Here is a 288,358-nt window from a genome sequence, read left to right on the forward strand (position 1 = left end):
TGATCTCCACCTTGACAGCTTGGTGGAAAACCCTTGAGATTGGAAACCTGTAGTCTTGCTTCAATTTCCAGATAAGCTCATGACAGCCTGTAATCTCATTCAAAGATTTGGATTGGGCAACAATCAAAGGTTTCCTACACTTCACAACCCTTCACCCTCTACAAACATCTACATTTGTAAAAGAGATCTCAAATCTTTAACAAGCAAACAAAACTCTCTCAAAACTGTACAGAGTAATTTCAGTCACAGAATCATTATCCATCTCCCAAAGGACCTTTCAACTGTCTTTGGAGCCTGATTTTTGGACATGGAAATTCACTCATTCAATGCAAAATCTTAATCACATAACACGGGTTGAATAATATGGGTTTCTCTGATTCTGACATTTGCACTCAATGTACTCAAAACACCACAGATGCATATTTCCATGCATTGTGGCTCTGCTCACCTTTGCAGCATTTTTGAGTTGAAATCCCTGAAAAGATTTCCTCCTCATTTGTGCTTACTTGGTAGCATAACCTCGATTTATCTTTCAACAAAGCTGTTTAAATTCACACTCACTGCTCTAACCATCTACAAGAAAAAAAAACTTGTTAACTAGAAAAATTAGCAAATGCTCAGTATTGATACCCTAATAATCTCCTAATTATTATATATAATTAATTATAATTATAATTATTAAAGAATCACAGCAAGTTAATTGGGTGAAATGAGATCTCTGTTTAACACACAACGTACAAACTACAAATATTATTAATTGTCAATCATAGTAAAGACGTATAAGTGTTACTGTATAAGACGGTAACACTTACTGTAGTTACATGCTGCGTCCACTAGAGAGCAGACTGACTGCAGCCAACATTCAGGACTGCTGTGCGGGATCACTCCATGGAAACACCAGGGATGGAAAGGAGTGCAGCACTTTATCACTGTAGCAGATCATGTAGCTGCAGATCAGCTGGAGACTTTGAGTCTGAATAGAATAGAATAGGCCGTAATTGTCGTTGTACATGACATCATGGGTGCTCCACAACAACTGTGCAGGAATAAATAACAAACCGAAGAAATATATACAAACCAGAGGAATATGTATAAAACAAGACAAAGGCACACATTGGAGGACAAACTCCTTGGAAGTGCAAAAGAACTTGGTCTGAGTACAGAGACCATATGTGAGTGGACAGAGTGATGAGGGCCACTCAGACCATGGCTCAGATTGGTGTCATGGGTCCAGGTGACATGTGAGATGTGGGTGCCCTGAAGGTGTTCTAGTTTGGTGGTGAGGATGTTTGGTATTGTGATGCTGAATGCTGAGCTATAGTCCACGAAGAGCATCCTCATGTAGTGCTTCCTGTTCTCCAGATGGCTCAGTGCACTATAAGGATGATGGTGATGGTGATGGCATCCTCCGTGGACCAATTTGCTCTGTAAACAAACTGGTGGGGCTCAGGTGAGGGGGGAAGAGATCTCTGATTTGCTGAGACACTATCTGCTCCAAACGCTTCAGACCTGAGGTCAGCCTGGTGAGGATCCCTGCCAGTTATAAATAACACTACAAATAAAGCCAAACCTAAAAGGATACAGATGCTTATGCAGTGTGAAATTCTCACACAGCAGAAATTCAACAGGACCTCATCATAAGAACAGGAAGAACATAAATACTAACTGTTGAAAAGTCAGGTAATCATATGCATCTATATTCATTTAAAGTTAATTATGGCCATGTGAAATTAAAAAGGGAAGAAAAAAGAAAGAGAAGTAGAAATAAAGCTGTCAAGGTGAAAAAAATAGTGAAAAAAGGTAAGAGGGAAAGATGCAAAGGTTTTAATCCCGTATCAACAGACTGTGATGGTGTCGGCTTTCTGTTTTGTGTATTTGATGAATACTCTTCCTTTGTGTTGTCATATCTTATGTCAGTTTCTCTTTGTGGTTTGGATTACAAACACTGCTCTGCTTTATTTTGGTTACTGGTATTGTCTGAGTCCTGTGTCCCCTTTTCAAACTAACAAGGACAAAACTATGAACTGTCATTATTGATTCCTTAACATTAAAGTGCAGCAGCTGCTTTAATTCTCATGCATAATTAATTTGTTTTTTTTTTACTGTTAAAAATCAATAAAATTATAATTATGTGTACTAATGATTAGTAATGTATATTTATGTTGTGTAATAAATTATTAAGATACACTAATTGAAGCTACCTTTGACTGCTCTGTTATTCACACACGGCGGTGACTTTATAATTTACTTTACATGTATGCACTGTAGCAAAGCTGATAAGAGGCAGTTACTATTACAGTTTGATATTTACACACAGATTATGGATTCGTTGACTTTCCCTCTGTGTCGAATATGCAGTTTAGTCAAAGTGAAATCAAAATCTGTCCGTTGTTGCTGATCTCAAACCAACCTGTTCTACTTCCTGTGGCTCATAAAGGAAAGCAGGTCATCTACGTCTGAATGCCCAATATCCTCGGCCAAGACACGAACCCCAAGATGCTCTTCGATGCATCCATCAGCGTGTGAATGTCAAATAAAAAGCATAAAGTAATCTAAAAAAGAAAAAACTGCTTGATATTGTTAGTTCATTTTTAATATGAGCATCCATCACTTAACAGCACAGAAAAGTGAGGCAGGGCCCCTATAAGATCATTTTTCTGCATAAAAGGTTAAAAATGTTTTTTAAATGGGTGCATTTGGGAGGTTTTAGTTTCTACTGAGTTAATAACGCAGCGTTAAGTGTTTTTAGTGTTTGTGTTTTGAACCCCAAATACACTTATCATAACCTAACCAAGCTTTTTTTTAAAGGAAAAGAAAGGAAAGGAAAAGATCTTCTTTGAAGGAAACTAGATGAAGAGCATTTTAATATTCCCACATTTTTTACAGCACGGTCAGAAACTGATTTATGATTCCAGGTCAGTGTGGCTGGATGGGGGACCCAGTTTTCCATGGATGCAGGCATGTTTGAGAGGGCTGTAAAACATGTGATTTATAAAACCAAAAGCAGCGAGTTGTAAATTCATATTTACGGACATTAAGTCAGGGTCGTGTTTACATTTCTAAACTGCCATAGATTTGGGACGAAAGGCAAATATAATGAAGTTCAAATTCAGAGCGAAATAGTTTTTCCAGAGGGCCAAATTTGGCTCACATTCCTTCCACTGTTATAAAGTCCTGTCTTATTATTAATGATATACTCAGGCCTGGTTGTGTTGTCCACACCGATGTGTTTAAATCTAACCGTGTAATCAGATTAAATAATGATGTTATCATGATGTGCTTGTTTGCTTTACTGCAAAATGTCACACAGAGGTCGTTCTTAAATAAATAACAGAGAATCGGTGCCAGATAGACTCAGTGCTTTGGTATGACTTGAACAAATAACACAGAAATGTAACATCAGTCATGGCAGGGGCAACTACTGATTACTGCTGCACGTATGGCAAACACACCAATTATTTTATTTCATTTCGCCTCATATGCACATATGCAAGCATGAAAAATAATGTAGTATGAAAACACGCTAATGAATTCCAGCCAAAAGGAGAGCGTGAAGTCATGAGTGTGTGCCTGAGCGGTGATAAGGTGGTCGTGTTTGTCTCATGTTTCAGCCTTTGAGAGTCTTACTGTCTGAAAGCTGCACAGAGTGACAGTGCGGGAAGCTGAGGCAGCATCCTGGTGGAGGTGACCTGTGAGACGGGCCCAGCCTCCGCATCAGTTTATCTCTCCGCGGAGGCTCCATCACTTCTGCTTCTGCTTTCTTTTTGGTCGTCCTACAGCTGCTGTTGTTTTCCACCGGTTGATCTACAGCATGCAAACAAAGGCTGACTATAAATCACAGCTGACTCTACAAGCATGAAATCAGCTCGGTGAGTTATACATCCTCCACAGATAAGGTGACTAAATAATTGAATACAACCGCCTGGTGTGTAAACACATACAAGAAATAAGAGCATCTTCTAGAAAAACATCTGAAGGGTTATCGTTTCATGAGTAACAAGGAGCTATTAAAGACAATAACCATTAATAAAAAATACAATAATGTCTGATTAAGACACAGAGGTAGCAAATCAGGGATAAGGAGACGATGGAAGTACGATGCACATGAGACAAAATAAAGCAGGAAACAACTTACGCCAAGATAAAGACTCAAATATCCAAACGTCACATGGAAACACCTACAAGGACGAGACTGGAGGAGCAGAATGGGAATTCACAAACCTTTAACCATGTAAAGCCAATAACTAAAGGCACAAATGACAAAAAGCACAGAGGAATATAAAATAAAACAGAACATGAACCGAAGAGCATGCACAAGCGGTGTGATATAAATGACTTTACAAAACCCAAAAGAAATCACAAAACTTAAAAACTGCGGCATTTTGCTGCCATGATCTAGGTCCGCTTGTCCTTTGAGGTTGAAGGGTCACTGCAAATCAATCCAAAGTTGTTCTGGGTGATTACTTCTGTCCAGTGACCAAATATTTCTGATCTGATGAGAGCAGTCTCTTCTGGGATTACAAAGTCGTTGGGAACAGAGGGACATGCTTGATTAGGATAAAAGTCACCAGATTTCAACCCAGATGAACATCTGTTGAACATTTTGAACTAGCACGTTTCACCAACTTGAAGAATATCCTTTGAGGAATGCTTTTCTATCTCCTCCGATTCGTAGAATCAATACAAAGCATGTGGAAGGTTATATAATGGAGCATGTCCTTCTCATTTTAGAAAGAAGCAGGTCACTCCCAGAAGTAAACTGCTGTACCCAGTCATATTAAGCAGATATAGGAAGGAAATTTAGTGGCCATTATCCCATTTATGAGTACCTCTATATTACTGCTACCATGAATGTACCTTTGTATTAGTACAGGCTGTTGCTTAAGTGATAAAATGTGGACGTATCCTGCCCATAAAAGGAGCTGCACCTCGGCTCGCTTCACCAAAATCAGCAGAAATGTGTTCTCTGTGCATCGTCCAGCAGGACTGACCAACGACAAGCCGCGTCTGTGCATGAAGGCTCATTATTTGCTCGAGTGACCCTCGGGGCCACGGCGGCGTCCGAGCTATAACACGCTATGTGAACTAAACACACAATGACATGCAGCTGCAGGGCGAGGGCAGCCATGCTGGGTCAGAGCGAGCTCACGTAGGGATCAGGTTTGCAGATGGTTTGTCAGCAGGCTTTGGATGAATTAGTTCTTGAGATCCACTCGTTTAACGCGCTGTTTGCTTTGGAGCTTTGCTATCGTCAACAATTTGCAGACGTGAGACGGGCTTTCTCAAAGGGTTTAGCTAAATTAAGGGCGCATTTGTCATGTACGAAACAACAAGTCAGCTCCCAGATCCCCTGATGTCAGTGATTTCCTCACTCATAATCATGCTACTTTCAACTGCTGCTGAGAATAAATAGAGGAAATTAGAAAGCTGTTGCAGCTCAGAGCCATTATTCTTTCTAGTAATGAGACAAAAGGCAGCATACATCCTAATAAAGACTCTTTGTTAGTATATGTTTATTAGAATGTAATTGTTTCTTCTTTATGTGCTTAAGATTGTGTTTTGTGCATCAGATGCTGGTTTGGAGATTTAGAAATCAATCCTGATGTTAAAGTTACTAGTTCGGTTATTTCTTCCAACATTTGATTTTTGTTACATCGCCGACAGCAACATGTTTGGATTCTCCATCTTTTCTTGCTGTAGGTGGAGTTTATGTTTTTATTGTGCACTGAAATATGGGCCACCAGCATCCATCGACATCATCGTCAAATTTAATCTAATAAAACAGTAAAAACTAAATCATATTTTCCCTTTTTAGTAAGCATGACTTTAAATGTGTCACAGGATAAAAACCTTAACCCTAGCATCTCCTGCCCCCCCATCAGTGGCCTAAAAACCTACTATAGTCAGTGTGTGTGCATGGCTGGGGCTTGCTGAGCCTTGGTGCCTATGGGACATGGTTATGGAGGGAGGGGTTCACCCTCCCCAACACTCCTCCGACTGTTGGTCCTGGAGTGCGTGGCTGGATGTTCTGGCATGGCTTGTTTGTCCTTAGCTTTGGGGTATTTCCATACTGTATACCACATATAATGTAGTAACTTTAATAACATGAATCAAAATGAAGACATAAACAGATAAACCCTGAACAGGATCTCTCTTTAGCCGTCAAACCTTCACTCAGAAATTGTTTTGATTTTTGTAAACTTTGAGATTTTCCTCTATTTACTTTCCAGCAGTGGGACTCGGTGGTTTGTCAGCATGGAGGATAAACTCAGTGTTTATCCTCCATGCTGACATGTTATAGTATAATTCATTTAGCCTTGTTAGCCACACAGCACCAGCAGCGTTCTTGTGCTCTCGATGTGTTTGTGACCAGAGGGTGTTATCAAAAAATGAGTTGTCCCCGCGACCTTTCTGTCTCTAATAATGAAAATGAATCACAAAATTAATTTAATTTTTTATTCAGTTTGACTTCAAAGCCATAAACTCATCAGGAAAATGATTATTGAGGTCAAAGAGAAATGGAGATGAGGGTCATTTTCTAGTAGACTTGCATACAATCCAATCTTTTTGGCATCCAGAAGAGTCGCCATCTACTCATCATTAGAAAGCGAGTAGATTTATAGTACTTCCACTTTATTTTCCCGTCCTGAAAACTAAACTATGGCCATCTTTTAAAAACCGTACACACTCAGGCCATCCTTGGATTTCCCCACACAACCATCTCCAGGGTTTACAGAGAATGTTCCAAAAAGGAGAAAATGTGGTGACAGACATGTGGGAGAAAATACCTTGGTGATGTCAGAGCTCAAAAAATAAATGGCCAGACTGCTTCGAGCTGATGGGAAGGCAACAGTAACTCAAATAACCACTCTTTAAGTCAAGAATGTTGTTGCTGACCATGTCCACCCCATCTCCTCATGGCTGCTTCCAGCAGGATACCACACCAGCTGAAATCATCTCAGACTGGTTTTGTCACAATCAGCAGGGCTGACTGTGTGTAGAGTGAAGGGTGGACCCAAATGCAGACGAAAACAAAATGTGAAACATGACTTGAATAACAGAAAACGAGCCGTTTATTGAGGCTGGCAAAATAACTGTAAACAAAAGGCAAAATGCTAACAAACTAAACTGGGTGAGCTAAATGAACTAAAAACCTACAACAGGAACATGGACTTGACATAAGGAAACTTGAAACTACTTCTTGGCTTGCAAACAAAGCAGACGATCTGACAATGACACACTGAAAACAGAGGACTTAAATACACAGGAGGTGATTAGGGGAAGTGGGAACACATGAAGGAACAGCTGACTGACATGAGCCTAATGACAGGACAGGGGAAGTGAAACTAAATACAATGAACAAAGAACACACGACTCCTTCAAAATAAAACAGGAAACACTGAAACTAGACATGACAACACAAGCTTAAGAGACCTAACACGTGATGAACGATACAAGAACTCAAACATAGAAACCAAGGAAACAATAAATAATAACTGCCTTTCCTTAACTAAAGCTAAATAGGAATGACACATAAACTAATCACAAATCTAAAATGAGACAAATACAAAATGAACTCAGAGCGCCGGGTCAGAGACCCAGCCTGTGACAGGTTTCTTGAGCATGGCAGTGAATTCACTGTACTCAAACTGCTTCCATAGTCACCAAAGCACCTCTGGGATGTATTCCAACAAAAGATTCATTTAATGGATGTGCAGCTCACAAATCTGCAGCAACTGTCATGTCAACATGGACCAAAACTTAAAGCAGCTCTGAAAACAAGAGTGACCAATTCAATACCAATAAGGTGTACCTAATAAAGTGGCTGGTTAGCTATATATATGGTATAAAAGTGTACGGCCTTGCCTCTCGCTGTGTGGATGTGCTCCTGTCCTGTCCTGACAAATGTATTTTTGATTCATATTCCATTTGCTGACATGAAAATGGAAATATTACTGATGCAAATAATCTCCCTTTACTAATTCTCACTAATATTCACATTTTAAATGAAAAAAGAAATGCTGTGAATTAAAATTATACAAATGTTTGTGTCAGTGCGACTGTGTTTCTGCATTTCAATCTCTGCATTTTAATAAGATGGTAATAATAATTATTATTATTCTAACCTCATTGAAAACAATTCCTAGGATGGCCCATATTTTGCTGTATCTACGGGGTGATGGAGACACTTCCGTTGGAGACCTGTCACATTTGTCATCAGTATTTAGTGTTTATGACGTAGCTGCTGCTTGGAAATGTTTCACATTCCCACAGCCTGCTTTACGTGTCGTCCCTCATGTTGTTCGTATATACTTTGGAATGTGGATCAATCCGACTGCTTTGACAGGTTATTTCGTTTGTCACATTTCCAGTGTGAACACACTTCACACCGAAATCCTGACGAGAAGCTTCAACATGAGAAGTGATCACTTTTTGTTCCCACTCGAACTCACTGTGGTTTTCCATCTTTTTTCCCCACACCCTCTCAATTTATTCTGATCCATTTCCTGCCTCCTTCACACATCAGTTCCCTCCCTCACCCTCCCCTTTACTTTCACTCCCCTCTTCCTCATTACTCCCCTCTCATTCTGTTCACTCATAGCAGTAATGTACCGGCTGCCTGGATTCTTCTCCTCCTCCTCGTCTCCTAACCGGATTGTCCAGCAGGGACTCTGTAGGAGCCTCTGGGGGGAGTGACAGTGCAGAGGACCGGCTGTACCCCAGGTGGAGAATCCACATTGAAAACTGGATGTGAAGGTAAGTCTGCTGGCGATGAGACTAAGCCAAAGAAAACCCCTGTTTGTGCAGAGTATGTTGTAACAGGATAAAGGTTTCTGTTTGTCCTGCAATTAGACTTGTTCCAACTTCAGATGATGGATCAAAGTACAGTTATTATGAAGTCATTTGGAGAAGCGGGTCTGGATTGTGTTGCCTCCAAATGTTTCATAATTGGCTTTGCTTTGACCTGAAGTGTTTTTCTTGTTATTTCACCCTTTAATCTGCTACGAAGCAGGCGTTTCTCATCATACGTGCCTGTTACTTTCTGCCAAAATGCTCTTCTGGATTCTATCTTCTTAACAGCCACAGCGGTGACTGTGGCTCAGGATCTTGCAGCATCTGCGCTCCTGATCAGAACAGCTGGGAGATTTCTCTCCACTGCTTCCTGTCAAGTTTTGATTTTCACAGAAAATTATTTTCCTGATTTTAAACACCAAACGTCTTCAGACTTGCTGCCACGCGAAACCCTGATATGTTTGCAGTACAGTTATGCTGCCAGCACCCTTTATCTCCACGCGCTGCTCTTTCAGGTGCAGCATCTCTTGATGAATAATTAAGTGGAGTACAGATAGAGTTCATTTCAGCTTCGTGGACACTGACCCCCCTGCAGAGCTCCGATAGCTCCAGCTGCATTTGGATCCTGGGAAAACTGTGTCCCTTCAAAAAGATAGAGGTGTGTTTCTGATTAAGGCTGATGTGCACTGACTCTACTGTCCCGTCTGTGCTGCTGACGTACTGAAAAGACTGTAAATTTTAGGATTTAATAAAACACCTCTAAAGCTCTGAGCTGCATTCCCACCTCCAGAATCAATAGCACCCACGGGACACGAGGCGTAGATGTGAATGTCTGCACGAGAAATTTCTCAGCTAGTGGAGACACAGAACTCTCCAAGCTTCAGGATTTAAGAGGTCCTTGGCTGGCGTGTAACACGTCTGCTGGGTTACTGACTGCCGGGAGTAATTACGGTCCCCTGTGCCACGTTTTTCTGGCAACCTCTCGACTTTCATGACGATCATCTTTCTCACTGCGGCTGCTGCAGGCAGCTCACGAGGAAACAGATCAGGTGTCGTAGCAGATAAGACCGAGTGAGTCTCATGGGTCCACAGTGGATATTTCACCTTTTTTCACATGCAGCTTATTCGGCTTAATCTGTGATATTACACTGTAGTTTCCATTTGATCTAGGAAGAGAATTTCTGCAAATGCAAACATTAACGTTTTGTCAGAATGCAGCTCTGATGTGGAAATATGATGAAGTGTAAAACTGTACCTGCTGCACAGTCTTCTGTGCATGTCTTTGATGGTGAACAGTTCCACCTGCTATCAGTAAGTAAATAGATACAATGTCAGGGCTTTTATAGAAATAATTACACAATGTCAATACAATGGTGTGCATTACAAAACAAAGTTGATTTAGTGATAGTGTTCATAACTTGAGTCATTCTTTACACATAAAATTAACCAAAACAAAATAGAGAAACTAGATTCTTCTTCCAGTAACACTAAATTTTTGAACTATGATACGGTGGCCCTGAGGCAACAAAGCCAAACCCATCATTTAAACACAAAACAATAAGATCAAAAAGAGGAATAAAAGTAAAAAGTGTCATTTTGTTGCTGTTTTTCTTGTTTTTACAGCCACCGTATTATTCAGACAGCACAAACAGTTTGAAGGACTTAATAAGTTTATACTATATTTGAAGTTAGCCATAAAAACATCTCATTATTCATCTTCAGCGCAGCAAACATGCGTCATTTTGTCTGAGGTCAAACACTGAATGCATCTCTGCATACACCTTACACCTCCTATGGGAGCTGAGCATCTATTAATACTAAATAAGACATCCTATCTGAGCACGTGGGAAGCTGTTCCATAATAAGCAATGAGATAAGAGAATATTTCTAATTATAAACAAAAAAAGGGTTGTAATGGTTCTATTTTGTTACTTCAGAATCTGGGAAAAGTCAAAGGACGCAGCTTTTAATTTATAGCCTGGACTTAAGTCTACTTAAATGTAATTCTTAAACACAAACACTCTGGAGCCTTTGGTCATATAAGTACAACACATAAATCCTCATACGCATTTCTTTTCTTTACTCTTTTGCTATGAAATTACAGAAGCTTCAGAGTTGAGGGTTTTAATATATTTGTAAAACACCTGTTTTATTGTTTAAGTGTAAATAAATTTAATTTAACCCTAAGTTTTAACTTAAAAGATTCTCAGATATCTTTTTAGCAGGTGAGTGAAAGACTCTCGGGTGATGTTAGAATATAATGTTATAGGTCGTGGATGAAATGTGCGTATCTCTGTGAGTAATTCACTGGAGAGAAGACCCAAATGCACTGAAGTAGGTTAAACAAACAAAAGAACATGCCTCTAACGGCTGATAGAAAAAATAATAATAAAGATGCACAAAGTCCAGTACGCTAGTGAAACAAAACAGGGGAAAAGGGGAAGGAGTAGCAGGACAAACAACAGAAGGACAAACTGACGAGTGACACGAGCAAGCAAGATCGTATTTACACACACGGGGTGTCATAAAGAAGGGATAAAAAGGAAGCACAAATGTTATTACCCAAATAATACAGGAAGTCACTGAGAAGATGAGGAAGACGTAAAACAAAAGCACACATGGCACTGGAAGGAAACCAGAAACTTCCAAATGAAAAAATAAAATAAAAACTCAGTGGATCGCACAGGGACCTGGACAATCTCCAGTTACTGATTTCCACCATGAGACGATCACTAAACAGCATCCTGCCTGATCCCAATCTCATTCACAAAGTACAGATTATATCACGGACAGCTCTCTGATATATAAAGCTAAGAATATCTTTTCAGACTGTCCTTCAATTAGAAATGGTTGTGACAGCAGCCAGAGCCCGTCACAGAGCCTGTCCACTTTACATTAATGCCATTGTTTTAAAAAATAACTGCAGTTCACCTAGAGGGCGCTGATGAGACTGAAAGAATTAAATGCTGTCCTAATAAAAATCCCATATTTAGTATTAATTACATATATCAGTACTGAACTAAAAATACACTAATATCATTTTTGATTATTTTCCAGGAACATCGCCTTTAAAACACAAGTATTAGCTAATGCTTGCTGTTTGGCTGCTTAATGAAAACATCTCATACAAAAAGCTGCGTGTGGTGATGTACCAACCAGCTGTTACTTACTTGACAGAAGAAATAAAAAGGGCAGATGCCAAAAAAATGGCTCTTGGTGTTTAAACTATATACATTGTTTCTTTCCCTGTTGTCTAAAATGTCACCTCAACTTCTAGTGACCAAAGAGTTGGTGAAAGAAGGGGTGCTCTAAAAAATATCATAATATCTGGAAACAAGCTACATAACCTATCCTAAAACAGAATTATTACAAAGCATCTGGAGTTAAATACGGATTACTTTGCACCCAAGTCTCATCTGGTTTAATTTTCACACGCTAATACTTTCATCGAGTTAGATTACGGCTTGGGTGTAACAGCATCCACCACAGCTAAAGGTAACATCAGACAGTAGTAGTCCACAGTAGTTTGTGGAGTGGGGTCTAGTATACTTCTTCTTCTGTCTAAACTAAGACACTAATTCAGAAAACGCTTCATATCATATCAGTGAGGTTTGGAGGACTTGTGGTGAATTTCCCACGGGACTGAATTAAGACTCTATTGAGAAAAAGGGCAGCAGGCAGCCTCCTTCATGTCGACCTCTCTCCTTTGTACATCATTGATCTTCATGATTGCATTTCTCTCCTGCTGGTTTATCGGGCTGTGGTGAATTAAAGCTGTCGTGCACTAAGCTATTCGATGCTCCTCGAGTTTACGATCATATTCCTGCTACGGGCCATAAAATGTGCCAGTCATATAGTTTATATGCAGGGCTTTGGCACATAAATAGCATTTGGAAGGGCAGTAATTTAAAAATGACTACACGTTAGTGATAGTGATTGTCCCGCTTACATCATGAAAACACCGACAAATGGGGTGATTGTGGCTCTGTGATAATGTGTATGTTGGTTGAGCAACTACAAATGGTTTGTCACTGAAAGCTCGAGAGATAACGCAGTCCAAATATTGCCTCATGGATGAGGGAAGTAAATAAGGAAAGCAGGCAGATGGAGAAAAACAGGATGGCTGGCGCCCAGGTGAAAAGGTTAAATTGGGGACGGGAAGATAATGACCTGTGGTGGTGGGAGAGTGGAAGGGTCATTGCTGTCAGCCCATCTGCTGTTGTTGTGAACCTGCAGTTTAATTGACTGAGTCCAAACTAAGTGGATTTAGCATATTTTTGTTTCCACGGTTTATTTCTGAAACAGTTTGGCTGAGCAAACATCGTTTATCAGACGTCACCGAGCAACTCAGAGAGAGCGGTGCATCATCTGCAAAAGAAGATCTGTCATCATCTTGTTCCTCCGAACCACATCCATGTAAACCAGATCATATTAAAGAAATATTCCACTATAGTTTAAATTGTGCTTTCTTAACAAATATTCAATATTCGACAATGAACACCTTTTGATTATTTAACATTGTTGTCTGGCTATTTTCAGCTCACCGCCCTGTTTTTTCATTCTCACCTGGGGATTTTTGTACAGTCAGTGTGAGGCAGAAAGATGCCTGGTTAGTGTTAGAAAAATAAGATGACTTTGACTTTGACTACGATGACCTGGATGACTGAGAACCTTCACAGACAAAAATAAGATGAATACAATTTCTTGGTTTCTAGAATCAGGGATCCATACTGAGGAGTTTCAGGGACATCCATATTGCAAACATCAATGTCTGCCTTCATATAAGACATTTAATCTCATTAGCTTGGGTTCTACCGTTTTCAGTTGTGTTATCAACTAAAAAAAACAATCTGAAGTTTGTCAACTCTGTTACAAAAACAGGTTTTTAGTCTCAGACACTCAATTTGTTAAAAAATAACTTGAAAACATGAAATACAGAGAATTCAGAAACATCCAACTAAAACTTCAGTCCTGCTCAGTGTTATAGATAAAAGTTACTTTAGATGCTCCTTTATGCATTTTAGGGGGCAGCTCCACATATTTCATATGGCAGATTTTTACACCGGATGCCCTTCCTGAAACCACCCCCAAGGAATTTGTATCTCCTCCCAGGATCAAACTGAGGATCTTTCACTTGTTGGGTGATTGTGCAAACCACTGCACTGTGGAGCCACTTCTGCTCAGTATCACAGATGGCAGGTTTAAAACACAGAAAAAGACTAAAGCCAACAACGTATGTTGGTTTTGGATGTTGGTCTGCAGACTGCCTGACAGCAAACTGCCTTTGGCTCTCACAGAAAGTTGGTAAATCTTTAAGAAAAACAATTCCACATATTTTCCAATTACAGAACAGTAACTTGTGCCAGTAAATGGAGTGTGTGTTGAGGACTAATTCTGAGCAGTGGATGAATCAAGAGTTGTTGCTCTAGTGAGTATTTGAAAATAAACTAAGTTAACTTAGTTAATGTTGGTTAATGGATATGAAGGAACAGATCACCAAGTGGAGCCTGGGGAGACATATTTGGACAGAGATGTGTCTTTAAATCTGCATTTGGTTGAAAATAAAAAGACACTCTTCCTTCTTAAAATAGTCTAGCTTGTGTAACTCAGTCATGACCATTTTAGTCAATCAAACGTTGTACAAAAAAAACAGCGAACATAAAGATGTATTTTCATTTTAGAAGCAATGGCTATGTGATCTTCAATAACATGAGGGGTGGGTGGGTGGGTGGGTTACATTTTAATAACCAGTTTAGTCTGGTTCTGGCACAAAGAGCTCCAGGAGGGAATTGGTTTACACATGTTCACAGTGGTCTGCATACGTCTTCCAAAATCTGTGACTGAATGCACTTCAAAACTGAGCTTTTCGGTGTATTTGAGGGGGAAATAAGGTCTGCGTATGAAGTGCATCAACCCCAGATGTGCTGAAAAAGTGGACTGAACTTGTTTTTTGTGTTGAGTGACCCGATGTTTGTAAAGCTCTCCTTGCTAATCAATTGCAAACATAATTCTCTCTTTTTAACTTCGCCAGGGGAGCCGCCAAGGTCATGATCGACTGGCCCAATGTGACGGCGTCCGGCAACCAGGAGCTGGGCCTGAAACCCGAGGAGCTGCAGAAGTCCAAATGTGTCCTGGGTTTCATTCCCGTCATCTACTACAGCATTCTGCTCTCCATCGGAGTACCAGGTACACTTTTGAACCGAGCCAGCACATAAACCAATCAGAAAACGGGGAATCGCACATGACTCAAGAGATCAATATAAATGTGAGTTAGAGGTACATTAATGCTTCTATAATGGGGACTGGATAGTGGATAATACACTCGGGGATGTCTGTTTTCACAGTTTATGTTAATTTCATTAGCTGATAATGAGGTTGTGTGGGAATTTACCCAATTATTATCCCTCACTCCAGCCAACCATGTTAGGATCAACTTGCATATCAGACAGCACTCACACCAGCTACGTCTTCATTATCATGTTTCACTTTTACAAGTCAGTGATGACGTGAAATTGAGGCATTCAGATGTCCTCTTTGCTGTTTCAAATAACTGCTCCCAAAGGGAAAAAACTCTCAGGGCCGAAGAGCCAACGTCTGCAATCCTGGAGGGTCAAAAACTATGATCCAAATAGCTGCAGTGGAAATATCTTACTGCTGACAAGACATCTGAGATGAAATAGTACAGAGGAGATTGTGTGTCTGACAGCGTGCAGAGAGACAATAAAAACAGCATCTTTTTTTAAACATACTCTAAAAAGCAGAAGCAGAAACTCTGAGTTTGGAAAACAAGGATTTAAACAGAAACATTTAATGCTTTATTATTAACTGTAACGTCTAAATATTAATGTGCTCCATCGCAGTAATTTAGTCTCTCAAGTAAACTGCAATGCCAAATTGATTTAATTAACTTTTGGGCTGATTTAATGTTTCCTATGTGATTTTATACTAATGAAAAACACTCACAGTCAAATGCTACACAGCTTTAGATACTGTGCTTTTGCCACTGACCTTTCATTGGCATCACCAACTGTTCTTTAGGCCTGTGTGAGGCCTTAACTTGGTTGTATTTATCCTTCACAAAGACGCTGCCATGCCATAATGTATTTTTCTTTGCTAAGTTTGCTGTCATTACGAATATCCATAAAATACTAAACAACGATATTGTCATGAATTACAAGATGAGCGACCACATGCAGGCTGTTAGCGAAATGAAGTAACAAAAGGCAACATTTCATTTCAGCAGATAAAAGTCTAACGAAAAATGAAAGCAAACAGCTGATATAAAAAATAAATCTCCACCCGCAGTGTTGGTTTGTCCTTCAGGTTGAGGGCCCTGCACACTATCTTAGAGAATAAAACTGATCATTTTAAAACACAGAAATAGCAGTACAGCAAGTAAAACATGAAGAAAGTAAGCAGCAGAATGCATACACAAAAGTAAACTTAGCTTGATGAAACCAAAACACACCGGGGAAAACTGAGGGAATTAATTCATATAAACAGTAACTGGAACTAAGAACTAAAGACTCAGAAGACTGAGAAAATACACAAAGAAGCCCCTGCCACAAATGTAAACAACACGCAAACTAAGAATCAAAAAGAAAATATTTAATAATAAACAGAATTACAAGGTCCAAAACCTAAAAGCCCCTGGGTTTAAGTCTCGGACCAAATATTGATTTAATTTCCCCTGAAATTCCCTGAAAGTTGTGCAGACATGCAGCACAGTGCGGCGCTTGTTCTCTCTGCCTTTTAAGAAAAAGATGAAGTGAACCGTTCCCATTTCACAGATTTCTTTATGCAGCTAAACCAAAATCCTTGTAGGATCTAGTCTTGCCAGAAAATCTTGGGGGGGTTATTATTTGGGCCGTTATCCTTAGGTTGCTTTATTTCAGTATTCACTGGGACATAAAAGTGATCACCAGTGTCAACAGTCAGATCGAATAAAAACCTCTTAAAAGGTTTATTAATCTACTCCAAAATACAGATTTAAAGAGCTTTTATTTTCATGACTTTTATCCTTTTAATCTCATTTCTGCTTCTTTCTTTGTCCCAGTAAACATCCTCACAGTAGTGGCCTTGTGCAGACTGGCGTCCCGCACTAAGAAGGCTCTGTACTACTACCTCTTGGCAGTGACAGCCTCAGATATTCTCTCCCAGCTCTTCATCATCTTCGTCGGCTTCCTGCTGGAGACGGCAGTTTTTCACCGGGATGTCCCCGCTCTCCTGCTGCACTCTGTCAGCGTCGCCGAGTTTGCAGCCAACCACGCTTCCATATGGTCCACCGTACCGCTCTCTGTGGACCGCTACGTGGCGCTGTGCCACCCCCTCCTCCACCGGCAGATCAGCTACCCGGCACGAGCCAGGAAGATTATCGGGGTGGTCCTGGCAACATCGATCGCATCGGGCGTGCCTTTCTTCTGGTGGTCAGACATGTGGAGGAACAGCCATCCACCCACAGCGCTGGACGCCGTCCTCATATGGACACATGTGACTATCATCTACTTCCTGCCGTGCAGCATCTTCTTAGTGCTGAACTCTCTGATAATCCACACACTGAGGGTGAGGCAGAGAGAGCAGCGCTGTCAGGAGGAGCAGGGGACAAAGTCGGCGCCACTGCAAAGACTCGGGAAAACCACGGCCATGCTGCTGGCCATCACCTCAGTGTTCTCAATCCTGTGGGCGCCCAGAACCATCGTGGTCATCTACCACCTGTACGTGTCCACTGTTCATCGAGACTGGCGCATCCACCTGGCCTATGACCTCTCCAACATGCTGGCCATGCTAAACACCGCAGTCAACTTCTTCCTCTACTGCTTCGTCAGTAAGCCTTTCCGCAGCGCCGTGCGGGATGTCATACTGCTCAGGGGGTCGCCGCTCTACTCTCGCCGCGCTCTGCCCCAGCAGCAGGTCCCCACCAACGCCTCCATTTCCTCTCTGTACAGTGGGAACAGCAAGCGGTTTCAGCGGGACTTCACCCCCTTGTCACCTCATGGGGCCAGAAAGCCCTCATGACCCTGTGACTTGTCCTCTTAATCCAAAACACCCATCATCCCACGGTCCCGGTGCACTCCTCACCCCAGGGACGCGTACTGTGTTCCAGCTACGACTGTGGGCAGCGACCGGTCGGCCCTGGGGCGCTCTCAGAGGGCCTGATAGCGGCTTAGCATGATTTTCGTCTTACAGTGTTTGACCTCGTGTTGTTTGTCCATGTAAATCAGATAACGTGACAGCCTATTTATTTTTCTTGAGAAGAATCTGAGGAAATAAAAGTAGATTTTTTTTCCATAGATGGTAGTAATGTGACTGATTTGTTTATATTTTTACAAAACAAAACAGAAGGACAAAATCCCTTTTTGAACAATAATGTAAGCTCAGATGTAGATTCATGTTAATATTAAAGACTTTTTGCATATTAAGTGCAATCAGTGATCGTTGCTGTTCCTTCGGTCATGTAACGTGGTGTGATATTCACTCTGGAAGCTGCAAAGATGTCAGAATAAGAGTGATAATGTTGAATAAACTGTTTTTTTCTGCAGTTGTATAAAGACAAGGAGTGAATCAATAGGCAGTGTGACAGGACTCTGTCACTGCACTGTGCTCCCAGCCATTAAAAACCATCCAACTTGACAAAGCCTCAAATGAAAGCTCAGTTTTTTAAGCCACAGGAGTGAAGGCCTGCTTTTCAGACAACTGTATCACTCACCAATGTGGCCTCAGCTCTAGCCTGATAGTCTGCACTAACACTAACACTACACTCACAAGGAAGCGTGGACGCTTTTGCATGCACAGCCACTGCATTTCCACCAAACGATGTAAAAGTTGCAAATGTTCTACCATCTAATTGTAAATATGCACAAATTAAGACTGTTGTTGACCTTCAACATTCAAGCATTAGGTATCTTAGTCTTCTGAAAGTAGACATGACTGCACGCCCCTGTTTGTAATTTACCATAATTTACAAATGAGCTTTATGTTGTGTTCATTAAGACTTCAAATACGTGATTGAGTCAATGCACTCATCACAAAACTATTTACTGAAGTCCTATCACGAGGGAGCCGAGGGAGGTTTTCCCCTGGACATTTATATAAACAGATGTGTTTTTACAACCAGAGGCCTCATTTTCAGTCGGATGTTCCTGGAAAATCATTTATTAATCATTTAAATGGTAGAAAAAAGAAACAAATCAGAGTAGTTACTGTTCTGAAATAAAAAATCAGCAAACGGTTTAAATTGTGTAAAATTTTATGGACATGGTTAAATATTTTATGTACTAATATTTCAAGTGTATTTAGGACGTATTTGAATCTCGTTCCTCGATGGTGAGAGTCTGTGGACTGCACACTGTGCACGACAGCAGCCTTCGCTCCCTGCACACACACAGCTCCAGTCATACCAGTTCACTCTGACACAGCTGTCGTATAACCGGTTAAAGTAAACCTACTGCAAGACGGCACTGATTAGAAACAGCTAAATTGGTACTGAATAATAATTAAATATGATTAATTAGCTTAATGGGCTCGTATTTCTCTTGCAGAATAGTGAAGGCAGCAACATTTTAGCATGTAAGTTGCCAAAAGGGCACATTTCTACTTGCAGTCTTAGAAGTTCCAGCCTTTATATACAAACTATGATATAAAAGAACAAATCATTTTCTTCCTCCGCACTGCTTTCAACATCAAACAACACTGGAGCCTCATTTCATCCTAGTGTCCAAGAATTGCACGTAAATGATCAGTTTCCATGAACGAGCTCAGAGATGAGAACAACTAGTGTAACTTAATGCATTTGTCAGTTTTTTTATTTGTATTGGTGAATTGTTTTTTCTTGTGGTTGGATTTTCTTTGATGGTCAAAAACTGTTTGCATTCAATAAAAATCGAAAATGTATTTAAACTGTTAAGAAGTCTTGACTCGTGTGACTTTTGAAATTGAGTGACAGAGGGGAACCCGGTCAGAGGGGAGGGGTCTGTGGGAAATCAGAATACTCTAATTGAAAATTGGTTGAAAATTCAAATAACTGTAATTGTGGGAACACTTCCCGCTTCTATCAGGGAAACTTGGCATCATGTTTGGTGTATGAGATTCAGCTGTGAGGTGACGGAGCGGTCTGCTTCTGTCTTATTCTACTGAGCAGTGGAGCAAAGAACAATGTCCCACACATTCTTTATTTTTACCTCTTCACATAGATTTCAGTTGCATTTTAGCCACATGATAAACAAACAGTTTCAAGAACTAAAAGACTTTACTTTTCAAATTCCTTACATTAATTTTAACCTCAGACTTCTTTTATAAATCCTCATTTGGGGATTCAGAGGAGCTGAAAGCTCCATGAACAGGTCACTGGTGACCGTGTGGATGTTAAGAGTTTTTAGGTTCCACGTGGCTGCTTGTACTTTGCCGGAGACAGGCTGGTGATTTTATGCATTTTGTGTCCTCTCACATATTTGTCAATTCATTTTTAGTTTGTTTACAGAGGTAGCTGTCATGGATGAGCCTAGATGTAATAATAATAATATAATAATACATTTTATTTGAGGGTGCCTTTCTAAAACCTAAAAGATATCACTACAACTGTAGATTCAAATAAATTTAAATGCTAAAAACAACAAATAAAAATGAGAAAAATACAAAAAAACCAAATAAACAAGTTTTGAAAAGTAAGTAAGATCTGTATTAAAGCGAGTGAGCCTCTTTAAACAAGTAGGTTTTGAGCTGTGACTTAAATAAGAGAAGAGAATCTATATTTCTTAAGACTGAAGGAAGTGAGCTCCAGAGCTGAGGAGCAGAGCGACTGAAAGCTCTGTGCCCCACAGTGATGAGACGAGCAGAGGGAACAACAAGATGAGTGGCAGATCTGAGAGAGCAGGAAACAGTCAAAGACACACTGACATCAGTATCTGCAGTAGTGACTGTGACAACATTATTAGTGAACGTGTGTGGGCTACATAAATAATGTAACCTCTCTAAATATCAATAACTATCAAATAATACCAACATATAGATGACAATTTATTCATTCGTTACATTCTTCTTCTTCGTGGTTCAGTGTTTTTCTATAAAGAAAAGCACTAAAGTAATGGCCAAGTTTACATTGACCATAAGGAAAACAGAGTGTGTGATTTGCAAACCCAAATATGCTCACAGTGCCAGACACAAACATCAAATGTTTTTCCTAAAAAAGTTCATTTTTTAGGAAAAATATTCCGAAATATTTTGAATTGATGGCAGTGACACAACCTGTATATACACTTCAGCCATGATGGTGCCTTTCCAGATGTGCGTAGGAATTAATGCACCTCTGTACCTTTGAACCGAGTGCTGAAAACAAGCTGGATGGTCACCCTGTTCTTTAGGCTGGACAGCATGGATCATGTTGCCTCAGTTCGTTTTAAATTAGCTTTGGTTCCGAGAAGATGACGGTGTTTCTGGAACGTTCATGTTCACTTATTAGTGGCATGATGGAGCTTTAACCTGCATTTGTGGACGACACGGTCAGCTGTGTTTCTGAGCCCGTGCGTGTTTGTTTTTGGTGCAGTGCTGCTCGAGGGCTTGAAGATCATGGACATCTACGGTTTAGTTCTGGCCTTGTCTCTTGTTCACAGACAGATGTACTGTGGCTGATACTGTCTACCACAGACATTTAAAGTCTTTGCAATTTTACATCAAAAAACATTATTTCTTAAATTGTTCTACAAGTCGTAGATGCAGTTTTCCTCTCTAACACGTTCCTTTTATACCCAGTCATGCTAATGACCTGCTGCTAATTAACACCATTGGCTGCAAAATGTTCCTCCAGCTCTTTTCCAGCTTTTTATTTCCCCATCCCACCTTTTTTGCTACCATCCAATTAAAAATTGAGTAAATACTTTTCTGGGAATGGAACATTTTCTTCTTTCAAACATTTGATGTGTGTTCTGTGCTCTATTGTGAATAAAATATGGGTTTATGAGATTTGTGACTCACAGGATTCTGTTTTTATTTACACTTAATACAAAATCCCAGATGTGCATACTGGGTTTGTACATCTGGCCATCCTTTCAGGTTAAAAGTTTCTAATCCAAGCCCCCTGCTGACCCTCGTCCATCCTGAGTCTTCACCGTGTTTACTGTAACGGTACATGTAGCGTTAGAGCCCCACCAGCAGGCTCATGTGGCCCTGCTGTCGGCTCACGCTGAGTTCTGAGAGTTCGTACGGAGATGCAGATACAAACGGTTTCTTTGAAGATGACTCCTGCTGCCTCACAACAGCAGAGGGGGGTGAGAGAGAGCGTGTGGTGGCAGCAACCTTACGGTGGTGATGAGAGTGGGAGTCAGAGATGAATGATCAAACATAACACAGCGCAAAGATGTCCAAGCAGGCTTTGATTTACTCGAACAGAGCTGCTGCTGATCGTATTAGGCAGCAGAGCGGTGACGCTGGGGGAAGGGCACTGTAGAGGAGGTAAACCCCGGCAGCCACACGGCCCCCGTCTGCCTGACACCTGTCCTTTGTGCCTGTTCAAACACCTGCTGATGGCCCCCCACTCTGCTCCTATTGAGCCCTTCCTGTTGCTTAGCAGGTGTCACAAGGAATCAAATGAAAAGACAGAGCACAGCAGAGAGTGATGGCGTCCTATCAGATGCACTTATGCAATAAACACAGGAAGTTTACACTACACAACAAAGGGAGGAAGTTTGCCCAATTTACTTACTTAAAGAAAAGTTCAGATTTTATGTAGTTTCAGTAGCAATGCAGGAAGTAACACTGGCCAAAAGACATTTCATTCACTTTTCCCTGAGGTTGCTGGTGCTAAAAAATGCTAAGCTGTTGCAAAGACTTGCATTCAGCTTGATTTCAGCCTTTCATCATTAATAATTTTATGCTTTGATGATAGGAGTTTCTGCCACACAACATCCACTCAAGAAAAAAAACGACTTTTTAAATGTCCGTGACTTTGAATCTAAAGACAATGAGTGCATGTTGGTTTGATCCTGCATGTAAACACTGGGGTAGTTTCATATGAAGGGAAAATAAAGGTTTAACAAAGGATCAGTGCAGTTTAATTTCCATTGTGTAGTTTCAGGTGTTAATTTCAATCTGGACATTCAGACGAAAAGAACTTGTTTGAAATCTGGCCTTGTCATAATAGTAATAATAATAATAATAATAATAATAATAATAATAATAATAATAATAATAGCTTTTGATCATATTAGTAATAAAGGAAGATGCCAGCTGATAAAATAGGTTTCATGGGCACTTTTTAGTCCAGCACAGTGAATCCGAATAATTATTTTAATCTGTCTTTACTTTATCTGTCTGCACTCTGACTTTTTCTTCGGTTTCAGATTTAATATCCTGTTGAAATAAGAGAAAGAAATCAGAGTGATGAAATGGGGTTTGCCAGAACAAAGAATAATGCATCACTACCTCTGCAGGGATTCGCTTTAACAAAATATGTCTGATCTTTATCTGGAAACAGACAACTGATGGACACCAGGGCTCTGCTGGAAGGAAGCAAGGAGATGTTTAGTTCTCAAAGAAAAACTGTTTGGTTCCAAGGCCAGGTGAAGGACCTAATTTTAGAGAATGGAAAACTGAAAGCATAATTCTTATCAGTGATAGCCAGATGGAGGAGCTAAAAAGTGAGAATGAGAATCGTGAATAAAGAAGCCAGCAGCCTCACTAAGGGTAAATGAGGCAGGAAGCATCAGAAGGTGATTTATAAGCATGAGGGTCTGTGTGGACTGGTCTTTTAATCATTCCCCCAAAACCTCACATGCACCTAATTCTTCACCTGTACTGTCAGCGCTTACACATCGATTTCAAAAGAGGTTGTTTTTTGTTTTTTTTACTCCATGAGAGTCACAGAGGGTTGATTATAGCACATAAATGCACATTTTTCACCTGCAGCGAGCATCAAAACATTCTGTTACTGGGGAAGAGCTTTTAAGAATTTCTAGCTTATGTCTTTAAATGTTGAGGCTTTAAATAATAAAAGTGTTGACATTTTGGCTGCAGTTGCAACAATGTAACAGTCAGAATGTATTATATTATCAGAGTCCATCCTTTTTCTGAACTATAGAGCGAGCTCGTTGTTCCAGGTGGGCTGTAGCCTGACCCAGGACAGGTCACCGGCTCCACTGGTCACAGGGCATCGCAAAGAGGCAGGCTGCCTCATACTCTCACATCCACGGGTGATTTAGAACCGGTAATGGACCTAATATACATGTCTTTGGACTGCATGAGGAAGCTGGAGCTTCTTACTGTGAGGCCGCAGTGCTAACCACAGCAGCTCTTTTTATCTGTGAAGCTGCATTAAAATGATTGAGAATGAGCAGAAAAGGAGCTTGCTGCCCTCTCTGGGCTAACAGAGGTATTGCCAGACAGCAAAATAAAATAAAAGCTTTTCTTGAATTGTCAAAATTTGGGCAAACTGGCAGCTTATCACATCCACCATTTAATATGAAATTGTGCTTCGTCTTTATTGAATTCTGATTTACTTTTATTTATTAGCTTTACCTGGATTTACTGTTTTTTATTTTCATTTGATGGTCAAGAAACTAAAAATGAAATGACGAATGAATAATGAAGAAAAGAAATGTGGTGGCCTCAGCCATCTTTTATGGTGTGGTCTGCTGGGGCGGCAACCACTCTGCCGGGGACAGGAAGAGACTGAACAGGCTGATCCGCGGGGCCAGCTCTGTTCTAGGATGCCCTCCGGCCCCAGTGGAGGTTTTGAGTGACAGGAGAATGGAGGCTAAGCTGTCATCCCTGTTGGACAACATCTCCCACCCCATGCAGGAGACTGTGACAGCACTGAGCAGCTCCTTCAGTGGTAGCTGCACCCACGGTGTGGGACGGAGAGATTTTGCAGGTCTTTCCTCCCCACTGCTGTCAGACTCCACAACAAAGACGTCAACTGATCAAACACACACATCCACACATGTGCAATAACACTAAGTGCAATACTCTTTCTGGCATCGTTGTATTATACTCATATTGTATATAGCATCTTATCTTTTTGAAGTATCTCTGAGCATTGCACAGTATAACCTTCGGGTGAATTTGCTGGGATGTCCACTCCTGGGTGTGTTAACACACACCTGAATGCTTCAGACTAACAAACTGCCAAAACCTCTACAGAGGTGCTAACACTTGATAATGAACTGTTAATCAATTGATTAGAAGTACATTTTTCCCATGAAAAACCCAAAAAAAATCTTTTTTTCACAGGACTGCATTCAGATTTTCTGCAAAGGAGATTGGAGGAGAGATTCTTAAAGATGATTTGTAGAAATAAACACTTGCAGGTGTTGGCGTCCTTCACCTGCTGCTGAATTCTTCGAATCCTCCACTAGATGTCTCTACACACCACTCACACGTTCAGGTAGCCCAGCTGTTCACTCAAAATGTCTGTTTATCATTATCAGTGGAAGAGTGACTTAAGAGCTGGTTGTGAGCAGAGCCACATAAAATGGCCTATACTGAGCCTCTGTGTGTGACCCTTACAGGGACGCTTTCAGTGGGGAAAATGTGGCAGTGTCCTGGAAGCTACCACCATAAAGCAATAAAACAGAAACTGTTCCCATGACTGAAGGCTGACGCTGAAATTGGCTGAGCTCACAGCTTCTGTGTGGAAGCCTTTCAGAGGAAACAAATAGAAACGGTGTCATTTAAGGTGTGAGGTACTCATACAGAACTGAGTGGCCTTTCACTGGAGAAAAACATGGTCATTACTGTGAAGGGGGCCACAAGTGAGAAAATACTTTTATTTTAGCTGTATTTTGTTGTTAAAAACTTTTGCAGAGTATGATAATGACTTCTATCAAGAGTCTAAATTTCTTTGCAAATGAGTTATTTATACAAAACAGTATTTACTCCTTTTTTCGCCTGTAGCTGCTGCTGCACATGCCCAGTGTGCCCTGCACTAATCTGCACGCATTTCTAACACCGAGGCCCGACTTCTGCCGTTTTTTAAAGTTTTTAAAATGTGCTTGATTTACAGGGCAGCTGTAGCCTTGACGCTACAACAGGAGTCAATAACATCCAGTGTGTTAGGATGTGATTCATTAATATTAAACAATATTTTAAAGACTGTTTGTGACCTGGTTTTACGGATATCTGTGCTTCAAGCTGTGTAACATGATACATAATATCCTAGAATATTTGATACAAATCAGATACTGCCGGGCCATAAACGCTTTAAGAAAATCATTCGTGGGTTATAAGTCTCCCGGAAGTGCGGGTAGGTCGCTGTAGTGTCCTTTGAAGTGATGAACAGCAGTGCGCGCGTGTGCGTCTCCGTGCGTGCTCGGAGAGACGAAGAGGGGAGAGGTGGAGAGGGGATGACTGTAGTCACACCGAGAGGAAAAGCTCGTGAAAGGATTCCTAAACTTGGGAGCGGTCGGATCAGCTGTGCCGCAGTTTGCTTCTTCTCCGTGTAATTTGTGCCCAACTATAGCGGCGCGTTCGCAGCAGGTGAAAACCAACGAGCCGCGCCCAGCAGAAATCTGCCGAGAACAGCCAGGTAGTTAAACTCCTCACAGCCATCACAGCCTTTATTCACGCTCACTGAAGCTTTACTGCCTGTTTCTGAGCTTTGCGTCAGATTGATTTCTGTGTATTTAGACAGAGAGAGCAGGGGATCGTTTATGGAAGACCGTTTGTGCCACTAAATTAACAACTAAAGAAAAGTTATTCACTGAAAACAATTCTATTAAAATAGATTTTAAATAGCTGTGTTTAGGGAGAAATCAACAGTTAGACACGTTAGCTCGTGCTTTCAAATACTTAAGTTATACATTGTTGTGTTTGATTGTACAGCTGAAAGGAGGGGTAGAGAATATAAGAAAGATTCAGTTGCATAATGTAGAAAATCAGATTTAAGTAGAGTTCATCCCGAATTGCAGCATACTCTTCAGTTCATTTTCCTGATGGAAAACCCACTCCTGTGATCCCATGGGCTCACGATAAGGTTAGATATCAGTACGAGAAATACACGACAGAGTTATACCTAGACCTGAGGACAGTACCACAGCAAATAGATTAAAGTGCAGGGTGCAATATGTATTACCTTCAGCCGCAGTATTGTGTCTGGCACTTGGCTTGTAGTCATAGTAATGGTAAACTTGTCGTCCCATTTTAGTGTCACCTCTTAATTTTGACTCACTGAGTTATTCTTACTGTTATAAGTGGCTTCTTTCTTCATATAGACGTTTTTTAAAGCTACAGTGAATAGGATTAGTAGACTTCATTAAAAAGGCCATATAAGAGTTTAACCCTTGTGTTGTCCTCGGGTCAAAAATGACCCCTAGGTGAATGGCAAACAAGTATATGGGAATCCCGAGGACAACACAAGGTTAAAGGAGTAGAGGAGTATGAGTTTGGATGCTAGATTTTGTACCTGGAGTGTATGTTTTGTCTGTGCTGGTCAAAGTGTAGAAGCCCTATTGAGTCATCTGGAGGCGCACAAAGTAGGTTTTACCTGTGCGAGTTTGTGGTAAAGTAGCTAAACATATATCATAAGTTAGAGAAAACTGAAGAACCTTTTGACTCTTGAAAATCCACTTTACAGATTACATTTCTGTGGTTACATTTCCAGTTATTGCAACAATCAGATTCAATGTCTTGTATTAATTCAGGGATGTAGGCCGCATATACCCCACTTTGATCCTAAGTGGGTCGAACGGGTGAAAATCCACTTTCTGTGAGTGTGAAGGAACTTAACTTCACATTTAAACCCTGGGATATCTCAATATAAGAAAAATAAGTGCAATGTCAACAGTACGTCTCAGTTTGTCCACATGATAAAGAAATGCTGCTGAAAGAAATGAAAGAAACCTGTCAGCATGACTTAAATTCTTAAAATTAAAGCAGTTAATGTCCAGAATTACAAAAAGTCTGGTATCTCATTGTCCAGAATGGCCTGTTAGTATAAAGTTGGACAATTTTTCTAATTCACAGAAAAATAGAAAAAAATAGATATTTCTTTAGTATATAGTCAAAAAACAGGAACTTCTTTGTTATTTGATTGTTTTTACTTTATTGCTGTAGTATGAAAAAGATGTCACATTTATGAAAATAAAGGTAAAATCCCAAAATGTATGCCCCTCTTCACATTTTCCAAAGATAGCCATCAGACTGTGTTGGAGTCTTTGCCAGGCCGACTCTGGCAAGACATCATTTGACATTCTCTAAAGTTTCACCGGCACAAAAATCCTCAAAAAAGGCCTAAAAAGTTTAGAAAACCAAAGTATTGAAATTGAAGATGTGCCTTAAATATGCTTATAATATTTCCCCTGGCAACAGTTACAAAAAAACAACTCAACAAATATTAAAATGAACGGTCTAAGAACTTTGTTTGATCGGTGGTCACGCCCTGAAACTGGGAGTAAATGTATTAGTTAATTCTGTCTGTTTGAGGAGTGACAGAGTGGAGGACATGTAGAAAAAGAATATATTTGCCTCTTTGTTCCAGAAAGATCCGTCTTCCTGATTGAGTAACAGAAGGTCAGAAAGACCGAATGTCCGCACGCCGCATCTATCGATTTGACTCAGAGACCGTCCTCAGTTTGGTGTAATTGGATCTGATAGGGACGAAAAGAAACAGCCAGACGAGGCAGAAAGACAAAACCAGGATTGCAGAGATGTTTATTCACAAAACCAGATGCTCAGATTTTATGTAATTCAGCAGAAAACACTAAAAAGCAAAACCTTTGGATTTGAGTTGACCAGAGTTTTAGCAGGTGAGCCTCAGGTTCAACGCACTTTTTCCTCACTGTTGTGTAAATGTGCAGAAACAATGTCTGTTGACAGATGTGTTAATCATTAACATTAGAGTTGGGAAAGAGCCCAGCAGTGACATTCCTCCCACATTTTTGGAGTGTGACTGCAGATCCCTGATTCTCTGAAGCTCTAAATAAAAGCAAAGCACCTTTTTATAGAACGTTTTCCAGGATAACATGACGACGTTGACTCATGCAAGTGTGATATTTGCTCAGCTGGGTGTAGACAACTGTATCCTAATGTAGCTTTGGTGACGTGGTTTAGCTCTTTGTTCAAATCTGTCCCTATCGTGTCTCTCCCAGACATTCCCTGTTTGTCCATCTGAACAGGTGCTGCTAGAGTCCCAGAGCAACTCCCAGGCTCCATGGCCAGCAACAGTACTCCTAAGGGCTGCGGCCCAAACGTGGATTCCATTTATTACAATCTGTGTAGCACTGAAGCTGTATGGGGCATCGTGCTGGAGGCCTTAGCGGCAGCTGGCATCGTCTTCTCCTTCGTGCTCTTCATCTCGCTGCTGGCCAGCCTGCCCTTCCATAAAGACTACAACCGCAAGAGCTCGGTAGCTCTTCACGCCTTCTTCCTGATCTGCACTGCTGGTCTCTTCTGCCTAACCTTTGCCTTCATCGTGGGAGAGAACTTCTCCACATGTGCTTCACGGAGGTTCCTCTTTGGGGTGCTGTTCAGCGGCTGCTTCGCCTCCCAGCTGATGCAGTGTGTGAGGCTGAACATCCTGGCCAGACGAAACAGCGGGCCTCGAGTTTGGGTCTTGTGTCTTGGGGCGTTGGGGCTGTGGCTGGTGGAGGTGATCATCAACACAGAATGGCTGATAATTACAATTGTGCCTTCCAACACCACAGCTCAAACTAGCAAAGCTATAGCCGTGCCTTGTGACATTGCTAACGAGGACTTTGTCATGGCGCTCATCTACGTGATGGTGCTGATCCTGGCTGTGGTGGTGGCGAGTCTGACCATCATGATGGGCAAACACGCACAGTGGAAGAAGGAAGGCGCTTGCATCCTTGTGACAAGCCTCTTTTCAGTGGGTATTTGGGTGGCGTGGATCGTCATGTACGTGTATGGGAATGGGAAAACCGGGGGTCCAACGTGGGATGACCCAACCTTAGCCATCGCTTTGGTAGCAAACGCCTGGGTCTTCATTATCATGTACACCATTCCTGACGTCTGCTGTCTGAACAGTGACGATGAGAGTCAACAAGACTACACAGAAGATCTTTGCCAAAACCAAGGAGTCGGATACGAGACGATCCTGAAGGGACAATCCTCCCAGAATGTGTATGTGGAAAATAAGGCTTTCTCCATGGACGAGTCCAACCAAGGTATGTAGCTTAGCCTTGGAGCTGCTGTAGAAAACCTTCAAACAAGCAACTTCACAAGTACGCTTAACTTTGAAGGGTTTTTTCAACTGTTATAAAGGGATTGTAACATCGTCATGAGTCTTTATGGCTTCACAATTTTGCACCTTGTCCAAAATAGACCTTCAGATAGGACGCCTGAATCCGCAAAGGCATCATTTAAAAGGGTCCCAGGACAAATAGACCCAAAGCTGATTACAGTGGTCAAAATGACAACCAGTCAAAGGACCTAAAATTAGATGATGAACACAAGACTGAGCATAATTTTGACAAGGGGGATTATAAGAGTATAAAAAATGAGTACATAAATGTTAAAACAAACACGTGAGATCAGTTCTCCAAGTGCTTAAGACTGTTTAAAATACAGTTTACAGATTTTTTTATGGATGTTTCGGTGATTTTTTACTGAATAGATGAATTCATGAATGACTCAATGTCACATTTTTACAAACTTACAATTCTCAAACTTAAAGCTAGTCTAAAGTTTAAAAATCATGTTTTGGAATTTATAAGCTATGATTGGGTAAACCTGTGGATCTCACATCAAGGCCAGTTTAAGGCAAACAAGAAAAACACTAAAAATCATTTGGATTTGGGCAATACATGAATTCATCGATTCATCTTCTCTCCTTTGTGAAAGAGATAAAGACTATAAGCTGGGGTGATTTTGTCCTTGTAATTTCCAAGAAGAAATGTTGTGTTGCCTCGAGGTATTCAGTGTTATTTGTTTCATCAAAGCAAAGTGGAGCTGATGTTTCTGGTGGTAGTTTAGCTCCGTCTTTTATTTCCTTGAATATGATGCAATAACATTTACATAGCAGCAATAAAACCAAATCAAATATTCCTGATTTTCCTGCAGCAGCCATATACAACATGACCGTGAAATAAAAGTTCTTCAGAGCAGCTACGCTCGGTTTGTTTCCTAAAGGCAAACATTTCCCCGGTCATCTATTTGTCTGCAAACCGAACGGTGTCTGAGCTCTTCAGTGCATTCACCCTGACACGTTTTCAGACAATAGCCATCCTTATGAGGTTCGCTTTAGTGTTATTACAAACTCTGCCTCTCACGATGACCTTGCGCTGATGAATGAATGTTTTCTAGCCCTCGAAAACACAAGAACAAACAAAATATGCAGCAAAATGTCCTGAAAGGTTGTTTTCTGTCCACATGATGACACCACAGAATCTGATCTGCTGATCTGAGCTCAGTCCAAAGGATCAGAGCAGTAAGTCTGATAGTTATCACGGATCGCTAATGGAAGATGGTTCTTTGTAGCAAGGATGGTGATGTGTCTCTGCTTATAAGCTGTAAGGGACTTTTTTGTATTATTAGGTAGCTGTGATGTAGAGGTAGAAAGAGTAGCTTTGGCTTTGTGCTATTCTATTGTAAGGAAAATATGTTACTATACAGATAAGCACAATGTGTAAGAATGCAGAGGAGGTTCTGCCTCTTACATTTTTCCTGATTAGCACAGACTAATGTGTGTCATAAAAAGTCTCAGAATTTGCTTTGAGCACATTTGACTGTAATCATTAACTTACATTAAGTCTTACAGTATGACTAAACTGCCATTAACTGAATATCATCATTCCCACCTAAAATTTTACCTTCTGAATCATTCTTGTTAATAAGTGTCTGACTGCATCTGTGAATGCTGTATCACTCCCACTAGAATCATTACGCCATCTGTTTGCGCTGTCTCCACGGCGACAAAGGTGTGGCAACTGTTTAATATGGGGGTTAGTTATATAGTGCCATCTCTGCAGGGCACTTTGTAAAAGATGGAGGGCAGGCAGGTTGTAATATGAAGATGAAGGGGATTATTGCCAGGTAGCACTTAAGAGGGCCACAGATATCACACACTGATTGTTGGGTGATTAAAAGATTTATTTTCTTATATCTGTTCATCACAGATTCCAAGCCCGTGTCTCCATACAGCGGCTACACTGGTCAGATGCGTAACTCGGTGTACCAGCCCACTGAGCTGGCTCTCATCAGCAAAGGAGTTGGAAATGTGAGTATAAAAGTGATACATTCACAGAAAAACACATTTGAATATGACCACTCCACTCGCACACATACCTGTCTCCTGCACTAGGCAAATTTTTATGGAAATAAGTGGTGACAGTAACCTTTTACAGAGCGTGAAAACCTCATCAACACCATATACACATAACACCAGCAACCATCACTTCCAAGGTACTTTAGTCCATATTTGCATTTTAATTAACAACAGGCAAAGGAAAATGGGAGAATGAATAAAGCAGGTGGACATTTAAAAGTTGTCAGGAGCACGTGTGGCCTAAATCACAGCTGCCAGGGGTTAAACATCCAGCTGGAGGCGTTTCCTCGGGTTCTAGAAAAAAAGTGCATTATATAATGGCATGTATTTTGTAAATTATGCGCACCGTTAGTGTCTGTAAAAACCACAACACCAGGTACGCTTTAGGGTTGAGCCAACCTTGTGACTAAAGAGCACTTGTTCTTCTTAGAAAAGCAAAAGCGCAGAGGTCACATGGGAAGATTTTCAACTTCTGACCACAGTCTGTATATAAATGAGAGATTTACCCAACTCAGTAATAATTTAGACCCACCTTAAACTAAACTGTAGTAATAAGGACACAAAATAAACATCCAGTCAGCTTGTGAGGCCTGAAACTACTGACTAATATCACAAACTCTTTAAAAATGGTGCAATGAGGTCACAGATTAAAGTAACTGAACGAGCTAACGTTGTCCACCATATTGCATGTGATATAACCCCCGGTTGCTAGTGAAATGTTTATTCGCCGGCTGGTTGGCAGTAGTTGGAGGTTTCTGGCTGTCAGTGGATGAAATCTGTTGCACCAGAAACCTCCTTGAGACTGATTTTGTTGCCAGTAGTTTTTCTAGGCAATCATTTTCTGCTCTCAGTCCCCAGCAACCAATCACAACAATCTCATGGAATGCTCATTTTTCCTACTACCTTTGGTTACTAGATGGTCGTGGATCGGTCTGTAGGCCTGTTTGCCTGTTTGCATGGGCACAATCAGATTTCCCCACGCTGGTGCTGTTCCTATGTCATCATAACAGTTTTGGTCCAGGATCAACGTTGCAACTGACCAATCACATTGGCTGAGCAGTTAGCATTAGCAAAGAAGTTAACTGTTAAAAACTTTCTAACATGACTAATATCAATTTGGCTAACAGCAAATCTAACTTGATGAAATATTTATTATACTCCCTTAATGACTTTGTATACAAGGTCACCATTCAAATGCATTTTGAGTGTAGTATCAGTGCAGTCAGGGTTTATTTAGTGGAAAACACAGAGTTCCCAGTTAACTCAAAATCCTGGCAGCTATCTAATTAGTTAATGCTACAGTTGTACATGCAGAAATCATATCCTGAAAGGTTTTAGTATATTTTTCCTTTCTGTGCCGCTTCCTTTGCAAGCAAGTCAGCTCTGTCATACTTTTTCAAATGTCCGGTACCTGCTGCGGAAATATCTCAAGAGTTAGTATGCGATTTCTGTGAAAAGTTTTTTAAAAATGTTTTTAAATGCAGTGAACCACCAAAGGCATGACGGTTATGTTTCATGTAAAAGCTTTATGAAGTCATTTGAATTCAAGCAGGCAGTTGTGAACACACTTCGTCCCTATTCTTGGATGTTTTTGTCACGGCTTTGTTATGACTTCACACAGCAGCAGCTACCAGACCCGTCCTTTGACATCTTCATTCCCAGAGCTTCCATTGGCTCTGCGGCCAACAGCGGGAGCAGCACACTGTCAACATAAAAGGAGACCGGGAACACAGCACGCACACACAAGTGTAGGTCGAAAGCAGCTGACTCGCCTCCTTCGTCACTCTGCAGTTCTCCTCTTTATCACCTGCTTGACTCCAGATGCTTTTCTCTTCGTGGCCTCTGCTCATTTCCGACCTCTCAGGTCCTGCTGTATCCATAGCAACTTCTTCTACAGGTTGACTATGAATCACTTCTTTGTCTGGATTTTTTTTTCTTATCTTGCGCCGTTCACTCTCTATAGGCCTTGTGTCTGCCTCTTCTGTGCATATGCTCCTGGACTGAGCGCACTCTGTACTTCTTGTGTCATTCCTCTGGGAAATAATCAAAGAAAAAGATGTTGATGAAAAAGGTAGTGCTTGATTTGGGGGACTGGTTTTCACTGTTTGTCATTTATCTTAAAAAAAAAAAAGTGAAATTCTTGCCTAAAGGCTTTAAAGGTGTCTCTGAAATGTGTGCAGCTCTCTCATTCATGGAGGAAGGCAGCTAATGTTTCTATGTTCATGGGCTACAAAAACGCAAAATTAGACTTTTCGTTGTCACCTTTATTTAATATAATTGCATTAGTTAATGTAGAGATTGACTTAAAGATGCTAAAATATGCATTTAGACTTTTTCAGGAGTGCTTAGGATTTCTTTGCAGGAAGTCATGATATCTATATGCAGGTGGGACTGTGAGCGTGTCATTAGAAGTGTTGCTGGTTTGTTTTGGTTTTTAGATTTGCAAAGAAAAACAGCCACGCACGTGCTGCCATGTTTTAAGTAAAACATGAGCATGTGAGTGGTTTCCAGTCAGTTTGTTATTTTTAAGTTTCTATAAATATTTCTTTAGTTTTTCAACATCCAGTCAGGTTCAGGTTAGTTTGTATCCGTAGGTTTTTTTTAGACCTTTATAAAAGTTGTTTTATTTGCAAGTTCTACAAGTAACCCTAAAAATGTAACTTGAATAAGTTTCTGTTCTTTACAAAGTGTGATGACAAACGAAAGAACAAAACAGATTCAATAAATGCAAAACAGATAAGATGCAGTTCTGTCAGCGTGGCTATAAAAAGTGATCATTTTTATAGAAGTAATAACTCTTAATGTAGTGATAAACATAAAAAAGCTCTTGTTATGAGAGTAATGTCTAAGTTCGTTTTTATCATGCTCAGCTTTTATACTTGTGGGGTTTTTTTGTTTGTTTATTTGTTTGTTGTTGTGGAGGGTTTTTTTTGGGGGGGGGGGGGGGTTACCTTATGTCTAAATTTTATTTTGCCATGTGTATTAGATTTTATTGCTACTATTTTTCTTGTGTTATTGTAAGGTGACCTTGAGGGTCTTAGAGGTGCCTATAAATAAAATGTATTATTATTATTAGTAGTAGTAGTAGTAGTAGTAGTAGTAGTAGTAGTAGTAGTAGTAGTAGTAGTAGTAGTAGTAGTAGTAGTAGTAGTAGAATTCAGACAGTTATTTTACACCAAATGGGATAGGTAAATAAACCCTACAAGACAGTGTGTGAAAAGCAAAGGTAAACACAAAACAGTCCTGTGAAACTTTGAGACACACAAATGTAGCTGTTGTTCAATTTTTATTAGCTTTAGGACGAGCTCGGTTTCAGCGATGGTGGCAGAGCAATATAGGAGGTGTGCAAATGTCAATGCAAAAGGAAATGGTTGTCGGTTCCACTGACTAATACTCTTACATTATGTAAAAGAATAAGCAAACAAAACAGTAATAAACCCACAAAGGGTGCAAAAGGGAAACTAGGGAGTGGCTGCCAGTGATCATGTAACTCATGCTGACAATATCCTCCATTAGTGAGCAAGCTGAACACTTTTGAATCCTTCAGAGGGTATATAACACCAAAAAACAAGTAATTTCTTTCTTATTTTTGCAGGGGCATGGTCTGCAGAGGACATCCCAGTGGTGAACGTGCCTCAGCTCGCCAGACCCCATCAGAGTAACTTCGGTTCACATTTTCTCGGTTATACTTGCTGACCTTTTGTTTTCTATTGTTTGTGGTTCCCTAAGCTGGTCCTAAGAGGAACCTTCATCCCCAGTACATGGAGATGAATGGGAGGTCATCCCACTGAGGAACAGATAAACCTCCCATTGACTGATTTATTATGTTCCCCTGGGTATCAGACAGTCAAGAGCTTCATTTGAAAGTCAAAGCACGGAATGAAGCTGCGGCTTTGCTGCAGAACAAAAACTTGTGCAGTGCTCGGCTTTTTCTGACAGGGAAGCGCGAGCTCAAACACACAGATGAAAGTCACGTAACTGATGCCACAAAAACTGGGAAATGTTTCAAGTGTCTTTGACTCAACATTATTTTCAATTTACGCATTAAAGTTAGATTGCATTCACTTAGATTAGAAGGATATTTTGCACAGTTAAATGTAATTATTGAAGTCATGTTTTTGAGCCCGGGTTGTGATTATTGTTGATAACCACAAAGTTAACACATGAAATGAAGTTTTTGAATTAATTTAAATGTACAATGCTCTCAGTGAGTCATGATGCACGAATGTACTGGATAAATGTATATATGTAATACTGTCTAAAGCACTGCTGTGCCATTTAATTATGTTCAATACATGTTACACTGGAGAGACCTGCCTGTGGTTAGCCTGTTTTGCTAGCTTATTATTAATCAGTATATTTCCTCATAGAAGACTTTTTTTCATATCTGAAAAATCAACTTTTCTGTCAGTATTTCTTTGGATAAAATTTAAAAAAAAAATCTAATTCATTTGAGCAAAAACTGAAAAAAAAATTATATATATATAATTTTTTTTTTTTAATTCTTGAAGGAAGTTTATCATAGAGTTGAATGTTGTAAATGTAACTATAAGAACTGCTATTGTATGAGCAAAATTGGTACTGCCAGCAGAGAGGGGACGTTATTTAACTATGTGGGTGTTAATGACCAGAATCTGCCATTATATCTTTTACAATTTAGCTTTCAGTTACCTTTACTAATAGTCTTATGCATTCTTTGTTGTACAGTAGTCGTCCTATAAAATGTCATATACCATAAAGTGAACTCTACTCCACTGAAATCTGTAGTGCCTGTTGTTTTGGTGAGTGTTCCCATATCCCTTTCACAAAAGCTCGAGCTCAAGCAGTCCAGCTGCTTTTTTTGGTTGTTTTTGCAGCTCACATTAACAAGTGGATAATCTTCAATGATTTATCATCTTAACGCATACGTTTTCTCTCACTAACTGTCATGTGACGGCTGTGTGCAGGCAGGCATGGTGGACCCAAAATGTAGACTCACGGAAACAAAACGTAAACTCAAAACAGCTTTAATGCTGAACTCAGAAGGGTAACAAAACTAGGAATACAAAATAAGCTTACGCAGACAAAACACAGCAAGACGAGGGTAGATCACAACACCAACAAACTGAAACACGGGGCTTAAATACACAGAGGAGCAATCAGGGAATGGGCAACAGGAGGGAAACACAGCTGGGCAAATCAGGCCTAACGAGACAAAGGAAGCAAAACCAGACGCATTTACATGAGAGACGGACTTTCAAAGTAAAACAGGAAACATAACACAGACTGAACTTACAGACACAGAGCAGACAGGGGAGACAGCAACTAAGGATGACACAGAGACATAAACCATAAGACAGAACTCCAACAAAGAAACCAAAGACTAGAAATGATAAATAATATAATAAACTCAAAACATCCTAACACTAACCACCTTGACCAGCATGTGATGTGGAGGAATTATTGTGCAGGATCAGGAACTCCTTTGGAACATTAACCAAGAAAATGTGTGGCTGAATAAACGAGCCAAGTTGAAGCCGTGGAGGCTGCATCAGCATTATAACATTAGCATATATGAGAAACAATTTGGTTGACTCATTGCAGTAAGTTTAGCTGTTTTACTAATACACCACCTTTATTTTTCACTAATATTTTTAATCCCTGGATGTGGATGCGACACTGATCTATGGTGGTGAAGAGAAGGCTGAGCGTAAAAGCAACCCATGTTTAATTCAGTACGATTGTATTTACTTCGTGTCAAATTACAGCAACAGTTACCTCGAGGAACTTTATATTGTAAGTTAAAAACCACCTACATGAGCTGTAGGTAGTGACGAAAAGAATGAGATCATGGATAGTAATGGCACAAATGGGCTTCCTCTGAAGGGTGGCTCTCCCTTAGCTATAGGGTGAGGAGTTTAGTCATTTGGGAGGGATCCGAGTAGATCAGGGGTCCCCAATCCCAGTCCATGAGGGCCGGTGTCCCTGCAGGTTTTAACTCTCACCCTGGGTCAACGCAACTGAATCATATGATTAGCTCATTACCAGGCCTCTGGAGAACTTCAAGACATGTTGAGACTGTAATTTATCCATTTAAATCATCTGTGATGGATCAAGGACACATCTAAAACCTTTTTTTTTTTTCTTTTTTTTTTTCTTTTTTTTTTGCCTGTCCCGTTTGGCTCTTTTGCCATCAGAATTGTTGTCTGAAGGCAAAGAAAGATGCCCAACGGATTTACTTTACCAAACTGACCATCCCAGCCTTGCCGTAATGGTCCATTTGATTCACCTTTTATTGTTCATTTTATTTTCACTTACTGAATACAGGACAGACTTGACTGGGGGAAAGAAGGGGAGAAAGAAAGAGGGAAAGAGAAACAGCTGAGAAGAGGGACGGGGGAGAAGGGCAAAAGACAAAAACCAACAGAACGGGCAGAAAAAAAAGAAGAAGAAAAAATTGCATATATCAATCACCTGGATCACCTGCTGAGAAAGAAAAAAGAAAGCAAGCAGAAGAGAACAAGAGTAATAGAATAAACAACATCACAATGATATATGGGAATATGACAGTAAATACTAAATATTAAACATTATTGTGCAGCACATAAGATCAACAGAACACAGTGTGCTTTGAGGTAGGAGCCAAAAAGGGTGTAGTTTGTGGGTGTGATCACCCGTGTGTACACCTGTGAGCATGGACGCGCTTGTTTTTTTTTTTTAAAAGGTTCCTTCATGTAATGATCTGCTAGAGGGTGTGGGGGGGCCACAGCCCCGTCCTCCAGGGCATGAAGCAGGTATGGAGGAGATCAAAACTCCAGACATCCAGAGGCCCCCAGAACACAAGAGACCAAGGAAGACCAACAGAGGGGCAGCCGCGCCACTGTCCCAGAAAGAGCTGAGGAGAGTCCCAGATGAGGGCTCACTCAGCAGCCGCGGAGCAGAAGCCAGGGGGAGTTGCAGTGACGTGCCCGTGAGCTCCGCCGGCAGCCAGCCGTGCCTGAGTGACCGAGCCCCAGGCCGAGAGGCCGGGGGCACCCCACCTCCGAAGTGGCCCGAGCGAGCCCCAGGCTCCAGGCCCCGATAAGCGGCCGCCAAGGAGTGAGCCGGTGTGTACCTGGACGCCCATCCCCGGACACAAAGAACCACCAACGCACCGATGTCTGAGGGAGTCCGCCACTGGCAGGGGAAGTGGTGGTAGGGGGAGATAGGCCTCCATACCTTGGAGGGCCTAAGATGTCCCCAGAGAGGTGGCGCCTGACACCCAACCTGACATATAGACACAGAAATACAGGCACACACAGACACAAACATCCATTCCCACCCTCATGCTCTCATATGCACTTACTCCACACTCAACCAACGTGGAGAGACACATCTAAAACCTGCAGGGACATCGGCCCTTGTGGACTGGGATTGGGGACCCCTGGAGTAGATCCACTACTCCTTAACATCAAAAGAAGCCAGCTGAGATCATTTTCCATTTGACCAGGATGCTTCTTGGACTTCTCCTAGGTGAGGTGTTCCAGGCATGTCCTGGAAGGAAAAGTCGCCAGGATAGGATATACTGGAGATCTCCCGGATGGCCTGAGATCACCTTGGTGTTCACCTGGATGAAATTCAGATACATGCTAGAAAATTGATGGATAGATTTTTGATTTAAAGTTTCTACATTTTATTGTCATTTTGTCATCGTCTTTGCTTGTCTTTCTATGAAAGTCACCACATTCCACTAGTGTGAAGAACTGCTACATTGATGCAACGGTCAAAGTTCAGTAACAATAACAGTGAGATTTAATGATGTGAACAATGTGCCAGAACTATCTACAATATATTCACAGAATAGGGGGTTATATGAGTATGGAACATCAGCACTGACTTGTTAGAGTGATGGCATCTTAATGAGTATGTTTTCTTCCTTTTGCTGCAAGCTCTGTACAATTTAGCATCAAGCCTGAAGAGTTTGATTTGACAGTCCTAATTACAATGGATGTCAACAAACTAGTGAAATCTGTAACTAACTACAGTCACTTCAGTGTGAAGTTGATGCCTCGTTTGAAGGAAGTCTTCAGTTTACAACAGCTTATGCAAATTCAGTTTAAATATTGACACAGAAACACAATTAAACATGAAAGAAAGGTTTTCAGGGGAAAGCGTGTCTAACCGAGTTTAAGCAAGAGAAAGTGGACTTTACTGCCTTTACTATGTGGGATTACAGTCTGCTAGCACAGATAGTTTCTAATGTACAGCAAATAAAATGATCTTGTAATGTTAATTACATGAATTGCTCATATGTACACACAGTTTCTAAGAAAAAAAGATGAATAAAATGGCCAGTTGGACATGTCCTCTACTTGAAGTTTGACTTTTTTCCATCGCAACAATACAAATAACATATCTGTTTGAATAAAAGTGCAGCCACTGGCTGTCCAGTAACATGAGAATGTAGTTGTTATCATGCTGTGTGGATGTTACATGAGAGACATAACCGCAGGAGCCAAATTCAGTCATGTTCATCAACTGTTGCAAACCGATTGATTGATCCAGCGTCAGACGGCTGGCTTCATCAGAGGAGTCTGAACTCATCAAGGTCATCAAAGGAGAGACATGATTGGTTCTGGTTTCAGTTATATTCCATCAGATGACTCTCTGTTTAGAAAAAAACAAAGCAGAGTGACATATTTCAATCAGCCAGTAGCCTCTAAATATTAAATCTGGAAGGATTCAAGGAGGTGCAGAGAAAGTTCACAGAAATCTAAAACAGTGTGATGTTGACAATGTCAAACAGCCTCACATGGTGTCTGTTTACTCAGTACAGTCCAGCACATGTGAGTCATCTCAGTTATTTAGGTGCCAAATGCCAGCTCTCCTGATACACCTCGGAGCCTTTCAAAGGCAGACCTGCTGACTGTGTTGCACATGCCGTCTCTGAAAGCACAGATTAGATATGGTTATCATTAAAACTACATGTGCTTTTGTTTTTGGCTGTTAAACTGACAAAACAAACGCTTTGCTTCAAGTGTTAATGTTTATTGTGCAAATTTACTTTCCCACGAGACACAGCTTTGCATTTTTAACTGGCCTTACTTTTTTTGTTTATTTTCTTAGAAGACTTTCCTTCCATACTTAAATATTTGTATATTTAACTTCATGCATTAAAAGGAAAGCATAACCAGTGCTGCTATGGTTCCATAACCCTCAGCCATTTAAAGGCTGTGTTCCTCTGACAGAAACATGTGAGTGCACTTCCTGATTAGATACGATTCATATCAGACCCAGGGATGATCACGCTGCTCCCAATTTCCTGCTGATCTGTCCCCACATTCATTTTTCCCTCTGACATTTCCATCAATACGACACTTGACTTAAAATCACAAGAGATAAACATATTTACTAGGGGTGCAACGATATTCGTATCGATATTGAACCGTTCGATACAGTGCTTTCGGTTCGGTACGCATATTTATCGAACAATACAACATTTGTAATTTATTTTATCAACTTTCCTTCTGACGATGCTGTCTGTGTTGAGCGCTCAGTGAATCTGCGTTCGACTACTCCGCCTAGGCTGCACTGTCGAGCGCAGATCCACTGAGCGCTCAACACAGACAGCATAGTCAGAAGGAAGAGCGCAGGGCAAGCTAGCAAGACAGAAGTTAAGCTCTCCTTGCAACATGGACCTCCCCCATTCAGATCTGGCGTTTGGAATTATTTTGGTTTTCATGTGACGTATGACCCTGAAGGTAAGCGAGTCATGGACTAAAGTAAAACAGTATGTTGGATGTGCCGTGCAATGCTCAATTACATGGGTGGGAGCTAGTGTGTTAGCGCAGTTAGCTCGTTAACGTGTTGGCCGTCTAGCCCCATGCACGGGGCGATCGGCGGTAGCTCGTTAACGGAGATTTGCCGTGTTGTGGCGTTAAGGTCATTTCAACGAGATTAACCTGAAATCACTAGTGGGAACACAACGAATATGACTGCACATTTACACCGACATCATCCTAGTGCAAAGACAAAAACATCAAGCATGCTACTAACTTTAGCCGAGTCATTTAGACAGCTGTTAGCACATGATTCTCCAGAATTATTGGAACAAGTCTGCCAGAGATCAGTAATATCTTCCCCACTCGCTGTCTGAGGAGGGTGCACAGTATCCTGCGGGACCAACATCACCCTGCGCGCCACCTTTTCCATCTGCTGCCCTCAGGGAGAAGGTACAGGTCTATACAGGCCAGAACATCCAGACTGGCCAACAGCCTGTATCCACAGGCTGTGAGGCTCCTGAACTCTCTGCCCCCCTCTCACGGACAATAACCATATCCAACTTCTTAATAGCAATGAACTGGTCTGCATTGGTGCATCATATCTTTATTCTCTTCCCCCTCCTGCCCCCCCCCCCCCCCCCCCCTCTTTCTTAAATAGATAACTATCATATCTGATATCATATCTCACAGTACAATAATATTGAATGGGTTGCATTGTTGTATTTTGTCATGTTTCTCAGGTCTTTGTCTGAATTTCTACGAACATTATTGCTAAGGATTGTCTTATTGCATTGGAGTCACACTGGGTTAAATATGTACACTTGGGTTTTAAGGAGTATTTATTATTTTCTTCTTTTTTTTGGGTTGTATGGAAGCCCCAAACGCAATTTCATTGTTCTTGACAATGACAATAAATAAATAAATACTAAATAAAAAAAATACTAAATCATCTAGAGCAGGGGTGGGCAATTCCAGGCCCCGAGGGCCGGTGTCCTGCAGGTTTTAGATCTCACCTTGGGTCAACACACCTGAATCACATGATTAGTTCGTTACCAGGCCTCTGGAGAACTGCAAGAGCTAATTTAGCCATTTAAATCTGCTGTGTTGGTTCAAGGACACATCTAAAACCTGCAGGGACACCGGCCCTCGTGGACTGAGATTGCCCACCCCTGGTCTAAATTATTACTGATCAGTTGGGTAAGTCTCTCATTTATATACAGACTGTGGTCAGAAGTTTCTAGAGATCCAGAGTTTCACCCAGGCTGGAAATAATACAGTGTTGATATCGAGGTGTTAGTAACAGCAGGCAGCACCTGGACTGTAAAACCTCTTCCCTACATCACTGATCTGAAAAAAGTCAGACTGGATACACTCAAGACCCAAGAATCATGATTTATTAAACCGTATAGTTTTTCATATTTAGTACAATAAAAACAACAGTTCAAAGGCACATTTTACCACATTTTCAATGCTTTTACATAATTAGAGGCTAAATGCTTTATTTGATCCTCTTCCTGCTTCCCACTGACTGTATCCCCACAGATCTCGACTACCTTCCCCCCTGCTCATATTTCACTTGTCTTTATTAAACCAGCTCAGGCCACTTGATGCTGTCGGCTGTGATTTATAACCGAGCCAACTGCTGTGGCCTGATAACCTCTAACTGTCCTGAGGCGGTGATGCAAGGCTGCGCTGTGGATCTATTTTAGGCTGAAAGGTCCCGCCTAACACACGTGTGTTTTCACCAGAGGTTATCACATCCATATGATGGAAGGTGTAATAAGAATTCTGTTCAAAATGTCGAAGCTGCTGAACAGATAAGACAGGACAGGAGAACATGTTCTGGAAAGAGTCAAATGATAAAGCGCTGACCTCAACTTGTTATTACTAAAAACAGAACTTACATTTTATGCAAGGTTTGCAGGCTCACAAGAGGACGTGTAGTTCTTCATTTGAATTAAATGAACTTCTTTTTGATAACAAAAGCACTTTCTGTGTCTCACAGAAAAACTGAAAATGAAGGTTGGCATGATGAGTCACCAAAGGGGAAATTTTAAATTTGAATCCAAAAAATGGAATGAGACGAGAGCCCATCAGCTGATTGGGGGCAGTTTGTATTTATAATTGATTTCAGCAGTTTGTAATACTAACACAGTTTTTATTTAAATACACCAGCAGGTTAGAGAGCTTAATTTGGTAGAGAAACCAAACATTCACATAGATACCCTAGTATCAATAAACATATACACTCACAGTCATACCTAAAACCAGTTTAGAAGCACAGATTAACCTAAATGGGAGAAAACCCATGCAGAATCCCATGCAAGGGCGGAACCCTTGGAGACAAAATTTATACAGCTGAAGGTGTCTGTCTGAAGGTGGCGCCTCCTGCATCACACCTGAGCCCCATCTGCTGTCAATTACTGGAGGACTATTTAAGCCAGCGCTGCCTGCTACTCATCGCCAGTTCGTTCAGTCACTTACTGGGGTAACTCGGCCACGCCTGCCCTCGCCCTGTCTTTGTCTGCAGCTCTGCTTCCTGGTGTACAGGTCTCTGCACCATCTCACCTTTGATTCACCGCCTGTTGTTCGCTTCCTCCAGTGCTGGCTTTCTCGTTCCACCTCCGTCATCAGCTCTCATTAAGGAAACCATCACCCAGTTACTTTCCAGTTACTCCTCAGTCTGGCCCTGTTGCAGAGCTCCCGTGGACCCGATCGCAGCCTCTCGGGACGCCTTCCCTATAAGCTGTGCCCGTTCCCACCAGCTCCTGCTTCGCTCTTGTTTATCCTTGTTTTGTTCCCATTCTTTCTGTAAATAAAGTCTTGTACCTAATTCTCAGTGAGTGTATCGAGTCCGCTTTTGGGTCCGGCCCTTGCACAAACCTCGGTTCACGACAGAAGAACAGTTTAACGTTCAAAATACAAAGACAAATGCTGTGTTACGTGTTCAGTCCACATGGACAGTGGTTTGGCACAATGGGAGATTTATTTTGGTAATTGGTTAGCTTTGTTGTTTTACTTCCTGTCCTTGTCTGTTTCCCTCCTTAATCCTTGCCTGCCTGCTCTCATGTTGAATGGATACACTTATATACTATATTTATATCATCCTTCCTTACTCTGTGTATTTCTTCAATGTGTCTGTTTTTTCATTCCCATTTTTGCTCATTTAAACTGTTTGTTATTTTTTTTGTGGATTTTTGAAAATTGAATCAGTTTTAAAATCATTCTATTTATAGCTCGAGTTTGCATTTTAGTCTCCTTCTTGTTTGGTGGGGGGAAAAGGACTAGAAGCAGAAATGCAGCTCTTGAATATTAAATCACTGTTGTGGTGCATGCAACATGCAATTCAGACAGAGCATAAATACCACTTAAGGACTGGTTAAGAGCTAGTTCTTAACACCTGTGGAGCATCCAGGGGTGAGACCTGTTTTCAAGGATTACTTAAAGAGTAATGGAATCATTTACCCTCTCAACTCGACATGTTTGGTCTTTCCTTCTTTTATTAAAAAGTGGTGCATAAAACATAACAATATTCGACAATGTGAGAACATCTACGGCAGGAGTGAAACAGACTGTGAGCTACTGGCAGACCAGGTATGTGAGAGACGGAGCAGTCTGTCCAATCAGTCAAACACAAACACAGCTTGTTACTGAGCCTGGAAATAAACTGAGGCAAACAAGAAACGACGCTGCAGCTGAGCCTTTAATATCCATAAATGCCACTTTATGGCATGGATGTGACGTACAGTAATGGACTGTGTACACAGTGTGAAAGGCAGCGTCATGAGGTGAGGCACACTTTCCAAGGGGTGCATTAGCAGATAACCAATTCAAACACCCTAACAAGCATTTACCAAAATTCACAGTTTACCAGAGCTGATACTCGCACACAGGCAAAAGTTGCAGCACTAAGCATCTTTGGGATTTGTTTGAGTGAGCGTATTATTAATCAAAATAAGAGCTCTTGTAAGTCATTACATTTATTCTTTATTTGACTAACCAGGAAACTCATTCTCTTTCTCTTCACAAGACTTTATTCAAAGATATTTTGGGATCAACTTGATAAAAAGGCAGGTGTGAAATTTAAAAGTGAGGTCAAAGGTCATATGTTACATAATATTTGGATGTGGACTATAATGTATAATGTATTATTTCCTTAATGTTCCAAATAGAAACAAAGATGGAAGAATTTTGAGCAGAATTTTAAAGATTAAATCATTTTATGACAATTTAACCTTAAAGAAGAGGTCAGAGGTCAAATGTGGCATGATATTCTTATTCTTTATATGGCACTTTCTGTACATACCACTCTCGTAAGATGATATAAGGCTTTTTTCTCAATTTTTGACCAATTAATCGTGAATTTAACCTTGAATACCTCAGTGGATGTGAGCCAAATTTGAATGGATTGTTAACATGACCCCACTCATCACCTCTACATAGATTTGTTTTTTGCTGCCAAAAAACATACAAAGCAAGCAAAAAATGACAAGAAGTACGGAGACCCCCAGGGGACATGGGAGAAAAAAAAATTACGGAGGAAAAAAAAAATTAAGACGGACTTTTGCGAGATCTCGCAATACTTTTGCGAGATCTCGCAAAAGTTTTAGCCGCATTCTTCGGAGGCCGCCAGCTCGAAGCCGACCGGGAAGTCGAGGCACGATGTGCCGGGAAAGCGGTGTTCCTCCCGACTGTAGTAGGTCTCGACCGCCCGTTAGCTTCGAGCTAGTGGCCGCCAGCTCGAAGCCGACCGGGTGGTCGAGGCACGATGTGCCGGGAAAGCGGTGTTCCTCCCGGCTGTAGTAGGTCTCGACCTCCCGTTAGCTTCGAGCTAGTGGGTGTCAGATCTCCAAAAACGTCGGAGCTCTTTTGCAAATATGTGATGTCTTGTAAACCGAGCAGGTATCTGACGTTTACACAACTACATTCACGCCTCAAAATATCTTAAAAGTGTATTTTGTGACCCAGAAAGAGTAATATTACAACTAAGTAGCTGCCGCCATTATTGGAGTTTTGCGAGATCTCGCAATACTTTTGCGAGCGCTCGCAATACTTATTGCGAGATCTCGAAATACTTTTGCGAGCGCTCGCAATACTTTTGCTCGCGCTCGCAAAAGTCCGTCTTAATTTTTTTTGTCCCCTGGGGGGCTCCGTAAAGAAACACATATTTTAAAGGGAACTTATTCCACCTGGAGCAGGCCTGAAACATAAAGGCTTTTTTTACCAACCTTTGTAGACAGAAAAGTTAATTAACAACTTCAAATACATAAATCTAAAAATTTTTAAAAATTAGACTGCAATAAAAGTTAAAGTTAATACATTTAAAAGGACAGCTTGATCAGAGTCTCCAGAGTCCATTATATGTAATATTAAGATGATGAAAATCAGTTTTAGGTGCAGTCTGATAAATTGCGTCAGCTAAACTGTCACTGGTAATAAAAGCAATGAGGCAATTCTCTGTCAACATTAAATAATGTCTGTAATGATGCAAAACACCAACACTAAGGTCAGCTTCCTTCCAGACATAGTCAATATGTAACATAAAAGTAATTTGACTTTGTCCTTCATTTGTTCCAGGAATGACTGATAGACTCGGCTCGGTGTACTTGGCAGCCAGACCCATACTCTGCCACTTCACAGCTCCAGTCAAAGCACCTCTGTCCCTTCAAAATATCTCCCACCGCTCTGCTGCCTTCCAGCCCCTCTCACTAAACCAAACCGAGCAGGACATCACCTGGTGGCCTCACGTCAGCGTTCAAATACACTGTTATGTTAACACTATAATAAAAAAAGATTAAACCAAGCCTGTCTTTCATGAGCATTTTCACTGCTGTTCCTATCGAGATAGTTGCATCAAGAAAGGCATCTCTACCAGCTGAAACGTGCAGAGCTAATAGCCGTCTCCTTTAGCGACAGTGAACTGTGCTGGTGGCCCAAGTGTTAATATTTAAGGCACCTGGTTGGTCGGTGTTCCTGTGCTTCCCTGACAAACACTAAAAGAATTCAGTTTGCTTTTGCTCAACCATCACTGACCTTCATGTGACCTCAGCGGCAGCGAATGATTTACCAGCTGGCGCACCTGAGGTGAAAACACAGAGTTATACCACAGTCTGGTTGGAAGTTCAGTCCAATCTGTCAGATTCAAAGAATGAGCATCGACACTATTTAAGTTCACCTGGGAAAGAAAACTACAGACTTTTCAAAGAAGCTTTTTTAGCATTTATATTGTGCTACAGTGGTGTATGTTCATATTAAACATGTATAACCCTGGTTACAAATGTTACAATAACACGATAGAAAAATAGAACAATAAAAAAACAAAAAATTGGAGGTCATAATGAGTAAAATTCTTCTTCTAACTAATTCATAAAAGGCAGGATTCTGGATTTCCCTGATCAGACTGGCACTGAACTGACTGTGTGATGCTCTGGACCAGGACATGATGTCATGTCCTGATGTTAATTTCTTGTTTTACTAATGGATTTTGACTGTGATTTATAGGAAATCTAACTTAAAGGGTCAATGCACCAAAACAGTGATTTCTGATAACATTTGATTGCTCATAATAGAAAAATTAACTCACACCACTAATGTGGCTCTATTGGCTTTCACAGAACACACCAGTCTTATATTCTCTTAAAAGAAATAGATTGTAAAATACCGAAAGCTTTAAAAGGATTATGTATACATTTGTTTTACAGTGGCATAACTGCTACAAATGGTCAAAGTTTAAAATATTGAGGTCAGAGTATGAGCCAAAAGCCAAAATCTAAAGTTGGATACAGGGGATGAATGAAAGGGCTACACAAAGGCCCAGAATAAGATTAAGGTTTGGGTTTTTTTTAACTTTTAGCTGCTGCAATTGTCCAAAAAGCATACAGTAAACACACTTTAAAGCACAGCAGTGTAATAAAATAAATGTGACTACGGCAGCTGACTCTTTTTGGAAAAAGCACTTGTTATATTGTAACACACAGTGTGCACAACCCTCTACCACACATATAAACTCCTCTTCCTCATGTATGCACTGCACATGTTCAAAGTTTTCAATAATGAAATTATACGATCACCCGGGTTGATGCAGCTGATGTGCACCTGCTGAAACTGTAGCAGCAAAAACAGCTCATTATGCTTGAGGTTTATCTTCTGACTGCATTTCTGAAAAGCTCTTTTCACCTGGAGGAGCTCCTTCCTCATTTGGGCTTAATTAGACACTTCCTCCGCCGCCTCGCTCTTGTTTACTTTGTTACTGCCTCGTCCTCTGAGGGAAAAACCCCTCATTGTGCTACAAAGTTCAGACAACATAAGTGCAGTGTGGTGTGTGTTTGTGTGGTGTGAGGGGATAAACAATATAAGCAAATGTGATTGTTTCAGCTGATTTACAGATTTCAAAGACAGTTTTTACAATCATATTTTCCATAGATCACCTTTTTTAAGTTACTGCCTAACATAACACACAGACACCTGATAGATGAGGTGTTTCAGGCATGTTCTACTGCAAGGAGTGCCCAGGGTAGATCCACAAGGCACTGGAGAAATGATGTCTCTGCCCTGTTGCCCTCATGGGATGAAGAGCAGCAGGAGGATGGATGGACTTGTCAACGCTAGTTTAGGTCTTTGAAACTCTAATATTTGGGAAAATGTTAAGCTTACATGCTTTTCTGATCTGCACAGAAGTAACCTCTAAAATAACTTAGAAACAATAATGTTGCCATGGATACAAGCTACCCAAGAAAAGACACTGGACTGGACTGTGTGCTGCAAACCAAGCCTTGCTTACATTTCAGATAACAGATGACCCTAAACTGCCTGTTACATGTTAGTAGTCATGACTGCAATTTGTACACTTCCATTCTGGATCCTGATTATCAGACATTTTCAGATAGTTTTGTCATAAATGAAAGATAATGTGCAATAAAGATGATGTAATCGGATTAGGTCAACAACCAGTTTGTGCTGTGATGTAGTTTTTTCCATCACCAACAGCAATAATTTACACTGATTTCTTATTCAAAAATATGCTTAAATGCAATTCAACACTTTATTTGTTTTCCTGGTAAACTGACTCGCACACACAAATATTTTTCTGCCACTTCTGGCCATTCACTGTTCACTTCCTTGTGATTTTATGGAAGCAGCGGCTCCACGAGTGAGTGAACAGTGTGGTCTTTGTGCGCTCAGGACAAAGCTGGTGCTGTGAGTCAGCCATCAGGACCTTGAGGAAGGACACCTGAGCACCAAAACACCTCCATGCTACCTGTTAGACTGAGCTCATCGTCGCGGACTCACAAAACAGCGGGAGTTATCAGTGCCACTCTTCCCTGTTTGCCCAGACTGTTAACACACCAGCAGCAAGAAACTGTTTCCTCAGTCATGCAGTGCTGCCCTATTAGAGGTGCATTACCAAATAAACCTATTCTGCACCACCAACCCGTAGGAGAGGAAAATATGCATGCCTCATATCTGAGGTCAGACAGCATGACAGAAATGATAATCAACACTTTGCTGCCAGTCTGAGTTTCAGAATCCAGAATCCAGCAGATGACAAAATCCAGGAGGAACCATAGAAGCAGGAACACAGAACAACCAGAAACATTACAGGCAGTGTTAACTAATGCACTGGCAAAGAAATGGGAAAACTTAAGCTTGTTATTCACACGGAGCTACAAAAGAAAGTGATCGCAGCTGTGGGGAACAACAGAGACGCCGAAGAAAACCAAACACAAGGCACAAAAGACAACTGACAAAATAATACAGGAAGTGAAACGTGATAACTCAACAGGAAAACACAGACACAAAAGAACCCAAAACAAAGGAGCTGGCATGGGAGAATGGAAGTGAACCGTAAACAAAAAGAAAAATACATAAAGATAAATATATCAAAAACTATGACCAGGAATGGAGGAAAAGGAAAACATGGAGCTAAAGACAGCGTAATCTAAGAAGATACCAGAAGATAATTACAGAAAACCAAACTAAAAGTTCATAAACTCAAGACATGTGCTTGTTTTGATCCCTTTACCTTCGTTTTGAGTCTCTTAGTTCTTGTTCTGAGACTCAACTTGTGCTGATTTTATTCTTCTTTGTGGGTTTTTGTGCTTTTTTATGGCTATTTTACGTCTCCTTGCTATCACTTAGAAGTTAGTCTGTGGTTGTTTTATGTCTTATCACATTTCTCGCACTTTTATCGTTGTTGTTGTGTGCCTGGAAAATATTTCCCACCGCGCGGGTGAATGTGCAACAAGTTGTTAGAAATACTCCCAGACCTTTTGTGCACCCAGGCTTTCACTGGGATTATCTGTGATAAAGCTAATCCTGCAGAAAGCCTGCAGCCACTGCAAAGCTGCGTGTTGTTTGTGTCAAAGCAGTTTCTAAAAAGTCAAAACGATGTCTAAAGTTTGAGGCTTTTATCCTTTAACCCTATTTAATTTCACTGAACACTTGTCAGCTGTTAAATTAAGAAACTCCCAATAAAATAAACCCAAACAAAAAATGTGCACACCAGTTTTACTGCTGGTTTGTTTTTTGGTCCTTTGGGCTCCTAATCCAAAAACTGAACGCATATTTTGTTTCTGTTTGGATATTAAACATCGAATCCCTGCTAATGAAAACGTCCTACACACAGAGAAACTTTGTTGTAGTAAAATAACTCAAGACTCATCTTTGCAGCACCTCAGGGAATTCCCAGAAAGCCCAGAGGAGTGCTGAGACTGCACTTTGGGGCCATGTGAAACTTTTCCTAAATCAAAAATAGGGGTGAGGCTGCTCCTGAGGAAAGAAGCTGGTGGAGCTCTTGGAGAAAACCGACCCCATGGCCTCCACTGCACTCAAATGCCTGGCATACTTGAAAGGTTCTCAAAGCTCCCTGATCATCTTAACCATGACTTTGCATTCCACAAATGAATCAAACTTTTGTTTAAGTTCATGTAAAAGCAACATTTTGTGTAATATTTATTAGTATTTGTTATCATGTGTGTATACTCCTGTGCACAGACTGCATTCAGTCAACACAGTTTAAAAGGCTTTTGTGTTTAGTTTTGTGGCAGCACGTGTAGTGATTAGCAACCTGTGTGTGTCCCCCTGTTTCACCCCACAGTCCAAAGACATGCACGTTTAAACGGTGATGCTAATACAGCTGTGGGTGTGGATGTGTGGGTGTCTGACTCTGTGCACTGGCCCTGTAATTGACTGGTGACTGGATCTATTTTCAGTTGTTTTCCATGTCTTGGTGATTGTGTCTCTTTGTTTGTTTTGTATCATTAATTTGTAACCTCTATTTTTATATATGTTGTCATTAAGGGATTGTTTTGTTTCTTTGTGGTTACTTTGTGTCACTATGGTGAGTCTGATAGTTTCAGATAGTTTCAATTTCAACAGTTTGAGTGTTTTACTTGTGTTTTTATATCACTGTGGGAACTGTGTCTGTCATTCTTTTGAGATTGTGTTTGTTTGTGGTCATTTGGGGTCTTTTTGTGATTGTTTTACACTTTTTGTCACCTTTTATGCCACTGTGGCCATAGTAACCGTCGCTGTTACTTTTTTGTGTCTTGGTGTTTCATTTGTCTCTTTTTGGTTGTTGTGTATCACTGTGGTAATCACGTGTGTCACTGTCTTTGTGATCGTTTTTGCCTCTTTGCTTATCTTTCTGCATTTCTATATTACAGTAGCAGCTGATCAGATGGCCCCGTGTAATGTAAAAGGCATATTTCTATGTGCATTATGATGTGACTGCATTAATTAGTATCTTCTTTTATTTTGGGAAGATCACAAACTGTCGGGCACACTTCCTGATAACAAAACCTTTGTGGGGTGGACTCTTTTTATGAAAACCATAAAACCGTTATGATAAAACTGAACCATTGAGCCTCTCCTCAGGATAAGTCACAGAGGGGACTTCTGCTGAGATAACATGCCCCACCACACACCTGGTATCTCATGCCAGGCTGAGCAGCTGCTGTGTTTCCACACACGTTACCATGGATGTGGACTGCAAACACTGAAGTCTGTGGGGACCTCACTCACACTACACACACACACAGACATGTCCTCCATGCATCAGGGAACTGATCAAACAGTTAAACCACGGCCATGCAGAGAACAACGACATCAGAAGGTTTGTCTTCACGTGTGGAGACGTTTCACCGACCAAATCTGCTTTACTGTGGCTGTAAAGCTCTTTCAGGCCACTGAGCCATAATTCACCTAAATCTGGGTCACTGAAAATACTTTGTGGAGAAAGCATTTGAGCCTTTTAGTACAGTAACAAAAAAAGTCAGTCAGTAAGGCCAATAATCCAAACAAGAGGCAGGCGAAGGGCAGTGTCCATAAACGGGTCACTTCCACGCATGAGAAAATCTAACAGGAACTAAAAATGAGCAACAAACAGGAAAATCTTACAGAAGAATTGTGCTGGAAAACACAAAAACAGTTTAAAAGCTTGATATTTGCAGAGTGCTGCTCAGGTGGAATAAATACTGGAATGACAAATGAGCTAATGCTACAAAGGTGTGACACAAAAGGGCAGAGCACAGCACAAAGGCTGTAAGAGAGCTGAATGAAGTGTTTGACAAACAGAGATTTCAAAATATCGCCCTGGAAAGCAACCGAGGTGCTTAGTCTGTGTAGATTCTCAGTCATCCAGGTCATGGAAGTCTTAAGAGCTTGAGAAAAGAAAGCAACTGGACTTCGTTGAGCTTGTAAAGATGTTTTGCCTCGCATCCACAGTTCAATTCAAAACAAAAGGTGGAGAGTCCCAGGTAGTCCCCTAGTGAGGGTTGTCCCCTTTGAAGGTTGTCCTGAGGGTCACCTTGCCCCAGATGAGCCAATAGGTCACATGATAGGGTGTGGTAAAGTCCCACGGTGGTTTCACCCTTAACCCCCTGTGATGAAAATAACCCATCCCTTTTTTACACCTTGGCTCATATGAGTCATGTGATCAGCAGTAGGTCAGCGACCCCTCAGGACCACCGAGTCCAGGTGTTCTCTTTTTTCAAGCTCTTAAGACAACCGAGACACTTTGCTCCTGTCTTCAAGTAAAAGGATCATTTGACTTTATTCTTAAAGCATTTTGTTAAAAACAAATCAGTGTGGATCATCTCCACTTCATTCAGAATGAAAAATATACAATCAGTCTGAATCAAATACCAGACAAATCACCAACAGCTGTGACATAATGCAAAATGTAAGGATACATTTCAGAGGACTAGAGGTCCCACTACACGGTCCCAAAAAGGGTTTTACATCAAGAAAAATCTCATGTTTATCCATTTAAACATAAATGAAAATCTTTTTATCTACACATGAATCCCCTGGAGAAATTTTGGATACTGCATTGTTTTATGTCTTCCAGTATAGCCTAGCAGTTAACAGACGGCCAGCTACTGAGATCATTTTGTCTGTCTCAGGAGCAACTGAGGCAAAAATTTTTAGACTCCAGTTTCCAGTTACACACTTCTTATTTTTAGGAGTTTCTTCTTAATCAAATTTCTGTTTTTAGCCTGAGGATCTCAACCTCCTGATCCTTGATCTTAAACTCCACTAAAACACAAGGCCAAACGGAGAAGTGAAGTTAAATGGAAAATCTCCCCCTCCTTTGTTTGTTTAAATGGGCCCGCTCTTAATCCATAGAAGGAAAGAGATAACTGTGTGTGGGTAAAGTGCACAGTGCATTGAATAGAAGCTGTCTGGCCTGATTGGCCACATGCTTTCTGGTCAGTTGGTTCAGTGTGTTTACCTTTGTATGTAAAAGTGGTGCACGGCAGTAAAAGCCAGTAAAGATGAACCAGTGTTACAGTGACTACTTCTAAACCTAATCTAAATCTAATCTCTTCTTATTGTCAGAAACAGCTGATTTGTTTTTTAAATAAAGGTAAGTATACCTGAAGTACTCATCGCAGAAACAAGCTCCTCTGTGACTGATTATTTTAATATATGTGACATTAATGTGTGTGATTTCACCACTGTAGCTGTTGAAGACAGTAACTTTTACTAGTTTTATTTCAGTGCATGTCCATAATAATGTTCCACCACTAAGGATAAATATATATATTAAAAATAATTATGTTCTGCAGCATTCAGAATTTCACCAAGATAAGAACTTTATTCATCCAAAAAGGAAACGCTATGTGTATCCACTATCCCTCCTCTGCTGATGTCGACCATCTCAGCCTCGCCTCTCTAGCTTTGTTTCCAAACTGCTCAACCTGACCTGTCCCTTTGATGTATCCATGTCTAATCTTATCCATTGTGGTCATCTTCAGCTCTGCTGCTCCCAGCTGTTGTTTGGTCAGTGCCACAAACCGTACACCATAGCAAGCCTCACTACTATCTTGTAAACCTTCACTTTCACTTTTGTTGCTATTGTTCTGTCATAACTCAATCACTCCATCCTGCCTGTACTGTCTTCTTCACCTCTCTTGCACACTGTTCACTCATCCACTTCCACCTGTCTCCTTCTCATTCACACATATGTATTCTGGCTTCTCTTTTCAAAGTATACCTCCACCTCTCCAGGCTCTCTTCCACCTGGTCCCTTCTCTCACTATAGATCACAGTGTCATCTACAAGTATCACAGTCCACGGAAATTCCTGCCTGATGTCATTTCTCAACCTGTCACCAATGCAAACAAGAAGAGACTCATAGCCAATCACTGATGTAATCTCACCCCCACCTTGAACCCATCTGTCATTCCTACCACACATCTTACCACTGTCCCTCTATATGTCCTGCCCCACCCTCACATACTTTTCTGCCACTCTTGAGTTGCTGTACCACGGCTTTCTCTGATTCACCAAAATGCAGTGAAGCTCCTGACCTTCTTTATACTTCTCCATCAACACTCTCAAGGCAAATATGGCATTTCTAGTGCGGTAAGTGATCAAACACTATAACTATAAAATGAATACTGTAGTATTAATAGTAATCATTCCGTCTAGTGAAGACAAATATTATTTTTGACTTTTAATGTGTGTCTTTAATATTTGTCTGGCTTTACTGCCGTTTCTGCTTTGTTTGTATTGTAGAATACTGACACCTGCTGGCCAGATGAGGGAAATATTTTTATGTCCCGCCCAAAAACCTAATCAATGCTTTCAATTGGTTTAAATTTTACAAAGCCCCCATTTAATTGGGTGATATGCTTTATATTGGCCAATCACCGCTGTTGTTTACAACCAGCCTCAAAAGGTCAGAGTTGAAAAATGGGAAGCAATGCAGCTTTAGCTGTCACAGCAGCTAACATGGTGGAAGTTGTAAACTCCAGGAAGGAACAGCTTAATTAAACATTCACTCTAGAAAATGAACCACACAGACGCATAACCGCCCGTCCTGCCCGACTCTGCGATGCTGTGTGCGGGTGTTAAAGCCGTGAGGTCGTCGGCGTCATTACGAAAGGTTGGTGGCTAAGCTAACGGTTCGTTTAACAGCTGATGATGTCCGTTGTGTTTTTAACACTGGAGTAACTTTACACGGTCACTCGTTTGGGTTGGGAAAGCCCCGGTGTCCCTCCCAGGAGAGCTGAAGGACGTTACTTGAGAAAGGGAGCTCTCCTTAGACTGCCGAACCGAGATAAGCGACACAAACTGGAGGGAGGCTGGAGAGAGGAATTCAGAGAGGCTGGAGGGATTTACAGACCAGGATCAAACCTTTGAACCCTGTAAAGAGCAGATAGGAAATGGAGAGCCTTGAGAATTCAGTCTACTATTATTATTATCATCATCCTTATTATTATTATTATTATATTATTATTATTGCATTATTATTGAGACCATACTAGGATCAAGAAGTTACAGCCCCGGGAACAAATGTTTGGTCCTGCTTGCATCGTCAGGCTTTTTTCCCCTTTCTTCAGTAATTATACTCATATATGAAAGTGTACTTACTGTACATGTACACAGAATAGCTTGATTTTAACTTACTGAATCCACCACCATGCACAGTTTCACTAAAATCTTTACAGTGTCTTATAGAAAATGGACGATGGGGCTTTTATAACCCTATTTCTAATTTAAGTATCTTTACATACACACACCTGAAATATGAAGAGATTATTAATGCTTAATATTTATAGTATTATTATTATTATCATTAGTATTTAAGAGACTAAAATGTAAAGACAGATTGATGTGTCCTCACCATGTTTCACATGATTTTCACTGGTCCTCTCACTGTCCTCAGCAGTTATGGACGAGTCATCTTCACAGCGGGATTGTTCACCACCTCCCTGCAGGACCAGATTCGCCTGCTGCTCCTCCTGTTCTGACGGACTGTTCTGAGCCCGCCGACACAGAGCAAAAGCGTGACTCCATCTCCACTTGGACCCCCGCCCAGGGTCCCCCGCCGCCTCCTACGCACTGCTGCATGAGTGGCTGTCATAACTGCGTGTGGATCGAACACGCAGAGCAGCTGCTGGAGTACTACAACGATGGAAGCGAGCGGGCGCTCGCTGCTATTGAGGAGAACGTCCTCGATGAGAACCTTAAAACTTACCTGAAGATGGAGATCAGACTCTTAAAAAAGACGTGACCGTCGCAGCCAGTGGCATTGACCGCAGTGCTGCCAGAAACCCTTCACAGGCTGAGATTTTACAGCACACAGTGTACCTCCACATTTTCACCCCTCCTTCATCCTGTGGGGCCCACAGTATATGTCTCATTTTAGAAAGCTGGCAAACGTTAACAGATAAGACTTTGGGTCTTTGGTGGTCATTGTTATGTTGCACTTATCTAATATTTGCTTCTAAAAAGCAAGGGGGGAAGAGTCGCCATCTGGCAGGTTGCTGGAAATCATAAATATTCAGAATAAAAATACTCTTTGATTTTTACTGGAATCTGTTCAGACCTGCTTTGGCCTTTATTTCATTTAGACAGTGCAGATCTGTCAGGATGTCAAGAAATCTCAACCATGAAAGAAAAAACACAAACACTTACATTTGCAGAAGCTTATTAGGATTATCAAACTACTTCATTTGAAAATGAAAGCAACTCATTGTAAAAGAGTTGAGTCAGGAAGTCTTTCTCCAAACTTCGAGTGTTTTTAAGTTATCTAAGGTTACAGCTTCCTCTGAGGCTCCACAGTGTGCAGAGAACAGATGCCAGTCGGACCCTTTTAGATCTTGACATGTTTGTTTTTTTCTTAAGGAAGTAGTTCATGAAAGTCACAGTGTGAAATGTTCTTTTTCTGTTAGAACCTTGTTTGTTGGTCCAGTTCAGATGTTACTGATGGGGGCGTTCTGTTGCAAAACTACAGAATCATGAACCTGGACTACAAACAGGTCCTCTTAGATTTCTTTGCTGGTCGTGCAGGCTGACCAAAGACAATCCAGTGAAAATAGCACTTTATTACCAAATATTTGTAATAGGAAATGTTATTCTCTCTGCTGTCTACTCATACTCAGCGCAAGATTTTCTTATGTGGGTCATATGAGTTGTTGGAAGGTATTATTTCTTTTAATAAAGTGTGTCTTCTGTTAAAGGAGGTGATGAAGTATTAAAGCACATTTCCTTAGTATTTGGAGAATTCAGTGAGGTCTGATTATTGAGGTCTCACTCAGATAAAAAGCTGCCACAACTTTAGTTTCCAACAGTTAAAGTTGTGCACAGACTGCAGTCCAGCCAGTGGTCTGCTTATAAAGCATAACATTGCATCATAACACAGTCCAACGATTCTCTACATGAAAGACCATCGTTACTGTGAATAAACATAAAACAAACTAGTCCAGTGAAGAAATAAATAGCTCGAGCTTTCAGGGTCTGGAACTGCAGCTTTTTGAAGGTGTGATGAGTTTTTGTCCCTTTCTAGTGGATGTTTGCAAGTAATAGTTATAATGTGCACAGCATCATGAGCTGACAAGAGGAGCAATGCTTTAAACTTGAGGGATGTCTGAATTGTTGTCACGTGCTGTTTGGCGTTTGATTGGTTTGCATTGTGTCTTTGCAGCATTTGCACATTTGAAGCATCCGAACAACACTTTGCCTCTCTGTATTTGACTTTATTTAAATCATATTAGAAATTAGTTTTAATCCAATGCTTGTTAAATAAATATTTTTTATTTACTGTCAGATTCAGAGTGCTTTATTTTTATGCCGAGAATTGGTGCACACAAGCACACGTGCAAGTTCAAGCCTGAAAAACTTTAATAGCCTCTGTAGCCACTAGGAGGAGCTACATATGCATAAAACTGTCTGCTGTACTGCAAAAATGATATGTATGACGACCTAACTTGTTTATTTCATCATCATATATTTTTATCCAACCAGCTCCAAGTGTTGTTTATATTCTGATGTGATTATAGTCCGAATATTTAATAAACACAAAATCTTTGTGGCTTCAGGAAATTAAACTTTGTTCTTAATTGATATTTACAGTAAGTATGTAAAACACTGCATTGTTCTCATGATGTTAATGAGATTTAGATCCCTTCTTAGGTAATAATGACTGGTTGTGTCAGAGAAGAAGCCGATCACGTTCGGTCCTGCCACCTTGATGACGTCTTTAGTTAGCCTTCTCCCAGTCCCTCTGGACCAGTATCTGAGGTGACCCTGATCTGACTGAGTCAGCATTAGTCCAGTAATAGTGATGCACTATAAGTCCTGATTACTCAAGGTTCAGTGCTGCAGCCAGCCATACAGCGTGCAGAGTTATGCTTTGATCTAGGTTATGCAGCGGATTAAGAATGAGACGTTTCACTGATCATATGTAGAGCAATGCATCATCGCAGTGGGGAACGTTCTGTGAACAGTAAGCTGCGAGAAGTCACGAGTTAGCGCTAAACAGTTTTCTTGTTTCAGTTTCTTTCAAACTGGCATAAAATTGGACCTTTCTGTAGTTTAATAAACGCAGACTGCCTGTAGCTCAAGAACTCATCGAGAATGATTTACGCACCAAACGTAGTCAGATCCACGGGTGTGGGTGGAAAACATTCTAGTTAAACTTGTCAGTCATAAAACTGATAACTTGAAAGAATTAAATGTTAACTGCAGATGACTTCAAATCAATGTTCCCTCTAAGCTGCGCGCGCGCGCAATTGCGCATTGCTGGCACGGTCTCTGCGCACAGAAAATCTGCGCTGCGCACAAAAAAGTCTAACCTGAATTGAAATTAAAATTAAAACTTTAACAATTCTGTTTTGCAGTGTTAGTCAGTAAGTGACTGGCTGCTCCCGTATGGGATTAGAACGATGCCACCTTATCCCATAGTCCAGCCAATGATGCGATTCACATTCATATATAATCAACGTGGTTGCCAGGCTATGACAGCGTCCTTATGTGCCGACATCGGTGTTTTAGCTAGCAAAGCGGCTGATGTGGAGTGAAGCCACGTTAATGACAACGTGTACAACCACTGGAGATGTGAGCAGGACAGACGGAACAACTGACGGGAAAAGTGTGGACTTTATACCAGTTTTTAAATTGTGTTGATCGGCCACGTAAAACCAGAGTTATGATAAAAATATCTGCAATGTTTGGTTTTCTTCCTGAATACTGTCGTTGTTTATATTTACTGTGCGAAGAAACGGTAAAAACGGCGATTAATAAGGAAAACCTCTCCGCCTGTGAGCAAACCCCCCCCCCCAGCCTGCTTTTCTATTGGTGGAAAAATGTACCATGTCGACCAATCAAAAATTGATATGGCAACATGGCATTTAGTTGTTTAGGTAGGGGGAAGTTTTAGGAGTGACGGACATGTGAGAGATTCGCAACGTTTAGCGCAAATAGTGTGTAGTTAGTGTGTAGTGTAGTCAGTAGTGTTGTGTGTGTCAGAACAATGAGGCGACTGCTGAGTGTTACAGGTGTTACAGCAGTGACACATCTGCTGCTGTCAGGCCTGCAGGTATCAGGCTGTTGTTCTCCTTCATCTCATAGTGGACAGAAATTATTTTTTGGAGCGGCACAAATAATTTGTGTGGCATCAAATTTGATGCTGAACAGCTGATTGTTCTGTAAATAGTTTGAAATGTTTATTTAAAAAACGCCTTGGCTTTGCAAAACTCAGTTACTTTTTTGAAGAAGTAACTATATAATTAATTGCCCAACATTGGTCATTATATACTGTATTTTCCAGACAGAGAGTTACAGACTCTCTCCCAGACCACAGACAGTCTGTGGTCTGGGAGAGAGTATTATAATACAAGTCAGAGCTTTATTAAGAAAGAAAGAAAGAAAGAAAGTTGTGTTTTCAAAATTGGAGTTGAAGTTATTTTTCCTTCCAATAGTGTTAACATGCTACACAGGTCATGAACAAGGTTTTTAAAATTTTTCATTGTAAGTGGGCTAAAGCAGTTAATTAAAAGTCGTCTAACATAAATGTAAATGCTGTAATGTAACTTGGATGGATTGGATGCTGGCATGACCACAGTGCACACGTCTGCTGTCGCTCACAGTGGTCCAAGGGACGCTCAGGGAGTTTGTGTGTTCGCTCAGACACATGAAAAATTAGAGGGAACATTGTTTTAAATGTATAAAACTGTGTCGTCTACAAAGAAAAGAAAGAAATGTGCCAAGAACAGGGCCCCGCCGAACTCCATCAACAATCACTTTTCTTAAAGGATCCTAAAATCAAGCTAATATTGAAACAAAGAGGAAGGATTATCTGAGTCATTGTGATTCTTTTTTCATTAATTTTTACATTTAGATTTGTTTTTTCTTTAAAGCCACAAAAAGATATGAATCAAGGAGTTTGAGACCAGAACAGGGTCTAGAGAACGTGGCCAGTACTTCTTCCACATTAGTGTCTTCAAATCTAGAGTTGAAGTAAAATCCTTCTCCTCACATGCAACATCTGATCCCATCACATGTTAAAAATCGTATAGCCCTTTTATCCCAACAGAGCACTTCCCTCTCAGAGTGCAGGATTACTTGTGGCTCCAGGTGTTTTTAAAAGTAGAACAGGAGGCAGAGCTTTCAGCTTTCAGGCTCCACTTCTTTGGAACCAGCTCCCAGTTTGGGTTCAGTCAGACACCCTCTTTACTTTTAAGATTAGGGTTTAAACTTTCCTTTTTGATAAAACTTCTAGGGCTGGACCATTTGACCCTGAACCATCCTTTAGCTTAGGCTGCTGAGGGATTTCCCATGATGTACTTCTGAATCTGTTTCTTCTCAATTTGTCTCTTTTCACTCCAGATATACATGTATATACCCTGACTCCACGTATTAACATTTGTCTTCTCTCTCTTGTAGTTTGTTATTTGTCCTGTTTACTTGCTCTCATTTTTTCTTTTGTCTTTTTCTTATTGTTTATTAAATTTTCACTTAAACTTACATGCAATGTTTTGCAGGTTTTGTTTAAAGCTGAAGGTCAAATGAGTGAAGAATTTCTCTAACAGTGCTTTGTGATGGATGGTTCCAGTTCAATTATTTAAAAGAAAACCGAGCTGCTGTTTGGGATGTCTCCACATGTTCAGTGTGTCTCTAGCATGTAGATAGGAGCTGCTGATGTTGGCTTAGTCCCCTGTTTAATGGAGAGTACTCCCACTGCAGGGTGTTACAGTGATACACACAGACAATGTAAAATATTTCTGTGGGTTGGAGGATTGGAGGGTTTCACCTTAAGCAGATGGAGAGATTGCATAACAAAGATGGAGTGGGACTGTGGGGCTTTCAGGAAGCTTCCAGCTTCATCTATAATCTGTTTGAACATATTGTAAGCTGTGTGATCTCATCCTGCATCCTACTGACTCAAATCACTAATTTAATCAGCATTAGGATTTCTAAAGACATTTCTGGAAAACTTCATTACAAATACTATAAAATACATAAAGATAATGTTTATATGGCAAACTGCATTTATCACAGAGCATCTTTCTTCCATAATCTATCATTTCCAAAGTGATTCTGGAAGAAATCCTCAGATCCTACTGATGCTTAGAGCGCAGCATCAACCATTTATTTACAGATGAAATGTGTTTAATTAGCTCATTAAACAAAACTGTGAGGCTGTTAGACAAACGCTGCTCTAAAAATAACTTCAACTAAGAAACTATGCAAATAATACATTTAAGTTGAAACTAGTTTTTAAAAATCCTAGTATTAATTTACAAGAAAAGAAAATTAAGTAATTTACTCTAATGATACAAATGCCTTTATCATTTTAAGCCATTTAGTGAGGTGCAAGCAAAAATCCTGCATCGGGACTGCAACAATTTTCCTAATTTGATCAATTTGCTGATATTCTGTCCTATTAACTGCTATTTTTCTCCAGCTATATAAGGGACACTTTTCTTATTTAACCTAATCCAAAATCCCAAACAGCATCCATCGTTGCACACTGTTTGGCTCTGGTGGAAAAGGGAAAGCAGCTGGTTTTCACTCATTACTTGATCAGGTTTAAGCAACGAAAGTTTAGGAGGTGCAGGAGGAGACTGTGGCCTGGGTTTAAATCATGGACGTAGCCACAGTAACGTGACCCATTGCCAGCTTTAATAGCATCACAGGGTTTTGGGAACCAGGTGTTACTATAGAGGGACATGCTAAGTTGTCAGCTACATTTGCCTGCTGTCTTAAAATATACAGGTGCAGTGCACTGTTCCTAAGTAACAGGCTAATAAAATACTAGAAAATCACTGACCAAAACTGAAGGACGAACTTCAAAACATATTATTTATTAGATAATGACCACAGAAATGCTCAGAAAGAGAAAGGCCATAGCTGACTGCTACCACCGAATGTGTTAATCAACGTGGCCTCATGTATGAGTTTAAGGCTTAACAAAATCAATCAGGTGAGTTACAAAAAGAGAGAAACTATTCATAGAGGCCAAAGCTTTGTAGCAGGCTGTAAACATGTTTACTTCTGCTTTAAATTTGCAAATGGAAACTAAAGGAACTACATTTCTGTATTATCTTCATTTTTCTAACATGATCCTTAAAGGAAAGCATTAAAACGCTAACAGCGATGTTTTTTACAACAGGCAGTCTTATGCATGTCTTTCTGAAAGCATCAGTATTTATGTCCCGGGGGTGGCACAGGGCTGATTTACACATATTGTGAAAAAGAACTTGGCGAGTGTAGATCAGAGGTCATCAATAATTTTAGTTCGTTTATGTTGTGTACAAGAATATCAGCTTTAGAAACCGCAGCTGCAGATAAATATAGTGCATTGAAAAAGTGCAAAATATCAATAAAATCAATAAAAAACAGATCATTTTTCCCAGTATGTTATCTTTTTTAAAATATTTCTGTAGTGTAGTTTCTGTAAAATACTCAAATTCAATGTATGGTTACAAAATATGAGAAAACATCTGTAAGACAATAATAATATCAACAATTGTATAATTTCACAGTGAAATTTCTCACTGAAATGTTGGAAGTTGACTGTAAATGTACACAGTTATGCTCCACCACTGTTCACAATGTGCACGTTTGCACCTATGTACACATTACAGTTTAACCTAAACCTCAAACATGTGAACTGTTGACAGTCAAGAAGGGAGGCGGTGCCTCTGTAATCTGTGTCGGCTATAAGAGGGACCACAAACCCCGACTGGCCCTCACAGCAAGCCTAGCATAGAAGTCCACTCATCTGCTAAACGGATCGGCGCTGCGCTCACACCCACTCGTCTGGCTGTTCTTCACCCAAGCAGCCGGTGAGTAGACCATCATCACCGATCAGTGCTGATATTCAGACACCGTCGGTGGGAAACTTTGTTGCTCTTCTGCAGCTCTGTGTGTCTCAGTGAAGAACATGGGTGTTAACATTTTTTCCTTTATTAGGAGAAAATAATCCAGATAAAAGAGTTTAGAGCTCCAGAAATCGTCCCGCTTGGATATAAAAAGTAAACAGCGATTTATGGTGTCGTTTGTAATGTGATTAAACATGACAGAGTAAATTAGTGCAGATGTTTCTGACCTCTGTTAATCAACAATTCTGCAATCTATAGACCGACGCTGTTTAACACTCAGTTATCAGTTATTTTTATAGTGTATCTAAAAACTGCCTACAGTGCAAACTTACTCCAAACCTGGATATAACAACTTGTTGTTTCATGTACAAGTTCTTGCTTCATTTATTTATCTGACAGATACATTTATCAGCAACCTGGACAGAAAAAATATTTTAAAATGATCTCACAACAAGCACGTTCACTTCGGTTTGGCCTGTTTAAAGCTGTCAAAAAAGTTTCATTTTAAAACTGTGGCTCAAACAAAAGCAGATCTCTGAGTGTGTATATGTGAGTATATTTAACCCACACATACTCTTTTCTTTGCTTTCTTTCTTTAATTTACTTTCTATATCTTAATTTTTTTTTTTAATTGTCTAAAAATATTTACTTTTTTTTGGTTTAGTTTTTCTTAGTTTGTTTTGCCAGTTTTATTGTTTAAATACACAGGGTGTTTCTCCGGGCAAAATTCAGAATAGAAATTACAGTTGAAACACAAACATTTCCATTAAAGCCTCCTCAGACAGGCTGTGATGGCAACTTTGACCAAACTGGCAAAAACTAAAACTCAGGACGTTTGTTTGTTTGTTTGTTTGTTTGTTTGTTTGTTTGTTTTTGTTTTAGTTAGCATCGTGCGTTAGCTGTAATAACCTTGGTATAACCACATTAATGGTTAAGACCTGTTCAGGCTTGTCTGTGTCATTGGGACATGGTGAGCGGATTTAATGGTTTAGACCTTCAGTGCACAGCTCAGCGTTTCTGCAGTGGTGTCCTTGCTTTAACAAGATTACAAGTTCACAATCAGCTCAAAACAGAGAAGGAGAGCGCACTTATTAACTTGAGCCAGGGATTATGGGTAATTGGGTCATCCCAGCAGGACAAGCTGCAATGTGGTCCACCACATTCAGGTGCTGGGAAAAATGAGAGTGTAAGTCCTGGCAGGTGCTCATCAGATCAGTAATAGGATTATAGATGGTAATGTCAAACAGAGGTGACAGGAGCCGCCTGCTATCTGAGACAGGGTTAGAGAGTTTCAGATCATTCGCTGCTTGACACTAAAAGAATTTGCAGATAATAACCTAGTGAGAGTTTCTCTTTATTTCTGTGCTTTTAATTGCTTTTTTCCCTTTGTTTCCAAAAATAAAGACTTCACCACCAAGACTTCAGAGAGGTGTCTAACGCTAACAGCCTGCACGCACATCCTCATACATAACTGCTCAAAATGAATCTTGAGCCACCCAAAGCTGAGATCAAGTCGGCCACCCGTGTCAGCGGAGGCCCCGCCACCCCACGCAAGGGACCCCCCAAGTTCAAGCAGAGGCAGACTCGTCAGTTCAAGAGCAAGCCTCCAAAGAAGGGAATCCAGGGGTATGCTGTGAATACTTTTCTTCTTCGGGGTCTTGTTAAAAACCAAATAAATCAAATTAAGTGATTTGTAATTATTGCAATGTTCTTCTTTGCAGATTTGGAGATGATATCCCTGGGATGGAGGGCTTAGGCACAGGTAAGTGTATGCTACGGCTGAAACCATTGGCTTCAGTGCTCTGCAGGGACCTAAACAAGTTCACATCTGTGCTGTCTTTTTGCAGACATCACTGTCATTTGCCCATGGGAGGCCTTCAATCACCTGGAGCTGCATGAGCTGGCCCAGTATGGTATCATCTGAGCCTTCCCACATCTCCCTGCAATCCCCTGAGGATTACAGACCACCTTCATGCACTTCAAACCATCTGCCTCAGGATCCATCTCCTATCTTTATGTGGAACTACTGAACCATTATGAACTGTAACCAACACAAAAAAATGGAAAAAGAGAAAAAAAGCCACACAAAAAAAACTCTCTCTTTTCTAACTCTGGATTCTTTCTGTGATTCTGCAGCTCACACACATCTGCTTATGTTTAGGATCTGTTCGTTTTAAATTCTCACCACTTCTCGCAGTAGACCTGCACCGTCGCCCGGCCGCTCTCCTCCTATCTTTCACTATCTCTGTCTCTCTCCTTCCTTTTTCTTCTTTCCTGTTGTCCTCGCGGACAAAAAACAAAACGAAACTTATGCAAGCAAGGCAGCCTCAATTTGAGTTTAAGTGACAGACCCGTGAAGTGGGTGGGTTCCCATTTCATGTGCTTCGGCGCCTCTCTCGCCATCTCAGAGGCTTTTTCCATCGATGCCGAACCTATAAAATTCTAAACCTGAATTCTGTAGAGAGCAGACACCGGTTGCTATTGCTGAGCGTAACATTTCGATGGGATAAGCGTTAATCAGATATCCCTCTTTTCCCTCTGTTTTGACCTTTAACTGCACCCATCTTCACCAGGATTGCACAAATCTTCACCCTCATGGTATCTGGAAGTCTTCTGTTAGTTGATGCATGTGAAGAACAACCTCTCACCTTATTTTCACAACACAAACTAAGAAATAAACCACTTTAGTCTCACCTTAGCAGATTTTAAATGTTGAGGAAACCAGTTTCTTCCCTTCGACTACCAGGAGTGTGCGTGTCTCCATCATTTTTCACACTTTTGTTCTGTTAACATTATCCCTATTTGTATATCTCCCATATACATCAGTGTATATGAATCTATGTATTGCATATTTAATACTTGTTTATTTCTAACACTTGCACACAACACTACTGTGCCCTGTGTGTGTGTTTGTGTATTTGTGTTTTTAAGCTCATTATTTTTAGTCTCATGTAGAGTAGGTTGTACATTTTTCCTCACTGTCCATTATTCGGTCTTATGTTTATTTTATTTCAACTCTACAGTCCTCTCTATCACTGTCATCTTTTTGGCCCATACCCCAAACTTGTGTCTTTCAAAACATTAATCTAATCAGGACAATGCTGACAAGCTTTGATGTAAAGCTGGTGGATGCACTGTAGTAGTGAAAAAGATGGTGGAGGGATGAGTGGGATGGATGTTTCAGTACAGATCTGAAGAGATGGGTAGTGGAGCGTTGTCCTCTCTACAGGACGAGGGATAAAAATAAAGCATAAAAAGAGGAAAATAAAAAACAGTGTGTTATTTTTTCTATTCAGATTCTTTTGTGGTTACACTACACTAAAGCACATTTAAGTATTACTGTATTACCTGTATTCACATGTATCAATTTATATTTATGGTAGTGCAGATACAAGTAATAATTCTGCACATGCAGGACTGAGATGTGGACTTGAAAATATTTGAATCGACTGCTATAGATTTACTGGTAACAGGACTAAATGCACATTAAATCACAAAAAGCCATCCTGAGAATCCGAAATCCACATGAATATGAAGTCCAGAGGAGCAGAAAGACAAAAACAGACCCTTTTTATATAAAGCCCGGCATACAGATAAAATGCTGTGAAGCGACACTATTTACACAGAGTGGACACGGGTGAAAAGATGAGGATTGTGCTGGCAGTTACAAACAAAGAAGTGGAGAGAGGGGAAGAGAAAACTAACAGATCTGAGGTTACTGACAGGAAACTCTGGGAAAACATTAACATGATGCTAACATAAAAGGAAGAATGTCAATAAAAACAGTGACCCAGTTAACAAGAAGCCAGAACCCCAACATCCACTTTATATTTTACTTTATTGGTCAGCCTATTATTGTTATTATGTAGTGAATATACTTTACGTTTTAGAGGTTATTAGTGTATTTATTGGAAGAAAATGACGGCTAATGTAATTTCAATTGATATTTTTGTAATGTCGGCTATTTTTGGTTCACTTGGATATAGTAAAACATTAAAAGTACTTGGGAGTATTCAAGTACACTTAAAGTGTCTTGTAGTATACTCGATTATCCTTCTTGTGCTTTAATACAGCACTGGATAACTAATTCTTTGGTGACACTGTGAGTAAAAAGAATAATTAGTTTGTACAGTGGTCCCTCGTTTATCGCGGGAGTTGCGTTCTAAAAATAACCCGCGATAGGTGAAAACCATAAAGTAGTCAGCTTTATTTTTGAGACCATTCAGCATTAATGAATCAATGGTACAGTAGTGGAGGAAGCAAAAAGAATGATTCGGGTAAAGTTTGACTTATGTGACTGTTTTGTTTCACTTAATGTGCCTTATAATCCGGAAAATACGGTAACTTCTACCTTCCTTTAGCATGTCCAGAAGTCCACCTTTTTATGCGATGTTTGGCATCATCATCTGCCTTTGACGGTGCAAAATGTTTTGTCGACATTGTTATGTTTGTTGGGGAGAAAACTTACAAACATACACTACAGCACAGAGCCACACTGCTAGCGATCGAAGATGAATGTAAATTTGACAAGCTGAACGCATTCTGTACTGGACTGGAGACATAGCACGAGATTGATTGACAATGGTCTACAGCCAATCAGGGCGCAGAAAACGATACGCTGTTTTTAAAAAAAAAAGAGCATGCAAAATTGCACCAAAAAAAATCAGCAAAAACAGTGATTCTGCGAAAGGTGAACCGCGAGAGGGACCACTGCGATGCGCTTCTATCTCTTCCAGGTATTGGTTGGGTGGTGCTGCTTCGATTTAGGATGCTCGACATTGCATACACACTGATGTCCTGACAACCATTCACACTAAACTTTCTTTACTTTATTTAATTTGACAATTTAACAGCAACCTGAGACTGTGTGGCCTAAACTCAATGTAGAACCCCATTAAGAAGCTAACGTAGTGGGCTCTCTTCTTGAGGCCTTACTATGTGGGTATTTCAGAAGGAAAGATAATGTAATGCTTTGTAATGGCAGATGCTTTGTCCTGGGCACAGCTCATTTGGTGACAGTGGGAGGAAGAACTTCGTTTGAACAGGAAGAGCCCTCTGATACAGCCTGGTTCAGGGAAGGGGAGTTATAACTGCTCCTGAAGGTTATTCTTGTTTCATGTTTGGAGTAGAATAAAGGGCCATGCTCCAACTGATGTTTAACCAGTATTTTACTTCTCTTCACCAGCAAACACTGCGAAAAACCATGCATGCGCACCACAAAGCGCCATACTCAGATCCACCAGTAGGTGGCGACAACACAACATAGGAACCAGCTTAAACATCCAAATTTGAAAATTACAATCACCTTATAAACACATTCCAGTGCGACAGCTACAGGAGTCATCTGCTGTAAATGGCATGGGTGTGATAAGTAGGAGAAAAAACGTTTATACCACAAGTAATCTGATTAAATTAAATTCATTTTTCTAATCACTGTCAGGCTGAGCGGCACTGATTACTGTTGAGCAGACACTTGGATAGTGATAACATTTCTTTATCCATGTTGATTTAACTGTTCTTACATTGTTTGACATGATATTCGCCTTAGCTTATGCAAATAATACACATAAAACACGAGTCTGTTCAAAGAATGGTGTTTTATTTTATTCACAGTTTTAGTGTGATTTATGTTTCTTTTTTTAACCTGAATGAGGTCACTATCTGTATTTGTCAGGGAAATGTACAGTATTGCAATATTTGCTTAAGAACCTGGGATTACATGAAAACAGTACAAAGATAAGTTATCAAATGTTAAGAAATTTTATTTGTGGACCTCAAGTCTTCAGTCCATCAAGTCAAAGGAAATTAGAAACACAGTTGTCTTATACAAAATATTTATCTGGCAAATTTACCTTTAGAGCCATCATGAGTGGTTACATTGCATAGTAAAAAATAAATCTGGGAGCAATAATAAAAATCATAATACTGGTAAATAACAAAATGTGTATAAGGCTAAAGGAAGGAGTATTATACATTTTGATCAACACTGAAAGTACACTTTTTCTCGATATAACACTTTATTTTTAGCAGTCGAGCTACACTTTCCTGCTGTTATTTGTTCTCCATCCAGCCTATTCTTATGTGCTTTCCTTTTATTAAAAGTAATAGTATTATTATTATATTTGATCTATATATTAACTAAATATGTAGTCCATCTATTGTGTAAGGAGCTTGAGAAAAAAAGCCTCTGGACTTCTTTAAGTTGCTTGAAGACGTTTCACCTCTCGTCCGAGAAGCTTCTTCAGTTCTAAGGTCAAATACCTTTGACCTTATAACTGAGGAAGCTTCTCGCAACTTAAAGAAGTCGAGACGCTTTTCTTTCCAAGGTCTTTAGAATATGATGACCTAGATGACTGAGAACCTTCACAGACAGTACATCCATCCTTTTTCTTAACCACTTATCAAATCGAATGTGACAAGGGGCTGAACCCAGCATTAATCTTATTTGTGTTACTAAATGGACTGCTCAAAAACATGAATTGACTACTATGAAGATGTCAATGGGAAAAAATCATAATGGCTATCTAATACTGATATGGACTGGAGTAATGAGATAGAATGAAAGGCTGCCTCATTGTTTGAGGAAATGAAAATTATCTTAAGGGGCTTAATTCAAAGACACCTCAAAAATTAAAGTGAAAAAAAGATGCTACAGACTGGTCCATTTTGCCAAGGGCACCAGGGCACCAGTGTGGACCTGCCAATTCTGGTATTCGATGGCAACTGCCAATCAGGCACCACGGTGAGCATAGGGCCCAAGAGGACTTCAGGCTACCCTGATGAAGTCTGTTTCTGATGGTTTGTTTAGAGACATTCACACCAGTGTCCTGCTGAAGATCATTTTTTAGCTCTGGCAGTGCTCATCCTGTCCCTCCTTACACAAAGGAGCAGAAACCAGTCCTGCTGGTGGTTTAAGGATTTCCTACAGCCCTGTCCAGCTCTCCCAGAGTAACTGCCTGTCTCCTGGAATCTCAAACCTTATGACAATGGCAAGTATTGATGTGCCATCCTGGAGGAGTTGGACTACCTATGTAACCTCTGTAGGGTCCAGGAATCATCTGCTAAGTGTAGTGACACTGACCCTTACCAAATCCCAAAATAGTGAAAAAAAAATGAGATAAAAGGAGGGGAAAAAGTCATTCCTGTTTTGGGGGTTGTCTCATCATCGCCCTCCTGGTGCACCTGTTGTTAATTTCATTAACACTGACTAATAACCCCCTCTGCTACTTGACTGACCAGGTTAATATCCCAGTGGTTTAACTGACTTGATTCTATACTCTTAATAAAAAGTATTTCTTTAACTTTTTGAGCAATGCATTCTTAACTTGTAAAAGTTGCTTCACTCTACCATCACACGTGACTGGGGAGAATTTACTTCTTTCCATGGATGTTAACATTTTGTTAGCATCATCATTTACCTCGTCATTCTCTAGGATATTTCTCCCTTATGCATTTTTGTTTAAGCTTCAGAAGAGAGACAGTGGAATACAGTAGACCTGTCTGAGAGGTATCAACCTACACTCTCAGTTATCACGGCGCCATGAAGGAAATCCACTGCTCTGATCTGCACCAACACACTTTACAAATATTTTGGACAAAACCCTGTTACTTTACAGTTTCTATCGTGTGTGGACCCTCATGTGTCTTTTCAGGGTTCCCTGTCGTGAAAATGTTACGCCGCAGACATTACAGCCAAATGGTTTCTCTCCTGTGTGAACTGTCATGTGTGCTTTAAGGTGTGTCTTTCGCTTAAATTGTTTTCCGCAGTCATCACAACTAAACGGCTTTTCTCCTGTGTGGAGTCTAAGGTGTCTCTGCAGACATCCCTTTTGGCTAAATCTTTTACCACACTTATCACAACCAAATGGTTTCTCTCCTGTGTGGACTCTCATATGCGCTGTGAGATCACTATGTAGTCTAAACTTTTTATCACATCTACTGCAACCAAATCGTTTCTCTCCTGTGTGCACTGTCATATGCGCCTTCAGAATTCCCTGTTGGCTAAAACTTTTACCGCATTCATCACAGTGAAATGGTTTCTCTCCTGTGTGAATTGTCATGTGCGCCTTTAGAATTTTCTGATGACTGAATCTTTTACCACAGTCGTCACAGGTAAATGGTTTCTCCCCAGTGTGAGCTGCCATATGTATTTTGAGAGTGCATTGGTGTCTAAATCTTTTGCCACAATTATCACAACCAAAAGGTTTCTCTCCCGTGTGAATTCTCATGTGGATCTTAAGATGTGTTTTCTGGTTAAAGCGCTGTCCACAAAAATCACAACAGAAGGGTTTCTCTCCCGTGTGAATTCTCATGTGAGTGTTTAGATGTGTTTTTTGGTTGAACCTTTGTCCACAAACGTCACAGCCAAATGGTTTCTCTCCGGTGCGTACTGCCACTGATGAATCATCATTTTGTGATACTGTAAAGCATTCCTTTTTAGCCAAACCAGAGGAAGACATTCTTCCCCTCTCTCCCTGAAGTGACTGTTTGCAAAGAAAAGTTTTATTACATTCAGATACTTTAGAACTGTCTTGTCCTCTGTCACTATTTACAACTAATTCAGGTGTCCTGGTTTCCTTCCAGTCACTGTCACTGTCTTCAGTGTCAGGTCCAGAGTCTGATAAAGGCTCCTGCCAATAATAGTCATCATCATCATCCTTAATACTGACTTCAGTCTCAGATAAGCTGGAAGCCTTTTCATCACCATTTGGATGTACATAAATATCTTGATCTGGACTTCTAGCTGATTCCGGTCCTCCACAGTCATCACCATCAGTTTCCATTTTTATTCCTTTAGCTGGGGGGGCATTTAAAGCCTCTGCTTCTCTGTTGCATTTAGTTTTTCTTTGAGAAGTTTGTGAATACTCGGATTTCTCGTCACTGTCTTCATGTTTCACACTGACAGTATGGCCTGGAAACCTGGAGATATCCGCCACCTGCACCCCATTTAGCTGCTCTCCCACCTGACTGGTCCAGAGCTCCTCCTGCTCCTCTTTTATTTGGATGACCTCTGGGTCTTGCGGATCTGAGGTGGGGCTCCATTCAGGGGGAACCTCTTTAATTGCCAACACTTGTGAGATATCTGCATGGAAAAATAACACAGACATGAGCATTATGAACAAAAAACTACAGCTGCAAAGGGAGAGATGCCAAACTGTGTTTCATTGTTCTGGTAACAGTGACAATAAAGATCTATCTATCTATCTATCTATCTATCTATCTATCTATCTATCTATCTATACTAGAGGTAATTAAAGTAAAACTGGTAAAAATGGTAGTGATAACGAAGTAAATGGAATGAAATTAATAACTAAAAAAACGTAGTTATAGTTATAAAGTTAATAACCAAGTCACACAGGAAGCTCATGTGTGACTGTGACGGTACATGACTGATATCTGATTTGACACTACTACCAGAACCACAAAAGAATGTGGCTGTTTTCTAATTTTACAATCCATCTGGAAAAGAATAAGAAAAAATTGTTATTATAGCTATACAGAAGAAGAATTGCTTACTTAGTGCTAGGCAATTCCACGCATGCTATGACACTTCTGATTTTACTACACAAGCAAACAGAAAAAGGAGAGTTTAACTGGTTTATCAGTAATAAAAAGAATAACTGCTCACTTGAAGCACTGAGAAGCACACTGAGAGGTGATCTGTATCAACCTCATACATTGGTCAAATCATATGATGCAGAAAAAAAATGCAATGAAATGATAATCATAATCCATTAATAACTTTTTAAGCATGGCAAAAATCCCACAAAGGCTGGTGAGGTGCAGACATTTTTAGCACTAATAATTGCAGATTCAAATGAGCTACATCCAAGAATAGTAAAGAGTAGGGATGGGTATCGTTTAGGTTTTATCCGATACCGGTGCCAAATCGGTACTTTTGAAACGGTGCCGGTGCTCAAACGGTGCTCAAACCGGTGCTTAAAGAATGGAGAACACAAAATTGGTCCAAAAACCTCTCATGTTCAGCTGTTTTTTGTAAAAATATAACAATGTTAGCCTTTTCTGCAGCTATGGGGCATATATGGTATCACTCTTGGCTGGAAGCAGTGCTTAAACAATGGAAAAAACACAAACTTTGTCCTAAACCTCTCATGTTTAACTGTTTTCCACTTTTTCTTTGGTCATTTTAGCCTTTTTAGCCAGGGTGAAGGGAGTATCTGCTATCAAACAAGAGGACAGCCGCATGTAGCTATGATGATGTTTGCTAGTTCACCTTACATGCATTAATGTAATAACGTGGTTAGCCTACTCAACGTAAATTAGCTACTCACGCAGAGAAGAACGGCTGCTGCTGCATCATCCGTCATCATTTCTGCTACACTGGCAGGCTAGGGGCCAGGACTCTCCTCTTCGTGTTTTTGGGGGATGTTGCATAACAGGCAACCCACCCGCAGTAGATGTGCTCGGTGTGAGGTCTCGCAGCAAGCTATCAAATACGGCGCATTTCTGGGCTTTTAAAAAAAACGCTATGCGTCGCCAGGTGTTTCATCGGATTTCAGGTGTTACCTCCTTTGACAGTATCACAGTATCAGCTTAAAGCACTTGTTGCAGGCTTCTGAGTTTGCATATTTTGCTATGAAGTACAGCCAGACTTTTGACCGCTTCGCCTTGGACATTTTTAATCTGTAGCTCTGCTCTAACAGAACGTACGTACCTGGCCCCGCCTACTATCCTCGGAAACGTAAAATGATTGGCTAGAATCTAAAGTGTATCACAGCTCAGGAAAAAAAAGCACCGAAATGTGCGCTGCTTTTCGGTCTGGTTACTACCGTTTATGTCAGAACCGGTGCCATCATGGCACCGGACACCGGTACCCATCCCTAGTAAAGAGGGGTGGAGAATGAAAAAAAGAGAGCAGAGACTCTCACCAGTTAACAATCTATTAAAGATCATTAGGATCCCACATGAGGAATTGGAAAGTGTGGCTAGGAAGACGAATGTCTGCAATGCCCCGGTGGATGGATGAATGCCCTGCAGTGTGTGAGCTGCTGATGTTTTACAGACTTTGGCTTGTTTTCAGGTGATTACCAATGTCTGTTTTGGTGTGGATTAATTTCTAAATAAAGGCCCATGCAAGAAGAAATAATTTGAATTATAATACTAGTACTACAATATACTGTGAAACCACCAGGGTCCTAAAAGTGCAGTGGCACAACTTTTAGGTCACACCACCTAAAATTGAAAAAATAAAACAAAACAAACAAACAAACAAAAACAGTCAGCAGAAAACAGGAAATAAAAACTGGATTTTGTTCTGAGTGTTCACTCTTGAGTAATCCATCCACTCCAGCCTTCTCTCTCTCTGCCAGTTTTTTGTCTCTACAGCACTTCCAATATATTTCTGCTTTAACCTTTTGTTATGTTTTTTTTTTTTTGTTTTTTTTTTTAGAAGAACATGGTTTTGGTTAAAGATGTCTTTTGCAAATAAAAAAATAACAGTCTCTTATTTGTTCAGAAGTATATTTATGCTGCACACAAATATTTAAGATATGAAGCCACCTTTAGTAGAGCCTTTATGGACGCTTAGAAGCAGACTGAATTTAGTCCGAGATTAAAGAGCTGCAGTTAGTCTAAAAACATTCTTGCCTACAATATAAACACCAGGCCTGATTTATTTCTAGAAATATTGATCAATCATGAAATGTGAAGACTAACAAAACATATTTACAGATTCAAAGTCCTCACAGTCATACACCTGACACATCAGTGATACTAAGTTCTGATGTCTTCACCTTTGCTCCACAGAAAATGTCCTGTTGTATGGAGGTTAAACTATAAATGGAACATAAATAAGAGACTGCAGGTTTTTGATGTAAACATTCATAATCTATCGTGTCATACAGGGGCACACTTAAACAATTAAAGGCAGTATAATCTCAGTAGAACAAGTACATAAGTTCATACTTGTGAAATTCTTATATTTGTACTACACGCCTTATCACATATTAAAGGCACACTGACAGTTTGCAGTCAGGCATCCATTATGTTAGAGTCTCTTTGAACTTTTAATTAAGTAAAAACATATCCCAAACTTTGGCTTGCACTGAGGCTGAACTACAAAATAACCCTGTTGTGTACCCACTGTAAACCGTCCGGGTGCTGCTCTGTACTGTTGCCGTTCAGTTCCGTCTTTTACAGCGTTTAAAAAAAAGGAAAAATAAAGTGGAAAAACAGTTTTTGGTATTTGTGAACATATTCCGCTTTACAGAAGCCTTTTATGTGAATCTTCTTCTTTACTAAGCCCTAACGTCCGCCTTTTCACCAGTAGAAACACTCCACATTAAATCTGTGATGATCCTTACCATCTGTCTGCTTCACATCCAGCTGCTGATGGACTCCCAGCGGTTTACTGTCTTTAAAACGAACACTTTCAGTGTCGTGCTGCTGACAATATTCCTCTTCGTTCATAGTGTCCGCATTTGTTCTGTTCTTTAAAATAAACTGGAGGCTCATTTGAGATGAACCAGGCCTGCGCAGGACCGATCACCTCCGCTCACAGTTAAAGAAGCGCTGGCTTCATTTTCTGTCCTGCTTCTACATCCGTGGATGTATTATATAAGAGCGGGATGCAGATTCCAACAGGGAATCCACTCTCCTGAATCCTTTTGTTAAACGATTTGTTGCCGTCTCCGCTGGTTTTTGAGCAGGCATCGGCACGGACACCTTTATTCTCCGTCACCATAGTAACTACAGGCCTTGCAGCAGCAGCAGTAAACAGTTACACCACACAAACGTACATGTCAAAGGCAAATATTAAAAGATAAATATATGTTTTAAATATATCATATTACTAGAAAAATAAGTATTGTAAAAAAAAATTATATATTAAATAAATAATAAAGAAACAAAATAAATTCTAATATTATAAATACTGTAAAATAATAGTTAAATTCATTTTTTATTGTGTTTTTTAGTTGTATTAATTTTTAAGTTAAAAAAGATCACAAATGTTAAATGTTTAGCTATGAACAAATTACATATTTACAATCATGTTGTTTGCAGCATTTGTGAAATTTTTCAGTTTTTATAGACACGTTCAAAATTTTAGTCACTCAATACAAAAATGTTATTCCTGGTAGAAGTTTGAATTAACAGGATTAAAAGGAAGTCGCTTGATTGCATTTGTGAACGTCTTCAGGAACGGACAGATCGTTTTATTTTTAGCAATGATACAGCTATTAAAGCTTCGGGGTTTTAATTAAGAGTTTAAAATAATATATTAAAATAGGCCCTATCTAAGGTATTTATTTCCCATTTATTCTTTCCAATCTTGCCATTTATTTTTATTAGTTCTAATTAGTAGCCCAATTTACATACTTTTAACTCAACAGCTGAAACAACTTGGGCATCTGTGATCCAAACAGTTCTTACTCTTTCCATTCATCCCTTACAGTAAAATCAGGCCGATGTGATATTTCTGTCACTAATTTTAATTTGTGTGCTGTATCAGTCTCCATTATTTCCATAAACATTATCCACTGATTAACACTGATCAAAACGTGACTTCTTTTTTTATTAATCCGACTAATCAGTTCTTTTCTCCATATATGTTTTATTGGAAGCCACAACCTCCCCTGTTGTTCAGGCAGATGTCGCCCTCTGCTGGCCTGCTAAAAGAAAAGCACTAGTACTACTCGTACCAATTCAAATGTATCCTACCATGAATAAGAGGGGTGTGGCTGTCCTCTGACGTTTTCCGTTTTTGAATTAATTTATCATCCAAAAGCAGAGAAAGAAAAATAGTGTATATGCTGTTCTTTACATAAAATATCTCATTTGAAAATCTGAGAAACTCTTACTTCACTGTTTGCTGTAAAGGTAACGGTCCTTATTTCTCCATTCACCATGTACACACACAGTGGCTGGAAACAACACCTTTTCTGTCACTTCCTTTTATTTCTGGTTTTATTTACCAAAAGATTTCACAACAGTACAAAATAGACACATCTATATTTATGATATTTATCCTCATTGTTTTCAGAAAGGCATCTTCTGATATACGGCACATTGGTAGCTACAGTTTGGTGGACTAAGAGGACGTCTATTTAACTTAGGAATTGTTCAAAATCAATATTTTACTGGGTAGGCCTTGCAAATTCCATGCATCTATTTTTTCTCCCTTTACCCATGTCAGGGTCATGGGGGTAGCAGCCTTAGCAGTGATGCTCAGACCTCCTCCAGTTCATCTGGGGGACACCGAGGTGTTCCCAAGCCAGCTGGGAGAGTCCCTCAGCTGGCATCCTCCAGTGGGATGTGCCTGAAGCGCTCACCTAGGAGGCATCCCAGTCAGATGGTGAACCACCTCACTGACTCCTCGCAGAAATTAGTTCCTTTTCTGGATATATTTTTTTATCATTGTACTTATTTTCATTGAAAATAAATACTGCCATTCATGAGAAAAGAAGATAAATTGCTTTCATTTACATATCTTAATGGCTCCTCAGCAAAGATTTCCTCCACACAGTGAAATGAAATTTCCAAATTAATTTCAGTCAGATGTTATTTCTAATCAGTTGCATTCCACTCAAGCTTCAAATACAATGAAGCTGATAAAAGCAAGGTATGTGCTTGACTTTGACAATTAAATATCAAATATTGTACCTGAGCACATTTGACCTCCACAGCCCAGCTTGGTTGACTAAACACAAACCCAACCAACCCAAGGAGGGGCATACTCACTGAGAGCACATCCTGAGCACTCTGAAGTACTTTTCGGTGTAAAAACAGACACACAAAGACTTGTTTTTTCTTTCTTAATTCCTTATTTATTGCACGCAGGCAAGTAAAAGACTTCAAATATATATATAAAATAAATCAATGTAAGACAATTAATTGTTGCATTCAGTGTTTCTTCATATTTCAACAAATTCAACTGAGAAGGATTTTCATCCGAGTATTAAAAACAATACTTAGAATTACATTTATGTTAAGTTGTCCAGTTTTGAGCCTCTGAAAATAGGGCACAAGTATAAAATGGTGATGATTCTTGAACGTTTTTTTGTAAAACCTCTTGAATTAAAGGTGAAAGTCAACCTCCAATCGCATATCGATTGATTTAAAATCCACTGTGCTGGAGTACAAAGACATCTTCTACTATCCAAATATTTATGGACACAGCTGTACATGACTCCAGACGGTACAAAGGGCTTTCATTTACTTTTGTAAAGCAAATCTCTGATTTATACATGTACTTTCTCATGAAAGCAACATTAACAGAAGCTTGATTCAGATTTACTGCCAAAACACTTTTTAAACAACACTCCATTAACTGCAGTTTCTGCAAAGCAACTTCTTAAAAGCTGACTTGACAATTCAATACATTTGTAGGACTCATCAAAATCAGATTGAAGGCATTTAAAAAACTTAAAATATTTAAAAACTCTGTGTGGTCCTTACCAAGGCACTTGGGTAATGTATCATTCACAATGAACCCTGAAATAATGCAGCTTCTAACACTTGTGAAGCGTCATGTGAGCCTTAAATCGTGTCTTTCGATTGAAGGTTTTTCCACAAACATCACAGCCAAACGGTCTCTCTCCTGTGTGGATCGTAACGTGACTCTTCAGATACTCCTGCCGGTAGAACCGTTTTCCACAAAAATCGCACCCGAACGGTTTTTCTCCAGTGTGCCGTCTGGTGTGCTCATCAAAATGCTTCTTCTGGCTGAAGCTGCTGGCACAGAAGTTACACTGATAAGGTTTCTCTCCAGTGTGGATTCTGATGTGTGCCTTGAGATGAGTCTGTTGGCTAAATTGCTTTCCACAAAACTTACACCCAAACGGTTTTTCCCCTGTGTGAGTTCTCATGTGTGTCCTCAGAACACCCTGCTGTCTATACTTTTTACCGCAGACGTCGCAGCTGAATGGTTTCTCCCCCGTGTGCACTCTCAGGTGACTCCGCAAGTTCCCCTCCTGTGCAAACCTCTCACCACAGACGTCACAACCAAAGGGTCTTTCTCCCGTGTGGGTCCTCATGTGTGTTTTAACGTGCATTTTGCGAGTGAACTTTTTACCACAAATATCACAGCTGAACGGCTTCTTTTGTGGGTAGAGTCTTATGTAAGGCTGCTGCGTAAACCTTTCAGTGTTAACACTGTTAGGAAAGTGAGGCACAGGCGTCTCCTTCTGATCTCCATCGCTGGTTTTTGTTTCAGGTCCAGGAGAGGATAAAGGTTCCTGCCAATCATCATCGCCGTCACTGATGTCAGTTTCAGAAGAATCAGAAGCGTTTCCATTTGCTTTCAGCTCTGCACAAATCTTTAGATTTGGGTTTCCAGCTGGTTCTGCTCCTGGATAGTCCTCTCCATCAGTTTCTGCTTTTATCCGATTAGTCTCTCTGTTGTAGTCATGTTGGTTCTGGTGGAGATCTGAAGTCTGAGTTTTCTCATCATCATCATTTTCAGTCTTCACAGTGGCAACAGCGAATGAGAACCTGGTGTTATCAGCTTCCTCCGACCCGTTAAGCTGCTCTCCCCCCACACTGGTCAGGAGTTCTTCCTGTTCCTCCTTTATTTGGAGGATCTCCTGGTGCCGATGGTCCACACCGAAGCTCCAGTCAAAGGGAATTTCTTCTTTAATCACCAAAACCTTCTGGACATCAGGTGGCAATACTGAAACACACAGACATGGACAGTTGTGTAATTAACTGAACTATTTTAAAGGAAACTAACTTTTTGCTCCTCAATTTAAAAGGACATTCTTTTTTTTTCTGCTACTCCTTTATTTCCCGAAGGGTCTCCACAGTGGAGTTTGCAGTTTATCTGGGTTTGGTAAAAGTACTAAGAGCACACTAGTTGGTGCTCTAAGGTTTGTCTCCTTCCAGCCTCAAGATGGGGATCTTTCACATGACAGCCAAACCACTACATCATGAAGCCATGGGTGCATGAGACACACATGGTGGAAATTAAGCTATTAAGAAACATGCAGTTTTACAAATACTGGAATAAATATTAGAGGCAGTGGATGCTGCTTATAACCAAAAGTATAAATGTTTCAAAAATGTATTTCGGGAAAGTAAGAGAGAACATCATCATCAGCAAACTGATAACAGTATTGCAGTTTTCCTATTAAGAAGTAATAATTAGGCTGGAAGCATGTGGTTAGCTGTTGTGGTATGACTTACATTTCTACAGCTCAACAAGTAAATATTTAGAGCTAATCCTTCCGTCAGCCAAGATGTTCAAATCAAATCAAAAACATAACACACAGCTACGTTTAGCTTTGGGCTAAAATATCACATCTGTAAAGGTAAATCATGGTTTGGAGTAAAGCTATTAATTGTGTTTTGTTCTCAGATTTAAAACGTCCACATAAATAGACATAGAATTTGGAGCTGCATATAGAGATGTTGAAAAAAGTCAGCTTATGGGATACAGGGTTTGTCTCTGCAGTGGGATGTGGTTTGTGGCTCAGCTGCAGAGGAGGGCTGGAGCAGTGGGTTCAGGGGACAGAGCCAGGGAAGGCTGGCTGGCACAGCTGTTATCCATCACACTAACCACGCCTGCCCCAGTTCAGCATTATTATTTAAGTAATTAAAGCACAAACGCTGCCTTGAACTACACTTGTGTGCACCCTTTAAACAGTCCGGGTGCAACACCGAACCCCCCACTGACTTTCGCTCTTTTTAATCCGTAAATGTCATTAATAACTATTAACAACAACTATCATTACCAAAGTCGCTTGACTGCATTTGTGAACGTCTTCAGGTTAAGAAATAAAAGGAAGCTCCGTTCCTACGTGAACAGTTCATCGACCCCCTAAAACGAGCTACCAGCCGCTAAGCAGCCGTTTCCTGTCCGATAAACTCTCCACGTTAAATCTGATTATTCTCACCAGCAGTTTGGTTTACACCTTCTTTGTCCTGTTGAAGGACTGCGTGGAATTTCATTTCCGGGTTTTTCTCAGAAAGAAGACTTTCGTGGTTCTGTTGTTGAAGATATTCCACTGTGTTCATGGTGCCCGCTGCGTATTTGATCCTTTTTTCCAAAAGAAACTTGGAACGAGCGACGCATGCGCAGATTATCTCGCAGTTCAGTCCGTGCAGTCACGCCACTGGCTTCCCTTCATTGGCTTCCTGTTAAATCCAGAATTCAAAATCCTGCTCCTCACATACAAGCAATGTTCCCTCTAAGTCCCCTCTAGTTAGTGTGTAGTTAGTGTGTAGTTAGTGTGTAGTGTAGTCAATAGTTTTATTGTGTGTGTCAGAACAATGAGGCGACTACTGAATGCTACAGGTGTTACAGGAGTGATACATCTCCTGTTGTCAGGTATCAGGCTGCTGTTCTCCTTTATCTCATAGTGGACAGAAATTATTTTTTGGAGTGGCACAAATAATTTGTGTGGCATCAGATTTGATGCAGAACAGCTGATTGTTCTGTAAATAGTTTGAAATGTTTATTTAAAAAAAACGCCTTGGCTGCATTTTTAGGTAAACAGCTGCAAAAAATGTTGTTTGCATAAATCAGTTACTTTTTTGAAGAAGTAACTATATAATTAATTGCCCAACATTGGTCATTATTTACTGTATTTTGCAGACAGAGAGTTACAGACTCTCTCCCAGACCACAGACTCATAATATAAGTCAGAGCTTTATAGAAAAAAAAGAAAAAAATAAATAAAGTTGTGTTTTCAAAATTGGAGTTCATGTTATTTTTCCTTCCAATAGTGTTAACATGCTACACAGGTCATGAACAAGGTTTTTTTTTTTTTTTTAATTTTCATTGTAAGTGGGCTAAAGCAGTTAATTAAAAGTAGTCTAACATAAATGCTGTAATTTGATTATTTTAATAAACCATGTATCTTGGATGGATTCGATGCTGGCGTGACCACAGTGCACACGTCTGCTGTTGCTCACAGTGGTCCAAGGGACGCTCAGGGAGTTTGTGTGTTCGCTCAGACACGTGAAAAATTAGCTGGCTTATCTTAATGACCTTGTAGTACCATATCACCCCATTAGAGGACTTCACTCTCACACTGCAGGTTTACTGTGTTCCTAGAGTATTTAAAAGTAGAATGAGAGGCAGAGCCTTCAGTTTTCAAACTCCATGGATGACGTCAGTGCGCACACTGTGTCTGAGGAGGATGTGCGGAAGTGCTTCAGGAAGGTGAACGCGCGCAAAGCTACTGGTCCGGACGGGATTCCCGGCCGCGTCCTCAAGTAATGCGCGGCTCAGCTGGCTGGAGTGTTCACACACATCTTCAACCTTTCCCTCTCTCTGTCTGTAGTCCCAGCCTGCTTCAAAATGGCCACCATCGTCCCTGTACCCAAATCCTCCACCATCTCCTCATTGAACGACTGGCGACCTGTAGCCCTGACCCCCATCGTAAGCAAATGCTTCGAGAAGCTGGTCAGGGACTTCATCTGCTCTGCACTACCCGACTCACTGGACCCTCTACAGTTCGCATACCGCCACAACAGGTCCACTGATGATGCCATAGCCCTGACACTACACACTGCCCTGTCACACCTGGAGAAGAGAGACACGTATGTGAGGATGCTGTTTGTAGATTACAGCTCAGCATTCAATACCATCGTTCCCTCGAAGCTGGACAGGAAACTGCAGGATCTAGGACTGAGCAGCTCCCTCTGCAGCTGGATCCTTAGCTTCCTGTCTGACAGACGCCAGGTGGTCAGACTGGGCAGCATCACCTCATCCCCCATCACACTGAACACTGGTGCTCCACAGGGGTGTGTACTGAGCCCTCTCCTGTACTCACTCTACACCTACGACTGCACAGCCACTAACAGCTCCAACATCATTGTGAAGTTTGCGGACGACACTACAGTGGTGGGTCTTATCACCAACGGTGATGAGACGGCTTACAGGGAGGAGGTCAGCGCCCTGACCCACTGGTGTCAAGACAACCATCTCACCCTCAACGTCGCAAAGACAAAGGAGTTGATAGTGGACTTCCGGAGGTGCAGAGAAGTACACACCCCCATCACCATCAACGGCGCTGCTGTGGAGAGAGTGAGCAGCTTCCGGTTCCTTGGAGTACACCTGGCTGAGGATCTTACGTGGTCAGTACACACAAATAAAACAGTGAAGAAGGCGCAGCAGCGCCTCTTCTTTCTCAGGAGACTGAAAAGATTCGGCATGAGCCCCCGCATCCTCAGGACCTTCTATCACTGTGCCATTGAGAGCATCCTCACTGGATGCATCACCACCTGGTATGGCAACAGCACCGCCTACAACTGCAAAGCTCTCCAGAGAGTAGTGCGGTGCTCTGAACGGATAATTGGAGGTGAGCTTCCCTCCCTCCAAGACATCTACAGGAAGCGGTGCCTGAGGAAAGCGGGGAGGATCATCAAGGACTCCAGTCACCCCAGCCATAAACTGTTCAGACTACTTCCATCAGGAAGGAGGTTCTGCAGCATCCGGTCCCGTACCAGCAGACTGAGAGACAGCTTCTTCCACCAGGCCATCAGACTGCTGAACACGTCATAGACACCTCAGCTTCACTACTGGAACTTTAACATTATGCACTCCATACTGTATATAAATGCCACTTGTTTTGCACATATATTATTATTATTATTATTATTATTATTATTATTATTTTATTTTTTTTACTATTTAATTTGTAAAAATGTGTACACACACACACACACACACACACACACACACACACACACACACACACACACGTAGGAAAATATTTAGTATACACATCCAGAAATGCATACACTATTATATATTGTACATATATTTATTAGTTTCAGGTTGGCCATTCTTGTATTTTGCTCGTTTGTGTTGTTGTGTTTGCACATCTCTGTTGCTTGTGGGGCTCGCACACAAGAATTTCACTCGCATGTGCTGTGCCAGTGTGCCTGCACATGTGATGTGACAATAAAAGTGATTTGATTTGATTTGATCCATCTCTTCCCATCTCAAACACAGAAAACATGCAAGTTTACACGAAGTCTTACAGACTCGTGACGCACATACACGCCATTTCTGTGTTTCAGAAATGTTCTGAGAGGTGTCAGTGGCTTAAGTTCATCTGGACTCGACTATTTCAACAGTCTTTCTTCAGGTGTGAGTCTGTCACTGTTCACTCAACTATAGATGGTTCAAAAAACACAGTTATTATCTGGAACATGGAAGCAAGACCACATATCTCCTGCACTGGCTGCCAATCAGCTTCAGAAATTATTTTACTGATTCTTTTAAGGGTTGCACAGTTTAGCACTTTCTTACCTGTCTGATCTTTTCACTAGATCACCAAGGTCTGCAGATGCTGTGCATTAAAATACTGTGACTGCTGACTTTAACTAATTTAATGTATGTACATGTAAATCTTCTGTGTATTTGTGGTGTGTAAAGATTGTAAACAGTGGTGCGTAAAATGTACTTGATTGATATACATTAAAATGATACCACATTTTCCTTAATGATTAAATAAACCCATTTCAGCTACTCAGATTTGTTGCTTCCTGTTGACTGAGGGTGAAGGATCATTGTTGAGTGTGTGAAACAAACTGCCTTTCACATCAGGACAACATTGGACACTTTTAAAATCTTCCTAAATGTCTTTTACTCGTCTAACTGTGGACGGTTTGGTTAACGGGTGCTGTTTCTTTTAATGTGCTTGAAAGTAAACTTGACTTGGCAACAAAGGAAAACCAGCAGCTGAGGTCAGGACCCAAAACTCCATCTGCACCTGAATGTAGAAACACATCAGAGCACAACAACTGGACCATTATGGCCTGATAAACTTTCACTCATGTGCCTTTAATGTCTCCCACTGCTGTTGGGTGCGTCAGAATTTAACACAAAGGCAAAATGAGGGAATCAACGACTCTCAACGATCCAATCAGATGATTAACTGCCGCCCTGCACCAGCTGTAGAGCCTTTGAGATCTGAGTTGAAAGGCTTCAGAAACTCAAGTCCAGTTGCCTCATTTCAGCACAGTGTAGACCCAAATTCTCAAAATTATTTAACAGATTAATTCAATTATGCTTTTAGAAGCTCTAATCAGCACATGTCAAGTCAAGTCAAGTTTATTTATAAAGCACATTTAAAAACAACCAAGGCTGACCAAAGTGTTGTACAATAAAATACAAATATAAAATACAATAAAACACAAGTACATAAAACACCTCACTGATAAAACAATAAGTTAAAACAGTAAGTTAAACCTTGCTAAAAGCCAATGAGAAGAGGTGAGTTTTAAGAGCAGTTTTAAAAGTTCCTAGGCTTGTGGAGAATCTGATGTGAGGAGGTAAACTGTTCCACAGTCTGGGTGCAGCCACAGCAAAAGCCCTCTCTCCCCTAGTCTTTAATCTGTACCTGGGAACATCTAAAAGCTTAAGGTCTGCTGACCTCAAAGATCACCTGGGGCGGTAAATGCTAAGAAGCTCTGCCAGGTAAGGAGGTGCAGTACCGTTAAGAACCTTAAAAACCAGCAGTAAAATTTTAAAATCAATCCTAAAAGCAACTGGAAGCCAGTGGAGAGAGCAGAGGACCGGAGTGATGTGGTCTCTCTTTTTGGAACCGGTCAGCATGCGAGCAGCAGCGTTCTGCACCAGTTGGAGGCGATGCAGACAGGAACGATCTAAACCAGCATAAAGGGAGTTACAGTAGTCCAGCCGTGATGTAATAAAAGCATGGACCACCCTTTCTAGATCGTTCCTGCACAGGTAGGAATTGACTTTAGCTAAAATCCGTAGATGATAAAAAAGATCCCTTGACTACGGAGCTGATTTGTTTATCAAATTTAAAAGTAATGTCAAAAGTAACACCGAGGCTCTTAATGGAGGAACCCCTAACTTTGGAAGTTAGGGGTCCCATAAAATCAAAGGAAAGGTTGGGGTCTTTAGGAAGCCCAAACACAATGACTTCAGTTTTACTTTCATTTAGATGTAGGAAGTTAAGAGCCATCCAAGTCTTAATGTCAGACAAACAGGAGAATAACGGCTGCAAAGAGTCCTTACAGTCTAACCTCAGAGGGAGGTGGATCTGAATGTCATCAGCAAAGGTGTAGAAGGACACATTAAATTTGCGCAGCACATCGCCCAGAGGGAGCAAATACAGAGTAAACAGCAGGGGGCCTAGAATGGATAACAGTATGGATAACAGTATGTTGTGATCGACAGTGTCGAAGGCTGCTGTCAGGTCTAAGGTTACTAGGACAGCAGCACAACCAGAGTCTACAGTTAAAAGCAAATTAAAAACTCTCAATAAGGAGAGGTTAAAAGCCTGAGAAGTCACCAGAAGGTCTGCAGATGCTGTGCATTAAAATACTGTGACTGCTGACTTTAACTAATTTAATGTATGTACATGTAAATCTTCTGTGTATTTGTGGTGTGTAAAGATTGTAAACAGTGGTGCGTAAAATGTACTTGATTGATATACATTAAAATGATACCACATTTTCCTTAATGATTAAATAAACCCATTTCAGCTACTCAGAATTGTTGCTTCCTGTTGACTGAGGGTGAAGGATCATTGTTGAGTGTGTGAAACAAACTGCCTTTCACATCAGGACAACATTGGACACTTTTAAAATCTTCCTAAATGTCTTTTACTCGTCTAACTGTGGACGGTTTGGTTAACGGGTGCTGTTTCTTTTAATGTGCTTGAAAGTAAACTTGACTTGGCAACAAAGGAAAACCAGCAGCTGAGGTCAGGACCCAAAACCCCATCTGCACCTGAATGTAGAAACACATCAGAGCACAACAACTGGACCATTATGGCCTGATAAACTTTCACTCATGTGCCTTTAATGTCTCCCACTGCTGTTGGGTGCGTCAGAATTTAACACAAAGGCAAAATGAGAGAATCAACGACTCTCAACGATCCAATCAGATGATTAACTGCCGCCCTGCACCAGCTGTAGAGCCTTTGAGATCTGAGTTGAAAGGCTTCAGAAACTCAAGTCCAGTTGCCTCATTTCAGCACAGTGTAGACCCAAATTCTCAAAATTATTTAACAGATTAATTCAATTATGTTTTTAGAAGCTCTAATCAGCACATGTGACATCAGGCACCACAAGAGGTTGGTGGTTTTTAAGGTTGACCTGTCGATCAACAGACGATGGTGAGTTTTCATTCATTCTGTTGTCTAAAACAACTTCCTGCTCACATTAACACGTAGCTGAGGAAATGAAATATTGCTTTTGTGTAAATGATTTAATCACATTAGTACTTGGACTAGTTATAGTGGACAGGAAATATTTACATTCAATGTAATGTCCAGTTACGTTCAACCCCCTGCAGATTTGGAAACTAGGACACTGATACAAATGGATTCAACAGCATCTTTAGCAGAAGAACCTTTGTTCCAGTGATTACATTAACATTTAAGTGTTCACCTTCAGTTCACGGCTGTGGTGTGAAAGACGAGTGAAAGAAGTAACGACAGTTATGCTGGAGTAACTGTTATTGTTCCAGGAAGCTGGACCCTGCCCCTCTTATCAGATACCTGCAGGGCATCCCAGACGACTCGGAGCATTTCACACCTTGACCCAACAAACCCAAAAGGGTGAATGGGTGGGTCAACGACTCTGAGGCATCAGGAGAGGTTAAAAACCTGAGAAGTCACCAGAAGTCAGTCTGAACCGCAGGACGAGAGGAAAGATGTCTTCAACCATGGGTAAGTCCTGGCTGCCTGCTTTTTAGCACTTAGATGTTCGCTAAACTAAGTCATTCTTATTACAAATGTACAAAGTGATTCTTTTAATTCTATCACTGCTTTCATCATCATCTATTCCTGACCTAACCTAACCTTTCTTCCAAAAAACTTACCAAGTTCAGAAATAACCTTAACATTTATATTGTTCTGAAGGCTTCTTTTTAAAACAAAGTAGAAACATTTTATTTTTAATAGTTGCTGAGATGAAGTGATGCAAACCATCAGCATACACGTGATCTTGTCCTGTATCTTGGTGTTTACCAAAGAAACATCATGCAGGCGGCTTTGCTAATGACAGAAACGTCCAGTTTGAAGCTCCAGTCAGTGTACGAAACGATAACTAACGGCGAGAACTCATTTTCCTAATGAGTAAAGAAACTTTGATTGTGTTTCAGGGCCACACGGAAGAATTTAATTTTGTTTCTCATTGCATTGTTGCTCATACATTTGTGATGCTTGTACCTTTCAGATATTCAGCAGCTGTTACCAATCAAAGAAGAACCAGATGACTGGAGCCCTGATATGGAGCAGCAAGTCTCACAGCTCCTCAGCATAAAGAAGGAAGAGGAGGAGGAAGCTGACATCACTGATTTCCCGCTCGCTGCTGCTGCGGTGAAGAGTGAAAATGAAGAGAAAGTGCACTCACTGTTTCATCATGTTAAAAATGAATACAAGGACGAGGAGGAGACTCAGACCTGCAGCTCAGGTAACAAACAAATTAAATTGAACTATGAAACTGCACCAACATTTTTTCTCTGTGAGGAATCAGGTTTTATATTTTGTCTGCTTCTGTTGTGGCTTTGTTAGTTTCACTTCAGTAATGTTATTAAAATATGGAGGGTATTTTTAGGGCGAGATTTAAGAACAAGTGATGAAATCCATTGAATACAGTCACCTCACTAATTTGATTTGTTTTATTTTAGTTTCTCTTCGTTTTAACTTAGTTGGCTGTGATTCGATTGGATGATGTAACTCTGTGAGATGGGCTTTAGGTTAGAGTCCATTCTGCAGGATACTGGAAACCAGTGTCCCCATACACCCAGCATTTTGGCTTTTTTAAAATATGCTCATCCATCTGTGTGTACCTTGCAGGTGTCCATCATCTGTTTGATATTAAAGAAGAGGTTTCCCATGAACGGAGCCCGATTGAAGACTCGGACTTCTTCCAGGAACGCTGCATTGGCCAGGATGGACTGCAGGAGGATGACACACGTGCAACAGCTCCCAGAACCTTTCCGATGCCAATATTCAGTGTTGCGTCCCGCAATGCATTGCAACGCCTCAAATTTGAACAGAGAGAAAAAATCAAATTCTGCGTGAAAACCAAGATATCTGTGAAGAAAACCTTCAAAATGCTTCAGGAAGTTTACGGCAGCAAAGCAATGAGCCGATCAAGATGCAAGGATTGGTATTTGCGTTTCAAAAATGGCAGAACATCCGTCGATGATGAAATCAGGTCAGGGCGACCCAGCACGAGCACAACTCCCAAGCACATCCGAGAAATCGATCAACTTGTGCGCCAGGATTTCCGGATCTCTCTGAGGGAGATTTCTGCCATTCTCAACGTGTCATTCGGAACGGTCCAGGCGATCCTGACGTCCACTTTGAACCTGCACCAAGTGGCTAACAAGCTTGTGCCCAGGCTACTCACTCCCGAGCTGAAGCAGTATCGTTTACGAGCCTGCGAGGATCTCCGTCAACAGACGCGAGATGACCCAACGTTCATGTCCCGGATCATAACTGGCGATGAAAGCTGGGTGTACGGCTGCAAGCCTGGAAAAGCAAGGAGGGTGAATCCGACAAGGAGCCAGTTCAAGGTCAAGCTCATCGTCTTCTTTGACATTCACGGGGTGGTGCATCGGGAAGTTGTTCCCGACGGTCAGGCGGTTGATGCTCCGTTCTACCTCAGCGTTATGACGCGTCTCAGGAAGAACATCGAGGCCAAACGACCTGAACTGTGGCAGAAAGGCGACTGGCTGCTCCATCACGACGACACACCCGCCCACGACGCACTGAAAGAGTGCCATTATTTCTGCTACACCGACACAAATCTCATTCTTCACCCACAGCACTCACCAGATTTGGCCCCCTGCGACTTCTTCCTCTTCCCCAAAATCAACGCCAAGTTGAGGGGACATTTTTTTGACACAGTGGAAGAGCTCCAGCATGCGTCACTGATAGTACTGGATTCACTGGGAGAAGAGGACTTCCGCAGAGCTTTCAGAGCGTGGCAGCAGCGCTGGGTGTGGTGTGCTGCTGTGCAAGGCAACCGCTTTGCAGCTGATGGTGGCCAGATTTGAATTGAATACATATTTTTGTATATTTGTTTCATATTTTTTGTATTTTTATTTTTTTTGCATTAGCATGCATTTTTACTGATGTTTGATCTTGTTACATATAACTTTTTTTATTGTTTAAGTAGAGTGAAAATGGTAGGTGGTACATTGCCGTTGTAAATATGTCAGCATGTGCATATTTACAATTGGATCACTTTATAAAATGTAAATAACAACAGAGCAACAACAAAAAAGAGAAGGATGGGTCTTATTGTCATGATCAGAGCGATCCAATATTAATTCTCCAGATCCTCTGAATCTTTTGATGATAGGTGGTGTTGATGTTTAGATTGGCAAAGTCTTCAGTTTTACATTGATAGTTATTCTGAAACTGTTCCACAACTTTTAGATGTTTCTTGTTGTTTTTTGCAGACTGGTGAACCTTTACTTGAGAAATGTTTTTTTATTCCAGTCATGTTGTTGACCTGTTGCTGTAATTAGTCATGAAAAACTTCCTCCAGCTGTTTATTTTGAGTCCCTCTCGCAGCCTTTTTGAGATGTGCTGCTGCCATAAAAGCCAAACTGAGCGAATGTTTTTCATCTCAGGTCAAACATTTGATGTATTTTGTTGGGTTCTTTTGTGAATAAAAATATGGATTTGTGAGATTTGGAAGTCACTGCATTCAGTCTTTATTTTACACAGCATAGTTTTTAGTTTGTAGTTTGCTGGGCACTGGGAACGTAATAGAATATAATAGAGGCACAGAGACCAGAAACTACCGCTGACCACGAAACACTGACGATGCAGGAAGAATAAAGAGAGGATAACTTACAAAACTGAGCGATTAAACACAAAGCAAAACTCAGTATTCCCAGGGATCCACAGCATACTGGAATTTAAAAGGGAACAAATAAACATGAGCCTAAAAATACAATAAACAGAAAAGTGTAAACCTTGAACACTGGAGACGCAGGAAAAACCCCAAAGAAGCTCAAATTCAAACATATAACCAAAAATGTCTAAACTCCAGAGCACAGTGAAACCCAGAGACCTGGTTTGCACCGACTAGCAGACATTTTTTCCCATCATTCTCCACTGCTGACTCAGTGTCTGTCCTCCACATGCCCAAGACAACATCCACACATCATTCTTTACTTTGGCATGAAGCAGCTCACAGGCCTCGCTCGGCCTAGCAAATAAATGAACCCATCTCAGATTACAGCAGACCTAAAGTCAGATAATCTACAAACAAGCTGTTATAAAAAATTTTATTAACCTTCACACTGTGATAAAAAGGCAATAAAAAGTAAATGTGCACGTGAACTCCAGACAAACAGCATCAGGGGGAAAGAATAAACAAAGGAAGTGAACACACAGAGAGAAAACACAAGGAGCTAAACTTCAAAATAAAACAGGAAGCAAACAGAAATGGAGACCAGGGCCCTGTTTCAGGAAGCCGGTTTAGAAAACTCAGAGTGAAAAACGATACGCAGGGTTGAGTAACCCCGAACTGTCCAACTCGGAATATTCGGTTTCAGAAAGGCTGATAACAAGTAGTTCAGTCAACGCGGAGTTGCTTTAACCCCAAGTGAAGCGCGCGGACGAGGATACATAAAGCCCTGATCAGTGGAGCACAGATTAAGCGAGTCACCATGGAGACAGAGGGAAAGAAGGCGCGGTCAATGTATTTTACAGCGCTTGAGGCCGAAATACTGATGGCAGCATATGCCGATAACATGCAAATTCCGCGGAAAAAAGTAACACAGCGACAGCTGCAAAAGAAAGGGAGCATGCATGGCAAAACATAGCCGACAGAGTCAATGCGTGAGTGTTAATTTAAACATTGATCTAGGGATTTCCACCCATTTAACACGTTATTTTATCATATGTTATTTTATTTGTTATTTTATTTTGTGATGTGATGTGAGCGCAGGTGCAACCCAACAGGCCCCAAACGTTCCTGGCAGCAAGTAAAAATGAAATATAAAAATATAGTCCAAACAGGTAAGGTGTAATTGTATTATGAGCCATAGTGCTTGGTCTGTTTGTCCCATGTAAATCAATTGCAGTTAGAGGCTACATTAATTTTCTGTCTGTAAGCACTTATTGAAATTATCTGAGCACATTACAAGTACATATTTGCTTACTCTGTATGCTCAAATGTGGCCCGTTATAGCCAACAGAAAAAAAGCGGAGGCCCGAAAAACAGGTGGGGGTCCTCCACCACCACCACTCACAGAGGCTGAGCAGTTGGCCCTCAGCCAAAACAGTGGGCGCCCTGTGGCCGAAGGCATCTCTGCGGGGACATCCTCTGAGTCAATAACCCCGCAAGACACAAGTGCCTACATAGGGGGTAAATTCAAAATAATACATGATGTGCATACATCCTTTCTTCACAGTCACCTTTGCAGTGCTGCTCATTCATTTGATAAACTCTTTACCATAATGGATTATTTTGTAGTGAAGTTATTTTCCTACTGATTTTGCCTTGCCTCAGTCTTGGTTGTCTTTGAGAGCATAATGACAATGAAGTGTAAGGTGATTGGTATGTTTGTTAATTGCCATTTGGTCCCTTGTAAGTTATAAGTGACCTGTATAAACCTCATATTCTATCAGTTGATGGTGGTGGTGTACTGCATCTGGTGCAGCCTCCTGTTGAGCCAGACCAACATGCAGTTGTGAGTAATACTCCACAGATTATATGAGTTTACAGTAGAACAGCAATGTTGTTTATTTCTTTACTACAGGAAAATAATGAAGAAACATTGACAGCTGTTACAGAGAAGGAAGCAACAGAGACACTTTATGAGGTTTACATCTTTTAATACTTTGTGTACAGGAAACACAGGCGACCAATAAAGCCAGTTGAACAAAAAATCTGTTTATTCTTCTTTCAACATGTTGAGGTGATGGGTCAAAATAAATGATTGTGACATATGGTGTCTCTGACTGCGCTTCCATCTTGTATGTCCGTGGGAGGGTCAGGATGTTCATGGTTTGGATCACTGCTGATGTTTGGTTCAGAAGGACAGTGTTCTCCTCTAATTGTGGCAATGTTGTGAAGAATCACACATGCCACAATAATGTCACATGCCCTTTCTGGGGTGACCCTGAGTCTTTGCAGGCACTGGAACCGGGCCTTAAGCATTCCGATAGTCATTTCAATTCTGGCTCTTGTCCTGCAATTAGCCAGATTATATCGCTGCTGTGGGCCCGGTTCAGGGTCAGGGTAAGGGGTAAGCAAATAGGGTAAACATGGATACCCCCTATCACCAAGCAAGTAGCCAGTGAACTCTCCTAAGACAGAAGGATACACTTCAGTTCAAATGTCCCTGAAGCAATTGGTCTTTATATATTTTAAAGTATTTTCAACTCACCATGTCCAAATTTTGTGCTCAGTGTACATTCACGGAATATTTGTGAGTCATGGACAGAGCCTGGCCACTTGGCTTCCACATTTGTGATAATGTTGGCAGCATCACATATGATCTTCACAGTGCAGAGAACACAAATTAGCATCCATTACTATGATGAAATAATTTGTTAGTTTGAAATGCTACAGGGAACTATGTACCTGTACATTAATGCTGTGGAAAGACTTCCTGTTCACATAGTCTCCTTCATTTACTGAAGGAGCAATGATTGGAATGTGAGTACCATCTATACAGCCAATCACGCCTGGGAACCCTGGAAATAAATGTAAAATGTAAGTAGTAGTCCAAGTATCACCACATCATAAATTAAGTTTTGGTCATCCTGATACCTGCAATTTTGTGGCATCCCTCTTTGATAAATCTTGTGGGTCTATGACCGGGGAACACCACAAACGTGTACAGGAGACGTTTCAGTGCAACTGTAACATTCCTGACTGCCCGACAGACGGTAGCCTTGGAAACGTGCTCAGCGTCACCAATATTATACAGAAAGCTCCCGTTTGCAAAAAACTGAAGTGCGATACAAATAATATGTAATGAACTGAGAGCATGTCCGCGATGTGTCACATGCGTAATATATGGCCTGAGGATGTTATCCAAATAACTTATAGATTGTGCTGAGAAACGGTAACGTTCACACAGACAATCATCAGGAAATGATAAAATGTCCAAACGCGCTCTGATCACTCTCTCCCGGCGGAGAGCTCTGCGGAGAATTTGGGCTTCACGATCTACTGGCTCTTCAAGGAAGGGACACGCCATGTCTGACACTTCCTACTGTCAGGTTTCCGACAAAGGGGCGGAGACAGTCAGGGTTAGTTGTAGTAAACCTGCTAGGGGGCAGGTTAGCTTCACGGCGTGTGTCGTCATAGTGACTCACTCAGGCTGCAGCTGAACTCGCTTTGTGAAACCGAAAACCCAGAGTTTTCGTTAACTCAGGGTATACTTACTCAGTTTTTCCACTAAACCGGCTTCCTGAAATAGGGCCCCGGAATAATCTCACATAAATACAAATAAACACAAACACATGAGAACAGAGGAAAAACTACAAAAACACAAATGAGCAGAAAAACTAACAACAGCCAAAGACGATTATAAAAACCGAGACAATTAACATCTACTGTTCAAAGCAAGCAAAGCCTTTAAGTAATCTACACCATTTATTACTTTTCCTCGGTTTTCTGGCATCACGCCTGAAGTCGAGGTTCGAATGAACTTAAAACATCTGAGTTTCGTAATGTGTTCTCAGCTTGTTATAATTCTAGACAAAGGGGAGTAGCAATTTTAAAACATAAAAATATTAATTTCACAGTACTCGATACAGTTATATTTCCAGAGGGCAGATTCTTAATCATTAAACTATCTATACTTGATAAAACGCTATGTATTGCAAGTGTATATGGTCCAAATGTTGATGATCCCTCATTCTTTCACGGTTTTTTCAGTGCACTCTCTGAACACTTAGATGGCACACTTGTTCTTGGAGGCGACCTCAACCTGGGACTAAATGAAGACATGGATAGGCTCAACACAGCAGGAACTCAGCGTAATTGGCAGTCCACAAATATAATCAAACAGTATATGAGCGACTTTGGTCTTTGCGATGCATGGCGCTCCCTTCACCCCACCAGTAAGGAATATAGTTTTTTCTCACATGTTCATCACTCCTACTGTCGTCTGGATTATTTTTTTATTATTTATTTCTGCAAATATTAATCTCCTGCTAAAACCAGGCAAAGACCCTGTATATCCCTCAAGCTATCGTCCAATATCCCTTATAAATGTAGACCTTAAAATAATCTGCAAAGCTCTCTCAAAGAGACTGGAGAAAATAACCCCCCTCTTAATTCATCCTGACCAAACTGGTTTCATAAAAGGTAGGCACTCATCAACAAATACACGTAGATTACTTAATTTGATAGACTACTCATACAGTAAAAACCTTGAAACTACAATATTTTCTTTAGACGCAGAAAAAGCATTTGACAGAGTTAACTGGAAATTTCTGTTAACAACTTTACACAAATTTGGTTTTGGATCCTCTTTCATTAACTGGTTAAAAATATTTTATAACTCCCCAACAGCTTGTGTCAGAACAAATGACCAGACATCCTCCAGCTTCTCTCTCCTGAGGGGCACCAGGCAGGGATGCCCACTCTCCCCTTCACTGTTTGCAATTTTTATTGAACCACTAGCAGCAGCAATTAGACAGAATTCAGTAATTAAGGGCATAAAATGCAAGAACGCGGAACATAAAATCAGCCTTTATGCGGATGATGTGTTACTCTTTCTCCAAAATTCACAAACCAATATCTCTGGGGTGATTGAATTGATAAACTCTTTTTTTAAGAATATCAGATTACTCAATTAACTGGTCAAAATCTACAGTCCTCCCGATTAATTGCTCTAAATATAAAATATTTAGGTATTAATGTTTCTCCCAAGCTTGCAGATCTAACTAAATTAAACCATATCCCACTTTTAAAGAAGGTAGAAGGTGATCTGACTAGATGGAAATGTTTACCCATGGGAAGGGTTGCCGCTATAAAAATGATGGTCTTACCAAAAATAAATTATTTATTCTCAATGATCCCAACTAAACCGCCACAAGATTGGTTCAGATCTCTAGATTCATGTATGTCCAAATTCCTTTGGAAAAATAAACCCCCACGTATAAGCTTAAAAACACTACAAAAGACCAAGGATAAAGGAGGACTAGAACTGCCTAACTTTCAGCACTACTTCTTAGCCAACAGGCTTCAGTTTATCTCAGGATGGCTAAAACACCCTCTAAAAAACCCTCTTAGATGAACCTTGGCTAGATGTAGAACAAGCACTTTGCAATAATCTAGAGATTTCAGATCTACCATTTATCAGCTCAAACATCCAACGACATGAATGCTTCAAAAGCATCAACATCAGCTCTTCTCTGACAGCATGGTGGGAGTTTCTGAAGTTGACGGAGTCTTCATTAATCCCATGCAAACGTACACCTATCTGGAACAACCCTGACATATTACAAAACAATAATATGATAAACTTTCCAGATTGGAGTGGTAAAGGAATCAAATATTTAGAACATATATTAGAAGGAACAGAATTTATTCCATTTGACGGACTAGTTACACAATATGGGATCAACAAGAAAAGATTTTTAGAATATCAACAAATTAAATTCATAGTAAAAAAGAAATTTAAACCGGGTCAAGTTGAACTACAAACACCACCAAGTGTGGTTCAATTTCTTACTCTTAAACCCCCAAATTACTATCCAAAATATACAGAATGCTTTCTAAAACAGATGAATCAATATCCCTTCCTATTGCAAAATGGGAAGCGGATTTATCAGTTAACTTAGACCTAAACTTCTGGTCTCAGATTTGCTTAAAAACCTTTCATCTAATTAGAAATCCCAGTCTTCAATTAATTCAATACAAAATACTACATAGAGTGCACTATACAGGTCATCGGATGTTCAAGATGGGCTTTACGTCTACCAACAACTGCTCACACTGCCAAACCAATTCACCGGACAATTACATCCACGCTCTTTGGTTCTGTCCACCAGTTCAGAAGTTTTGGCGCGAGATATGTGAAGACTTATCGAAGTGTCTGAAATGTAACATTCCAACTTCCCCCTTAGTGTGTTTGTTGGGCCGCTTAGATAATGTCACTTCAGAAAAGAATATCGCCCATATGGTTTTCATTGCCCTATGCATAGCCAAGAAAACAGTCCTCATGAACTGGAAAAATAAAAATAATCTTAATTCTAACCAATATAGAAATTATCTATTAGATTACATTAGTCTTGATATCAAGATATGTAGGCTGTTACATCTTGCAGGAGCTCTCCTCTCTTCAGGAACTCACTCTGCAGGAGGGGGAGATACAGGAGAGGTGGAGGAAGATTTCAGCCTGGGCGTCTATTGGGGTCACTTGCCCCTCCCTTCCTTCTCTCCCCATCTCCAGCTGCCTCCCTCTTCCCGCTCCACCACAACCACCCACACATGCAGGGCCTTGGAGTAGGGGTATGTCACCAGGGTGCAGGGGAGGCATCCCCCCCCCCCCCCCTCTGTCCCCTTCTGGCTGCCTGTGCCTCAATTTTATCCCACAACTTAGACATTCACATTACTCACACTCTCATAACACATACATATAGGATCTTGGGAGTGTGCCGCTACACGGAATCCAAAAGACCATCAGGGTGTACACCCCACCCCTGGCGTCGTTGCCCACCTCTCAAGGTTAAATACACGTAGACATTGAGGGCTATCAGGAGGGGCTGTGCGCTTACCTGCTGCTCTCTGGCAGGTAGCTCCATGCCCTCCTGGGTTTTAAATGCACCTTAGAACACACATGCATCAACACTACATATGAGTAGGCGGAGGAAGGTTTGGAGTCTTCTCACACCCCCGTTCTCTGCAGCCTGTTGGAGCAGGGGGGCTAGGAGGAGGAGTCAATTTTCCGATTCAAATCAATTTTAGCCAGAATCTCAGGTTAACGCTCACAAAACTATTTCAACAACCGCCAAACAGCTAAAAAAGTAAATGTGAGCAGGTAAACGGATTCTGCACAAAGATGCATCGTTCACTCGATGGCATGTACACAGACACACCATCGAGGCTGAAATTCAAGTGTCACTCGCCAACCAAAATTCAAAAGCAAAAGAAGATCAAAACTACGCTTCACGTTTGATAAACATAGTCATGAATTCCCTCTTACTTTTGCTGTTTTGCTTCTACCATGATACAAATCACACTTCCTGCACAGCTCTTTCTCTCTCAGTGTACTTCAAGAACAGCTTCCCATCTAAAATCTTTGTTTTCTGCATTATTTGCTTGCTTATTAAGCACCAGTCTACTGTTGTGTACAATGCTGCCAGGCGGTAAGGGTTTTTTTTTAAGGACCTCCGACATGACAGTCTAATTTCTGCTGTTCAGTACTGAAGACATTTAAACTTTTGCTAAATTGCAAAACGCTGTGTCTCTAATTAAACCTCTGTAACTTTGCTCTGCTTCAGTTCAGCAGCATCAGGTAATGTAGTAGTTGTTGATTCATGGTTTTCTTCAGTTTTTGATCCACTGCAGAATATTTTTAAGGTTATCTGCTATAAAAAGCTAGGCCAGGAAAATCTCCTTTGTGTTTTTCTGTGTTTCATTGTCAGTTACTTTGACACAAAGGCATCTGCTCTGAGGCTTACACCTCTGATGAAGTCTCACAAGCGTCAGTACTGATAAATGATCAGAATTATAATATTTCTGACACTCTGACTCAAAATTGAAGTGAATCGAATCGAGGATTGTAGAAATCATCGATACCCAGCTCCAATTGTATATATGTGACTTAAGACTTAAGCAGTGTATTAACTTAACTGTTCACAAGAATATTGATTTTATACCTGAAGTCTCTGATTTAAGCAGGCAGGTAGTGCTCAATTGGTTGATTTTATATGAAAGAAGGATGAGATAACATGTCAAACACCACCTTTTCACCTAAGCCTGGGCTAACGAAGAAGCTCAATGTTATGATATCAGTTACTTTTACATATCTACACCCCGCCACCTCCAAACAGGAGTTTTGGTTTTCTCGAGCCAGCTAACCAGCCCCTCATAAAGAACTCTCCTCGGTGTGAACTTTCATGTGTTTCTTAAGAAGTACGCTTTGGTTAAATTTCCGTTCACACTTATTGCAACCAAATGGTTTCTCTCCAGTGTGGATTCTCATATGTGTTTTGACGTTACACTGATGTCTAAATTTTTTACCACAAACATCACAACCGAATGGTTTCTCTCCTGTGTGAATTATTCCATGTTTACTAAGCGACTTCTTTTCATTAAATGTTTTACCACAAATATCACAGTGGAACGGTCTCTCTCCTGAGTGGACTATCATATGCCTCTTAAGCCCACATTGAGCTCTGTAGGTTTTTCCACAAAGCTGACAGCCAAACGGTTTCTCTCCTGTGTGGCATTTCATGTGCTGCCTAAGATCATCCTTTACATTAAATCTTTTATCACAAACATTGCAATTAAATGATTTCTCCCCTTTGTGGCGTCTGGTGTGTCTTTTGAGACTGCACTGTTGTTTAAATCTTCTACCACAAATGTCACAACTAAAAGGCTTCTCTCCTGTGTGAACTCTCATGTGTCTTTTAAGATTAAAGCGATGTCTGAATCTGTGTCCACAGTCATTGCAGACGTATCGTTTCTCTGCTTTGCCTACGCTCATCTTTGAATCTGCTTTCTGCTTCACCCTGGAGCATTTCTTATTAAGCAGATGGCTGGAAGGTGTTCTTCCTGAATGACTTGTCACGTGACTCTGAAGAGACTGCTTGGAGAGAAAGTCTTTACCGCACTCGGAGCAGCTGAAGGATGTTTTAGCAGGATTTGAATCCGACTCCTTCTGATTACTGTCTCTGTCTTTAGTTTTAGGTCGACAATTGGACAAAGGTTCCTGCCATTCATCATCATCATCAGTAGCATCATCATCACTGTTGTTACCATCAACACTGACTTCTGCCTCAAAAGCAGCTGAAGCTTGTTTATCAGTATTAGGCTCTGAATCTCTGCGTGGATCTGAGTTTGTGGTCGTTACTGGTGCTCCACCTGTTTCTGTTTTTATGTGATTAGCTGAGCTGCTGATTGGAGGCTCATCCTCTTCCTCTTTTTTAACTTCAACTTTAACCTCTTTTTTAAAACTTTGCCTTTGATGCAGCTCTGACAACTGAGGTTTCAAATCATCATCATCACCATCTTCACTCTTCACAGGAACGCCAGTGATGAGGAGCCCATTAGGTGGCTTTTCCTCCTGAGTGCTCCAGGTTTCCTCCTGCTCTTCTTTTATGTGGAGGTTTGGGTATTGCTGCTCCAGAGTTTGGATCCATTCAGGTGAAACTTCTTCTTTTTTAATAACCAACAGCTGTGGGATATCTGCAGGAAACAATGAAACATGTAGGTAAATTGTGTGATGTTTATATGAATTCTACATCAGCACAGAGCTGTCCCATTATCTAAAAAGAAAAAAGACAAAATAAGAAATATTAACATATTTTAAAATATGGAGAAAAGAGCCTTGTAATGCATTTACGGTGGTCCTACAGAAAAACGTGTTTATAGGCCTGATGTCACAGTTGTTGAAGGAAATACAGAAGTAGCACAGCATCTCTTTAATGATCAGTCCAGAATGCTCAGAATGAAAAACATTAAATATGATTCATCAAAGTCAGGTGAGGCGTGCCCGACATGTTCTCTCAGGTGGAGACGCTGGAGTAGGCCCAGGACACGCTGGAGAGATTACATCTCTCGGCTCGCTTTGGAATGTCTTGACGTTCCCAAGAATACAGTAGATGCATGGATAGGTATCAGACTGGCACTCAATATCACCAAATTTCCAAAGAAAAGGTGTTTGTGTGGTCTCGGAAAGGCTGGATTCTTGCAGCCCTAACTTATTGTGATTGTGTAGTTCTTCCTGTTATGTTTCATGTAAATGGGTTAGTGAGCTTCTCGCTATGATAGAAATTCAAGCTAGGCTATCAAAGAGCGATATCGTTGTTGTACTTTCTATACCAAGTGTGTGAATTCCTGATTTGTTATATATGAAAAAACAATTGTCCCCTAACCTTATTGTGCAACCTTTGGCAAAAGCATCTTAGTCAGATTTGAGCCTGGACTTTGACCAGACCACTGCAGAGGCTCCGTTTTGTTTTGCTTCTTTGAGCCATTCGGAGATGGACGTACAATACTGATGTGTTTTGGATCACTGCTCAAGTGCTCTTGAGCTTGAGTTTTATGCTAGATGTAAGGGAACTTGATTTAACAGGCAATAATCAGGCCTCAGTGTGGCCACTGAAATTGAACTCAGCTTTCAAAAAAATGTGATTAATCAGTTAATTCATGATTTTTTACACTTTTCACACAGGGCCAGGTAGGTTTGGATATTTTTTCCCTTGTTTTTGTACGTGTAAATGTGACAAATATACAAAAAAATAAAATAAAATAAGGGGCAAATGCTTTTTCCATAGCATACACTATGACAATGTAATTTGAGTGCATTTTATTTTGTTTTCTAACACTGTACAGTTTGCAGAGACGCCATTTACCATATGTAGACTGGGGTGTACCTGAGAAGGAATCCAGTAGAATCTTTGTGTCACCTCTCAAAGAACTGAAGTAATGATTGTGGAAAATTATATCATGAAATATCACATTTTACAGTTACCATGGACTGACACGTGCTAAACTTGAACATTAATCAATTTTTAAAAATTAAATTAAATTAAAAATTACAGAAACATATTAAGGATTTTCTGAAATTACAGTTCAAAAATAATATAACAATGTGGTAATTTAAACACAATAGACTGATTATTTGCTGGCTGTGCCTTTATTTTGTTTTTACAAAATAATTTTGTTTTTAATATATAGCAGTATTATATGGCAGTAACTGTGGATAAATGTGTGGACAACTTCAAATCCACTTCTCTTGCATATTTCCACAACCATATCCATAATCACATACTGTGTATGCTATCGTTGTATATAGTGTATTATCTTACTTATTTTATATTTGTTCATATTTTATTTGTATTTTTGGTATTTTCCTTCTGCTATCTGTACCTGAGATGAGGTAACACAAAGATTTCCCCGCCGTGGGATCAATAAAGTCTTATCTCATCTTATCTTATCTTATCTTATCTTAATTTTGTGTGACCTTTTCTTCAGACAGCATTAAAATGTTTGATATTTTATTATGATGTGTCAAATTATTAATTATAATGTATTATATGTGTCCAAACCTGTACTGGTCTAAAGTAAAGTTATTTTTGTAAATAATATAAAAAAAAATGACTGCTTTCATTGTGTTTCTGCATCAGCAGCACCGTAATGTCGACAATAGAGGAGCAAGAAAATTTGACTTCGCCGATGAGGGTAATCGTTTGCCATAACGCGATGCAGCGATTAACAGCAATGAAATCTGATTATTCTTACCAGAGGTTTGGTTTACATTCTCGTCCTGCTCCGGCTGGACTCCGAGGGTTTTAATATCAGGTTTTTCTTCTAAATCCAGACTTTCTCCGCCCTGCTCCCGATAATAATCTACCTCCTTCATGCTGTCTTCATTTGTCTCGTCTCCAGAATAAACTGCAGGTTCGTCTGAGAGAAGCTGGGCCTCGGCAGAACCGAACACCGCACAAACACATGCCGATTACATTCTTCTCCACGTGACTGTATTATCAGAGCCGGACACAAACAGAGCGCACGTTCTCATAAATTAGCACAGGCATCCGCACGGACACCTTTGATACCGAAACTTGTCCTGAAGCGAGGTTCTTTAAAAACCACTGTCACGTGACCAGTGACGTTTCACGTCATCAGCCCTTCACTGCAACTTTCTTCGGTTTTGGTGGTCTAAGTTTTATCTTAGGTTGTGATTATAATATAGATAAGCTTCCAGAAAAGCTCTCGATGTTTCACAAACAAGTTCTATTAGCTTGGTCCCTTATATATAAACACAACTTTACACCCCATACGTATTCAATTTGGAATAATAGGAACATAGTGTATAAAAATAAATCATTATTTTTTTCTAGGTGGGTTGAGAAACGGATCGTTTTAGTGAATCAGCTGTTTAATCCTAATGGGCAGCTTATGTCCTATTCAGAATTCTTAAACACCTATAAATTTCCAGCCACACCCAAAGAATATGCCATATTATTTGATGCAATACCTACGGGTATTATAATGCTTTTTAAAGGTATTCAACCTTGCATATCATCTGTTTCTCTCCCCAACCCTTTAGATTCACACATAGGAAGAATTTGTCTAACAAACCACAGCAAAAGTAATAAGAATATCCGTGCTTTGTTCCAGACAGAATCTCTAACTATTCCACATGTGATCTCTTATTGGAATTTCTTCGTCAGTGACATTAACTGGAAAAGAGTATGGACAATTCCTAACAAGTATCTGGTAACGAATAAAGTGAAGGAAGTCTCATTTAAAATACTGCATAAATTTTATCCTGCTAATCATTACATGACGAAGTTCAAAAGGGACATAAATGTGAGCTGTGGATTTTGTGGAAGCCATCCTGAGACTGTGCAACACCTCTTCTGGATCTGTTCATACGCTAGAACATTTTGGAAAGACTTCAGTAGATTCATTGCTGGACATCTCTATAATGACTTTACTGTGAAATGGGAAAATGTTGTATTTTGTTTCTTTCGAAGGCAAAAAAAAGAAGATGTTTACTTTATAATAAACTTATTAGTTATCTTAGCTAAATTTTATTTTCACAAATGCAAATACAGTAACAAAAAACCTAATTTTAAACATTACTATAATGATGTTTTATGTTACATAAAATTGATTAGTGGATCACTTAACAAAAAGGCTATGAAAACTATTACTATTTGTAGTAATTACAAATTTTTTGAATGTTTGTAATTCTTTGTATTACACCCCCTGGCATATGTTAATTTTGTTCTGATTGTATACATGTTCTGTATACTGTTTCTTAATAAAGTTTAATATTTTGAAAAAAAAAAAAAACTTTCTTCGGTTTGAAGCTTCTGTTAATAAACACTGTTTATTAAACAGTCCCAGAAATAGCTGATAAATCAAACGTAATCTTTTTTAAACACTGTTATAAGACTAGACAAGACTAAGAAAAGAATAAAATAAGACGTTTGGGACCCCATCATCAGCTGCGAAGCTGCAGCAGGTGTGTTTTTAAGTGAAACTTGTCTAAATCTGTTAAATACGTTTAAACTGGAAAGTGTTTGCGGAGTATTGTTGGTGTGTGGGTCTGCATATGTCGTGTCTTTTTAGTAAGTAAGTAAGTAAGTAAACTTTATTTATTAAGTGCTTTTCACAGACAGGCAATCACAAAGCGCTGTACACAAATATTAAAATATTAAAATAAACAATAAAATCAATAGACATTATATACAATGTAAAAGATCAAATGTAAATAATGTAAAAAAATATATAAAATATGTAGATCAACAAAAGGCTTGTTTGAACAGAAGAGTTTTTAACTGTTTTTTAAAAGAATCCACAGAGTCAAGCAAACGTAATTGTAGTGGTAAACTGTTCCACAGCCTTGGTGCAACAGACTGAAAGGCTCTGTCCCCTTTTGTCTTCAATCGTGTACGGGTAACAACTAAGAGACTCTGAGTCTGTGAGTGGAGATGATGAGCAGCAGTGTATTTTAAAAGAAGCTTGGATAAGTAATCTGAAGCCTGGCCATTTAGTGCTCTGTATGTTAAAACAAGAATTTTAAAGCGAATTCTAAACTCTATTGGGAGCCAATGTAAAGAATATAAGATGGGAGTGATGTGAACACGCTTGGTAGAGCGAGTTAGTAGTCTGGCTGCTGCGTTTTGTATTGCCTGGAGGCGACAGAGAGATGATTTATCCAAGCTAGTAAACAGGGAATTACAGTAATCTAAGCGTGATGACACAAATGCATGAATGAGTTTTTCCAGTTCAGCTGAGGAAACCATATGTCGCAGTTTAGACATGTTTCTTAAATGATAGAAACAGGAACGAGACAAAGATTTTACATGAGAGTCAAGGCCCAGAGAAGAGTCAAATATTACTCCAAGATTTCGAATATTTGACTTGACAGATGGACAGAAAGAGGCAAGAACCTGACTGATTTTAGAATGTAGCTCAGGAGGAGCTATGATCATGGTCTCGGTCTTGTTAGTATTTAGAACAAGGTAGTTGCTTGAAAGCCAATTTACCATTTTATTACCAGCTATTTAATTCAGAGACGACACTGAAGACTCAACAACTTGTTAACTGAAGTTAACAACAAAAAATTAATTTCAGTGTATGACAATGATGTATTTATTAATTAGAAATTAAAAACGGACACGCAGTCTTTTCAGAACTTTTATTGATGACCTGAGATTGAAACAGTAAGCCGCGTCAATGTTTAAGTTGTATTGCCTTCAATTATCCACCAGATGTCGCTGTTATTAGTGACATTTTTTAACTCCGCTTTAAACCACTGAATACATAAAAAAATAATAATAATAAAGTAACAAAAATATGAAAAGGAAAAACATGCAGTGCATGATCTTCACACCACAGAAAATGAATCTTTTCTTGCCGGGATGGCTTCATTTTATTTATATATGGATTGTCTGCAGGCTGTGCAAAACGCTGCAGCTATTCACATGTGACACCATTGCTACCTCGGGTACGCTGGTTTCCTTCCCATTTTAAGATCCTGGTCATTTAGAGCCTTGCATGGACTGGCACCAGTCTACATCTCTGATCTGCTACAGCCCTATGTCCCTGGCAGGTCCCAGAGGTCATCCGATCAGGGCTTACTTGCTATAAAAAAAGACTAAGATGAGAACTAAGGGTGATAAAGATTTTGCCACTGTGGCCCCTAGGTTGTGGAACTCTCTCTCCCAAACCTTAAGAACTGTGGACTCAGTAGTTGTTTTAAAAAACAACTCAAAACTCACCTTTTTAAAACTGCTTTTGATTAATTTTTGCCTGTTTTATATTGTCTGTTTTACCATTTATTATCTGATATCTTATGTGCAGTACTTTGTGACTCTGTCTAGAAAGGTGCTTTATAAATAAAATGTTATTTTTTTATTTATATACAATTGAAGAAAGTGACCCCAGCTTTAGGTTCATACATGCAGTTGTAATGTTGCAATCATAAAATTTGTACTCCAAATACATTTTCCAAACTACACCTTCTATAATTATTCATAGTTGGACCACTGCTCTACATCAGAACAAACATCAGAAGCAGTAATGAGCTCACTGATTGTTCCATGCAAAAGTTTTATGGCAATTTTCATTTTAATGGAGAGAAACAGAATATCATCTAGAAAAATCCAGAAAAAAACAAAAACACATTACATAAAATCTGTAAACTTGTCTGGATTCTGGATCCCACGATTGGAATCTGTGTCAGCAAATCAACACATTACTGATACTTCTGATCGCACCTTAAGCACAGCTATTTAAATAATTAATTTCTGCCATTACAACCTCTGGTCTGACCCAGGGCAGTGGAAAGTATTATAGCATTAAAATATTAAAATACAAGCTTATTTAGATATGACAAAACAAAGCTGGTATTTTTTTAATAGGAAGGTAGAAAAATATCTCACATTTCTTCTTTAAACATTCTAAAAACCTTTTACAAAAACATATTTCTTTCTCCAAATCAGGGAAAACTGATCGTTTGTTTTCCTGCATGTCGCTTACCAACACAAACCACACAGTTAAAGACACTTTGTGCAGTTTTTCTTATATGTGGACTTTCATGTGCTTCTTCAGATTTTCCTGTCGTGAAAATTTTTTATGTTTTGTGTAATTTTTTTTAACTTTGTTTGTTCGTATGTATTTGTTTGGAGTACAAAACGCTGCAGAAAGTACAGTAAGTAACATAAAATCACCCTCCTTTGAACCTACAAATAAAAAAACTAAAAGTAACTGCGACATAAAACAGCAAAAACTAAGCAGAATATAAATTATCTGATTACTGACTACTCAGTCCATCACATCTCCTTCAAATGCTTAATTACTGCCCTGTCCCTTTAAACACTGTACAAAAGCTTTAAAAGCCAGAAATTCCACATTTTCATGCCATAGTGTTAAAGAGTTTAGGGTTTGGGCTACTTTTCATCATCTTAGACCAGACACTAGTTTTATCCATCCCACATGTTAAAACAATGCTTCATATTTTATGATAGTGATTTTTTTAAATGAAAAATGTTAGTTATTGTTAAGAATTCAGAAAGCAGAATAAAATTAAGATAACGTTGTGCACTTACAAGGAGGGCTCAAACATGCTGTAGTGAGCCTCTATCTCTGAAAATGTTCTCAGGAAGATTTTGTATCCCACCTTTCAGCATATTTAATACTAAAAAGGATCTGACTCGGGGGGGGGGGGGGGGGGGGGCTCAGGTGGGAGGCAGTCACTGACGGGAGAAAAAGAAAGAATAATAAAAGTGGAACCCTTGTTTCCAGCTCAGTTTCTTTGTTTCGACCGTGGTCGCTCCGCTGTGGGATCGCTGGGGGCGCTAATGTGTGCAACACCCGGTGTTTGAGTTGCGGGATGGAGTTTCGCTGACACACACACACATATACAAAAGCGTTACGGAATATTTGTTTTGACCCTGTCTGTCCACTAACAAAGCCAAATCTACCGGGCGCACCTACCCGAGCAGCATGGCCGATAATATTGTAAGTACAGCGGCGGGTGGGCTCCGGCTAACGTTAGCTAGCCTGTTAGCCGGACTCCTGAGTGATGAGGCAGCAGAATTAGCTTGGCTAGCATTAGCAAGCTAACATGAGCTAAGAGTGACCAGGGCCTGTTCAGCTAGCCGGCTAATATGATAGCTAGTAGGCTAGCTGACGACATCCGAATGAAAAGAGTCATTGTTGGCTAACGGGAGAGCGACAATAACGGCCGGCTTAAAATGACTGGCATATTCTTTCAGCTCTTTAGCATGACAGTAACACGAATAGCTCGGTAACGATGGGAGCTGTGATGTTGCACATTCACCACGAAAGTGATATTTAGTTAGTCTGTGAATGAGCCAGTACACACTGACAGCTTTCCAGAGTAGTTCAATGTCAACATCGTCATGTTGCAGCTAAAAACCAGAGATTGATGAGCTAACGTTAACCCGACTTTTCTTTCTGCACTGTCACGGTTGTCATAATACCCCGACACTGACACCGGAGGGGGGCAGAAAGGGGGGGAGCTGCGTCCTGGTTTTGACTGACAGGTGTTTGAAATGCTACAATGGATTCGGGCTTGTACTGTAACGGCTGAATTGTGGGTTTATTTCTGTCCCTCCTTTAGATCATCAGGGTGCAGTCCCCAGAAGGGATGAAAAAAATTCCTTCTACAAAGAGGGAGACAGCTGCTGCTTTTTTAAAGAAGGTAATGTGGTAAATATAACAGCACTCAAGCATCTTGTTTTCTTCTGTGCTCTAAGGGCTGGTTTCCAGCCTCAGGATTTATCAGTTTGGCCTGGCAGTCCAGTATAAGGGGGTCAGTTCAGCCTTTAAATGAAGGTGGTGGCTGACTTCTGAACAATGCAGGATTTTAATTAGTCATGGCTGCTGTCTTCTTCCCTAAGCCCCATTCTGCCTTTTTATAAGGATCCCTGCTGACAAACCCACTGGATAGCTAAGAAAACAGTTTAGTTAAAGACTTCTAAACACATTATAGTTTTAATTCAGCTGTAGATAGTATGCTTTATTTGATGTTTGCATAAGATAATGAAAAATGATCTGTGAATAGTTGTCCAGCAGTTACAAACACAATAACATCTAAGCCTGGGCCATCATATTCTGTTCTGCTTATGACCTCTTTGGGTTTCCGAAGGCATGGGAGAAGATGAGGGAGAGTGAGCTCAAAACAGTTGTCCTCAGGTTTTTCAGATGTAAAGGAGGGGAAACAGGTATTTTCTGTAGCTTGTGTTTCCATAAACTGCCAGGCACCAGCACTCCTTCACCTCAAGGCTTTGTCAGCTCATCCTTATTATTTATTTTCCTGGAAGTAGTAACACCGTGTCCTCATGCAGTTGAAAAGTCACAAAATTCAGAGTACCATCCTAATCTGCACGCCCTCCCTCACTTCATCTCCAGTTCACAAAGATTACCCATGTTTGCTGCCTTCAGGGTACAGTGGTGCCACATTGTTTTAAATTGCTATGCATTGTAAAATTAAGTAAGAATAATAGACATAAAATAAAATGGTCACAGTTTTCTGGCTGGAAGAATGAAAGGCTATCTGAAAGCCACAGTATAGTTGCAAAAAGACTTTGATCCAATAGAAATCTGGGAAAAAAGCAACTTTTTGTTTTGACCGTTTGGTGACACCATGTTTCAAAAGGGGAGATTATCAGCTCTCTCAGTGGTTATTAGACCCATCACATGCAGTTACTTGTGGCCAAAACAGCAGGAATGTTATTCTTGATGCTTCAAAACAGGTCATTTTAAACCAAAGGGCTATGATATGCTAGTCATGTTAATACTGTCAATCATAAGGATGTACTGATATATGAACCAAATATAGTCATTAGCTGATATTGGCATATCAGCAAGTAAGATGGCATTTATCCGCATCAGTAGCTGATATTTATCTGTTGTGTCACATCGGTCATGTGCTGGCAAAAAAGCAAAGAATTTCCCACTCTCTGCTTTCCTCCACACCAGAACTGGATCCAAGCCTTCTGTACGTTATTTCCACAGTACACTGAAAACCTGTGGAGGCCTCTTATTTTTTCCACAAAGAAAATTGATTAGAAAATGTTTTATCTTTCAATCAGTACAGGAGTGTTATGTGTTGTGTGTGGGCTTTGTTTTGTTTTTTTCCTCTTGTGCCTGTACATGCATGAAGCTGTGTAGGAAGTAACAGAGCAGGTCGGTCCTTCACCGCTCCTGTGCGTTTTTGTGGATTGTGTTTGATGTTTTAGAGTCCAGGCATTGCTTCACATCACAGAAGGCACAGATAAAAGCAGATAATCTATTTTTTATAGGACTTGAATTTTACTGAAGGCCTGTTAATAATTTAATCCACTTCCCCAAATCTAGTGCATAAAATACAGGAAATTCCTGTATCCATTTACAGCTGTCTGGTAATGTTGAACCCAACATTTGCACCAGTGGTGAATCACTGCTGAGCTGGACTCACATCAGATTTGGACAACTCCTAATCTGATGTCAGTCCAACTCTGCAGGACTGTGAACGCCCTTTGGTGTTTCAAGAAGTTTGGCTGACACAAACAGGCTTCAGAGATGTGAATTTGAAGACCTGCAAACATGAACTGTAAGTTAAAACTTTAAATCTAAAGACCTTCTTTACCAAAAAGGACAGAAGCCGGTGAAATGACAATAAAAAATGAAGTGATCTGCTTGATTGGTAAAATATCAGGTATTCAGGTGACAAGAGTCAGCAAAGCAAAAATAGGAAGTTTTAGCAAATTGACAACAAACGTGGTAAAATACAGTGTGAGGTAAGAATAAGGCACCGTAAGACTTATAGTAAAGCTGACCAATGGTATTACTCCCAAGTTATACAAGTCTCACTTACCAAAGGACTTAAGAGCCACTTTCCCCTCTGTTTCTGGGTAAATTTTCTCTGTTATGCTTCAATTTTACACATGAGGATGGGAAATAATTACATTTGCATTTTAATCACTGTCTATGAAAAGCCTAAAATAGAAGCATATAACGCAGACAGAGCACTGCAGCAGCACCTCATCAAAATGCATTTGTTAAGGCAGGACTGTGTAGCTTGCAATTCAATGGAAAGTTTTCACTCCGTACTGAAATGCAGCTATGAGCCAGACAGAAAAGAGAGGAGCTGAAAACAATGTCTGATTGTGTACTTTTCCCATAGTGATGAGATCTTACGCTGTTCTTTTGGTGTGTCATGAGAAAAGTGATCCCCAGACAACCTCTATGCTAGGGCTGGGCGATATGACCCAAAATTCATATCTCGATATTTTTTAGCTGGATGGCGATATAAGATATATATCTCGATATTTTTTTTTTAAAGCCATAAAGTAAGAACAAAAAGAGAGTTCTTAGTCAAAGCTGTGTCCCAGATGTCACACAGGCACTTTTATTAACATAGAGCAGATGTACATAAAATTTACTCAAAAATAAATTATGAGCATTTATTAAATAATAATGCTCCATAAATAAAAGAAAACAATGTTGTTTTTGTGCATAACAAAAAGCTCACAAATGTGCAGTCAAAATGTAAACTAAAAGACGAGCACTATAACAAGGACAGATTTCACAGCTGCTCTGTTCCCAACTTGTACTGCGTGACTGACAACCTGGAGTTTGAAATCCGCTTCGCAACCACGTCTCTTAACAGGTGCCATTTATGGTCCTTATACACAGTAAGGTAATATTACGTTGAAGCACAGTACGTATCACTCCGCGAGGCTCAGCCGTAATGCTCCGACAATCCATCAAGCGCTGCAGCTCCGTAGCTTACCAAAGTCGTACTAAAACATTTTTTGACAGATTGCTGAGCGCTGTGTTCCACATAAAATCGGTTCGCGGCCATCAAGCACAACCAGAATTCATACATAAGGCGCGCTGTCAACTTTTGAGAAAATGAAAGGATTTTAGTCCGTGCAGCACCTTTGGGCTGCATGGCGTTAGCGTGGTTAGCTCGTTAGCGTGGTTAGCTAGCTAACACGTTGACGCCGTCCAGCCCCACGCACGGGGCGATGCGCAGTAACTCGTTAACGGATTTGCCGTGTCCATCTTGTCGCTTCCTGCAGGTGAAGCGATGGGGGAGGAGGGGGAGTTGTGTTCAGTGAAGGAGAGGCGAGGCCGAGTAACGTTGCGTAAAGACGAAAGTGGACGAAAGAGAGGCAAACTTGCGGCTCCGCAAGTATAATTATAACGTAACATAGACTATATCGATATAAAGGATATTGTCACATCTTATATCTCGTATAAAAATATATCGATATTTTTTAAAAACTCGATATATCGCCCAGCTCTACTCTATGCTTCTCACTGCTCTTCTGTTCTCTGCTAATTTTATTAGTGTGGACATAGTACTTTTCAGACATAGGTGTAGAGTTCTGGAGTGCACCGGATCAATGCCACTTTCTTCCTCAAAGTGAGGAAATAAAATATTGGTGTTTAGCAAAATTCTAGTGAAATCCAGTTATCAGTTCAGTATATTTCATGTAAGAGAGCCATTAAAGACTAATCAGATTTGAAGTCAGTATTTTTCTCCTCTGTCTGTAACTAGTAAACGTAACAAGGTGCAAAATATGCAGCGCAACATGTCTCAAGTAAAACAGTGTTTATAGAATGACACAGAATACCAAAAATAACTTGTTTTTTTTTTTTCACACAACCCAATATGTAAGTTTTTGGGGTTTTTTGTTTTTTTTTTACCATCAGTACAGGTTAGAGTCAACTATTTGGATTTGTGGAAGTTTCCTTTGGTTCTGTCTAAAGCCTCTTTATCAGATCTTAAAATGCATGTATGTGGAAAAAAGGCCCACACAGGGAAATGATCAGCATCCCACTGAGTGTATTACAGTTACATGATGTGATGTAAAAGTGCTACGAGGGAGACCCTCCTGTTCGATCCGCTCAGAGTGCCAACCATAAAGAGGTGTTCCTCCAGGCTGACGCTCTTTGCTAATCTGCTTTGAGTGATTGGTATCTTTTCAAGAGCAAACTGTCTTTACACAAGAACCAGCACATGTGATAAGAATTCACTCCCGGCAGCACAAGGCTTTGACGTTTATGCTTAATGATGAATTTAAAGTGTCTTGATGGCTATCAATGTTTTTGTTCCAGGCTATATGAAATGTGTGTCGTATCGATATTCTTGTCAAAATCCGGTATCTGCTTCTCCCACAGGTGGCCAAAGAATTTGGGTTCAACTCTAATGGGTTTTCGGTTTATCTGAACCGCAACAAAACCGGAGAGCTCGTATCCCAGAACAAAACCCTCAGCCTTCTTAAGATCAAGTAAGTAGAAACAAACAGACTTTAACCTTTAATTAGAGTCTGAATTTCACTCTTGCCTCTCCGGGGAGTGTTGGTTCCCAGAAATACTGTCTTCTTTGTCGACCTCCACAGCTTTAATCATCTTATTCTTCTCTCTCGTGTTTTGTAGGCATGGGGACATGTTGTTTTTGTTCCCTTCAGAATCCTCCACCTCCTCCGGGGAGGTTATGGACACGGCCACCCCTCACACATCTTCGTCACTACCATCCGTCTCGTCCTCTTCTTCGTCCTCCATGATCCCCCGGTCCTTTTCAGCGCCCCAGGTCCAGGAAGATGAGATCGATCAGTATCTGGCCAAGCAAGATGGCAAGATCTACAGAAACAGAGATCCGCAGCTGTAAGGAAGAGGACCAGCTGCACACATCTGACCTCAGTGCAGATGTTGGATACCTAATCATTCTTTTCTTGTTCCAGATGTCGCCATGGTGCCCTTGGGAAGTGTGTGCACTGTGTACCGCTAGAGGTAAGATATTTCATTCCTGTGCTTTGTTTCTTAAATGATGAATGTTAGGGCTATAAAGCATGTTTCTTCTGATTCCAGCCTTTTGACGAAGACTACCTGAATCACCTCGACCCACCAGTGAAGCACATGTCATTCCACGCATACCTTCGCAAGCTGACGGGTGGCGCTGATAAGTGAGGAGCTGTTTTTAATTTTCCAGTTTGGTTGCTCATAATGTCAGACTCTGACACTGTTCTGATCTCCTGCAGGGGGAAGTTTGCTGCTCTGGAGAACATCAGCTGTAAGATAAAGTCAGGCTGCGAGGGTCACCCTCCCTGGCCGGAAGGCATCTGCACCAAGTGCCAGCCGAGTGCCATCACATTGAACAGACAGGTATGTCACGGTAACAAGTGTTGGGAGAAATATTCGTTTACTTCTTTTATCAGCAAATATGACACCGAAAATACTTGAAGCGAACCTTCCTGTCCTGGGAGTACTCCATATTTCACCATATGAAAGATGGAATGAGCTCCAGAACCCTGAAGTGGTTTAGAAAATGAATGGATTGGATTACTCTGCAGCTGTTTTACTGAAAATGTGCCTATTTGCTTAATACTGCACACATTTGTAATGTTTTCTGTCCCTGTTAATAATTTAGATCACAGTAAAAGTTTCAGGCGCATTAAATGGCAGGTGTACATTACAGTTAGCTTCAGTACAAAGTGCTGAGCAACACTGGGAATTTAATCCCCAAGTATATTTTAGCATGCAGACTCCTCCTGAGCGGCTGCTTCCACATCTTCAAAGAAACTTGATCCATGTCTAAAAAAACCAAACAACAGTCCTGAGTATCACACCGTGTATGTGAATGTAGTTTTTCTTTCCCCCCCCCAGAAATACAGACATGTAGACAACATCATGTTTGAGAACCACACCATTGCTGACCGCTTCTTGGACTTCTGGAGGAAGACGGGCAGTCAGAGGATGGGGTACTTGTACGGCAGATACACGGAGCACACAGACATCCCCCTGGGCATCAGAGCGGAAGTGGCTGCCATCTACGAACCCCCACAGGTGGGACATTCTCACTGAGCGTATTGCTGCCTGATTCTGCTCTGCAAGTGAAATTGTGTCTTAGTTTATTTGCTCAATAAGGTTAAAGTCCTCACTGAGCATTAACTGCATTTAAAACTATGCTGTTTTTCTCGGCTGTGTTTCAGAATGCCACCCAGAACAGCCTGGAACTGTTGGATGATCCCAAAGCTGCAGCCGTGGACGAGATTGCTGCCAAACTGGGCATGTGCAAGGTTGGGTTTGATTTCCCCTCAGTGCTCTGTTTGACCTCACATTGCTTTCATGTTTGCATACAGGCAGAACTATATGCATGCACATATATACAAAAAATAGATGCCTCTACAGTCAGACGTTAATCCAGTGAATGGATTCCAACTCCACCACTTAGGCTGCAGCTGGCAGACGTCCTTGTTCTGCTTTGCAGCTTTACTGTGCTCAGTACTAGTTCTCCTGGTAGAGTGGCCTTCCAGCTACTAAAGGGACTACTGTCAGTGTCGAGTTGGAGTCTGTCAGAGAGCTCAAGACACCTAAATGACCCTGATTAGCCTGTTGCTGCAAGTGGGGCATGGATGACCAGGGAGAAAAATCTGACATGAAACTTAAGGGTGTACTCAAAACAGGCAGTACATAACATGCCTGACCACAATTGTCCCCCAGAAGTCGAGTTAGTTTGGCTATTGTGATCTCTATCCCCACCCACCCTCTTGACTCCAGCACTTCTTCAGTTAAAGCTGCAGATTTTCTATGAAAATCTCTTTAATTAAATAACATCTGTAAGGCCTGTCAGAGGTCAGCCTAAGATTAAAAACATGACAGTAAAATAATGAAAGTCATGAAATGGATTATTTTTAATGACAGTTTCAAAAATACCTTTCTCTGCACTGTTTTTAGCTCATATTGGGCTATTTTTGTAATCGTGGTGGTAAGTTAATAGAAAGCTTTCTATGGAGCTTGGTTTCAGTCTGATATCTCAGAGGGCACAGCACAGGCAGGCGTATGTCCAATCAGGTGTAGCTCGGTGTTTGGAGCTGTCAGTCATCTGTCACCACTGTTTAGTGGCTCACACATCATGTGTTTGGTACTGTGAAGCACGGTGACCTTCACGTGTAAAACGGGAACAGCGATGGGGAGACGCATGCTGTTGCTGTAATGATGTGTTAGTGTGGTGGGAGAAAATCATGCAGGGATATTTGGAGTATTGAGAAATACAAATTTATTTTGAAAGGTTGAAGAAGCACAAAAATATTTTTAAACTTCAAGACTCGGGCGTATGCAGTGATGTTAATCCTTGCATGTGTATGTGTTTTTTGCATATCACCTGGTGTCTTGTGGTTTTTGTTTATCTAAGGGCTGTTTTTGTTCCATTTGGATAAAAAGATGAAACTTTGAGAATTGAGTTTAACTTATAGTTTTGTTACATCATGTAAAATCGCTGAATATTCGAGCAGATAATCTTATGAGTGGACATTATTATGTTTGCTTGTTCTGCAGGTGGGGTGGATCTTCACGGACCTGCTGTCTGAGGATACGAGGATAGGCACCGTCCGCTACTCGAGAAACAGCGTGAGGATCCATCTGACTCAAAGATGATCTGTTAGTCTTAATTGTGGTGTTTTCCTCTGTGTATCCTTAATGTCCTTACTTGTGTTAGGACTCGTATTACCTGAGCGCGGAGGAGTGCATCACAGCGGGATACTTCCAGAATGAACATTCAAACCCCTGCAGACTTTCTCGAGACGGACACTTTGGATCCAAATTTGTGACTGTGGTCGCGACAGGTTGGTACTGTTCCTTTTTTTTTTCTTGTGAGTGGTTTATGAATGAGAAACAGGGGAACATTTTCTTCATTACTTTATCAATGCAGGCATGGTTACTTGATCATAAACCACAAAAAAGCATCTCTTCCCAAAATGTCCTTTTGGCTTTTCCAATGGGAACACAGTGGCATCAAATCCTCATGTCACACCCTAACTTGTCGTTAACATGGAAAATTATGTAGTGAAAAGCAGAAGGGGGTCGATGTCCTCTTATCTGCTGAAGTTATAAACATACTGGACAATTACGCAGGTAGATAACCTTTTTTTTTTTTGGTCATATAAATCTACCACACCTGTAGAAAAATATTTCAGGTAAAGGTGGGCACACAGCAACTCATGCAACTGGATTTTTATTTCGTATTTGTATGTTTTTCAAATAGCAGAGCCCTTTATTTTTGAGCTGTTTCCGTCAGAGCCAGTAGCGTACTGCAGTTTGGGGGAAGTCGTAAAGTTTAATCATTTCTTTTTGTTTGTATCTGCTGTCGGTTATAGACTTTAGAAAAACATTCAGTATCTGCAGGTCACACTTCAGCAGGCTAAAAAAAAGTGATTTGGTGCAACTCTGGGTATAGTTAAGTTTGTGGTTCAATCACAGATTACCTCAAGCCTAGAAACCTGCTTGACAATTTATTTGGGTCAGTCTAATACAGGGTGTCCAACTCCAGACATCGAGGGTCGGTGTCCTGCAGGTTTTAGATGTGTCCTTGATCCAACACAGCTTATTTAAATGGCTAAATGACCTCCTCAACATGTCTTGAAGTTCTCCAGAGGCCTGGTAATGAACTAATCATTTGATTCAGGTGTGTTGACCCTGGGTGAGATCTAAAACCTGCAGGACACCAGCCCTCGAAGCCTGGAGTTCCCCACCCCCTGATCTAAACAGACTTAAATCATTCATTAATCTGCACATCCCAGAATGCAACACTCAGCATGTTGTAGCCTCTCCTTTCATATATCCATAGAACTCTTACAATCTTAAGGAAACTGGTTTAGGTGTTCAGTTTACAGCTTTACTGTAAGGTCTGTCAAGTGTTAAACTACGACTTAAAACATGTGCGTCCATTTGAAGCCAGAGGAGCCAGACGTTGTGCGGGATCAGGCATGAATGTTTTCACCGCCTTTTGTATTTGTTCCAAGAAAACACCCAGCAGTGACCTCAACACTTTTATTTGCATGAGTGAGGCCCCGGCAGCCAAAGCTGATGTCATGGCTACGCATCTCGCAGCAAGCAGGGGCGAAGTCCATCTGTTTTACTGTTTGTAAATCACTTGCATGTGTAATGCTAAACAGACTTTACACACTCAGTGTTTTACACACTATAGTGTTATTGCAGTGTGCATGATTTCTCTGTTGATATTTTTAACTTCTCATCAGGTTGTCCTTGCTTATTAAGATTGACTTTATTCTGGCTTTGTCAAAGATTACATTTTGTGGTAAACTGGATGAATAGAAAGCTATTTAAGGAGAACTTAAACAGCTCAAAATCACTTTGTTTAGTTCAGCTTGAGCTGCTAAGGTGACTAAAAAATCGAGCATTCAGTTAGCAACATCTACTGACAAAGGGTGAAACGCTTAAGGTTCTCAGGGGAACCTGTGGATTATTGATGGTTGGCTTATCTCAGGATCCCTGATCACCTGATCCACTTTATACAGCACATCACATGTCACTGCTGTCTTTGGCTCTCTTGATAGTCTTGTGATTGTTGCACAGCTCTCCTAACGTGGGCCTTTGTTAGTGACTGGCAGTTGCCTTTGCAAGACTAGTTTTAAAATCATCACCATCCTTAATTTATTTGCAATGGAAATAATATTTTTGTTTTTCGGCGAGTGGTTATTATTTATTTATTATTATTTATTTATATTTCTCTGTGCTGTTTTATGTGCAGGTGGTCCAGATAACCAGGTGCACTTTGAAGGATATCAGGTGTCCAATCAGTGCATGGCTCTGGTGAGAGACGAGTGCCTACTGCCCTGCAAAGACGCTCCCGAGCTGGGCTACGCTCAAGAGTCTAGCCCTGAGCAGTATGTACCAGACGTCTTCTATAAGGTGAGATGGCGTATAAAAAAAGCTCTGATGTGATGAAGTGTGCATGTTTAAGAAAAAAATAAATATTAGGTACTTATTTTGGGGTTAGATGTTACTTATCAGCTCATCCAGATGTTGAGATTGATTTGTCTGATTTTCACATCCAACAGGACAAAGACAAATTTGGAAATGATGTCACGTTTCTAGCTCGACCTCTTCCCGTGGAGTATCTTCTTATAGATGTGAGTATTTTTAATAATACTTTTTGTTACTTTAGTGCAGCAAACTATATTCTGACACTAAATTTCCGGAAAACTTGTATAGAGAAATATTATTTTCTTCGCAGATAACCACAACTTTTCCAAAGGACCCCCAATATACCTTTTCTTCTTCGCAACGCTTTCCCATTGAAAACCGGGATATTCTTGGAGAGACACAGGTAAGTACTGTCAGCATGAGCTTGTATTTCCCTCATCCGATTCAACAAGGTATAAAAAGGCCATCAAAGTATTTGGTTTAAGGAGAGGATTGATGGTCCCAGTTTGGGAAATGGGTGTTTGGAAATTTAACTTATCTCTCATCCCCTTCGTCTTTGTACTGTTTTCACGTTAATGCATAAAGACAGTCGCTCGTCCGTCCGTAGTGTGGCTATCTTCTACAGATAGCAGAGACACTGAAGAATCCATCACAAATCTGGCATTCCAGACAACCCACAGTGGAGGTTGTGGGCAAGCAGGGAACAACAAAATCCAATAGCTGAAAACACTCTTCATCTCCCGTGTTGTGGTAAAATCACAGAGTGCACGGCATAAGTGTTTAGAAAGGAACTCTCAGACAGTGAATTTAAAAATAGCAGCCATGCTGGAAACTGTGTGGACATGCCTGAGTGACTGACTGTGAAGGTGTGGTTTAATAATTCATCTTGTTTTTCTTGTTTGTTTGCAGGATTTTCACAGTTTAGCCACATACCTGTCTCAGTGCACCTCCACATCATTCCTGAACATCGTGTCAGACTTTCATCTTCTCCTCTTCCTCGTCACCAATGAAGTCATGCCTCTGAGAGTAAGTTCAAAGCCTTGACGCTTTCAGGTTTTCATTTGTTTCCCATTTGTAATGCAGATGATGGGTTGGACCGCATTCTTCTCCAGTCTGGAAGTAGTTACTCCTCCAAGGATGTTTTCACTCAGACCTTTCTGCTCATTTTCAAACCGGCCCATCACGACGGTCGCAAACATTGTTTTTCTGTAATGAACCGCTTGATCAGATTTGGATGTCCTACATAAAGCACAGACTTGCCAAACATAAACTCTCTGGTGTACTGTTTTTGCTTTTAACTCCTCAGCATCTTGAATAATTTTCAGCAGATAGATGAAAGCTTGTGTTTGTATCTGCAGGACAGCATCGGGCTGCTACTTGAAGCAGTGAAGACTTCTAATGAGGATCTGGCACAGACCTGGAAGAAGTCTGAGCAGTGGGCCACCATCGAGCAGCTGTGCAGTAAGTCAGGTTTTTATATGAACCACAGATTTAAATTCTGTTTTTGACGGCCTGTAAACTTGGTGTCTTGATGGTACATTTCATAAGGTTCTCATCTGCACATAACCATAAATATATAGCAACATAACCAGCTGCCTCCCGGGTGAGTCTTTTCCTGCAGATAGACTCCACCATGTTAAACTGCAGCTCATTATTAAGCTTACATGCTCTTTCTAAAGAGCGCCTCAAATAAACCATGACTGCACAAAAAATGTTCGATCACACGTGTGTTTGATATGGTTGGTATTAAATATTACTAATAAATATGAATAATTTACTATGGTTAAAAAACGAATGTGTCTCTGGACTGACTTTGAACTGCAGCAGGAGGAAAGAAGCTGCAGACATTTCTATAAAGTGGAAAATCACTCAGATGGTGTGTGCTGCTGATTTGAGCTCATTAGTAAACAGATTATTGGGGATTATTTAACTCAGCAGACCACAGAAATAAACTCTGCCTGCTTGTGACCTCTCCACCGTTACCACCTGTAATTTTCCAGGTTTCCACCAGTGTATTACAAGCTGTGTCTAAGGTGACGCCCTGTTAATACTAAGTTAGCTTGTAACTCCTTATCTTGGTGTTCTTGTTAATTTTTTTAACATCTATAGACAAGACTTAGGTTTCAGTTTAAAAACAGGGAGTAAAGAACCAAACAGATGTTATATCTGGATACTGTTTCAGCTGTTCAGCTGACTCACTTATATCCACTTATTACTGAAAGAATCCTGAATGGAAGTCTGTAGGAGAAGAAACAGCAAAGATGGTGGTAGCTTTTTTAACCTTATTTCAAGTGACAAGTTAATTATAAGATGCTTTAAGAGTGAGAGGACAGATGTGTTTCTAGGAGGATGTTGACTGTGTGTTACTCTGCCTTTGTGCAGGAAATGTGAAATGCATCTAAACATCTGTAGAAAGTTTTATTTTAATACTAGTTTAAATAGACTGCTGGTGCCACCATGAGCATGATCGGATTAACCAATCAGCCCCTGAAAATCACCCTGAAAGAAGTCCCTGCAGAGTAGCTTCCTGTAGTGGGAATGCTCATAAAGGTGTAGGTCCACTCAGCTGTTGATCAGAGAAAAGATGGCGGCATATCTTCCCAGAGAGGCTGCTGCATAAAACCACTTCTACTCTTCACTGTGGTAATATCCTGTTTTTCCTCTGCTGTCCTTCCAGGTACAGTGGGTGGGCAGCCCTCCAGCTCTCTGGATTACGGGGCCATGGGCGGCCCCTCGGTTCCTGCCTCCTCCTCCGCCATGTGGTCCTGCCTCCACTGTACCTTCATGAACCAGCCCGGCACTGAGCACTGTGAAATGTGCAGCCTGCCCCGCAGTTAAAACCCTTCGCCCTCGGCCCTGCTTCCACACCCTTCACCGATCGAGCTCAGTCACTGCACCAGGACCAGCTGCGAGACTCTGACGGCGTCAGCGATCTTTTCTTTTCTCGCCTCACGTCGAAGCCTCTGCCCTTCCCATCTCACAGGCTGCTGTGACGTGCAGTGGGATTTGCTCGTTTACATCAATTTCACTGAGTCAAAATAAAGTTGAATCAGAGTTTTTTTTTTGGTTTGTATCCCTTCACACTGTTGCTTTTCTGAGAGGCAGAATACATTTTAGATAAAGCACTCTGTGGCTGAGACCCCTTTCACTCAAATAATCCCGCCGCCCTCCTCGGCTCAAACATCCTGCTGTGACTCAGGACAACAGCGAAGACTCGAGTGTTTGGATTTTTTCTCACACCAGTGCCCCGCTCACTGTCACATGTCTTCTGGAAAATCTTGCTGTGTATAAATACATTTAAGAGTTGATACTGTTAATTTAATTAAGCATTTTTCTTTTTTGGTTTTTTATCAGATTGTAGCGTATACTTTAACATTTTGAATCTTCAGAGTGGGCTCGGCTCCGTCAGGTTTTCATAGGTCTCTTTGATGAGCCCCTTAAAGTACAATCATCAGTCAAAGCTCAGACCTGGAAATGCTACGAGCTGCAGAGTAATCCCACTTAAATAGAGTTTCTATTTTCAGTATTAAATTTGAAAAGACGCCCTCCTCTGATCGAACACGTTGGTGATGATCGCCCTTTTTTTTTTGAATGAGCCTAAAGTTGTTTTTTTGTGTTGCTGGTTTTTTGTAGCGTTTGAATTTGGTGGTTTGAACTCGAGCAGGCACAATATGTAGCTTCTTATTTTATCAGCTGTATGTTCTGTGTCTCTGTTAAACTACATCCCCAGGACAACCACCCGCCTTCATCGTTCTCTTCACCGACTCGCAGAGTATCATCCGTGAGGTGCTTTAGAAACAACCGGTGCTCGCCACTTTCACCTCCCTGCCTGCCAGCCAGGGCAGAACTGATGTTCCTCCACTGATGGTCCCCTGCAGGTTTTCTTTTCTTCTTAATCACTCTGTGTGCGAGGGGTCGCAGGTGAACACGGGGGGGGGGGAGAAACACCCAATTTAAACCTGCAAACTAGATGGCACCACCTCCCAAAATCCACGTTAAACCCAGAGTCTGTTCATCCAATTTACAGCAAATTACTTTGCAGTATTATAGCAGGAAAAGCTTTGGGTGTATTAGTGATTTTTGAAATCAGTCCACCTGTATTTTACCTGCTTACACCGGCAGAGATATCGGCTGTAAAAGAGGATCTGTGGAAGTAAAGGGAAGTTTGTGGCGCTCGGAAAATTCCCAGTACCTGTTAAAAATACCCTTAAAAATCTGACCATCGCTGATTTATGACGATAGTTTTCAATTTTATTTCTGCATCAAATATTGGGACCAAGACATAGCATCATAAGAAAAAAAACCCTCCTTTGTTCTGGTGAACATGCGGTGCTCAAATCTTCTCTAACATCTAAGCAAAAAAACAAAACCAACTGATGTTTTTTGTTAATAGTGTTGTTTAAAGGGAATTTTGGGGAGTTTGACACATGTGGCCAACGTTAGCTTTCACGACTTTGCATTTTTCTAGTACTTCTGGATGTTTTGACCTGTTTAATGCATTAAAAAGGGACACAAACACCATAAAGCTGCACAGTAGCTAATGTACACCATCTTCAGACTGTACATAAAAGATGGACCTAGCCGCAATATTTAAGTCCCAGCTGAGGGTCTCCTCTGCTGCAACATTTGCATCTGGAAACTGAAAGGGACTTGTGTAATCTGTTTGTGACTCTAATAACAAACAAAACTTCCTAAATGAGCATCACGTGTTCAAGAAGACCTCAAACAATCAGCAGAAAACTGCTTAATCAGGTTTTAGATCCATGGAGCTTCTATATATATGGAAGTCTTTCTGAGTCGCCCCCTGCTGGCCATTACAGAGAATGCAGGTTTAAGGCAGCGCTTCTATGGCCATAAGCTCCGTCCATCTTTTGTTGCCACCTTATTAGGTTTAGTTTGGGTGTTTCTTTTTTCCCCACCCCAACACTTTTTTTTTTGCCCCAACAATGGTCCACATTAATGAAATCAGTAATCAGTACTGTAGAGTTGAACTGCAGCTTTTGAAAATAGGGCTCTTCAGGTCAGAGGACGAGTCGTGGGCGCCAGATTCCTGCTATTTATGAGACGTGTGCTTCTTTGTAAGACGGTAATTCCATTGATGGAGTGAGGATATATTTTTAGTTGTAGATTGAGTTCTTTTCTTTTTGCCCGGTGGTATCATTATCGCCCCTCCTGAGCGTGATTTCTCTGATGTCATGCTGACAGACAGCGGTGACCTTTTCCTTTTGTATTGACCCGGGGGCCGTTTGCTGAGCAAGCATGCTCTTGGACTTGCAGCCGTTCCTCACTTTCCACAGAGCTAACTGAGGACCCTGAAAGTTGTATGGTGTTGACCTGGATTTGAAACAATAAAAAAGGAGTTGATGGAAAAATGCTGTCTTTGCTTTGTTGGTCTGCCTGGTTCAACGTAAATCGATCTCTGGAGGATGAATCTATGCTTCATTTTTTTCAGTGGCACCAGGCTTATCCAGAGCCTTTCAGGAATCTTTTTCCTCTGCAACATTTTCCACGTACACCTCAGTGATCCTGATGTGCTCCCAGGCCAGATGACAGGTTTTCTCCAAGTATTACATCCTGATCAGATGCTGAACCACCTCAGCTGCCTCCCGAGATGAAGAAACGGTGACACCATACATTTTCAGAGAAAAATAATTTTAAATTCATTTGTGACATCATTCTTTCAGAGCTCATGGTCATATGTGAGGGTTAGAGCATCAGTCTACTGGTAAATGGAAAGCTTTACCTTCTAGCTCGGGCCTTTGCAACTTCTGCATGACTGGTGACTGCTGGAAAACCGTCAGTGAAGCCAGGCAGGAGAACTTCGCTGGGAGCCCCTCCTGAAGGCAGACCTGGGAAGATAGCCATGTCTTGCTCTATGGCGCTCGTGAAGAATTAACATGAGTCTGCTGGCCTGTGGACAACAGCCTTTATAATTTAGTCTTACATTTGTTTTGTAGACGTTATTTTATAACTAGGTATCAACTGGTTTATTATTTCCACACATTAAAACATATTTATGTCACCATGAAGGCATCTCAGTGAATTCCCATGATATGAAGTGGTATGTTTACATGCAGATAAAATGCTAATAAAGTGACTGTTTAATTGCCATGATTAGACCCTGTGGAGGCGGTCCGGGTCTGGCTGGTCTCCTGTGAGCTCACATGGACAGCAGATGAAGAGCAGGAATTTTTAGGTTGACCTTAAAACATCAAAGAGCTCCGCTGAAGCTCTCAAAGGACTGAGATCATATTCCAGCTTTTACATTTTTACATATGCTGTTTTGTTTCCCTCCTCTCAACATTTTCTGCCTCATTAAATATTGTTTCTAAGCTTGAGGTTATGCAACCCTCTTCTGTTATTTTGACCCCTCAAACGTAAGAGTTAACAGAGATAGAAAGCAGGTTTCCCTCCACTGTGAAATCCTGATATATGATGCTCCGGCTGATGGGAGTGAGGACTGAAGATCCTCCCTCTGCTTCAGATTAAAAAGCATCAGTTTTATCCAGATCTCTTTGTTTTACCTCTGACTGCCAGAACAGGTGGGTTTCCTGTGGCCTCACACTCGGTGACTGAGAGCTCTCAGGGGTTCATTTGTGTGTTGTTGGGCTTTTTTTCATCAGGATGAGAATCGCTGGAGTTCTGATCGTGTTGTCTGCAGCTCTGTGCATCGCTCAGAGACAGAAAACAAGCTGGAGACCGGAGTGGGATTACAGGAATGAAGGCAAGTTTAACAGCTCAGTGTTATCAGCTCGGCGTTACAGGGAGCTTTTTGAGAGGAAAACTCTACTGCTGGTTATATTTATATTTTCCATAGAATGTTAAGCATAACCTGATCACACTTTGGAGCACAAATAACCATTAAAATATAGAATATTAGCATTTAAATGAAACTGAATTCAGATATTTATAGTTAAGCATCTGAAAATGTTTAGTTTCAAATAAACTCTTTTTACATACAAATCTGGTAGTTGAGTTACCATAATTTATGCATTTAGCCAAAAAGATTTGTTTCCTGTCTTTTTTAAAAGTCATTCTTTCAGCAGAGCTTTAGCTCATTTTACTTTTTTGTTTGTTTTTGTTTTTTTAATCTGACTAAATAAATTTCAAATAAATAAATACATTTCTTAGATGTATAATGCTTAGAATAAATGTTACCAGAAGTGTTTTCAAATAATTATTCTTAGTTTTCTTCATTTAATGTTTGTCCTGGTAATCCTGAGTGAATGTTAACAGATCTGAAGGTTTACACATCAAGAGGGTTTCCTGTTTTCTGTTTTGAAGTAATCTGCTGGAAGTTGTAAATGGTAAATCATCGATTCCAGTTTGTCAGCTATATTCAGCAGCTCGGGTGTTTTTCAACAGGATTTCAAGCATCTTTGTGATTCTGTGTGTTTTTAAGAAGAATCTCATCTACCTAACTAATGTTAAGGATTAGTTATCAAAAACCTTTCTATTCTGAAGAAGCAGTGACTCAGACGTTTTACGAAAAAAGAAATTCCTAGCACTGGAGCTCGTTCTCTTTTATTGTGGCTCAGATTCATTGGTTCTGTGAACTTAAAGTTTGTATGTTATTTTAAAAAAAGAAGTGCTGTTGAAGAGAAAAGACCTTCCCCTGATGTTCATCTGCTTCCTTCATTTTCAAACATGTTTTATAATTCCTGGGAGATCCGCGTCTCCACTAAAATCTACACCCATGGCAAGTTTTACACACCAGCCAGTTTATAGAGAAACTCATCCACAGTCTATGAAAACTATTATTAGTTGCAGCTCTGCACTGACTTCCCCACCACTCTCCCTCCCTCTTTTTTTTACTACTTTTACTTTTTTCTACAAGGTTACAATAATTCATGATACCTGTATGAATGAAGTCATGTAGTACAGTACAGTTGTTGCTGATGTAATAATTCCAAAAGCAGAAAATAATAAAGTTTGTTTTCCTGGCTTGCTCACCTGCAGCAGAGAGAGTGAACACCAGAGGATGTGCCAACCTCACGCTGGTTTTAGACAACTGGAAATACGCCATCATGACGCAGGTCAAAGATCTGCTGCTGCATGACCACAACACTGTGCTGCCCGACTATGGCAGGTGAGGTTTTCTGTTTTAGGGCCTTTTCTAAGTCTCCTGCGGCACAGTTACATCAGTCTGGGTGTTCGGGCTTTGCGCATCAGTCAAAATGTAAAGAATAACTGTAACATTAAAAGGTCAGCTTTAATTTGAGCAGGTTTGCACAGATATAGAAAGTATATCTTTCTATATCTGTATCTATTTTCTTCTAAATGTGACCACAATTATTTTTTTAAATTAACATTTGGTATTCAGTATGATTTCAAAGTAGCGACTGAGGCCATGAACTCATCAGGGCCTTCTTCTTACATGGACTAATGTACTTGGACACTGCTTTCCACAACCAAGAGGTGAAAGAGGAGAGACAAAAAGAGGGCGCAGAGAAGGAATATAAAACTGAAACTGTTGGAGAGGAAAAAAACACTTTAATTTCTTTGTGTTCTTTCAGGATCCAGCCTCTGTCAGAAGCTCTGGGAGATCTTTACAAAGAGTTCAACTCCCTGAAGGAGCGTCTCGCTGAGCTCACGACCAAGTTTGATGGAGTGGAGGCTTTCGTGGACGATGTGAGATTAGGGAGGAGCCCTGCACCACTCCGAGGTGAACCCCGACCCCCAGGGTCACTGCCAGGGGAGGCGGATGGTGCTGGAGGTCGGCCCAGTGGAAGGAGGAGCCGGGTCATAATTCGGAGAATCAAGAAACCTGCCGGCTCACAGGACTGAGGATACAGCATCATACTGTTAATGTTGGGCTGAGACTGGGTTACATGTTTGTCTTATATTTCACCTCACTGTGTTTTCTGGTGCAAATCACATTTATAACTTGGACTTGAGAAGGAGAGACTGTAACATAAACTTAATTTACACCTTAACGCTTGAGTTAACACACATGTTAATATAACAGCAAAGAAAGCCCACACTGAGTCCACACGAATCTGCACAAAAAAGTCTCAGATGTTGGACCAAAAGCACAAAAGTAAGAACATAAATAAAGTGCACTGTGTTGGCACTCTTTCTGTTTTGTTCAGTCCATAGTAATCACAACATGCTGCTTCTTATAGCATCTAACAAATTTTTAATAAATGGAAAATTACTATTTCCTCCAGAGGAGTTGTTATACTCTTCTTCACCAGCAGATGTCTCCCCAACATCACCGAGATCAAAACAGTGATTTAGTTGATTGAGAACTTGGTTTTCAATCAACTTCGATCTCGACATATTTGACTGAATACAAAATGGATTTAAACTTGTTGTGGTCAATAATATTAATATTAATATTAATAATAATGATGATGATAATAATGACATGGTTTTCTTATGGTCTTTCAAAATAAAAGCCTATTTGCTACAAGGATTGAGGATTTCTAACAATCTTCAATTAGTCAGCATCGGTGGTGTTTCAGTTTTGATTCTTCTTTACTTAGTTTTATCGGTGCGCATTATTGTTTGGATCACTTTTGTGTTTGTTTGTTTGTGCATTTTTTCTAGTTAATTGAGCCCAATAGCCTTAGTGCTACTTCACTTAACCCCTAACCAGGATTTTAATCAAGTTATCTACACATGCAGGAAGTTCACAGGTTCATTAAATAAAAGTTGTTATGAACAATACTTACCCATGGTTATTAATACCCATTCATCCATTCATTTTTTAAAAAGTGACGTCAAATACTATTAGTAGTAGTAGTAGCAGCAGTATCCTTTAGTGAGAATAATGTGGATATATTACACATATTTGATGTGATTTTTGTCTTTTTCTTCAAAATAAACCTTGTGCTTTTGTCACGAAGTAGTTTTTTTTTTTTTTTTTTTACTATAGAATAAAACATAATAAAGATAGATGTAATTCACGGTAATAATGTCAGTGGCTGTGGTTTCTTTGTTTTGGTACTGAAAGTGAAACTTCCGATCATCACCTGAACGCGGCATAAGTTTCTTCTTTGCAGAGAGTCACACAGAAACGAAACTGAAAAGGTTGCTTTCCGGTTTAGGGACTCTCAAGATTTTACCTACAGAAACAAGACGAAGGAATCTGTAAAGACTGCATTATCTAACCAACTACTGACCTAAACGGATTTTTATAAAACCGGGTAATATTTTACAAATACAAACGTATATGTTAGATCAATAATGGGGAGATGCGGGTAGGGTTGTGAGTCTGAACCTTTGGGGACGGTCCCTGTGTGTGGGCGGGTCCGTCAGGAAGTTAAGTAAATGTTTGTCTGGCAGATTTTTAGTGTACGACTTGCGAAGCTAACATACAAACAGGTAAGCAAGCACATCATGAACTTTATGTATTTTGTCTTTATTTAATAAATGTCACTTGGTTATTTCAGATCTTACGGTCATTCTTGTCCTTTTATCCAGTAATAACAAGCGTACTAGACTATTTTTATTGTATTCTTATTACCTTTAATGCCACAGTCGCTTCTCAGCCTGTTTTTGTGCATCTCTGGTACTTTTTGGTAGTTTTTACTCCTTTTATTAGACTTTATGACGCTATTTTGTCAAAATATGATGCTGTCATTTGCTGTTCTACTTCATTTTATCATAAATTAATTGTTATCATATTCATTTGTACTGCTGATAAGATGAGGCAACCTAATAGGGTGTTTTTATGACTATAAAGGAAGTCATTGCAGAGTGTGTGCCATGATATGCTGTGTGCAGTATTTTTAAGGTATTTCTGCTCTTATAAAGAAGACCAGTTGCACTAATTTTATTAACTGTAATGCAACAACCTTGACCTGAATAGTAAGCCTCACAGGGATTAAAAGCTGTAACTGTGCCTGTATTTTTATATTTAAAGACAGTTCCCGCAGAGCAGGGGCTCACCTGAGAAAGGTGTCTCTACAGATGGAGGAGGGGGGAGGACACCCCCACTGTGCCAGTGGGCAGCAGGTGCAAACCAAGGAAGCTGAGGATTCTGCAACCAAAAGACCACGGAAGACAAATACGGTAGAAATGCAGTCACAACAAACAGCTTTCAGGGGCCTGTTAGTGGTGTTTGAGCCGTCGTGAAATATATAAATTAATGTGTGTTCCAGGAACATGGAGCTGGAAAGCCCGGCAGGAACAGTCGAGAGAAGGAGAGGAGAAGAAGGAGAAATCGAAGAAGAAAAAATGCTAAGGGAGAGGCAGATGTCAAAAGTGAAAACATACAGAAGGATCAGAATAAGGCTATGGAGACTAAAAGCAGCCAAACTCAGGACAGCGAGTCTTTAAAAACACAGCCTGAGGTTCCCCAGACTGAAGATAACTTGCAAAAAGGGGAAAACAGCGGCGAACAACCACAGAAAGATCCTAAGATGGTGCAAGCTCAGACTCAAACAGGGAAGCTCAAAGGCCCAGATAAATTCACACAGACTCCAGTTGTTACACAGAAGAATCAGGAAACACAGACAGACTTTCCTGTGCCGAAACAAGACGAGGGAAAGGGTGAAAAGATGGTGCTAGCTCAGACTCAAATAAGGACGCTCAAAGGCCCAGATAAATTCACACAGACTCGAGTTGTTACTCAGAAGAATCAGGAAACACAGACAGACTTTCCTGTGCCAAAACAAGATGAGGGAAAGGGTGAAAAGACTCAAGCCGCCACAGAGAAAGCTGCTGAGGTGCAAGAAGATCAGAACAAGCACACACCTGGACCCAAGCTGCAAGGAGACAGCTCAGTTCAGACTCCATCAGAGCAAAATCCAGAAGGAGAATCATCATCATCATCAGAGCCACCCAAGGAGCAAAGAAGCGAGAAGGAGTCAAAGCCTAAACAGGAGAATCCCTCTGCAGAAGGTTCAGGTGTTGCATCTCAAACTGAAGAAGGTGCCAAACAGAAGTCTTATGCTAAAGCTGCAGCTGGAGTGGGAGGGAGTGACAAACAGTCCACTGTGGCAGCCACTAACATGGCAGAAAAAACATCCCAAAGCACACAGTAAGACTGATTTTAACTGTTTATTTAAACTCTGGAGCTAAAGCTCATATTTAAACGTTTATCTTTTTCACTCACAGTGATCGAAGCCCAGTGAGACCTCCACCCGGAGTGCCTATGTTCACCTTTCACATCTACGCTGTGCTGGACAAAGCGTTTAGATTCAACCAAGAACACGACAGGCTTGTGCTGGGTTTTGAACAAGAGCATTTACCCCTCGAACTGACACACTTTGTGTAAGTATTTATAAATATGTACAAGCTGTAATTCACAGAATATAAGCATGCTTCAGTTGCATATCGAGCCTTTGCAACATTTCTCAAATGCTTGGCCTAATTTTAATATTGACAGTTGTAATAAGTAAAATAATACTAAAGAACTTTTCAGAAACATGTACAAAATTACCCCAAAAGTTATTTAATTTTTTTTTTATTACTGACACAGTCCTGAAATAATCACACAGAGCTCATATCTGTGAGTGTGTTTACTCCATGTAACAGCTGCTGCATCTTCACAGAGTGAGGTTAGCAAGCAGCTTCATGGTCAGCAAAGAAACTGAATGAGAAAAGAAAAATTGTGGATGTAGATGATGGGGTAGATTTTATAGTGTAGATCTAGCCAGAGCTTCAAGGACACGATTAAAGCAAAGCATGTTGGAAAAGGGTGGAGAATTTACTCATGGATGGAAATCTCTTGTTCAATGTTTTATGTTTAGTGGAGTAAAGGGAGGCTATCTGGTGGAAGCACGCCTCTGTGTTGAAGAAAGAGATTTAGTACGAGGTGTGGTATGGTCTTATTGCTATGGTGTACATCAACGAGATAAAGCGATTTGGGGAATGGCCATGAGGCGTGTTCAAATTCCTTTAAACCCAAGCATTAAAGGTAAGGAAATCTATCATCTATATTAATGTCAGCCCACCAGTGTTGGTTCCAGTCTTTCTTCATAAACTGATCACATGTCAATGTTTTATGCAGAGCTTCATCTTTATGAAGGATTCATTTGCCGTAACAATGTACCACAAAGTGTTTGGCAAAAAGGTCTCCACATGATTGGCTGGAAGAACACAAAAGGTGTGGAGATTTCAAATGCCTGGCAGTCCTCAGCTACAACTCTGCTGAACAGAATCTTCCAGAAATGGACTCCGTCAGATAAACAGAGCACTGAGAGCTTGTGTCAAAGTTTGAAGTATTTTACGCAGAGTCTCAGTTCTGCTCACACTTGGATGGCATACCCAGACAATTCACATCCACCTCAGGTCCAGGTGTGTTCAGCAAAAGGACAAAAAAATCAAAGTAGAAATTATCTACAGTAGCTTCTATAAACCACCATTAATACATGATTTTATTTTCAGGTGTCAGAGTTGATTTCAGAGAACTTGCTCCAGATCTTAAAAGGAGAGCCGAAGGAGAAGCTCCCGAGCTCCTGCAGGGACACTAGTCCTCTCGTTCTGGGGCTTTCTGTTTTCATGGTTACCCAAAGTTGTAGCATTAACCTTGGAGTTAAAGGCTGGGCTGAGCTGTGTCTGCTGGTCTCACAGTCTGCACTGGACAACAAAAACCTGGATGGGTTGCAGAGTTGTTTCACACAACAGTAGGTTTTTACAATCTTTAAGAAAAGTAATTCTTGGCCTGGTTAGACAACAGTTTCTCACTGACAAACGTTTTGTTTGTTTGTTTAAGAAAAATCCATCTAATTGATGTGAAATAGATGTTGCTGTTTGCTACATTTTATGGACTAATAAAAAAGCAGCATAGCAATTCAAAGGCTTTAATTACTTTAAAAACGAAATTAAATTAAACTCCACTTCTAAGTTAAGTTAACCTTCATCTTTAAACATTATCTTGGTGTGCTGATTGAGGTGTTGACATTTGAGCTTGTATCCTCACATGGTTCGGTTTCCCCCTCAGCACTGTGGTGGGTCTGATAAACCGCTGTGCCCAGGACAAGGTGGCAGAGGTCGTCCTGCTCGTTCCTCTCCTCTTCAGACTCAGACAGCCTGGAGCTGATGCAATGAAACTGGGTCCCACTGTTGAAGAAGAGAACTGGTCTGGACTACAAAGCATCAGTTTCAGTGGATTCAGAGAGACTGTCAAGTTCTTGCCGGACAAAAGAAAGTGAGTCTGTCTCAAACCCATCGTAGCTTTCTTTATTTCCCTGAAGTGTCGATCAGATTTACTGAATTATTTCATTTTCCATCCACAGGAGGATGCTCTCTCTGATCCAGAAGCACTTATCACTGGCTACAGAGACGCCTCTGCTCCTGGTGAGCTGGTTATCTCTGGTTGCATTTGAGGACCTTCCTGAGTTTTCAGACGTGACAGGAGTATCTGCAGAACAGCTGATCCAGAGTCTGTTGTACAGACTGAGAAAATGTGGTGAAAGACCAGATTTAAAGAAAGAGGAAGAGATTTTAAAGGTGAAAAACCAACTAACTAATATAAACTTGTAATTTGACCTTGTTCCATCTTTAATACAGTCCTCTGTGATCACCTTTGTTCTTCCTACATGCAGCATGCTCAGAAGTGCTTTACCCACATCCTGCTGAAGGTAGACAGAGAGAAGGACAGGTAATGACACCTGAAATGTGCTTCATACATTCTGGTGTTGTGCTTTTTGTAACTTTAACTTTGTGTCTGCAGAATTATTGAAAGTGAAACCATCAAACATGCGTTCGCGAGCAGCATTGATGTTGCAAAGAACACGCGCCGCTTAGTGCGAATCGTCCCGTGGTACCAGGCCATCGTCCTGTCCTACCAGCTGGTGCTGAAGGTGGCAGAGATTTTGGAGGCTAAACTGAGAAAAGAGGTAAAACCCTACATGTTATATGTCCCATAATGCCTCAGTGTGATCTGTTATCTTAAATTTGTTATCTTTGTTTTGTGTCTTCTAGTCCAAAGAAGATGAGTTTGAGACCTTAAAGCAGCAGCTTCTGAAGGACTTGTTTGCAACGCAGGACCGAATCAGAGAGAAGAGAGACGAACTGCTTCCAAACCCGCTCCTGACATCATCAAAATCACTCAGCTATCCAAAGGAAATCGAGGCATGTAGCAAACACAGCTGATAAAATCAAACTACGTTGCTAATAATGAATTTTAAATGTATTTTTTGTTGGTCAATAATTCCACATTCTAAAGACATTACAGAAATGTAAAAAAGGGATCCTCGATAATGTAACTATAATCTCTTTGCACTTATTTAAATGTAATCTGGGCTGATATTAGTAATTTATTCTGATTAGATAATCAGAGTTACCCATCAGCCCTGCCTCTAACCACTCAGTTCACCTCGTTTAATGCCTGTGATGTTATCAGATGTGGGACGCGCTGCTGAAGGTCGAGTGCTCTTCTGAGGAAGTTTCATCCCGCTGGAGGCAGAGCCTGGAAAAAGACCTGAGGAAGAGGGTGTCCAAGGTCAGGACCCGTGCACCGATCGGTGTCAGACCAACATTACTGGTCTCGTTTTAGAAACACCTGAGCTCTATTCTTTCAGACTGGTGTCGGTTCAGCATGTAGATGTTTTCCCTCTGAACTCACCCGAGCTGTTTTATTTACAGATAAGTGACGAGGACAAAGTCATGCTCTGCTGCCTCGAGTCGTCCCAGACTGCATTAAGTAAAAACCATGAAGTCATACAGGCCTGTTTGGACGAGCTGTGTCACTCTGCGATCAAGACAATCTGCCAGGTACACTGTGAATTAATAAATGAGTCAGAGCACAGTTTCAATATTCGCTTTTAAAACCTTTAAAGAGCAATTCCAAAGTTATAGACTTTTTTTTCTTTTATCAAACGCGTAGAGATTAAGATGCACTTTTAAGTGTTTTAAGTGTCACCAGGGTCACAATGTAGTTCAGATCAAAAAGCAACCGTACTTTCACGGCCAAGTGACCCCTCGCTCTCTCCCACAGTCTGTGTCTCGAGCTTTGACTTGTCTTTTCCCTACATTACACTCAAAAACCTCAGAACAACAAATAATGTAACAGAGAGCTGGTTTAACAAATCAATCAGTTGATAGATATGATTTTAAACGTAACCTTTTATTCTATGGTGCCGAGCTAGGTCAGTTAGCTTTTAGCAGGTCAAATGTAAGATTTGGTTTTTGTGTTTTTAATGATGATCTCTGAGCTACAAAACTGATTAATCTGAACGAGTTTTTGTGAGCTTCTCTCAGTTATTAGTTTTATATTTTAAATTCATTTTTATTTATTTTCAGACTGGTTTAGCTGGTTTCTCGTTCATTTGTATTGTTAGTTTATTACATATTAGTTTCACTATACATGTATAATATGATATAACATTTATACATTGTAACAGTAGTCAGGAAAAGATTTGAGGAGTTCGGAGCAGGAACTACGCACCCAAACTTCTCTCACAGTAGTGTAGACGTCCATGTCTGCAACACAGGCTCCTCAGACTAAGGGCCTGATTTACTGAGTACAAACTATTTAAGCTCAGTGACAGGGTTGTGTGTAAGAGAGAACGCAGAGATTTTTGCACCTGACTCTGTTGTTTATGCATTTCAGAGAGTTCCTCTATCAGGACACCAAAAATAGGGCGGGGAAATTTAAAAGAAAGGTGAAAATGACTTGCTGACATTACTGTTTACGACATGCAGTTTACTGCTAACGGCACCGATTTTTAATGCTGAAAAAAGCATGTTTTTTGCACTTGATATTGCCTATAACATTGCCTGTGAGCTTTATTTGGAGATCGTGCACACACTGCATTTTGCCCCATTTAGGAAATCTGGCCATTGCTGTCTTTGCAAATATGACCCTATTAAAAAAGACTAAAACTTAAGATACATATTTTTGGTTTAAGTTAACTAAAAGGTTCATTTTTGGTTATAATAAACTTTTCTCTCTCAAAATTTGTAATTTTTCTCCAGTAAAATTCTTTTTATGTGAATGTAAAATGTCAGCTTTGAATAAATGTGTGGCGTTTGGACTTTAACAAGACTCACTGGAAAATTCTCCCATTCACATTAACGTCAGTATTGATAAGTGAACCACTGTATGTAGCATACATTATGAAGTAGGAGAGTAAACGTGTTCTGTTTTTAGAGAAGGCAGGAGGGAGACCTGATGCGAAGTCTGACCTCTAAGGACAGATCAGCACTTCCTGCTGCTGTTGTGTCTGCTGTGGTGGTCGAGTCAGCTGCACGGTTCAGAGACAGCGTGGTGGTTCAGCTGCTCGACCCTCAGTCCGCCGTGAGCCATCTCCTGTTGAAGGGTACGTCATTTCTTTGCTCATTTACGTCTTCTTGAAATTTTTACTCGCTGCTGTTCGGGTTTTGTGATGGCTGCGGTGTTGCTGCTTTGGTCCAGGTGACTGGAAAGCGATCCAGGTGGACGACACCGCAGGGCAGGTGGTCCACAGCTGTGTGGAGGCCGTACACTCTCTGGTGGGGTCTCTGCTTCAAGGAGACGTGGCTCTGGGAGACCTGCAGACTTGCCTGAAACACCGGGAGCAGTTTAAAAAGCTTTTCCAGCAATGTGAGAACCATCAGAGTCTGCTATTCCTTCATTCTGTTTTTAATAATCTCACACATCCTGTCCTTTATATAAATGAGATATTCAGAAGATTTAAGTACAAGAGGGATGCAAAGTTAATTAGAACACCCAAACTAATTTTCTCCGTTTGCCTCTTTAGCTCATGCTTGCAAACTGTCTTGATTAATATGAGCTGCATCGTGTTTTCCACAGACAAGTCAAACACTAAATCTGAGAAGGTTGCTGTCAGTCCAGACGAGGTTTTAGCTCAGAGAGAGAAAGATCTGAACACGTTCGTGCAGAGGAAACAGCAGATTGATGCTCTCATAAAGATGATAGCAAAGGTTACAGAAAGCATCACAGGTGAGTTGAATGTCGTTCATTTCATCATTTTAAATATTTTTGCTGTGTGGTGGTTTAATGGCTTCTTCACACTAACATGGTTCTTATGTCAATAGTTCCTGAGATGTTGGCCCTGGAGGAGCAGCACAATGCAGATCTCCACGCTGTGAGCCTGAACAAACTGATGCTTGTTCAGCCCTTTGATGCTGAAGGCAAATTAAAGAGTGCCGGCTCTCCACGCATCCTCTGGTATAAAACCAGTATGAATGTCTTAAAAATGGCCACAGAGATGCACAAACTGCGAGACAGCAACCTGATTCTGTCCTCGTGGGTCAAAGGAGCTGCATCTTTGGCAGCCAGAAATCCCTTCCAAGCTCCTGTTTCAGTGAACCTAACACAGGTCTGCGACAACATCTGGAACCCCCTGCTCACCGAGTTTGTTGACCTCGCCGTGAGCATTGCAGAAGCAAATATCACTTTTAGGCAGCTCGATCAGGTTTTGCTTGAGTCTGGGGACCAGGGTGATGGGAAAATCATAAAAACAGAGCTGGATCTGATGTTGGAGATGTTTTCTGAGGCAGGAGGGTCCAAACCTGAGGTCAACTGGATGAAGATGAGACTCGATCAGATCCAGAAGTATAGACAACTCCACGAGGCGGCGGCTGCAGCCAGCGCCGTGCTGAAGATTGCAGGAAAAATGGGGCTTTCTGGAAACTTCACTGAGATCGAAGCACTCAGTCAACTGGTAATACTTTATGAATATTACTATTTACTTAAAGGATGTTCTCAAAGTCTCGTTGACGTGGTGACCAAAACTGAAGACGTTTAATAGATTTGTGTAGGAAAAAAAATATACGCTACATTTTCCAGAATTTGTTTTTAACAGTTTCTAATGTTGTAACCTGGAGTTTCAGTCAGGCATCAGCCTGGAGGGACTCTCGGCTTCTAGCCCTTACAGAGCCTGGAGGTGTTTTTTGGCTCATTCTCCTGCTGAAAAAACAAATGTATTTCCCTCTGAGCTTGAACTAGATGAGACTGTGTGTCTCTGCAGGAACAGTGGCAGTAGCAAACCCCCAGACATCATCACAGCTCCTCCTGCACATGTGCAGATGCCATTTGTTCACCTTCTCTGTGTCATGGCAGTTTTCTTTTTCTTTTTTATCTCAAGAAGGCGGGGCCTCACGTAGCACTTTCATCGCACAGGCCTGCTGATACAGTCTCCTCCCAAGAGCTTTTACTTATATCTATTTGCTGCTTGATCTTTGAAAAGCAGAGAGAACATTTCTGGACCTACTGACCTTCATGTATTAATGTAATTAGTGTATTTCAGCTCACTGAGCAGATCTTGCCACAATGTGCATGTTTACAGTAGCTGAGTCACGCTTCTTTATTTATCTTCTGCACAACTGAACTGAAGTTCTTAAAACCATCAAGGAGCAACTTCACGTGCTAAATGTGTGCAAAGCTCTCCTCATAGTTTTGGTGTCTTCAGCTATCTTGACTCCTACTGTAAAAATAAATACTAAAACAAGTGATATTTGTTGGATAAAACATAAGTTACACAGAAGCCCAAACATTTATATTGATATTAACTAAATAATGTTTCATTCTATGACGATATTCGTACCTTCCACAGGAAGAGGACAGCTTTAAGCGCAGGGCTCTGAGCTCTCTGAGTGACGACCTGTTTCGTGCCAGACAGCAACTCTCCAAGGTCACCAAGCAGCACACTGCCTGTCTGGAAGAGTTTCTAGCGAGCCAAACTCTTGTCACCTGGGTCAAAGAGAACCTTAAAAGTAAGGTGATCTCATGAAAAACACAAAGCGTCCCTTTTTTGGTTATAAATAATCTTGTGGCCTTGCAGAAGATGCCTCCATCCTCACTTTGTTCTCCCGTCAACAGACATGAGCGATGTGAAGGTTTACGTGGATCTGGCTTCCATATCTGCTGGAGAGAACGACACAGAGATCGATCAGGTGGCCTGCTTCCATGATGCAGTGATGGGCTATGCCCCTCTGCTCTACTCCCTCTCCCCTCAAGCTGGCTTTAATGAATTCATGAGGTGTGCTCGGCAGGTGTGGGACACCCAAAGTAGAGATGAGAAGCTCCCTGACAAACTGGTAAAAACTGGTATTTACATCATCTCTCTTATTTTTACGCCTACATCCTGGCTGATGTTGCAAAGCAGCTATAAGAGTGTTTGGTTTGGTTTTCAGAGCGAGTCTACCCGCTTACTCAGCTGGCTAAAAGCACTGAAGGAGACTCACGGCTCTGTCGAGCAGTCCTCCCTCTCCTTGGCTTCCTCTATTAATGCTAATGGAGTTTATCACATAAACTGGTCTGATAAAAACACACAGAGGGTGAGTGCACAGTGTTCCTTTGACAAACAGAATATGGGGCTTACAAACTGAAGTGATTTTCAAATTCTTATTAGTCAGTTTTTTCCGATTCCTTTGCAGAGATGTCTTCAAAACATGGTGAAGGTCACAGTGAGAAGCAGCAGAGAGGAGAAGAGCTACAAGCTTGAGGATCTGCTCGAGCTACAAAACAAACTCATGCTCATGTCATCCAAAGGGGAGCACGGCAGAGAGCAAGTCAACAGGTTCACAGAGGTCAGCGGCTTTTAAACGGTTAAATTATGACTCTTCTTAGCAAAGGAAACTCACTGGAAGGTTCTCAGCTTCTTTATTGTGTTTCATCTTATTTGTCAGACTTGTGTACCTGTTGTGTCCTCGAATTAAAGCTTTGACTCCACCACTTTTACAGCTGAGATAATAGGATGCAGGAGATCTCAAAAGTATTCAAGAAAAAAAAGCAGACCCTTTTAATGTACTCTTGGTTAGCATGACGATAAGTCATCATATCTGACACCATCACTAGTTTTTTGTGCAATAAATGCAGTTCTGTCCACTGACACTAGAACCTAAGCTAAAGAGAGTTAAACATTTTAGCTGTAGACCCGGTGTCTGTGGTTTAGGATAGTATTAACTGCAAAACTCCTGCTGCCATGTCCTCGTAGGTTTTTGAGGGAGTTCAGAGACTGGGCACCATCCTTCTTCAGATGCAAACATCTGGGAACATGCTCTTCAGAGACTGGCACGCTGAGGTCGAGTGCTGCCAACAACAGCAGCCATGCATCAGAGTCACCTTCTTGTCCCTGAAAGATAAACGGATGACATACTACGGTGAGGTGACAGCGCAGCTGCAAAGCCTTGCGCAGTCCATGGATACATGCCAGAAGGAATGGCGTTCCTTCATCAGCAGCATGCGCTCCCGCTTTGGCTTGCTGAACCACTACACCTCGGAGCAGATGGTTTATTTGTGCCACTGGATACACAAAGTGTGTCAACGCCAGGCGTCTGTTCCTCAGCAGTTATGGCACTTACTGTTTCCCATAAAACCTGAGTGCACGCCAAATGATGTCAGACACGCCTACAGTAATGCAGCAAGAATGAGCTCAAACGCTGATGAGTTAGAAGATGTTTCGTCTGATGACGACGACATGTATTACGAACCTTCAAAAGATGTGATGCCAGCACAACAGGCTGAAGTGGACATGAAAGAGGCTTCCGACTTGATGGAGTTTTCTTCGGATGATGAAGAAGATGAAGAGGACAGTCTTGAGAATCTCTGGCAGCAATTCAAAAAAGACATGAGTCTTTACCTGAGTGAGTCGCTGGATATCTTGACACTAGCCAACTTCCTCTCATGCCTCTCTGAGATGAACCAGCAGCACACGATCAGAAACCTTCTGTCAGTTCTCCAGGAAGGAAAGCCCAATCTCGTTCTGTGCCCCATTGGAGAGGTTTTTACCACCACCCTCTCTTTTTACATGGAGAGTCCAGAGCAGCCTCTGCCGTCTGTTGATGAGGTTCTAGTCTGCAGAGAGGAAACCACAGAAGAGGAGGTGGAGATCTTTCTGCGCCGTGCTCTGAGTCAAGGCTCCAGACAAAACTGCCAGAAGATATACTCTCTGGTGAATCCAGGGCTGCTGGGATATGATGTCAGTGTAGCTTTAGGGGAGATCTTCGACAGTCTTGAGAGAAGTGCCGGCCCGCATTATCGTCTGGTCATAGTGAGTCCGGTTGTGCACCAGCACAGATACGTGCCCTCTTTCTTCAGCAATGATAAAGTGCAGGCTGGTGTGGGTATAACAGCCGACACTGCCAGGAAATATCTACATCACCACTTCACAGAAAACATGCTTCAGCAAAACCCCGTCACACGGGTTTCTCCAGACAAGCTCTCAGTCTGGATCGTGTCATCTGAGCGCCCTGCAGTCGGTAAGGACAACCCCTCCTTGCACTAAAATTATTAAAAATGCAGTTCAGTTACAATATTTAAATGTTGGCATCTTTTCTTTTCTTAGGGAAATCACTTTACATTGATCGTTTGTTTGAGAAGTTCCAGCAGATATCTCCCAGAGCAAAACATATCAGCCTCAAGCTGATTGAGCCATGCGTTGACATAGACTCACTGATTAGGAGTCTGTCAGAGAAACTGGAACCTTTGAGAGAGCAGGATCCTGTCATTCTGCACATTGACACTGCTGGAGTAAGTATGCCAGCATTTACAGCTGCAGGCCGTTTGGTCTGCTGTTGCTTGTGCTTGAGTTTGACAGTCTGTCTTGTTTTTTCACTTTGGACACCTCTCAGGTTCGTTCAGGTTTGGAGGAGCTCTTGTTCCACCTGTTAGTTCTGGGTTGTTTGAACGACAGCCATGGCATGCTGTGGAGAAGAAATGTGGCTCACTTAATCACAGTTGAGGTCCTGAAAACATATGCATTCCCCCCAAATCATCAACAAGAGGTAATGAGCTTTTTAGACCCTCATTGAATAGAACTTCAGAACTCGTCACACGTCACATTTCATGTCTTTAAGAAAAACTCATCTTTTTAACTAGATTTTTTTTATAAATGGATTTAACTTTGAATGCTAAAATATTTTAGATGGTAAAGAACTCATACAAAACCATCATGTGTAAAAGATTGATATTGCCTGTTGGTTAGTGAAGTTGTGAAACCTCATGATGAGTCTTTTTGTTGTCACAAGTGAGTGGTGAATCTTACCACAGGACTCTGATTTTGACGGTTATTTAGACTTTTATATAGCTGGATGCTTTGCAACCGGGGGAGTTGCAACAGTAATGTGGTAGTGTAACAAATTACTTTCCCTACCAAGTAATTAAGTACTATATTGCATTACTTTAAATAAAAGTAACAAGTAATGTGCAATACATTTTTTTGAGTAACAACTCCAACATTGTCTTTGAGTGTAGTATATTTTAATTCAGTGCCCTAAATCTGCAAGCTTATTATATCTGTAAACTTTTAAAAGGTTCAAATAAATCATTTGCCGATTTGAGAACATTTTGGGAATCTCCTGTTGATTTAATTTTTTCTTTAATGTTTGATTTTTTCATGCAGACGAAGCTTGGACTTCTTGATGTTTTGCCCACCATTCGTTGTAAGCCTCCAAGAGAAGTGATGCAGTTATTGGCCAATAAGACCTTTGATCCACTGATGGATGGTCAGGAGTTTTGCAGTGAGGGAATTCAAAGACCCTATCAGTACTTAAGGCGTTACAAGGAGAAACAGGATCTGGATCATTTTAACTACCAGGAGGGTTCCAGAATGGGGGATCCCAGTGACTGTCTCAATCTCTTCCTGTCCTACTGTGGAATGCAAGATCCATCCTGGGGTGAGCTGAAGAACTTCTCCTGGTTCCTCAATGTGCAACTGAAAGACTGTGAGAACTCAATTTTCTGCGATCGAGAATTCCTTGCTGACCAGCTTCCTGGTTTCAAAGGGTTCATCGTAAAGTTCATGATTCTAATGGCAAGAGATTTTGCCTCGCCATCTCTGGACATGTCCGACGAGAGTCCCATGCCACTCATGGATAACAGTCAGGAAGAGGAACTTCTGGCCCATCTGACAATTCGTAAGCGCTGGGAAAATGAGTCTCATCCATACATTTTCTTCAATGCGGACCACATGTCAATGTCTTTCCTCGGCTTTAATGTACAAAGTTATAGGCAAAACACACTCATTGCAGTTGATCCTCGCAGCAATGCAGTCCTGATACATGATGTGATGTCGCAAGAGCTTTTTCAAGGTTTGCAGCGGCAGAGGATATCTCTCACTGAGGACTTTGATCAGTTACCCCGGGCAGACAAAATCAAAAGGATTTCTTGCGTTGTTGGAGCAAAGAAAGGAATTGCAGACAAGCGATTTGATCCAGACCCTACCTATGAGCTCACTGCTGACAATGTGATGAAGATGTTGGCCATACACATGAGATTCCGATGTGAAATTCCTGTTGTCATCATGGGTGAGACTGGCTGTGGAAAAACCAGATTGGTTCGTTTCCTTTGTACTCTACAAAGGGAGGGAAGATCAGTCGAGAACATGGTACTTGTTAAGGTGCATGGTGGAACCACTGCAGAAATGATCTACAGGAAGGTGAAGGAGGCCGAGGTACTTGCTCACCAGAACCGTGTGAAGCACAATCTAGACACCATTTTATTCTTTGATGAAGCCAACACCACAGAGGCCATTTTTGCCATCAAGGAAATCCTGTGTGACCGAACAGTGAGAGGACAACCTTTGAAGGCTGACAGCGGTTTAAAAGTAATAGCTGCCTGCAATCCTTACAGGAAGCACTCACCTGAAATGGTGGAACGCTTGGAACGTGCTGGATTGGGATACCGAGTGAAGGCTGATGAAACAGAAGACCGCCTTGGCAAAGTCCCTCTAAGGCAGCTGGTCTACAGAGTTCACCCTCTGCCTCCTAGCATGGCTTCTTTGGTGTGGGATTTTGGTCAGCTGAGTGATTCAACTGAGCTTTCTTATATCCAACAGATTGTCCAGAAGAAAGTTGCTGACCATCATTTGCCACTATCATGCAAGAGCATCATTTCAAATGTGTTAGCAGCCTCCCAGAAATACATGAGAAGTCGTAAAAACGAGTGCAGCTTTGTGAGTCTCAGAGATGTGGAGAGGTCCATGAAAGTGCTAATTTGGTTTTACCAGCACAGCAATGTCCTTTTCAGCAACTGCACCCGTCTCAGTAAGGATGATAAAACACTAAAGTGCCTGATTCTTGCAGTTGGAGTCTGCTACTACCCATCTCTGGTGAACAAAGAGGAGTACCTGGATAACATTTGCAGGTACTTCCCGGATTGTTACCGCTCTTCAGATGCACTGCAGACAGAGATTTCTTCCTGTCAAGACTTCTTCCTTCAGAACATACAAACCAGGGAGACTATAGCCAAAAATGTTGCACTTAAAGAGAATGTGTTTCTCATGGTGGTTTGTATTGAGCTCAGGATCCCACTCTTTCTGGTTGGCAAGCCAGGCAGCTCCAAGTCACTTGCAAAAACTGTGGTTGCTGATGCCATGCAGGGACAGAATTCCCACTGCAAGCTATTCAAGAATCTCAAGCAAGTTCATATGGTCTCCTTCCAGTGCAGCCCTCACTCAAGTCCAGAGGGCATCATAGGAACATTCAGGAACTGTGCTCGCTTCCAGAAGGATAAAAACATGGACGAGTATGTGTCAGTGGTAGTGCTTGATGAGATAGGACTAGCAGAAGATTCTCCTCAGATGCCACTGAAAACCCTTCATCCTCTCTTGGAGGATGGTTGCATCGACAATGACAAGCCAGATCCACACATGAAGGTCGGCTTTGTTGGCATCTCCAACTGGGCTCTGGATCCAGCCAAGATGAACAGAGGGATATTTGTGTCCAGATGGGATCCAAGTGAGGATGAACTTGTTGAAACTGCCAAAGGCATTTGTTCATCCTCCAACCCAATTCTCCTGAAAATCAAACACCTCTTCCCAGCTTTGGCAAAGGCCTTTCTGAGCATCTGTAAGGAGACCTCCAAGAATCAGTTCTTTGGCCTGAGGGATTATTACAGCCTTGTCAAAATGCTCTTTGCTGCAGTCAAAACTACACAGCATGAGCCGGATGGTGAGCAGATGGTAGAGGCCATCTTACGTAACTTCAGTGGACAGCCAGAAGGTTTTGACCCTGTCATATTTTTCCAAGAGATTCTCCAAGACCTTAAAGAAATTCCAAGACCAAGCACCCTGCAAATGGTAAAAAAGAATCTTGATCATGGCACCACTGAGGAGAGCCGGTACCTCCTTTTACTGACCACCAACAATGCAGCTCTCCATATCCTTCAGCAACAAGTGTTTGCCAAAGGAGACTATCCACAGCCAGAAATCATTTTTGGTTCAGGATTCCCAAAGGACCAGGAATATGCCCAAATCTGCCGTAATGTGAACCGAGTGAAAACATGCATGGAGACTGGACGTACTGTCATCCTCCTCAACATGCAGAATCTCTATGAAAGCCTCTACGATGCCTTGAACCAGTACTATGTTTACCTCAGTAAGCAGCAGTACGTTGATCTGGGTCTTGGCTCCCATAGGGTCAAATGTCGTGTTCATACAAACTTCAGACTGGTGGTAGTGGAGGACCAGAAGAAGGTGTATGAGCACTTTCCAGTGCCCCTTATCAACAGGCTGGAAAAACACAGAGTGGATAGGAGCACCGATCTGGAGCCGTGGCAGCACACAGTTCTTGACAAACTGAGAGAGTGGGTGAAGGAGTTCTCCGGCGAGGCGTCAGAAGATTTCAAACAATCTGACATTTTTATTGGCTTCCATGGTGATGCCTGTGCCAGTGCTCTGTTGCAAGCCCTGGAAAGGAGAGCACTAAGAGTGGAAGACACTCAAGAAGCACAAGGCACTCAAGAAGGACCGCAGCAACAGGGAGAACAAAACAAAACACTTGAGACAAGCACGCAGAAAGATGTAATTCAGCTGGAAGATGATCAGGTGGGTGATGCAATGGAAACAGATCAAGAAACTGAGACATGTGAAAAGAATGATGATGACTCCATTGAGGTATGTAATGAAAACAAAGTGATGCCAGAAAGTGAAGCGATGATGGACGCAGAAAGTGATTTTGAGTCTGCAAGACAAAGTGAGGAGGACGAAGTCTTGGATTTAGCCAAAGGTCTCTTGTTAAACTGTGCCACTCCTGATGCCGTGGTGAGGCTCAAGTATTCAGATTTAGCAAAGCAAGAAATAGACAAACTCCAGAGATTGTACTTCCAGCAACAGCATCACCACTCACTTCGGGATTTTCTGGAAGATTGCTTGAAGGTGTATCAGGAGTCCAGCAAGTTTCTGGAGGTAAGGCGCAAAACAAACCTCTAGTTTGTTCTTCATATTCCTTACAGTCTGTTTACTGCACTGTGTGCTTTGTGGTTCTGCATAGGTTACTACATTCTCCAGCTTGTTAACCAAATCAGATGTCAAGGTTGTAGCCCACGCTCTAGGACTGCACACAGACAGGATCCTACTACTGTCGCTCCACCAGTTCGACACTGAAGTCTCTTTCTGCAATAAAATACGGTAACGATTTTTCAAATAAAGCAGGATTTACAGCGTTTTAACGAGTTATTTTTCAATGAGATCTTTGTGCAAAATAAAGCTGCTCTCCCATGAGTCTCGACCTGCCACTGAGCTTCAATCATTTTGGACCAGAGTTGGTATTCCTTGTGTTACTCTGCAGTATTGGAATAGTAACACGTAACACATATTGATTAAATCCAGGCTGCCATAGGGCGAGAGGCAGGGTGCTGGACCTGGACAGGTTGCCAATCTCTCACAGAGCTAAAGTGAAACCCAAGTTATTATTGTAATTGGAAAAAAAACCCAGTGTAATTTCAAGTTTTAGTTGATGATGGCAGAGTTTCAATGTTGCAGTGTCTAAACACAGACAGTGATGCAGAAATGAGCAAGTTTGGCTTTGCAGGTGCTTACCGGTTTAGTTCAGAGTAGCATTTTCTTTGCAGCAGTATCAGAGACGCTGATACGGATTAATCTTGCTCCTGCTCATCTGTCTGTATTAGGGGTTTCCTTCAAAACGCTGGCCACTCTCTTCATATTCTGCTAATCCAAATGGACCTCGAGGAATCCCGCTGCAGCAGCGAGCTCATTGCATCAGCAAAGTAGGTCTCAACCTCAAACTCGTGAACAGATCTGATTTAAAGCAGGGTCGGTGAGAAACGGGACATTGAAGGCATTTGCGTTGTATTTGTCTGCCAACAGATACTGCACCATGAATTATCTGATGTCACTGGAGGATCACACTTGTTGGGTGATTTTCATTGTGAAGGTTTCAAGGATCCCAAGTCATTCCCAGTACATTGGTTTCCAAGGAGGTGAGGACCAAGTGGGACAACAGTTATTGTTCCACCACAGTTATTTTCATGATTGCAGCATTATGCTTGATGTATTACAATAATAACATAATGTTTTATCTTTTCTATCAAAGGAGTTTGGCACTCGGTGCATATTGACGACCTGAGAGATTCGGAGGACATGAGCCTGAACCTGTCGGCTTTCTGTGGAACTCTGATTAGCAGCCTGCTCAAACCTGCCCTCACAGGTAAACACTGTGCAGGAAGTATTATACTGTATTATACTACTCTGTAATGACAGAGAGTACGTCAAGGAAATAAAAACCTGTTTTCACGCTACCTGGAGCTTATTAATCATCATTACATACAACACTGTTTTAACCCAAAGTACCCACAGAATAACAAAGGATGAAAGATGCTATTGTTTATATTTCTTGCTCATTTAACCTGATTAGCTAGCTAGGCTAGCTCTCTTAACAACAGAACCTTTTATTTTTTACAGTTTCATTCATTTAAGTTTCTGCAATTTTTCTGTGATTTATCAAACTGTTACTGAGACGTTTGATGTTTGATGTTAAATGCAACAGGAGAAAGTGGGTGAATTACTTATAGTTACTAACATCTCACCGGCCAGCTTTAATAAGCCCGAGTGCCGTCACAGGTGTTTGGTTTTAATATACGGTTATTTATTTATTTAATCTAAAAAGTAAAATTAAGCTCTTAACTAGATTTTTAATAAATATATAGTTTTGGTTAGTTTTGTCTTCAAAAGGCAATTTAAGCCTCATTTTCTTGTTACATAAACAGTATTTTTAATCTTCATCAGCAAACCACGATGATATAGAAACCTTGAGGGGAGGAGAGGCCTCTAAAGAAGACAGACATGTGAGTTAATGTGAAATGAGATGATAATGAAAACATGTTTCATTATGTTTAAATGTTTACACTTGAAAAAATAATATAATTCTCTTTGCTTACAGAGCGACAGAGCTCAGCTTGACAGATTGTCTTTAGTGAGGTCTTGCATCCAGAAAGCAGTGGGTTTGCTGAGGGACCCCGACAGCGTGGCTCCAAGAAGTATGGAGAGGATGCACGTCCTTCTGAACCTTCTAGGAACTGGTGAAAACCACACAGGAGGTAAATATCCAATGCTGATCTCTATTTATATATTGCTGAAGTACGCTTTCAATGCCTGACAACAAAAGATGCTCTAAATATGCAGAATTTTGAAATGGTTTGATGACTTATATCACTCGACTAATCTTAGATTCTTCATTTCTTTCTAATCAAACTGCTCTCTGTTTAAAGCTCACTTTCAGAGGTTGTTGTTGAGCAGACTGGTTGAGGCGTTGGCACAAAGAGAAGAAACGATGGGCGCTCCTAAAGAGTGGGTGTGCTCAGAGGCCAAGAAACGCCACGCTCTGCAAGAGGGAGGGACTCTCAGGTAAAAGTCTCCTGCAGATGTGACAACAAACCTCACAAGATCCTGTGAGGCATCATTAACTCAGTCAAAGTATTTGACTTTATCCCTGTCTATGCAGTATGAATCCATAATTGCAGTAATTCCTGTAAAAACAAATATTTATAAAATGATCAGTTTTTGGAGGTGAGAGGTGCTCCAGATAGAATTGGACATTTTTATTATTTGTTCATGCACTTGTACAAATTAGGCTCTCATATGCTGTGATTTTCTGTTTTATGTATAAACAAAAAAAATACTTGTTTTGATAAATAACTGTTTCAGAAAATGTTCAAGTAAAAATGACAAAACAACACATTTTACGTTATTTTGTGCTCATTTCTATTGTCAGTGCAGTTCTCTGAGACATTTTCAGGAATACATATAAAATAAACTTGTCATATCTTTGGATTTAAGACACACCCTGTGGCGCTGTCTTCAGTCCGCCGTGACACCGATCCTGGCCAGCATGTTGGAGGTTATGGACCGGTATGCGAATCTGGATCTGCTCTCTGATGACAGGACCGGTCCGGGCCTGATACAGCTGTGGTTGGACATCCTGGGAGACTCGCAGGTTTTGCAACTAACACCTCTCCAAAAACAAAGGTACTTTGCATTACCTCTTCTGTGTGTGAACATTATCACCACCTCTCTAACAGTTGCTGTTCGTCTTTTGTGTGATTCCAAAGCCAGCACGTAATGTAAGCTGTGTTTTGGAGTTACACCACATGCTCCGCTGTGAAAGCTTTGCACTTTCTGAGAAATCGGGAGCCGGTCTAACTTCCTCTTCCTCTTACATCTAACACATTCATTTTATTAAAACCAACTATTTTCTTATTGTCTAATATATCACAGAGATATTCACGTTTAATCATGTCACCTAAGAGTGGTTCATCTGTTTGGTTCATCTCTGTAATAAAAACTGCATTTTGTGAACATAAAGCAATTTTTGTCTCTAATTATAATATTTTCCAGTGAGTCAGATCAGGAGGTGCTTGTGCAGCACCACTTCATGCTGGATGGTGAAGAGCAGCCCTGCTCGGCCCCGTTCAGCTGGCTGGTCAGCATGCACCTCGAGACTCTGTGGGAAGAATCTGAATTTATGCCAGGTTAATGACAAACTCAAAAACAAATCAAACAAATGAGGTCGATGTAGAGCGCGTTGAAATGGACATCTGTCTGTCTGTCTGTCTGTCTGTCGCTCTTCAGTAACAAAAGAGGGTGGTGCAGAGAGGATTCTCCAGTTTGTGAGCACCTTCAACAACAGCAGGCTCGGCAGTCACCTCCAGAAACTCTCAGATGGGGACCGTTTGGATTACGCCCGCCGCTATCTGCATGACTTCCTGCTGCTTTCTTTGAAGATCAAGTCAAAGGAGGAGCTTAAGGTACAAATATTATCAGTCATATTTCAGTAAAACATGTTTTGGGTGAAATAGTCTTGGAGTTATTTAAGTTTTTGCAAAATCAAAACTCATTTTTGCCAATCATCTTTTTATCACAATAAGAGCTTCTTGCCATTAAACAAGCAATATACTGTATGTAAGGTGGTGAATGTGAAGATCCTAGTTTAAAAAAGTCATGAAAACAACCATGAACTTTAAATTAATTTTGAGGACGAGAAAGAGGGCCTGCAACAGCTTTTGTTTTGTTTCAGCAGCAATGAGAAATGAGCCTGCTCTGATGCTTTTACAGTGGCGCTAATTATACGTGTCACATGCAGGTGTTCACCGAGGCCATGCTGGGCTGCGTGTGTGAGCTTCAGACGTCCACAGGCACCAAAGCTGACGTCTCTCCTGCTTGGATAATGGCAGCTTCAAAGCATTTTGCACCCAGACTGGACACCCTCTGCCACATATTTCTGCTGCAGCCCCAGCTAGCCAATCATGTCGCTCAGCAGGGGCCAAACTGGGAGCCGGAGGAAATGGTGAGGATCATCTTTTTGGCTACATTTTAAACATTCTCGTCACACTTATCTGTTCTGTGTTCTTAAGTATTTTATTTCTGGCAGGTGGAGGACATTTTAGCTCTGGGTATCTGTGTCGAGGAGACCAAACTTCTGACCGTGACTTCCCTGGACGAGTGTGAGTCCTTTATGCGCAGGGTGGAGTTGCTGCAGCCGTGTTTGGATAGAGCATTCGGTCAGAAATACAGCGCCCTGTGTGGCCCTGCCAGTCTACAACACCTGGACTCTATCAGGTGAGTCAAGGTGACAAGATCTAGAGAAGGAAAAGAAAAACATTTCAGTGTTTCTTGGGTCCATTTTTATTCTCATCTGCCATTTCAGGTCACTGTGGCATGGCATGCTGGTCGTTGCATCTTTCATTCAGCATGTCACCTATAAAGTTAAACAGGACGACTCGAGATTGAAAGATCTGGCTCTCAAACACTGCAACCTTCACCTGAACGTATGTAAAAATGGTTTCTGCGTCTTCTGTGTGTCTCTGGATTTCACAGATTTATTGAGCAGATAACAGCATGAACACTTCTCTCGTTTTGACATTTGCTGTTAGAAGGAACAGATCATGAAACTTAATGGCTTTTTTGATTTAATAGTTTCTTTTAAACGGTTTAAAAGCTGTAACAGAAAGTAAAAGATCAGAGAAATGCAGAGGTTGAACGTAACCTGGAATTTAACACCCGATGCAGGAAAAATGTCTCGCTCTGACAAAACTGCAACTAATTATTTAATACATACATATGGCAGATGTTGCTGAGCTTAGACATGAGTACATCAGAGGGTCGACAAAAGTAGAGAGGCAAGGCTGAGGTGTTGTGGACATGTGCAGAGGAGGGATAGTGGATATATTTGACAAAGATTGTTGAAGATGGAGCTGCCAGCCGGGAAGCAAAGAAGACGAAGATGTATGTATGTGGTGAAGGAGGACATGCAGAGGGTTGATGTGAGAGAGGAGGGTGCTGGATAGGAAGAAACAAAAAACTAATTGTTGATGACTCAAAAAAACATGTTTCCACTTCTGATCCTCTAACAGCTGATGCAAGAGTCTCCTGATGTAAAAAGCGTGGACACGCTGCAGCAGCTGATCCGCATCCTCAATTCTTTCCACGAGGAGTGCATCAGCAGGGACCTGAGGTCAGGCTCCAGACTTCAGTTCAAGACTTGATTTTAGGCCTAATCTCACAGCAGTATTTCTGTTGCATTGATGGTGTGAATCTTAAATTAAATAATTTCTAATAAGATAATAAATATCTTACCTGATCATGTTTCTGTGCAGGTTTGGCATTTCTTGCCCGGTTTGCCTCTCTGAGTTCAAAGAGCCGTCCGTCCTGCCGTGTCAGCACGTTATCTGTCTGCCGTGTCTCCAGCGCTGCATTCAGGCCCACAGTCGGTGCCCTAAATGCAAGAAGGAACTGCCATCCAACTTCAACCCCACTGTTTCTCCCACCATCAAGTGAGTGGGGAAAAATAATGTAGAATCGACAGTGGGTCATGTACTGATCAGTCTGTGCAATAATAGTTTAATGGTCCACCTTAAAATACCCCTCAGTGGTATTTTAAGGTGGTCATAGTGAGGTTTTACATTTATAACTCTCTAACTGGGAGCACCTGTCACCGCTGTGCTTGCCCCACCTGGGCCACAGCCAATCAGAATCCAGCCACAAATGTCCGAAGATGAAAACTAAACAACAACCACATACTCCAGGTATACAAACAAATAATCCTTCGGTTAAACATCTGTTCTTTGAGCTATGTAGTTTGACCCTGGATGCCATAATTTCATGTTCACTCTCACAGTCAGTCTTAATTCAGTGATGCTGTCCTGCAGTGTTATTAAAGTCTGAAAGCTTTCTTCTGATTAATGGCTAACTGTATGAATTTGTGTGGCTCAGGAAATCACTAGAACAGCAGGCGGCCATCAGACGCTGCTGTAACGCCTTCTTCCTGGAGGTGGTGTCCAGGTTCTGCCTGTCGGAGGGTCAGAACCCAGAAGAAGGGGTCGTGGAGCTGCTCTTCTCTTTACTTGTGTTCGCTACCGGTCAGTGAGCAAATTACTCAGTGATATTAATCAGATAACCGATGATGCTGTGGCAGTGAGGCATTCTCTGTTGTGGCTCTGTGTGCTGCAGGAGACGTGTACAAGACCAGAGAGCTCACTCCCTTCCTGGAGTGTGTGGATAACAGTCCGGTGGTCCGATCTGTGCTGCTGAAGCTGCTGCTGCAGTACAGGTGAGGTCAGGGTAAATTAGAACTGACGCTGTAGAAACATGGCATGAAAACTAGAGTGTGAAAGAAAAACCAAGGCTCAAAGAAGGATTTCATTGAACATCCTGTATGTGGAGATCATTGGAGTATATGTGTTAGCTTTGCCCAGGTGAAGTCTCACATTCACACCTACCTGAAGAACCTGGAGGAAAATCTTCTAGATACAGAAGACCGCACTGAACTCTACCTGCTGTTCGTCAACTGCTTCCAGGTGAAAACAGACAGACTCTCCTTCCCCTTTAGTGCTCTTTGCATTACAATTTTCACCTGGGTTGTTTATATTTGTATATTAAGTTCATGTAATTTAACAGAAGTGAATTGTTTCACATGATGAGAGAATTCAACTTTGAGTTTTTGTACATAATCCTTCATTTCCCAGAAATCAAAATTCACATTTTGCACTAATTTTCAGCCTAAACTGTCTGTTTGCCACTCAGGATTCTCTGTTGTGCTTCAAAGCGAGAGACGTGGAGAAGAGCGTAGAACAGCAAACACAAAGCGATATCAGCTTCCTGAGCAGGATCGCCAGGAAACAGACTCCAGACAGACAGGAAGACCCGGCAGAGTTCCTGCTCAACACCGCCAGGCTCAGAATCTGTTTGAGCACCGCTGCAGAGCTGCTGGAGAGAGCCACAGCTCAAGGTGGGCTACACTTTGAGTCACATGTATGCATGCGTGCATGCCTGAAATGTTAAATCCAATACTGTGGTGCTGTGAGCTCAGATCAGCTGTAAGTCAGTTATCCCAAGCAGGCATTGAGTGTTTCGTCTTGCATTCAAAGGTGGAGAAATGGAGGCTAATCAGTACCTGCGACAGGTGAGGGGTGTGTGTGAGTACAGCGGTAATGATTGGCTCAAGGTTTACCTGCTGCGAGCCCTCCACAGACGCTCTGGCATCGAGCGCATCCTGTCCCTGATGAACAGTCCGGCCTCAAGGTGGATCTTCCCTGCAGAGGTGCTTCGACTTCAGGTAAGAAAATATCTAAAACGACAGAGCTCCTTCCATCCATCCATCCACCCATCCATCCACCCATCCATCCATCCATCCATCCATCCATCCATCATAGGCTATGTTACAGTATTTCAAAATCAAACATTGAAATCTTTTTTTCCTTGCAGAGAATGATTCCGACTAGCGTGGACAGTTTCCTTTGCTGCGGGGCTTCTTATCGAGCCATGAGAGACGCTGTAGCTCGAGTTCTTCTGGAGAACACCTCTGACACCTTTGTGACAGAGCTAAAGGTGAGCAAGATGCCAGGAGGTGGATGAGGATCTTATGTTGACTTCTTTTTTGGGGCAGTGTGCACAGTTCAGAAGAGGAAAGAGCTTTAATGCTGTCTGTAGATGTGTCATGTCTCCCTATGACCACCAGGGGTCAGCGAGGTCATTTAAAAGAGTGTTTGAAAGGAAATAATCAGTTAATCATTGAAGGAACATAAACATTTCATATTAACTCAAATTTTTAGCACTTAACATTTAACAAAAGAGATTTAGGATGATTTATTGACTGTTTTTTCGTGTGTTTTTAAATTCTACATTTAAAACAAGCTCCTACCTTCAGCTTGTTCACTTGTTTAACGTAATATTTGTTTTGTCTTTCTCTACAGAAACTTGAAGGTTCTCAGATCAGCCTCCTGGCCCTGGCCTTGTTCAGACAGGTCACCTGTCGCTACAAGTCACCTGATGTCAAAATACATCCCTCCAAACAGGTAAATGTCTGACTTAATCATTTATGTGTCTGACTAAAAAAAACGTTGTATATTTAATGTCCATCTACAGTTTTCTGACGTGTTGCACTCTGAATATACAGGACACAGCAAGGCTGGAAGAGCTCCTTGGAAAAAACATCAAATCAGGGGAATTCAGGAATTTCTGCACTTCACTTCTTTCCAGTCACATTGGCGGACCACATTCACGTCTCCATATAAGCCAGAACCTGCCAGCTCAGAGGCAAACCCTCCTGGAGCTGCTGGTCCATCTGGTCTCTGTGCTCCTCAGTGAAAGTCCTCTGCTCGTTCCTCTTCGTCAGATAGCCTTCCAGCCTGAGAACGTCACAGTAAGACACTTCTTACAGTCACTTACACTATTTTTTGTCCCACCCTGCTAGAGTAGCTTTGCATGACTCGAGGCTCAAAATAATCATTGTTTATTTGATGCTAAGCCTTGACTCTATCTAGAATATTCACTCTGCCTTCCTCTAGAGGCAGAAAAAACAGAGCAGCATGAATCCTGAGCCTTTAGCTCTCAGGGATTATCTGCACTTACAGTGACCTTATTGTGGAAACTTGAACCATGTTTAATGTGAGCGTCCACCATTGGAATAGTGTATACAAAGGAAAATCTGAATAAATGTCAGTTTACATGGTTGTTTCATGTCTTCTGGATAACCTGAGAATGACATTTGAATTTTATAAAACCAGGAAATAAAAGATTCAGTTAAGTTTCATTATGTTGAATGTAGGATGTTGTTGTTTTTGATTTTGTTTTTTAAGCGAAAAGTAACTGCAGATTTTTAAATTGTCCCGTGAGGTCATACATTTGTGTTCATAAATTTAGCTAAATGATAAAATCCTGAGGAAGGGGATAAAATTAACTCAGTTTCCTTCTTCCCGGCAGAACGCCTTCCTACCGACCATGCCGGATGATCACACAAATGAAGCCAGACAGTGGTTGAGAAAGGAGACAAAACTACAGAGCTACAGTGAGTGATTCACATTCTGAAGTTTGTTATTTTTGTTACTGACTCTTTCAAATCTGTCTTTTTTTCCTCTTTTTTCACATTTTAGCGTGTGCCAACGGGCATGTGTGTTTTGTGGGAGAGGTATGAACTATTTCTCTTTCCTTAATGCTTGAATTAAAAGTAAATTATTTAACAAGTAAAATATTTCAGATTCAACAAAGCAAAAACAAAATTAACCAAAATTCATGTGCTGTCCCATAGTGTGGAAGACCAGTGGTTACATCGAGATGTCACTGTGGGATGCCAATCGGTGGAGTAGGACATGTCCCAGTGTCTGGATTTACACAGCACACAGTGCAGGGGTATTTCTTTCTTCAGTTTAGCAAACTTATTACAGTATTTGTCAAATATCTCTCTATATATCTAATATCTGCTTTCCTCCATGTTTGTGTGACATGTCAGAGATCAGACGCGAACAGGACACATTTTAGGAGAAGCTCATCAGCGCTCTGAAGCCCCAGAAAGGCAGATGACGTACGCTCAGTCCTGCATCCTGCGGCTGCTCACGCACCTCTCCATGCTCCAGGGTGCCATAAAAAATCAGAGAGTGAGAATTTACCTGAGTGTGGCTTTGCATATCTGTGGTTTTAAAGGCTTGCATCATGTGTTAATACTCCTGTTTTTTGGCGGGGGTTTTTGTAGGAAGTCGGTACATTGATCCACCCCACACCGAATGATGTCTTTAAATTCCTGTGGCAACATCTTGAAAAGGACATGAAGGTTTTGGGGCAGACTCTGGATCAGAACATGGACAACACAGCGATTACAGTTCACCTGATCCTGGCACGATTCCCTGCAGGTGATACTGACTCAACCATGATTGTTAACATGCTGCTTGTAATGTCGCTGTAGAATAAACGTGTTTTAACTGTGCTGAACATTAACAAAGGTTCCCGCAATGCAAGACCCGATCTGTCCTCCAGACAGAGCCGGCAGCAGTGGGAGAAGCTTATATGTGATTCTGCCATCAGCCCAGTGCTTCAGGTAAGGAATACAATGTTTTTCAAAGACATGAAAAGACCTTTTGTGCTTCAGATTGATAAAGTTTTGTTTCTTCTGCCTGTTTTCAGGATTTGCAGAAAAATCTGACTGAAGCTCAGAACAGAATTGGAGCTGATGATGGACTTGCTGGAAACCCTTTGCTGAATCTCCTCTTTGGGGATCCTGGGAAAATGCTGTCCTCCCCCTCTAACTGCCCAACACACCGCTCGTCCTTCTGGACTCTACCCGAGATCATCACAGTGGAGCGTTTTTCTCAGTTGGTGGAAGAAAAACAGGGACAGAGTGCTTTACCTCTCCTCAGCTTGTTTCTTAAGAAGGTATCAGCCATCATCAAGCCGATGTGCACCATATTTCACAGATTTTACCTTAAGAGATTAGGTACAGTGAGGATGGCACAACTCTCCCTTAAATTTCACTGAAATCTGCTGAGGAGTGTCAGAGAAATTGTGCTCAATATCAGAAAAATTCAACTAAGAAGAAAATATCAGAAGTGATCCTGAACGCTTGTCTGTCACAGTAGTTTAGCTGATGATCTGGCGAGAAGTGAATGTCAAGGCAGGTTGAACCAGAGAGGGTGATGCCTGCAGGGATCTACACACAAACAGAGACAAGATGTGCACAAACACAGAGGGAGAGGGCACAAGACCACAGCAAACAGCACCGGAGGAACAAGACCGCTTTTAATAAGATAGCAAAACAGTAGTTTGCTATATTATTGAGTCAGCATGTCAGCATCAAGCTAAGAGTCAAAACAATGTGACTACGCTTTGAGGGCGTTGCATATTCAGCGGTTAGTTCTACACTGAATAAACAATGTCAGGCCTCCTCTTCCTCCTGTTACTCTAAACTGTAAAGCCCTTGTACTCTTTCAGTCTCTTCGATTTATGGCTTTACTCAGACTCAGGCTTACACTATGCAAACAGTGGAGAGGACTTTCAGATGAGAGGTGAAACCTGAAAAAAGTCCAATTATCTTCAGATCAAATGTTTAACACAATGGCCTGGATGACTGAGAACATACACAGGAAAGCAAGCAGTGAATATTAATGCCCATTGCATTAACAGGCTTTACACAGTATTTCCCATGTTTGCTGTTAGGGTGTTGAATCATAGCACTGATCTCTGTGCAAAGATCTGAGGTAAAGACCTGACAACATTACAGAGAGAAACCCAACAGTTGTCTTTGAGCAGCAGTTAGCAACAATGGGGAGTAAAAAAAAACAACCCCAAAACTCTTTTTTTAATTGGAAGAACTGTATGAAGCAGCTTAAGCGGGACAAAAGGGGAAAAGAAAGCATGTGCCAAAACGTAAGGACAGCAACAGCATACTTCTGCAAAGGCTGAAAATCCCCCCACACCATTAAGTCTCTGAATCCAAAAGCATATCTGGATACGGATGATTTTGTAATGTTTTTTGGGAACATCAGGAGGATGTCTCTAAATGTGTCCTATTGGGCCAAGCCCATATCCAGAGAAGCTTCGTGCATATCCATTTATTTATTATTTATCACCTGGCTAACAAACAGAATCGACTGTATAACCTCCTTGTCTCGGGGGATAATAAAATTCTGTGAGGTTGGTGGAGCCATTAACTTGCAGAAGAAAAGCTGACGCTGGCTTTGTGTGTTTTTCCCAGATTCACTGTGTGCGGCAGTTACATCACCTTCCTGAGCTAGCTGCTTTACAGTCTGACCTGCTGAGGGTGTTTCCTCTGGCGTCACACTCCACACCGCAGACTATTGCGCAGAGGTTACAGCAGATACCAGCAGGTACATCGGCCTTGCATCTGTGACTGATCAACACCAGCAGCAACATAACACAGACACAAACACACTCACAGACACAAACTGAATTCTTGTGTCATCCTCACTAGGGTACCAGAAGAAGATGCTGAGTGAGAGAGTGGGCAGATTCATCAGAGTGTGGAACTCCCTTAGAGCAGAGGTGGCAAACAACTGTAAGCATCTGCATGTCTGCTTTAAACCCAAGCAACGAATCTCCATCTGATGATAATCAGTGTCGTTTATTTTATTTTATATTATAAACTGAATGCATATCCACCAATTTTATATATAAAAAATAACACTTTATCAAGCAAAGTCTCATTTAGAGTCAACATAAAGATGTAACTAGGTCCAGATGTGCTTCATAATAGAAAAATAATCACACACTGGCACATATTTAAACATATTTAAAGCTCAGTCACATGATTACTAAAAAGAAGTGAAGTGATTGTTGGGGTGTTTATTGAGTGTCAGAGCAGTTTTCAGTTCCAGCACAGTGTTTAATATAAACAGTGGGAAGTCTTCAGTGTTTGGTTTCATAATATTTAGTTAAACGGTGGAAACATTACATTTTGACTTTTATTTTGGAAAATGAAAACCTCAGGTACAGTTGTGTTATTTGATGTCAACGTGGTTTGGGTTTAGAGTTCGTATTGCAAGAGTTACTTAATATTTTCGGGGCATCAGTTACTAAAGTGACTCATGAACGAGAAGGAGATTTCTGTCTGGGTGATCGGTTTTCCAAAATCATCACCTGGGCTCATTCTGACAGCTGTGAAGGACAAACAGTCCAGTATTAGGAGACTTACAGTTTACGCAGGCTGGTGGGGCCAAAGAACATCCAGCTCCAGGGAGTACTGGTGGCACTGCTTATTGGGAAGAATGTGAAGTCTTCAGTCTTCATATGATTCTGGTTAATGTGCACATGTGTGACTCCTTTCAAATGAAACAACAAAATGCACAGATGATGAGGGAACACTGTGTTTCTTGGCAGAAAGATTCAGTTGTTTTGGGAAGATGTCAGAGCTACGTGTCAAAAATAAATTCGACTTAAAGAAAGAAAGATGTTTTTATTCAGCTGAGCCGCTGTGTTGTTTCATTCTTCTGACTTCTGTGTGTATACAGCAGCAGACTTGGGTGTGGATGTGAACTTGTGTGAGAGGGAGGTGACAGCCGAGAGCTCTGGGGAGTTTCTGACTCCGAGCCGACACGGCCCGGGATCCGTTCTCCAAACTCTGGTCGACTTCCTGTCGGAGACTCACAACAGCCTGGTGAGAAAGGCCAGGCGAATGAGCGGCACCGAGGACAGGTCAGTCCAACATCAGCTGCAGAGGCTCGTGGGCCACAAGACTAAATCAAAGTGCCGTTTTCTTCTCAGCTTCCTTAATTAAATAACTGTTAAATTACAGGTGAAGCATAATTGGCAAATAGTCTTTTGTAGGGATCGCACTGAGATGAATTAGAAATCTAATAAGATTCCAGATAACTATATACAATCAATAAAAATAAATGAACAAAATTCTTGTGAATTGCTGCTAGATTTTGGACATTAGCAGGAAAATAACTTGCAAAGTGATGCATGTGTTGCTGTGTACTTCATGCTTCAGAATGATAAAAAACTACATTTTGTCACCAGTAACTGATGTAACATCCTGTTAGACCCCCTCTGGCCTCTTTAACTGTTAAAATCTTCTCCTGTTTTTTCCTCAGTGAGTACAGCGTTCCTTTGGAGAGGATATCAGAAACCCAGCTGACACTGTGCCACCCAGAGAGAGAGCTGCTGCCCCTGGTTTTAGCCCATTGCCAGTACACCTTGAAGAAAGGGGGCGAGACTGACAGCAGCTATGACCTGCCAATCATCCAGACCCAACTGGCACGCCGCTTCCTGGCTGGAAAACCACTTATCAAAGCGGTAATAATCTAAAATGCACGTGGATGTCAGGTAAAGCCAAACTCTCTACTGACCTTTTGTCCTCTTTGGTCTAAATCAGGACACCTCGAGGTACCTGAACCGACACCTGCAGGATTTCTCCATGGTTCTAACTGAAGTCAAAAAAAAGATTCCTCAGGTAAAACCATTTTACACACTGCTGTTGTTATCTGGAACTGACAAATGCCAGCTGAGGAATGTTCTCACTAGTTCCTGTGAGGCCACTTTGTTCAAGTTAAATTCCTCCCCTGACGTTCCGCTCCTCGGGCCCACTGACAGCGTCTGTCTTGCAGGAACCGCTGAAGGGTTCGGTGAGCAGTGCCCTGAAAACGGTGCTGCGCTCTTACACGGATGTTTGCGATGCTGTGTTTGTGATGGAGATCGGCCTCCGATTCCTCGGGAAAACAGGCGGAGAGCCCCAGGGTCAGCTTTTGTCCTACCTCACTGATTCACTGCAGATGGGCCCGCAGATTTCAAGCACCGTAGCCAAGGTATAATGTTGCAGATCTGCAGCTTTGTCCACTATGCAAAGAATGTTTTTATGTTTCTGTCTTTGAAAACTTCAATTATTGTTTGAATTTTGACATAAATCTGTTCTGTAAATCTGAAGTATACTTGAGCTGTGACTGAGAGGTGAAAACAACATTTCAAAGGTCTTTTAAAACTTCTGTTTCTATTCAGGGTCTTGGCCAAAGCAAACTGGAGCACAGCATATTCACCTGGCAGCTTCTGACTTGCTGGAAATCAGAGCTGATGCTCAACAGGAAGCAAGTAAGTGTGAAGAAAATCTTAAAATTCAAGGAATGTTCTCGGTGTGCTCGTTATGCAGTGTGCGGCTTCACCACCGCTCATTAAAGAGCCACAAAACTCCACCCATGGTGACCACACAATTTGTTTTCGAGTCAGTACTGTTACTCGTGACCCCTGCTGGCTGCCAGGGACTGACCCAAACCACACCATGGAGAGTGAATTTTTCGTGGCTGTAATCTGTGGAAGGTGTGCCGTCTGACACGGCAGGCGCCCAGAATCTCACCTCAATAAAAACAGAGAATTATTTTCTCTTTAAAAACTCTCTTGATACCTGAAATCAAGCAGACGGCTACATCTAATTCATGATCGTGTTGCAGGATCCGTTTCAGAAACTGCCGTCTGAGTTCCAGGAGAAGCTTTCGGAAGAGCAGAAGAAAGACCTGAAGGCCTTCCTCGCTGTCACAGACGTCGACACCTTCTCTTTGGAGCTGCATGAAATTCTTCTGCTGAAGACGAGCAGCGCTGTGCCTGACCAGGCTTACCAGCCACACTGGGAGTAAGAGCGTACACATCACAAATGCACCATTTGTGAGATTAGTTGTTGTATGAGGTAACACACCAAATGGTAAAACAACACAAAAACAACAGCATTATTGATGTTTTTACAGCTGAGATTACCCAACAGCTATTTTTGGACTTTCTTTTTTTCAAAAGTGTGCCTTTTGTTAGCGTAAGATTACCACCCCAGTCTAAAGGAATCCATTGATTGTAGACAGCTTTAATGAGAGTAAAGTGTGGCGGTCTCCCCCCCTGGGATTTGGAGCCTTTTGACTTCCAGGGACAACAGCGTGACCCCTCCAGGCAGCCATCTGTCAGAGGAAAGCAGCTTAAGTTGTGTCCCCTCAGCCACAGGTCATTTCTATTGCAGCAGCAGCAGCTGGGTGGGAAGTGAATGGGAATGCTTAAGGATGACAACAATGGATGCAGTGCTAACAGTTGTTTTCTTCATGTCCTCCCTCCCTGCTGTGTGCAGCATCAGGTCCACCTTAGAGATCCATCTGGAGGTGAAAGACCTTCCACCCCTGCCGGAGCTCGAGTCTTTACCAGAGGAGATCAGGCTGGGACAGAGCGCTGATGTGTGGAGGGCAGCTGTGGAGTTTAAAAGGCGATAGAGAGCAGAAATGTTTCTAGAGTTGGCTGCCACAGTATTGGATACGTTGTTATTAAATGTACCTTCATACGATGTAAATATTGTAAATAATTACAGTTGTTAAATTTCTATTACTTAATTGTGCCACGTGCAATTAGGGAACAAGTTAATGAATAAATGAAGGACCTAATACAGATGAGGTATTTCCCAGCATTTTCACAATCTTTATTTTAAACTTTCATCACATGCAGAGTGATTGGAAGCCATGACAATCCCTCACACACACAGTATGAAGCATCAGGCGGAAAGCCAGTAAATCAAAGATAATAAAGAAATGTTAGCATGGGAACATGCTCACTTAATTTTAAAGATATTGCACACTTTTATTGCTTCTGTTTTCCTTGAATGCAAAGAATGATAGATTTGGAGATTTAGTGCCAAATAAAATAGATTGGGGAAAAAATGGTCTGAGTCTGTTAGTATGAAGTGATAAATTCTCTTGGTGTGAACACTGCACATTCTTGCTCTAATTGTACAGCTATTGAATTTTATATACAAATTATAGACACATTTTAGCTCAACTTGAATGTCTGGCTTCTTTCTCACGCTCTTATTATGTAAACCAGACTGCTGAGGGTAACCTGTTATATTAGCCATCACAACCACAAGTACCTAAAAGGTAAATTTATAGTTAATATTTAATAATTGCTTATTAGTTGTTGAAGACTTTGTGCCAGGTCTCTTGCCTTTCCGGTCAGCAATACAAACAAAGTTAGTAGCATGTAATGAATATAAAGAATGAAGCCTTTATTCTGGAGCTGTATTAAAGGAAAACTTTATGTAATGCTAAATTAAGTTGGGTCAGCTCACTCTCAAAGCGTATAACGATGCAATGTGCGGATTATTTTATAATAATTTAGAGAAAATCTTGTTTTTTCCTTCACGTCTCCTTTTTTGCAATGTCAACCTAACCGTGGTTTGAGACGCTCCCCCTCCAAGCCCCCTGAAATATGCGCAGCATACAGACGCCTCTGAACTACCAATCAGGTGCAAGAATGAGGAAGCTTTAGTTTGGTTTCCGCCAATCAGAAACGTCGAAGGGAGGCGATTGTCAGTGTTGCCACAGCGATGATGTTAAAGCGTTATATTTGTGCTGTGAGTCAACGGACTACTTTCACTGGTTGTCAGAGGATTGTGTTGGGGATTAACTATCAGTGAGGCGTCCTCAGGCTCTCCAGCTATGGTGCCATCCCGCTTTTAAAGTAAGTACTTGACGCTGACGTTATTGCTTTTACGACGGGCGTTTTTGGCAGGTTGATGGGGCAACATTAAAGGAGTGAACAGTTAGCTCTGACCAGACTTCAGTTAAATAACAGCCGTTTTTATTTCTCTCCAGCTGAGCTACATCAGAGCTTTACAGATTTGATTTGCAAATCAGAAGCAGTGTTTTAATGCTTTTAAAGGGTAAAACAGACAAACACACCGATTTTCACAGGTTTAGCCAACGGGGAGACCAAGCTTACGCAGCTGTAATAACTGCGTTAGCTTAGTGAAACTAACGTTAGCGTGCTGGGGGTTTGTTTTGCTTCAGTTTCTCGTTTGTAACGACCAATAGAGACTTCTGTGGTTGAGAACAGACGATTGGCTAATGTAGTTAACAAAGGTACACCTGCCGGAGTGTCGGGAGCGAGCATGTTGTAGGAGAGCTGCTCGGAAAGGTAAACATTCACGGTAGCTTCATGCCTCAAACATGCCTTATTTATGGCTAAGTGGGCCGAACCAGTCTAAATAAATAAAAGGTTAAAAAAAAATTCACGGTACCGATACTGTCGCGTTATTTATAGCACGACGTTTTAATTGGAGGTATTTAAAACTAACGTGACTGGTGTTATTCTTCATTTGTTGGGGGGCATTGCAGCTGACGTCAGGTGAAGAGTCTCAGGTGAGCACCTGTGGCAGGAAGCACAGGTTGATTGGAGGTGTAATTAAAGATTTGGGATTTTCAGATTCCAAAGTTTGGGAATATTTTTCATAAAAATTAAGATAACTGCGCGACTTTGTTGTGGAAGGTGTTTCGGTATTGTGACCTTCCTTCAGTCCAGTGGTTCTCAAACAGTGCAGGTGGGGAGCAGCTATCATAAAATGACAAGTAAAGTCATTTTGTTTGTTTGTTGGATTCTTTTTTTTTTTTAACTGCTGAGTTATTCATCCACGAAGCAGGTAGACACGGTTGCTTTAAAGCAATTACTGAAAGAGAAGCGTTGTGATAAACTCCATCCCACTCATTTCTTAATATTTTGCTCCAGTGACTCAGAATGTCTTGCCATTTTTAAAGTAGTCTTGAACAATAGTTCTCCAGGCTTTCTGAAGGTCGTTCAAATTTTTTCTTTTGGGAGTGCATTTCAGCCATTGGACTGTCAAAATTGATAGAATTATGCAGCAGCTTCTGGAAAAAGCCTGATTGGCAGTTGCTTCATTTTGCAGTAAAAGCATATCAGACTCAGAATCACAATCAGAGAGACTTTATTTATCCCCAAGGGATATGGAAATAAAAACACACTATCATGGCTCAGTCTCCACAGAGCCTGGACATCAGCATTACGGAAGCATTGTCAGATCATTTTGACAGAGAAAGAAAAAGCAGCGAACATCCACAGAAGAGCTTTGAATGTCTTTGAGAAACCCAGAGAACTATTCCTGAAGATGCTTGGAAAAGAGTTCAGGCTGTGCTGAACAATAAAGGCAGTCTTACCAAATATTAACCGTGCAAACTGTTATGTTTTTTTTTTTGCCTTTTATCATTGAGTTAATTACACCTCTAAATCATTCCCCTTTTTTTTAGTGTAATGATGCAAACTCAACTAATTAATGGCTCTCTGGGAAAAACTTTGCCCACCCTTGATTAAGAGCCTGAGATATCTAAGTGCTTGTTCAATATTATTTAGCAATGTGAGTCTATTTTTCTGTATTCAATCTGCTCAAATGTAAAGCTGTCAGTTGTTAGGATTATGGAAAGAAGCAACTGTAGTATTTTACTTCTTTGTGATCCAGACAACTTGTGAAGAGCTGTAAGCGCTTTTCTCCTGTGTAGTAATCCTGGAGCAGGAGTGCATTTTAATTATAAAATTCACGTTATCAATGCAATATTACCACTATGCAGCTGTCCATCAGGATCATTCGTTAGTTTTCACATCTCTCTCTGTTTTTGAGCTGGTGTAAAAGTAGTGCGTGGTGTTGTTGTTGGTTACCACGGGAAACAAAGCGGCCAGAGGAAAAAATGGCTGTTATTTCCTCTATTGTTGTGGTTTCGCACATTGAATCCTCAGGGAAATGGCATTTGTGGCCGACCGTGTCGATTCAACTCTGTTCCAGGTTTTTAAAGGATGCACACAACACGCAGCCCTTCGTCCATCCCATCAGGTGTCTCAGGAGACGCCCTGGATCTCAGCTTGTCAGGCTCCCAGCTGTCTATGTCCAAAAGGCCCAGCAGTGCGTCGCCGGGGAAATGCTTCTCTCGCTCTGTTTCGGTCTCTGTGGCGGGCGATAGCAGAGGCAAACGCAACACTTTAGTGAGTCACAGATAATTAAATCAGAATGTAGAAATGCTTGTTTCTGAATTCTTCACATAATGTCTGGAATGCTCTTTATTCTGCAGAGCGACACCAGCTTTGGCAGCTCGCGATCCATCAAGAACTTGAGGCGGTCCAACAGCACCACGCAGGTCAACCAGCAGGCCAACATCAGGTGCAAACATAGAATCTGGGCACTGTACAATGAAGCACGTTCAACATAGCCAAGATGTCTTTTACTTGCACTTCTGCTGACATCAGCAATCAGGCTAAGCAGTCACGTGATTATGATTATTAATGTCATAAATCAACCCAGCTTTTATCAATCTATCTGTGAGCGCGTTCACATGAAAGGGACGATGTTGGCAGCATCTTAACTGGCAACAGAGCGACTGATTTTAACAAATGAAGATAAACTATTGGAAAAATATGTGGAGGTTAAACACAATACAGACTGAAAGTAACACAACTGCTGCAGGTAAAGCAGCAGGGATGTGAGTGTGTGTAAGAGGAAAAGTATAGTAAGTGCTGCTTGAATGTGTGCGGGCTTTACACAAAGAGCTGCTATCCTAATAAAATTCAGTCTATTTGAAGCCAGGAAGAAAAGCTGAATTTGTAAATTAACAAATTTAACTATTGGTATGACAGCTCCATCATTAAGATAAAGACAGTTGCGTACTCTCTTAAATTAATGTTTAGATGTGCACACAGTCTTAGATTGTATTCTTTCATCTGCAGTGACAGTGATGTTAAACAGTCTGTGGGTGAAGAATAAATACAAAAGCAGAATTCAAATAGAGACTTGGCCTACATACATGATTAACAAGTACTTTAGTTACCTTTACTTATCTGGTATTCTATATTGAAGGATAGAGAAAATAAAATTGTTTGTAGCAGCAGAAAAAAGCAAAGCTTCACCAAAGAACGCAGAGAAAGGAAAAGACGTCTGAGGGACCTTCCAGGAGAGGTGATGCTGTTTTCTGGAGAACTGATTATGATTTGATGTTTGATGATTTCTTATCTCAGTAATACTGTGAACCAGAGCAATGCACCCCAGTAAGAAGTGCGTTAAACCTGGAGTTATCTGGATAAGCTCCTGCTCCTTATTACAAACCTCTGTCGGTAATAGCACACTGTGACTGTCCGGCATTTGCAGCCCTGAATTTCTATTTCCTTATCTCTGACATTGACAATCTGCAGTTTATACAGAACACTTTGTACTGAGACACATACTCTGCTAATCAGCCTGGGAAAACCTGCTTTTGGGCTCTGTTAGATCATCAAGCATCATTCCACTAACGCACAAGATCTGAAATCTGAAGGTCATGTTTGTAGTCAAAAAGAATGCGTACATCTTAGATAATGTGCAGGCTTGAAGCCGTGTGTGTCTCTTTCACCTTTGCTCTTTAAACCAAAGTGTCTCTCTTCAGCGAGCAACAGCTGGCAGCCCTGACGCTCCAGCAGCTCGGACAATGGGAATTTTGGCGCCCCGGCTCTTGCATGATAAAGAGCGGAGGGGTGCCGGGTGGCTGTTGCTGGGGGTTGCAGGGTGCATAGACTTGCTTTGTCCCTCATTAGAGGGGGAGGGCTGGTACCTCTGGGGTCAGGTTACCCCCTTCCACAAGGACACAGTGAAAGGAGAAGAAGTGTGTGTGCATGCTGTGGTTGCATTGTGTGGCAGCTGCCGCCCTCCCCTTCCTGCCTCTGAGGATGCAAAGCTGAGGGGCTTTAAATGTAAAGACATACTAAGCACTCCCCTCACCCTCCAAAAGTCTCCAGAGTCCTTTTCAGGCTGTCATTGGGTCACTCGCCAGCCCTCTCCCTCTCGGCTGCTTCCTCCTCCTAAAGCAAAAAGTAAAGGAATGTGCAGCCTGAATAGTGTTGTCAGATTTCTTTTCATTGGGCCAGCTGGCTTCAGCCCCCTCCCTCACAGACACACACGCTCATTTACACACTTACACAGACGGAAACACCAGCAGAGGCCGAGCCAGACAGGAGGTCACCCTACATCTGTGCCTCACGACGGACAGCTTGGTGCATAAAGCTATTTGAAGGCTGCATGATGAGCCGTGGGATCAGCATATGCATGCGTTTACATGGGATCCATAACCCAGCCCATACTCCCCCCAGCAGACGGTCAGTTGCTGCATACTGAATTCCAGCGCTTGGGGCTACAAGAGTAAGGATGAGACGCGTTTCTGCAGCTGTCATTACAACATTTATCACAGAAGCTCCCACTAAAAGCCACAGCTCAAGTTTCTGCTTTGTGTCACTGCTAAGCCCCCGTGCTGCACCCAGATAGTGCTTTCAGCCACATTTAATGATGTTTTCAAGACTTTTTTGGCTTACGGGTAACATTTGAGTCTTTTAAAAAATAGCAAAAAAAGCAAAATCAAGTAAAGCTGCAGGTCGTGGAACCAGAACCGCAGTTCAGTTCACAATTCTTGACCACTCTTTAAACATTACAGCTCTCAACCGACTAGCATTCTTAACCGAGTATTAATAGCCTGATATCATTATTTTAGGAAGTTGAGTCTACGAGTGTACGTTCGTGCCAGATTTAACCGATTTTGCTCTAATTTGCACATCATGGCACACCCGTAGCTACATTACTGTTTTTTTATTTTGTCCAAACAGAAATAAAAATAAAATCATGGTGACAGTCGCAGTAATGCGTCATGTTACAATGATAAAGTAATGTGAGCACTACTTCATAACACTCTGTTCTCAGTGGTATCCTTCCATGCAGATGTTCTTTCTGATATCATCTGTCTGTGTTTGTGGTCTAACTCCTGCCTGTTGTTTTCCTCAGTGAGGACCAGAGGGAGGACTACTTGGCCCTGTTTGACAGCAGCTCCGATGGACGCAAGAAGTTGGCGAGCCTGAGCAAGACCTCGCCAGACAGAACCACATGGAACATCCTGGTATTTACCTTCGATCTTATTCTCACTCTGTCGTCATATTTACACCTTTCATAGAGGAATTATTTACCGCGGCTCGCTGCAGGTTTCTCTTCTGCAAAAGTTTTATTTTGACAAGTTTGTCAAGTTTTCCAACTGATGTATTCATAAAAAACTACAACGTACAGTACTGCTATAACTCCACAACGGCCCGACAGGGATTCTCGTCTGGAAATGTTTGAATGCTGAAGACGTGATGAACACAAAGAGTGCCGATAAAAAGCTGATGAATGAGACGAAGCACTGAGGCACACTGTAAGGACAAGATCAAAGGCTGGAGACACTTGAATCTTGAAAAATTGTTGAAACAGTACAGCTTTACAAGCAGATACATTTCAGTTATTTGGCAGCTGAAGTAACCAGTAACAATGTTTAACAAACTCTTTGTGTCTTTCCAATCATACACACTTTCTAGATTGTCGTGTTTTGCAGTATTTCAGGGTGTAATGACTGTTTGTTTTCCACCGTTAAGGACGACCAGCCGAGAGCTTTCCCCCCGCACTCGAGCTCCCGCAGCACCGGCAGCGTGGACTCTCCCACCAGCCTGAAGAAACGAGAGCCTGGCATCGCTCTGGCTGCCAGCTTCACTGCCAACAACAGGTGGGCCTCGTCTCCCACACACACACACACACACAATAGTCCAGGTGTCTCCTTGCATTGCTGAATTCTCAATGTTTAGCCGCTTCTCGTATTTCATACCTGTTGATCACAGCAGCTGATATTTCTTCAGAAAATTCCACCCACACAGAATATTTCTTCCATGAAATATGTCAGAAAAAAAATCCTGCGTGGGCTGAGATTGTAATTGGATAAGAATATGTCTTAGTTATTTTAATGCCTGCGGGAGGATGAAGTGGGGAAAGATGAGCTGATGAGTCTGATTGTCCTGTTTTGGTTTTGTTATTTTTGCACAGGAGCAACAAGGGAGCTGTGGGTAACTCCGTCACCACCATCTTACACAATAACTACTCGGAGAAGCCGCTCACACCTAAGAGCTCCAACCAGAAGCCTTCTTTCAAGTATGTCCTGAAATCAAAGAGCTGCTCCCTCACACAGCTTCAGTGACACGTCGTCGATTATCTTCACATTTACAGTCCGCTTTGCGTCTCGATTAAAGTTTTTTATTTTCCGTTTTTCTTTCAGTAACATCTTGAAAGCCACAGCGAACGACGAGGTGTCGCTGGAGAGCGGCTCCCTCACTAAGTCCCAGAAAAATTTCTCCACCACCTCCCCCGCCTCCAACAACAAATCCCCAGTGTCAGCTCAGCACGGCAGCCCTGTCCTGCTACGGAGGAGGGAGGTGACAGAGGAGGAGGCTGAAAGGTCAGACCCACATGACAGTGTTTCCACTGTGTGCGTGTGAGCTGCTCTGTTGTTTTTAGTCTGGGCGACCTGAAAGTAGTGGTAAAACTGACGTTTGTCCAAAAAACCACAAGCACTTCTCTTGTGTATCTGCAGGTTTATTCAGCAGGTGAATCATGCGGCGGTCACTATTCAGCGCTGGTACAGACACCATGCCAAGAAGCGACACGCTAACCAGGCAGCGCTCAAACGCATCCTTGACAGTAAAAGAAAGGTATCTATGTGCCCCTGCAGGCTGTCTCACAGCTCCCCTTTTATTCGGCGTAATATTAACTGGGTTTGTCTTTCTCCTTGTTTTGCGGCTGCACTGAAACAATCTGCATCTCTCCTGTCGAAGGAGTGGGAGGAGAGAACAGAGGAGGAGAGGCGCCTGGAGCAGCAGCAGAGGAAGGACGAAGACAGGAAACGGATTCGTGAGGAGAAGGCTCGTCTTGCCCGCCTCGCTGCCATCCAGGTGCTCACCTCTGATTACACAGCATGTGGTTCCATAAAGTTATGAGACTGAAGCAGAACAGCCTCAGATAGCTTTAATCTTGGATGTTATATTTTATAATGCAATTGTGAAACATGTTTCGTTGGACCTTCGTAGTAAAGATTTTCATTTAAAAACTGCATTAGCAACCACAGACTGTATGTCAAAGATGGATGTCGCCACTGTGAGGTCACCCATTGGTTTAGGACTCAACATTAGTGCTTTTGCTGTAAAGTTGGACGTTTTAAAATTGGAGTCTGTGGACTGAGTTGTTTCTATAGCCAGCCTCAATTATTGGATTTTTGGCACTAGCTTCATTTTTTCCGGCCTGCTGTTTGCTGTTGGATGTTATGCAACTGTGTAAAACTAAGAGCACCATGTCCATATATGAAAGGAGGCTTTGTGGATCCAAGTCTACTTTGTAAAGACATTGATTGTCACTTTGTGTCTGAGTGCTGCACAGTTTTATCATCAGCATTACGTTTATCTCCCCCTGCTGGTCTGTTACAGGAGCTGCAGCAGAAAAGAGCTCACAAGGCTGCAGCAGACACACAGCACGCAGCAGAGGCGGAGCCTGAAAACCTGAGGCAGACCGCCGTGGTAGGCCGAAAGAAACTGCCCAAGATTTCCCCGACCAACAAAAGTCCAGCCTCACCGAGCAACAACAGCCCGATGTCGCCCACAGATGTTAAGACGAAGAACACAGGTCCACATTGTTTCACTTTGCAGTGGAATATTTCATATATAGTGCTTTTCTACTAACATGTCTCATTCATACACACGTTCATAAAAGGCCTTTTTCCTACATCTGAGTGCTTTCTATCAAACATTCACACTCAGTATCTTTCAGTATCGCGGTTCTCGAGCAGCAGGGGTTGAACCGCCATCTTTCCAATTAGTAGATGCCCTCCTCCACCTGCTGACTCCCACATAATTACTGTTAATGTGTTTGCAGCTCATTTTAGGACACAATGTCTCATTATTTTTCATTAACAAATATTATAGGAAGTAATTTATATTCAGTGGAAAATCCAATGTAGTCTTTAAAAATATACAGCGTATAAGAGCCCTGGTTGTTGTTATTCAGCACTATAATGTAAATATTACAGCTACCTACAGTCTTGTCTGATTGCCAGGAGAGTGTTATGAGTAAGCATGAATAAAGTAGCAGTAATATGTTTATTGATTTATTGTTTGTTTCCACAGACTCTAATCTGAATGTTGTGGCTGACTTGGGTGATCTGACCTTCAGAGCCATTTCCCCAGCTTTGTCCAATCACAGAGGCTCTCAGTGCTCCCAGGTACCTGCTTAGCTCTCCAGGTAATCGATTCTTTGTCTTCCTTGTATTGATATGTTAAATAAATATTTTTGGGTTTGCAGGAGGACAGAGCAGAGGAAGACAATTCCCAGGAGCCACATCAGAGGAGTGAGAGGAAACCGATCCGTAAGGAGAAAGCTCTCCTGATCCGCCCCACTGCTACCAAAACAAACACGCCTGATGTACGTGCTTTGTGGTAATCCCTACTTGAGTGTTTAAGTGATGTTTTAAATGAAAATACTATTTGTATAGTCGTGATGTAAAAGTCTCCCTCTGTTTAAAAGTTGTCCTTTGTCTCCCTCTGGTGGTGTGACACAGGGACCGCAGCACATAAAAGTGCAGCAGGCCGCAGAGACGCAGCACACTCTGGAGGTGGAGTTGGAAAACTCGAGGCAGACTGGTGTGGGAGGACGTAAAAAAACGCCCAAGATTTCCCTGACCAACAAAAGTCCAGCTTCACCGAGCAACAACAACAACCCGATGTCGCCCACAGATGTTAAAACGAAGAACACAGGTCTGTGATGTGTGTCTCGGTCCCAAAAGACTTTATTAAAGACTGAAACGAAATTGAACTACTTTGCATTTAACATAAATAGTGTCTTTGTTTCCACAGACTCTAATTTAAATGTTGTGGCTGACTTGGGTGAGCTCAGCTTCAGAGCTGTTTCCCCAGCTCTGTCCAATCGCAGAGGTTCTCAGTGTTCCCAGGTAAAAATGAAAATTTCCAATATTCCTTGTTTTACCATGCATTTTCTGTTGCTAATTCTTGCATCTGATCATTTTTAAACACATTTGCTCTGTTTGTGCTCCAGGAGATCCTGCAGAGGTCGGTGAGCGTGGAGGACCAGAGGCAGGGAGCCTCATCCAGCAGGGCTCAGTCTAAAACCACCCTCAATGAGCTGCTGGACACCCTAAAGCTGTTGGAGGAGGAGCCGGAGAGGCTGTCGGAGCCGAAGTGCTACCGCAAAGAGAAATACGCCTGGATCGATGAGGTCAGCGCGTTATGTTGCACTAATTTTTATGGTTTTTCTTGTAAGAAATTTTGTGAACTAACAATGACGCTGTGGCTGTAATTAAAGGACGGGAACTCCAACTCTTTGACCACTGATAACCTGGAGCGTCACGGCCAGCTGAGCCACCACCCTGCACTGCCAGATGGGGGCGCCCTGCTCTCTGAGGCCAAGCTGCAGAGTATCATGAGCTTCCTGGATGAGATGGAGAAGTCAGAGCAGGAGAGGCCACGCTCTGTCACCTCAGGATCACACCGAGAGGTCAGTTTATTGGCTAAAGCGCCACAATGTACTTCATTTAGCAAACTGACACAGATTTGAACGTTTCTGACCAGTTTGGGTTCTTTAAAGGTTTGATTTAGAATATTTAACAGAACAAAACATGTATTATGTTTAAGTAAAGGAAACACAGTTAGGTATACTGGTTAAAAAATAACCATAAATCTCTGTGGGCTGAGAATAAACAGACCGTGACTGTGTGCAGGTGTTTTTCCCTATAATTGCTGAGGACCATCTAGTTAAGCCAGCCCTTTAAATTTATGGATAGATGTTCTGTGAGTCTGTCCCTGGTTGTTTTATCTAAAACTGAAAGGTGACATGTTGGCTTCGCTGTGCTTTCAGGCTGTTTTGTCTGAGGAGGAGCTGGCCGGTGTTGAGCAGGCGTCGGCCACTGCTGCCGAACTCACCGGCTCCATGATGAGGATCAAACTGGAGCTGGAGGAAAAGAAACGCACCGTCAACATGCTGCAGACCGCTCTGGTAGGAGAGATTAACACTTGTCGCTGTTTTTACCTGCTTTAGATGGTCGCGCTTACAGCTCGTGTCATGTCTGTCAGGCCCAGCAGAGGGAGCTGACGATAAGACACGTGAAGGAGACGGAGAGGGAGCTGAGCAGGAACTTCCAGCTCCAGAAGGAACAATATGAATCCACCATCCAGAGACACCTCACCTTCATCGATCAGGTATGCACTCGTTTCGTCTTTGTTATTAATTTACGTGGTTTCTACTCGAATATTTTCAAACCTTGTTTGTATAATCGGGCCAATAAAGGTTGATGTTGGTCCAGACAATGATGAAGCAATACAGCACACATGCAAAGAGTTGGTAAACAAGATGGGCTTGTCTCGACGGTCTTCGATGTTTTCCTGTTGAGTGTTTCAGTGTTTTTTAAACATCACATCTGAAAAATGTTTGTTTCTTCAGCTCATCAATGATAAAAAGGCTCTGAGCGAGCGCTGTGAAGGAGTGGTGGGAGAACTGAAGCAGGTGGACCAGAAGTACACCAAGAAGATCGCACAGATGCAGGAGCAGCATGAAATGGTAAGAGAGGTCCCGAGCGCTTCTGCAGATCTCTCCTGCCTCTGCTTTGCCTCCTGCGTGACTATGTCGTGCTTTCTTGCAGTGCTGCTTTTGTTTAATTTTCTCTTTTCTCTCTATTTCCCCTCCTTCTTCTTTACTGTCTTTCTTTCTTGTCTGTACACGTGTTTTGTTTCCTGCTTTTAGGTGTGGCAAATTCTCGGTCCCTTGTGCGAGGTAACTTTTTTTCCCCTCTTCTAACTAAGTCATCTTTGGAACAGTCGTTTCCTTCATTCTTCCATCATTTGTCATTTCATTTTTCCACACACTGTTTCTCTTGGCCAGTCTGTTTGCATGTGAGTCTCTTTCATTTATCTACATTTTACATTCAGATGAAAAAGCTTACACTTCTTGATGTTATTTAAGTTTTTCTTTGCCAAAGATTTTAACCCTACTTTTCCTTTTATTACCTTTCACCATCACTGTCCCAGTGTCAAAGTCACCTAAGAGCACCCTACTTTGTTTAGAAAGACAGATACTGTGCTGCTTGTGTATTAAAGATCTTCATCATTTTGGTGGCGCTCAACTTTGATACCATAATTTTACCCTCTCCCCTTCCCGACTCCCTCGCTCAACAGGAGATCAAGAAGTTAAAAGACCTGATGAGTGCCACGGAGAAGATCCGACGGGAGAAATGGATCGATGAGAAAACCAAGAAGATCAAAGAGATCACAGTCAAAGGTAGCGCAGACAGAGCCTGGAAATCTGAGCTTACAGCAGCTTTACCAAAGCGCTGCTCAAACACACAAGGCAAAGAGGAAGAATGCACCCTGCTCCAGGAAGACGTTTTGTTTTTATCAACACTTTTGTTCACTTTATATCAAGAAAATAAATATTTCTGATTCCACGCTCTCAGATTCACATATCGCCTTTTACTCATTCAGATTTCATATGAGATCTGAAACACAGTTTCCTGACAAAGGTATCAGACGGTGTCATGGAATTTATTCCCATTTATAGCACCAAATCACAACAACAGTCGCCTCAAAGGTCCTAATAATTAAGGTAATTATTAAGAGAAACCACAACCATCAGATGACCCTTACATGACCAAGCACTTTGGCAACAGTGGGAAGGAAAAAATCCCTTTTCAACTTACCGGTTGAGGCTGACAGGAGGAAGACAAGACGAACAACATGTGTGGATATATATTCATATATGTAAAAGCTCTGTTTTGGTTTAGTCTTAACAGGCCTTCAGCTTTTCTTCTGTGCTGATAAAGTCTCAGACTTTTCACGTCCCCGAACTTTGCAGGTTAATGTTGCTACGCACTTCAGAGATTCCTCCTGCTTAGCACCTGTTATATCACAAGTGCACAATATGACAGCAAAAACATAAGCAAACAGTGTAATGAAAGCAGCACTTTGCATTCATTTGCATTGAGATTATTTATCAATCAGTCTATTATGCTGTTTAACAAGATACCAACAGAGGGCCTTCCACTTTGAACTTGAAGGCCACAGTCAGCCTCAAAACTGGTAGAAACTATTTGAGTTCATTCGTGTTCTGGTTTTGATTTGAAGCTGGGAATATAATTATGTTCTCTTTATTTATTTAGAGAGGTGTGGTAAATATTAGCTTGTAATGCCTTGCATCGATATTTGTAATATAACAGTCTTTTTCACTGTTGAGCTCTGCAGTGGTTCATGTCGGACAATTAGCTTTATGGAGGCTAATTAAAAAGGTAATACTGATTTAATTAGATCGTTTAATGTCAAGGAACCTCAGAGTGCACGAAAGTGGACTTACAGTGGACCAAAAAAACGACTTTAGTAAGGATGTCTTGCTCTTTGCCAGTAGTCTCACACAGCCTCTGGTAAAATTATCTGCTGTCTGCTGGGTCCAAGGTGTGGCCTTTCATTTACTTTGGCATAGTCAGAGCTGTATTATGTGCTTGACAGTTACCAGACAAATGCTGGTAAATAAACTAAGTAGTGCAAACACAGCAGTTGTTCTGTGTGTAGCTTGGATTATGGGCAAAATGAACAACAGTTTCCAAAAGCTGACCGTGCTGTTCCACTGCTCTGTCTGCTGTGGGCCGCTTCCATGAAACGTCACAGGCTGTTGTCAGCCAGAGCTGATGAGGCGTTTGTGGCAGGCCCGAGGATGTAGAACTGTATTTCAGAGGCATTTCTCTCCTGTGTTTGCTTCTACTTCACTAACACGTTCAGGTTTTTGATTAAAGAAGTGAATATTAAAAGTTTGTCCTGTGAGCTTTAAACATCGTGCAGACCCTGTCCATCTAAAGCTCGAACATTTTTTCTTCCTCCTCTCAGGCCTCGAGCCCGAGATCCAGAAGCTGATCTCTAAACACAAGCAGGAGCTGAAGAAGCTGCGGACGCTCCATGAGGCGGAGCTGCTGCAGGCGGACGACCGGGCCGCCCAGCGCTACGTCCGGCAGTGCGAGGACCTCCGTCAGCAGCTGGAGAAGGAGAAGGAGGAGCAGTGCCAGAGAGAGCGGGAGCTAGCCAAACAGAGGTGGGCGTGTCACAGTATATACTCTGTCTACCTGCCCAAGGCTCTCTATGCTCAAACAGATGCAACAGAAACAGCTAACATCAGCATTAAACTGTCTTGGAATCAGTTTTCAAGACTACATGAATTTCCAGCGCACAATGTTTTATAAACTTTTAGATCAGGCATTTATGGGGGTGGCACTCAGTGTGACATTCAAACCTTGGATTAGAGAAGATCTGAGGCAAAAAAAACAACATCCAAAATGCCCTTTTCTTCTTGTGCTTGTGCTACAATCAGCTGACTAACACGTGTTCTATATTTTGATAAATTTGACCCCATTTTGTTTTTAAAATAAGGTAAAACCTTCTTTAGCTACAGTCCTCGTGATTTCCTTTTGGTGAAAGGACAAAACCTCTTTCATGGGCACCAGTGCTTTTATATGCAGGAAAGCCCTGCTAATGCAACAGCATCATTAGGCATTAATACTTCCACTAATCCTTTCCTGTTTTTATAATTTTAAATGGATTAATGAGATACATTAGCTAATCTAATGGTTGTAGCGCACACCAATAAAAACATCTCAATGCTGCAAAAAAGCCCTCAGTCAGCCCTTTGCTCATGCAGGGAGTCAGTGCTGGAAATCCTGAAGATGATGGAAAATGCAAACTTGGAACAATGGGCTTTCATTTGGTACGAAAATGAGACTTTTGTTTGCATTTTATATTAATTAAATATTAAAATAAACTCAGACATTCAGATCAATGTGCTTACATTAAAAAAAGGTGAATTTTATTTACTTACGCAGGTTTAGTTTTAAATTTAAAGTGAAGTCCAGCTGACGTGAAGATGACCTTCCATCATTAAAGTTTACTCTGCATGTTGCTGATGAATATTTTTAGTGTTCACATGGTTCAGATGAGAGACAAAATAAAGATTCTGGCTTTTCATGTTACTCACATCATGGCACACACCAGTCCACGTTAGCAGCTGTTTCTTAATTAGACGCCTGCGTGTTTTACAGGCTTTTGTGCAGATTTAGTCATCGTCTGTGTTTGTGTCTGTCTCTCAGATATGAGAAGCAGCTTCAGGAGGAGGAGGTGTCTCTGCAGCAGCAGCGCAGGCGTCTCTACAAGGAGGTCGCTGATGAGAAAGAGAGGCTGGCCCAGCTGGCTGCAAGGTAAGGTCAAAGGTCAGGTTTATCTGCACGAGCTATTTTAATGGATCTTTACAGGATCCTTTCCCATATAACACATCCTTAATGAGTCAACAGTTTTTTGGCATATGGGATGAGTGTTGATGTTTCTGTCCATCTCCAAAGCACTGGTTTGTGTTTGTGTCACAGGCAGCGCGCTGAGCTGGAGGATCTGCGGCGGCAGTTGGAGGAGAACAGCTCTCTGGCTGGACGAGCCCTCAAAGAAGAGCTGGACAAGACCAGGGAGGAGCAGGAGAGGAGACATCAGGTGAGGACACTGCAGAGCCGCGTCAAGAGCCTGAAATAAGTCTGCGTTCTATCAGCATCACGAGCATCCATCTGAAAGTCTCACGCTGAGTGTTGTTTGTGCGTTTAGGTGGAAATGAAGGCATTACAGGAGCGTCTGGACATCGAAAAGCAGACGTGGGAAGAAAACTACAAGAAGAAAGAGGTTTGTGCAGCCTTGTGCTGTATCTGCTCTCATTCGCTTCTTCTTTTCTTCAGATTGAAGTGTGGCTGCTGTATACTCTGTCAGTGGGAAGTGTTTGACTAACTGACATGTAGATATCTAGGTTACCTTCTCTTGCTTGTTTGCCTGGGATTATTATCCCTTCCCTTTCCTTTTTCCAGTTTGTGTATCAGTTTCAGACAGAAATGTTGAAATGTGCGTGTCACAACACAGGAATGTGGCAGGTTTCCAGCTGACCTCTACCCTCCAGCTTTCTCCTCAAATCAAACTGTGGATTTGTAGCAAAACATGAAACTGTTTCTCAGAGAAAGCAGAAACGCTGACAGTGGAAAAAGAATTAAAAAGGGCGCGATGACAGATGAGGCTGAACTGACAGTGTTAGAATTCAGTGCCATGTGTGTAGACTAACAGCATGCGTGTTTCTGTGTGTCCACAGGAAGCGTGGCTGCTGACCCGTGAGCGCGAGCTAAAAGAAGAACTGCGAAGAGAACGTGACAAAGAGATAGAGCTCGCCATCTGGACGCTGGAGGAGGAGACCAGCAAGGACAAAGAGGAGTGTGAGAGGGCAGCGGAAAACAGGTGCGTGTGCGTGCGTGCGTGCGTGCGTGCGTGCGTGTGTGTGTGTCTAATTTAGACAGTGTGACATTATTAGACATTGAATACGATACAAAAAATCTAGCAACCTGGGTTGTTGCCCAGTAAAGATTCACTACAGTTTCTGCTGTTGGTGGCAGATTTATCTCTGTGTTTTTTATCATAGAAGTTTCATCATTTAGTGAAATATCAGTGAGAAACTTTCAAAGGTCCCCTTTTACCTAAATTTGGATCCAAGGCCCATTTAGTAGCTGTGACTCCTTCTGTGTCAACATCATCTCTAACGTGGATGTGCTTTAATAGTACAGCATTGGGCATTTTTTAGTTTGTTTTTAACAACTATATTAAAAGTCACATTTGTGTTCTGCATTCCTTTTACAGGCTAAAGCGCGTGAGGGAAAAGTACGAGACCGAGCTGAGGGAGCTGGAGCGCTCTGAGAGGACGGCGGTGGCGAAGCAGCAGGACCTGAGGAAGCAGCAAATGGAGACGGAGGGAGAGCTGATCAGACTGCAGGCCGCACTTAGACAGAAAGAACAGGAAACTGAAGAGATCACGCAGGTAAGGAGCATCATTCAGAGAGAGAAACTAAAATTGCAGCTTAGAAGTGATTTGAGATTATTTGCTGTGTTATACATTTACTAGCCAGTGGAAAGTAGACACAGAAATGGAAAATATGTTTAGACAGATCCAGTAGAATTCCTCCAACTTCCCTCATCAGGCCAGGGACAAGTTGGCGGAGGAGCGCCGCAACCTGGCGGAGGTGATAAGGCAGGAGTTTGCCGACCGCTTGGTGATGACGGAGGAGGAGAATCACAGGTTGAAGGTGGAGGTGTCAGAAGTCCGAGCGAGGATGCGGCTGGAGGTGGAAAGGGTCACACGGGAGAAAGAGGAAGAACTGGCAGAAGTCCACCAACGGTAAGCTGGAAGGGACAAAATGATTTAAGTAAAATGGTAAATTTTAAAAGCGAATTGTATTATTTTTCAGTTTTAAACCCCTAAAAACACAATTAAGCTTCAAATATCAGGTCTAATTCTTTACTAGCACAACCTTTAACTAGTATGGACCATTGTTGAAACTGGGAACTAATGAGAAACAACAAATATTACATCCTTTGGATTTACTGGGAAAGAGAGTTGAGGCTCGGGTGTGAAATTGATGATTTTCAGGGTTTTTATCGTTAAGAGAGGACAACGTTACTCTCAATGTTGTTGGCGCATTTCAGGAGGACGCTGCTAATAAAGTTACACAATTATACAGTGAATTTGCGTTTATTATTATATTTACAACATACCACAGTTTTTGTCTTGGTCGTATCATTTTATTTTGTTGTATTTATCCACGACACCTTAAATGCCGGTCTGTGAAAATATTGTCCGACGTTAAACTGATCTGTGGTGCAAAAAAGGTTGGAGACCGCTGTACTAGAAGGCTGAGCGGTACCACTGGTCACCACCTGTAATTTTTAAATGATCTGTTCTGACATTAACTTTATGTGTGTAACCATTTTGAAGCCAAAGCTGTGAGTGAGTCACCATCTCCAGCTGTCTGCCTGTGGATTTAGGTCAGCAGCAGTGTCCAAACATTCAGTAGGTCTTGTCAGAGGCCTGCTGGCTGCTTACAGATTCCCCCTGTTGAAGGTGCAAAGAGAAATGTTGGCACGCGGCTTGAAAGTGAAGCTCAGACTTAATAAAAGGTGGAACCTTAAGCAGCTCCACTGAATGTCTGCCAGTTTGTAAGAGATGCGAAACACGAGAAGGACAGAGGGTTGGAGCAATTCTGAAGGTGACCTGATTAACGTGAACGCGACGTTCAGTGCGGCTCTGAAACGTTTGTCTCCTGAGCAGAAGGCCGGCTCTGTGACACTGAATCTGATTAATAAACATTCAGGTACTGTGGCAATTTTCCAGATGTTCAACCTGGCTGCAGCACTGGTGACATCCAACACTGGTGCAGGATGGCTTCAGTCGGCATTTCAGGTCATTAAAGTAACAAGATGATTCAAGTCAAGGGATTCCTGGGAAACTGGAGCTGACTAGCTTACAAAGGCAGCACACACACGATTTCCTAAATTATCAGCATATTATTTATCAAGGCTCGCATTTCAGTTTATTCTTAATGTCAGGAAATGTCACAAGGAAGGCAAACATACTAAAGTGCAGCACCTCAGTTCATTCTCAATCTGAAACCACCGCTAAGCAGACTGTCTTCTCATTTCCTGTGCCTCACAAGACTTAAACAGCGTGTGGGTGGGGTTAAACAGAATAGGAAATGCTGTGTAAAGCCTGTGTACATACACTGGCCTCATTATTTGAAGCTTAGGCTGTGTTTAATATCAGCAAACTTCCCTGTGACAGCATATATCAGGCACACAGATTAGCCACTTAAACACATTCCCAAAGCACCTGGCAGTGTAGCTTTAGGAAAATATCCCTGATGTGTGACTGTGAGGGTCTGATACAGTCAGGATCACTCTTTGATGCTTTTAATTATTTTATTTTTAGTTTGAGGAACATATTAAGAGCTCTGCTTTCTTTTCTTTACTGAGGTTTAAATATGCAGACCAGATCGTGACACATGTAAACCAGGGGTGTCAAACATAAGGCCCGGGGGCCAGAATCATCCCAGCAAAGACCGGATGGCTTTGAAAAATGTGAAGTACCCCAAAGTAAATAAACACGAGGCAAACGATTAAATTGGAGAAAAGCTCCAGCTTTCCACTGTTGGCTATAGAAGCTTCTGCTCGTTACAGTGTGTCCACAGTAAGAAAAACAAAGATCAGTGAATTAATGGAAACTTTCTGTTTTCTAAGTACAGTCTGACACTGAGGCACCAGAACTGCTTCTGTAGTTCTTTCATTTACTACAGCAACGTTTCTTTATTATGTAGAAAAACTAAGAAATGCTGTTGAAATTAGATTTTTCTTTTATTTTTGTAATTAAAGGTTTTTTTAAATTTTTGAACATTTAAACAAACATAACAATACAAAACAACAAAAACCACACTCGGTGAGGGGAAAAAAGGGGGGGGGGGTGAGTAATTATAAATAAACTGTTGCACACACAAGACTCTTAATTCTTATTCAGACTGTATCTCACATTGTCATCATGCTGTAGACCCATAAAAACAGAAGCTGTCCCATGGTTCTGTTAGTCTCTGTCTTGCTGCTCAGTCTTCCCAGCATTGTCTCGCGTGCGGCATTTTCAGTCATTTTCTCCTTCCACACTTTCAGGGTTTGAGTCCGAGGTTCTTTCCAAAGTGTTAAAATAAGACGAACACAAGTCACAAGCCCAGTGTTTAACACTCTGAAGCCTGCTTTGTCTAACCGTGGCACCTCGCGTCTGTCCCCCAATAGGCACGATCTCGGTGATCTAGGTCATTTAACTTTCACCCAGCTCTTCATATATTTTCAAACATTTTCCCATATTGAGGAGACCAGTGGACATTCCCACAAAGCACGTACTAGCGTACCTTTTTGCTTCTTGGCACTTCCAACACAGGACATCTTTACCAGTTTTATAAAGTCTCGTTGGTGTGTAATAGGACCTGTTGAGAGTTTTATATTGGATACATTTACTTCCAGCCTCCCTAATGTAAAACCCATTTTCAGAGATGATTGAATCTCATGTTCCCTCGTCAAAGGAACGATCCAGATCTTTTTCCCAAATACTTTTAAGACTTTTACATGTGTTGTTTTTAACCCAGTGACATCAATTATACCATTTCAATGCCTTTTGTAAGTAAGAGTGGAAGTAGAAGGAAATTCTCTTTGAGACAACTGAGACAACTTTATTTGATCTTTCAGACAGTCTCTCATTTGTTAGTCTCACCAGAAATGGCCGGGTTCTTCCAAGTTAAACTTTGCTGTCAGATCTTTAAAAGACATGAGTGTGTTATCTTCATATAAATCACTTATTAATCTTATGTGCCACTGTGGCCAATAAATTCTTTTTGTTTACCTTTTCTATTTTTGGGTTGTGTCACAGGGTGCATATGTTTGAAAGTATGGGGACAGATTGTTGCCACACCATTTTTTGAAAACTTTAAAATAGGGTTATCTACTCTATTCCCTTTATTGTCCGGTTTTTGAGCCAGCACCTCAATGGGGGTAAATGGAAAGGCCGATTCACCTTCCATTATGACCCAGTCCAGGTTTGAATTTGTTGCTGCCCAGTGTTTACACAGCTTGGACATTTCAAATGACATGCTGTAATGTTTTATGTTGGGTAGGGACAGACCCCCTTCTTTTCTCGGTTGGTACAGTCTACCAAGATTGATCCGAGGGCCACCATCCCAAAGGAAGTGTTTTATCATATTAATAATAATAATAATAATAATAATAATGGATACTTTATTGATCCCAATGGGGAAATTACTTGTTTTTTCTCTGCATTTGACCCATTCACTCAGTGAAGCAGTGGGCAGCCCACTAAGCAGGCGCCCTAAGAAAATTTGTGATGAAATACAAATTGGTATCATTCCAATGAAATAATTAATCAGAGGAGCTACTACCATCTTTATTGTATTTACTTTGCCCCATAATGTCAACTGCAGCGTGCCCCACTTCTCCAAATTAGTTTTAATCCTACTAAGTAGTTTTCCTACATTATCAGTCATAATCTCATCAATATTCGGATTAAGTATTATTCCTAAATATTCCATCCATTTTTTAAGATATTTCAGCTAAACGTGTGTGTGTGTGTGTGTGTCACTAACTCCATCAGCAGAATGTGAAGAAACAGCTCCTGTGACTTTATACCCACAATTTTGTGTTTGTGTTGAAGAGGTATCAGCAGGAGCTGGACTATCGTTGGGGCTGTACATTTGTGTAACCACACTTCATACCACAGGATGGCGCAGCGAGTCGTTTAACCTTTATTTAAACAGGTAGATCATTAAAAACACATCTGTATTTACAGCCCGCAGAGAAGGAAAGCCTCTTCAAATGGGGGCCAAAAATAAATTAAAAACCTTTCAACACCCCCGCCACTCTTGCGCATATTTACAAAAAGCATTTTTTACCAGTTTAACATGTTTCAGCTCCCATTGTTGGGAAGTGAAATGAGCAAATCCAAACCCACGACCCAGCAATGTTTTATTAACGTCCTCTCGTCTGTGCGTTACCAGAGTGAAATCGGCCATCTTGAAGAAGGAAGAAACCGTCAACAATCTTCGGAAGCAGCACGAGGTAGGACGGGACGTGCAGTCTGCCTGTCGGGGCGTGAATGATATGAAAGCACAGTGATCAGGAATGACTGACAGACGTGTCTAAACAATGCTCTCTCCTCTGATAGGCCGCCCTGAAGAGGGCGGATCACCTGGAGGCCCTGTGGGAACAGCAGAGGAAGCAGCTGCTGGAGAAGTGACTGACAGGATGTCCAGTTTCATCTCTCTGTGGACCTTTTCATCAGCGTGCCCGTCCCGACACGCCGGGGTCCAACCATTGTGATGCTGCTTTTTCTTTGGTTTGTTTGTTTTTCCTGCAGCGAGACAGGACCTGTGGACCCTTTGAAAGTTGAACAAGTTTCAGAATTTTGCCCTACCTCACTTTAAAAATACAAAAATTGGTAAAAGCACTGCACACACCCCCTCGCTCCGTTCCCCTGACCGTCACGAAGGAGCATGTTGTGTTTGAACGTCCTCATTTAAATGCCACAGACCAGGTGAACTTCCTGTTCCTTCTTTTTTTCTTTTTTTCTTTTTTTTGTGAATGTTCCTCTTCCTGTCTGGGGCGCAGAAATGTTCCCCACAGATGTGCTTCACCGAACAGTTCCAGATGTTTCTCAGACCAGCCCAGGCCTGCACCGGTGTGACGTGGGACACAGTGGGGGTTGTTGTTCTTTCGTCTGGAGGGCCGCTCACAACCAAGGCCCGAGATCAGCCATGAGCATGAGAGCTGACGCAGAGCTTCTGCCTTTTTTTTTCTGTTGAGTCATGCATTTTTGTCCCAGCGTCCCCTCAAGGCCAGCGCTAATTACAGGACCCATACCTCCCCCCACTTCTCACTGCAGCCCAGCTCTGAGCGGTTTGTTTTTAATGGGTCTTCGACCAAACTTTAGACCTAACGAAGCGATTTGATGAAATTTACTAACACAGATTTCAGACGTTAGAGAGAGTGTAGGATGTTGTTAGAGCGATGAGACGTAAAGGCAACTTAAAGGAAACTGAGCTGAGGAGAGCTTGTGGTCAGATGATTGCAGAGTGGCTTCTGAATGTAGGGAAGAGAAAAAAGAGAGAAGAGGGACTGAGGTAGATGTTGGGTGAAGCAAAGGAGGAAAGTGCATAGAAAATGTTTATAGGGTTAGGAAAGCAGAGCTGGGACCGAGCAGGGTGGTTTGGTGGATTTAAGGGGGCACGAATCATGTGACCAGAGCTTCAAAGGCGGCGCTGTGACAGACCATGACTCAAACATGCGTAATATGTGTTAAAAAAAAAAAAATCACAGAAAGTCATCGGGGGGAGGGGATTTATCGGTTCGTAGACTGAGTAGGGGAGGGGTGTTGCAGAGAGAAACTCTAAACATGGAAGTAAGGCCTGTTATTTAGGTACAGCATGATGTGACTGCAAAAGCCCCGGCAGTCTCAAAATTAGACCCCAGATGAGAAAATATTTATTCTTTCATCTTGCTTTATTTATTTTAGGACTCGTACACGACCTTCGTGGTGTAATATGTCCACAGAAAGGTCAAGGTTGTGAAGGAAGCTTTTCTCAAACCTTCTCAAGACGAAATTGTATTTTATTCCTTCTGTGAGGAACATTTACACGGTTACTAAGTGTGACGGTGAGACCTTAACCGCTCCATTTTTAGTCTATCTAAATACAGTATGTCAGGTTTTTTCTGACCTCCAAGTCGTCCAGGCCCCAATGTGTGAAACGTAATCCACCGGGACCCTGCTGGTTTAAAGTCGGGTTAGTTTGGCCACATAGTTAACCATTAAACCTGAATCAATGTTAACCCTCTCTGCTTAGCACAGATAATAATAATAATAATAAAAAAAATCCCACATGGGTGGTTGATGTGTCACACGCTCCCTGAGTTTCACTGTGAGTCAGCGTGGAGGCCTCGAAGCTGAAGCCGCCACTGTGGCCGTCGGCACAGCAGGCGGGGGGCAGCTGGGCTCGGACACGACAGGGGCGGCGATGTGAGTTGGCATTCCTCACGCATGCCCGTCCTACAAGTGCCAGTGAGCCTTTCTTTTGTGTGTTTGCATGTGTTTGTGTGTGCTTCCTCTCCTCCCCATTGTGACCTGCATTGACCCCCACACGCACACATTCACTGCAACATTATACGAAGCATTCCTGCTCTCTCCTGCTCAGCATTACATCTATAGCTCTTGAATGCACTAGTTCATTTTGTTTTAGTCTGTTTTTTATGATTATTCATTGTGATTCTTTGAAAAACTGTGAAGAGAATAAAAGGCAAAGAATGTTTGGAAAACACGCCGTGTTCCTCGTTTCTTCTCGCTGTAGGAAAAAAGACAAATGTTTACTTGTTTCTGTCCTCCGCCCTCCCGTCGTCCCTCGCTCTCCATAACTCATGAGCAGGAGACGAAGAAGCCTTCAGTCTCAGACACGATGGAGTCCACATAATGAGGTTAAATTGCTGTCGGTTTGGAGCCTGAAATGATTTATTGACGCTTTCTAAACGTTTAATTACAGAATTTAATGCTTGAAATATCTGTAGACCAGTATTCCAGCTGTTACCACCCCTCCCATTCCCTCTCGTTAAAAACCAACTGGGAAATTTTTCAGTCGTTTCAGCTGGAACAATGCATGCACTTCTCCAACCAGCTCAACTCAAACTGTGAGAAGCATGTTGACTGTTGTTTCTCACTTAGCTTGGCTTAATTTTAGTTACATAAAATGTAACTAAGATTACATTTTGACAAAAATAAAAATAGTTGTTGTAGTTTAAACTGAGGAGTTTACTGAAAGTGTTTGGATTGTAATGCTTGCTCTATACTTCTTATATTCTGACCCTGATACTAATAATAATAATAATCTAACACCAGAGCTGTCATTTTAAGTAGAAAGGAGAAAAAAATCAAGTGTAAGGAAACATTTTTAAGCAGAAACTAAACGGGAACAAACAAAATTACTCTGGAAGTACTCTGAAACACAAAGCATTATGTAACTCAAGTGTGAACACTTTAAAACCTTATTGTTACAGTTTTCTTTCAGTGCCACATCGCTTACACTTATGTTTCTGCTTTAAAACCACTGTAGCAATTTTAGCCCCTGCCTCAGTCAAATAGACTGAGGCTATCGGTCATCGGTCAGGAATGCCCATTATCTGCCCAGAAGTGTCTGCAGCTGTGATATCGAATCAAACAAGGACGTATGTGCAAGTGACTGAACTGATACGCCCAGCTCTCACCCTCCCACACTCTGAGGCAACGCTAAAGAAGGTCTTGGCGTTTTCAGATGTGCATTTGATAAAGTTTTGTTCTTCCCCTGGTTTAAGCCAATCCAGTCCAGGCCCTTTGCAGTCCCATTACAGCCGACGTCCTGCGGATTTATGCTGGCTGAGATTCTGTTAACATGTGAAGAGAAATATTCCACTATTTCATTAGTACAGTTATGCAATAACTAATAACAATTAATCCTCTCAGAGAATAAGTGTGTGTCAGGTGATGATGGTCAGCAGACCACAGCGGCTGTGCTGCCAGAGGCCTGACTGAAATGACGTGTAGTAAAGTGCAGAGTTGTTTTTTCACTTATTGTATTTAGTTTCATATTGTCAGCTTAAAGGTGGAGCTTCTTGCTTATTTCCACCCATCTCATATTTTGATTGAGGAGGGGGGAGTGGGTGGGATTTTCCATATTTAAGTAGGGCAAACGTTTTAGCTTTTAGCAAAAGTAAGAGTACTCATGCAGAACCATATACATGCATATCACTTAAATGTGGCTTCTCTAGATGGTTTTAATGACTTATATGTCCCGGCGGAGTGCGCCGATAAGTTTAGTTTACAGGACCCAGAAGCAGACACTGAAAGGCGGAGTTGCTGGCTGAACAGAAGACGGTCCTTTATTTGGATGTTGGCACATGAAAAAGCATGAAGCTATGAAAACTAAGAAAACTGTGAACACTCGGAAAACTAAAGGACTAAGAAACTCAGTGAAAATACTACGACAAACTATGAACACCGAGTAAACTATGACAAAACACTATGGAGACGCAAACAGACGACCTGACAACGAAACATAGAAAACAGAGGACTTAAATACACACATGAGGTGATCAGGGGAAGTCGAGACACACGAGGAAACAGCTGACAAGGATGAACATAACGATGCACAGGAAATGTAAACTCAAACAATGACATGAAAACTGGACTTTCAAAATAAACAGAAAAACATGACAAGACAGAAACATGACACAATAAACAACAATGGGAACATTAACACACGGGAACACCACTGACACACATGAACCTAATAACAAGGCAGGGGAAGGGAACCTAAATACAATGAACAAAGAACATACTGGACTCTTACAACATAACACAGAAAACATGATGAGGCAGACCAAACAACATGGGCTTCACACATGAGACATGAAACAAATGGCAGGTGAGACCAAAGCCCACGGAAAAGGGGAAATGCAGGGATCAATAACAAAACTAAGGCTGAGCCACTCGGGGGTTTTACAGGAGCTAGATGAGCTTAACCCAAACGATAAATGACAAAACATGAAGCCTCAAGTTCTAACTAATAATACAAAACAAGAACCTAACATTTCCCCATACTAACAAAAGAAATACACAATATATCATGAACTCAAAATGCTGGGTGACAGACCCAGCCCATGACATTATATAATCCTTGATAGCTTTATCTATAATAATAAACCATCAGATATTAGTATTCTAGTAACTAGAGCTTTAAAATAATGCTTCTGAGTAAAAAAGAAAAAAGGTAAATACAACTGATATATACTAACTCACATCCATGCCCGAGTGCTTGTGAGAGTCGATTTGGGTTGTAGAGTGCAAAACAAAAAGCGAGCTTTATTTTAAAAAAACTGATTCACGAAAGGTACAAAACTAGGAAAACAAGAAGATACTGGAGAAAAAGGAAAAAACAGACAAAGCAAGGTTAAAAAAAACAGACAAGAGCAGACCAGGAAACAAGACAGATGACATGAGAAAGGAAGTGACAGGAAGTAACTCCACGAAGATAAACTCAACATGAAGATGGAGAGGTCAGAGGAACTGGAGTAAGTTGAACCACAAACGAGCAACAAAGTCACACAGGCTGTGTCAGGCAGTCTGATTCATTATGGTTGCACTTCAAATATCCTAAATAAACGTGGATGAGGAGCCTCGTGAGATTTTCTTCACTGCAAGAGATCCAAGCAGAGAAATAGATGTGACTCAAATGGGGCTTTTCTCACTTCTGTGCAGGTACATGTAACACACACACAAAGCGTCTAACTCGTGACACATGTTGGACACCACATTCTGCACCATGCCAACCACAGGAATCAAATGTTAAGACACGCTGCATGAGAGCTCGTGCATCAGGGCTTTTGTCAGTGTAGACAAGCTGATCTGTTTTCCTCTGAGTGTTTCTGAGCTGCCTGCTCATGTCTCACTAACTTTATCGCTGCCTGCAGTGGGTTCCCTCCCCTCCTCTCGTGCTCTGGAGTTCAGGGGGTTGACCAATTGCCAGCAGCTGTTGCTCATTTCACAATGGTCCCGCCCATACAGTGCAAGGCAGGCAGCACAACCGCTTCACAGTAGATGAGCAATAGAGAGCTAAGTTAGAGGAATATGTCTCCACTGTGAGCAGCAGAAAGGAAATACTTAGAGCAAAGGAAACAGGAGCTCAGCTGCTGGTGAGTGAAGCTTCATGTTCTTCATTTCTCAAAAGCATTCAGAGGTTTTTTGAAGAGGTTTCTGTTTCTCAGAGTCCTCTCATTAAAGGAAGGCAGATTGAGTCATGATTTGTCACAGGCTGATGCTTTTTGTTTCCTCTTTGATATTTTGCTCTAAGTCTCTGTCAGACATGTTATGAATTACTGGATGACTTTTGCGATGTTTTACTGTGTAAAACCTCCAGTTTCTGGGGTGTGGAAGTGCTCATTCGCTCTGTTATAACTGCTATCAGAGATGCTGGAGTTTATCACATTCTTTCCATTCCCCATTTAGAGACTCAGCCAGCACTCCCACATGCCTAGGAACCTCTGTCTCTCTCTCTCTCTCTCTCTCACTCACTCACTCACTCACTCACTCACACACACACACACACACACACACACACACACACACACACCAGTGGACGTATTTATCAGTTTCTGGTTGAGTTGACTAAAGCACTAAAGACGTCAGTTTCCTGTAAGATAACATTTCTGGCTTCCTGTATTTTTCAGCTGAAGCTATCGTCATCCCTTCCACTCCCAGCCTCTTTATTTTTCCTTTTAAACTTTGCTCAGCATATTTTTAATGTGTGAAGCTGTAGTGTTTCCTCTGTTTCCTCTCTCGTCTGTAAGAAGACTGTAAGAGCAGAAAGTAGATAAGCAAGAGCAGGATGTAAAAGGAGATGAAGATTGTGACCCTGAGCTTTGTGTTCAGGGGCATGAAGGCAAAGACTTCATTAAAAAGGGATTATTTGGCACTCTGACGCTGAAAGATAAAGTTTCCCCTCCTGAGTCTTTACCCTCGTTCCAACTCTCTCTTTCTGTCTGCCTCTCGCTGTAGCTGTGTTGAGAGAAGCTCAGAGGAGAGCCCAGATCCTGTCGTGGGTAAATCCCCCGCCGTCGACACTCGTAGCTGCCCTGTAGAGTGGCACAGCGTTCACATCCTCTTGCTCCTCATGTTCCTGGGAGCTGAGTGGAGGGCAGGGCGAGGAGACGCAGCCTGCCGGCCAGAGTCACAAGCACCATGATTGGGATGGGGCTGCACAGGAGGCTGCTTTTTGCCATGCTCACGGTCTCGTGCGTCCTTATTGTCTACATTCTGGCTTTGACCCTGGAGAGGCCTCTGGTGCCTCTCTACGACTTCATACAGAGGGCGAGCGGGTGAGTTCAGACTTTTACTTTGAATCTCAGATATGATAAGATGGATATGAATCTTCTTTGACTTGTAGACATTTTTGTGCATCATCTTTACACTTTTGGGGGCACACAGGAGTACAGTTAGATCCAGCTTATCGTGTTTCACAGAGGTGTGGACTCGAGTCACATGACTTGGACTCGAGTCAGACTCGAGTCATTAATTTTATGACTTTAGACTTGACTTGAAAAAATGTTCTAAGACTTGTGACTTGACTTGGACTTTTACACCAATGACTTGGGACTTGAATTGGACTTGAACCGGTTTACTTGAAAAGACTTGATATTTTACCCCAAATATAAAATTTAACATGCATATTATATAGAGATTGAAAATGTGACGTCATTCACGGGTAGAACCGCAAAGGATTCTGGGAACTCGTGGCAAGCGGTACTAGCGCACGCAGGCTTTCAATTAAAATCAGTTATACAGCGATAAAAAGAAACACAAAAATGTCAAGAAGCTGTTGTATTATTAACTGCAATAGCCGGTGTTGTGCCAAAAAGTGATTGTCTGCCAAAAACTGATTTCCGGTATTTGCCAAAAACTGATTGCTCGTATTTAAACTGCTATAAGTAACTTGTTGGGCTATAATATGTGAAACATATGTCAAATGCATCCCTCATGGATGACATAAAGTCATCTTGAGCCACAAACAACATTCGTGTAACAAGGTAGAAGCCGCAATCAGTTTTTGGCAGTGACTTTTATATAACCTTTATTTATCCAGTTAAAAAAAATCTCATTAACATTAAAAATGTCTTTTGTAAGAGTAAGTTGGCCAAGAGGACAGCAGAAATGGCAGCAAATATTACAATATTTCTGTAAAAATATTTTAAGTGGGGATAAAGGACCGGATTGGTTATAATGTAAGTACAATAGCAGAGAGTTGTAAAGATACTTGAAAAACAGATATTGTTTTAATTCTCTATATAACCCCTTTGTAAACCCTGTTCACCGAAGTCTATTTACGAACATACGTAAAGATATTACACATAAAAAAATACACAGAAACATTGGAAATCAGTTTTTGGCAGACAATCACTTTTTGGCACAACACCGGTCGCATGACAGCCACGGGAAGCCGACGGGTAAAGAGATCGGTTGTTATCGGATTACGTCGTTGAAGAGAAATTGTTCAGCCATGTTTCCGAAGTGACAAACAGGCGACGGATGGCCTGGATTGCAGCCATTCAAAGATCAAATATAACGTCCCAGAACTCTCCAGCTCACAGGTTAGTCTGCTCCAAGCATTTACACGAAGGTCAGTGTTTTTTAGTAGTTAATACGTCATTTTCATAACATAATTAGTGATATAGGTTACAAGCAAGTCTGGCGCTGAACAGAAATTGTCGCGCTATGCTCCTTTATTTATTGTGCATAAATAGTGAATTGTCCTGACACAATATTGCGTTTCGCTTCTGTTATTATGGTACATTGACAAAAACATATACTTTTATTCACAGGATAAAACAGGTTTTTTGTATCACTAATTGCCCAGTACGATTACAGCATACAATATTATTGTCACTGCTACATTTCTGTGATGCTACCAGAAATTATTTCCACTACTAATTAATTACCGTTGAGCTCAAAGGTCCTATTAATAAACGGTTAACGAATGTGTATTTATGACGACGATTTGTGAGACTGGTAAACTTATGATACGTACGATGGTCTTTCGTTCTACACGGTGCATTTCAAGGTCCTGCACCCATCCGTCGGTAAACTGTACCTGGGCTTGTTGCAGTGACCTGAAGTTACTAAACTTCATGAGTGTGTGCACTCACTCCAAGAACCGTATAATTATAAATATGCATATAAATATGCTAAGATGAGATAGCTGACTTCATCTAACTAGCAAATGTTGTCCAGGCTACGTTGGTGATGCAGTTTTTTTTAATGTGTATGATATTTTTGTCATGCGATTTTAAAGCCGGTCCTACAACCGCATCCAAGAATAACATGCAGCGTATCTCAGAACTGTCGGTGAAAATTATTCTAGGAGCTAGGTTTAATTGAGCTGCATTTTAAAGAGGTGCAATTTCACAATTTGTGTATATTTTCTAAGTTCACTATTTTGTCATGTGTTGAGAAAAACACAGATTTTAAAATTACATGGTCTAATATTTACATTTAGCATAACTGCAACATTATTTTTTCGTTTTTTTTTTTTAAAGACTCGAAAGGACTTGAAATTCAGACTTGTGACTTGACTCGGACTTTTACACCAGTGACTTGAGACTCGACTCTGACTTGCCTGACATTACTTGAGACTTGACTTGAGACTTGAGGATAAAGACTTGAGACTTACTTGAGACTTGCAAAACAATGACTTGGTCCCACCTCTGGTGTTTCACCTGCTGAAGATCAGAATAAAGAGGGGACAAAACTAAAAGTTGCAGCTCAGGCCTGAGAGGGAAAAGTTACTGAGTGTCACCTGATGACTTGAACAAGGAACTAACTGCCAGGTGTGGATTTCAGGAAGGCAACACAATATTTATAACATGTGCACCTGACACTTTCTCTAAAAGAAAATGCTACAATCGGCAAGGCAACAATACCTCTGATGAAGAAAGACACCAATGAGTTTATATAAACTCCAAGATATGAATGAGTATAAATATTGGTCTGCTCAGTTATGGTTAAAAACGGAGTTATTTTGGTCAGTATGGAGATTTAAAGCATGACATCCAAACACGTTCGATGCTCTCAGAAGGGAAATGGGGGACCGATGACACGTTTGGGATGTACGTGATGGAAATTTGACACATGTGAGCAGTTAAAGTACAGAAACCGAAGGCAATGCTCGCATATTCAAGCAGGTTTATTCTCCCAAATAAAAGCTATGAAAGCAGCCTGATATTGGACTGAATCCTTAATTCGTTAAACCTGATTCTCATGTCTCGAACCATGCGGGCGCAAGAAAGGACGTGAGATAAAATCATGACAATATGTGCGTTCGTTCAGTCATGATGATGCTGAAGAATTAAAAGCAACGCAGAAAGCCGAGAAGCCTCGCCGCATTACACGTCACGATGTTCTGACTGGACTTAACCAAGGCTTTCGTTTACATCACCGGCCCTGAATTCTCAAAAAATATCCAAGACATTTAAAAGCAAAAAACATTAACAAAGAGTTGGGCTCAGTTTCAGATCCCCTCGTACTTTATTCCAGGGTAAAGGTGCAGCACATTTTAAGAACCACACTTTCCCCCTGCATCTGTAAATCATTCAGAGAACACGGCCATAAAGCGATGCACATGATGACCATGATGACCAGTGATAAAATCTTAAGTACACCAACTGTTATGAGGACGCATCAGAAATGCTTGCAGGGCAGTTAAATATGTAACACATTTAATGCTGCTGAGTACGAGTAGCAGAAAGGAACCAACCTTTGGACTTCATCAGGGTCTTTGAGCTTCTTCTGGGCGTGGCCCTTATCAAACTGTTGTCACAAAACTACTGTTAACAACAGGAGAAACACTCACAGCAAAAAGGCCATAAAAAAGTGCAAGAAGACATTTATAATACTCATATAATCTCAAAGTAATAGATAACTCTAAAAACAAATTTTTATTGCTGTTTATTAGTTTTACAAATTCTTCGTCACTCTTAAACAAGGGTCAGTGGATGCCAGGATGTTTGTCACTGGATATCCTGGGTATGTGGAAGCCCTGAAAAACTTGTCTTTTTAATATTTGCATTAAGAAGAATAAAAATAGAAATCTAGAGACTGAGACATGTCTGTATTGTTAGAGAAAAAGCTTCTCATTCAAGGTCCAAGAAGGGTATTAAGAAGTTAAACATTAAGCAGCAAGCACAGACATATCCCAGGTTTACTCCCATGTCCCAGTGTTTTGATACACTGGTGTTACTACCGGCACGAGGAGCATTACAACAGTGATTCCCACAACATCTGCCCCATTCAAATATCGTATGATCTTTTTTCTTTAAATGCAAGTCTTTAGAGTTACAGATGTTGTTGCTGCTAATGATGTTTTAAAGTTCTTTATCTTTAAAAATATTTTGTGTGCATGACGACGTTCTTTTCCCGGTCAAAACTGGATGTGTGGAAATAAAAACTGATGCTTTCCAATCTGAACTAAATTTATGGATTTTTTATCTTTTTGAAGAAGCATAAAGCTTCAGTTTCATTTCAGCTATTTAATCCTTTTGTTAGAAACAGGAAACTCTGGTGATGACGCGAGTGAGTTATTAAACAGGATTGCCTTATCCACTCTCAGCTCCCCCGGACATGCACACGATTGGACAAAAGGGGACTTTAACACCTGAAAATAAACTAAACATGACCAGTTAATTCACCTTTATGTGAAAATCAGGTATTTATCCATATTGTGCACTGAAAATATGGTGCTACATACCTCTTGAATCAGTCGTCTGGATCGTGTTTTCCAGCTAAACAATATTTTTAAGCCTCAGCTGCTCTTGCATTTTCCATCCTGAAATTGACACTGCCTAAGAATTTGGTACAGTGACCTCCTTGTAAAAGGGGAAAAACTGAAGAAAAGGCGGCTTTCCCTCCCTGAACACTGTCAGGTTCAGACAACAGTCCACATGCAGAGCTGTATCAGACGAGGCAGTGAAACTGGTGTGAAGGGTTAAACTCTGAGATCATAAGTGGTACGAGGGGTTTTCTGTAACCGGCACTTATCCCCCTCCCTTCCACTTGTATCATTGTGGTTTCAACAAAGGAGCCACACAGCACTCCGGCCACACTAATGAAAAAAATCCCCTGGAGTTATTTCACTGGAGGTGGTCTCTCTCACACACGTATGTGAAATGTAAGCTTTGTAGCGACGGGCAGCGGTCCAGGTTTAAAAAGCCGACGGGTCCACATTAAATGCATTAAATCGAGGGGGTGGAGAAAAGATGGCTACTTTCTAAGGGGGCTGTTTGAGACACTCGGGAGTGAGTGTGGGCTTTTTGAGCTCAGAGGGCTCTGATTTAAAAAAAAAATCTGAACGCCTTTTGTAAGAATCATAATGTGAATGTCCTCTTCACTCGCCTGCAGCTGCTTTAGTCTGGAACTGGAGGTTAAGATCATGAATTTAGACGCTGAAGCAAAAGATATTTTACAGCCATTGGTGTTAAAGCCTCATGTAGAAACGTGAAATGGTCAAAGAGCAGAAAACTGAAATCCCCATAAGATGCACAAAGGGGCCCTGTGCACAGAGACGTAAAAGGCCCCAATTCCCACCTTTGAGACTCCCTGTGATGAGTGACGACTGCTTTACAGTCTTTTTTTTTTTTTTTTTTTTTTGTCTATTTTGAAGTCAAAAGATGACTGCTCCTTCCAAATGCAGTCGTTTATATTTGGCAGTGTGGCTCGGTGACACCGGCACGGAGATTCACCAACTGAGTATGTCAGGATCTGAGCTTTGACTCTGAAACACTTTATAAAGACGTCCAGAGGCTTCCCGATAGTTCAAATAATCAGCTAATGCTTGATGCTCGGAGAAAACAAAGTATTGATATATGAGAGGATGTTTTCTTTAACAGAAACGTGTAAAACACAGAGCAACCACCAGGCTCATGAAATAATTATACCACAGTTATCGCAATGTCACACTGTAGCACACAGGATTTTACGGTGATCAATGAGACTTTTACATCTCATGACTTTGGTTTGTTGTTTCTCCTTATGTTACCAGTTACTTGCCAAAAATAATATTGATCAAGAGTACAACAGAGTAAAAATATCATTTTTTATTATTGAAATCTCTGTTGGCTCTTTCCACCTGCCTAAGTGTGATCTCTTTCTGCCTTCCTCTGCTTTACAACAGCACACACTTTGGATTAGTTCTCTTTTGAAACATGACACGTAAAAGAAACATTTGAGTGTGGGAAACCTTCACCAACCGAGTGAGGAAAGCACAAATGCTCTGAAAAGACATGAACAACAAAAGCTGGGACTTTGTCCTCATGTAGGCGTCAACTTTTTATTGTGTGGATTATTTTAGTTTTTGTTGATGTGGGCGTTTTTGCTTTGATTTCACTTCCAGGATTATCTTAAATATGAAAAAAAAAAATCCTTCCAAGCACTCGAACATGCGACTTCCCGTTTTGTGCCTTAAATGGAAAAAAACATGCTCATGCACGAACTATTTCCCTTTATCTATGCTCATGACATTTTCAAAGAAAACTGTTTAAAATGCACACATAGAAGCAGCTCGTATCATAAGATGACCCTCAAACCCTTTAATTTCATAGCTCATGTATTTGAATTTTTGATTTTCATATTTTACTCTGGGCTGCGCTCTCTTAAGCCACAATAGGCACATTAGTTGGAAGTTGAAAATAATGTGGAGCTGTCCTTTGACTCTTGCTTGGTATGTGTTACATATGATGTGTCGGTAACTCTTCTGTCTCCCGCAGCATCTCATCCGAGGAGCCTCTCAACGGGCCGAGCAACAATGCCCACTTGACCTTCCTGCCCCCAGTGCCCAGCTCGCATCCAGACAGGGATGTAGGGAATTTGTTCCTAAAGCATCACAAAGTGCAAAAGCAAGACCTGGATAAGGAGACATCCAAGTCCAGATCTGATGATGCCAATAATAAAACCAGGATCGATACCAAACGGCCTACAGTGAAGCCTGCTCGGCCAGCCAAACCTACGGACCCTCCCTTCATAGGAGACTCGTACATGAGCGAAGACGTCCCTCCGCAGACGGTGAGTTCTCCTTAACTGTGCTTAGTCTGCTGGCTTTGATTTCATCTGCTGCTGAAAATGAAACCCCCTGAGAGCAAAACGTTTATCTGATTTCAGCAGCTGTCAAAGAAATGTTTGCTGTTTTTAATCCAGGAATCTGAAATCTAATCTGTCTATATTTTACAGGCTGTTTTCCCTGTGACATGTGACATATATGTCTGTGCAGTTTGTCCTCTGACTGTAATGTGACAAATCGAGACGACTGTGTGGATGTCTCGATTTGTACAACTTCCTCTACATTTGCTTCTTGTTGTGCTTCTTCTCTCCTTACTGTGCTGTTGTACAGGATGTAATGTTTGCGTGGGTCCTGCATGTAGCCCTGCAAAAACACTCAAAAGAACAGGACAACATGCAGAACAGCACAATCAAAGACCTCAGAATGACAGGAAGTGAAACCGCATGCACTGATACACAAAAATATTTTCTCATGTTCAGTTGACATGGACAGTATGCAATTTGGCCACAAATAGAAGCGCGTACTCTACCAAATGAGTGTCATGTTGTTTCCAGTGAATGGTAAATGTGCTGGTACTTCCTACTCAGCTTAACACTCGAAGCACTTTCACCCACTTCTACAGCACTTTTATCTGTGGATGTGCAAGGTGAAGCTCAAGACTCACGATCTGGCTCAAGGATATTTTGTCACGTAGACAGTTCGAGCTGGGGATCGATCCAAAAACAACACGAACCATGATTTCCTTTGGGATTAATAAAGTATTCTGATACTGTGGCTCATTCATGTTTTAAATAAACAGCAATTAAGCTCCTTGGCAACAGACAATATATCAGACCTTCATATTCACAAATCCACACAAATAATAAAGGTAAACATCATCGTTATGGTGACTGACTGAAGTGGTGAGAAAAAAGCCAGCGGGTAATAAAAGTTGTAATTTGAACCCAGTAAACCAGCGGTGCCCATCACATGACTTGGTTTATCATCCCTGCAGCACTGTCACACATCTGCTTTTATTCGGGGCTGAGATGTCATAGGGCGGCTGCCATGGTTACTGGGTGGATCTGTTTTTTCCAGTAAATGTTTAGTAGAAATATGTTTCATGTGTTTTTGTTTGTTTTGTTTTTTCTTTGTTTGTTTGTTTTTATGGAGCCTGACTTCCACATTTCCTCACTATGAGCACAGACTCATGGTGTCATGAGGATGGAGGAGTGTAAAACAGATTAATTATCAACTCTGGCTGTTATGGATGACATTGCATATTTTTGTAAGACTTTAATGATGAGGCCATATCATAAATCGCCTCTGTCAGTGCGCCCCAGGGCAGCTGTGGCTACAATGTAGCTGCCATCACCAGTGTGTGGATGACTGAATGTGTAAAGCGCTTTGGGGTCCTTGGGGACTAAGTAAAGCGCTATACAAATACAGGCCATATACCATAAATGATGATCTGTGCAGACATTGTAGTTAATGATAAATTTAACAAAGACGGAACAAGAAAGATTAAAACCATGGTGTACTACCCCAGAGGAAAAATGAAACAAAGGAGCCACTTATACCAGAAGCAAGAATACAAAACAAAGCTGCTGTTATTGTTGAGAATCTAAATACTGAACAGCAAGTTTCAGGCCATAAATAACATGACTAACATAAACGGACTGCAGAGACAGCCAAGGAGAGAAGACGCGATCAAGATAAACTAGTTGATGCATTTCTTTATTTTTATGCCACTGCATTCATTTTAGAGGTAAAGGTTGGATATTATTGGCTTTAACTTAAAAATGTTACAGCACAGGAGGTGTGCCTGACATAAAGAGCTCTGGTGGTAGCACTACCATGCTACTGGTGGTAGTGCTACTGATGCACTAGGATGTGACTGTGGTTCAGGGGGTTGGGAAGCTCATCTGTAACTGGAAGGTTGCCGGTTCGATCCCCCAGCTCTCTCTGCTCTCTCTGTCCTGGGCAAGACACTTCACCTACCGCCTACTGATGGGGCCGATGGCAGCCTCGCTTCTGTCAGTCTGCCCCAGGGCAGCTGTGGCTACAACTGTAGCTGCCTCCACCAGTGTGTGAATGTGAGAGTGAATGAATAGTGGCATTGTAAAGCGCTTTGGGTGCCTAGAAAAGCGCTATATAAATGCAATTTATTATTATTATTATTATTATTATTATCCTTTGACTACGATGACCTGGATGACTGAGAACCTTCACAGACTTATTATTATTATTATTATTATTATTAGTTATTAGCATGTAGCTGTTGTTTCTGGTACAGTTTACTGCCATGTTCCAGAGAACTTAGATCATCACTGCCTTTCTTAAATTGCGAAACTTATTCAGTCATGTTTTCTTATTAACAGAGCATTTTGGTGTTGAATGTTTTATTTTTTTCTTTGGTTTTTATCGGTTGAAATTAATGCTTTCGATCCGACTCGGGTTGCTTCATTTTTCCTTTGAGGCTACTGTTATTGTGATATAGATATCTGTAGCTGTATAGACGACCCTACGCTGTCATTTTGGTCTCTAAAATAGCGTCTGTTGCTTGAGGGTTACCCAGCAGCCAAGCTGATATATGTAGTGAGTCAAGTTTATTAAGATGCCTGAATAGATAAGAAAGCAGGCGTCTGTTGCTCAGGCGATACACCTTTATCATCCACTAAAAGCGCAGATCGGTTAGATCAGCAAGTTACTGAACAAAGAGTGAAAAGCTTGTGCGCGCGAGCATGTGTGTTGAAGTATTTAAAGTATATAAATAAAGAGCGATGTGACTGTGCATGATTGGCTGCAGCGTGCAGTATGAGGCACTTTTAAAGCTCTTAGTTTCCCGGACTATCATCCGCTCACTTTCAGTGGGTAGATTTTCTTTGAGCACCCTTCTCTGATAACATCTGCATGTATTTTCTTATCTGTTATTTCCACTCTTGTATTTCACTCAAACAGAATATTTCTCCTCCACTAACATCTACTTCCTTGTCTACATGTGTATATACTTGTAAGGTTTTTGGTTTTTTTTTTCATCAGCAATGTCTGCCTCTGTGTGTTACTTCATGCCTCATGCTGGATGAAACCTCCAGCATCTGTCCTGTCGTTAGCCCTGTTCTCTCTCCGCTCTGCAATTACCAGGCAATTGCGCCCAGTGAGACTCTTATTAGGAGGTCAATATTGAGGGTGAACTTCCTGCCGAGTGAAAGTAATGATGTTGGCTTCGTAATGATTGTGAGGGACGTGCAGTAACTGCATTTAGGTCTGGAGGTAGGAGCGTCTGCATGAGGTCTGATAAGTTATGTTGGTGTCTGCTCCACACAGGGCTGTCCAGACAGCATCCGAAGTCGGGTGGGGAAAACTGAATTTGGAGAGCGATTTCTGGAAAGTATTCCAGTTTTGCAGTGGGCCAAACACGTGACACCCGAACAGCACCGGCGTCTGAGCCATTATCCTGGAGCACATGGCTGGGGAGGGATCGATTACGACAGTGAGATTTTGATTTTATCTAAAAAATTTTCCTTTCATTTCATTGATTGCTCCTTTTGAACTCTCCAGTTTCTTGTGAAACTTATTTTATTTTAGTTTTAGTTTAACGTTCATGATGGAATGCAGCCATCACAACTCTGCAATTTTTCTCTACCCAACCAAATCAGTCTTTTTTTTTTATCCTCACCTCCGTGTTCAGATTTTTATTCTTAGGCTTTATTAAAGCAGCTTTGCATGAGTCCATGATTCAAAATAATCTTGTTTATCTTATGCTGGGCCTTGGTGCACCCACACACCACCCACCCAGTTCCATATAAACACATCCACACTGTGACATCAAAGAATTTTAATAAAACTGTCAGGATCCGACTGCTTAGATCAAACCTGAGCTTTTGCCTCATACTTAGACTGACATCATTATTTGTAGCTTTGTAACATCCACCGTTCTAACAGCTCATAATGGGAAAACAAGGAAAATCGGTCAAAATTCAACTAATTGTATTATTATTTTTTAATATAAAGCTGGATTTGCCCCAGTTCAAGATGAGGTGCGTATGTGTCCTGGCTTTTTTGTTTGTTTGTTTGTTTGTTTTATTTAAACATACATTGACATGGTCCTGAAAATAAAAGTATTTACATTTTATTTTGAAAAAGGAGTGTCTTAGAGTTATTTATTATATAAAACAGACAAAAAACCCACAAAACTGAAAATGTAAATACAGTAATACACCATAAATTTACAGTAAATGTACATCAATACATTAAACAATTGTTCAGGCTGAATAATCCACAATAACTCTCTGGCAGGAAAATATCCTCCTCCAACTCTGTCTTATAAGAGCCAGATGTAGGACTACAAGTACTTCTGGATAATTTCATTGAGGACATGCTGGTCTCATCACAGCACAGACGTTTATCATAGAGATAAAAGCAGCTTCCTGTCTGTGTGCCCACGCAAACACGGGGAGAACATGCAAACTCCACACAGAAAGACCCCGGCCTGATGTTGGAATTGAACTCAGGACCTTCTTGCTGTGCGGCAACAGTGCTAACCACCGTGCCACCATGACGCCTATATTAAACAAATCTTAGATTTAATCAGTTCTTTTGTGCCAACAGCACTGGTGGAAACACTCTCTGTCCTCAACTCACCTGCTAACTGGCAGATGTTGGACAACTGGAAGGCTCCTGGCAATAAGTCGGCGTGCAGTCGCTGTGCAGTGGTGGGGAATGGAGGGATACTGAAGAACTCCCAGAAAGGGAAGGAGATCGACAGCCATCACTATGTCTTCAGGTCGGTCCTGACGCCTTCCTTCCTGCTTCCTTTCATTAATAATGAAAATATAAGAAAAATAATGCTGATTCTATTTATTATGTGTCTCTGGATTGTTGTGGTCTTCAGGACCAATGGGGCAATCATTAAGGGCTTTGAGGAGGACGTAGGGTCTCGGACCACCCACTACACGTTCTCCACAAACACGCTGATGAATTCCATGTTGAGCTACGCAGGTGTCGGGTACAGACGACCCCCCGTGTCTAAGGTGAGGACGGAAATAAACATCTGTCTTTATTAAGTGACGACGTTAAAACGGTCTTGTCATGCTCGGCTGCTCCCTCCTCTCAAACAGGAAACGCGGTACATTTTCCTGCCGGATCACGACCGAGATTACCTGCTGATGAAAGCGGCGGCGACGCACACCCTGGTGGACAGGGGGCGTGAGAAGGGCAAAAAGTAAGCGACACTTTACAGACTGCAGCTTCAGTCCTGTTTTCTTCTGCGTTACCCGTTTTTAATTTGATTATTATCAGCATCAAGGCCCAAGGAGTGGAAGCGTCCTCAGGGTTGGTCCACTACCACTAGCAGGAGTTCTCCACACTTTATGAGGTTTTATCAAAGATTTTCTTAGGACACAAGCTGCTTTTTCACTCATTTTCAGTCCAATTGTTGTACCTGACCTTGTTCAGAGGAACAGTCATCTCACCAGAGAGCAGAGCAAAAGGCAGAAAACATCCAAAGAAGAGCTTTGAATGTCCGTCAAGAAGCCTGGAGAAGTATTTCTAAAGACTACTGAAAGAAAGAAAGCTGAATCGCAGAGCTCAGACTGTGTTGAAGAATAAGTGTGGTCATAACAAATATTGACTTTCAAGCTCATTTAAATTGTACAAACTTGTTTTTTGCCTGTATGTCTGCAACTCAAGACTTGCACAGCCAGCTATGTTTGTGCAGAGGTGCAAAAACGGAGTCTTACTTTTTGGAAATATGATTGCTGAGATGAAGCAGATGATATTTCCTGCAGACAATCCAGCAGATTAAACCTGACTAGTCTGTATTTGTTTATAATGTCACAAGATCAAATATGTCAGAAGCGTCACTGCTCATCAGTGATCAGTTCTTTGAATGTTAATACTCGTGCTCTCCAGCAGTTGTGGTGTTTTTATAGTAATGCCGTATTTCCTTCAGTCCAGTGAAGTACTTTGGTGAGGACGTGTCAGCAGAGAAGTTGAAGATGTACCATCCTGATTTCATCCGTTACCTCAGAAACAGGTGAGCAAATTCTCACTCGTGAAAGCAGAGCTCGTGTTTCAAAAGCTGTAAGTGGGATTAAAGGAGAAGCAGCGACTGAAACCAGAGAGAGCTGCTGAGGGAAGATCCCCACGCAGCCACACTGGGCCACAGAGGTCACCGTGTGAATGTGTGTGTGTGAGAAACTTCAAGCTTCAGTTCCTGAAAGGCTCACAGCGCAGGTTATTCATGTTTTGTGATCTTTTTGTTTCAGATTCCTCAGATCCAGCACTCTGAAAACCAGATTCAAAGACATCTACCGTCCATCAACCGGTGCCACGATGCTGCTGGCCGCGCTGCACACCTGCGATCAGGTACATTTCCAGCAGTCTGTTGTTTACTTATCAGGAGACAAGGCCGTACTTGCCCGATAGCGTGAGAATGTTTTGACTTTGAGCAGCTGAGCTGCAGAAGCATGTGCTGCATTTCTGTTAAATTGCTGTGTGTCAAAAAGCCTCCACAGAGTTATGCTTTTGATCTTTACTGTGGTGGCAGCGAGCCTTATACATCGTGTCCAGATTCCGTATCCAGTTAATTGCACATGTTAAACCTGTTTTCCAGCCTGAGGAAATGAAAATGAGCCGAGTGGGTCAAATTGAACTAAAACTGGCATTTTGCAGTTTACGTGTCACCAGATTCCTAATCTGTCTGTCTTTTGATTATAGGTAAGTGCGTACGGCTTCATGACCCCAGACTACAAGAAATACTCAGACCACTATTACGACAAAAACTATCACCCTGTTGGCTTCTTCGCCAACCACGACCTGCGTATGGAGATGAATCTGTGGCAGCAGCTGCACAAGGCCGGCCTCGTACGGCTCTACATGCGCAACTAAACGAGGATGATGAGAAATTTCATCACTCCATCTGCACGCGGCTCACCAGCATAGTCACAGGGAGACGGGATGTGCAGAAACGTGGGACTGTGCCCGTCTCAAAATGACACTTCACAACTTTCTGAAATAAACGCAAAACCAGCAGATTTATTTTCATGAAGGAAATGATGATAAATTTGATTTCTAAAAGACAGCTGCTGTTATTGTTCAGCAGAGAGGTCACAGTTATGGGTCTATTATTTGTTTTGCCTCTTTTTAAAGGAATATTTCTGTGCTGGGAAGCATTATTCTGGTGACTGGTAGGAAAATGGATCTTATGTTAATTTAAAAGAAAGAAACGATTTTTGGATTAAGGGGCCTGCTGGTCTGGACCACACAATCCTGTGACGGTAAATCCAAACGGTGTAAGCTGTGAGTCACAATCTCTAAGATACTGTCAGACTGTTAAGATGCTTTCAACAACCTCAAAGGGGAGCTCTTCTCCTCCTGCTCCTCCTCATCTTCTGTCATACACGGGCTCTTCCAGTGTTTCACTTACCTGCTGGTTAAACCATCTGTTTATGAGGGGCAACCAATAAGAAGAAAGGTGGCTCGAAGGAAGCTAACGTGGTTCATTTCAAACAGAGAATAAACTGAGGGGCTGCACCAGTGTAAGATTTACTTTGAACTGTGCTACTCTGGTAGAGTTCAAAATCATGACTGTAAATCTGGGAATCTGCAGAATTTATCAGCTTTAGTTGGAGTTGAAACACTCCAGATATGCTATTTTTTTTAAAGTGTTATTTCCTCTCTTTGAATAGATGGGCACAGATTCTTGTCTAGTTAAAGAGGGAACTGATTTGCTATTGTAAAAGTTTGATTGTTTTAAAATTATTTCATTATCTCTGCAGACAATCTGTGGTGATTTATGGTAATATTTGGCTTTCCTGTGAACCTTTCTGCTGCTGCTACAAGCTGAACTGGAAATTGTCCCTTCTGTCTTGTTATGTATTTATTTTTAAACCAGCAAACAGTTGTTTACTCTGAGAACTTTAGATCGTATCATACGATCGGTCTCTGGCAAAGCTCAAGTCATTATTGTTTGACACAGCGAGACCACTCTCGAGTTGGCAACGTGCTTAAAATATCCCATCCCCGCGGCCAGAGCACTGCTGGCAGTGACCACGGGCCATTTTTATGAGTTTTCTTTTTTCTGTGAGTTTACTGTGGAATGAAAAGGGAAATAATTCACTGACTGTGACTTTAAAGCTCACAAACAAATTAAGTATTTAGTTTAAGGGACGTAATTTATTCTCATTTTAAACATATTTTAATTTCTTTTTTTAACACTTAACTACACTTTGTGGCCTCTACTGGACTTTCAGTGCCTTCAATGTGAAACAGCAGTTTGGGTTAATTACTGTAAGAACTGAACTTTATTGCCAGACTCCTTCAGCTCTGACTCATCAGCTTCCATCTCTGAAGTGACCGTGGGGGGGTCTGCCCTCGACTACATGGATGTACTGTCTTCAAGCTTAAAGGGGATTTTATTGTATTTTATTAACAATACTACAAGTTTTGAAGTGGAAGGAAGGTAACCAAACCAAAAACGGTCACATCAGGGAACGTGTGTATTTAAAAATTAGCCTTCTGTGTTATTAAATCAGTGCAGAAAAAGCAATGCAATATTTCCAGCATTTCTGCAAACTGTAGAGGGGAAGGAGACTTCTGGTTTATATACGGTGCAATGATTGATTGTGATTTTTAAAAAAAAATTAAATCCATATCTCAGTGAGTTTGAGTCTTTCTGTCATAACCTGAGAGTTTGGTCACACTTTATTTTACAGCTTTGATTAATTTTTTTCTACCAAAGATCAAGAGGAAGGTTCTAGAAATTATCATTTACTGTTACTAATTATAAAATGGAGAATTTATTTATTGGTCTGTTTTCTTAACTGCATTTTCTAATCCTGGGTCATGAGGAATTCTGGAGCTTATCCTGGACTGGTCACCAGTCTATCACAAGCCTCACACAGAGAGACTATTCACACTCACGGCCAGTTTACCCAGCAAGCATGTCTCTGGACTGTGGGAAGAAGTCATGCAAGCACAAGGAGAACATGCAAACTCCCCAGACAGCAGGCAGATTCAAACCCAGGAGCTGTTTGCTGTGAGGCAACACTGCTAACCACTGTTCCACTGTGACCCAGACAGTATTTGAGAGCTTTTCAGACATTAATCAGTCTTCAGCTGCCACGCACCCTTGTATAAAGTCAGTATCATGTCTGATTGCACAGAATAGCCTATGACTTAATAACATGCAGTCCAATTTTATTTCTATAGCACCAAATGATGACAACAACAGTCACCTCGAGGTGCTTTATTTTAAGGTAAGGACACTACAATAAAACTAGAAAGTACAACAATGAAATGACCCCCTGTGAGCAAACACCTGGTGACAGTGGGAAGGAAAAACTCCTTTTAACAGGAAGAAACCTTCATCAGGAGTCTTGCACCACCTTTTCCATGTTGTTCTGTTTTCTCCACTAAATTTTGTACGCTGTAACATTTATCTTAAAGCTTTAGTTACTTCTATCCTAAAATCTCCAAAATTCTAAGTACCAAAATATATTAGCTCTATAAACATTCAAAATGAAATATTAATTAATGCATAATATCATGATTCTGCATAATGAGCACGGTTTCTATAAATCTTTTGGAATATAAAATTAGAATTATGCTGATTTTGGCTGCATGAAAGCCAGAAATTTGTGCCCCAACAGGCACTGAATGATTGTTTCCAACTTTTTGAAACAAGTCTTTTAAACTAAATTACACATGTCTCTTGTGAGAAAGATATCTATTCTTTAACTTAAGATCTGATGTGACATAGGGCCTCTAAACGTGCTATTCCACCTTGCTGATATGCATTGAGAATAGCTGTGTAAATGCACTAAATTGGCACAAAGCCATCAGCTAAAAAAATGAAAATGTTTTCTTTGTTGTTAATTGTTTAATATGTTTTAAATTTACACTCATTTATATTTGAGGTTATCGTTATTTTAAATGAAGTTTTACTTCAAGATATTTTTTGTCATACTGAGTGACATACCATCCCACGCCTTTTAACCGGCGCCAAAGGTTTCAGTTCATACTCCAATCCAGAAGGTGGTGCTAACGCACCTGAAGTCAGCTCCCCGTGCACTGTTCACCAAAGAAGAGCAGCAAAAAGGAGACAATAAACGAAGTGGATCTTCAATACCGCAACACTGAGACGGTCTTTTGAATTAAACCCAGAAATTAAACCCCTCGAAGTCTATCAGCACCAGGGGATCGATTAAAAACGAGATCGCTGGTAAGAAAAATCAGATTTAACGTGCAGTGACTCTCCGGGAGGAAACGGCTAGCTGCTAGCTCATCGTAGGGGGTGGATGAAGAAAAGAGTTACACAAAAACGGAGCATCTCATCTCTTGTCAATCCCAAACGGCACACAAATGACAAAAGACCATAGTTCGGCTATTTATTAGTTAATAATGAAGTATTAACGCGAATGAAAAAGGCGGAACCCAATAGCGAGGATTGAAGCGGATACCCGGACGGTTTACAGCGCGCACACAGCCAAGTTATTTTTACAGTAAAAAATCTCTTTTTATTCAGTCTGTGACAAAAGCCGCGATGAAACGCAGTATTTGGGCGCTTTTGTGGATTATATAGGCCCGAATTAGATGAGCTGAGCCTGAATTGCAGGCCGCAGCCGCAGGGGGGAAGAGAGCAGCTGGCGAGTCGGACGGTTTCCAGCTCTTTGTCTGAACCGGAAGTACAGAAACATTGACATCCTGTTGAGGCCGATCCCCCCCCCCCCCCCCAAATCATGATTTTGTTTGGTTTTTTTTTAGACTGCAGCAAATCCAGTATTATCCAATATTATCGTACTTTAACGATTATTAATAAACATATGAAAATACAAACAAATGAAGAAAAATGGCACCTCAGAACTTATTACATATCCAAGGATATTGCAGAAGTCATTAATCTGGTGATTTAGCCTAGTTTATTCCTAGTTTGTACTCTGTGTTTCCAGCAGTGTAAAATATTCATCTTTTTATAAAGGTATAAAAACATGGCACTTCCACATTATTTTAAACTGAAACTCTGAACATAACCTGCTCCCAACAATTTGTTTTATTCTGCTGGCTGCAGATTTGGTGCTGTTTAGTGTTTGAGAGTAAAGAATAATATATAAAAACAGAATTCAAACATAGGGTTATGTACAAGCAAGTAAAGTGTAGGTTAAGATCAGATGATGCTCATAGAACAATAAAATTGTTTGCTGTTGAGGATCTATTTTTATTACTGATGCTCGTCAGGGAAACACAAAGACTTTAGAAGCTACTGAAAATCTTTAGACCCTCCCACTGATTCCCCAGAGGTCTGCAGCAGGTACCACAAAGCAGGATTTTGTATTTCATACCCCTAACCCTACAGATTAGAGATCAGCACGTATGAAATCTCTGCCTACTGACCAATCAATTCACCATGAAATAGCGTCATCATTCCTGGAAGATCCCTTGGACCTCTGTGTGTGAACAGTAGAAGGTTCTAAAGAAATAAATGCAATTTTATTTCTTGCCTGTTTTTTTCCTCTTGGTAGCAAACAGTTTTACAATTTCATTGTTTTACTGGCATGATCCTAAAACAGGCCATGTAAACTGTACTTGCTGATCTCATATTAAATTTGTACGTAAACTGAGCCTATGCTTGAAGTCAGCTTTTATATTTAATCTGTACTCTCAAATGAGTCTGCAGCTGATAGAAAAAAAACTAAAACTGCTAGGAGCGAGCAGGTTTGATTTAAATCAGCTGGAATCACCACATTTTCACTGATTCTTTTCTTTACAGCATGTTTTATGTGTGCAATTTGTTAAGCCGTGCTTTACTAAAATCACTGACTAAAGTGAAAACTGTGACTTGCTTTGTTACAGGAAACTGCGTGTATTAATTTGATGATTTAGAAAATGTACAAATGTTATGCTTGATTCTAATCTGCTGCCGTTTATCCTGATCATCAGTGTTAGGAAAAGTGAAAAAGCCTTCAAAATTGATGTGCAGGGAAAGAAGCATAAGCATCATATTGCATTCAGGGGCGTTTCTTAAGACGTAATGTAGAAAATCTAGCCTTAGTTTGCCTATCGGCCATTCATTAAAAAATAAGAAAAACAAAAGGAATAAAAGTGTTCTGCATAAAATTGGCTTTACTTTTTTATGGTTAATGCTACATTTTTGTTCAGCCTGTTGAATTACTGCTGAGAATCTGCTCTTCAGCTGGATTTAACTGTCGACACAGTTACATCCCTAACTTGTTCCTGTTTTTCCTGCAGATGTTTAATAGCTGTCGGTGATTAAAGAAGTTCCTCATGAGTGAAACCCCAGTCTGGACCAGCATGAACCCGGAGACCCTCCACATAAAGGAGGAACAGGAGGAAATCTTGACCAGCCACGAGGAACAGCAGAGTAGTGGTCTGGAGGAGGCGGATATCATTAAGGTCATAATCACTGCAGTTCCTGTGAAAACTGAAGATGATGAAGAAAAACCTCAGTTCTTACCCTTTCATCAAAGCCAAGCTGAGGACAACAGAGATACAGAGCCTGAGAGCGATGGACAAGAACCGAGCAGTGACCCGGATCTTCAAAGTGAGTTTAAACCTGATGCTGATGAAAAGGCTTCAGACTATTCTGAGACTACTGATGAGTCTGGACCTGAAAACGAAGACAGCGATGGCGGCTGGAAGGAGGGCAGGGCACTGGAGTCGGACTTAAATATGGATGTGGACTGTAATGCGGCAAAAAAATTCTTAAGCTGCACTTTGTGGGGTCAGCAGTTTATCTACAAGCAGTGTCTTCAGAAACAGCTGACATGCCATTCAGGACAAACTCCTTCCAGCTGTTTGGTTGATAACAGCTGCGAGGTAAAGCAAAACGTAGATTCCCAGGTGGTGGCCCCAACAGGTGTGAAACAGTTTATCTGCGAGTTGTGTAGTGAAGTATTTTACCGAAAATCAGAATTTAAGAGGCACAAGAAAATGCACAACGGGGGGAAGGCATTCAGCTGCGACTATTGCGGTAAAGGATTTAACCGAACGTCAGATCTCAGGACACACATGAGGGTCCACACAGGTGAGAAACCCTTTAGCTGTAGTAGCTGTGGACAGAAATTCAACCAAAAGATACACCTTAAGACGCACATGAGAATTCACACCGGAGAGAAGCCGTTTGTTTGCGAGGAGTGCGGTAAAAGGTTCAGCCAGCAGGGAAATCTGACAACTCACATGCGAGTCCACACCGGAGAGAAACCGCTAGCCTGCGAAGACTGTGGGCAAAGGTTTAACCAGCAGACGCATCTTAAGGCACACATGCGAGTGCACACAGGAGAGAAACCCTTTCAATGTAGTGACTGTGATAAAACGTTTAAACGAAAGACGCACCTTAAGACCCACATGAGAGTCCACACTGGAGAGAAACCTTTCGGTTGCAAGGATTGCGGTAAAAGGTTTTACCGAAACACAGATCTTAAGACTCACTTGAGAGTCCACACGGGAGAGAAACCGTTTGGATGCGACGAGTGCGGCCAGAGGTTCAACCAAAAGACGCATCTTAAGGAGCACATGAGGCTCCACACGGGAGAGAAACCCTTTCACTGCAACAAATGCGGCAAGAGATTTAATCGTAAGACGCATCTTAACTCACACATGAGAGTCCACGCAGAATGAAAACGTCAAGGCTGCTTGGTTTGTTGTAAGAGATTATTTGCCGTGTGGAGGCAAGTCTGCAAGAACCACAGCATTTTTTTTATTGTCCTGTAACGTTTACGTTTTTTAAGCTTTCTTCAGTGCGTAGTTCAGAATATTTTAAACAAAATGATATTTGCTTCATCTGCTGGATGTTTAATGAAATACTAATGCTGAGGCTTCTTTAGTTTCCCTAAGCTAACCTCAGGTTTTGTTATTTAAAGAACTCAAGTAGAAAACAACTGTACTGTTACTAAAAACATTTAATTTAAGCCTGCGCTACGTATTAACTCTCTGTTGGGCTCTGTTGTATGTCAGTCCACACCAATACTTGTGCTCGTACAAAGACTTTTTTATAATGTGTTTTGATGTTTAAGCAGTGAGTCTGAATGAAACTAATCTGAACAGAAAACATAATTTAAAAACTGTTATGGTGGATTATTATGGTAGTCCTTATTAGGGTTGGGCAATTGGACGAATATATCGACTAGTTTTACAAGGGCGATTTATTTATTTGTTTGCCCATGAGCAAGTTTGCTAATAATGATGGAGCTAATAAAAGCAGTCAACAGAAAAAAATAATAGCGCTGTTTTAACAGCACCCTCTTTCATCTGCGAGCAAATGCCCCCACCTCAGAGTGCGCCCAAGTGCTTGTTGATGTGGCTGCAGAAGCTGTTGATAGCCTAGCATACTCAGCCGGATGGTGGACACGTGCATGCTCATGCAAGTTAGTCGTGTTTGAGTACTTTGCTCGAACTATACGTCTGCACAAGTGGCACACCGCTTTGGTTATATCCTTAGGTTTACCTCTTTCACCTGGTTTAAGGCCAAAGAAATCCCAAATTGGCAACTTTTAATTTTTTAGTGCTGTCAGCGTTAACACTCCTTCATCATGACTAACGCGATTAACAATTAACCCATCTGGAGCACAGCCTGAGTCAAAATCCCTGAAATATCTCTGTCAACGCATTTCGGCAGTTTGTCCTAATTTTGTTCATTCTGCGCTCCAGATGGGTCGAGAGCGTTAAAAATTTTAATCGTGATGACCGCGTTTAAGCCGTGTTAACGCTGACAGCGGTTTTTTGCTTTGTTTTTTTGGAAATTAGTTCATCCATGTTTGAACTTCTTCTGTGGTGTAAACGTGCATGATTACATGGCCCCGCCCATCAAGACGTCTGCGCACGCACGAATATATGGCCCATCGGCGATTGTTGGACTGACGATTGCCGGTTGGAAAATTTTTACATATCGCCCAACCCTAGTTCCCATGTAGCATCACTAAACGAATGTTTTTTTTTCTTTTACTATGTGCTACTGGCAGGTTCACTGAAAAATACTACTTTGTAATATAATATACATTTCAGCCAATCCTGTTTGTAAAATGTATGTACTGTAATGTAAATGACTTTCAGATTCAGCTGCCTGTTGACGAGAACACTACTACATGTACTGCTGTATTTGCATGTTGTCTCTCAAAGTGTTTTATTAAAGGTGTGTTCCTGTAACGCATCAGAATGTTCTCAGACTTACCTTTTTGTTACAGTAACAGCATGTGATTCTTCTTCTTCAGTGTTTTGGTGAGACTGTCCTCAACAAAACAGCTGGATTGTTTTTGTTTTTTTAATTAAAGCTGTCATTAGGACTAGTTAGATCTTAAAGGTAAGTGCAAAATATTGGCAGAACTCAAAATCCTGTAGCCTAGAGACTAGAGGAGCTTGTTAACATTTTCCAACGCTACCCGGATGTTGTTTTAACAAGTTTATCAGCATGTGAGGTCAAGTCATATAACCTTCATTGGATGTAATAATATCAAATATTTGCAAAGCACTTAAAAGTTATAAAACCACACATAAAGATGAATACATGTTCCACATGGGACGGGTGGGCAAAAAGAAGCTTTTGACCTAACTAAAGCTAAAGTTTAGTTAGGTCAAAAATTCAAACTATACTGGAACAGTGGCGCGGCTGCCCCTCTGTTGGTCTTCCATGGTCTCTTGTGTTCTGGGAGCCTCTGGATGTCTGGAGTTTTGATCTCCTCCATACCCGCTTCACACCCTGGAGGATGGGGCTGTGGCCCCCCCACACTCCCTAGCAGATCATTACATGGAGAAACCTTTGGAATGCAAGCATGCTGATCCACACAGGTATGCACACATGGGTATTCACAGACGCGGACTAAAGCTTTCTTGGCTGCTGCCTCAAAGCACACTGTGCGCTGTCTATCTTGCGTGCTGCACAATATCGTTTATTATTTAGTAAATATTGATATCTATGACTAGCTAGTTTATTGTGATGGTGCTTTGTTTTCTCTATTATTATGTTGCTCTTTGTTGTTTGCTGTCTCCTCTGTTTGTTTTTTTTGTTTGTTTTTTTTTTTTTCTCCATACAGGTGACCCAGGAGTTCTTTTTTTTTTTTCTCTCTTCCCCCCCCTTCTCACCGTCTCTTCTCCCCTTTGGTTTTCTTTCTTTCTCTCCCCCTCTTTCTCTCATTCATTCCCCCTGTCCTATTTATTAAAAAAAAAAAAAAAAAAAAAAAAAAAAAGACAAAGGATGAACTGAAGCTCTGCCATCACGTAATGTCGCATACTGCTGTTTCTGATGTCATTTAAAAAAAAAAAAAAAAAAAAAAAAAATTCAAACTATAAATGCTCGAAAGGAAACAGGCTATTCGTGTCCAGTGAAGGGAATCCAAGGAACAGCTTACATTAATTAAGCTAATGATTAAGAGGAAGGAAAACTATACAACTATACAAATGACTATCAAAAGAAGAGTTAACCTAGGACCTGGCGTCTACATATGAGGTAATCACATTTTGGGTTATTTAGACCAAAATACTCAATTTTGCTCTACAAGGGCCTGATACCCACTTACGAGGACATTATACTGCTACTGTTCTATCGAAATTTTAAACGAATATCCTCATATGTGGCTCTGATTTTTCTTAGAAACAAAAATTAGGTAAAAAAAAAAATCTTTGCTTTTACATTCATCAGGTCCCAATCATACGGAGCCCCGCAGGGTACATGGGAGAAAAAAAAAAATTAAGACGGACTTTTGCGAGATCTGCTTGGTTTACAAGACATCACATATTTGCAAAAGTGCTCTGACGTTTTCGGAGATCTGACACCCACCATCTCGAAGCTAACGGGAGGTCGAGACCTACTACAGACCTACTACAACTCGGGATCTCGCAAAAGTTTTGCGAGATCCCGAGTTTGTTTTGTGAGATCTCGCAAAACTTTTGCGAGATCCCCAGTTAGTTTTGCGAGATCCCTAGTTTGTTTTGCGAGATCTACTTTTGAGCACCTACGCCTGTGTGCTCCCACATTAATCACACTCTATCCCAGCTGCAAACTGGGGTGGGACACAATATATACCTTTGCCTGCATGGCTCCTAATTGATGAAGACACAGTAGTTTAACCTAAATGACTTATCCATAATTTGATGAAGGCAGTGTGCAAAGAGGTTCAGTTTAAGGTCAAAGGGAAATTCATTTCATTTATATTTTTTGCAATAAATACTCAATAATAATGATCAGTTTTCTAATCTGCAAATCAGGACCAAACATAGAAACTTTGTTATATGCGTGCCACATTCACTGCACATATTCTTTTGTTGGTATTACTGAGAATCAGCTTTACAGTTTGAGTATGTAAAAGAATTACTTCAGCAGAGAATCACAGCATGATTGGTAAAATAATCAGTGAAAATTTGGTGGTTTTAAACTCAAAACTCTGCTGTTGACCAGATTATGTGTTCAGCAGTTTTGATTATATGGAGAACAACATACGAGCTTTCAGAGAAGTACAATCACATCCATTTTTGTAAGTCGCTGCGCCTTCAAGACTCGGAACATTCATCACGCCATCACTAACTTAACATGCTCAAAACAAAGTATATGCACAGTCAATATACATAATAATCATACTAAAAACATTTAATAGTGTGCAAAAGTCTTGAGCCACTTTCATGTCTTTTTATTTTGTTTCCAATGAGTTTAACTTTCTGTGAATTAAAAAAAGTGCTCTTGAGCTCTTGGGCAATACTTCTCCAGGTTTTGAAAGCTTTCCTTTGGACAGTCCAGTCCTTGTACTTGACAATTTTTTAAAAATGCTTTTCCTTTTTTGTTTGTTAAGCCCCTTAACACTGGCCTATGAGTCATTCAAGCATAAAAAGACAACTTATAAAGTGCTTGGAGTGCTCCAGTAAAACAGAAGTGCTTTTAAATAGTATTTTCAGGTACTTTGTTATTAGCAACCTGTCAAAACCCCACCAAAGAAAAAACAGACTGATAAGTAGGGATGGGTACCGGTGTCGTTCTGACATAAACGGTAGTAACCAGACCGAAAAGCAGCGCACATTTCGGTGCTTTTTTTTCCTGAGCTGTGATACACTTTAGATTCTAGCCAATCATTTAACGTTTCCGAGGATAGTAGGCGGGGCCAGGTACGTACGTTCTGTTAGAGCAGAGCTACAGATTAAAAATGTCCAAGGCGAAGCGGTCAAAAGTCTGGCTGTACTTCACAGCAGAAGATGCAAACTCAGCAGCCTGCAACAAGTTCTTTAAGCTGATACTGTGATACTGTCAAAGGAGGTGACACCTCAAATCCGATGAAACACCTGGCGACGCATAGCGTTTTTTTAAAAGCCCAGAAATGCGTCGTATTTGATAGCTTGCTGCGAGACCTCACACCGAGCACATCTACTGCGGGTGGGTTGCCTGTTATGCAACATCCCCCAAAAACACGAAGAGGAGAGTCCTGGCCCCTAGCCCTGCCAGTGTAGCAGAAATGATGACGGATGATGATGGCAGCAGCAGCCGTTCTTCTCTGCGTGAGTAGCTAATTTACGTTGAGTAGGCTAACCACGTTATTACATTAATGCATGTAAGGTGAACTAGCAAACATCATCATAGCTACATGCGGCTGTCCTCTTGTTTGATGGCAGATACTCCCTTCACCCTGGCTAAAAAGGCTAAAATGACCAAAGAAAAAGTGGAAAACAGTTAAACATGAGAGGTTTAGGACAAAGTTTGTGTTTTTTCCATTGTTTAAGCACTGCTTCCAGCCAAGAGTGATACCATATATGCCCCATAGCTGCAGAAAAGGCTAACATTGTTATATTTTTACAAAAAACAGCTGAACATGAGAGGTTTTTGGACCAATTTTGTGTTCTCCATTCTTTAAGCACCGGTTTGAGCACCGTTTGAGCACCGGCACCGTTTCAAAAGTACCGATTTGGCACCGGTATCGGATAAAACCTAAACGATACCCATCCCTACTGATAAGCATAAAATATTCCAGCAAAGGCTTGAGAACGATTCCTGAAGACTACTTAAAAATAACAGGAAGCTTCCTCAGAGAGTTCAGAGTGTGCTGAAGAACAAAGACACCCATCATCACACCAAATATCAACTTTCAAGCTTTTTAGAATTGTACAAACTCTGTTCTTGCTTATAAACTGCATTTTCATGTCTCTTGACACATGTCAATGAATCACTGCACGCTGTTGTTACAGACAAACAGTGCAACACCACAACCAGCTTTTCTGGTCATTTATTCAGCCATAAAACAGCAGTTTGTGCAAAAATAAGGACATAATTATTCTCAGACAGTAGTTTTAAAAGAAGCAATTTCTTTCTTGTTGCTGTTAGCATAGTTATCCACAATCCTCTTACATCAGCCTGCAAAAAAGCATTTTACCACTCTCTTATACAAAACTGCTTTGAATCCACAATTTCTGCATTTTTAAAGCATCACCTGTGGGGTTTAATAGTTTGATCAGGACCATCATTAAACTCCTGTTTAACTAACTTGGATGAAATCACATCCTCTGAACACGTACAGTGATGATGACCCTGAATCATAAAATTTCCACCGCTGTGCTTCACAGGTGGTATGAGGTGGTTCTCCTGAAAAGCTGTCTTTGGTGTGTGTCAACATGTTTATTACTCCAGTTGCCAAATAACTCCAACTTAGTTTTTTTTAAAGCACAGTATTTCAAAAAAGCTGTTCCTAAATGCTGATCCCGGCGAGAAAAGTCTGACCCTTGATGATGAAGTTTCACCTTTTACACTCTAAGGTGGTTCTATTCATTGACACCTAATCCGGCTCTCATTGTATTTCTGAATTTGTAACAAATATAGACGAAATGAAGCAACAGATTAAAAAAAATATAATAAAAAGGTATAAAAATACTATGTTATTGTTAAAAAACAAATAAACAAACAAAATTCTATCACGTATGGACCCTCATATGTCTTTTCAGACTTCCCTGTCTGGTGAATCTTTCGCTACAAACTCCACAGCTAAATGGTTTCTCTCCGGTGTGGACGCTCGTGTGCCTCTTGAGATGCGCATTGCGACGAAACATTTTACCGCAGTCGTTACAGCCAAATGGTTTCTCTCCTGTGTGAACTCTAACGTGTTGTTTGCGATGAGTCTTTTGGCTAAACTTTTGACCACAAAAAGAACACTCGAATGGTTTCTCTCCCGTGTGGACACTCGTGTGTCTCTTAAGAGTATTCTGATGTCTAAATGTTTTGCCACAAATGTCACAACCAAACGGTTTCTCTCCCGTGTGAACTATCGTGTGTCTCTTCAGAACCACCTGTTGTGTAAATATTTTGCCACAAACGTCACAAACAAAAGGTCTCTCTCCTGTGTGGACTCTCATGTGCCTTATGAGATGCATATTGCAACTAAATGCTTTACCACAGCTGTCACAACCAAATGGTTTCTCCACAGTGTGTAACTTAGCATCTGACAGCTGTATACCTCCATCCTCTTCTGGATTCCTCCCTTTGGCTGAGTTGCTGTTTGGAGCTTCAGCCTCTGAGATGTGTTCAGTTTGGCTTGGCTGAAGCTCCAAGGACATAAATTTCTATTCATCATCTTCACTCTTTACAAGGAAGTTGGTGATATTGGTCTCCTCCAAATCTCCCTCCTGACTTCTGCAGAGTTTCCGCTGTTCCTCCTTTATGTAGAGATGCTCTGCTTCCTGCTGGTCCAGACTCGGGCTCCATGGAACCTCTTCTTTAATCACCAGCAGCTGCTGAACATCTGCAGGCACCGATGAAACACACATGCACATTATGGACTGTAACTTTGGTTAAAAGAGCCAATATATTATGTTATCTCTAAAGATTTTTTGAAGAGCATCTGAAGTCTTCGTCTTCCTCTGACAACGACTCTTAAGAGCTTCTTTATTCCAGCTTTTTTTTTTCATGCTCCTAAAACACGTTTAGTGACACGTTTGTTAAATTACACACGCTGTATTTTTTCTTGCCTTTAAAAAAAAATCTCTATTTTGTCCTAATGACAAATTCACTTCATATAACTTCTTTTATTACTGGAAAGTGATTTTCTTTTCACACTTTACTAATAATTAAAACACAAATGACAAAACACGTGCGTCTAATACATCTAATATTATCATTATATTTACTTTCTAAAAAAAAAACTAGATTCAGGTTTCTGATTGGTCAAAAGCAGCAACTCTACCTCTTTTACCTACTCAGCGAGATTAAGAAACCCTGTGCTTACTTATCAAGCTGATAACCGCTTTTGTATGACCTCTTAGTCTGTCTGCAGGCCAGATAAGGAAAAGATATCCTGGGTAAACTCAGGGTGTTTTGTAGTATAGGCCCCAGAAGTGTATCTTAATCAGCAAATATAAATACAATGACAAGGAAAACAACATATCAGCAAACTGCCTTGCACTCGAGTAATTTCACATTTTGATGTTTAAATTATAATATTATATTTCAAGGTCAAGACCTGGATGGATTCTCTCAATTCTTTAGTTTATTACTTCCTTATTACCTCCTATAGCAGAGCATACATTGCAGCATCCTTTATCAAAGAAAAAAGAGGAAGTGCCGTCCCAGCCTGTAGGATTAAAGCTGTTGTGACTTGTTGGCTTATCATCTGTCAAACAGATCTCTCACAAATGGTATCAAATCATTTTGAGTCAAAAAGAAGCTGCAATCAGTTTTTGGCAATGTGACCTTTACATTTAAAAAAAAAAATTTTTTCCAGTTAATATTTTTAAGAAATTCTCTTTCAAGGGCAAAATAGTTCTACAGTGAGATTTTAAGTAGCTAAAAAAGAGTGAATTATGATGTATGCAGAACAGGTCATTTTTAAATTATTAGTATTTTTATAACCCCTGCATAAATCCTCTTGACTATGTTTTTGGCACCGATGAGCAACTAATCTCAACGTGACCCACATTTTATTGTAGACAGTGTAGATTTTTTACCTTTATATTTCCAACTTTGATACTTAGGTACTGTTTACACAGACCGTGTTTACACACAGTGGGGATAAAACACCCTTGTTTTCTTCCTTAAATAAGCTGCAGGCTCCTTAAAGATGAACCAGGCAAGCGCAGAATCGATCACCACGAATCACCAAAACAGAGGTCTTCTGTGTTTTAAGCAGGCACCTGCGCAGACACCTTCACCCCATCTATGATTTTTACTGGTGGTGTGCAAACAAGGAACCGATGCATTACCACCACTAACTGGTCTGGAGTGTGGATCGGACCTTCAGACACGTTTATACTCTGCGTCCTTCAAAGGAGAACAACAAAGTACAAGTACATTTGAAGAAATTGACAAATAAAAAGTATTCTATTCTATTCTATTCTATTCTATTCTATTCAAAGGGGCACATATATACTCACAGGCCAATTTATTAGGCACACTTGTTCAACTGCTCTGAAACACAAATATCTAATAATCAGCCAGATCAATAATCTAATAATCAACATTGCACCGGCTCGTTCCATTTAGGCATGCTGACATGGGCAAAACCACCTGCTGAAGTTCAGGTTGATGCATCAGGCTGGGGGAGGGGATTTAAGTGACTTTGAATGTGGTTGTTTGTAAATGTTTGTAGGTGTTAGAGATCAGAGGAGAAGCACCAGACTGCTTTGAGCTGATAGGAAGTCAGCAGATAAATAAATAAAAAAAACTTGTTACAACCACCGTTTTCTGAAGAAGATCTCTGAATGCACAACACATTAAACCTTGACCACATTGGGAGCCACTCCTGTGAGCTAACAACAGGAAACTGAAGACTGGGAAACACTGATGAGTCTCAACTCTGCTGCAAGATTCAGACGATAGGGTCGGAAATTAGTGTAAACATGAATACATGGATAAATCCTGCCTTCAGCAGAATAAAAGCTGCACTTGGTTTGTAGAACTGGTGTCTATAATTACAGCGGTCTTCAGAGCAGGGAAGAAATATTTGGATTTGTGGAAATTTTTACGGTGGCCCTGAGAGGCCAAACGGACTGCAACGTCAGAAAACACTTGCAAAAGGAAAAACGCTGCAAAAAGAAAAACGCTGCAAAAGCACACAAAACACAACGGAAATAGGAAAAAACACAATGGAAATGTTTCTGGGGAGACAATAACCCGACGGACCAGTTGCACGAACCAAAACATGCTAACAAGTGCGCTGGGACTGGGAGTCACTTTAAAGAAGTGGAGGAGAGGTAAATGTGTAGTAATCATATGATTCTAATACAGATATCTGGAATATACATACATGTTTTGGTGCAACTGGTCAGTCGGGTTATTGTCTCCCCAGAAACATTTCCATTGTGTTTTTTCCTATTTCCGTTGTGTTTTGTGTGCTTTTGCAGCATTTTTCTTTTTGCAGCGTTTTTCTTTTTGCAAGTGTTTTCTGAAGTTGCAGTCCGTTTGGCCTCTCAGGGCCACCGTAAAGTTTTCACCAAGCAGTCTCCTTTTGGGGGGTGGCTGTGGCTCAGGAGGTAGAGCAGGTCACCTACTACTCATCAGGTCGGGGGTTAGTTCAGTGCTCAGCTGGAGTAGAAAAGTGCTACATGAGAAGCAGACTTTACCATTTAGTTTTAGCTGTTGGACTGATGTCCTCATAGTTGAATCTGGAATACTTCGGGATAGAGTTTGTGGTTGACTCAGTGACTGGAAGGTGTCCAAGCCGAAATCTTGTCCCACCCATCGCGGTGAGCTGACAGTTGGTATGAGGTGTTAGTACTGATATATCTGGTTTTCACCTAATATCACACTGCATTATACGCAAACATCTCCACTTGTTGTTTGTTCAGATGCAGCATTGCATGCCTAAGCCATGTTGACATGTTCTTTTCAGACAGCTGAGATGTTCTGCTGGCAACACTTCCAAACCAACTATGTTCAGTGTGAAGATTTAACATGCTGAGGCTTGTAGAGTCTGAATGGAGCTCTGGGTTTTTGTTCTCTGAGCACTGCACTTGGGATGAAACTGCTGCGAACATTAACATTTACCTTGAATATTTTTCACTTATGAATAAGAGAATAATATTTTTAATTGTACAATGACAGCCTTATTTGGAAATGACCTCATAACCTTTGCTTGATGGACAGCAACAGCTAAATTCTCCAGGATCATTGCTGATGTTTTTCCTGCCAGAGGAGGTCTGCTATTATTAGTTATTAGTCAGAAGTGTGTTGGCAACGTGTTACGTGGTCAGCCACCACACCCTGTAATGTCACACTGCCAAGTTCTCATCTTTTTCATTGAATCTTTGTGTGGCAATATCTAGATTCACTGTAGGTGTTTTACATGAGTATTAATGTAAACAGAAAGAAGAGATGTGTTTGTTGTTATACAAACAAAAATAACAATTAATAACATTCAAAATCCAACCAGAATTATTCTTTAAAGCCAGCCATTTTAACATCTTCTCTTATATTTGCAAGAACAATGTTATTTGAAAAATACTGTATATGTACAGTTTCAGACATCTAGATGTTCATATTTGTAGATTCACAGTTTCTGTCTTCTTTGGACTCTATCGCCTTTCCTGGACTGTTATTGGGGCTGATGGTGACCCCTTTTGACCTGGTAATAGACGTGCATTTCACTAAACTTTAATTTCAGGCTTTATTACAAACACACCTCATGGGTGGAGGACAGTTTAAGCAAATAAACTGCAAAATAGAGAAATAGAAAATACATATTGTATTTTCTATTCACTGTCAGACAACCAGCATGCTCATTTAAGTGCAATGAAAAATCATCCAAATTCAAAAACAAAAGTCCTTATTCATACTGCTAATGCTCTATAACCACAAACAAACCCAAAAACATTGTTCAGCTATTATTAGTGTAAAAAATTTAATGTGTGGTAATCTGCAAATAAGGAAGCAGCTGGAAGAAACAGTTTTTATTCCATCTTTAATACAGTTAATTGTGAAGGAAGCAACAAGACTGAAATTCCAGAGGCCTGCACTATGAGGAAAAAAACTCAGCATATTCAGGATTTATTTAACTAACATTTGCAATCAGGATCAATAAGTCAGCCCAGTCTAGCTACGAGGACTTTTACATATAGAGGGCAGTGTTTGCAGCATATCACCAGGCACAGACAGACAGGTCTACTGGCAACAGAGCAGCATATTTTACACATGAAGAGCAAACTACAAATCAGAAATACTAGTCACAAGAACATCATCTGTGAAGTGCTCTACAGCAGCGGTCCCCAACCCCCGGTCCGAGGCCCGGGGGTTGGGGAACGCTGCTCTACAGGCTGTCAGTCACCTACTTTTCGTTGTTTTGGGCAAATACTTCAAAATATCTACTAAAAATAATCATTTCTGCATGTCCTTTTTTTTTTTTTAAGGTTTTGTGCAGTATTACTTTATAATGCATTAGTAATGAGAAGTGTGTAATAAAAACTTTAGATTACTGTTCAGTAAAATTAGTACTTCATATTTAGCACAGCCAGCAGACAGATTGTCATGTAGTGTTTATACATCCGATCAAAAATCAGTGAGACAGACTGAAAGGCGCCCGGTCCATCAAAGGCCAGAAAACAGCTACAGAAGTCAAGTGTCTATAACCCAAAAGGTTCGAGATGTTCAGGCACAAAATGACAGGCATGTGATTCAGTTGTTGAAGCTGCAGTTGTGTGTACACTCATGTGTCTCTTCAAACTTCCCTGTCTGGTATATCTTTCGCCGCAGACGCCACAGGAGAACGGCTTCTCTCCCGTGTGGACGCTCATGTGTCTCTTGAGAGTATTCTGCTGTCTAAATCTCTTTCCACACAGACCACAACCGAAAGGCTTCTCTCCTGTGTGAACTCGTGTGTGACTCTTCAGAACCCCTTGCTGTGCAAATCTCTCGCCGCAAACACCACAGCTAAATGGTTTCTCTCCCGTGTGGACTCTCGTGTGTGTCTTAAGGTGCGTATTGGAACTGAAAGTCTTGCCACAGTCAACACAAACAAACGGTTTTTCTCCTGTGTGGACTCGCATGTGTCTTTTAAGAGTAAAATTAACTCTAAATCTTTTCCCACAAGCATCACAGCCAAATGGAGTCTCTCCTGTGTGGACTCGTAAGTGTTCCTTAAAATTTGACTTCTGGCTGAACCTTTTACCACAAAAACCACAATCAAAGGGTTTTTCGCCTGTGTGAACTCTCATGTGCGTCTTAAAATGTGTCTTCCTGCTAAATTTCTCGCCACAAACAGCACAACAAAAAGGTTTCTCTCCAGTGTGGATTCTCATGTGTCTGTGGAGAGACTGCCTGTGGAGAAAACATTTTCCACACTCAGAGCAGCTAAAGGGTTTTTTGGTAGTGTCACATCTCACGTGACAATTTACACCTGACTCAGGTGACCTGCTTGCCTCCCAGTCCTTGTCACTGTCTTCAGTTCCAGGTCTAAAATCTGACAAAGGTCCCTGCCATTCATCACCATCGTTACTGAGTTCAGTCTCAGAGGAGTCCGAATCATTTTCCACTTCATTAGGTTGTAAAGTACTTTTTGTATCAAGGTTTCTGGCTGATTCTGGTCCTCCACAGTCATCTCCATCAGTCTCAGTTTTTATTTGTTTACTTGTTTGATGACAGTAAAGCTCTGAAGAATTTGGTTTCTCTTCACCATCTTCACTCTTCACAGGAGCAGCAGTGAACGGGAGCCTGCTGGTATCAGCATCCTCCAGCCCTTTAAAGTGTTCTGCTGTTTGAGTGGTGCACAGTTCCTCACGCTCCTCCTTTATGCGCAGGGGCTCTTGGGACCACTGGTCATCAGAGGGGCTCCATTCTGGGGGAACCTCTTCTTTAATCACCAACAGCTGTTGGACATCAGCATGAAACTCTGAAACACACAGAGACATCACCTGGAAAGCACTTATTTTGCAAATATCACAACACAATAACCTTATAAAACACAGATAAAAAAATAACAGATAAAAACAAGAATAATCTGTCATTAAAATGTGAATAAAAAGGGTTAGAATAATGACTATTGTATGAGACGGGTTATTAAAAAACACCGCAAACAGTAACAAAAACAAAACAAGCCCTTGAAACAATTACAATAAATAGAGGTCAACAAAAAAACCTCTATCTGCTAACTTATCACCAGCTAAATGTCAGTAAAAAAAAATCTAAATTCATCTTAAGAGCTTGTTGTTTCTTTTGTTTAAAATAAAGATCCCTTTTTCATCTTCCACCTTTTTGCTGCTCTTACTGCTTTTAATAGGAGGCACTGTTGCAACAAATGACTTGTTGGGGTGAATAATACCAAGTCATTTTGAGCCAGAAGGGACAAACTGGAATCAGTTGTTACCAAGGTGACTTTCTATTTTACTTTTTATTATGATTTCTTATTATGTTTTTTGTGTTTTCAGGAGCAACCTGACCAAAAGGAAAGCAGAAATTTCACCAAATACAACCAAACAGTTTAAAGATAATTTAAGTGGCCAAAAAGCACTAAATTGATTACAATGTAGGTACAGTGATAGGTGTTTATTAAGAACAGGAAAGGGCAGTTTAAGCAAATAAAGTGCATAGGTGTGAGTGCAAATGGTTGTCTGTCCCTGTGTGTTAGCCCTGCGACAGACTGGCGACCTGTCCAGGGTGTACCCCGCCTCTCGCCCTATGACAGCTGGGATAGGCTCCACCCCCCCCCCCCCGGAACCCTGAAAAGGATAAGCGGAAGCCAATGGATGGATGGCTATATAAGTGAGATGGCTTTATCCTACATAAAGCCAGCTCACTAAAATCTATATTTATTAAGATGAGTAAAAACATTGGACATTAAAACACCTTGAATCAAATTTCGCCCATTTACTTACGCTGAACTACAATATTAACGCTGTTGTTGTGTGCCCCGTCTAAAACGCCCGGGTACTACACAGGACCACCGATGGGTTCCGCCGTTTTTAAGCCGTTTTAACATCGATTTGTGGCAGATTTACATCATTTAAAAAGGCCGGTTTGTAGGTGAAAAGTTTATTTCGCCCACCAGTACAACGAGCTAGCAGCTAGGAAGCCGTTTCCTTCCGGAGAAACATCTCACGTTAAATCTGTGATTTTCTCACCGGTAGTTTGGTTGAGATCAGCATCCTGCAGCTGATGCGGTTTGATCTGCGGCTTTCGTTCATAAGGCTGACTCTCGATGCCGTTGCGTTGACGATAATCCGCTTCATTCATTGTTCTCGTCTTTAAAATCAACTGTAAGCTCGTTTGAATTGAACCAGGCGACTCGGTCAGAAGATCGATGGCCGTGTATTCACACTTCTATACGACCTCATCAATAGTTGGACAGGGCTCCCTTTTTTCAGTGTTGTTGTGAAATGGATTTATTGGGGTGTTTTGGGCAGGCATTTGCGGAGGCACCTTTTTTTTTAATAGGAAAAAAAACAACAGACACTTTTAAAATGTATTTTTAAACATTTAATTATTTTTCATGCAGAAATTATAGACAAGAACATATGAATGATAACAAAATATAAGAAACAGTGTATATAATAATAATAATCATACTCATAATAACAACAACAATAATAATAATTATTAATATTATTATTATAAGGCTTATAATGCAGAAAACAGGACAGAAAGGGGCCAATTAGTTTTAAAAATGAAACTTTAAGTCTTTATAAATAGGTGCTCTGTTGATATTTCTTTAATTTCTTAAAAATTGAACTAATCGTGATGACGGTGTTAATGTTGAAGGAAAAACTCCCTTTTGACATTTAAATGGAGCAAGAAAACTTCTAAAAGCTCCCTTTAAATGCTTTTAGAAGCATTTAATTTAATTTAATTTTTTTTTTTTACCACATTGGTTCTATTTTCTTAGACTATTGTATTCCTATTATTATTCAAGTTCACAATTTCCTTACTCAGGGGTTGCAGTTCTCATCTTATATAGAACTCTCTTAACCCTTTAAGACCTACCATAGAACCAAGTCCGCCAGAGCTTATATTATATTTTTACATGCTGTAGAGCCATTTTTGGGAGCATTTCAAGTTGATATACATCAATACAACCATTATAGCCCAAATTTTAATGATATGTATGCATTAAGTGCATAGTAATTACATAAATTGCAAAAAAGTGCAATAAACTACAAAAACATTTAAAATTGTTTTTGTTTTTTTGTTTTTTACATATATTTCTAGTTAGAGAAATTTAAGAGGCGTATCCCTCAAAACTGTAAATACAAAAAAGTTGCACAAAATAGTTTCCCGCCACAGGAAATTTATTTTAAGTGTCTTCATAGTTTTATTTTTTATATACTGCAGGAAAAACGAAAATAAATATTATAATGCAGATTTCCAAAAAAAAAAAACACCATATGCATCAAAGTAAACTATTTCCAGCAGTGCAATATGAGTCCTAAGCGTCCCAGAAACGACACAGAAAGTCATAAAGTCAAACATAACTTTTAAAAACACCAGTTTAGGCTCATAAGGTCCTGATGGTAAAAAAAAACTACATTTCCGCAAAATACGTCACTTCCGGTTTCGGGCAGGTCATGGCGGACATGCGATAGTTTGCGCTGATGGACGTAGGAAGTGTTACAAACAGCTGATCGGATGGGTAAAGCGTGTTTCTGGGATATTATGTTTTTGTTGCTGCAAGTGGTTTTTATGACATTTTTGCAAAGCTTTATGTGGAAGGAAACTGTGATCGAGGACAAGCTGATGGCATAAGATGTAAGTACAACCCCTCCGGTTTCATATGCAAAAGAAAAATATTGCGCTAGCTTACGTGGTTGCAGTGCTACCGGGATTTAAAAATAGTTAAGCAAAACGGAGCGTGCCCGCTCTGACTGGCTTTAAAGGGTTAAGTGACCAGGTTCCCATTTCAACTTTTCTTCATATACTTGGTGTAAGCTTTTTCTTATTTGTCACTTTTAATTTTCGTTACTATCCTTATTTCTCTGTCTGTTATTTCTTTAAATGTAAGAGGTTTAAGAAACAGTGTTAAACATAAGGCTATTTTTTTGTTTTGCAAACAGTTCAACTCAGATTTTGGAAGATTTAATGGTATAATTTTGAATTCTGACATAGATAAAGATGGTCATTACATTTTTCTAATAGTTGAGGCTGCACACTCTATCTATATTTTAGACAATGTGTATGGTTTTAACTGTCAGAGGGAGAATAAATGGTAAATGGCCTGTATTTATATAGCGCTTTTCTAGTCCCTAAGGACCTCAAGGCGCTTTACACATCCAGTCATTCACCCATTCACACACTGGTGATGGCAGCTACAGTGTAGCCACAGCCACCCTGGGGAGCACTGACAGAGGCGAGGCTGCCGGACACTGGCGCCACCGGGCCCTCTGACCACCTGTGACCAGGACACAACGACCGAGACTGTCCAAGCCGGGGCTCGAACCGGCAACCTTCCGATTACAAGGCGAACTCCCAACTCTTGAGCCACGATCGCCCCAAAATAAACTATATTTTGATACGTTGGAGGAGCGCCTACTATGCTGGTTATCAATTATTTACAAGATTTATTAATGAGAGGAGACAACTTAAACAAGAGCAAGGTGATAAACAGAAACTCTGCACAGGTGCCGTGGGAAACCAGGGGACGGAGAAACGGTCGGGCACACAGAACACAGGGAGAGCACGGGCTGGAAGTTCTGCAACAGAGGAGAGAGGTGTCACAACGAGTGAGAGAGACAAGGCCAACTTTTACAGACAGGTGAGAGAGCGCAGACTGTCAATAGCATCACAGCGGATTCTTTTGTCACACATTAGGTGATCAGTCAAACAGCTCTGTTAAACGTATGGAATTCACATTGAGTATAGATGGATATTAAGAAATATAAAACTTCCAGTCCTGAATGGACACCAATGATTAAATTTAACAGTAACTATAGCAACAAATCACATCTGTTGTCCAGAGGCGCTTTACATTGGAAGGCAGAGACCCTATACTAGGACTGGGCGATATGACCCAAAATTCATATCTCGATATTCTTTAGCTGGTTGACGATATATAGACATCTTGATATTTTTTAAAGCCATAAAGTAAGAACAAAAAGAGAGCTCTTAGTCAAAGCTGTGTCCCAAATCTCACATAAGCACTTTTATTAACATACAGCACAGATGTACAAGAAAAAATTACTCAGAAATAAATTATCAGCATTTATTAAATAATCATGCTCCATAAATAAAATAAAACAATGTTGTTTTTGTGCATAACAAAAAGCTCACAATTGTGCAGTCAAAATGTAAACTAACAGACGCTGAGCACAATAACAAAGACAGATTTCGCAGCTGCTCTGTTCCCAAGTTCTACTGCGTGACTGACAGCCTGGAGTTTGAAATCCTCTTTGTAACCGTGTCTCTTAACAGGTGTCATTTGTGGTCCTTATACACACACAGTACGGTAATATTACGTTGAAGCACAGTACGTATCACTCCGCGAGGCTTCTCGGTAGCCGTAATGATCCAACAATCCATCAAGCAGTGCAGTTTCGTAGTTTACCAAAGTCGTACCAAAATATTTTTTGAAAGGTTTCTGAGCGCTGTGTACCACATAAAATCGGTTCGCGGCCAGTAAGCACAACCAGAATTTATACATAAGGCGCGCTGTCGATTTTTGAGAAATAAAGGATTTTAGTATGTATCCTGAAACAAGATAACATTCATTAGTAGAGATTGGGAAAACTTCTGTTTACCTTTGTTAGCCACTTGGCTATGATAGTAAACAGTGGGACAGAGGGACTGGTCGCCCAGGGCACCAAACAGGTTAGGACCGCCCCTGGGTGTATGGTAGGTGGGGCTGGCTCTACACTGGGGCAAGAGGGGCCAACCACTGCGAGCCTGTTGGCTGTGGTTTAAACGTTTTTTGAGGCTCACCGATTTGTAATGCTCCTGCTCACAACAATCGTGTAATTTCACTGGACAAATTTGCACCATTTTATTTTTTTGGAATTAGGCTCATTTTTTTGCATGTGAATAAATAGATCCGACCAGTGAGAGCGTTGGATTTGGCAACACGTGTGCTCATAGCTTAAAACGCGCTCAGATTATTTTTACAGTCTCACTGATTAAGTTGTGTTTAGAAACAGTTTTTAAATTACAAAACACTTCTTATGGGAGGCAAAAAAGTGCGTAACTTCTAACGTTCAACAGGTTTCTTTTTTTATATAATTTCTTATAATTTTGAAGCTGTTTAAAGTTTCATTGATATTAAAAATCATAATTCATCTAATGATGAATGACTTTACTATAAAAGCAAAAACGTGTTAAAACAGTAAAAAGGGTAACTTAATATAGTTACAAAGATTTATTGCCCAGTTTTAAAAAAAGATTATTTCATACTTGAGATAGCTTCAGTTTTCTACATATATGTTCCCATATATTTTATATATTTGTATGGAAACATATATATATTATTTATATAGGCAAGGACAAAACCACAAATTTTGTATTCATGGATATTTTTTGGTTTATTTTTTAAGTACAATGAAGACAAACATGAGGGCGGAAAAGTAAAGCTTGTTAATAATACAAATACACTTCACAACACAACCTATAGTGTTACAGTATCTATCTGCAGTAACATGTGCGAACTTTCATGCTGCTTCAGCTGTTCAGATGTTGAACATTTTTCACCACAAATGCCACACAAAAACTGTTTGTCTCTCCTGTGGATGCTCATGTGTCTCTTAAGTCGTGTATTGGAACTAAATGTTTTCCCACACTCGTCACAGCCGAACAGTTTCTCTCCCGTGTGGCCTCTTAAGTGCTCCTTAAATCGTGTGCTGCGGTTAAATCGTTTTCCACATATATCGCATCCAAACGGTTTCTCACCTGTGTGGACGCTGGTGTGTCTTTTAAGAGCATTCTGGTGTCCAAATCTTTTCCCACATATATCACAACCAAATGGTTTCTCCCCTGTGTGGATTCTCATGTGTCTTTTCAGACCTTCATGTTCTGTAAACCCTTTACCACAAACACTACAGCCAAAAGGTCTCTCGCCTGTGTGGACCCTCATGTGTACTTTAAAACTATACTTAAATTTAAATGTCTTTCCACAAGAATCACAACTAAATGGTTTCTCCTGTGTGTGTACTCGCATGTGATTCTTAAGATGAGTGTTACGACTAAATGTTTTTCCACAGTCTTCACAACCAAATGGCTTCTCTCCTGTGTGGACTCTCATGTGCGTTTTAAGAGTAAACTCAAGTCCAAATCTTTTTCCACAAGCTTCACAGCTAAAGGGTTTCTCTCCCGTGTGGACGGTCATGTGTCTCTTAAGATGTGTATTGCAGCTGAAGGTTTTACCGCAAACAGCACAAGCCAGTGATTTCTCTCCTCGGCGTTGTCGCTTCTGAGATTCCGGTTGTGTAAATGTTTTAACGCAAACATCACTGACAAACTGAGGCTCAGTTGCAACACTCTCCTTCCACGCTATACCACCCACTTCAGTTTCAGGTCCAGAATCTGACAGAGGTTCCTGCCAAACATCCTCCTCCTCCTCCTCATCTTCATAACTGACTTCAGTCTCGGAAGAGTCTAAAGTCTTTTTCTTATTATTTACTAATAAATGACAATTTAGATCTGGGCTCCAGACTGATTCCAGTCGTCCATATGCATCTTCCTCAATTTCCGTCTTGATCTGTTTAGCTAAGCAGCCGATAGGCGGCTCTGTCTGTGTGGATTCTTCTGTTTGGCTTTGATGACGATATGAGCACTGAGGCTTCTCTTCATCGTCATCATCTTCAGTCTTCACAGTAACAATAGTGAACGGTAACCTGCTGAGATCTGCCTCCTCCAACCTATTGATCTGCTGTCCCTCCTCACTGCTCCAGGGTTCCTCCTGCTCCTGCTTTATGTGGAGGAACTCGGCGGCTTGCAGGTCCCGCCTGGGGCTCCAATCTTGAGGAACTTCTTTAATCACCAGCAGCTGCCGGACATCTTCAGGTAACACTGAAACACACATGGACAGAAAAGACTGACATTAAAATTCTACAGCAGCATAGCACACCCATTAAAAACCCTGATATACAGATATATATTCATTCATTGGTGTCTAATTATTTACTCCCTTTCGATGGCATTACCGTTATTTTTTTACAGTAGGTCCTTTTAGTCACGTTTTTAACAAATCTGTAGGATTGGTTTTTAAAAGCTGTGTGACGTTGTCAAATTTAGAAATATCCTGACTCAGTGTGATGCTAAAAAAATCATGCCGGGCTGAATTGTAGTAATTTGTTATTAAACCTTCAGCTGATGCAAAATGACACAATGGGAGTACCAACAGGGACTGGAAAGGGCCAATCTTCTTCACATTTTTCTTCTTTTCCTTTAGGGGTTGCCACAGCAGATCATCTGTCTCCATCTCTCCATCCCACTGTTACACCTGCCTTGTTCCCATTCAAACACATGTATTCTGTCTTCTTCTACTGATTTTATTCCTCTTCTCTCCAGAGCATACCTCCACCTCCCCAGGGTCTCCTCCACCTGCTCCTTACTACAGATCACAATGTCATCTGCAAACATCTTCAAATATCCTCATGGTGTGGCCCATCAGCTTTATCCCTGTGTAGTTTCTACAGCTCTGCATGTCACCCTTGTTCTTGAAGATCAGTTCCAATACACTTCTCCATTCCTCAGACATCCCCTCACTCTCCAGGACTGTGTTAAAAAGTCTGCCTTCCCTCTTAAACACCTCCATACCTCCACGGGTGTGTCATCAGTAGGGCTGCCACAAACGATTATTTTGATAGTCGACTAACCGATTATTTTTGCGATTAGTCGACTAATCAGATCCATTGGACATAAAGCGTACAGCTTATTGCACCAGCATGCATCTGCTCTTATATAGCTCTCATTAGCTTACAGCTTGAAGTGTTTAAGGTATGTGCTAACTAAAAATAAAGACAAGATGATTAGACAAGATTAAACTTTTAATGAAATTTGCAGATTGTCTCAGTGGACTTTAATAAACTCAGCCGTCTGCTCCTTGCTCTAAATATAACAGGACACTAGAGTAAATTCTCGAACATCTCACATTTCTGTTTAATCAGTTTTCTGTTTGCGTTTATTCACCTGTGTGAAAACTATAACTTTAATCTCAGCCAAACAGATTTACTCAGAAACAAATTAAACACTGAAAAAAGGCACGACGCAACGACTATTAAATTAGTTGTTGACGATTTTGATAGTCGACCTAATCGTGACTAGGCAAGGCAAGGCAAGGCAAGGCAAATTTATTTGTATAGCACAATTCAACAACAAGGTGATTCAAAGTGCTTTACAGAGACATTAGAAACAAAAACAAATAAAAAGCATGATTTAAAATTGATTAAAACAAACAAACAAACTAACTAAACACACACATTTCACACCTGTTCGCGCGATCTGAACCCTTATCGTAAGGGGAGCTACCAGTCCTTCTGTGGACGAGCTACTTTCTATTTTAAATTCCCTGAATTTAAAATACTCTCTAGACCCAGTCTAGACCCAGCTGGGGAGCTACCCAGAGCTCTAAACCCACTTAACAAACAAACAAAACAGTATATAAAATCAAAACAGATAAAATCAGAACAGTAGATAAAATCAGTAGTTAATGTAAGTTTTGAAATTTAAGCTTAACAAACAAACAAAACAGTATATAAAATCAAAACAGATAAAATCAGAACAGTAGATAAAATCAGTAGTTAATGTAAGTTTTGAAATTTAAGCTTAACAAACAAACAAAACAGTATATAAAATCAAAACAGATAAAATCAGAAATAGATAAGATCAGTAGTTAGTGTAAGTTTTGAAATTTAAGCTTAAAAGTGTGGATTTGGTGCTTTATTCAAATGCAGCTGAGAACAGGTGAGTCTTCAACCTGGATTTAAATAAACTGAGTGTTTCAGCTGATCTGAGGCTTTCTGGGAGTTTGTTCCAGATATAAGGAGCATAAAAGCTGAATGCAGCTTCTCCGTGTCTGGTTCTGACTCTGGGAACTGATAAAAGACCGGATCCAGATGACCTGAGGGATCTGGAAGGTTCATACTGGGTCAGGAGGTCACTGATGTATTTTGGTCCTAAACCATTCAGAGCTTTATAGGCCAGCATCAGAACTTTAAAGTCTATCCTCTGACGGACAGGCAGCCAGTGTAAAGACCTCAGAGCTGGACTGATGTGGTCCACTTTTTTGGTCTTAGTGAGGACTCGAGCAGCAGAGTTCTGAATGAGCTGTAGTTGTCTGACTGATTTTTTAGGTAGACCTGTAAAGATGCTGTTACAGTAATCAAGCCTACTAAAGATGAATGCATGGACTAGTTTTTCCAGGTCCTGTTGAGACATCAGATCTTTTATCCTTGATATATTCTTGAGGTGATAGTAAGCTGATTTTGTTATTGTCTTAATGTGTTTTTCTAAGTTTAGGTCTGCATCCATCACTACACCCAAATTTCTCGCCTGGTTTGTGGTTTTTAGATGTATAGATTGAAGTTCTCTGGTGACCTGTAATCGTTTTTCTTTGGCGCCAAAGACTATTACCTCAGTTTGTTTTTGTTTAGCTGGAGAAAATTGTGGCACAACCAGTCATTGATTTCCTCAATGCATTTACCAAGAGCCTGTACAGGGCCTCGGTCTCCTGGTGACATTGTGATATATATTTGTGTGTCATCTGCATAGCTGTGGTAGTTTATTTTGTTGTTCTTTATAATCTGTGCCAGTGGGAGCATGTAAATGTTAAACAGAAGGGGTCCCAAGATGGAACCTTGGGGAACTCCACATGTGATACTTGTCTGCTCAGATGTGAAGTTACCTATTGATACAAAGTATTTCCTGTTTTCTACGTATGTTTTGAACCAGTTTAGTACAGTTCCTGAAAGACCTGCCCAGTTCTCCAGTCGTTTGAGTAATATGTTGTGGTCAACTGTATCAAATGCTGCACTGAGATCCAGTAAAACTAGGACTGACATTTTTCCACTGTCTGTGTTCAGACATATGTCATTAAACACTTTGGTCAGAGCGGTTTCAGTGCTGTGGTTCTGTCTAAAACCTGACTGGAAGGCATCGTAGCAATTATTCTGTTTTAAGAAGTAATTGAGCTGTTGAGAAACTGCTTTTTCAATGATCTTACTTAAAAACGGGAGATTTGAGATCGGCCTGTAGTTGTTCATTTGTGTCTTGTCAAGATTGTCCTTTTTCAGTATAGGTTTGATTACAGCAGTTTTTAGTGATTCTGGAAACACACCTGATAATAAAGAAAAGTTGACGATCTGTAACAGGTCTGACTCTAAAGTCTTTGAGACCTTTTTGAAAAAACTTGTTGGCAGGACATCTAAACAGCAGGAGGAGGAGTTCAGTTGACCTAAGATGTCCTCCAGGTCTTTGCTGTTAATTGGGTGAAACTGTTTGATGGTGTTTAAACAGTTTTTCGGTGGACACAGTACATATCCTGGATCTGCTGTTGATGTACTAACTGCTTGTCTAATCTTTTGGATTTTGTCTGTGGAGAATTTGGCAAAGTCATTGCAGGCCATGGTCGAATGAAGTTCAGCTGCCACTGGCACAGGAGGGTTTGTTAGCCTGTCAACTGTAGAAAATAAGACCCAAGCATTATGGCTGTTTTTAGTGATGATGTCAGAGAAGTAGGACCTCCTTGCACTCCTCAGTTGTAAATTATAATTGTGAAGTTTCTCTTTATAAATGTCATAATGAACCTGGAGGTTTGTTTTTCTCCATCTGCGCTCAGCTTTCCTACACTCTCTTTTTTCATTTTTCACTAGTGTGGAGTTTCTCCATGGAGACTTTTTCCTTCCAGAGATAACCTTCACCTTAATGGGGGCAATAGTGTCCATTACATTTAACATTTTTGCATTAAAGCTATTGACGAGCTCATTGACTGAACCTTTGGGCAGGTCAGGTGTTAATGGGAAGACCTGGTTAAAGATCTCACTACTGTCTTCAGTTATACACCGTTTTGTGATCACTGCTGTTGATATATTTGTGTGGGCTGAGATTTTACTTTCAAAGAAAACACAGTAATGATCAGACAGGCCCACATCAGACACAGTAATGTTTGAAATGCTCAGGCCTTTGGAGATCAGTAGGTCGAGAGTGTGTCCTCTATTATGTGTGGCCTCTGTTACATGCTGAGTCAGCCCAAAGTTGCCCAGAGTGTTACTCAGGTCTTTAGTCCCTTTGTCCTGAGGGTTGTCCACATGGATGTTAAAATCCCCAACAATAATTACACAGTCGAAATCAACACAGATCACAGACAGCAGTTCACTGAGGTCATTAAAAAAGTCTGTGCAGTATTTGGGAGGCCTGTAAACATTAAGAAACACAACTTTGGATGGGGCCTTCAGCTGTAAAGCCACATATTCAAAAGACTGAAAACTTCCAGGAGATAGCTGCTTACATTGAAATGATTCATTAAATAAGACAGCAACCCCTCCTCCTCTCCTGCTCACCCTGGCCTCACTGATAAAACTGTAGTTAGGAGGGGTCGTCTCGATGAGAACAGCTCCACTGTTACTTTGGTCCAACCAAGTTTCAGTTAAAAACATAAAATCAAGGCTGTGCTCAGTGATTAAATCATTAATTAAAAATGTTTTCCCAGCTAAAGATCTAACGTTTAATAAAGCCAACTTAAGTGTTTTAGAGGCATTACTTGTCCCCTCGTGTTTGGGAGCAGTCTGTGGCACACAAGGTATGTTTACTATATTTAAAGATCTTTTAGAGTGCAGCTCTCTGTGTTTTGACCAGGCCACATGTCTCCTTCTGTCACCTAAAAGTACAGAAATTTTAAAACCTTCTAGTAAACAGGGTCCCAGCTTCTCCTGGGAAAAGTCACCACTGCCATAATCCTCGCAGCCCGGACCCTCCACACATCACACATCAGACTGCGGAGACAAAGCATGAAGGTGGTAAGGAGGAACTAAGGGGGGCGAGGCTGGGCAATGTGACTTCGATTGCTCTGTTGAGGGTGGGGCTCGGTGGCGAACCTTTGGCTGCTTTGGTGGGGGGTTTATGGGGGACAAAGAGGGATTGGGCCGGGGGGTAGATCTGAGCCCAGCATTGACCCGCTCCATCATCTCTTCAGTGAATTTCAGGTGTGGGGAGGAGGGAGAAAGGGAGGGAGAGGAGGGTGATGGGGGTGATGGCCTGTCAGGGGTTTGGGGGACTGGGGAAGATCCTGGTCCTGGTCGTTGGTGTTGTTGAGAGAGTTGGAGGCAAATAGGGACCCCTCTTCTTGCCTCTTCTTGCCTCAGATGTCTCTCCTTTCTGAGGCTCTTCCCGGGTGGGGGCAGATGGAGCTCCTCCTCAAGGTTTCTGCTGGGCTTTGTCTGTTCTTGGAGTACTGTTTGTTCCTCTTTATGAGATAACTCCTCGTTTATCTCAGCCTTGGCTCCAAGCACAGATGGATGACGTTTGGAATAAAACAAGTTGGAGGTGAACAGTTTCACCCCTGACTTGTTAAAATTAAATCCATTTGCTTTAAACAGATGCCTGCGTTCCCAAAAAATATTAAAGTTGTTGATAAAATGCACTGAGTGGTCAGCACATGGACTATTTGACTAATCGTGGCAGCCCTTGTCATCAGGACCAATACTCTTCACAGCTGCTCTTACTTCCTCCTTACTAAGCCTCTGCACTTCCTGATTAGCGATCCTCCATCTGTCCCCCTCCTGCACTCTTCATCTTCATCCTTTAAAGAAAGGATTAGCTTCTCTGCACTGACTAGCCTTTTAAATGCCAAATTCCTGAATAATAAGATCCAATCATGTTTTAAATATATCAAAGCGTTATATGATCCCAGCAGAGTGCTTCACTCACACTGCGAGGCTATATGTGGTTTCTAGAGTTTATGAAAGTAGAATAAGAGGCAGATTCGTCAGCTATGACGATAAGCTGATTGTGAAGGCTGAGTCTGTGGACACTTGAGACTGTGGTGGAGGGGACGTCACGGACAAATGGTTATCCATCATGGATAGTCCTGACGACCCTCTGCACCACTGAAAGGACATGTAATGGAGCATCTTCTTTAACAGGCTGGTTCAGCTCCAAGCAGGACTGATATAGGAAATCTTTCATACCACATTATATCACCCTTTATAATACAATACATGTGTCTGACTAAAAGGCATTTGCCAGATACAAATTGCATTATGAATGTATGCATGATTATTCTCAAGGTGCGAGTTGTGACCATAGGAATCCTTCACACTCTGAAGCCTGACGGATCATTTATTATTAGTGATTATAATTATAATTAGTGATTATTATCACTGTTAGTGTAAGGTTTGTAGCATAATTGTGAAACATAAGCAGAGCTTTTACAAAAATACTGAAGTGTATTTTTAAAGAAATTAACAGCTTAATATTCTCTGTCTCATGTTTTCCTCTTCAAACAAAGGTGATCCAGTCAAATGTAACAATATATGGAAGACTAAAATCCCTCTTCCACTTAGTGCCACGTTGGCCAGCCGTGCCATAGCACCAGCATTTAATATGAAACAAGCGGTGAGGACCTGCAGACCGAGGTGGAGCAGTGTGGACGAGCGACAGGCTCATCTGCTACTTTCCATTTTTACAATAATGGATTAAAAGTGTTTCTTATTTTGTTGCGGGAGCTGTGAGGTCAGTTTTAGATTCCACACAATGACCAGTTCAATCTTTCACTGTGAGCGCTCTGTTTGTTACTAACACTAACACACTTTATCCAAAGTTCATTTAAAACTTCTCTATAATGCTCTTCTTGTACAGCAACTACATTATTATTGTTGTGTATTATAGTGTTGTTTTGTGTTGTTTGTTGGACTCTTTGTTTATTAATAGGTTCTAAAATATATTTTACCTTCACAATTTGTAATAAAATGGTCTAAATAGTTAGTAAAACAAATATGAACTGAAAATCTTAATCTTAACCACTTATTTTGTTAAATGTAACTTAGAATTGGGGAATGAACAAGTTGAATGAACAAGCTAACTTTTTCAAGAAATGACTTTTTTACCATCACTTCCTCTCATAGAGCACTTTTCTACTCTACCTGAGCACTCAAAGAGCTTATACAACTCTATGCAACATTTTTCTAAGCTTTTCTATGCTTAAATACTCTCTTCAAAAAAAAAAAAAGCGGTTTGAATTAACCACAATGGAGGTTATAGGGAACATACAAACTCACTATTTTTGCAGTCTGAAACACTGAAAATTGCCGATCTAGTGAAATTCCAAACAGCACGGTTAAAACGTTTGACTCCAGCTACACGACACCCAGCTGGAAACACTTCACGCAAGTCGAGCTGCCCGAGATTCACAGAATTTACAGAAAATGTAAATTTTTTGTGATTTATCTCGTTATAGGGACGATAGATGTTTTATCTCGGGATATGGAATTTTAGTCATATCGCACAGCCCTAGTATATATTATATCAGAAATCTGTTCACTATTTTTATTACAGATTATATCAGTAAGGAAGCTGACTAAATATTAACTTATGGCAAAAGGGTGGGATTAAACAAGTGTGTACTTCTTCCCACTTCCTTTCAACATGTAAATGAATCAGTACGGTAGCAATATTGAAATGTATTGACTTTTATATAGTATTTTTTTCTCTCTTATTTTCTGTATATTGTTTACATGTTTGAAATAAATTAACAATTAAATGCTATTCTTACACAGGATTGTGTCTGCTCCTCTCTGTCAGCTTATTGCAGCAACTGGACCATCATGCAACATTAAGAAACTGCACGTGTGATTTCAGGAGGATGTCTCAGACTGCCAGACGCAAAGCTGCACTCCAACAGGATGAAAGAACCAACCTCACGTCACCCTGTAAGGACTGATGTTGCCGCTCTAGAAAGTGTCTGGCACACCGGATTTCTGAGTTTCCTGATGGTCTGAATTTCCCTTATTTCTCTTTTAGTTAGAGAACACTCTGATCACCACGCAGGGTGATCTCTACAGGGAGGGGGGTACAATTTGATCCCCACCAGGGATGTAAAACTATTTAGCAGAGTGAGGAAGGAAGGACCAGACGATGGGAAAGCTAACTCTGCTTATTGGTATTATTATTAATAGTAGATTTCATCATTATTTTAACTGCTGAGAACAAAAACATTTCTTAAATACGGGACAAATAAAGCATTTCTCATCTCGTGATGTTTGCATACTCTGGTCCAGAGCAACTTATGTTCAGATTTCTGTTTTAAACTCAGCCGAAAGCGCTTTACTTTGACCAGTACACGCAATTTTAATGATGTTCTATATGAATGATTAGCTGCAATATACAGGACCTTACCCAATTAACACGTTATTAACGCTAAATGAGCATTTAAAAACGGCCGAACTACAAAGACAACTCTTGTGTGCGCGCTGGCAAATCGTCCGGACGCCACACTTTACTCTCAACTTTAAGTTCCGCCGTTTAAAAAAATCCGCCACAATAATTCTATTAAACGTTAATATTCACATTTGAGATCCACGGATGAAATAAAAAGCTCTGAGATTTTATTTATGTGTTTATTTTTGTGCACGTATACAGATCAACGAAAACCGATGTTTCCGATGTGAAACACCTTTTCACAAACCCCACAGCGAGCTAACAGTTAACCCGATCAAACAGTAAATGTGTTTTTATTCTCACCGGCGCTTTGGCTCGTTTCAGCATCCTGCTGCCGTTTAATCTCGGGCTTCTCCTCAGCCAGACTGTCGGCATTCAGCTGATGGAGATAATCCACTTCATTCATGATGGTGTCCGTGTCTTTGCTCTCTTCTTTAAAATAAACTGCAGGCTCGGCGGAGCTGAAACCGGGCCTGGGCAGAATCGATCACCGCCGATCACCTTTCACGATCACGCCGCTTACGTTTCTGTTCATCCATGAATACGTCACCGGGGAAGATACAGATTGAAACGGGACACTCAAATGATTCCTCACAACATTTATTGCCCTCTGCTGTGTTTTGAACAGGCATCTGCACGGACACCTTTCCTGTCCTCGGCGGTGAGATCACCGCTGTGGAGCGACGAGAGTGCAAAAATGAAATCACTAAATACATCAAATAATGATTAAATGTTTAATTAATTGATTCAATTAACCAGGTTATGGTCTGTTGATCAGCCGCAGTGACAGTTTCAATTATTTCAAGATGGACAGCAACACATGAACCATGACATAATTAAAATATCTACTATTGTTTCTCCATTTAACTAACTAATGATACATTTAATTACTATATTGTGTTTTTATTTATTTTTTAAAATTGATGTAATGATGTTTTTTTTTTCCATTCTTGACCTTGGAGGGTTATTTCCTTTCTATAAAGGATAGGAGACATTTTTTTTCCTAAATTTTAAAAATTCCTTTTTTAAATATGTTTAGTTTTATTTATGTAGAACCGGTTAAAAATGTCTCAAGGTGTTTAAAGGTTGCGTCCCTCTTTACGTGGGACATTTCGATTGGCACGCAGACTCTTTTTCTCAGGGGTTTTCATTGCATGTGTGTGACGAAAAGCTGTCGTCATGAGTCTCCTGAATATTTAAGTCACTGCAAAGTCATATTCAATGTAAAATAAAATGAAAGCTTCCACAAATAAAAAGAAATGCAGCTACAACACTGATTACGTTCCTAAATACAGTATTGTTCAAAAGTCTCAAGCCAAACCCCATGTAATTATATCTTGCTGGGGAAAATGGAAAACAGGTGCAGTAATTGTTTAAAACGTATACAAACATACACATAGATACAGTAAATAAGGAAAAAACAGATTTAGTAAAATTAGAATGAGCTTGAAATTAATATTTGGAATCATAAAGGTGGTCAGCCTTTATTCCTCAATACATCCTGAAATCTTAGAGGCAGTTTTTCTATCTGGGTAGGCTTTCATTATATTGGATTTGTATTTATTTTATTTTTTTAAATTGAATTTAGTTTCTACTCAGTAAATAGTTGATCAAAATTATAAAAATTCAGTAAATCAGAATCAGAATCAGAATACTTTATTGATCCCTGGGGGAAATTATTTTTTGTTACAGTGCTCCATTTTAAACCAACATTAAGACAAGACAGACAATACGCTAACTAAGAATAGTACAATATATACATATATATACATACATACATACATAAGTCACTCATAAATAAATAGTTGGAAAAGAAACATGTGTAGTTGTAGCAGCAAACAGTGTGTTAAGTGGATGCGTTGTACAGGGAGCCACAGGCAGGAATGATTTCCTGTGTCGTTCAGTGGTGCTTTTCGGTAATCTCAGTCTCTCACTGAACGAGCTCCTGTGACTGACCAGGATGTCATGGAGTGGGTGGGAGGTGTTATCCAACATTGTCTTTATCTTGGACAGCATCCGCCTCTCCGACACCACCTTGAGGGAGTCCAGCTCCATCCCCACAACATTGCTGGCCTTACGGATTAGTTTATTAAGTCTGTTGGCATCTGCGACCCTCAGCCTGCTCCCCCAGCATGCAACAGCATAGAGGATCGCACTGGCCACAACAGACTCATAGAAAATCCTCAGCATTTTCTGGCAGATGTTGAAGGACCTCAGTCGCCTCAAAAAATAGAGACGACTCTGGCCCTTCCTGTAAAGTGCTGTGGTGTTTTTAGCCCAGTCCAGTTTATTGTCAATGTGTACTCCAAGGTATTTATAGTCCTCCACAATGTCAACACTGACCCCCTGAATTGAAACAGGGGTCAAGTGTTTCCTGGTCTTCCTGAAGTCCACGATCAGTTCCTTGGTCTTTGCCACGTTGAGCTGCAGATGATTCTGCTCACACCACGTGACAAAGGAGTCGACCACAGCCCGGTACTCTGTCTCATCATCCCTGCTGATGCATCCAACCACCGCAGAGTCATCAGAAAACTTCTGAAGATGGCAGGTCTCTGTGCAGTGGCTGAAGTCTGTGGTGTAGAGGGTGAAGAGGAAGGGGGAGAGGACAGTCCCCTGTGGTGCCCCTGTGTTGCTAATCACCTTGTCAGACACACACTGTGGGAGACGTACATATTGTGGTCTTCCTGTCAGGTAATCAACAATCCAGGACACCAGAGAAGCATCCACCTGCATCGCTGCTAACTTATCACCCAGGAGGGTCGGCCTGATGGTGTTGAAAGCACTGGAAAAGTCAAAAAACATGACCCTCACAGTGCTCGCCGGCTGGTCCAGATGGGTGTAGACACGATTGAGCAGGTAGATGATGGCGTCCTCTGTTCCGAGACGAGGCTGATAAGCGAACTGAAGGGGATCCAGGTGTGGTCTTACTATGGGTCGCAGCTGGTCCAGGATGAGCCTTTCCAGGGTCTTCATGATGTGGGAGGTCAGTGCCACGGGCCTGTAATCCTGGGGGCCACTGGGACGAGGCGTCTTTGGTACAGGGACGAGGCATGATGTCTTCCACATCACCGGGACCCTCTGCAGACTCAGACTCAGCATAAACAGTTTATGAAAGACTCCACACAGCTGGGGGGCACAGGTCTTGAGGACAAGGGGACTCACTCCGTCTGGTCCAGCAGACTTGCCTGAGTGAAGTCTCCTCATTTGCATCTCAACCTGGTATTGAGTGAAGGTGATGGGTGGGGGAGGGGTGTCAGGAATCTCACAGGAGGCAACATGTGAAGAGAGAGGCTGGCACAGTGGTGTGGCTCTGGATTCCAGGCTGACTGCAGGTGAGGTTGTGGGGGTGGGAGCAGACACTGTGTAAAGTAATAAACATTATTTTAAAACAATATTAAAGATTAGTTGGCATAATGAGATTTGCTTCTAATTCTAAAATCTAAGGAAATAATGCTTATTTCCTTCAATTAATGGTAGAGAATTATTGTATTTGCAAAAGGAACATTGAAACAACAGAACACTTGTTTTATGAGTGTAAGACTGTTACACAAATGTTTGGAAATACCATCATAAATAAATGTACAGTTCCAGAAGTAGATGTAGATTTCTGGTCTTTTCAAAATACTCGAATGGGTAATCCTCAAATATAGAAGATACACTTTTAATAAAGAATATGATAATCATAATCACAAAATTCTATAATTCTACATGAATGTAACTTTTTTAGGCCAAACATGAGGGAGAACACTCATGGTTTTTAATTTACAAACAATGTGTAATTATACTTTCAGTGGTGAAATGGAATTGCTTGATATTGAGTTTGTTTATGTATTATTCTGCTTATGTTCCAATAAATTAAGCAGGTTTTAGATGTGGAATGGAGCAGGGAGAGAAGAGCAAGGCAGAAATAATTAAGGGCAGAAAACTGGTTTAGATCAGGCTCATGTGTGCAAATGAATTACTTGAAAAGTGGCTGCTTATGCTGCTGGGTCCACTCCCCTTTTTGTTGTGTAGCCTGCTCACACTGATGTCTTTCACTGTGTGTTGGATTAATTTTTTCCTGCCCCTTGGGACTCAGTTTTGCATGCGCTGAAAATAAATGTCTTACTTTTTAAACATTCTGCCTCTTGTGTCTTCCATTCTGGATTCTTTGAAAACCTAAACATTACACTCAGTTTGCACACTGTGACAGCCACAAGCTGATTGCTTCCATGCCACACTACACTGATGCTGTGATTCATCCTCAAGAGCCCAATAAAGGTATAGTAAAATATAAACAGACATACTTTTATTGAAATTGGACATTTATGTGTTATAAATCCTTTTTGATTGACTGTACTTATTCCACTTGGAACCTCATGCAGCACACAAAAGTATTAAACTAAAAGTTGCAGATAAATTCATTCTGCTCTGCTGCTTTGATGACGATTTTATGAATGAGGTATTGAATGAGTGTCAAAGAGAAGAAAAAAAACCTGCCAGCAAACAGGTTAATGTTACAGACAGACTTATTACAACAGTAAATGACTCAGAGTTTAAGTTTTTATTTAATTCATTTTTTCTTTCATGCAGGTAATTCCACTGAGAATTATCTTATTTACAAGAGCAGCAGGATTTTTTGGACAACTTGGAGGAATAAGTTGTTTGCATAATATTTTGTGACAATAAAAATGAAATCCCCACGTATAAAAGAGAAAAGGATGGCTTTTGACTGGGTGTAATGCGACTGTCTTAGATATGTGACAGTATTTTAACATATTGTTTGCATTATAGGAATTAGAGGGTAATTATTTTAGAAATGTAATTTTGGACACTTAGATTTAGAGAAGGACAGTAAGAGGCAGTAAAGCGATATAAACTGATGTCCGGTGCCTTTAAACTGCCAAAGAAGCAGAAGAAGGGCGTCCGTGTAGATGCCTGCTCAGAACAGAGCAGACGTAAACAAATCTTTCGTAAAATCACCGATGGCAACTGCTGTCCTGTTCGGGTCTCTGCGGGTTCCTGTAATACATGGATGGGTGAAGGCTGACGGAGGTTCGATCAGCATGACCTTCACGCTGATCGGTGATCGATTCTGCGCAGGCCCCGTTCATCTTTAAGGAGCCTACAGTTGATTTTAGAGAACAAACACGGGCATCATGAAGGAAGTGGATTGTGTTCAGCAGCGAAACACAGACAGTCTGCAGACTGGAGGGCAGCAGCTGCAGCAGCACGATGATGATGCTTTAAACCAACCTGGTAAGAGAAGTCGCATTAATTAGATTCAGTGTTTCTAGGATGGGGTAAGAGTGGCTGGAAAACTCCCGACTTATAATAAAAATTGGTCTTCTTATATAGTATGTCCAAAGAATCGATTCTCTTATTATATAATTAGAATAACTTTGTAATGACGGACCGAAAAAGATTGAATTTAAAGAGAAGGTTTAGTGCAACCCGGACTGTTTTAGAGTGGGCACACAACAGAGTTGTTTCTGTGTGATTTTATGTGCAGTGCTTTGCTGCTATTAGTAAACTGACTGCAGTCAACGAGATTCATGAAGGGATATCTATCTATCTGTCTGTCTATCTGTCTGTCTGTCTGTCTGTCTTTATATATAAAATTGCAACTTAAAAATGGAATTTTTAATGTCAATGAGACTTTTTAGCTGGATAAAGAAAAAATATATAAAAGTCACTTTGCAAAATACCTATTGCAGCTTTAGTCATCATGAGAAATATGTATATGTTTGACAAATTTGTCTCAGATTATAAGCAAACAAGTAATTTACAGCAGTTTAAATACAGGCATCGATTCTGACAGATGATCATTTTTTGGCACAACATCAGCAGCACAGATTTCCAGACCACTCCTCTCCCCAGAGATGTTCCTCAGTCAGCTGATAACCATAACCTGTCCAGTGTGTGTCGTGTGGGTTTAGTGGTTACAAAGTGATATACAACTAAATAAAGTAAAAGAAATAAGAAAATAAAGTGCTGAAACAGCAAACAAATAAACAAATATGTATATATTAAGTCAAGACAACATGAAGTGAAGATTGCATAAAAACCAATAAGAAGTTGAAAAAGTTTTAACTGCTTTTTAAAAGAGTCCACAGAGTCCACAGATTTTAGAATATAATTCAGGAGGAGCTGTAGTCATGGTCTTTGTCTTGTTGGCATTTAGAAAAAGTTAAATTCAAGAGAGTCAATCACTAATCCAGGTCAAATAGTGGACTAGGGTTGACAGACCAGCTGGTGAGACATAAAACCAAAGAATTATCTGGAGCTGTTGTGGTTACACTTTATTTATTAATGTTTTTCTACCACAGCAGAGAAAAAGTGAGCGAAGGAAAGGGAAACCATCCAAGTAGAAAAGAATGGCCGAGGGAGACTCAGTTACAGACACCAAGGATGAGCATTCCTGTCACATTTCCCTGAAGTCCTCCTTGTCCTTGTCCTGCAGACGAGTCTGCAGTCATAAAAAGCTGTAGCACACCTTTTACAAACAAACAATGCTCCTGCCTTATCTGTGCCCTCTGATAACTTTTTATTTTTATTTTTTTAATTAAAATTGTTTAAAATTGTATTTGATTTTAGTTTTTTCTGATAAATAATCATGCAGCATTACAGTTTTGCTCACATCATGTTATTCTGACTACGGTATTATTAGAAAAATGTAGACTTTTTTTTTAAAATAATAAATAAAAATTTGGGGTGACAGTTGAACTTGTCTGTTTCAGTGTCTTCTGCCGAAGTCCAGCAGCTGTTTGTAGTTAAAGAAGAAATTCCTCCTGAATGGTCTCCCAGTTTGGACCAGCAGGATCGAGAGCTGCTCCACATAAAGGAGGAAGAGGAAGAAATCTGGACCAGTCATGAGGGAGGACCGCATAATGGGCAGGAGGAGGCTGAAATCACAGGTGTCCTGTTCACTGCTGTTCCTGTGAAGAGTGAAGATGATGAAGAGAAACCTGAGTCTTCAGATATTCATCAGAGCCAAACTGGAAACTGCACAGAGGCAGAATCTCCGAGCAGCTGCTCAGCTGAAAAGATAAAAGCTGAAGCTGGTGCAGAGGACTGTGGAGGACCAGAATCAACCAATGGCACAGACTTAAAAAGTAATTTACAACCAAAAACTGATGAAAAAACTTCAGACTCCTCTGAGACAGAAGTCAGTAATAATGACGATGAAGATTGGCAGGAACCTTTGTCAGATTATGCACCTGAAACTGAAGACAGTGATAACAGCTGGAAGGAGAGCAGTGCACTCGGGAGTGAAGTTTGTGATGGAAAATGTAGCCAGTCTGAAAATCTAAAGGGACACAGGAGAGATCATACAGGACAGAAGGCATTTTGTTGTGGCGTTTGTGGTAAAAGATTCACCCGACAAGGGGATCTAAAGAGACACCTGAGGGTCCACACGGGAGAGAAGCCATTTGATTGCAGTTTTTGTGGCAAAAGATTTAAACAGCAGGGGGTTCTTAAGAGTCATATGAGAATTCACACTGGAGAAAAGCCCTTTGCTTGCGATGTTTGTGGAAAAAGATTTATCCATCAGTCAAATCTCAAGTCACACACCAGAGTTCACACGGGAGAGAAACCATTTAGTTGTAGCATTTGTGGTAAACATTTTACAGAACAGGGGAGTTTGAAGAGGCACAGAGGAATCCACACAGGACAGAAGCCCTTTGGATGTGGCATTTGTGGGAAAACATTTAGCCGGAAGACACATTTTAATATACACATGACCGTCCACACGGGAGAAAAACCATTTGACTGTGGATTTTGTGGTAAAAAGTTTAGCCAGAAGACACACTTTAAGATCCACATCAGAGTCCACACTGGAGAGAAGCCCTTCAGTTGTGATGCCTGTGGAAAAAAATTTAGACTTCAGTATAATCTTAAAAGACACATGAGAGTCCACTCGGGAGAAAAACCATTTGGCTGTGATGTTTGTGGTGAAAGATTTACAGAGCAGGGGAGTCTTAAACGGCACAGCGGAGTTCACACTGGAGAGAAACCATTTTGCTGTGACGACTGTGGTAAAACATTCAGTCGAAATACGCATCTTAAGAGACACATGCGGGTCCACACGGGAGAGAGGCCTTTTGGTTGTGACATTTGTGGTGAAAAATTTACCGAGCAGGGGGTTCTGAAGAGTCACATGAGAGTTCACACAGGAGAGAAGCCATTCGGGTGTGACGTTTGTGGGAAGAGATTTAGACATCAGTATACACTTAAAAGACACACGGGTGTTCACACAGGGGAGAAACCGTTCTCCTGTGGTGTTTGTGGCGAAAGATTTACGAGACAGGGGAATCTAAAGAGACACATGCGTATTCACACATAATAATCTGCACTTCCATGCTTGTAAAATCAGCAACTGTATCAGTAAGAAGTACGTGATTTCATTGTATTTGTAAACTTTTTTATGTGTGTATTTTAAAGTTTATAATAAAAAAAGAACTTACCCAGGATGGTGGGTATTTATGATGCTTTGCTTCAGATGATATCTGATTATTCTGTGATGTTATTTTTTTATGCTGTGAGCTGTCAGTCATTCACAAACTGAGACTACCTATATTACAGGTGTCAAACTCAAAGATCTGGAGCCAACTCTACCTCTTTGCACATTTGATTCTGATTTGTATGTTTTTAAAATCATTGTGTTGAATGTTTCTTTTCCCTGCAGAAACGTCTCAGGTTCTTTTTCAACCCCTTTTCTGATTTATAAATTATTACATCATGAAGAAAGGTGAAGAAATGGCCATAAACAGCTGCAGTGTTTTCAGTTATGGAGAGGCCATATAGAGGGGTCATAGTAAGTGACCCCAGCTTTTGTGCTGTTATTTGCACTTCTACAGAAAATGTCTCTCCTGCTTTGTAGAATTTCAACTTTAAGACATATTTTAGCACTTTTATAGCTGTGGCTACATTTCTCTAAGTGTATTGTGGGTCTATGGCTGTACTTATGCTTGCTGGTTCATGGTGTGGTTTAAAATAGGTTGTTTATGTGTCAATTTGTTGTGTGACCTGTAAAGGTGGCCCATATACAGGTTTAATAATGATGTGGAATTACTTGTTGCAGTATTATTTTAGATCTAAATCTAATGGGTCTTACTGAACAGTTTAGTTGATAACCTCTTTTCTGTGGACATACCTTGTGTGAGTGCAACCCATGCCCAACTGCACATCACTGACAGTATGAATATCTTCTCAGCTTGTTTTTCAAAGTGAGCTGAGCCAAATACCTCCACCTGAGGCACAGGTGAGAACACATATATTTACATTTTAGGTTTAGGAATCATGTAAACAGTGTCCATTGGTGTAAAAAGTTAAATATATTGGATAAGAAATAAAACATGTTATCACCACAGCAGAGAACTTCTGAAAAAAATGTTTAGACAGTGTTGTAGATGATTCCATTAAAAATGCATCAGCAGAGCAAACAAACACTATACCCACACAGAGACTACAGATCGTCACCATATTAGGTGTTCTTTAAGTCTTTTATGGTCTCTGGCAATATCCAGTTTTTCATATTTAGCCAAAAACATTTGGACACAGGACCTGAGAGAAAAAACATGTCCTGGTTTCAGCAGCCTGTTCTCCTTTGTTCTCCCTTGTTCCTCTTTCCCCCCTCTCTCTCTGTCTTGCTCTCAGGTGGAGTAGGGGCAGTGCCTTGGCTCACTGTACCACCCATGGGTGGAGCTGCCCTACTTTCTGGTCCAGCCTGCACATCTGCTTCCCATTTTCTCATCACCCCTCTGGAATAAAAGCCCAGCTGAAACATTCACTCTTTGCCTCTCAGGTTTCCAAACCTTATTACTTGTTGGTAAGTGGTTCCTAGTTCTCCAGTCCAGTACTCATACTGGAATACTCACTTGTCCTCCCACACTCCACCCCTTCTGCCCTCCAGAACCATCATCTGCCTTCCCCATCAGTACATCTAAATTAATCTAATCAGTCAGCAGATACTGGTTTAAGGACCCCCTACTTCCCTGTCCAGTTCTCCTAGAGTGACGATCTGTCTCCTGGAGTCTCCTCCACGCTGGGAGACACAGCAAACCTTCTAGCACTGCTACATATTTATGTGCCATCCTGGAGGATTTGGACTAGCTGTGCAACCTCTCTAGGGTCCAAATATCGCCTCAAGCTACCAGTAGTGACACTGATCCTAGCCAAATGCAAAACTATTGAAAAAAATAGTCAGAAAAAATGAGAGTGGCCTCCACCTGTAACACCATAACTGTTTGGGGGGTTGTCTCATCATTGCCCCTCTATATCCCAGATGTTTAACTGATTAACTAATTCTATACTCCGATTAAAAAGTGCTCTTTTAAGTTTTTAGGACAGTGTATTATGTGTCTGCCTGTGTTGTATACAGTATTCGTAGCTCTTGAAAATGAGACACTGAGCTCAATGTGATTGTCTGTTTAAATAAAGGATTTAAAAATAAATCAACCAACCAACCAAAAAATAATAAATAAATAAATAAATAAATAAATAAATAAATAAATATCATGATGTTTATTTCAAATTAATTACTCTTAAGAAACCAAATGATCAACTTTCCAAGGGAGGCTCAAAGCCACAACTGGATTTATCTAAGATTCAATATGAAACCTAACCCTTTCATTTAAGACAGAATTTTGTTGTAATGAAATTAACATACAGAAATTAAAAGTGCAAAAGATAAGCTAACGATAAGCTAATTTATATATCTAGAAAAATAAATGTTAACATAAATAAATGTTAACATAAATAAATGTTAAATGCCAGAAGTGATGCCAGAAGACATTTTTAAACAGACTTCTTTCCTGCGAAAAACACTTTTGACCTATGGTTCTATTTATTTCTTTTTTTAGAAGCCATAAAATTCTTTTTAGAGTTAGAAAAGTTTTGTATCTAATTTGTGGATACAAAACTTTAAAGGAAATATCACGAGGTTGGTTACAAAGTACTCCTGTCAGGTACAATGAATTTTAATTTTCTCAGTGAAGTCCCACGCTGTGACAGGATTCATAAATCTGCAGGTTTCCCCACAGCTATGATTTTTTTTAAATCTCGTGGTCGCTGCGGTGACCTGGGATAAAGGTGCCCGAGCGGATGCCTGCTCAGAAAACGCAGGAGACACGTCAACAAATCTTCCCCCAAAAAAGAAGTCAAGGAGAGTGGACGCCCTGTTGGAGTCCGTGTCTGTGACACATTCATGCATCAGGTCCGGACAGACATGCAAACATCGCGTCTGTGTTCGGAAGTCGATTCCGCGCAGGCCTGGTTCGTCTGAAAGGAGCCCACAGTTTGTTTTAAAGAAGAGGATAGCCGCTGACAGCATGGACGAAGTGGATTATCTGCAGCAGTACGCCGCTGACAGCCTGCCGTTTGAAGAAAAACCAGAGATCAAACCGCTCGGACTCCATCAGCTGCAGGATGCTGATATTAACCGAGCCGATGGTGAGAATAATCTCAGATTTTATTTGGAGAAAACCGCTAACTAGCTGCTAGCTCGCCGTAGGGCTGGATAAATTTGGTTTTAATCTAAGATGTTTGATATGAAGACACAATCAGGTCCTTAACGGGTCTTTAAAATGATTTAAAAACAGCCTGAGATGGATAGCAACCGATATTACACCGTGTCGTTTATTTATTGAACAAAAATCTGAACCCAAATGAAGAAACAGTTTGTGGACAACTAAATGCACTCCATGATTCAGCCGCTGCAAAACCACCTTTAGCAGAAATAACTTGAAGTCGCTGTTGTGTGACTTCGGAGGAATTTTTGGCCCACTCTCCTTCAGGGCATTGCTTCAGCTCATTGAGGTTTGCGGCATTCATGTATGCACAGCTCTCTCTTAAGGTCCCGCCGCAGCATTTCAGTCAGTCTGAAGTCTGGACTTTGATCGGCCATTGCAACATGTCCATTCTTCCCTTTTTCAGCCTGTCTGTTGCAGATTTTCTGCTGTGCTTGGCATCGTTGTCCTGTTGCATGACCCAGTTTACACCAAGCTTTAGCTGTCAGACAGATGGCCTCACATTTGACTCCTGGCTGCAGCCTACTAAGCAGTAAGGATGTGCCCAGTTTTTCATGCATTGCTTCTGTGCATGCATAAAGAGTCTGTAGTGTGGGGTGTTTATTACCAAGAACATTAAATAAGCCAAATAATTATAGTTGGTTCTCACAACAAGAGAAAGTGATAACAGTGTCAAACCTGAATATAATACATTTAAATGAGCAACAGGCTCAAAGTATCACTTCTGTGATGTGCAGCTGTTGCATGAGAAATAAGTTTTTTGCCATGTTTTGCTCTGTTGACTTATTTGCAGTGCTAGGGTGGCCTATACACAGGTGTGTGGTGTCGATGCATCGTTACAGGGACCCCAAATATCAATATTTTATGAAATTAATTAAAATACTTGTTAAACATGCATTAAATTGGCTCAACTGAAAAACCATCCAACACTGGACCCTTAACTTGACAGATCTACCTCGTACTTCAGGGTAAGCTAATCGTTCAGTCACATGAGTACAAATGAGACAGCAACCTCCTTACATCTACAAAAATAGTGATTGTGTTTTGTATTTTTCACATTCTGCATATTCTGGTTGCCCAGAGCTTGAAGTTGTTGCACTCATGACCACTTTTGGTTCCAAGGTCACGGGTAGTCTGATTGGAGGAAACCTTTCTGCAAACAGTTGCAGTCTGACTTGGACTTGAGTCCACAGATGTGTGATTCTTGACAATTTATTACATGCAATTGCATATAATTGCCAACCTGACTCCATTTAGCTGCAGACTAATTAATAATTGAAGCGAGATAAACTTTGTCTTATTAGATAAAACTGATATTGACGAAGTTTAACTTTGGCGACATAATTTGCAGTTAAAAAAGGCGATGAATTGAAATATGTTGTTGCAGTACTCGGCATATCGCAAAATATAAAAAATTCAAATGTTGTTTTATTGTGAAAATACAGCATTGTGTAGTGTCTGCTGGTGATTGCCACATCTACTTATTTCTGTTAATATTTTGATATTCTTTCTATATACCTACCACGTGTTCCTCTTGCATCTCTGACTGACATGACTATAAGTCTTCTCAAGCCGGCTAACATACAGAAATCCAGGTTATGCAGAACTTGTTTTATAATACGCCTGACTGTATTCACAGCTTAAACATATCAGGGCATAATAAAAACCCGTGTGCTCCTTAGCAGGTGTTCAGTCTATGTCTGACGTGAACAGCAACACGTGACGTAGTCCACAGTTTCAGAAACTTAGCCTACATGTAGAAGCACTATGTGGAAAAACTGCCTCCACAGCAGTTGCGACGTAGCATCCAGGAGTCAAACGTGAGGTCACCTGTCTAACAGCTGAAGTTTGGCCTGAACTGGGTTATATAACAGGACAGTGATTCCAAGCACAGCAGCAAATCTGCAACAGACTGGCTGGAAAAGGGGGCAGAAAGGTGTTGCAATGGCCTAGTTGAAGTCCAGGCTTCAGCTTGATTGAAATGATGTAGTGGGACAGGGGTGCCCAATCCCGGTCCTCGAGAGCTACCGTCCTGCAGCTTTTAGATGCATCCCTACTCCAACACAGCTGAATCAAATGGTTTGATTACCTCTTCAGCATGCCATCGTGTTTGGCAAAGGCCTGATAACAAGCCATTCATTTGATTCAGCTGTGTTGGAGTAGGGATGCATCTAAAAGCTGCAGGATAGTAGCTCTCGAGGACTGGGATTGGGCAGCCCTGTAGTGGGACCTTAAGAGAGCTGTGCATAAATGAATTCCTGCAAACCTCAATGATCTGAAGCAACACAGTAAAGAGGAGTGGGCGAGAATTCCTCCACAACAGTGTGAGCCTGATAAAGTCATACAGAACATGATTACTTAAAGTTAGCGCTGCCATACATGCTTCTACGAGCACAGGCTTTTATCGGGTTGTTAAACCAACACAGGGTTTGGCAAACCAGCCACGAACATGTTCACATAATGGAGCCTTTGTGTGCCGTGCATGACAAAACGCAAACGCAGACATGTCTACAGCAGAGCAGCGCATTTCACAAAGAGCAAACTAACATTAGAAAATGGAAGAAGAGGTTGAACACGTAATACACCTCACACACACTTAGGGCTGCCACGATTTGTCGACTAGTCACGATTACGTCGACTATCAAAATCGTCGACGACTGATTTAATAGTCGACGTGTCGTTTGAAGCTTTGTAAGATTGCAAAAGACGCAGGAATAAGTAGGATTTAAGAGTGTAATAACGGACTGAAACAGAAGATGGCAGCACTGCATGTACAAGGATGCCAGCTGCCGTTAAACCCCGAAGAAGAAGAAGCAGCTGTGTCCCAGAATTCATAGCGCGGCCCAGCTCATTTTCCAACAATGGCGGCAGCTAGCTAGTTTTAATATTACTCTTATTATTCTTTCTGGGTCACAAAATAAACGTTTAACATATTTTCAGGCGAGAATGTAGCTGTGTAAACCTCAAATATCGGCTCAGTTTATCAGGACACCACATATTTTCAAAAGCGCTCCGACGTTTTCGGAGACGTCTGTTACCCACTAGCTCGATAGCTAGCCGGGGGCTAGGTCACTAGCGCCGTGAGAACACCAGACTCCCGGCAAATTGTTTTCAAACCCACCGCCGTCTTTTGCGACTCAGGTTAAATATATATGAGTCACTTAGATAACTTAAAATGTTATTGTTTGGCTTTTTTTTTTTAGTATTTTATTTGTTCCTGAGTAAATCGGTTTGGCTGAGATTAAAGTTATAGTTTTTACACAGCTGAATAAACGTCAAGCAGACAGCTGATTATCAGAAGTGTGAGATGCTGGAGAATATACTCCGGTGTCCTGTTATATTTTAGATAGCAAGGAGTTTATTCAACTTTACCGAAACAATCTGCAAATTTCATTAAAATTGAATAAACTATCATCTTGTCTTTATTTTTAGTTAGCACCTTAAAAGCTTAAAGCTGTAAGCTAATGATAGTTATAGAAGAGCAGATGCTGCTGGTGCAATAAGCTGTAGTTTTACGTCCAATGGATGATGATCTGATTAGTCGACTAATCGCATAAATAATCGGTGACTAGTCGACTATCAAAATAATCGTTTGTGGCAGCCCTACACACACTGTGTGTAGCATTAAAAAGCACTGTTCATAGTGAGTACACGTTAGTGTGCTGTGGGTTTGTAAGATCTTTAAAGTTATATTCAGTCTGTTTAACGCCTTTTATTCTGAAGCAATGTGTCAAATACGAACCATAAGTCGTAGGAGGCCATAAGTCAAATATGAGCCCATTTGTGTGATGGCTTAAAGCTTGGCTGAAACTGGGTCATGTGGTAGGACAAAAGAAAATCTGCAGTGGAATGGCTGTTGCAATGGTTTAGTCAAAGTCCGTGTGTGTCTGCAGCAAAGCAGAGTATTTCACAATGAAGAGCAAACTGTAGTATTAGGGAAAAAGTAGGAAGAGGTTAGATGCAACACAGATCACAGTGTGTAAGTGTGATGGGAAAAGCACAGTTATTAATCTGTGCATGCTTTGCGTGGTCACCAGTTCTGGAAAAAAAATTGTATACATTCAACAGCTGAGAGGAAAGCTGGCAAAAATGCTGACCGTGCAAGTTATTAGACTCATTAGTATCTCAGTCGAGTCCGGACTTGCTGAAGACTCTCCTCTTTAGGCTGCAGAGTCCGTGCTTTCATAAAGGAATCTCAAGTTTCGGTCCATCTGACCACAGAACAGTTTTCCACTTTGCTTCCGTCCAGTTTAAAGAGAAGACTTTGGCCTTTCTGGGTCCTGTTCACATGTGCCTCCTTCTTTACATGATGGAGCTTTGACCTGCATGTGCGGATGGCACCGTGAGCTGTGTTCAGACAGTGATTTCTTGAAGTGTTCCTGAGCTCATGCACTGACTTCCATGACAAAATTTCCTTTTAATTCAGTGCCGCCTGAGGGCATGAAGATTACGAGCACCCAATATAGATTTTCAGACTCTCCGTTGTGCACAGAGATGTTCAAATTCTCCAAAATTTTACATTCTTCTAAAAAAAAAGTTCCAAAGTTTGCAGCTTAGTAAACCTCTGCCCATCTTTACTTCTGAAAAACTCTGCTTCTCTAAGATGTTCTTTTTATAACCAATCATGTTACTAACCTGCTCCCACTGGGTTACAAAAAAGAAATATGGTTGAATTATGTTTCTTATTTGCATTTTACATAACATTCAAACCTTTTTGAAATTAAGTTTTTAAAATTTCAAGAAATAAAAGTTCTATGTTAGGGTTAGATCACCATATTGAGTCTTATAGAAGAATTAATTAGATTTAAAGTTTAAAGAAAAATAAGAAACTATATTTCTTTGGTCATCAGGGAAAAACAAAGCTTAAGTTGGTTTTACAATCTTTAGACAGGTCCATCTGAGATCATCTGTTCATCTGAGAAACAGCACTGTTTTCCAGTTGGTGGTGGTTTTGTATGTCCCATATCTTGACCGTAACCTTCTGTGGAGGTTAGGTTTGCAGTAATTTTTATGTAACCTGGTACAAAGTTAGCTTGTAGTTCAGACTTTGTTGTAGAAAAATAAGTCTTGGCAGACTAGCCGTGTGGAGCAAACTGGAGCTTCTCATTGTTTAAACCACCATGTCAGAAGATGTAGATCTATGTTTGTGGAACAGATGTTACTCAGCTTCAGATTGCCCTGAATTAAGCAGAGAAAATGACTGAAATTACTGAAAGTGGCACAGGATCTCTCTGATGCATTTCTTTTAAAACCTGGAAGGATATAGTGGTGAACAATCTTCTCCAAAAAATCTTGAATGATCGTGACAGGAGATGACTGAAGCGTTTGAAGTCAGATTGAGGAAAAAAAAAAAATCAACAGTGGAACTCTCGGCTGTGTTTTAATAGTTAAATAGCATTTCCACATGCACAATGGAAAGAGTATTCAAGGGATGGGGACTAAACAGCTGCTGAGCTTTAAGAAAACCATTAAAAAGGGCTTCAGTTTGGTAGAGAGCATACTGATTGAAAAAGGTCATGTGGTCTAAGTCCAGATTTACCTGATCCTGAGTGATGGCTGCATCTGGTGGTGAAGAGAGGCTGATTAGTTGATGCACCTGTCATCGGCCCTTCTACTATATGCAACCAGCTGGGCAGTGTTAAGGTCTAAGCTTGCTTTAGTGGGTTAGTTCAGAAACAATGTGTTCAAACACTAAGGTCACCTGACTACCTAAATATTCTGAATGACCTTGTCATCGTTGAATGTTTTTGTTCCCTAATTGAATGTGCATGTTTAAAAACGACAGTGCCAGGGACCATGAAACGCCATCTTTACACATGCAAGTAAAGGTATAATTTGCAAAAAAACCCCAGCTGCTACTATTGTTCTAGCAAGATATTAACTCATGGTTTTTAATATAAGATAGACAATGATCATTACATTACAGTAATGTTTATAATTACTAAAACAGTATTAAATGATCCTCACCCATAGAAATGTGTATACTTGTAAATGTGATGTGTATTTTTAGGCAAGGCAAGTTTATTTGTATAGCACAATTCAACAACAAGGTGATTCAAAGTGCTTTACAGAGACATTAGAAACAAGAACAAATAAAAAGCATGATTTAAAATTGATTAAAACAAGCAAATAAACTAACTAACTAATTAACTAACAAACAAACAAACAAACAAACAAACAACAGTATATAAAATCAAAACAGATAAAATCAGAACAGTAGATAAAATCAGTAGTTAAATGTAAGTTTTGAAATTTAAGCTTAAAGTGTGGATTTGGTGCTTTATTCAAATGCAGCTGAGAACAGGTGAGTCTTCAACCTGGATTTAAATAAACTGAGTGTTTCAGCTGATCTGAGGCTTTCTGGGAGTTTGTTCCAGATATAAGGAGCATAAAAGCTGAATGCAGCTTCTCCGTGTCTGGTTCTGACTCTGGGAACTGATAAAAGACCGGATCCAGATGACCTGAGGGATCTGGAAGCTTCATACTGGGTCAGGAGGTCACTGATGTATTTTGGTCCTAAACCATTCAGAGCTTTATAGGCCAGCATCAGAACTTTAAAGTCTATCCTCTGACGGACAGGCAGCCAGTGTAAAGACCTCAGAGCTGGACTGATGTGGTCCACTTTTTTGGTCTTAGTGAGGACTCGAGCAGCAGAGTTCTGAATGAGCTGTAGTTGTCTGACTGATTTTTTTAGGTAGACCTGTAAAGATGCTGTTACAGTAATCAAGCCTACTAAAAATGAATGCATGGACTAGTTTTTCCAGGTCCTGTTGAGACATCAGATCTTTTATCCTTGATATATTCTTGAGGTGATAGTAAGCTGACTTTGTTATTGTCTTAATGTGTTTTTCTAAGTTTAGGTCTGCATCCATCACTACACCCAAATTTCTCGCCTGGTTTGTGGTTTTTAGATGTATAGATTGAAGTTCTCTGGTGACCTGTAATCGTTTTTCTTTGGCGCCAAAGACTATTACCTCAGTTTTGTTTTTGTTTAGTTGGAGAAAATTGTGGCACAACCAGTCATTAATTTCCTCAATGCATTTACCAAGAGCCTGTACAGGGCCTCGGTCTCCTGGTGACATTGTGATATATATTTGTGTGTCATCTGCATAGCTGTGATAGTTTATTTTGTTGTTGTTTATAATCTGTGCCAGTGGGAGCATGTAGATGTTAAACAGAAACAGAATTTTTAGTTGAATAACTGGTGACTGGTAAATCTTGATATACTCTATTCCTAACATCATACTTTGCTGTGCAGTATAATTGGACCAGTTTGTCTGGCTCACACTCTGGGCACCACTAGCTCACTTGGAACAGTTGATGGATGCAGTCTGAATACATAAACTGTCGGCTTATCGTGAGCTGGAAGTAATGGCTGTTTATTGGACCCGTACAGTGTGTGTAGAGGAATTGCAGGATCTGGCTGCCCGGAGAGACTGATTAAGGCTACGTACACGGGTGTTTTTAAAACGCAGATTTTTCTGTGCGTTTGCACCTTTCGTCCTCACGTAAACGGTGTTTTCGGTAACTGAAAACGGAGATTTTTAAAAACGCCTGCTAGGGTGGATATTTTTGAAAACTTCGTTTTTGCGTTTACGTGTGGACGAGGAAAACGGAGAAAATGCAGCGTCAAAGGTGTGCGCATTTTTTGACGTCACACTGTGCGCCACGTTATTGTTTCGGTGAAATGAATTTCTACAATGGCGGACTTAAACAAAATACTGTTACTGTTAATTTTACTCTCTGCAGTGTTTAAATGCTGACATACACACAGTTACTGTCCCTCCACACATACCACTCAGTTCTGCTTCTATGCCCCAGCTTTGTTTACTTTTTCCCACCGAGGCTTCTAGACTTCTGATTGGCCAACATTTCTACACAGTTAGGAATATATCGCCACCTGTTGCTTTTACATGTTCCTAGTAGTGTTTTCCTTTAATTTTGCGTTTACGTGTGGATGGGATTTTTAAAAAAACAACAACAAAAAAACGGAAAATCTCCATTTTCAAAAATACCCTTGTGCGTGTGGACGTAGCCTAAAACTCAGTGAATACGTGGTGTGAGTTAAAACGCACTACAAGGATTTCAAACTGCTGAGGATGAGTGTCGGTGTATTTCAAATCGGTTATCGATGTAAACGTGTTTCATTGTTGCCTGCAGATATTCAGCAACTTGTGGTGATCAAAGAAGAGGCTCCATGGGACCAGCATTACTCGGAACACCTCTACATAAAGACGGAGCAGGAGGAACTGCTGGCCAGTCAGGAGGGAGAGCATCTTAATGGGTTCGAGGAGACTGAAATCACCGGGTTTCCATTCAATATTCTAGTAAAGAGTGAAGATGATGAAGAGAAACCTCATTTTTCACAGCTTCATAAAAGCCAAACTAAAGACTGCACGGCGGCTGAGCCTCCAAGCAGCAGCTTGACTAAATGGATTAAGATAGAAACTTACGGAGAGGACGGTAGATCACTAGAACTAGCCAGGAAACCTGATCCCAGTACTCATTTACAAACAAATATTGTTAAAGGGGCTTCTGACTCTTCAGAGACGGAGGTCAGTGATGAGGATTGGCAGGGCCCGTTGTCAGATTCTGGACCTGAAACTGAAGACAGTGAAAATGGAAAGCTCGAGTCGGGCGTTCCTAGTGAGGCGGGACATAACACTCCGAAAAAAAACTTTAGCTGCTCTGCGTGCGGTAAACATTTTGTCTACAAGCAGTCTCTTAAGAGGCACATCAGACGTAATTCAGAAAATGGTTCTTCAGGCTGTTTGGATAACATGAAATGTTTTAAACGGAAGCAAAGCATAGACTCGCACATCAAAATTTACACGGGAGAGAAACCGTTTGGCTGTGGGTTCTGTGGCAAAAGAGTTAAGTACCTGTACAATCTTAAATCACACATGAGGGTCCACACGGGAGAAAAGTTATTTGGCTGTGACATTTGTGGAAAAAGGTTTACGCATCACCAGAATCTGAAGACGCATGTGACAATCCATTCAGGGGAGAAACCGTTTGTGTGCGATATTTGTGGCAAAAGAGCAAGGCATCAGAATAATCTAAAGATACACATGATAGCCCACACAGGAGAAAAACCGTTTGGGTGCGACGACTGCGGTAAAAGATTTAAACGGAAGACTCATCTGACGACGCACATGACCGTCCACACGGCAGAAAAGCCATTCGGCTGCGACGTGTGTGGCAAAAGATTTAACCGCAAATCCCACCTTAGGACGCACATGATCGTTCACACTGGGGAGAAACCGTACGGTTGCGATGTTTGTGGCAAGAAATTTAACCGAAAAACGCACCTGGAGTCTCACATCACGGTTCACACAGGAGAGAAACCGTTTGGTTGCGCCATTTGTGATCAAGGATTTACTCAGCAGGGAAGTTTAAATCGACACATGAGATTTCACTTGGGGTAGAAACGTGGTCACAGTCACGGAGTTTGGTCTGAAAGGGTCAAAGTGTCGCTGAAAGCCACAGCAGAGGCTCTGACTTGCAAGAATTATTGCTCTCTTCATCTGTGTCTACAGTTTCGAGACTCTTTTTGTTTTTGTGATTAATCTTGACATTCTTGACATTTTTATGTTACAAGTTAAGAATTGTGGCAGCACGGTGGCGCAGCAGTTACCACAGTGCTGCCCCACAGAAAGAAGCTCCTGGATTTGAACCCACTTCCCTTCTGGGGCACCCTGTGTGGATGCCCTTGGACTTCCTCAGGGTACCCCAGCTTTGTGCCACAGTCAGAGGACATGCTTGTTAGATAAATGGGTAACTCTAAATTTGCCTTAACTGTGAATGAGTGTGTATGGTTGTCTGGACAGGCCCTGTACCCCTCTGTGGGAGCTGTTAGGGCTCCAGCCCCACAACCCTGCACTGGATTGGCAAGAGCAGTTAAAGTGATCGGCTGTAATGACATCATTTATGGATTCGGTCATCTCCTGCGTTGGATGAGGCTCTGGTCTCTTTATCGTCCTGCAGTGCTTTTTGTTTGTTTGTTTTGTAGGTGTCCCAAAACTATTTACTGGCCATTCTTGGCCCCTGCTTCATGAAACACGACTTTAAATAAAACTTTAAAAAAACCTGTGGCTCACAGTGTCCCGGAGCCCGCAGAAGACTCTCTTTTGAGCTGATGTAAGACTTCAGTGTGGAGCATTAATAAGTATTCTGTTGTTGTGGATGGTTTGTCTCTTCCTGCCATATGATGGCATTTGTCTCTGCCTGTCAGGGACATTCAGCACGAACTGTTACTGTGAGCAGCCAAACAAACGCTGTCTACGCTGGGAGAATTTGGATTATTGTTAACTCTGAGGTGCCTCCGATTTTGTTTGCTTTCTCTGAGCATTTGGAGCGAGAAATGCCGACTGAAGTCAGACTCATCAAGCGGATGGTTTACAAGGTGCAGCGCTCCACCAGCTGGAAAGCTTAAGGCAGTCAACAAAGTTTGACCACAAAATTAATTCTGTTTTGTACGTTTGTCTCCTAATCATGTCTCCAGCTGTCACAGCTGCACTGATTCAGCACTTGTATCTCCTAATCCAGCCGTTATTTTTCATTTATTCATCATTATTTATAATTATTAATCTTTTTTTTATTATTTTGATTAACCTAATGATCATTGGAGAAAAATGTTTCCCTCTGTGCCGATTTTGTTTGAGATAATTGACTGAAGCATTTTGTGTGTTATGAATTTGGGAGAACATTCATGGATCTATAATCCTGAAAATTTCAATAATTTCCTAAATGATGATCAAAACTAAATGTAACATTTTGGCTGAAGATGATGAATTGAAAAACATTAATTTAATGTTTGTATTTATTGGATTCCTTAATTGAATTTAGGTGAAAGTTACCTAATTAGTATTTGAAATTATTTTTAGGGGAAAATTTACACTTAAAAAAAAAAAGAGATAATGAAGGATTTATTTTTTAATTAATTTTGAGTTTGAACCAACATGTAGCGTCATTAGTAGCCTTGCACTTTACGTTTTTTCCACATTTTCAGCCTCAAGCTTTGAGTTTTGACTTGATCACCACTTTGGTTTGTCCAGCAGATGGCAACAGTGTGACAAAAAAAGAGATGCAAGGCTGGCACTCTGTTTGCTGTTGTATACTTGTGTTGTTCATGCATCTTTAGTTATTAATCAAGTCAAGACAATAGCTTGTTTATTATAAATTTGAAAGAATGACAGTGTTACATTAAAGTGTGTAAATGAAAATAAACCCTTTTCCCACCAAGTCCAGTGTTGGTTTCATTTTCTCGATTGTTGAACTTGTTGAGAAAACCGAGATGAAGCTAAGCTCCTGTTGTGCAAAGCATTTGATAAGAAATGCAGCAGTGTGCATTTACAGCGTGTTTAAAAACAGATTCTAATGTTTGCACACAAAATGATTCATAACTGGTTCTTTGTCTTTGCCTTCCAAGATTAATTTTTCTCAGTCCAAACCTGTTAGTTTCTTAGACACTGATTTGGTAACGAGCATCCTCGCACTCCTTCAGTATCTGTTCTGTCCTCCTGCTCTCTCGCACGCTCTGTCCTAACATGACGTGACATCAGAAATCATCTTCATGACTCACATATTAGCAGCTTCTCAAATTATTACACAAGCCACTGTTAATGCATGGCTGCCAAATAGAGAGAGAGACACACACCTGTGTTATTGATGTCGTGCTCCGTGAGTGAAGCATCAACTTTCTTCATCCGTGGCTGAAAATCCTCTAACGCTCCGTGATTAACACGTTTTCCTTTCTGTTTATTCTGTGCAGAAACCAAAGTGCAAAGAGGACGCGTCACAGTTTCAGAGAGGGATTGTAAAAGCAGATGGTTCCTGTATTTCTCTGCCGTGCACCGTAAATAAGGACATTTTCCAAAATATTACAATATTACTTTAATTTTCTTTCAGCATTTTCATTCAATCATTTCTTTATTTTTCCTTCTTTCTATTTCTCCAGTCTGGTTTCCTTCCCTTATTATCTTCTGTTTGTACTTCAGTTCTTTATTGTTTTTCTTCAATTCTGTTTTCTTGTCAGAAGGGAAATGTGGTTTTTACAAGCTGCCAATTACAACTTTCAATAAAAGATTTTACACAAATATCAACTTTATAAAAAGCCGTTGCACTCCAAACTGCGTGCGCCCTGTAATCATCTCAGACTTGAAACAGTCGAACAAGCTGATGCTCTGAGTAATGCGATTATATTATAAAGATGACGATGTGTTTAATAAGATTAATTAAATAGAAGGAATAAATATTGTGAGCCAACCTCTGAAGCTCAGTAATGAAAACATTATATCTTATTAGTGTGTGAAAACAACGCTTCATAGCTTCACAGGGAGTTTTAAAAACTGAGCTTTCCTGCAAATGACTTCTGGCTGCAGCAGTGTTTATCTTCACAAGAAAGGAAATAAGCTCATCTTCCAGAATGTCGCACTATTACTTACAAATTCTTCTTTATTTCTTCGTCTCTTTCCAGTTCACTTCCTGCTTTTATTCGTTTCTCGTATCCATTCTGGGGTCCTGGATGTATTTCTATGCTCCCTTTTGCTTCAGGCCTTATTTATATATTATTTATATTCTTTGTTCTGCTTTTCTAACATTTGAATCTTTTCATGTTATCTGTAGGATCAGAGGAATGAAGCTGTCACATAATATGCACTCACTGGACAGTTCAAAGGTACAGGGTGCTGGTACCAGGTTGGATGCCTTTTTACCTTCAGAATGTTTTAATTCCTTGTGCCACAGATTCGAAAAGTTGCTGGAAACGTTCCTTAACACACCGTTGCTGCAGATTTGTCGGCTCCATGTCGAAGATGGAGGCCATGTGAGTACAGTGAACTAACTGTGAAGCTCAAGAACCCAGCTGTGGTGTTTAAACGATGCTCAGCTGGTACTAAAGTGTGTCAAGAACATATCCCCTACACTTGCCAAGGCAGGATGAATCGGTGGTTTCATGCTTTCCAAGTTCTCACCCGTTCATCCAAATGCTGCAGCAAAAATCAAGATTCATTAAACTGGGTAACATTGATGAGTGTGTGTGAACTGTAGCCTCAGTTTCCTGTTCTTATCTGACAGGAGTGACCTGGTGTGCTCTTCTGCCGCTTCAGCCCTTCAAGGCTTTGATATGTTGTGTATTCAGAAATGCTCTTCTGCATGCCCTGGCGTTGCCTTTCTATCAGCCTGATCTCCTCTGACTTCAGACATCAATAAAGCATTTTCACCCAGAGAGCTCAGAGAAGAGAACGTCAGCAGGTCATCTTGAACATGTTTACATACCTGAGTATACTGAGTCACAACCATGTGATCAATTCATTGGATATTTGTGAGCGGCCATGAGGAAATAAGTAATCAAGTGTTCTTTATTGTTTTTGTCTGGGCTAAGTTTTTGTTGCCAAATAGCTGTAACAAAGCTCCAAATCAGAACTCAAAAATCTGTTATAACATATCTGAAGAGATCTGAATCATAGCTGTGAACATAATGGCCTGTGGCCACCAAGACTTCCTAAAATAGCCTTTTTGAATCTTTTATTAATTTAACCTGCTAGTGAAAAACAAAATGGGCCTAATTCCCGATCAGTGTGTGGCCAGTCAGTTAGTCTCTTGTCTAATATAGAAAAGATTACTAGTAGCTGAGTTACTGAGTAGCTGTTGAAGAGTCCAAAGTTTTAAACCACAAATGTGAACTCTTGCAAGCTGAATACAGATTTTTGCATCAGTAAAACTTTATTATTATCTCCTGCCATAATACTCAGACCGGCCATCCTGGCATCAACCTCCATGCTGAGGTTAAGTCACTTTTTTTCTCCATTCTGATGTTCAGTTTGAGCTTCAGCCGGTCACCTTGACCACATCTATGTGCCCAAATTTACTGAGTTTCAGCCATAATTGGCTGATTAGATGTTTGCATGAATGGATGGTTAAACAGGTGTACCTAATGAAGTGCATGTGAGTGTAGATCAGAAAGCCCCCTGAAGCAGGTTTGTGAATAATTTCTTTTGCTTTTTGCTTCCTTTTTCAGCTTATTGTAACTCTCAGTCATCATAGACGGAAATCCCATCGCTAACTTTATATTTTGGAGAAAGCCAAAATAACCTTTTTTAATACAAAACATGAATAATTCCTTGTTCCTTTATTGCCATGACTCAGGAGAACAATTTCAGTTAAAAAACACAAATATTCTGAGTGCCTAGGGTTAAGGTTAGGATTAAGGCTGATGGCTGCAGAGGATTAAACTAAGTTTAGAAAAACAACTTTTAGACTTTTCTCCAAATACTTTTCCATTTTCGTCATTTGGCTTAAACTGGTGGAACATTTCTTCCTCCCCTGTCCTTGAAACTTTAAAAATGCTGATCAGTCACCCAACAAAAACGCCGGTAAGGACGTCCAGAGCTTAATTTTGAATCGCACTCTAACATGCAGCAATTTGTTTCTCATTTTTTTGGCATTGTTGCTGTTATTTCACGCTCTGATTTAGTTTAACCTCAATTACCTGGTTGGATGATTAGTCACAGTAAGATTACTCCTGCTGGATATTTCGAGTCCCTCTCTTAATAATGTGCTGATCTCAGAGTACTCATCGTCTCAAGCGTACTCAAGCTTAACTTAAATCATGTGCATTCAGAGACTGTTTTCTAGAGACTGCAGGTTAGCATCGGCATGTGATTTATGTTGTGGAACAAGCTGTGCAAACAGCACAAATGATGCAGCAGATGACGTGAAGGCGACCAGTGAAGCTGCTGCGGCGCATGAAGCAGGGTATTGCTGCACTTCCACTGGTTGTTTCATCACTCCGCTCCCTCCCCAGTTTCACACCATCATTTACACATCAAGGCCTGGAGAAACAAGTTGTTTTCACTGTTTGCCTAAAGGTTATAAATACACAGCATAAATAAAACAGGACCATTCTGCAGTTCTAAAGAAACGGGACACATCTTGTTTACCGCTCTAACAAATTAACACTGTGATTGGGGGAAAAAAAATGAGAACAACACTGACATATTGGAAATCGATACCAGTAACTGACTCTGCAGACCAGGCACAAGGTCCTATTTACCATCTCCAGCATGTCCTGTGTTACTCACCAGATTCAAGGTTTCCTGCTACAGACCCTCCCCCTCTTTCAATCTCATATATACGGGAAGGATGCAGCCACCGGTGGCCTTGCACCCGTCTTTCTCTCCTCGGCGGAGCCATTAAAGCCTTGGCTGCTGCTGTGGCAGACATCTCTCCAGATGTACTGGAACAAGACCCCATGTTAGGCCTGTTGATGGGGTTGAACTGGAGGACAGACACCCTTTGGTGGAAATTAAACAGAAGCCAGCGTTGGCACAGAGCCTTAAGGTTATTCATAGTGTTGTGAATCTAGAGTTCATCAGTTTTATTTCTGCAGGGGAAACAAAAAAAAGAGTACAAGATACAAATTTTAGTTTTAGCGTTTTTTTCATTGCTCCATTCACTGCAGCATCACGGAAACACTGCTTTAATTAACAACTCTAAGCAAGTACATGCACTCATTAATTGCTTTTTTAAAAATGTTTTTGAGTGGAGATATATCATTACTTATCATTTCAATTAAAGATCTTTGGCTTAGTCTCTCAAGGTTAGCTGTCAAATAAATAGCAGGACTAAAATCAAAGCTTCTGCCAGGACCTCAGAGTCTCTCAGTGTCTGGCACGAAGTCAGATGACACCAGAGAACCTTGATTAAATTTGTCAGACTACTTTTATATCCATATTTCTTTATATACTCTCAGAACTACACTCTCCCAACATTAATGCCTTAAATCTTGCTCCAGGATGTCGTGCAGTTTGGATTCAAAACGCACAAGCACTAGACCAGTGCCAGGTTGGCATATTAGGTGGATGTGAGAACACAAAATAAAATGAAATATTACCTCTACATCTTCATGAAGGTCATATGAAAGTATATTCACTAGAGATGTAAAACACTTTTTTGTGTTTCACATTTAAGAATTCCTCCTAAAAAGGAAAGTTGCTCACATATCCAACAACCTCCTTACATAGTTGAGTTGAGCATAATATCCCCAAATCTGCACAGTGTGATGGTTTTTGGTTTCTTTTCTTAGTGATTTAGTTTCTAATCCTTTTCAGTCCTGATAGTTTCCCTTCTGCTCTTTGTTAGCCTTCCCTATAGACTGTAAATAAAAGATGGTCTGAAAACGTGAAGCCTATGGGGAAGTGCTGACAAACTGCTTTCTTTTTCATGGTCACCAGAGGGTAAATTCTCAAGCTGCAAGAAAACTCTGGGTTACAAAGAAGTTTATGGAAAAAATGCACTTAGCTCGTTGGATCTGTGACTTAACTGTAAACTCATTAAACATGCGCATGTTAGCATTTAGCTAATAGAATATCTGTGAATATAGCCTTGCATGGAACATGAGAAGTGTGCCTGCATCAGCTGCATCTCTAAGTGTCTTCTGTTGTCCATTTAAAAGCTGTTTAAAGGTCTGTAATATTTAACTTTCTGAACTTGAAACTGCAATAAACTACTATTCTTTGGCTCATTGGAAAGTCGTGACAGACCTGTTTCTATGTGGTGAACTACCCCTAAAAACCTCACACCAGAGACAATTATTAAAGGCAGCTCATCTGCGGCTGTAATCCAAGTGAAAGTGGAAGTCTGTGAGACTCAGCTGTTTGAGAGAAATTTGTTCCAGGCTTTGATCAGAAATCACCGTTACAGTGATGATTTATTGAAGAAAGACGGGCCAGGCTCCCTGCCAGCATCTCAACAGGCAGGTAATCGGGTTTGTTGCCCGTTCGCCACACACTCATAAACAAGTGCTGCAGGCCACAGAAATGGGGCTCTGCAGAAGAAAGTATTGCACCACACAGTTATATAATACAGCTGTGTGAGCTAACATGTGCGTTAAATAACGTATGAGCAGCGAAGCATTCTGGGTGACTGCGTGCGCACCACGAAGCAGATGATGTACAGCACGAAGGGTGGAGCTGGCTCTGATATTTATCAGGATCCCTTTAAAAATTTTTGTCTGCTTACGTATTCTTTGGAGAAATTAATTATAGAAGAGAAACTGCCTACAGGCTTGATAAATCTTATTTTTTCCCTCAGTTTGATTCCTACAGGGTATCGATCCAGAGGATCTAAAATCAGATTCCTGCTCAGCCACAATGCCTGAGCACATCTCGGATGTCTCTGACTGCTGCACGCTGCTTTTATCAGAAAAGCTATATCTAGTCCTTCGGCAGAAATTTAAAAATATTTAGAATTCATACAACAAATCATCTGTGCTCTGCACTTTGCAGATAAAAGCAGCTGTGTAGCTCATCAGGATAAACAGAACCCATGATTACTTGTGGTTTAAAAGGCCTCAGCAGAACAGATGGAAATCACTGCTGCGAAGATGAAATCAGTTCCCCCAAATGACCAGGGTAGTTTTATTTTTGTATTTTCTCGAGTTAAGGCGCTGCGGTTATTTCCTGAGATGTTGTTCTGGCAACAGATGTTGTCAAGCTTTTGCACGTCATTGTTTTTAATGTTTGGAAGCACCGCTCCCAGCTGGCTTTGTAAGGGTCTGAGCTACTTTGATGTTCGTATGTGGACACTTTGTGCACTCTTATCAGAGGCTACTTTTTCGTGCTTTTGGATTATGGGCAGTGTAAAAGAAGGACATACAGGGGGACTCAAAAGTGAAGTTGGCAGGGGCGACCCCTCTGGTTGCAAAGACTCGTCCTGTCGTAGAGTAAATGTCTGCCTTGCTCTTTGGAAACACTCCTTGGATGAGTTTATGGTCTTACACGTTAGTTTGAGGCCATACTGAATAAAGCATGAAGTTCATTTAATACATTTTGGTCCTTAGGATTCAGTATAAAGGATATTTTTACATGCAAACTAGTGAAGCGGCCTCCTGGTCCTCTTTCTGATCCTTGTTCATCATGTGCACTTTGAAAACACCAACATGGCTTCATAGTGCCACTTTACTAACAAATGGATCATGTCTGCATTCATACTTTTAAACATCATTCTCCTCAGTTCTGCTACAAAGGCGCTCGATGCTAGTAAATTTAATTAACGGATTAATTAATCTACACTGTGGGTGGAGGCCAAAGGAGTAAGAACATGGATGCAAGTGGATAAAAGGAGCTTTGTCAGGAGGGCGTCTGTGCTCACCCTTGGAGGGAGATGTGAAGCTCAGTTATTCAGGAGAAGAGCTGCTGCTCCTCTTCATCACTTAGGATGCCTCCTGGACACTTCCAAGTTGAGGTATTTTGGGTATGTCCAACCAGGAGGCGTTCATAGAGCATATTCAGGACATCCTGTAGAGATGATGTCTCTCAGCTGGGGAGAGGGAGGTCTGGGCACATCTAGGAATGCTGCCCCTGTGTCCCACACCCAAATAAGCAGGACAAAATGAATGAAGCTTATTTTTTCCCATCTGGAAAGGAAACCTCACTGTAAGTCTTCAGGCAGACAGCTGAAGCATTTTGTTTCTGACTGACGTCCTGTGGCGTTTCATTCATGCTTTATTTACCCTGAAGGGCACAGTTGGTTACAGAGCTCGGGCTGCCAGCTTTAACCTTCTCATCAAATAAAAGAGAAACTTTAAATACAGATATACAGCATCCAGTCCGGAGTAAGTGTTCTTTTGTGTTCTGCATCAGTTTCCACAGCGTTACCTCAGCTTTTAAGAAAAAGTGAATTTTGTTTTTATCCCCAGTGCAGACTGATAACGCAGCATGACGGCTGCACTTCATTGCACGATGGTAAATTGAAAACCCAAATCTTTCCACTCCTGTCACTCCCACTGCTCTTTTAAAAAAATCTTTGGCATGAAAAAAGTGTAATTAATCTCATTAAGATCCCTGAATTGGGTGTTGAAGGACTCATCCAGCGAGCCTCGGAGCCTAATTGAAATTGACTCCATAAAGGCTAATTCAGCTGAGGCGTCACATTTAGCAGACACACATTAGTGTGGTGCATTAGCACGGCAGAGTCGTGCATACAACCTCCTAATGATGTGTGAAAACACAAAGCTGTGTCCTGATGCTGTGTGTATAACAGTATTGTGCTGCACTGCCTGTGACTGAAAGTAAGTTGAATCACAGAGACATTTAACTCCTGCCAGCGATCCTGCAGGAAAACGGATCTAAAATGACAAAGAGACATTTTGTCTAACGTGTGCAGCCTGATATGCAGCCATGCTGGCAGGTCTCCAGCCCAGCAAACTAAATTATGACTAAGCAGCTGTCATTATTTATTCAGTTAACTGACTCACAGGTTCATTCAGGGGTGACAAACACAAGGCCCGGGGGCTACAATCAGCCAAAGATCTGCAATCTGACTCAGTGGATAGCTTTGGGAAATGTTTAGGAGCACATGAATTTTAGACCAAATTTTCATGTTTTACAATTTTTCGTACTGATAAACTGATATTTCTTTCATTTACTACAGAAGCGTTTCTTTATAATGTACAAAAATTGAGACATACTGTTGAAATTGCACATTGATGGCAAGAGGGAAATTCACTGGTCCTGCCCACTTAAGATAAACGTATGGCTACCCACGATGTAAAACGAGTTTAACATCCCTGGGTTAGTTTATAAATGTCAGGAAAGAGTGAGCCTGACCCTTAGCAGACACCTGAAATTATTGTTTTTCTATGTTTCAGTTTATTGTTGAGGTCAGTGTTTAGTGAGAGAAGGGAACAGGTGGAGAGAGCACGGAGAGGTGGAGGTATGCTCTGGAGAGGAATGAAAATCAGTTGAAGAAGACAGAATGCATGAATAAAGTCCATTATTCGCCCTCCCCTCCTTTATTCATTGTCCTCTGCTGGAGGTTTCTAACCTTGGGCGGAGCCTCTTGGAGCCACTGGTGTCATGTGCCACTGTGACACAAAACGAAAGCGGTAAATTTAAGTCAGAGTGATGAGTAATATACCAAACAAACCACCTTCTATTAACAGTTTTAATTCATTTTTTATATAAATAAATGCATAAAACCATAACTGTACATACTTGTGAGTAATTTCAAAGTGAATTTGTGTTAATACTGCAGTACATCCACAGCCCACCAGTGGACCCCAGCCAACACTTCGGGAATCACTGCTCAGGTAAAATATCACCAACTTCAACCTCTGCTCAACATAAAGTAATGAAATAAATTTCACTAGCTGGGCCCGCGTCCTAATTTAAGTTTGACAGCGTTTTAGTAGGTAAAGGTGATGCTTTGACATGAATTGAGCTGTGGTTTGGGGAAGGCCTTGAAGGGGACTGGCGACGGCTCCCGGGCCTGGCAGATCCCCATGCACTGAATAGAAATGGAAAAGTTAAAGAATGGAGAAGAAGGAGGGAGGGTGGGGCACGTAAACGAGAATGATCAGCTTGCAGAACTGGGGGAACCTATATAGATGACAGCCGGAAGAAGCGTGTTTGGAGGCGTGGTCCTGCTCCTGAAATTCTGATACATAATCTCCAATAAAACAGAGACAGCACCACCCTCAACACAGTGACCTCCGTCAGAACAAGAGTTTGACTGTTTCAACATCTAAAGCTAAGAAACTTAACGTGATACCTCAGGCTGATTCAAGCCTGAGACCAGTATTGCCATGGCAACAATAAGTGCTGCTTTGAGTGGTGGCATTCATAAAAAAAGAGGAAACAATGGCTCTTAATTTGCAGTTTGCCCACCACAGTGAAAGCAATGAGAAGGGAAAGAGTTTTCAGAGACTGCAGTAACATGCTGGGAATATGCAGTGAGGCTGTCAGCTCTTTCTGTTTGCCCGAGGAAACTGCCCCAACTAATGGTTTAACGAAAGTACTGAGCCCTGTCAAATCAGGAAGCCACTGCATCTAAGGTTTGCTACAGGTTTGCATTATATCAAGATTTCATACAACAGGAGGTTTGCTATGCTATCTACAGTACAACAGACTGTAGTCAGTTTGTCTCCTGTCATTTATTTACCATGTTATTCCAAAGACAAACATTAACATCTTTAAAAAATGTTGAAATTCTAATGTCTTGGTTTTCTTGGGTCCTTCAAAGTTACTCTGTGATATACTTGGTTGTAGAAAAATGAAATGTTCCCAGTGCTCATTAGATTTTAACACATACAATGCCAAAGAGTCCTTTTTGGAGTCATTTTTATTGCAGAATATGTTGTTGAGTCTTACCGTGATCGCCTTGATATACTGTACATCCTATTGAAAGAGGATGTTAGGAGCAGATCTGATGTGGGGGAGAGTCACACCTTTCTGTGAACCATGTCAGATAGGAAGGACGAGGCTGATTGATTTGATTGGAGCAATGGAAGGAAGCACGGTTGAGATTTCATGATGAAACCAATCAGTGCACACAGGAAGCTCCTGTAAAGATTTACTTCTTTCTAACTTTCAGGAAGTGATACATTTCTAACCACTGACTTGTTGCCTTACACACTGCAGGAGGTTTAATGTTTTATACTTTTTATTGTGCATTCAGAAATGGCTGGGAAGGAAGATGAGCAGAGAGACGGTCAAGATACAACAAAGCATTGTCTGTAAAATGGTTTGCAGATATGTAAATTTCTCTAAATGGGAAAACTCTGAGACAAAGTTGCAGAAGGAAACTCTTCCTTTTAGGAGTCAAAACAAAACGGTTCAGTGCCTTTGTTAGATGGAGAAACAGGCTGTGGGGCAGCCAGCAGGGGTCTTAGCTTGTAAACAAGCAAAATGACTCTTTTTTCTAATATAATTCCACAAATTAACAATCTGCTGCATCCAGGAGCAACATAAAAGGGTGCTGTTAGAATCACTGTAACACACTCATTTAGGGCGTTATCTGTTTCCTGGCAGTCAGCACAATGCGCTGCTCCTGTTTCTCCCTGCAGAGTTTGTTGCTGGAGTTTGTGCCTTAATCATTTTCCTTCCCCATGGGCATTGTTCCTGCCTGCAGGACGTAGGGGTAACTCCACCACCCAAGCAGATGCTCACGAACAAACATTTAGACTTCGTAATTAATTAGTCTTCAATATATTTGCTCATGCATTTTAGAACCTTGAGAATAACAGCGCTGATTTAAGCACACATTTAAGAAAGTGGAAAAACTCTGATAAAAAAATCACAATTTATAGAAAAACTGATCCTCCAAATAAGGAATGTGGAGGATTTATATGTGAAATAATAAGGAAACAACAAATATAGTGTCAAAAAGTGTTTGCCTCCTTTCTGATTTCCTATTTTTATATGTTTGCCACACCTAAATGTTTAGATCATAAAATAAATGTAAATATTAGACAAAGACAACACAAGTAAACACAAAATGCATGTTATTATAACATAAATAAACTCTGGTGTATGAAAGCTGAGCTCAGTTTCTCTAGCCACACCCAGGCCTCATTACTGCCGCACCTGTTCTCAATCAAGGGAACTCTTAAATAGGACCTGCCTGACAAAGTGGAGTAGAACAAATAATCCTCAAAAGCATGATGTTATGGTTCAATCCGAGAGAATTCGGGAACAAATGAGAAACAAAGTAACTGACATCTTTCAGTCTGGAAAAAGTTATAAAGTCATTTCCAAAGCTGTGGGACTCCAGTGAACCAAAGTGTGAGTCATGATGAAAACATGGAGCAGTGATGAACCTTCCCAGGAGTGGGCAACCAAAATTACCCCAAGAGCGCAGCGCCAACTAATCCAAGGGGTCACAAGTGACCAGAGAATGACATCCAAAGAACTGCAGGCCTCCTTTGCTTCAGTTAAGGTCAGAGTTCATGATTTACAATAAGAAAGAGACTGGCCTGTAAGGCAGAGTTCCAAGACAAAAACCAGTGCTGAACAAAAGGAGCACAACAGCTCGGTTTTGTCAAAACATCTTAATGATCCTCAAGACTGTTGGGGAAAATACTCACAAAATCTGAACTTTTTGGAAGGTGTGTGTCATATCTGGAGTAAAAATATCATAGCATTCCAGAAAAGGAACATCAAACAAACAGTAAAATGTGGTGGTGGTAGTGTGATGGTCCAGGGCAGTTTTGATGCCTCAGGTCTTGGACTTGCTGTGGTTCAACCATTCGTGACCTCAGGCTGAAGCACACTTGGGTTCTACAATAGAACAATCATTTATGGTGATCCAGGATCACCAATCACTTTTTCACACAGGGCCATGTAGGTTTGAATTTTTTAATCTTTTTCATCTTTGTCTAATATTTACATTTGTTTGATGATCTGAAAATATTGTGGGTAAAAACAAAACAAAACATGCACTTCAAACCACTATACATGAGTTAGCAACATATACTGAATGTGAGCAGCATGTAAGCATGTGAATCCTGTACAATATGGGATTATGGGATACAATGTGCTAAGTCAACTGTTCTGCTTGCTTAGCAGATCTGCATATTCAGATGATGTAGAGATTTTTTTTTTCATAGCGTCAAAGATAATTTTTTTGTATTTAATTTAATTGTTCTGCCAATTGGAGACCCTTTCTCCTGGAAACTGTTTGTGTCATATTAAATATTAAATCCTGTGAGTTGTTCTGTGTTTTTCGTAGCTGACAACGATGCATGCTGTCAAAAACTGCAACTGAACTTTTGTTTCAAGAAAGAACTTTACTGGCTGCACTCCTACCTGGAAGATGGGCATTAATATGAAAGACTGTATATAAAAGGTGGATGTGACCACCATGATTGTTTTTAAAGCTTCTTTGAAAGTGGATCTATATCAGCTGGGGCTAAAGTTCAGCACCACCCCCAAGCTGTACTTCTCTTGTTTATGGACCAGATATGGTGCCAGCCAGGTTTCCTGTTGGACACTCATTATTGGGGCAGCCATGTGACCTCACTGAACATTCATTGATGTCATCCATTGGTTCTGGACTCTGTTTTGGTGTTTTGGCTACTGCCATGTTGGGTTCTGGGAGCCAAGAACCCGACAGTATCCGACATATTTGGACAGGAGACCAGAGCTGTGTCCCAATTCAGGGTCTGCATCCTTCGGAGGCAACATATGAAGGCTGATTATGTCACAGCTAGGCGACGAAGGCTGTCCCAATTCAAGGGCCACTCCAAATGTGGTCGACAAATGGATCCTTCATTTCCCCGGATTTTAAGGATGGTTCAGGTGCATCCTTCGTGGCCCAACCTATCCCAGAATTCACAGCACGGCCCAGCCAATTCCAGTTTCCAACAATGGCGGCAGCTACTTAGTTTTAATATTACTCTTATTACTCTTACTGGGTTGCAAAATAAACTTTTAGCATATTTTCAGGCGAGAATGTGGGTGTGTAAACTTCAAATATCTGCTCGATTTATCGAGACATCGCATATTTGCAAAAGTGCTCTGACGTTTTCAGAGACGTCTGTTACCCACCAGCTTGATCGCTGGCCGGGTGGTCGAGGCTCACTAGACCCGGCGAGAACACCGGAATTCCGGCACATCGTTTTCAGACCCCCTGCAGTCTTTCGCTACTCAGGTTAAACATGGATATATAAGTCACTTAGATCACTTAAAAATGTTGCTGTTTGGCTTTTTTCAGTGTTTTATTTGTTCCTGAGTTTGGCTGAGATTAAAGTTTTGGTTTTCACACAGCATCAAGCAGAAAACTGATTAAACAGAAGTGTGAGATGGTCGAGAATTTACTCCAATGTCCTGTTATATTTTAGTGAGCAAAGAGCAGACTGAGTTTATCAAACTCCACCGAGACAGCTGGCGACGCAAACGTGAAGGCTAGACCGTCCCATTTTACAGCCTCGCACCTCCAGCTTTTTTTGGTCTTTGAAGGACCCGGCCCACGGGTCCTTAGGCCCAGCCAATGGTTAGGGATGTGCTTATGTTTATATATTAGCAGATAATTAATGCTTTACTGAAGACTAAACCTTGATGATAGCAGAGTCTTTATAACCACACCTAAATGTCATTCCATCAGACACCATTAAACACAGCAACGGTCTGACCAACATGCTCTTTCAAATGTATTCAACACTTCTCTGATGGGTTTTTAAGAGAGAGGCAGGAATTCATAAAATATTTCCAGTCAACACAATATAATCTACTAGAATATTCTATTTGATCGAATATTTCTAAGTTGTTGTTACAAGCTTGTTGGAGCAGATGCTCTTTACAGGCCCCACAGAGTGAAAGCAGAAAGCAGTAACTCAGGATCTCCAGAGGGAGCTGTTAAGGCTGGGCTCAAAGCCTGCCCGGGGCCACTGCGATCCACCCTCATTGCCCCCCTGGGACAGCTCTGAATTGTGGGGTGAGGATGAAGGTGGACGTGGTGTCAGGGGTGAATTGCTTTTTAAATTCCATCAGTGTAATTCAGTTTCTGCTTTACCTGCCACAAAATACATGCAGGTTGATTTGCATAATGCTTTGGGTGTAATTAGCTGACAAGAAAAATACATAAAGGTACAAAGATTCAGCGCAGCTCACCTCAAGCTCTTCCCACTTGGTGTAAATGTTAAGTAAGAGGGAAGCACTGTCTTCTCTGCTGGCATTTCAGAAATCCATCTTATCCTCTCCTTTCTGTTTCCAGGGAAACCGCAGACATGCAACACAATGTATCAGTGAGTCGAATATGACGTGATGAAACAGTGAAACAAGAGGAAGAGGAGGAGGCGGAGAAGAAGTGAAAAGACTTAGAAGGAATATTCCTGTCAGAGAAATCAAATATCCAAAAATAGGAAAATATAGACTCTCCTTCATCTTCCACATGCCGTCCTCTCCTTGCCTTCCTCTGCTTTCACTGTCTCGGTACACAGGTACACACAGAGAAATCACATCTAGTACTTCATAAAATACCAATAAACTTATAGATCTAACTTAATTTAAAGGCTATAGAAAGTCAGTTCTTCAGCAAATATCATTTTTAAGCCTCCACAGATTAATTTTTGCACAATATTAATTTACCACCATCAACACAGTCTGGACTGGTAGACCAAGGCGGGGCACTAGAGAAGCTATTTGTTCTTCACCCCCTGACTGTCTACTTAGGCATATGGCCTTAGTTGAAGCTCCTTTGGGAGGATGGGGTATCAGGTCCGCTGTCAGGGACTGTTTGGTGCCTGTACAGCTGCAGGGAGATCAGGGTTTGGATTGTCAGCAATAGGCCACACTCATTGTCGGTGGTTGCTGGACTCTGCTAGAGCTGCCCTGTGTTTATAACTTTTGATGGACAGAATTTTGAGGTACTACCAAGAGCCAGTGGGCGTCTAGTTTGGTAGCCTGATCTGTTGTGCTGAAGAAAGAGCTGAGTGTGAAGGCCAAGCTGCTGATTTGCATCCCCACTCTCATCTGTGACCACAAGCTGTGTGTAGTGACTAGAAGAATGAGAATGAGCTTCTTCTGAAGGCTGTCTGGACTCAGAGATGGGATCAGGAGCTCAGGCATTCAGGAGGGGCTCAGAGCAAAGCCGCTGATCCTCCACAGCTACAGAACCCAGCTGAGGATATGTACTTTTGAAACATGCTGTAAGAGAGAGAAGAATGTTTGAGTATGACCTCCACAGTAAACCTCAACTGAAAGCCCAAGGAAACAATATGTTTGACTGAACCCACGTCATTATCGTAAAGCCTCCAGTACAATTTCACAGACTTAACAAATGTATGCTGTTCATTCTGAGAGTGCACAGGTGTGACTTTGGTTATAGCTTTGGGGCATGTTCTTGACCCTAAAGCACTAAAACTGAATCTAGTTCTCAATATGCACCTGAGGTACTTTTACTATGTTGTTTATTTATTGTAGGATTCACTTTTTTTATTATTCGGTCTATCTCTGCCTGCCTATCTAGGTGTCAGCTATCTAAATACCAGATTCTGCTCAATTAAATAAAAATAAAAGAGTAATGTATTTTTCTACAGGTGTGGTTACTTAACCATAACATTGATTAAAAAACCCAGCATGATAAGAGGTGATTAAAATAGCCTTCACCTTAGGAAATGTGCTTTTTGCCTGCTTGAGGGGCACTTTCACTCTTGATGCTTGAGTATGTTTTGCAGCTAATGGTTTTTGCACACCAGTAAAACTGTGAATGCAGGACTCTCATGCATTAGAGGTTTTTATATAAAACATCTCAGTGCTTCAGTGGGCATTATAACAGGGTTAGGGTTAGACTATTTTGGGATCTGCAGAACAAAGAAGAATGTAAGATGAAAATGGCCCTTCAGGACATACCGGCTGCAAAGTAATCTGATCAGTGAGGAAACCCACGGGCAGCTGAAAGGGCAACAAGAGGGAAATAAAATGCAGGCTTTTAGAAATGAGCATTTGTTGAGATGTATTTCTCCCTTAATCAGGCCCCTTAATGTCTCAAGACTTCATCGTCCCACATCATCCCAACAGAGCACTTTGCTCTCACACTGCAGCCTTACCTGAGTTTCTAAAAGTAGAATGACAGGCCGAGGCTTCAGGTCTGGATTCAGGAGACAGGCACAAACTCTGGATCAGGTGAGCGTGTTGTGCTGCTATATTCTCAAGCTGTTCGGTAACATGCACTCATGCACTGAGTACTTGTGTTTTGTCTTCCTTTACTCCCTTTCCTCTTCTTATTTCCCCTCACCATCTAGCTAGCCCCTGTTGGAGGCCTCTTCCTGTTCAGGGAGTTCTTTCTTCCCACTGTTGTCAAGTGTTTTCTCATAGGAGATCATCTGATTTTTATATTTTCTCTCACAGTCTTTACCTTACTATACAGAGCACCTTGAGGTGAGTGTAGTTGTGAACATGTATAGTTTTGAATGAAACTGAATTGAATTTGTCACCCAGAAACAATTCTTACTTACACAGCACTGGTGATTTTTGCGTTGCTCTCTGTGTTTCTGGCACTTCAAGTAGGGATATTCACCAGGACTAGATATCTATTAATAATAAACTATATATTGCATAACAATTCATCCATGCAACAAAGAGCAGGGTGCACAGCTACAGTGATAGAAAACCTAACAGAGAGTTTGTGTTTGTGCTTTGAGCCATTATATTTATCCCTTTTCTTTCTTTGGCAGCTCAGCCTGTGACATCTCTGTGGCCCAGCGTGGGTGAAGCATTACAATCATAGTAAGGATGTAAGATACACAAGGAAAAAAAAAGTTAACTCCCTCTGGTGCAAGGAATCCAATCTGATGAGAGGAGAGGAGGATGGGGGGATTGGCTGAGGCTGAATGCTGTGGGGTGGGGGGAGGGGGCCTCATCCAACATGTATGAACAGCAGGATTAGAGCGGGGATAGTCCTGAGAGCCAAGTCCTGCTGTGTGCCTTTTTCCTGCATTACATCACAGCCTGTTCGTGGGAGATTTTCTAAATGGCTATCATTTTACTCATCCAGGGAAAGACACTGCTGCGGGCTCTGTTTCTACAAGCATAACACAAATATAGTAACACCATAGAAGAAAAAATAGAAATGAAGGTGCGGCCTTTACGTCAGTAATGGCAAATTGTCTTTTTAGCAGGAAAAACAAATGTTTCTCGCTGCCGATCCTTCACTTCAGTACTGTATATGTCAGTCAGCTGAACTTGCTCAAGCAGCACAGTAGCCTATCCACAGTCTCCCTAGCCCACCTCCCCCCTTTTTGCAGACAGGGCGCAAAAACGCTCCATAAATTCTCTTTGGGTGCATTACCGAGCAAGATGGCGCTCTCGCTGTCAGCACCTCGGATAGCTCCGGCAGCTCTGACAGAAAACTGAACGTTTGTCCCGTTTTTATTTATTTTGCAGAGGTGTCATTGTGTGAGATGTTCGCTGGGAGCTCTCAGGTGATGTGAACGGCATCCAGGTGTCGGGAAACTGAGCAGCCAAAAAAGAAAGAAGAAAAGAAAAGGAGAGCCACAATCCACAAATCAGGATCAAGTTAACAGTACTTTTGCAGAGGAGAAGGAAAAACTAGATTTTGGAGGTCGGGAGAATTTTTATTATTATTTTATTATTATTTTTAAATATTTTTTGAAAAAGTCCTCAGATTGTGGTGACTTTATATTGAAGGAGGACTGCGTCTCTGCCCGCATCTGTCTTAAATCACACCGATAAGAGGAGGAATGGAGGGGCGCGTTGCGAAATGGCATGGGTCCGCTTCGGAAGGGAGAAATGAAGCCATGCTCGAGAAATAGTGTCGCCTAATTTGCTTTCCTCCGAGTCCTGCATTTGCTTTCTCTTTCGGTCATTGCCACGCCGGCTGTGAAGATGCTGGCTCTCCTGATGATGATGATGATGTCTTCAGGGTTTTTCAGCCCCGGCTTTGCTCTCAGCTCCCATTTCAGCTCAGGTGAGCCGACGCAGACACTGTGCTTTTATTTAAGAATGCTCCTTAAAGCACTGACAAAGCGAGCACATGTTATCATTGCTGAATGCACATCATTATATTCTATAGAAACGATGTGATATCCCCACCTGCGATTGTGTGTCCTTGCATTGGGAGGGAAAAAGCGATTTAATGAGAAATTGTGGCTCCAGCGTGTAAACGATGCCTATTTTTAAAACCTCTACACACACAGCTCTAATATTTGCCTCCATCCAAAACCTCAGGACAGCTGAACAGTTCAAAGGTGATCTGGGTGGAAAGGTGAAAGGGGGTAGGGAAGTTGAAAGGTGAAAAGCAATTGTGGGAGCTGAGGAGCAGAGGCTTCCTCCTAATTGGAGCAGGGAGAGGAGGAGTAGGCTAGCTGGACTTATCCAATTAATGCTGACAAAGGAGAGGATTATGGGAGACAATGAACGGAGGCAGATTACCTCACATAACGATGAAATAATCAGAAATCACCGGAAACCAAAATGCTTCCTTTTTTATGATTCAGCGTAAGCAACTGCTGGCCTGTCATTTCGGTGGTTTCTATGGCAACCAGGAGGCAGCAATCTGTAGCATTCCCATTTTTTTTCTGTCCACCTGTGAATAATACATGAATTTATTCCTACTGTCTACAACAGCACTTTCAGTTTTTGGACCGCTTTTTTGAACATAAAGCCTTCTGTGAGCCATAAGTCTAATGCGCATGTCTGTTGTCTTCCCTTTGCTATTCGCCAAATATGCTTAAGTGCATCCCCGCCGCCTTCCTTGCAGTGGCTACAATGGTTTCATAATGCCCTCCTGCCCTTTTCAAAACACATTATCTGAATTGCATAAATCCCTCTTCCCCCATTCCAACATTTAGCCTCTGCAGCATTCGGTTTGTACCAGGTCACTAAATGAGAAAACAACTCTGTATTGTCAGAGTCCCATTTGCTCAAGAATATGAGTCATGACCTGTTTGTGTGTTGTGCCTATAAAAGTGCTGAATTTAATGCTTATATTTTGAGTTGTCAGTTGTGATGCAAATGCATCTTCCCCATATGGTTTTATAATTTAGAGTGCTATGTTGTGACCAAAGTGTATCAGACTCTCTCATGTGGGACCAACATATAGAAACAAAGCTGGCCCAGGAGCCAGAACCCAAAGTAACTACTTTGCAAAGTATATATATAGATAAGTGATGACATTAATTACTCAAAAAGTGAAAACAATGGATAATTAGAAATATTTCTACAGTAGATGTAGGCAGGTGGTTTGAATCATAGAGACGTAAAAAAGATTTTTTGTTTAGCTGCAGAAACTCTACATTTCTAAGTTTATCCCATCTTATCCCAGACTATTTATCATGTGTATTGTAGTGTATACACAATATATTGTATTTGACTTGGACCTGTGCTGTCAGCTTCTTTTAAAAAGAAAATCTTGGCTATAGGTGAATTTGATTGGCCTTAAATGTAAATACTTGCAAACTGGGTTACTGCTCTAATGTACCTTGCATCAGTTTGAGCTGCATTTATGTGCCGCATGGATTAAAATGAGTTTGACATCCCTTGTCTAAAATAATGTCAAAGGAAAACTGAGAGATTTTTCAACCAATAGACCAATTTGTCATGTAGATTTGGGAAATGCTGACTCTCAATAATTTATAGTAAATCTACCTGTCTTTACCTCAGAGGTACAGACTGTATATTAAAGATGGACTTGGCCCACTGGTTTTAGATTCTGGCTTTTGAAGCATTTTAGCAGCTGCTGTTTTAGGGGGCCTCATCCAATTTTTTATGTCTTGATAGATTAGCTGTTGTGTTCCTTTTTGTTTTTCCTTTTCTTTGCGTAATGTTTCAAATGCAGTTAAAAATGTAGCTTTTTTTTAAATAAGGGAAAAATCAACTGCAGAAGCTGCCTGATGTAGCTGAGAAATAGAAATGTCAAAGCAAATATGATTATAGAAGGACAAAGTGAAAGAGAGAAGGCTCTCCCTGTGATGACCGTTGTTTAAGAGGGCGGATACAGGGATGACATCACAGCCCAGTAAAGGCAGGGCTTGCTGATGATGGTGTGGGTGATTTTTACTGGCAGCGCTGGCTCGTTTCCCGGGCCCCAGGTTATCCATTTCATATTTCTCAGTGGGCTCTTGGCTACGCATACAGCAGCACGCTCTAATTACATGGACACAAAACAGAAGGGGAAGCAGGACACGGCGTGTTTGAAACCCCCAGCAGACCTTCATCTCTACAGGCTATCACTAAACAACCAGGTCGAGCTGCTGGAGGACGCAGGCAGGGAGCCAGAGGAGCAGGTAAAACCCAGTTGAGAGGGGTTGTTGACTCGAAGATGTATGACAGGAGTTGGTCGAGGAGGGCGTGTGTTGATCTTTGATCTTCACACTGAGGAAAAAACTAGGTTGCATCCAAAAATCAGGGATTAAATGTGATCGAGCAGCTGATGTTGAAGCTTTGATGGAAGGGGAAGCTCAAACTGGTGGCAACCTACAGAAGTGCAAGGTACAAAGCTATGATTATAATTTAAATTCATGCTATTTACAGCAATTGAAAAGCCTCTAAAAGCTTCCTCCTCTGATCTGCACCTTAAAACCTCCTGTTAGGAACAGCTCTCCAGTACTCACACTGATGTGAAGAGATGAAAGGACTGTGTGAGTCTTTGCAAGCACAAGCTGCTTTTTTTCCAGTTGTGTTTTCAGTTTCTGCAGAGCAGCTTGTTAAAAAAATCATTTCTGTACTGAAAGACCCGGAGTGTCTTAAGTGAGGCTGCAGCAAACATGCCTCTGATTACTAATAGCTTTTGCACTCAGAGAGCTTCTTTGTGTTTGTGCGTGCATGTGTGTGTTCGTCTGAAGAATAATCGCTTCTGATTGCACACAAACTATTTTTCTAGACGGAAACAAACAGCCTCCTACGCACGTGTCTCCACCTCGGTTCAAATTAAGATCCAGCTGTTGTGATTTAAGGTGAATTCCTGTCAAACTCTACTTGTTTTAGAAATTCTTGGGTTGCATTAGTCGAAAAGCACAAACGTGCTCTCAGCACTGATACGTTAATAGCTCGATGCAACATAAAGATGCCGTCAGCAACAGCCAGGCTGTTTACCATTGTCTGAACCCTGAATCCTTTTTACCACGGCGGCTTGTAAACACTGTACATCTGAAATATGTCCAACATATTGTGGACATTGCATTGTAACTGCTGAACCTGCTGCACAGTTAAGCTTCTGTACCTTAAAAAGAGCACAAAAGGTTAAGATCTGGCAGTCTCTCACATCTAAAGACAGCGCTGCATAAGCCAGAGTTTTTAGTTATAGACTATAAGATTTTGCAAAGACTGTGGATCAGTGTCTCAAACACTGCAACCAGAATCTTATAGGGATTATTTCACGTCTATCTCAATAGGCCTGTGCTACAGATCTGCAGGATCTTGGGTTTAGCAATGGGATTTCAGATTTAACCCAGGGTTATTTTATTTATTTATTTAGAATTAGGGAGGTGCTCATTTCTTAACAGGCTGCATTCACAATGGTAACAAATGCTGCAGACCTAACTGGCCCCAGAGCAGGTTCAAAATAAGAGACTAGTCGTTTAAATGGAAAATGAGATTGTCTGATGTCTCAGTGTTTTTCTCATGAGAATTCAGTCGTGAAAAACAAAGATTTTTAGGACAAGCTCTATTCTTTGCCAGCTTTCCTGCTTCTGCAAACAATTGTAGCCACGTTGCATTATTTTACAAGCCTTAATATGATTCTATAATCCTAAAACATGATTCTAAGCTGTGCGTGTAGCAGGCAGAATGTGGACTCGGGATGCAGGAACAAATTCAAAAGGCATCTTTAATGCTGTTACCTGCAATAATAAAAAGCATACATGAATAGAGGGCAAGAGCTGGGAAACAAAAGAGTGGAAAACATGGATTCAGAAAACACACACACCATGAGAGAGGACACAACAACAGACAAGGGGAGACTCAGACAATAAATATACATCGGGTAATAATGAGAAGAATCAGCCACGAAATACAGCGGGAACAAATCAGGCATAACAGGAAAGGGGAGGTTACACTCAGCACAATGCACAAAAGAAAAAGAGACTGCCAAAATAAAACAGGAAATGGAGGAACAGAATCGATCTTCAACAAAACCAAAGGAAGGAACAAAATGCATAAAACAACAAAAACGTCAAATAACAACAGAAGACTAAAGCCTTCTTATAATCCCTTCACAACAACAGATGTGTAATCCACCAAAACTCAGAACCCCGGATCCAAGACCCAGGGACCGTGACAAAAGGAAAAGCTTAATTTAAGTAAATCCTCAATTTAATTATAGTCAGATCCTCTCTTGCCTTAAGGATCAGGTAGTGATACAGATAAGTCTGTTAGCTTACATGGCCAGCTTTCTTTTCTGGCATTTATGCAGCAGTTCTCCAGCCTTACTGACCACCAAAACCACTTAAAGTGCACAAGGATTCATAGCACACACACACACACACACACACACACACACACACACTGGGTGAAGTATGGCACGTTTTATTGTTTAACCGCCTCAGAGTTGCTTTTAATTTCTCAAATATTTTCACTCCTCTGCCTCTTTTATGTGAGAACAGTGGGTTGACTTATCACCCTGATCACCAGCTTCTTGTGGAGGTATCTTGGCATGTTGGACTTGCTCTGTGGCTTTTGACCACAGCTGTGCTTGTGTGAGAAACAACACTGCACAAAGTGGACACGACACTGGGTGAGAGAACAAAGAGAGTGCTCCTGTTGATGGTGTTTGCCTGATGATAATAAAACTTAAGATGTGTTTGATTTTCTCAGAATGTTAAAAAGAAGTTTTATGATCTCTTAATGCCAAAAATTTGAGATGATAGGATGAAATATTTGGAGAAGTTGTTCAAAGTAAGGGCTCCGATAATTCAGTGACTGCAGGAACATCAGGAGCCAAAAGTCTGATGTTTAATGTGCTTTAGTTTTCTCACAAAACAAATTAGAGCAGAACAGAAAGTTAAACATTCATCCCTTTGGATTTGGGCGTGTGTCATACCAGCTGTGTGTAAAAAGAGCTGTGATGATTTTAACGTCTCGTGGCGATTCAAAGGCAAACTCAATGAAATAATAATGAAATGTAATTCTTCATTGATCCTTGTGGGGAAATTCTCTTGTCTTTCTGCATGGTGGCCAGGGTCACCCGTAACACAGCAGCATAATAGACTCATCAGGGTCCAGCATCCTGCCTCTCTGCTGCCGTACAGAGATGGTCCAGCATGAGGCTCTGTGTTGGCCAGCAGTGTGATTGCTGCTCTGTAAATGAAGTGGGATTCATCTTAGTTCATGAGTGTGTGGGAGGTGGGACCACCTACTACTGAGCTGAAGCCACACTTAATTAAAAAAGTGTCACGGTCCACGCAGAAGCTCTTTTTCCACACAGGAGCACTGCTTTAAAATGACCTCCTGTCCAATATCAGTGTTTCCAAAACCACGGTGACTTTGATTTATATTAGTAGGTATTCAGTGTTTTTTGTAGCTGCCTAACGTTCAGTTTTTATACGCATGGCTGGGTCTATGTGCATCTATGTGTGGCTCTGTGACAGACTAGTGGTTAGCCCAGGTTGTACTATCCCAGTGAGCATATAGAGCAATACAAGCTGTTTCTTTGCATTGCTTTCAGTCCAGTAGAAGTCAGAGCTTCACAGTTACAGAAGATGCCCCCACTGATCACTAAGGCAATCCAAAGAGCTTTAGCAGCAGTTGGCATGAGCTAGTCACTAACCTTGCTCACAGCAAACAGGCTGATTACAGCTGATTACAGTGATCAGCTTCTCCTTTATTTTGATGTTGGACGACAGGTTGCACACACATCCACCTGTTCTCTCGTTTATATAACAGACTCAACGGTAAAGCAGTGCATAAGCCCTAATGATGATGATGATGGTGATAATGGATCACTAGAGCTTTAATTTTTACCACAACGGGAGTGTTTCACCTCCTGATCCTCTCATTGGTTGTTTCTGTAGATATTTCTGCACAGCTGGAGAGTTTTAGGTTCATTTCTGCTCTGATTTCAGATGCAGCGGTGCCCTTGAGCAAGGTTTATTATCCTGCGACTTCCATCTTACCCTGTTCTGTGTCTGACTAATGGGATGGATGATGGAGTGTGACACCCATCGCCTCTTTAGATCTCTTCTGTGCTTTCCCTCTAGCTCTGTGCCTGGATCCATGTCTCTGCAGGCCCTGATCAGGTCCACTGAATTTCACAGTTGATCAGAGAGATTCTGGTGTTGTTGACTAAATACACAGCAAGCCTGATGGGTGTTTTGGCCTCAGAGGCAGCTGAAATAAAAGTTATGTTGCCTTCCTGTCATACAGCATGTGGGATGTTTTAGCACTATGGACAGCTCCTGATATGAAAACAAACGAGGCCCTGAGTTGAAGAACCGAAGGAAGTTTTGTTTTTCATTTTTCTGGCCTAAAAACTGAAAGTGCGAATCCATTATTGATCTTGAAAACATCTCCCAGCGAGGCATAATTAGCAAGTCTTCTGGTGTGTTTCAGTATTTCAGAGATGACCTATTTGGGAAAGTCCAGTTTAGCCACGGAGTACAAAAGGGAATTTTCAAACTCAATGAACCTTTTTCTTGCAAACAAAAATGCGGGCACAAAGTGTGTCTCGCTCAGCTCTCCCCTCTTATTGGGGCACATGCCCTGGTATTGATCTGTCATGTCCAAGTAAAATTTATGAGTTTTTACAAGCATGTGTATTTGGCATTGGATTTAGACTGATAATGAATGGAAAAAGAAACATTATATTTAGACGCACAATATTAAAGCAATGCTCCTAACCCAAAATACAAGCTGCAGAGCACATCTTGCCAGCATGTCCATGAATGAAAAATAAACTATACATTTAAATACTGAAAAGGTGAATCAAGAGGCACTTGTGAACTTCTCAGAAGAGTTTTTTAAAAAAAAAAAAAGGTTTTAGATTAAATATGTTTCAGCTTAAATAGCTGAATCAGGTCATTAATATTTCAAGTAAACTGAGCTGAAAATTTTATATAACACATTTTTTACACAGCAAAACAAACAAAAATGCCCACTATTGCCTCAGTACATTTTTTTTGTCTAGCAACACCCGT

At 41.0% G+C, this 288,358-nt stretch overlaps 12 protein-coding genes and 1 pseudogene across 21 annotated transcripts; 11 read left to right on the forward strand and 2 right to left on the reverse strand.

The window, feature by feature from the left end:
- The first annotated feature begins 14,840 nt into the window (after nucleotides 1-14,840).
- On the forward strand, nucleotides 14,841-17,808 carry gpr142 (G protein-coupled receptor 142). The gene is made up of 2 exons (XM_085361088.1): nucleotides 14,841-14,979; nucleotides 16,850-17,808. Exons 1-2 carry the CDS (start codon nucleotides 14,841-14,843, stop codon nucleotides 17,806-17,808), a joined length of 1,098 nt encoding a protein of 365 aa, XP_085217214.1.
- An 8,286-nt stretch (nucleotides 17,809-26,094) lies between these two features.
- Nucleotides 26,095-36,750, forward strand: gprc5c (G protein-coupled receptor, class C, group 5, member C). 2 transcript variants are annotated; one of them, XM_085361647.1, is made up of 5 exons: nucleotides 26,095-26,305; nucleotides 28,866-29,900; nucleotides 31,851-31,951; nucleotides 33,621-33,747; nucleotides 35,595-36,750. In XM_085361647.1, the coding sequence occupies exons 2-4, from the start codon at nucleotides 28,928-28,930 to the stop codon at nucleotides 33,711-33,713; spliced, it is 1,167 nt and encodes a 388-aa protein (XP_085217773.1). In that variant the 5' UTR covers nucleotides 26,095-26,305; nucleotides 28,866-28,927; the 3' UTR covers nucleotides 33,714-33,747; nucleotides 35,595-36,750. The 2 variants fall into 2 exon arrangements, with proteins under 2 accessions (XP_085217773.1, XP_085217774.1); XM_085361648.1 differs by lacking the exon at nucleotides 33,621-33,747.
- Nucleotides 36,751-55,945: 19,195 nt separating this feature from the next.
- Nucleotides 55,946-58,856, forward strand: oxld1 (oxidoreductase-like domain containing 1). 2 transcript variants are annotated; one of them, XM_085361089.1, is made up of 2 exons: nucleotides 55,946-56,131; nucleotides 56,915-58,856. In XM_085361089.1, exons 1-2 carry the CDS (start codon nucleotides 56,081-56,083, stop codon nucleotides 57,260-57,262), a joined length of 399 nt encoding a protein of 132 aa, XP_085217215.1. In that variant the 5' UTR covers nucleotides 55,946-56,080; the 3' UTR covers nucleotides 57,263-58,856. The 2 variants fall into 2 exon arrangements, with proteins under 2 accessions (XP_085217215.1, XP_085217216.1); XM_085361090.1 differs by having other exon boundaries at nucleotides 56,918-58,856.
- A 6,979-nt stretch (nucleotides 58,857-65,835) lies between these two features.
- Nucleotides 65,836-66,279, forward strand: pde6gb (phosphodiesterase 6G, cGMP-specific, rod, gamma, paralog b). The gene is made up of 3 exons (XM_085361717.1): nucleotides 65,836-65,981; nucleotides 66,077-66,117; nucleotides 66,203-66,279. Exons 1-3 carry the CDS (start codon nucleotides 65,836-65,838, stop codon nucleotides 66,277-66,279), a joined length of 264 nt encoding a protein of 87 aa, XP_085217843.1.
- Nucleotides 66,280-71,974: 5,695 nt separating this feature from the next.
- LOC146627163 (uncharacterized) lies at nucleotides 71,975-224,464 on the reverse strand. 6 transcript variants are annotated; one of them, XM_085361657.1, is made up of 4 exons: nucleotides 100,341-100,881; nucleotides 99,925-99,926; nucleotides 79,831-80,410; nucleotides 71,975-72,744 (listed from the first exon to the last, which is right to left on the reverse strand). In XM_085361657.1, the coding sequence occupies exons 1-4, from the start codon at nucleotides 100,864-100,866 to the stop codon at nucleotides 71,975-71,977; spliced, it is 1,878 nt and encodes a 625-aa protein (XP_085217783.1). In that variant the 5' UTR covers nucleotides 100,867-100,881. The 6 variants fall into 6 exon arrangements, with proteins under 6 accessions (XP_085217783.1, XP_085217785.1, XP_085217784.1 ...); XM_085361659.1 differs by lacking the exon at nucleotides 99,925-99,926 and having other exon boundaries at nucleotides 79,831-80,402; nucleotides 100,406-100,965; XM_085361658.1 differs by lacking the exons at nucleotides 79,831-80,410; nucleotides 99,925-99,926; nucleotides 100,341-100,881 and adding an exon at nucleotides 76,679-76,829 and having other exon boundaries at nucleotides 71,975-73,437.
- On the forward strand, nucleotides 108,789-125,030 carry nploc4 (NPL4 homolog, ubiquitin recognition factor). The gene is made up of 17 exons (XM_085361676.1): nucleotides 108,789-108,947; nucleotides 109,573-109,653; nucleotides 114,126-114,235; nucleotides 114,384-114,611; nucleotides 114,689-114,737; nucleotides 114,816-114,910; nucleotides 114,986-115,109; nucleotides 115,611-115,790; nucleotides 115,937-116,023; nucleotides 117,282-117,353; nucleotides 117,442-117,568; nucleotides 119,494-119,654; nucleotides 119,804-119,875; nucleotides 119,980-120,072; nucleotides 120,579-120,695; nucleotides 121,028-121,130; nucleotides 122,347-125,030. The coding sequence occupies exons 1-17, from the start codon at nucleotides 108,933-108,935 to the stop codon at nucleotides 122,505-122,507; spliced, it is 1,875 nt and encodes a 624-aa protein (XP_085217802.1). The 5' UTR covers nucleotides 108,789-108,932; the 3' UTR covers nucleotides 122,508-125,030.
- On the forward strand, nucleotides 129,979-163,194 carry rnf213b (ring finger protein 213b). The gene is made up of 65 exons (XM_085361720.1): nucleotides 129,979-129,998; nucleotides 130,540-130,688; nucleotides 130,778-131,658; nucleotides 131,736-131,891; nucleotides 132,371-132,537; nucleotides 132,631-132,917; nucleotides 133,008-133,246; nucleotides 133,564-133,770; nucleotides 133,859-134,072; nucleotides 134,168-134,223; nucleotides 134,296-134,461; nucleotides 134,547-134,696; nucleotides 134,968-135,066; nucleotides 135,210-135,338; nucleotides 136,717-136,885; nucleotides 136,981-137,148; nucleotides 137,359-137,508; nucleotides 137,604-138,232; nucleotides 139,124-139,283; nucleotides 139,390-139,607; nucleotides 139,704-139,847; nucleotides 139,947-140,099; nucleotides 140,507-141,770; nucleotides 141,857-142,041; nucleotides 142,143-142,295; nucleotides 142,913-146,695; nucleotides 146,781-146,917; nucleotides 147,418-147,516; nucleotides 147,617-147,729; nucleotides 147,843-147,956; nucleotides 148,535-148,593; nucleotides 148,689-148,845; nucleotides 149,017-149,152; nucleotides 149,585-149,773; nucleotides 150,143-150,276; nucleotides 150,377-150,552; nucleotides 150,888-151,091; nucleotides 151,176-151,363; nucleotides 151,452-151,572; nucleotides 152,158-152,258; nucleotides 152,401-152,577; nucleotides 153,017-153,162; nucleotides 153,254-153,353; nucleotides 153,489-153,600; nucleotides 153,827-154,031; nucleotides 154,171-154,358; nucleotides 154,508-154,630; nucleotides 154,996-155,097; nucleotides 155,199-155,444; nucleotides 156,005-156,089; nucleotides 156,175-156,209; nucleotides 156,330-156,430; nucleotides 156,531-156,675; nucleotides 156,771-156,927; nucleotides 157,018-157,112; nucleotides 157,199-157,447; nucleotides 158,766-158,898; nucleotides 159,003-159,086; nucleotides 160,039-160,222; nucleotides 160,624-160,825; nucleotides 160,905-160,982; nucleotides 161,137-161,334; nucleotides 161,525-161,614; nucleotides 161,971-162,149; nucleotides 162,627-163,194. Exons 2-65 carry the CDS (start codon nucleotides 130,587-130,589, stop codon nucleotides 162,763-162,765), a joined length of 15,510 nt encoding a protein of 5,169 aa, XP_085217846.1. The 5' UTR covers nucleotides 129,979-129,998; nucleotides 130,540-130,586; the 3' UTR covers nucleotides 162,766-163,194.
- On the forward strand, nucleotides 163,876-186,837 carry cep131 (centrosomal protein 131). Of its 2 annotated transcripts, XM_085361654.1 has the most exons (30): nucleotides 163,876-164,005; nucleotides 166,116-166,312; nucleotides 166,399-166,487; nucleotides 169,125-169,236; nucleotides 169,745-169,872; nucleotides 170,187-170,291; nucleotides 170,416-170,595; nucleotides 170,731-170,848; nucleotides 170,972-171,088; nucleotides 171,617-171,812; nucleotides 172,313-172,407; nucleotides 172,488-172,607; nucleotides 172,744-172,939; nucleotides 173,039-173,133; nucleotides 173,238-173,417; nucleotides 173,505-173,696; nucleotides 174,057-174,194; nucleotides 174,272-174,397; nucleotides 174,639-174,755; nucleotides 174,939-174,968; nucleotides 175,370-175,472; nucleotides 177,068-177,269; nucleotides 178,318-178,425; nucleotides 178,591-178,708; nucleotides 178,817-178,891; nucleotides 179,346-179,488; nucleotides 179,885-180,062; nucleotides 180,223-180,419; nucleotides 184,630-184,690; nucleotides 184,797-186,837. In XM_085361654.1, the coding sequence occupies exons 2-30, from the start codon at nucleotides 166,127-166,129 to the stop codon at nucleotides 184,866-184,868; spliced, it is 3,777 nt and encodes a 1,258-aa protein (XP_085217780.1). In that variant the 5' UTR covers nucleotides 163,876-164,005; nucleotides 166,116-166,126; the 3' UTR covers nucleotides 184,869-186,837. The 2 variants fall into 2 exon arrangements, with proteins under 2 accessions (XP_085217780.1, XP_085217781.1); XM_085361655.1 differs by lacking the exon at nucleotides 174,939-174,968.
- st6galnac (ST6 (alpha-N-acetyl-neuraminyl-2,3-beta-galactosyl-1,3)-N-acetylgalactosaminide alpha-2,6-sialyltransferase) lies at nucleotides 190,263-205,832 on the forward strand. The gene is made up of 10 exons (XM_085361701.1): nucleotides 190,263-190,342; nucleotides 191,205-191,524; nucleotides 197,960-198,254; nucleotides 201,556-201,721; nucleotides 202,840-203,014; nucleotides 203,123-203,261; nucleotides 203,349-203,452; nucleotides 204,182-204,265; nucleotides 204,498-204,597; nucleotides 204,949-205,832. Exons 2-10 carry the CDS (start codon nucleotides 191,388-191,390, stop codon nucleotides 205,117-205,119), a joined length of 1,371 nt encoding a protein of 456 aa, XP_085217827.1. The 5' UTR covers nucleotides 190,263-190,342; nucleotides 191,205-191,387; the 3' UTR covers nucleotides 205,120-205,832.
- On the forward strand, nucleotides 208,317-211,866 carry LOC146627168 (uncharacterized). The gene is made up of 2 exons (XM_085361702.1): nucleotides 208,317-208,453; nucleotides 210,478-211,866. The coding sequence occupies exon 2, from the start codon at nucleotides 210,514-210,516 to the stop codon at nucleotides 211,864-211,866; it is 1,353 nt and encodes a 450-aa protein (XP_085217828.1). The 5' UTR covers nucleotides 208,317-208,453; nucleotides 210,478-210,513.
- Nucleotides 224,465-230,714: 6,250 nt separating the features above from the next.
- LOC146627169 (uncharacterized) lies at nucleotides 230,715-241,101 on the reverse strand. Its single transcript, XM_085361690.1, has 2 exons — nucleotides 240,782-241,101; nucleotides 230,715-232,114 (listed from the first exon to the last, which is right to left on the reverse strand). The coding sequence occupies exons 1-2, from the start codon at nucleotides 240,882-240,884 to the stop codon at nucleotides 230,715-230,717; spliced, it is 1,503 nt and encodes a 500-aa protein (XP_085217816.1). The 5' UTR covers nucleotides 240,885-241,101.
- Nucleotides 241,102-245,441: 4,340 nt separating this feature from the next.
- Nucleotides 245,442-248,778, forward strand: LOC146627170 (uncharacterized; annotated as a pseudogene). The gene is made up of 2 exons (XR_014906483.1): nucleotides 245,442-245,716; nucleotides 247,198-248,778. The product of XR_014906483.1 is annotated as an uncharacterized LOC146627170 (transcript).
- Nucleotides 248,779-251,596: 2,818 nt separating this feature from the next.
- LOC146627171 (uncharacterized) lies at nucleotides 251,597-262,682 on the forward strand. Its single transcript, XM_085361711.1, has 2 exons — nucleotides 251,597-251,911; nucleotides 260,149-262,682. Exons 1-2 carry the CDS (start codon nucleotides 251,791-251,793, stop codon nucleotides 261,414-261,416), a joined length of 1,389 nt encoding a protein of 462 aa, XP_085217837.1. The 5' UTR covers nucleotides 251,597-251,790; the 3' UTR covers nucleotides 261,417-262,682.
- The last annotated feature ends 25,676 nt before the right edge of the window (nucleotides 262,683-288,358 follow it).

Source organism: Diplotaxodon limnothrissa, linkage group LG8 (genome assembly GCF_057381915.1).
Source record: "Diplotaxodon limnothrissa isolate DT_005_m linkage group LG8, D_limnothrissa_male_GT1.1, whole genome shotgun sequence".
NCBI classification, from domain to species: Eukaryota; Metazoa; Chordata; class Actinopteri; order Cichliformes; family Cichlidae; genus Diplotaxodon; species Diplotaxodon limnothrissa.

Bases quoted from the DNA above. Each gene is read 5' to 3' on its own strand.
- gpr142 (XM_085361088.1), top strand. From the start codon at position 14,841: ATGATCGACTGGCCCAATGTGACGGCGTCCGGCAACCAGGAGCTGGGC. The intron at 14,980-16,849 runs GTACACTTTTGA...TCTTTGTCCCAG, and splicing joins GCTCTCCATCGGAGTACCAG to TAAACATCCTCACAGTAGTG.
- gprc5c (XM_085361647.1), top strand. From the start codon at position 28,928: ATGGCCAGCAACAGTACTCCTAAGGGCTGCGGCCCAAACGTGGATTCC. The intron at 29,901-31,850 runs GTATGTAGCTTA...TGTTCATCACAG, and splicing joins CATGGACGAGTCCAACCAAG to ATTCCAAGCCCGTGTCTCCA. The intron at 31,952-33,620 runs GTGAGTATAAAA...GACTTCACACAG, and splicing joins TCAGCAAAGGAGTTGGAAAT to CAGCAGCTACCAGACCCGTC.
- oxld1 (XM_085361089.1), top strand. From the start codon at position 56,081: ATGCTGTGTGCGGGTGTTAAAGCCGTGAGGTCGTCGGCGTCATTACGA. The intron at 56,132-56,914 runs GTTGGTGGCTAA...CACTGTCCTCAG, and splicing joins CGTCGGCGTCATTACGAAAG to CAGTTATGGACGAGTCATCT.
- pde6gb (XM_085361717.1), top strand. From the start codon at position 65,836: ATGAATCTTGAGCCACCCAAAGCTGAGATCAAGTCGGCCACCCGTGTC. The intron at 65,982-66,076 runs GTATGCTGTGAA...TCTTCTTTGCAG, and splicing joins CCAAAGAAGGGAATCCAGGG to ATTTGGAGATGATATCCCTG. The intron at 66,118-66,202 runs GTAAGTGTATGC...GTCTTTTTGCAG, and splicing joins GATGGAGGGCTTAGGCACAG to ACATCACTGTCATTTGCCCA.
- LOC146627163 (XM_085361659.1), bottom strand. From the start codon at position 100,950: ATGAGCGTAGGCAAAGCAGAGAAACGATACGTCTGCAATGACTGTGGA. The intron at 80,403-100,405 runs GTGTGAACGGAA...GAAGCCGTTCAG, and splicing joins AAACCATTTGGTTGCAATAA to CTGTGATATTTGTGGTAAAA. The intron at 72,745-79,830 runs GTTAGAAGCTGC...CATCAGTGGCAG, and splicing joins TCACATGACGCTTCACAAGT to TACGCACCGGAGAGAAACCA.
- nploc4 (XM_085361676.1), top strand. The intron at 115,110-115,610 runs GTATGTCACGGT...TCCCCCCCCCAG, and splicing joins CCATCACATTGAACAGACAG to AAATACAGACATGTAGACAA. The intron at 121,131-122,346 runs GTAAGTCAGGTT...CTGTCCTTCCAG, and splicing joins CACCATCGAGCAGCTGTGCA to GTACAGTGGGTGGGCAGCCC.
- rnf213b (XM_085361720.1), top strand. From the start codon at position 130,587: ATGGAGGAGGGGGGAGGACACCCCCACTGTGCCAGTGGGCAGCAGGTG. The intron at 131,892-132,370 runs GTAAGTATTTAT...TTTTATGTTTAG, and splicing joins CTCGAACTGACACACTTTGT to TGGAGTAAAGGGAGGCTATC. The intron at 156,676-156,770 runs GTGAGAATTTAC...GGGTTTTTGTAG, and splicing joins GTGCCATAAAAAATCAGAGA to GAAGTCGGTACATTGATCCA.
- cep131 (XM_085361654.1), top strand. From the start codon at position 166,127: ATGCACACAACACGCAGCCCTTCGTCCATCCCATCAGGTGTCTCAGGA. The intron at 172,408-172,487 runs GTACCTGCTTAG...TTGGGTTTGCAG, and splicing joins GAGGCTCTCAGTGCTCCCAG to GAGGACAGAGCAGAGGAAGA. The intron at 179,489-179,884 runs GTGCGTGTGCGT...TTCCTTTTACAG, and splicing joins GAGAGGGCAGCGGAAAACAG to GCTAAAGCGCGTGAGGGAAA.
- st6galnac (XM_085361701.1), top strand. From the start codon at position 191,388: ATGATTGGGATGGGGCTGCACAGGAGGCTGCTTTTTGCCATGCTCACG. The intron at 191,525-197,959 runs GTGAGTTCAGAC...TGTCTCCCGCAG, and splicing joins TTCATACAGAGGGCGAGCGG to CATCTCATCCGAGGAGCCTC. The intron at 204,598-204,948 runs GTACATTTCCAG...TTTTGATTATAG, and splicing joins CGCTGCACACCTGCGATCAG to GTAAGTGCGTACGGCTTCAT.
- LOC146627168 (XM_085361702.1), top strand. From the start codon at position 210,514: ATGAGTGAAACCCCAGTCTGGACCAGCATGAACCCGGAGACCCTCCAC.
- LOC146627169 (XM_085361690.1), bottom strand. From the start codon at position 240,884: ATGAATGAAGTGGATTATCTCCATCAGCTGAATGCCGACAGTCTGGCT. The intron at 232,115-240,781 runs GTGAGAATAAAA...TGTGTGTTTCAG, and splicing joins TGAAACGAGCCAAAGCGCCG to TGTTACCTGAAGATGTCCGG.
- LOC146627171 (XM_085361711.1), top strand. From the start codon at position 251,791: ATGGACGAAGTGGATTATCTGCAGCAGTACGCCGCTGACAGCCTGCCG. The intron at 251,912-260,148 runs GTGAGAATAATC...TGTTGCCTGCAG, and splicing joins TGATATTAACCGAGCCGATG to ATATTCAGCAACTTGTGGTG.